Genomic DNA, 288,358 nt, shown 5'->3' on the forward strand with positions numbered 1-288,358 from the left:
AAAGCCCAGGAATCGCTGTAGTTCCTTGATTTTAGAAGGTCAAGGCCATTCGGTGACTGCTGTTACCTTTGAGACATCCATCTCCACACCTTGATGGCTGATATTGTAACCCAGGAAAGTGGTATGAGAGGTATGGAACTCGCACTTTTCTGCCTTGACAAATAGTTGGTGTTCCTTGAGACGTGATAAGACTGTCTTGACCTGCTGTATATGTTGTTCCATGTTTTGTGAGTAGATGAGGATGTCATCAATGTAGGCCACCACACAATGATTCAGTAAGTCTCTGAATATTTCGTTGATAAAGGACTGGAAAACTGAAGGGGCGTTAGCAAGTCCATACGGCATGACCAAATATTCATAGTGCCCCCTGGTGGTGATGAAAGCAGTCTTCCACTCATCCCCTTCTCAATTCCTGACAAGATTATAAGCACTCCTTAGATCAAGTTTGGCATAGATCTTAGCTTCACAGAGTTGTTCAAGGGCTGAGGGGATAAGTGGAAATGGGTAACGATAGTTTATGGTGACAGAGTTCAGGCCTCGATAGTCGATACAGGGACGTAGACCTCCATCCCTCTTCTCTACAAAAAAGAAACCTGCAGCAGCTTACCGGAGGCAAGGGCTTCCTCAGTGCAATTCTCCATGGCGAGGGTTTCTGGGCATGACAATGCATAGGCCTTGCTTCTCGGTGGAGCTGTATTGGACAGAAGTTCAATAGCACAGTCCCATGGACAATGAGGAGGAAGTTGTGTAACTTTAATCTTACTAAACACTTCACTGAACTCTGCATACTCCTTGGGAATCATGGTCTCCTTCTGTGATTCAGGACTCTCAATACTGGTGATAAGGCAAGGCCTGGAAACAGCAACATGAGACAATGTTTATGACAGAAACTTTACCAGTGTGTGAGCTCACCTTGGTTCCAGGATATCGATGGGTTGTGTATGGCCTGCCAGGGATGACCCAGGATAAGAGCGTGCTTGGGTGAGTTGATGACATATAGTGAGATATTCTCTATATGAAAAAGTCCAATCTTGATGGTTATAGGAACAGTCTGTTGTGTTATGCCAGTACCAATAGGTGCGTTGTCAACAGTGGTGATGTTAATCTTAGGAAAGCATTCAATGGTGGGTATGTTGAGTTCTTGAACAATCTCTTGATTAATGAGATTAACAGCAGACCCAGAATCCACTAATGCTATAACACATCTTACATGATCACCAATGGAGACCTCTACAGGCAACAGAAAATTATGTGAGATGGGTGATATAATGTTCATGGTACTCACGTACTGCCTTGACTCAGGGGAACTTGATTTCTTGTGTGGACACGCAGCATTGAAATGACTTGGTGAACCACAGAAAAAGCAAAGGTTTTCGTTATGTCGACGTTGGCGTTCCTCCATGGAAGCACGATTGTATGCAACTTGCATGGGTTCGGGTGATACAGTGGATGCCTGGGCCTGTACTGAGACTGTAGAATTCGAGGTGAAGCAAAACTGAGGCCATGAAGCATTCTGAAGCAGGTTATCAATCTTGATGGCCATAGTTATGTATTCAGAAAGATTCATACCTTCACCCTTGCAGGTCAGTTCCGTCCTGAGTTTCAAGTTAAGCCCTTTGTGGAAAACAGTCTTCAGAGCGACATCATCCCACCCACTCTGAGCTGCTAGTGTCCTGAACAGAACTGCATAATCAAATGCTGATAGATGACCCTGGTGTAGATGAAGTAGCTGAATGGAGATATCTTGGCCGCCCGCTGGATACTCAAAGACTTTGTGGATTTGTTGAACAAAGTAATCAAATGAAACCTGGATTTGAGTAACTTTATCCCAAACAGCGGCGGCCCATTCGAGAGCAGGAACATTTCCTGGCTTCTTGATCAATTGATTCAGGCTGATTTGAGAAAAATACCTTGCATTGTCGTAAAAACCCCCGGCATTTTTCAGCAGAACCATCAAACTTATCAGGTAGAGCAAAGCTTGCCGGTTTAGCATGGGGAACTGGCAGTGAGTGAATGTATTGTGTCAAACATTCGTTGGCAGCTCGTAGGTTGTTCAGCTGGTCTTGGTAACCCCTTAATACATTGCACTGGTGCGCGAATGCGGCCTGGAGCTGTGAAACTTCCGCTGTATCCATGTTAGGTGAAATATTCTGTAATGAACTGGCGATGGAGACGGTGTTAGGATCCATGTGCAGGACGTTTATTAAAGTACACAAGCAAACACTCCAAATCGGCAGGCAAATAGAGGTAGTTGTTAAACAGGCGGTATAATCCAATAAACCAAAAAAACAGTCCAACAAGGCAAACAAAACAAAGGGGTATCCAAAGGCAGTAAATCCAGGAAAACAGGCAATGGTCATAACAAGAGAACAATCAGCAATGGAAAAACGCTTGGTAAGACAGGGTAAAATGGCAATACTTCTCAGAGTCAAAATGGAACAGCATGGTATTTATATAGTTCAAATAGGAAATCACCAAAGAAGAAATGATACAGAGTTAGAGGGCTCCCTCTGGTGGTTGGTAGGAGGGGTAACAACCTCGGATGTTACAGGTAACTAGATAAAAAGTTTGTCAAGACAAACTTTGATGTTGGCATGAGAAAGCCTAGCCTGAATGTTTGAAGTAGTTGTAAAAGCTTGAAGTTTGAAGGTTTTAAGTTTGAAGTAGTTAAAAGTTTAAGTAGTAGTTTTAAAAGTTCAAAGTTTAAAGATTATAAGACCATTCAGTCTATAAGATAGATAGAAAGATAGATAGATAGATAGCTCATTTGGTTGCTAGGCAGTTACCAGTTATCAAAAGGCTCCTTGCTACCCTGAGTCCAGTGAATGAAACTAGAAGTCTCTATGATTTTCTGGTGCAGAGATATGATATTTTTTACTTGGTTGCTAGGGTAACCCCATCTGGTTGCTAGGCAGTTACCAAGGTGATACTCAAAAGGCACCTTGCTACCCTGAGTCAAATGAAAGAAACCCAAACTCTCTACAATGTTCTGGTTCAGAGATATGTATTCTGTTACTTGGTTGCTAGGGTAACCCAATCTGGTTGCTAGCAGTTACCAAGGTGATACTCAAAAGGCTCCTTGCTACCCTGAGTCAAATGAAAGAAACCAGAAGTCTCTACGATGTTCCATTGCAGAGATATGTGATTTGTTACTTGGTTGCTAGGGTAACCCCATCTGGTTGCTAGGCAGTTAGAAAGGTGATACTCAAAAGGCTCCTTGCTACCCTGAGTCCAGTGAATGAAACTAGAAGTCTCTAAGTTGTTCCGGTGCAGAGATATGTGATTTGTTACTTGGTTGCTAGGGTAAACCCAATCTGGTTGCTAGGCAGTTACCAGAGTGATACTTAATGAGGCTCCTTGCTATCCTGAGTGAAATGAAGTCAACTCGGAAGTCTCTATGATTTTCTGGTGCAGAGAAATGTATATTTGTTACTTGGTTGCTAGGGTAACCCCATCTGGTTGCTAGGCAGTTACCAAGGTGATACTCAAAAGGCACCTTGCTACCCTGAGTCAAATGAAATAAACCTGAAGTCTCTACGATGTTCTGGTGCAGAGATATGTGATTTGTTACTTGGTTGCTAGGGTAACCCCATCTGGTTGCTATGCAGTTACCAGGGTGATACTTATCAAGCCTCCTTTCCATCCTGAGTAAAATAAGTCAACCCGGAAGTCTCTACGATGTTCTGGTGCAGAAATATGTGATTTGTTACTTGGTTGCTAGGGTAACTCCAACTGGTTGCTAGGGAGTTACCAGGGTGATACTTATCAAGGCTACTTGCCATCCTGAGTGAAATAAGTCAACTCAGAAGTCTCTATGATTTTCTGGTGCAGAGATATGTGATATGTTACTTGGTTGCTAGGGTAACCCCATCTGGTTGCTAGGCAGTTACCAAGGTGATACTCAAAAGGCAGCTTACTACCCTTATTCAAATGAAAGCAACCCGAAGTCTCTATGATGTTCTGATGCAGAAATATGTGATTTGTTACTTGATTGCTAGGGTAACCCCATCTGGTTTATAGGCAGTTACCAGGGTGATACTTATCAAGGCTTCTTGCCATCCTAAGTGAAATAAGTCAACTCGGAAGTCTCTACGATGTTCTGGTGGAGAGATATGTGATTTGTTACTTGGTTGCTAGGGTAACCCCATGTGGTTGCTAGGCAGTTACCAGAGTGATACTTAATGAGGCTCATTGCTATCCTGAATCAAATGAAAGAAACCCGAATCTCTACGATGTTCTGGTGCAGAGATATGTGATTTGTTACTTGGTTGCTAGGGTAACCCCATCTGGTTGCTATGCAGTTACCAGGGTGATACTTATCAAGCCTCCTTTTCATCCTGAGTAAAATAAGTCAACCCGGAAGTCTCTATGATGTTCTGGTGCAGAGATATGTTATTTGTTACTTGGTTGCTAGGGTAACCCCATCTGGTTGCTAGAAAGTTACCAAGGTGATACTTAACATGGTTACTTGCCATCCTGGGTGAAATAAGTCAACCCGGATGTCTGCACGATTTTATGGTGCAGAGATATGTGATTTGTTACTTGGTTGCTAGGGTAACCCCATGTGGTTGCTAGGCAGTTACCAAGGTGATACTTAACATGGCTTCTTGCCATCCTAAGTTAAATAAGTCAACCCGGAAATCTCTACAATGTTCTGGTGCAGAGATGTGTGATTTGTTACTTGGTTGCTAGGGTAACCCCATCTGGTTGCTATGCAGTTACCAGGGTGATACTTAACAAGCCTCCTTTCCTTCCTGAGTGAAATAAGTCAACCCAGAATTCTCTACGATGTTCTGGTGCATAGATATGTGATTTGTTACTTGGTTGCTAGGGTAACCCCATGTGGTTGCTAGGCAGTTACCAAGGTGATATTTAACATGGCTTCTTGCCATCCTAAGTGAAATAAGTCAACCCGGAAGTCTCTATGATATTCTGGTGCAGAGATATGTGATTTGTTACTTGGTTGCTAGGGTAACCCCATATGGTTGCTAGGCAGTTACCAAGGTGATACTAAACATGGCTACTTGCCATCCTGAGTTAAATAAGTCAACCCGGATGTCTCTACAATGTTGTGGTGCAGAGATATGTGATTTGATACTTGGTTGCTAGGGTAACCCCATCTGGTTACTAAGCAGTTACCAGGGTGATACTTATCAAGGCTCATTGCGATCCTGAGTGAAATAAATCAACCCAGAAGTCTCAACGATGTTCTGGTGCAGAGATATGTGATTTGTTACTTGGTTGCTAGGGTAACCCCATCTGGTTGCTAGGTAGTTAAAAGGGTGATACTTATCAAGGCTCCTTCCATCCTGAGTGAAATAAATCAACCCGGAAGTGTCTACAATGTTCTGTTGCAGAGATATTTGATTTGTTACTTGGTTGCTAGGGTAAGCCCATGTGGTTGCTAGGCAGTTACCAGAGTGATACTTAATAAGGCTCCTTGTTCTCCTCAGTGAAATAAGTCAACCCGGAAGTGTCTACGATATTCTGGTGCAGAGATATGTGTTTTGTTACTTGGTTGCTAGGGTAAGCCCATGTGGTTGCTAGGCAGTTACCAAGGTCATGCTTAACATGGCTTCTTGCTATCCTGAGTGAAATAAGTCAACCCGGAAGTCTCTACGATGTTCTGGTGCAGAGATATGTGATTTGTTACTTGGTTGCTAGGGTAACCTCATGTGGTTGCTAGGCAGTTACCAAGGTGATACTTAACATGGCTCTCTGCTATCCTGAGTGAAATAAGTCTCTACGACATTCTGATCCTGAGATACCCATCTTAGTGATTTTGAATGGAAGTCAATGGTGTTTGGTTGCTAGGGTGCGCTAAATGGTTGCTAGGGCGTGGCTAAGTAGTTACCATTATGATACTTGAAGACCGATTGCTCACCCAGTTAAAACAAGCCAACTCTCATATCTCTAGGACATTCTGATCTGAAGATATCACACTCTAAGTGAAAGCAATAGAGTTGGTTGCTAGGTTGCTCTAAATGGTTGCCAGGGTGTGACTAACCAGTGAACAGAGTGATTCTAATTGGCTGCTTACTAACCTGACCCCAAGTGTCTTCGACATTCTGTTCTGAAGATATCCTTCTGAGACATTTTGAATGGAAGTTAATGGGTGGTGGTTGCTAGGGTCCCATATATCTTTGTTAGGGCATGGCTATGCCATTTCCAAGGTGATACTTAAAGAGTGATTGGTATCCTGATTGAAATGAGCCTGCCCCCATGTCTCTATGTTATTCTGATTGGGAGATATGATCTGGCAACTTTCTTGCATTGACTGCCATAGTAGGAACAAAAATCTCTTCTCCTTGGGGTAAATTTTACCCCCAAACACAGGGTATATTCGAAAACGGCTTGCCAGCAGGAATCAAATGAGAGCACCCACATTTGTCTGACATTTTGCTCAGAAGATATCACACTCAGCCATTTTGAATGGAAGTCAGTGGGGATGGTTGCTAGGGTGCTCTAAATGGTTGTTAGGGTGTGGCTAACCATTAAACAGAGTGATTCTTATTGGCTGCTTACTAACCTGACTCAGTGGAGCCAATCCGCAAGTCTCTAAAACATTCTATTCTGAAAATATCCTTCTAAGACATTTTGAATGGAAGTTAATGGGGGTGGTTGCTAGGGTATTCTAAATGGTTGCTAGGGCATGGCTAGCCAGTGACTAGAGTGATTCTTATTGGCTGCTTACTAACCTGACTCAAAAGAGCCAATCCCCAAGTGTCTACGACATTCTGTTCTGTAGATATCCTTCTGAGCCATTTTTAATGGAAGTTAATGGGGGTGGTTGCTAGGGTCCCATAAATGGTTGTTAGGGCGTGGATATGCCATTTCCAAGGTGATACTTAAAGAGTAATTGGTATCCTGATTGAAATGAGCCCACCGCCATGTCTCTATGTCATTCTGATTGAGAGATATGATCTGACAACTTTCTTACATTGACTGCCATAGTAGGGGAAAAAATCTCTTCCCATAGTACCCTATGGGACTTTTTGGGATGGTTTTTTTGCCCCCCTTTTTATCCCCTGGGGTACATTTTACCCCCAAACCCAGGGTATGTTCAAAGACAGCTTGCCAGCCTAATCAAATGAGAGCACCCACATGTGTCTACGTCATTCTGATCAGGAGATATGATCCGACAACATTTTTTCCAATGTTAAGTCAATGGGACTTTTTGGGATGGTTTTGTGCCCCCCAGAGGTGCACAATACACCCCACCCCTTAGAAAAGTCATAGCACAGGTGTCCTCAATAGGCCGGTCGATTTGACACCTCATTCATGGGTATACGTCAAAGCGTGCGAGATGAGTTTTGTACGGAAGAAGAAGAAGAAGAAGAACTAGATAGGTACATTTCCTGAAGAAAATGTGAGTGGTGCTTGCCGTGGCAAAATTTCTCACCATGATGTCCCACCATCTGCCCCAAGCTGAAAGAGGCCAACCCCATGACAGTAGGATGTTCTGGTGCAGAGATATGTGATTTGTTACTTGGTTGCTAGGGTAACCCCATCTGGTTGCTAGGCAGTTAGAAAGGTGATACTCAAAAGGCTCCTTGCTACCCTGAGTCCAGTGAATGAAACTAGAAGTCTCTAAGTTGTTCCGGTGCAGAGATATGTGATTTGTTACTTGGTTGCTAGGGTAAACCCATCTGTTTGCTAGGCAGTTACCAGAGTGATACTTAATGAGGCTCCTTGCTATCCTGAGTGAAATAAGTCAACTCGGAAGTCTCTATGATTTTCTGGTGCAGAGAAATGATATTTTTTACTTGGTTGCTAGGGTAACCCCATCTGGTTGCTAGGCAGTTACCAAGGTGATACTCAAAAGGCACCTTGCTACCCTGAGTCAAATGAAATAAACCTGAAGTCTCTACGATGTTCTGGTGCAGAGATATGTGATTTGTTACTTGGTTGCTAGGGTAACCCCATCTGGTTGCTATGCAGTTACCAGGGTGATACTTATCAAGCCTCCTTTCCATCCTGAGTAAAATAAGTCAACCCGGAAGTCTCTACGATGTTCTGGTGCAGAAATATGTGATTTGTTACTTGGTTGCTAGGGTAACTCCAACTGGTTGCTAGGGAGTTACCAGGGTGATACTTATCAAGGCTACTTGCCATCCTGAGTGAAATAAGTCAACTCAGAAGTCTCTATGATTTTCTGGTGCAGAGATATGTGATATGTTACTTGGTTGCTAGGGTAACCCCATCTGGTTGCTAGGCAGTTACCAAGGTGATACTCAAAAGGCAGCTTACTACCCTTATTCAAATGAAAGCAACCCGAAGTCTCTATGATGTTCTGATGCAGAAATATGTGATTTGTTACTTGATTGCTAGGGTAACCCCATCTGGTTTATAGGCAGTTACCAGGGTGATACTTATCAAGGCTTCTTGCCATCCTAAGTGAAATAAGTCAACTCGGAAGTCTCTACAATGTTCTGGTGGAGAGATATGTGATTTGTTACTTGGTTGCTAGGGTAACCCCATGTGGTTGCTAGGCAGTTACCAGAGTGATACTTAATGAGGCTCATTGCTATCCTGAATCAAATGAAAGAAACCCGAATCTCTACGATGTTCTGGTGCAGAGATATGTGATTTGTTACTTGGTTGCTAGGGTAACCCCATCTGGTTGCTATGCAGTTACCAGGGTGATACTTATCAAGCCTCCTTTTCATCCTGAGTAAAATAAGTCAACCCGGAAGTCTCTATGATGTTCTGGTGCAGAGATATGTTATTTGTTACTTGGTTGCTAGGGTAACCCCATCTGGTTGCTAGAAAGTTACCAAGGTGATACTTAACATGGTTACTTGCCATCCTGGGTGAAATAAGTCAACCCGGATGTCTGCACGATTTTATGGTGCAGAGATATGTGATTTGTTACTTGGTTGCTAGGGTAACCCCATGTGGTTGCTAGGCAGTTACCAAGGTGATACTTAACATGGCTTCTTGCCATCCTAAGTTAAATAAGTCAACCCGGAAATCTCTACAATGTTCTGGTGCAGAGATGTGTGATTTGTTACTTGGTTGCTAGGGTAACCCCATCTGGTTGCTATGCAGTTACCAGGGTGATACTTAACAAGCCTCCTTTCCTTCCTGAGTGAAATAAGTCAACCCAGAATTCTCTACGATGTTCTGGTGCATAGATATGTGATTTGTTACTTGGTTGCTAGGGTAACCCCATGTGGTTGCTAGGCAGTTACCAAGGTGATATTTAACATGGCTTCTTGCCATCCTAAGTGAAATAAGTCAACCCGGAAGTCTCTATGATATTCTGGTGCAGAGATATGTGATTTGTTACTTGGTTGCTAGGGTAACCCCATATGGTTGCTAGGCAGTTACCAAGGTGATACTAAACATGGCTACTTGCCATCCTGAGTTAAATAAGTCAACCCGGATGTCTCTACAATGTTGTGGTGCAGAGATATGTGATTTGATACTTGGTTGCTAGGGTAACCCCATCTGGTTACTAAGCAGTTACCAGGGTGATACTTATCAAGGCTCATTGCGATCCTGAGTGAAATAAATCAACCCAGAAGTCTCAACGATGTTCTGGTGCAGAGATATGTGATTTGTTACTTGGTTGCTAGGGTAACCCCATCTGGTTGCTAGGTAGTTAAAAGGGTGATACTTATCAAGGCTCCTTCCATCCTGAGTGAAATAAATCAACCCGGAAGTGTCTACAATGTTCTGTTGCAGAGATATTTGATTTGTTACTTGGTTGCTAGGGTAAGCCCATGTGGTTGCTAGGCAGTTACCAGAGTGATACTTAATAAGGCTCCTTGTTCTCCTCAGTGAAATAAGTCAACCCGGAAGTCTCTACGATGTTCTGGTGCAGAGATATGTGATTTGTTACTTGGTTGCTAGGGTAACCTCATGTGGTTGCTAGGCAGTTACCAAGGTGATACTTAACATGGCTCTCTGCTATCCTGAGTGAAATAAGTCTCTACGACATTCTGATCCTGAGATACCCATCTTAGTGATTTTGAATGGAAGTCAATGGTGTTTGGTTGCTAGGGTGCGCTAAATGGTTGCTAGGGCGTGGCTAAGTAGTTACCATTATGATACTTGAAGACCGATTGCTCACCCAGTTAAAACAAGCCAACTCTCATGTCTCTAGGACATTCTGATCTGAAGATATCACACTCTAAGTGAAAGCAATAGAGTTGGTTGCTAGGTTGCTCTAAATGGTTGCCAGGGTGTGACTAACCAGTGAACAGAGTGATTCTAATTGGCTGCTTACTAACCTGACCCCAAGTGTCTTCGACATTCTGTTCTGAAGATATCCTTCTGAGACATTTTGAATGGAAGTTAATGGGTGGTGGTTGCTAGGGTCCCATATATCTTTGTTAGGGCATGGCTATGCCATTTCCAAGGTGATACTTAAAGAGTGATTGGTATCCTGATTGAAATGAGCCTGCCCCCATGTCTCTATGTTATTCTGATTGGGAGATATGATCTGGCAACTTTCTTGCATTGACTGCCATAGTAGGAACAAAAATCTCTTCTCCTTGGGGTAAATTTTACCCCCAAACACAGGGTATATTCGAAAACGGCTTGCCAGCAGGAATCAAATGAGAGCACCCACATTTGTCTGACATTTTGCTCAGAAGATATCACACTCAGCCATTTTGAATGGAAGTCAGTGGGGATGGTTGCTAGGGTGCTCTAAATGGTTGTTAGGGTGTGGCTAACCATTAAACAGAGTGATTCTTATTGGCTGCTTACTAACCTGACTCAGTGGAGCCAATCCGCAAGTCTCTAAAACATTCTATTCTGAAAATATCCTTCTAAGACATTTTGAATGGAAGTTAATGGGGGGTGGTTGCTAGGGTATTCTAAATGGTTGCTAGGGCATGGCTAGCCAGTGACTAGAGTGATTCTTATTGGCTGCTTACTAACCTGACTCAAAAGAGCCAATCCCCAAGTGTCTACGACATTCTGTTCTGTAGATATCCTTCTGAGCCATTTTTAATGGAAGTTAATGGGGGTGGTTGCTAGGGTCCCATAAATGGTTGTTAGGGCGTGGATATGCCATTTCCAAGGTGATACTTAAAGAGTAATTGGTATCCTGATTGAAATGAGCCCACCGCCATGTCTCTATGTCATTCTGATTGAGAGATATGATCTGACAACTTTCTTACATTGACTGCCATAGTAGGGGAAAAAATCTCTTCCCATAGTACCCTATGGGACTTTTTGGGATGGTTTTTTTGCCCCCCCTTTTTATCCCCTGGGGTACATTTTACCCCCAAACCCAGGGTATGTTCAAAGACAGCTTGCCAGCCTAATCAAATGAGAGCACCCACATGTGTCTACGTCATTCTGATCAGGAGATATGATCCGACAACATTTTTTCCAATGTTAAGTCAATGGGACTTTTTGGGATGGTTTTGTGCCCCCCAGAGGTGCACAATACACCCCACCCCTTAGAAAAGTCATAGCACAGGTGTCCTCAATAGGCCGGTCGATTTGACACCTCATTCATGGGTATACGTCAAAGCGTGCGAGATGACTTTTGTACGGAAGAAGAAGAAGAAGAAGAAGAACTAGATAGGTACATTTCCTGAAGAAAATGTGAGTGGTGCTTGCCGTGGCAAAATTTCTCACCATGATGTCCCACCATCTGCCCCAAGCTGAAAGAGGCCAACCCCATGACAGTAGGATGTTCTGGTGCAGAGATATGTGATTTGTTACTTGGTTGCTAGGGTAACCTCATCTGGTTGCTAGGCAGTTACCAAGGTGATACTTAACAAGGCTTCTTGCCATCCTGAATGAAATAAGTCAACTCTGAAGTCTCTACGATGTTCTGGTGCAGAGATATGTGATTTGTTACTTGGTTGCTAGGGTAACCCCATGTGGTTGCTAGGCAGTTACCAGAGTGATACTTAATGAGGCTCATTGCTATCCTGAGTGAAATAAGTCAACACGGAAGTCTCTACGATGTTCTGGTGCAGAGATATGTTATTTGTTACTTGGTTGCTAGGGTAACCCCATCTGTTTGCTAGGCAGTTACCAGGGTGATACTTATCAAGCCTAATTTCCATCCTGAGTGAAATAAGTCAACCCGGAAGTCCCTACGATGTTCTGGTGTAGAAATATGTGATTTGTTACTTGGTTGCTAGGGTAACCCCATCTAGTTGCTATGCTGTTACAAGGGTGATACTTATCAAGCCTCCTTTCCATCCTGAATGAAATTAGTCAACCCGGAAGTCTGTACGATGTTCTGGTGCAGAGATATGTGATTTGTTACTTGGTTGATAGGGTAACCCCATCTGGTTGCTAAGCAGTTACCAGTGTGATACTCATCAAGGCTCCTTGCCATCCTGAGTGAAATAAGTCAACCCGGAAATTTCTATGATGTTCTGGTGCAGAGATATGTGATTTGTTACTTGGTTGCTATGGTAAGCCCATGTGGTTGCTAGGCAGTTGCCAGTGTGATACCATGAAGGCTGCTTGCTGTTCTGAGTCATACAAGCCAACAATGAAGTCTTTATGACATTTTTATCCTGAGATACCCATCTAACTGGTTTTAAATGGAAGTCAGTGGGGTTTGGTTGCTAGGGTGCTCTAAATGGTTGTTAGGGTGTGGCTAAGTATTTTCCATGATGACACTTGAAGACTGATTGCTCACCCAATTCAAACAAGCCAACTCTCATGTCTGAAGGACATTCTGATCTGAAGATAACACACTCAGCCTTTTTGAATGGAAGTCAAAAGGGTTTGGTTTCTAGGGTTCTCTAAATGGTTGCTAGGGCGTGGCTAAGTAGTTTCCATGATGATACTTGAAGACTGTTTGCTCAACCAATTCAAACAAGCTAACTCTCATGTCTGTGGGACATTCTGATTTGAAGATATCACACTCAGCCTTTTTTAATGGAATTCAAAGGGGTTTGACAAAGGGGGCAGCGGTACTGACATGCAAATCGATCGTCTGACGTGTAAATCTGTCGTTCCACCTGGGTATAGAGGCGAAAGACTAATCGAACCATCTAGTAGCTGGTTCCCTCCGATGTTGCCCACTTAACCGGGATATAGTGGGGCCAGTACGGTCACTTGGATACCACGGCACTATGGCCGGTGTGAGGTGGCCGCCTGCTGATGGTCAGTGGTGTAGTGATGGCAGTTGAGCAGATAGTGTCAGTATTAGGACGCAGGTAATGGGTTGTCTTAACCATCTTCAACCCTAAACTGTGGCTGGCGAACATGGTTAGGAGGAGGCAACTGTTGGTCATGGGGGGCCCTATGATGGGGCCCTCTGGGCTATTAAGATTGATAATCTGTCCTGGAGCTAACTACCTGACCCGGTTAGGCAGTGCGGGTATAGGGTTTTATCTATGGATCCTGTGCCTTGTGGTGCCTGATTAGGACGGGTTCCTTTGATCGCTAGCTGTCAACCCTTGAAGACGGGGTAAGTCTTCATCAAATGGAATGTTTGCTTACAACCCTTGAAGATGGGGATAGTCTTCACCTGATGGCACTTGCAGCGGATGGGCTGGGGGTGTTGGCTGGTCGGGTTGGGCCATTGGCTGGGCTGTGGGAGTTTCAGGGGGGCCCTGGTGGGTTCCAATGGGTCACATGGTCTGAGCTCTTAGCCTGATGCCGGCTGTTGATTTACTCTCACCACCATTCGCCGTTTACCATTGAGGGGGGTGTGGGATGCTCTGGCGCCCCACGCATGGTCCCTCCAATGTCTCGTAGGCGGGTGCGCTGGTGGGGAGTGCAGATGGATTAGGGCTATAACAGGGTTGTGCAAGTTTCCAGGGGGCCCTGAACAGGGGCCCTGAACAGGGGCCCAGAGGGTCTCACGGGTCGAGTGTGACCTGATGCCATCTGCCGATGTGGCTGGGTGGAGTGTGTTCTGGTGGCCTATATGTAGGTCACTGGGGTGCACTTGCCCGGTGTTGCATCACTCTCCAATCAACATCTGCATGAAACCATGGAGGGTACAGGGGACCTCCACAGTAGTAGGGTTTCCCCACGTAGGGCTTTCCAAGCCTCGGAAAGGTTTTGACCTGGAAGGGGCGAGGGAGCCTTATTAACTCTGTCTGCTTTTTTCTAGGTGAGGTGGTGATGCGTGGTGGTGGTGGAGGCGGCAGGGCCTCGTGTTTGCACCGCTGTTTCATATCCAGGATTCCAGGAAGGTTTCAGTCAAGGGCGATTCCGCATGCGCAGACTAGACGGTGATGTATGAATACTGCAAATGAATTAGTATAGTCGGCATTTAGTCGGTTGCTGGTCAAATGACTAAGATGCCACGTAGTATGGGAGACGGCCTCCTTAAAAGCCAGGAAAGTCAGGTCCCCGCCACCTCATACTAGGTATGGGCAGTGCGACCTGCCGGCGTCCAGTTTCTCGTGCACACGGTCAATGTCAATCTCTTAATCGGTGTCCTAATGCAGTTTTTTCATTTTCGTGCACTTTTTTTCATTTTTCATCACTATCAATCGTCTCGTGCAACGTTTCGGCTTGAGGATTGATTTTTCTGTCTTTGCTTTTTTTTGCTCTTAATCTTCAAAATGTATCATATTGAACTCATTTAAAAGTTTTTTCTTACACGCCTTTTTAGGTCTTGCACCGTAGTTGGTGAAGTAGCCTTATTCAGCATGATTTGATAGATTTGATGACTTTTTAAAAGTTTTAAGATACAGCTGAACATTTTTGGCCATACGCATCATTATACAGTATGCCAGGTGCATCGTCCCCATTATTCGTGGTTTACACTGTGTATATCTGATATGTAGAGGCATATGTGCACAGTGATTACGTTTCACACTATAGCATTGTGAATTACCAGTACTGTTTTGTTGTTTGTCAGTTTTGCTTCATTGTATTTACACTTACACTACCTGCCTTACTGTTGATTTGTAATGCCATTTAGTATTTGAGGCCACAAGGAAAAGAGATGCAATTCCTGGTAGTGTCCACTAAGTATCAGTGTGCCGCCCTTCATTTGACTTATGTTGAGATATGGGGGAATGCACAGACTGTGGTGAAGTTCCCTATCTCAACTATTGTAACAGTTTATAGTAATTTATGTGTGCAAAAGATTGACTTTTTTCATTTGACTAATCAAACCAAATCAGGTCTATTGTCACATACACAATCATACACATCACCCAAATAACATCATAATACATCATCAAGAGAAAATGTAATTTCATTTTTTTGTCTGTTTTTTTTTTATTTTTATTTTTTTTTTAGTTGTTCTGGTTCTTCTTTTTTTAATTATGCAGCAGGAAGACTGATCACATGTTCTCCCCACAGTTCCATCTCAATATCAAGCAGCAGAATAATTTCTCTGAGCAGGTTATGATTTAATTAAAAAAAAATTCCTCTGTGGAAAGAGGCCACAGCCTAAGCCATGCAAAGAAAGTTTTAAAATATTGTGTTATAATAGTGTCAGGAGTGTGTATATTGGTGAAACGTAATAACCTAAAGTACTTAAAATAAGGTTCCTTTTTGTTTCTTTTTCAAAGCAATACAAATAGTTTTGTTGGGTTATTCACAGAGACCAGGTTTGTAATTATAGTCTATTTTTTTTTTTTTTTACTTTACAATTTTTTGCCTGATTTGTTCCTTTTTATTTTTTATCATGTTCTCATCACAATACCATCCACGAAAAGTTATATTTAAACAGAGGACCTGCAAAATCCTCAGTGTCCACTGGAGGGGGCTCTGGGTCCAGAGTTCCAAAGAAGACCATCGGGCAGTGGGGGACGTTTGCCCCTTTTGTTATGGAGATAGGAAGTGGGGGAGTGGGTTTTCATGCCAAACTGTAAAACCACCTCTGTTGAAAGAAGCCACAGCCTTAGCCAGGCAAAGAAAGATATAAATTATTGCCTAGATCCTGTGTCAGGAGTGTAATGTGTATATTGATGTAAAGTAATGACCTAAAGCACTAAAAATTAAGTTCCTTGTTTGTTTAAAATTCTGTTCATGTTGATGCCCCAAAGTGAGTGCACCATTATATATGGGAGAGAAAGATAGTGTGATAATAGTTTATTTCATTTGTTGTTTGTCTTTCTTGCTGTTTCAAGGTTTATAATTCTTATTCCTACTCAAGTATATATGTTTTATGTTTAAGTTTTAAGTTTCACGTCATGTGTACACCTAATGTGTATATTGATGAAACATAATGACCTAAAGTATTTAAAATAAGGTTCCTTTTTGTTTCTCTTTCAAAGCAGTACAAATAGTTTTATATTATTCACAGAGACAATGTTTGTGATTATAGTCTATTTAATGTGATAATAGTTTATTTCATTTGTTGTTCTTTATCTTTCTTGCTGTTTCAAGGTTTATATTTCTAATTAACATTTTTTATCAAATCATAGAATCATAACAATGACATGGAAACATATATATATATATACATACATATACAAACATAAATACATATACATATATATACACATACATACATACATACACACTCATAATAATCATACTAACTATAATACACTACTCTCTCCACACCCTACCTGAGAGCCCTCCAAAAACTCTAAATACCTGCCCCATTTCCGAATAAACTTATCCAAGCCATCCCGTCTTCCCGATGACACCTCCTCATAAGCTTCCGCCCTCCCCACCTCCGTGCACCACTCCGGATATGGGGGAGCACCAGCTGACCTCCAACTCCTCAAAATAACCTGCCTGGCAATCATCACACAGGTCAGAACCCAGTTCTCTATATGGCCATCCCCCACATCGATGACCACCCCATCGCCCAGAACACAAAGTCTGGGGCAAAACGAAACCTGAGTGCCCACCACGTCGCACACAAAATTCTGAAACTTCGACCAGAATTTCTGGATCTCGACACAACACCAAAAAACATGGGCCATGTCTCCATCCTCAGATTGGCATCTCCAGCAGGTGGGTGTGTCTTTAAGACCAAGCTTATACAGTCTAGAGGGGGTCCAATAAAATCTATGCAAAATTTTGAACTGTATAAGACGCACCCTTGCATCTCTAGATGCAGACTTAATGTTTTTAAGAATCTTAGCCCACACTCCTTCCTCCAATGCCAAGTTGAAATCTTTCTCCCATACTCTCTTGAGAGAAGTTAAGGCTCCGTCCCCCATAATCTGAATTAACAGGGAGTAATACGCTGATGCCTCATGACCTTTTCCAAAAGCCACAATCACCTCTCCCAAAGCATCTGCCTCCTTGGGGGGGGGGTCTGTGCTACTCCCAAAAATAGTACAAAGCAGGTGGCGCAGTTGTAAATACCTATAAAACTGAGGTCTGGGGATCCCAAAATGGTGGACCAAGTTTTCAAACGATCTCAACACTCCACTTTCATATAGGTCACCGAGTGTAGCAACCCCCTCACAATCCACTCTGGCCAGCAGAAAGGGGACTTGCCAATACACAATCTTGGGTTCTGCCATATGCTTGAGGCAACATTTAAATAAGTGTCCAATTTAAACAATCTGGACCCTTTAGTCCATACCGAGTGTAAATGCGAAATAACGGGGTGTAACTTAACTTTTCCGATTAGTTTGATAGAGATGCTTTGTAATGGCGAAATAGGGGCAAGAACTGCCTTTTCAATAACAAACCAGGGAGGGGCTCTCTCAGGTGGAAGTGACCAATGAGCCAAATGTCTGAGACTGAACGCATAGTAATAAAACAAAATCTTGGGTAGGCCTAGCCCACCTTTGTCTATCGGCCTATGTAACTTATTAAAATGCAATCTGGGACGTTTACCATTCCAAATTTAAGACTTTGCTATTCTATCAAATTGCTTGAAATAAGAGAGGGGGACATCTTCAGGGAGAGATTGTAGCAGGTAGTTAAATTTTGGAATACAATTCATTTTAATAACATTAACCTTCCCAATCATAGATAAATGTAATGAAGCCCACCTGCCCACATCGCTCGAAAACCTTTTTATTAAAGGGTCAAAATTAACACTAACTAAATCAGACAAATTTGCTGGGAATAAAATCCCCAAATACTTAATGCCCTGTTTGAGCCACTGGAAGGCGCCCGGCTGGAAAGCCGTTACTGGACAATACGCTGTCAGAGCCAAAGCTTCGGATTTAGACCAATTGACTTTGTATCCTGAGAACTTGGAAAAGGAATGAATAATTCTGTGGAGGCAAGGCATAGATCTAGTAGGTTCAGAGACAAATAATAAAATATCATCTGTGTAAAGCAGAAGCTTATGCGCCACACCTCCCGCAACCACCCCTGGAAAATCATCCTCCTTTCTTATCGCGGCTGCTAATGGTTCCAGGGTAAGATAGAACAATAATGGGGAAAGAGGGCAGCCCTGCCAAGTGCCCCTATTCAGAGTAAAATAATCTGAAATTAATCCATTTGTTTGTACCGCTGCTACAGGGTGTCTATAAAGTAACTTAATCCAACCAATAAATGTACTTCCGAACCCATACATTTCCAAAATCTTAAAAAAATAATCTCATTCTGTCATATCAAATGCCTTTTCGGCGTCAAGTGAGATGGCAGTGATCAGAGATTGATCATTCACTACTGACCACATGATATTGATGAGACGCCTGATGTTATCATAAGAGCTACAGCCCCGAATAAATCCCACCTGATCTATATGTATAAGAGATGTCATAACCTTACTTAATCGGTTAGCCAAAAGTTTTGACAATATTTTTACATCTAGCTGGATCAGGGAGATTGGACGGTAACTTTTACACTCGCTTGGATCTTTGTCTTTTTTAAGAATCAGACTGATCCGGGCTTGTGTCATGGTTGGAGCCAGCACTGAAAAAAACACGTCCACCCATATCTTCCCAAATGTTTCAGCTTCCTGCGGGGAGAGATGTGTTTCTTGAAGAAACACTATATCATATTTCTTACGTTTAAGAAAAGTAATAACCTTCCTTCTTTTTATGGGGTGCCCCAACCCATTTACATTCCATGTGGAGAGAGATAGTATACTCATATTAAAATTTGACATTTTGATATAGTAGAAAAAATTGTGTCAAAAACAAAATTATACAGACCACATTCCCCATTAGTGAAACAATCAAACCCCAAACTTCCCCCCGAACAAAACAAACAGAAAAAAGAAAAACGTGCGCATTAACCCCGTGCACGAAAGCGCCAACCGGCGACAATCCCTCTAAACTCAAAAGGTCCATGAACACCCACGTGCCCCCACGACAGCTTTGCCATCGGAGTGCACAATTTTGCCTTGCAAATTTGTGAGGCAAAATTACATAACAGAAAATACTTTGTAAAATAAACCCAGCAAATAGGAAGAATGAACACAAAGAATGTGTAGATTCATTCACAGAACTGTCTCAAAGGTGTGATCTTCCACAAAACAAATTCCAGCTGACATAAAACATTCAGATATGTTCAGTGAGCTGGCTGTTATGAGTTCAACGGAAGACGTAATCATTCCAATGTCCCGTAAAAAAAAACCTCAACAAAACAAACCACAGCCAGCAGGAGGAATAAGCACGAAGAATGAACAGATTAATCCACAGCTGTTCCAAAGGAGTGTTATTCAACAGAACAAGCTCCAGCCGCTAGGTGGAACCAATACAAAATGAAACAAAACCAACATCCCGGTTTCCCGGATGGTCGAGTCAATTCACTAGGAGGCCGCATAAAAGTATATACCATGACTTACACAATCCGTCAACTTTATAAAAGACATCCTTTGTGTGAGCATGTAGATATTTTGCGGTCATCCGTAGTGTCCACTCTCAAACTGGCCGGGAACTTCAATGCAAATGTAATCTTTCGTCAGTGCAGAAGTTTCTTTAAGGAAAAGTGTTATTCACAAAACAAACTCCAGCTTCTAGGCAGAGCCAACGCAAAATAAAAAAAAGAAACCAAAATGTCGCCCAGCTTCCTCAAGAGTAAGTACAGCGAGTCATTCCACTCACATGAGAAACACCCAATGGTTACTCACACATTGATACAATAAGAGACATTGCCTGATTGGGACATGTAAATACTTTGCGACCATCCTTCGTTTCTATTCTTAGTTTGGCCGGAAACATCAGAGCAAAAGTGATCTTTCGCCGATGTAAGAGTTTCTTACATTCCTTGAACCGATCGCGTTTCTCTCTTGTCGAGTTCGCAAAGTCCGGGAAAAAGAAAATATTATGGTTCTTCCAAGAAAGCTTCCCTTTGCTCCTCGCCTGGCGCAACACAAGATCTTTATCGGATGATCTCAGAAACCTGGCCAGAATCGATCGGGGCCTGTCTCCCTCAGCAAATATGTGAGCTGGGACTCTGTGAGCTCGCTCGATTTCCAGCTTGTGGAAATCAGTCACTCTTGTAACTAGCTCAGAGAATTTTGTTTCCATCGCCGTAATCGATTGACGTATTACATCGAGATCCTCCAAGTCAGCAAGAATCTTCATCAACATCACCGACATGTTGGACAACTGACGCTGGATCTCCTCTCCCACCGCGCCATCCAAATCGAGTCCCTGGTCTGTAGGCCTGTCGGGGCTTTCATCCTGAACACGTAAGTGTCTTTTAATGTCTCCAGAGCCCGAGGATTTTGACTTCTTTGCCATGTTTTGCATCAAAGAGCAAATGTGTAACTGGGTGTATCAAAATTCACCAGATTATAACATGAAAATAATTAAAAATCTAGCAAAGTGCGCAGAGCTCGTCGCTCACACGTCTGCCCCTTGCATTGTGTCACGTGACCCAAAGTTTATATTTCTTATTCCTGTTTCCTGTTGCTAGTTTGCTTTTTGCTATATTCATGTTCTTACAGTTCTTACATTTCTGACCTCTCATATCTGGCCCTTTCATCCAATAAATGACAATAAATCAAATATAAACTCAAGTATATATTTTTTAGGTTTAAGTTTTAAGTTTCACCTCCTGCAGTTTAGTGGAGGTGCAAGGGTCATTAGAGTCCTTTCACCAATGGGTGACTTGGTGACTTTTTTAAAGTGAGTTTTTGAAAATACTTTATGAAAAGACAATGAATTTATTTAAACTCTTGTTTAACACACCGTAAAGGATCACATGTTTAAGAGACCTAGAAAAATAATATTTAACCATTTTGACTGAAGGCATATAGTCATAGCAGTGTTTTTTGTAGCACAAATTTACCTTAAATATATCTAATAATATATATCTAAATGATGGATATATTAATTCAAAGAGAGAGAGAGAGAGAGAATTAGTTCACTTATAATTATTATTTGTTTACAACAACACAGATACAAAGAAGCACAATTTAAAGACCTAAAGCAATGTTATACTGCCTTTTTGTTTAAAGTCAGTTATTAGTCAACATATAGTCAGTTAGTAATATTTGAAGTGGGCCTTTGTCTCAGGCATGGCTTACCAGGTTCTAGTGTATTTTTGTGTGCTTTTTAGTTTAATTTTTTCTTAGTCTGAAAATTTGTTTTGTAACGTGTGTGTGACCACACACAATATTAAAAAAGATACACCACACTCCAACCCCCTCTCCTGCATTTTCACACATTGAGGTCTCATGAGAGAATGGCATCTGGCCAGGTAACCACTGAATTGTTTAAAACAAATTTATTTTAAAACTTACTCTCCATATGCTGCACATATTTACACACACAAAGGCCTGCAAAGCTATTTTTAATTAATATATCCATATAGATTTATAATGATTTAAGGCTCAATTATCTCTGCAAGTTGGTGCCTGGCAAGTTCAGAGGCCTGCAAAGCAAAAATATTTAAATTTCCTGTCAGTTTACTGTGTTTTCCCTAATATTAAAAATACGCTATACATAATATTACAATACATAATATTGTGATATTGTGAGGTAGTATTGTGATAATGTTTTCTAGTTGATAAATTGTCTCTTGATAAAGTTTATTTAATGTACTGTATAATATTCTTTTCTTTGATAAGGTATTGGTAAGATATAAGGTATCTGATGATCCACACCATGGTGACCAAGGGTAATGGGGTTCAATTCCGGAGAGGGAGCCTGAGAAATGGCTACCACATCCAAGGAAGGCAGCAGGCATACAAATTACCCACTCCCGAATGGGGGAGGTAGTGATGAAAAATAACAATGCAGGTCTCTTTCGAGGCCCATTGGAGGGCAAGTCTGGTGCCAGCAGCCACGGTAATTCCAGCTCCCATAGTGTATATTAAAGTTGCTGCAGTTAAAAAGCTCATAGTTGGATCTTGGGAGTGGACTGGTGGTCCGCTGCGAGGCGAGCCACCACCTGCCCCGGACCCTGCCTCCCGGCGCCCCCCGGATGCCCTTAGCTGGGTGTCCGGTCCCGGGGCCCAGAGCATTTACTTAGAAAAAATCAGAGTGTTCAAAGCAGGCCGCATAACGGCTGAATACCACAGCTAAAAATAATGGAACAGGACTCCGGTTCTGTTTTGTGGGTTTTCGGAACTGGGGCCACAATTAAGAGGGACGGCCGGGGGCATTCATATTGCGTCGCTAGAGGTGAAATTCTTGGACCGGCCCAAGATGGACGAAAGCGAAAGCATTCAAGAATGAAAGTCGGAGGTTCGAAGACGATCAGATACCATCGTAGTTTCGACCGTAAACGATGCCGACCCACGATCCGGCGGCGTTATTCCCATGACCCGCCAGGCAGCGTACGGGAAATTTGACTCAACACGGGAAACCTCACCCAGCCTGGATACAGAAAGGATTGACAGATTGATAGCTCTTTCTCGATTCTGTGGGTGGTGTTGCATGGCCATTCTTAGTCGGTGGAGTGATTTGTCTGGTTAATTCTTATAACGAACGAGACTCCGGCATGCTAAATAGTTATGCAGCCCTGTGTGGTCAATGTCCAACTTCTTAGAGGGACAAGTGGCGTTCACGGCCTCCAAAGCGCACCACCCCCGGTGGGTACCCACCTGGCGGGCCTCCTCCTTCTGCCGTGGGTTCAAAGACCCCGAGCCCGACTTCCCTGCGGGGAGGGGAGGCCGGGGCACCCGCCCGGGGTCCTTCCCCAACCAACCATTGCAGTCTCCGTTACATGGCAACCCAACCTCAATGTCAGATGAGTACAAATCTTAGCAGTGGATCACTCGGCTCGTGCATCGATGAAGAACGCAGCTAGCTGCAAGAACTAATGTGAATTGCTGGACACATTGATCATCGATACTTCGAATGCACATTGCGGCCCTGGGTTCCTCCCGAGGCCACGCCTGTCTGAGGGTCGCTTTCCCATCGTATGGCCTGAGTGTGGCACCGCTTTACATTCGAATGTCTAAAGCAAAGCCGAGGCATAAGAGATATTGCATGTAGTGTAATTAGGTAGTATAAACGAAGTATGACACCTCTTAACATGAAGGGCCGAGTATTGCATTGTTGAATAGAAAATGCTAAGCGGACCTAGGAGAGCACAGGCGCGTGTAGTCCGGAAGCAAAGTGAATTCATCGAGTTCTCGAAGCGGACCTTAGAACACAATTAATTAATGCTGCTGCACAGACAATATCTGTGAAGCCACCGAATGCACGTCAAGGTTGTAAAATCATGCAAAGGTGCTGGGCAAAGCCCAGCCCGCTGCCAGGCAGATTTCTTGTATGGACACACCATTTTCCCATGCCCAAGAGGCGGCCATACCTCTCATTGAGTGGGTCTTAATGCCAATAGGGCATTGGGTTCCCTGGGTTTTGTACACCAGTGTTATAGCGTCGACAATCCAATGTGACAGTCTCAGCTTTGACTGGCATGCCTTTCGAGCAACCTCCAAAACAGACAAAAAGCTGGTCCGTTTTTCTGAATTGGCTTGTGCAGGACACATAGGTGTGTAGCGCTCTGACTGGACAGAGCATATAAAGGGAGCATTGCTCTTCTGACTGCAAGGGAGGGGGGTAAAAGGCTTGTAAAGTGACTACCTGCACCTTAAAGGGGGTAGAGAGCTGTAATGAACTTCACAGCAGAAGGGAAGGAGAACACAGGGAAGCGGGTTTTCCAGGCTCAGGTAAGACTTTTAATCAGCCACTTCAGTACTTTACAACTTCACAAACTCATCAGCTTCACAGGCACGTAGTCACTTAAACACATTAGCTTTTACAGGCACGTAGTTACTTAAACACATCAGCTTCACAAATACAACAGAATGAACGCAACAGCTTCAGGAGCACCATGGCCTTCCTTGTGCCAGACTCTCTCTCCCTCTCTGCTGGTGGCGTGGCTGCTTATATGCTGCTCTCCCCATGCTCACTGGAATTAGAAACAGGTGTTAAACATAATCTAGCTCAGGTGCAAGTGCCCTTACCACTTTCTCTCTCTCCGGACGGACTCTTGACCACGCCCCCGCTGCCACATATCCCCACCACCCATCTCAGCCCAGGGAGACGTCCGGCCTGTCTACCACCCCCCCCCCTCCATTTCTGGAAAGGAAGTTGGCGACAGCCATCTGCACTCCCGGTCTGTGGACCACCTTGAATTTAAATGGCTGAAGAGCCATATACCAACGGGTGATCCGTGCGTTGGTATCCTTCATGTGGTGGAGCCATTGGTGTGATCTGAGCAGAGTGTGAAGGCCCGCCCCAACAGGTAGTACCGGAGAGTGAAGACCGCCCACTTGATGGCGAGACACTCCTTTTCAATGGTGCTGTACTTAGTCTCCCTCAGCGAGAGCTTGCAGCTAATGTATGTCCCCCTCCACCACCTGTGAGAGCACAGCTGCCAGCCATCTGTCTGAAGCGTCTGTTTGCAAGACAAAAGGGAGAGAGAAATCGGGTGGATGTAAAAGCGGCCCCCCACAAAGTGCGGCTTTAACCTGCACGAATGCCTGTTGATACTGCTCCGTCCACTGGACCGGGTCTGGAGCTCCCTTTTTAGTGAGATCAGTCAGCGGGCTGGTGACATCCGAATAATTAGGCACAAAACTTCTATAATAGCCAGCCGGCCCCAGGAACTGTCTCACACCCTTTTTGGTCTTGGGCCTTGGGCAGGTCGCAATCACCGCAGTCTTGTCAATTTGGGGACACACCTGCCCGTAGCCCAAGTGGAACCCCAGATACCGTACCTCCACCCACCCAATCGCACACTTCTTGGGGATTTCTGTGAGTCCCGCTTGTCTCATTTATCTCAGAACCACCCTCAGATGCTGCATGTGCCGCTGCCAATCATTGCTGTAAATGATGATGTCATCTAAGTAGGCAGCGGCGTAAGCCGAATGCGGCCTGAGGATTCGGTCCATGAGATGCTGAAACGTAGCCAGGGCTCCAAACAAACCAAACGGTAGCGTCACAAATTGGTGTAATCCAAACGGCGTGGATAAGGCCGTTTTTTCATGGGAAATTGGTGTCAAGGGGATCTGCCAATAACCCTTTTTCAAATCCAGTGTCGAATAAAATCGAGCAGTGCCCAACCGATCGAGCAACTCATCAACGCGAGGCATTGGGTATGTGTCAAATTTAGACACCGCGTTGACTTTTCTATAATCCACACGGAACCGTACAGATCCATCGCTCTTAGGAACTAGAACAACCGGGCTGGAGCAATCACTGTGGGATTCCTCTATTACCCCCATATCGAGCATTGCATCCAATTCTTTCCAGACAATTATCTTTTTGTGCTCGGGCAATCGGTAGGGACGGCTACGTACCAGCACCCCTGGCTCAGTCTCAGTGTGGTGCTGGATGAGGTTTGTATGACCAGGTAGAGGGGAAAACACGTCTGCAAACTCCTTTTACAACTTGGCAACCTCTGCGAGTTGATACGTGAAAGGTGGTCTGGGTTGCCCGTAATGACAGGAGACGCTCGCTGCTCCATTTGAAGAGCTGCCGTGCGATTGTCATCATTGCTGGAAATCGCACACTGCCCTGGTGATTGATGTATGCCACTACCTACTTGTTGTTGGTGCGAATCAGAATATGATGCCCTGTCACCTCTGACTCGAATGCTTTTAGGGCTAAAATAACCGGCAACATCTCCAAGCGGTTGATGTGCTAGGTCCATTTCACATTCGTCCATTCCCCAAATGCCGGGTGGCTGTCGCATAACGTACCCCAGCCCGTGTTGGTCGCATCTGTAGTAACTACTTTGCATCTAGAAACCTGACCTAAGGTGACCCCTGGCCGGTAAAACCCCGCAGCTGTCCATAGTGCTATTGCAGATAGACAGTGGTTGGTGATTACAACATGATGGTGCCTGTAGCGCCATGCCCGTTGTGGAACTTGGTGGTTGAGCCAGCATTGCAGAGGTCTCATGTGTAATAGACCAAGGGTGGTGACCGCCGCTGCGGCTGCCATAAGCCTGAGGAGTTTCTGAAAGCATTTCAGAGGCAGAGCCCTGCCCAATTTGAAACTCGCTGCCGTGCTGCATATCGAGTGTATTCTCTCAGCTGAGAGCGAAGCGCGCATTGTTACAGAGTTCAAATGCAACCCCAGGAAGGATATTTTCTGACTGGGAATTAATGAGCTCTTCCTCACATTGACCTGTAGGCCATGTGTATTCAAATGCGCGAGCAGCCTGTCCTTGTCCGAGTGCGCTACAGTCTCTGACTGTGCTAAAATGAGCCAGTCGTCTAGGTAATTGTGTGTGCGCAGCCCCTCCACTTTCAGAGGGGCTAAAGCTGCATCCACACATTTCATGAATGTGCATGGAGCGAGGGAGAGGCCGAACGGTAGGACTGTGAATTGAAATGCCGTCTCCTCGAATGCGAACCTCAGGAAGCATCTGTGATGAGGAACGATCGGGATATGAAAATAGGCATCTTTCAGATCTATTGAGACAAACCAGTTGTTCTGACGGATGTGTGCTATGATCTGCTTTTGTGTCAACATTTTGAACGGGCGCTTTGACAGTGCGTGATTCAGAAACCAAGTCTTGAAATGGACGCAACCTGCCGTCTTTCTTTGGGACAAGAAAATAACAGCTGTAAAGGCCCTTTTGACACTCACTGAGCTCGACAGCTTCTATTGCCTGTATTGCTAGCAGGCTGTCGATTTCTGCATGCAGAATGTGAGCATTTTGAAATGACATTGTGGACGGCATCACGTCATTGAAGCGCGGCAGCCGTCTCACAAACTAAAGTGTGTAACTGTGCTTTATTCACTCGGACAGCATAACTGACAGCATAACTGAAGATCACTGAAGAGCTTAACACGCCACCCGGCCCAGGGGTGGGGCTGACAGATTGTTGGATGTGTGTGGGTGCGTGAAGAGAAACATAGCTCTTTTCGTGAGTGTTTATGTATTTTTTCTTTTCGTGCTGCTGGCAAGGCGGGCAGAGTGCACATTTTTTATATGCTTTATTGGCATATTTATTGGTGAACAATCTCCTGAACAGGAATGGCGGGAGGAGAGAACAGGGATCCTGTGCGAGTCCGCTTGGGGGCGGGGCTTCCCAGTGGTGAACAACGTGGACTCCTCTTCATGCTGCTGAAGCCATCAGGAACGCTGAGACTGATCAGAGGAAGGTTTTCCCGATGGGCGGGGCCCTTGGCGCGGTGGCTGTGGATAGTGGCATTTCAGCCAAGGCTTTTTTGGGCGAATGGCCGGCTCAGATGGACCCTGAGGGGCCTGGAGAGTAGAGTGCTGCTGTATCGGGGGGGCGCTGCACTGAAGTGGAGTGTGAACAGCTGGGCTGTGCAGCGGTACTGCCTCAAATGCTTCATAGACTGCGGCTGTTTTTGGGCTGTCTGGAAGTGCTCCGATAGGGCTTCCACTGCATTGCCGAAGAGACCAGCGGGGGATATCGGTGCGTCGAGGAGGGCGGACTTGTCCCCATCGTGCATGTCAGTCAGCGTCAGCCAAAGGTAACGGTCTAGGATGACCAGATTTCCCATGGAGCGCCCAATCGCTCTGGCGGTGGCCTTTGTTGCTCTTAGCGCCAAATCAGTCATGACGAAAATGTATTTAAACATGGTTGGTTCGGGACCGGATTCATCCATTTTCTTTTTTAAATTTTGAACTGGTAGACCTGAAGCACTGCCATCATGTGCAAGGTGGTACCATCTTGTCCAGCTGTATTATAGGTGCGTCCTGCTAGTGTCGAAGTAAGCCGGCATGGCTTAGATGGGAGCAGTGGACGGGATCTCAGGCCAGTTTGAGTCGAGGGACATAAGTGGGTTGCTACCGCCTGTTCAATGGGGAGAAGCGAGCCATATCCCATTTGGTCTCAGCGGTCGATGGATGTAAAGGCTGCTGTACTGGAGAGGTGCAGCCTCACAGAGTATGGTGAACTCCACAATTTGGAGAGTTCAGCGTGGACCTCAGGGAAAAATGGGCCAGGTATATGCAGGGCGGTCTTAGTTTGGCGGCCCGGCAAAAACCACTCGTCCAGCCGAGAACGAGATGGCTCTAGCGGAGGTGACCATTCGAGCTCCAGCTTGTCTATACTGTAGCCTTAGTGAGAATGCAGACAGGCTCCGCATCCGCCATCAAAGAACGGTCTCCGCCTCTTAGGGGAGGAGAAGCAGCATCCTCCACTGACGCAGATGTGGCGATAGTGTCTGAAGCCGTGAGAGATACGGCGTCATCATTCTCCTCTTCTTCTCCATGTTCACCGCTGCCAAACTGCATGAGGGTGGAAGCACCGGGGGACGGGGGAAGAAGAGTGTGGGGGTGTGGGTGCATGCGGGACCTGTGTCGGCGGTACAGCCTCACTATCCGTTTGCTCCATATCCTCGCCTTGAGCATCGTCGTTCCCCAGGTCCTCAAGGGACGGGGGAGGCAACGGAGTGAGAGCGGTCGGGTCATTAAACAGCGCTATTCGAGCGTGGAGCGTTTTGAGGCACATTGCCTCGCAGTGTGGGCATTCAGCCTTGACCAGCGCTGCTTCTGCGTGGTCGTGGCCCAGACAGAACACACAGCTCTTGTGGCCGTCAGACGTGGGAACAGGTTTCCCACATCTGCACTTACATGATGGCATCTTGAAAAAGATGGTCCAGTTAGCGCAAGCGTGCAAGTTATTAACTCTTTTAGATCACCGGAGCACAGCAGGGGAGCGGTCGTCTTCAGGAAGGGAAGCGCCGTCCACTGCAGGTAAGTGCGATTCAACGGTGAAATCCAGGAGTGAAGGAGATAAATTCTGACTGATGGTGTTATGCCGCCCGCTTATACAGAGAGCTGAACGCCGTGTGCTCAATGTCACTGGCTGAGTGGGTGCGAACGCCATTGGCTCAATTCAGTTGCATTTCAATTGGCGTGATCCAATAGGAGTTCAGAAATCGGAGAAAATGAGTTTTTCCCATAAGCGTCAGCGATGCGATGTAAATGACCAAAATTGAAAGGGAACAATTTCACTATACACAGAAAAGCACATAGTACACAAATAAAATAACCATTAATTGGTATGTAGGATTTATATGTTAATACAAGATAACACGTTAACATGAACATTACTACACTCATATTAGCTACAGTGCTTAACAGTTTATTGTGTATTATGAATTAGTTTATTAGTTAGACTAATAATAAAGTATTAACAATTTTCATAGTAGCGTAATGAAAGGAACATTAATGACACCTATTAATTTAAATACATATTTAACATCAAGTTACCATATCATGGTTCTTAGTTCTTCTGTACACCATGCCAGCAAGAAACTTACACTGATATAGCCTACATTTTGTAAGTTTATGTGGGACTACAATTACAACAGTCACTTTTTTTTTTTTTTTTTTTTTTACATATGTACTATATATAAATGTAAATTAATTTTAGAGATTGGGTGGTCGGGAATAGAGGAAGCTGGGACTCTGCTGAGCAGTCAACATAACTTTTAATGATACAAATGAACTTTAACAACATAAAAGAGACACACACAAACATTACTCTCTCTCTCTCTCTCTCTCTCTCTCTCTCTCTCTCTCTCTCTTTCTTTCTTTCTTTCTTTCTTTACTGCATCACTACTACGACCAGCGATCGCCATCTTCATTGTTTGTATTCACCACTCTGTGGAAGAATGCTTATGTGCGCACGCGCGTAGTGTTTCTTTACAAAGTGACATCGGCAACTACTGGCCTGGCATGCATAATACAGCGTTTATAGTCGTTTTCACGGATCCGTGTGAACGGGGATCGTTTTGACATCGTTGTCATGTAAACGTACCCTTAATCTCTCTCTGCCGCTGATTAGGTGACTCCGTGCCAGCTGTGCACCCTCAAGGCCCGGCCACGCCCTCCTCCTCGTCACAGGGTGCATGTGTTTTATTTATTTATTTTTTATATATTTTTTTTTTTATGGGGGGTCTTTCATAAATTCACAGTATGCCCACCTCTTCAGACACAACTACACTACTGCTTCTGGAGTAAATTCACGCTAAAATAACAACATCTAAAGGTGACATTTATTCTTTCTTATAACTGTGTGTAATTGTTGTTAATAAGTAATTAAACGCAGCGTTATAGTGTTTTAGTTACAGTGGTAGTTTTTGTTGCTGTTTAGTGTTTTTGGAGGAAATAAAATCAAAAGTGCCTTTTACCCCAGGGGACCTTTAACCCCTTTATAAATATATAACATCTGACATAATAGATACAATATGCATAATTAATATTGAACATCTATTTATTTATTTGAAAGAAACTAAAAAGGTTGATAAACAAGCAGTTCAGAACATTCAATAAAATAATTAATAAAAAAATAAATAAAAATAACAAAATAAATAAAACACCCTGAAACACTAATACTAATATAGGTAGTTTTGGTTCTTGTTAGGCCTTCTACTGTAAAACCACAATATATTAATAAGCAGTCTTCTTTAATGAGTGTAATAAGATTTCAGAATGATTCTGTAAATTTTTATTTAATTTGTTAATGACAGCTTTTTATTGGTGGTCAATACCTTATTGAAACATGTTTACTGTAGTACAACACCTGTTGTAACAGGGTCATTCCTAGGATTTGGTAATATTTCAACTTGGAATGAATCCTCCACAACATTAGGCACATATTAAACCTCCTTTACGCCTTTAGTTTCCTGCTTTTATTCTGATTTGAACACCCTTTGTTCTCAACCCTGTCACGGACAAAATAGAATTGATTTAAAAAAGATTCTACACAATACTTGTTAGTATTGTCCCTCATACCAATTTAATGACTATAAATATAACATTTATGACAGTTTTCTCATGTTTAGGCAAAGAAGCCAAAAATTGGCACATTGTGTTTGTGGTCTCATTATTTTTGTGAAAAATGTTTTAAATTAAGATTTTTAACTGAAACTCTAACTTATTTGTGCTAGCCCTTTTAACTTGTTAGGCTGTGCTCACCAAATTATACATACATTTTTTATTGTGTTCCCATTTTCAATTATCCAATATTATCACTCTTGTCACAACCCCATCACAACTCACCTTGCACTATAGGCTACTTGCACCCACATATCATTAACACTATGTTTCATTCAAGTAAACATTTATAATTTGTAATGTGTACTATATTAACTATTCCATATTTTTGTTACAATATTCATAAATGAAGTAAATAACTAAACCCTGTTGTATTTTTTTGTTTATTTATTTTTTTTGCTCTAAATGGCCTCTGTTCCTTGTGTGGTGTAGGACTGAAGATCACATAGCATGCATGAAATTAATACATTTGATATATATTTATGGATTAAAATATCTTTATGAAAAGTACTGATTTAATCATGTGACAGGATAGAATTATTAAGCTTAATGATATCCATCTGACTACAATACACTTCAAAATATGAATACAAATTATGATATTTCTTACCTGTTTCTGCACCACGCTGTTGAAGAAAGCTGAATGATGTCACTTCTTGTTAAAAATTTCACAAATAGATGGAACCAAAACCTTTATGGCCTAAAATTGGTTAGTGTGACTGGGTTGAGTTTAGACTGAGAGACAAAACTTTATAGCCTGTTTTTTATTAAAAACATGCATTTTTTTAGTAAAATATCTTTCTCAGCAATGGAAATCAATGTTTACATTAATGACAATTATTGACAGTGTGCACATTTTATTAATTATTTTTTAGGTACAAATTCAGTGAAGTGCCTCAGGAACATGACAAAATACTTGATAAGATAGAAAGAAGACATTCTTTTATGATAAAGATTATTTTAATTTATTATAATTGAGAAATCAGTATCTTGTAAAAAGCTTTTAACATTTAATTTTAGTGAACCACCACTTTAAAAATTCTGGAGACTGAAATATTACTGAATCCCAAGCATGACCCAACTATGATATTTTGACTATGAAAATGTTGCTATCTAAATGGGGATATAACATAGACTATGGAAGCCAGAACAGGCCTCGGAATAAAAAAGAAAATATGTAAATCTAAATTTTTATCTCACAACTGTGACTATATTTCTCGGAATTCTAAAAATTCTAAATATAAACTACGCGTATATCTTACAAATTACGTCTTTATATTTTGCAATTTTGACTTTATATCTTGCAATTGCGACTATATATCTTAGTTGCTTTATTTCTCGCAATTGTGAAAAATAAACTCGTAATTACAAGATAAAAACTTGCAATTACGAGAAATAAAGTCGCAACTGCAAGAAATGAGATCCCCCGTGGCAGGATAATGGCATCTTAATAGACTTACTATTTTTAAATGAAGCTAATTATAATTTCTAATGACTAACCCTAGAATTGAAAAAAAAAATGGGGTACACGTGGGGTATGGATGCTCGTGAATGTTCCTAAAGGAAGGTTTTGTCAAATTTAGCTCAGTTTTGGGTGCAGTTATGTCCCCAAACTATAGCTAAGTACATACACACATACAAAACAATAACGCACAGCCAAAAATGCATTTTTACTTGTTTATTATTATTTGTTATATATGAAATTTGCTTAATTGCTTATAGTATCATATCTTCTTGTTAGTCGTTTTTACAGCACACTAAATCATAAAACTTATGTATCTAAATCTATGATATATTATACACTCAGGTTGTTTGTGGCAGAAGGGTCTCATTGAGTTTCCTTGATTACATGTAAGGCTATTATCTTAGCTGCCAGTAAAGCCTCATTACAGGCCTGAGGGATGAAGCTGGGGGGAAGAAGAAACCCGTATCGGCCACGGTCCTGAAGCTCAAACGTGAAAGAATATTTGATCCCAAGATTATAAGCCCAGTCATCAGAGCCTCCTGGGGCTAAATCTATTCAAAGAAGCACAGAGAATATGTTTTAATACAACAAAGAAACAGGAACTGAGTTTCAAAGATTATACATTCTGACGGATTGATTGATAAAACACATGTATCTTACATATGGTTTTTGCACCAGCACCATATCTATAATAACTCTTGTAGTATCTGCGTATTTTTGCTGAGGCCGCCTTAGCAAGTTCAAGCTGAAAGAAAACACACGCAAATACGTATATAGAAATTAGGAAAAGAAAACACTACCTTCTTTATATTAATCAGTCTTATATGTGAACTACATCACACACCAGTTCATTGTGGTTTGGAACATTGTCATAGGAACAGGAGGAGGGAAACAGGAGCATCTGAGAGTAGGAGTGGATGGAAAGGTACAGCTTAACTGTGTCTTTATGGGAGCGCAGGAACTTTGCCACTGCCTGGGCCTCCGGCTCAGACTCTGGGAACTGACCACAAAATATGGGATCACATGGGTCACTGGAGGCACCCTCCGCTGTACAACAGGAGAAGAATAAACCATTATTTTAACCAGAAATCATTTCATTTCTTGAATGAAATCTCCTTCAAAAGCAAAAAAAATAAAAAATAAAATAAATAAATAAATAAATAAATATAACACTATGCATGTTTGTTTGTTTTTATGAAGGTTCAGTGTTTGGAACTCACTGCACCAGTTTGCATCAAAATTTCTGTTCAAATCAGTTCCAACACACTCGCTGTTGTTGCTCATGGACCGGTTTTTCCTCCACATACGATTCTATTTGTTAAATGAAAAATGGAAAAGTATCATGACAAGAACAGAGCTCTGTTTAATGATCAGAGGAAATTTTTCAGCTACAGCTGAATGTAATTTACATGTGCTAAATTTGGATTCGAGCAAAAATCAGAGACAAATTCAGTCTTTTCATTTCAGGAGCTTTCCACCCAAACAATAATAATACATAAATAGATGTAATACAATAATTAAATTAGGATATCAAATGCACTTTGTTGAAAAGTTAGTATATTGAGCATATTACTGTTGTCCATGTATACTTGTATCCATCTGGGTTCATGACAGGCAAGACGTAAATGTCCATGTTATTCAACATCTCTGTAATGTCATTATTTTGGTTGTAAAATGTTAGTGCCTGGCAACAAAAAATAGGAAAATAATTTTGCATTAAATTTCCCATTCAGTGTAATTTGTTTAATTTAAATGAATATCTTGAAATCTGCATTGAATAAAGGCCTTTGCATGGCAGAGGTGATGCAATAATGCGAAATGATTGAATCGCAGACGAAAGGCGAATGATCGCTGTTAACACATTCACGCTTTTACAATAGGTGCCGCTAATCGACAAGCATTGCTACCCCGTTACAGTAGGTGGCGCAAAGCACCTTTCAGCTTGTCTGCCCTTCACCCATCACGGATGAGAGGGAGAACTAGGCTACTTGGAAAATTTGTAAAACAATCATGAAATCGCAATCCGAAACACAAGCAAGCAATTTATCTAACAAACAGATCGAAAAAAGAAAATTAAGTTGTCTATAAGCTGCAGCAGCGATGACGAGTGTGTTGTTGATTTGCTTAACGAGAAAAAAAACATTAGAAACACTTCACAAACTATTTCCGTTCACCTGCTGGACAAGTTGACTGACAGTATGATCATGTATACACAGTCTGAAGGGGGATTAGAAAGAATCGAGTGTAAAAAAATAACATTAACGGTTAAAACATGTTATCAACTGAAACAACACTGATTATATGCCACTGCCACACATGGCGTACCATTTGTGCCGTGTACATTTGTTTAAAATCTCTGCATAAATAGCACCACCTATTGTAAAGGTGTGAATGTGTTAACGCGATCATTCGCCTCGATTTTAATGTTAAAGGGCCATTCGTTGGCATTTTGTTTTGCATTATCACGTCACCTCTGGTGTGCAAAGGACTTTAATAGAGAAGGATATAGCTGCAGGCAGTGCTCCAAAAAGGGGCAGGAGCTCCAAACCGCCATTAAAGATATAGGGAGCCCCTAACCTAACCCTTTCCCTAACCCTAAACGTTTATGGAAGTGACAACCCCTTTTGGAGCTGGCGCAACCCCCTTTTGGAGTAACCCCACCCCCTTCTGGAGTAACCCTGCCCTCTTTTGAAGATTCCACCCTCATTTAGAGGTCTCCGGCCTGCAGCTATACATGCTTGCTTTAATGGGCAAAAAGTGTATAACTGAAACAGTTTAAACAGCTCTAACAGACATACTGTAAGCCTAGTCAGGTTTCAGGGCAATAACTGTTAAAGAAGGACTATGTGAATTCTTTAGTGAATCTGTGTCTATCTGAAACCTCTGTGAATCAGCATTCTGCACTATTTTCTAACATGTCAAAATATGTAAAAAAAAAAAAAATGTATTTGATCAATGTCCATTTCTCAGCCAAATCACATGCAAATTGCAAGTAGTGATTTGTAAAGCTAGATGAGTTAAGTAAAATAAAAAGTTTTAAAAAGTATAAAGAAATGTATGGTTTGATGCAGACTCAGAGTATGTTAACAGCTAATGTCAAGATAATGTTGATAGGAGATTGAAAACATTTTACTGACATATTTCACAAACCACATGCAAAAAGCTGGAGAGATCCATTCCCGTGCATGAATACCACAGTCCATCCACATGGCTCTCTTCACCTCACCCCTCTGGCCTGACAGCTGCAGGATGCAGACAGAAAATTCATTATTTTACATGATATCATTTTGATTCTACTTAAAAAATTGACCGTAATTTGTGCAAACCTTAAGGGGATAGTTCACCCAAAAATGAAAATTCTCTCATCATTTACTCACCCCCATCCTAAATGTGTATGACTTTCTTCTGATGAACACAAACAAAGATTTTTAGAATAATATTTCAGCTCTGCAGGTTCTCACAATGAAAGTGAATTGGTACAAAAAAATGTAATCTCCAAAAGGACATAAAGTCAACATAAAAGAAATCCATAAGACTACAGTGGTTTAATCCATATCTTCAGAAGCAATATAAGTGTGGGTGAGAAGAAAAAAATCAATATTTAAGTCCTTTCTTTTTTTATTTCTTTTTTTTTACTATAAATCTCCACTTTCACTTTCAAATTCATCTTCTTTTGTTCCTGCCATTTTGTATTCCTTGTGCACATCACCACCTACTGTACAGGGAGGAGAATTTATGGTAAAAACTGACTTAAAGGTGGATTAAGTCATTTTAATCCAATACATTTTTTGTCAAATTCCTCAAATATCTCTTCAGGATCCACTAGTTGTCTGTTCTGTGTGCGCTGAAAAAATCTGGTGTTTGTACACAGCCCTGGCTCTGTAAATGGGAAAATAAACAAAGTGGATCGGACCGATCCACACAACACTATTCCAGCTTCTGAAGGAGCACTGAAGGAAGGGGTGTGTTTGTTTGGCTGTTGAGTTCAAATATCAAGTCTTTCTCAGGAATCGCTTACTCCACCTTTATAATATTGATCTGTTTCTCACCCACATCTATCATATCACTTCTGTAGACATGGATTTAACCACTGGAGTCTTATGGATTACATTTTTGCTGTCTTTATGTGAATTTTGGAGCTTAAAAATTTTGGTACCCATTCACTTGCATTGTATAGACCTACAGAGCTGAAATATTCTTCTAAAAATTTTTGTTTGTGTTCAGCAGAAGAAAGAAAGTCATACACATCTGGGATAACATGAGGGTGGGATGAGAGAATTTTAATTTTTGGGTGAACTATGCCTTTAAATGTGCACTTAAAAAGTTTATCTCCTAAAGACATGAACTGCAATTTTGCAATATACGTAGGAAATCATGACCACTCACAATAAAATGAAGACTCCAGTCATATTTTTTCTACATGGAGAGGGTCCACACATGGGGTCTACCATGTTAGAATCACATGACCAGCCGAATACTACTCACTTAATCTCAGTAACCGTCCTGTTATTTGACACTTTCACTCACTGATTAAAGTAATCATGGCTGACTGTGAGTACTAAATTTCTACAATGGCATCTGAAACTGAAAACTATTGATTTTAAATTATGCTGCATCCAAGCTGCTAGGTGTCAGTGTAACTCCCAGATGACACAAAGAGTTACTGAGTGCACCTTTAAGTAACCTCAATAGACTTTTTCACAGACTGTGATGACGTGTTTCCGCCTTATTTAGCAATGTAAATCTAACTTTTTTGTATTATCTTTTTTTAAAAATACAGAGTGTAAGTTTATAACATTATGTTTTGTGTTATATTACCCTAGAATTAGTTTTAAAAGATGAATTACCACAGCTGCGAGGGGGTTTCTATTACAGCTGGTGAGAGAGTAACAGTAAATTTGGCATCTTCTTCCATTTTACTGTCTTAGTCCACCGCTCTATTTTCTTTTTCCTTTGGAAAGTCATTCAAATGTAATAGCTGATTTTTTTATTTTGCTCTTGGAGCAAATGGGAAGTGAAAATAATATTTGCTGTGGTCTCTCATTCACTCCCTTTCACTGCTTTCGAAGTTTCCCGTGCAATCGTTTAATTATGCGTTCCAAAACCATGAGTGTGAAAAAGGTCTATGCATTGAATATACCTTCAGTACATAGAGTGGACGTTTCTCAAATGATGACCCTATAAGAATTACTTTCACCATGCCTGGATTCTCTTGGCTGGCCTTATTTATCCAGTGATAAATCTGACACAAACAAAAAAAGTGGGGTTGGTCAGATTATGTATTATTAAACAAAACATGGTGCACTTAAATGTAATAAGTATGAACTTTCATTTGGAACTTTGCTCATCTTACATCCTCTAAGGAATGATATCTTTCATAGTTCACACCAGCACTCCGGGGATCTGATGATTCATTTTTGGTCTGCATCTCAACCAGTGCTTTTGTGTTTTCCACAAGAACTCTGCACAAATATCACACAATGTCTGACGCACAGTATAGGCTTCCCATTTTATACAGTATGAATAGTCTATGTTTTTTGTTTTGTTTTTTTACCATTCATAAAAAAATGTAATGCGTGTTTCTCCTTCATTTGCAAATCTTACAAATCAAGGAGTTGCTTGTTAACAATATGCGGATATCAGAACAATTCTGAATGTAATAAATATACTAAAAAGTTGCAAAACATCTTAAAGGCCCAGACAGTCTACATTCCACCACATTTCAAAGATTTACTTACGTGTAAGTGATTCGATGTTTGCGTAGGATTTGAGTGACATGCTCCACACTTGTTGACTGAATGTAAAGGTGAACCTCTGAGTTTGCTGTAATGTGAGTTGGTGATGCAGGTTGCCACAACTCTGTCTGAATAAGCACAGAACATGCAACCAGACTGATGGTCTATTTAAAGGGATAGCTCAACCAAAAATGAAATTCTCTAATCACTTACTCACCCTCATGCCAACCCAGATGAGTATGACTTTCTTTTTCTTTTTGCTGAACACAAACAAAGATTTTTAGAAGAATATTTCAGCTTTTTAGGTCCTCACAATGCAAGTGAAAGTGTAACAACATTTTGAAGCTCCAAAATGCACGTAAAGGCAGCATAAAAGTAATCTGTAAGACTCCAGTGGTTAAATCTATATCTTCATGAGTGATTTGATAGGTGTGGGTGAGAAACAGATAAATATTTAAGTCTTTTTTTACTATAAATTCTCCTCCCTGCCCAGTAGGTGGCGATATGCACAAAGAATCGCAAAAAACAAAAGAAGTTGAAAGTGCAGATTAAAAAAAGGACTTAAATATTTATCTGTTTCTCACCCACATCTATCAAATCGCTTCAGAAGACAAGGATTAAAACACTGGAGTCGTATGGATTACTTTTATGCTGCCTATTTGTCCTTTTGGAGCTTAAAAAGTTGGTACCCATTCACTTGCATTGTGTGGACCTACAGAGCTGAAATATTCTTCTAAAAATCTTTGTTTGTATTCAGCAGAAAAAGAAAGTCATACACATCTGTGATGGCATGGGAGTGAGTAAATAACGAGAGAATATTCATTTTTGGGTGAACTATCCCTTTAACAAATCAATTTATTAAATTTGGTGAAGGTAGTAGGTTGGACAATTCTCATTTGAACTCCTCTATGCTGCTGCTCTGTACCTACATTAGATATTACATCACTTGCAAATTTGATATTCACAATCTTCCTCTGACAGCATTCACATACTGATAAAACAATGGATAAAAGTAAATCACCTCATTGTTACTGGTCATATTCCGCAGTGTGTCCACATGCTCCTGTGTGGATACAGTGATGGACAAAACCCGGTCACTGTTAGTAAAGAGAGAAACATCAGCAAAAATTTCCTTTGTTCAGAGGGGTCCATTACCATGGAGAACGTGTATTTTTCTATTTCCATTTATAGAAATATTAGATTCTAAAAAGATGGTGTAAATTTTTCAGTTGTCCCTTTTTTCTAAACAAGACTTGCAATCTATTATTAGTCCCATTGCTCAAGAAAATATTTTGAAATATTAAATAAAAGAAAGTTGTTATGAAGTCATGGCAAATCATATTGTCAGCATTTGCATTCATTGTCTTTGGTCAGATCCTGTTTTTTGGCAATGAGTAACTTCGTTCATCTTTCTTTTCAATGAATAGTGAGCTTGTTCATTGATTACAATAAAACAATTTGACATGTCACAGTATGACACTTACTAAATGTTAAAATACAAAAATCAATTTCTGTTAAATCCCAAGGATAAAGTATATATATATATATATATATATATATATATATATATATATATATATATATATATATATATATATGCATCAATATTGCAACACATAGTAACAAGTAATATAGAAAAGTACATAAGATTTGACTTACTGTTCTGGTTTACAGACACACCTTTCTAGAAAGTTGTTGAAACATATCAAATAAGCCAGTTGTATTAGAGGCCTCATTTTTTGTTCAGTCTCCAAATACCCTGTGTAAGGCAAGGTAAAAGGCCAGTATTAATCTATAACTGTTTGTTTGCTGGTTAAACTTTAGTCTCATTGGCTCTCTAAAGGTCATATTTGTATTTCAAAATGTTGCTTGTAAAATTGAGCTGAAAAGCAACTATTGTTGCTTGTAAAATAGAACTGCTGTGTCAATTTAACAGATATCAGGTGATGAGTTTAATTTAGGCTAAACAACAATACATTGAGAGCATTCCATGCCTGGAAGGGCCAATGCATTTTTAACCACTGACTATAGACACTTAGAACCCTTTTACAGCTAAATTTGACCGTTGCCACACAGGATTAATGATACAGGGACATCAACAGTATCTGGATCAGGCAGATTTATACGTGATCCAGATATTTACAGAATGAACCCCCCCCCACACTAATTCCAGTCATTCTGATGCGGCATTATATTGACGCTCTTCAGTGGGTTCGTTGAACATAGGTCACGTTCACACAGCAGTACATTATAGTTGTCAGTCCAGTTTAATGTGTTAGATAAGGTTACGTTCACACACAGTTCGGTTATAAACGAGACTGACAACTGCATTTTATAACCTAACTGACACCCTTACATTTTTAGTACTCACAACCAAATTTTTGACAAACCCGAGCTGTGTTTTCAGTCACGTCAGTTGTGTTAGGAATTGCCAGTGTTATCGATGTCGCCATCTTTGACATTTAGCCTAGTTTAGTCACTGTCACTATATAATTACAGGCGTTATTAACAGAATACGGGCTTGACTTTGGTCATTCGTTCATAGACAGCATGTGCGCTGTCATGTCAATCCCAAACATTGACTGTGTGAAAGTGGCCACTTTCAGATTTCAATTTTTAAGCATTAACAAGTTTAAAGGGATAGTTCACCCAATAATGAAAATTCTCTCAATTCTTTTCATTTAATTTCAAATAATTTACTCACCCTCATGCCATCCAGATGTGTATGAGTTTCTTTCTTCTGTTGAACACAAACAAAGATTTTTAGAAGAATATCTCAGGTCTCTAGGTCCATACAATGCAAGTGAATGGTGGCCAGAACTTTGAAGTTCAAAAAGCATATAAAGACAGCATAAAAGTAATCCATAAGACTCTTTATTGCCTAGTATGCTTACACATACAAGGAATTATACTTGGTGACAGGAGCTTCCAGTGTACAACAATACAAAAACAATACAAAAACAGCAGCAAGACATAGATAATAATAAAAAATAAATAAATAAAAAAAAACGAATTATGCACATACGTACAGACACACACATACATACATACACACATACACATGGGTAGTGCAAATCTAATACAATCTGTTAGGTACAGTGCAAATACAAATCTGTTATGTACAGTGCAAATGTTTTGTTTTGTTTTTTTCTTCAGAGGAATGAAATGGCAGAAGAGGTTGGATGTGTTGGATAAATATAAGAAAGACTAAACGGTGTATTGCACATAGTTATTGCTCAATGGGGCAGTTTAACTGTTCATATGATATGTGTGGATGAGAAACATATCACTATTTAAGTCTTTTATATATATATATATATATATATATATATATACAAATTATCCTACCTACCCAGTAGGTGGCGATATGCACGAAGTATGCAAATCACCAAAAACAAACAAAGAAGAATGTGGAAGTGAAAGTGTTAGAGTAAAAAAGGACTTAAATATTGATCAGTTTCTCACCCACACCTATCATATCACTTTAGAAAACATGAATTTAACCACTGGAGTCTTATGGATTACTTTTATGCTGCCTTTATGTTATTTTTGGAGCTTGAAAGGTCTGGTCACCATTCACCAGCATTGTATGGACCTACAAAGCTGAGATGTTTTTTCAAAAAATCTTTGTTTGTGTTCAGCAGAAGAAAGAAAGTCATACACATCTGGGATTGCATGAGTGGTGAGTAATGTATGAGATAGTGTAAGTGGTCAACATACATCCAGTTAAAACATTCAAATGAACTCCTCTAGACCATGTAAATGCTAACTAGGAATAATAGTTTTCATCTTATGGATGTCTTTATGTAGGGGCAGAGGCAATGAGATGGACAATAGAAAATCTGTCTGTCAACTCAGACACTAATAACTCTCCAAAGCAGTTTAAAATACATAATACACTAAATATAATTTTATTATTATTATTATTATTATTATTATTATTATTATTATTATATTGTCTTTACTCCTGTCCAGTGGGTGGCTGCACCGCCATAAACATTAAAGAAGAAGAAGCTGAATAGTGACGTCAGCGGTTCCGGGTTCTGCCGAGTGTTGTGTTGTCATATGTTAAGATGTCATCGCACGATCACCTGTCTCTCTGTCTATGCGATTTAATGAGGTAGAGAATGCTTTAAACTCTTTACTTTCTGTGTAGATTACAATTCTGAATAAGGAAAACCCTCTAGTAAACACACTCTTGCTGTCAGGGCGAGTGAATAATAGTAATTCAACTGCTCGTTTTGTTCATTATCTGTGCTAAATGAACGGATTCAGCCCTTTATTTTCGCTATTTGGAATATGAAATACAACTGTACTGTTCTGTTTTAATGAACTACCACAAGTGAATTGGCTGCTTCTGGGTTCAGTATGTCTATTCGAGTTGAAGGAAACAATCCATATACACTCATTAAAGTCAATCATTTGCCTGATAATGTTGATTTAGTGTCTTAAAATATAGCATTGTGGGATTACGTATATATAGCTGTTTTAAAACATGTCAGGAAAGCTGTAACAGTACAACGTATATTAAATCAAGATGTGCTATTGTCTACTAATGCATTGGTTATTAGCCATGTTTTACCTCCCACAGGTTATTATGGTCACTGCTGTTGCCTTCCCTCTATTTGAGTCTTGTCCTGATAGCCATCCTCTTCATCTTCATCTTGGGGGTCAGAACCTGGTTGCAGATGAAGAGGAAGACCAGGAGAGCTCAAGATGACCAGCCTACTGTGGCCTTCTTTCACCCGTACTGCAATGCGGGTGGAGGTGGAGAGAGAGTGCTGTGGTGTGCTTTACGCGCTCTTCAAAACAGGTCAGATATTTCAGCTCTGAAGAGCTAATCATTCATTCATTCAGCCAGACAGTTGCGTCAATATGCCAAGCTGTAAATCTGACTGCAGCTGTCTTGAAACGCTTGAATCAGCGAGGTTGGGCCAAAGCAGAAAGAATGTGCATTATTTCAGGCATTCATACCTTCTCTAATCCCATATGTTTAAACAGGTACCAGGATGTTTCCTTTGTGGTCTACACAGGAGACCAGGGTGTGACTGGAGAACAGATCTTAAATGGAGCAAGGCAGCGCTTCAACATCAAACTCCCTCGACCCGTTAAGTTTGTGTTCTTGAAACATCGCCTCTTGGTGGAGGCGAAACTTTACCCACACTTCACTCTTTTGGGTCAGAGTGTGGGCTCCATCTTTCTGGGGTGGGAGGCTTTGACTGAGTTTGTCCCAGATATCTACATTGACTCCATGGGCTACACCTTCACCTTACCTGTGTTCCGTTACCTGGGTGGTTGTCACGTGGGAAGCTATGTGCACTACCCCACCATCAGCACTGATATGCTGTCTGTGGTTCGAGAAAGGAATCCGAGGTTAGTCAAGAGGGTCACGTCATTATTAACTCTGAGTTAAATCAATATGCGAATTGGTGATTAGAATCAGGATGTCTCATAATTTATATTATAAATTATGAGATTGGGACTATGGAATTAAATATAAAGGAGGTTAAACAAACTCCGATTAATGCATTGTAGTTCAAGGCTAACATTAATCTTAATATCTGCAGTTAAATTTAATGTGAAATTAAAGTTTACTTTCTTAAAGGAATATTACAAGTAAGGCTTAATTAACAGCATTTGTGGCATAAAGTTGATTTGCGCAAAAATGTATTTAAACTCATCCATCCTTTTCTTTAAAAAAAGCAAAAAAATGAGGTTACAGTGAGGCACTTACAATGGAAGTGAATGGGGCCAATCTGTAAACATTAAAATACTCACTGTTTCAAATGTATAGCAATATGCGTGTAACAAGATTTTAGTGTGACAAAATCACTTACATTTACATTTATGCATTTGGCAGATGCTTTTTATCCAAAGCGACTTACAGTGCACTTATTAAAGGGACAATCCCCCTGAGCAACCTGGAGTTAAGTGCCTTGCTCAAGGACAATGGTGGTAGCTGTGGGGAACGAACTGGCAACCTTCTGCTTACCAGTTCTGTGTTTTAGCCCACTACACCTCCACCACTTACTTACCTTTTCTGTGTAAAGTTATATCTAATTTTACAAATTTTTGCCATGACGATGTAATGTCAACAAACCCTTAAACGAATGACGATTTAAACAACTTTACAGCTCAAATAATACATGAGTTTTAACAGGAAAATTAATGTAATGCTTTTATAAAATTACAAGCTTCACATTTCTGCCTTTAAACCCTCCAGAAACTGGCGCCATTAACTTCCATTGTAACTTGCCTCACTGTAATTTTGATTTTTGGAGGGATTTTATAATACACATATATATAATAATTTTTTGTGGTAATCAACATTATGCCAAAAATGCTGTCAATTGAGCTGAACTTGTATTGAACCTGGAATATTCCTTTAATACACATTCTTCATCAGTACACATTATTCAAAAAAAAGTTTTAATAAAAGATGTCTTAACTTTCTCCACCTTTACTTTTTGGTTGATGTCACTTAGGGTACATGGGCTATTGGTTAATATTAACCAATTGTAAAGTGCCTATTTAGGCATTGTTTAAGGCTACTGTTTTAGGTAATGCAGCCTTTCTTAAATCTTGCCAAAATAGTTAACGTAGTAGTAATTTAATGTTTGTTAACATAGCTGTAATAAAGTTTACAGCAAAGATGGCAAAGATTAATCGATTTGAAAAAGAAGCATTACCATTAGGATACGTCAAGCTACCTTTGAAGGCCTTCATGTCCCAGTCAAAAAGCCTCCTCAAAAAGGGCACTGGCAGTGTTTCAGAAGGGAATTAGGCCTCCACAATCGACTGCAAACTGGCATTCATGTCTGGCCCCATTCTATTATGAAACACCCACTTTTCACCATCAGATACATTCCAGATGCACAAAATCAAGTCCCATTCTATATATTTTTTTTCTTTTTCTGTTGTTTCTTGTTGATTTTAATGTTTAGCATACATTTTCAGGGATTCTCTTTGTCCCATAAATATATCAATTGCATTGTTTTCCAGGTCCATGTATATTGCAGGATTTGTTCTATATACAGTATGTATAATTACATTTATATATATAATTGGCTCATGTAATGTGATGTATTTAATTACATCCCTTTAGGTTCAATAATGCAGACTACATTTCCAGTAACCCTGTACTGAGTGCTATCAAAGTGATTTACTACTGTGTTTTTGCGCTGCTCTACGGCCTGGCTGGCTCCTGTAGTGACGTGGTCATGGTAAATTCCACCTGGACGTTAGGTCACATACTGGCTCTGTGGCGTGCTCCCAACTGCACCAGTGTGGTTTACCCACCTTGTGATGTTCAGGCCTTTCTGGACATACCTCTGGAGGAAAAGGCTCAGGAGAAAGAAAACAAAAAGTGCCACTCTATCATCTCTGTGGGTCAGTTCCGCCCTGAAAAGGACCATCAACTGCAGATCAGGGCTTTCAGAAAACTTCTAGACAGGAAGGGGGTGGAGTCTGCTGGTCGAAAGACTCTAAAACTGGTGTTGATTGGTGGATGTCGTAACCAGGAAGATGAAGACAGGGTACTGATGCTTAGGGGCTTGTGCCAGGAGCTGGGCATGGCAGACAGGGTGGAGTTTAAACTCAATATTCCATTTGAGGAACTGAAACAAGATCTTACAGATGCCATGATCGGGTTGCACACAATGTGGAATGAACATTTTGGTATTGGTAAGATGAATATTAATGCTCTTAAAGGAATAGTTCACCCAAAAATGAAAATTCTCTCATCATTTATTCACCCACATGCCATCCCAGATCCCAGAACACAAATGAAGATTATGAAGAATGAAGAGTAAATAAAGAATATCTCAGCTCTGTTGGTCCTTTCAATGCAAGTGAATGGTAGCCAGAACTTTGAAGCTCCAAAAATCACATAAAGGTGGGGGCCTGGGTAGCTCAGCAAGTAAAGACGCTGACTACCACCAAAAATAAATAAAATAAATCACATAAAGGTAGCATAAAAGTCATGAATATGATTTCAGTGATTTAATCTATGTCTTCAAATGTGATATAAGTGTGGGTGAGATACAGATTAATATTTAAGTCCTTTTTTCCCCTATAAATTTCCACTTTCACATCTGAAAGTCACACGTGGCACCTTTTTAGTTTTACTTTCACATCTGAAAATTGATCTGTTTCTTACCCACACCTATCATATCGCTTCGGAAGATATAGATTTAACCACTGAAGTCTTGTGGATTACTTTTATACTGCTTTTGAATTCTGGCCACCATTCACTTGCTTTGAAAGGACGAACAAAGCTGAGATATTTTTCTAAAAATGTTTATTTGTGTTCTGCAGAAGAAAGAAAGTCATACACATCTGGGATAGCATGAGGGTTAGTAAATGATGAGAGAATTTTCATTTTTGGGTGAACTATTCCTTTAAGTTAGAGAACCTTTAGACAGATGAATCAAAAACACTAACAGATATTTGTGGATTGTTAATGATTATTAAATAACAAATAATTTTACACTAAAACGTTTGTGTTTAAACCTATTTGTTGGGTGATGTTACTATCATTGAGTCAAATATACAAAGGTAATTTTCCTCTACTGTAATGCATAATTGCATATAATGCATATTGTTTTAGTAAAAACAAACTTCTGCAATAGTTTACTTAAGTAGCACTTTGCTTCTCCCTCATTTCTGCAGGTGTGGTGGAGTGCATGGCTGCTGGAACAATCATTCTGGCTCACAAATCTGGTGGTCCTAAGCTGGACATTGTAGTGCCCTATGATGGTGGTTCAACAGGCTTCCTAGCAGATGATGAAGACAGCTACGCAGAAGCAATGGAACGAATCCTTTCAATGACTCCTGCTGCTCGGTTAGAGATTCTGCGACGGGCCCGTCAGTCCGTCACCCGCTTTTCAGACCAGGAGTTTGAAGGCTCCTTCCTTGCAGCTGTTGAGCCTCTAATGTCAGCATTGGTGCTTTGACAGTGAGGGAGTGTGTGAGGGTACTCTCCGTACCTCAGTCACCAAGTGTCAGTCCTGACTGACTATAGTAAATCAGCCTAATATTGTTCAGTCTAGTTCACAAGCTTGTGCTGGCCCCATAGTGCTGACTGATAATCATCCCATTTCTAGAGCAGAAGTGAGGAATTTATACAGATTTGTCTTGTAAACTTTAAGAAACATCACTAGGGTGAGGGATGCATCATGGAAAATGCTGGTTGTTCTGCTTTAACGACATGACTCAATGCTTTTAAACAGTGACATTTAATGAAATGTTTAAGCACTGATTAGAAGGCATTTGTTGTTTATTGAAACGCAAACATATTGTTCATATATGTTTTTATGTTAAGTCAAATTATATGATAATTTAATTATATAATTGTACTTGTAAATTATATTAGCTTTGTTTTGTCTCACAATAGGTTTCAGAGGGTTTCACAACAAAAATACATTGTATTAAAAAAGTGATATATTTGAATGTGTCACATTACTTCACAATATCTAACCCACCTCCAGTAGCAGATAAGAATTATAAGTGCAATGTACTGAAATGCCATAGATTCTGGGTAACAGAAGTACATTGAGTCAACTAGATACAGTAGGAAAGAGAGGCCAAATTAAACAGGCCATAGTACTCAAGGGAGCTAAAAGTAAAAACAGTCTACAGAGGGTAGAAATTATTTAAACAGAGTTAGTAAACAGAATTGTCCTTTTTTTGTAGAGTTGGGGAGTTCCAGGTGAGTATAAATCCGTTTGACAGAAACATTGTCCATCTGACCAATATCTGAACCAAACTGATATCTTCACATTAGATTAATACACACTCTAAAAAAAGGTTCCTTAATGGTTCTTTAAAGATATCAAAGGTTCCATTTGAAACCACATCTACCTAAAGAACCATTTTATTTCAGGTTTAAAGGAATAGTTAAGCCAAAAATGACAATTGTCATTTATTCACCCTCAACCCATATGACTTTCTTCTGCAGAACACACACACACACACAATATATATATATGTATATATATATATATACATATATATATACACACACACACACACATACACTGGAGGCCAAAAGTTTGGAATAATGTACAGATTTTGCTCTTATGGAAAAAAAAAATTGGTACATTTATTCACTAAAGTGGCATTCAACTGACCACAAAGTATAGTCAGTACATTACTGATGTAAAAAACAGCACCATCACTATTTGAAAAAAGTTATTTTTGATCAAATCTAGACAGGCCCCATTTCCAGCAGCCATCACTCAAACACCTTACCCTTGAGTAATCATGCTAAATTGCTAATCTGGTACTAGAAAATCACTTGCCATTATATCAAATACTGCTAAAAGCTATTTGATTCGTTAAATGAAGCTTAACGTGTTTGTTTTTGAGTTGCCACAGTATGCAATAGACAGGCATGTCTTAAGGTCAATATTAGGTCACAAATGGCAAAAAAGAAACGGCTTTCTTTAAAAACTTGTGTCAATCATTGTTTTGAGGAATGAAGGCTATACAATGCTTGAAATAACCAAAAAACAAGATTTCATACAAAGGTGTACACTACAGTCTTCAAAGACAAAGGACAACTGGCTCTAACAAGGACAGAAAGAGATGTGGAAAGTCCAGATGTTCAACTAAACAAGAGGATAAGTACATCAGATTCTCTAGTTTAAGAAATAGACGCCTCAGCTGACGGCTTCATTGAATTCTACCCACTCAACACCAGTTTCATGTACAGCAGTAAAGAGAAGACTCAGGGGTGCAGGCCTTATGGGAAGAATTGCAAAGAAAAAGCCACTTTTGAAACAGAAAAACAAAAAGAAAAGGTTAGGGTGGGGTGGGCAAAGAAACACAGACATTGGACAACAGATAATTGGAAAAGAGTGTTATGGATCTTAACCCCATTGAGCTTTTATGGGATCAGCTAGACTGTAAGGTGCATGAGAAGTGCCCAACAAGACAGCCACATCTATGGCAAGTGCTACAGGAAGTGTGAGGTGAAATGTCACCTGAGTATCTGGACTGCAAAAAATGATTTTCAAGACAAGTATTTTTGTCTTGTTTTCCAGTAAAAATACCTAAACTTTCTTAAAATGTGATTTATTTACTTGATGAGCAAACTGGCATAAGATTTTAAGTCTTGTTTTGAGAGAAATCTAATCAAATTTAGTGAGATTTATGCTTAAAACAAGAAAAAACTGTTTGCCAATGGAGTAAGAAAAATAGAACTTAATTCAAAGAGTAAACAAGTTTATTTTGCTTACCCCATTGGCAGATTTCATTTTATTTTTTTCTTGTTTTGAATCTAAAGTTCACTAAACTTTGTCAGATTTATCTTAAAAGAAGACTTAATATCTTATCCCGTATTGCTTGACAAGTAAATAAATCACGTTTTAAGAATGTTTAGATAATTTTATAGGAAAACAAGACAAAAATACTATGAAAATATTTTTTTGCAGTGAACTGACAGCTAGAATGCCAAGGATCTGCAAAGCTGTCATTGCTGCACGTGGAGTATTTGATGAGAACTCTTTGAAGTTGTTTAAGAAGTTCTGAATTTATGTAATTTTTTTCTTCACATTTTAATAGTACATTTTCACGTTATTAATGTCTTGACTATAAAATGTGATCAGTTGAATGTCACTTTGGTGAATAAAAGTACCAATTTCTTTCCATAAGAGCAAAATCTGTACATTATTCCAAACCTTTGGCTGCCAGTATATATAGCTGCTTGATTTTTTGCGCCAGCAGTGGTATAAACTTACCCAATAGCAAATGTAGACTGGCTGAAAGTATGCTAAGACGCATGAAAGCTGTGAATGAAAATCAGGGTTATTCCACCAAAATACTGATTTCTGAACTCTTCCTAAGTTAAAAAAATTTGTTTTGTGTTGTTTAAAAATGAATATGAACTTGTTTTCTTTGCATTATTCAAGGTCTGAAAACACTGCATCTTTTTTTTAAATATATATATATATATATATATATATATATATATATATATATATATATATATATATATATATATATATATATATATATATATATATATATATATATATATATATATATATATATATCAGTTTTTATCATTTTCTGCAAATAAATGCTCTAAATGACAATATTTTTATTTGGAATTTGGGAGAAATGTTGTCAGTACTTTGAGTAAAATGAACATTTTTGTTTTATTCTATAAACACATACCTATAAATAGTAAATTCAGAGAAACTGACAATTTTGATAAAGTGGTCTCTTAATTTTTTTCAGAGCTGTGTGTGTATATATATATATATATATATTAATGAATGATCAGACTGAAATAAATCTGGTGCTAGCTATATAGAACCAATTTTTTGAGTTCAGTTTTATTTATGCATTGGGATGAGATGTGATACATAATGCAATGTAAATAGTCAAAAAATAAATAAATAAAAAAGCAACTATCAAGACAAATAAGAATTAGACTGATAGTAGGCACTAGTTGTTCAATGCAGTAATAGAGTTTGTGTTCAAACTTCAAAGTGCAGTTAAGTTGGCATGTTGCTTGGCATGGGTTAGACTGATAAAAGGCCATTTCATCATCCCCATCCATTGTATACTTATTAAACCAAACTACAACAAAGGAACCTGTCAAGCAATCACTGACCATTTTTTTTGAATCTCTGTTCTGAATAGATAACACTTTATCTTATGTTATGACAAAGTTGTCTCTTCAGTATCCATAACACTTCTCTTACCCCCATACTTTTTTGACTCATTTGAGTCACTGTCAAGGAAATTTCTAACTCTCCAAGTGACTCAAAATGATCTCGCATTGTCAGAGAGTCAAAGCTGTGTTCATCCTTTAGAGTGAACTTTAAATTAAACATGATATGTAAATGTGATTTACAAAAAACAGTATGAGGGAGGTGTGATTCCAGGATTCAGGAAGACATGTTCAGTATCAGTCCAGTTAAAACAAGCATAAGGATAGCAATCCCATATCTCTATTTTCTAAATTACAAAATCAGTTGACTTAGCATTGTTTTGTGAAATCTATGTCTTTCAAAATCTAATAATAAAAAACCCATGTCAAATACAATATAGGAGCAATGTACGAAAAGTAATTCCAGATAGAGGGACATATTCTAGGTAAGACAACCAATGAGTCTGTATGCCAAAGTTCCTCTTTAGTAAGATGTGCACTGAACAGGAGAGGCCAAATCAAACAAGTCCCTGTTCTAGGAAAGGAGGAGGGGAATAGAAAGAGGGATAATGGTTAAAACTGGACTGATTGCTGGTAAGAGCATCTAGTCTGATTGATAGATGAAAATGAGGTGCTGTGTTCTTCTGTGTCTGCTCCTGCAAGTTTTGGGAGGCTCAGGTGAGTGTGACACCTCAATTTACCATCAGAAAAGACATTGGGAATAATTATATGACCATACTCTGGACTGACATGTTAATATTCATGCATTGTTTCATGCATTGCATTGTTAAAGTTTACTTGAGTGATTAGAACTACTTGGATTTGTTTTTATTAAAAAAGTGGACTTTCAAAAAGTATTTACTTCTAAAAACTTTGAAACTTTAAGTTTAAAACCTAACAGTAATTTTTTTTTGAATATGGGTGCAGATCCTTAAATGAGTAACATGGCATCTGACATACACCCATAGGCCTTCCTCTGTTTGAGCTGAGCTCAAAAGCAGATGACGCTCTACGGATGGCCCTCAATCAAATCAATGCACGTTACGCCAGACTTCACCTGTACAGAGTGTCCAAGGCCTCTGTGAAGAGGGTGAGTTCACACTTTTAAAACAATAATATTATTTCTACATCAGGCAAAAGGCTGGTGCTGGGTGACTAATGAGGACCCAATCATCATTTAGAGAATAATCCTTTAGAGAATTATCCATTATCATCAACTTTTAACTGGTCATTGATTCTCCTGATAACTGCAAACCATTTGATTTATTAACCTCAAGATTGTTCCTCTGGAAATGGACACATATGATCTGTTTCTGAGATTTGGGATCAGGGAGACAGAGTGCCAGAAAAACTCTGGGCTCGACCCTCAGGGCTGCATGTACCGCAAGAGTTTCTTTGTGGTAAGTCATCTCGAAGTCTTCAATCACATCATGATATGTGAACGAAAGGGGCAAGCCTGTAGCCCCTGTTCTGTGCACGTCAGTGGTATGCTGTTTAAAATAGATTTAGATTGTGTATAAGCATGTTACACCATAGGACGTCAATTTTCCAAAAGTATTTCACATCAGCTACTCACCTAAAATTTTCAAGTGCATCTGCAACATTTGTTTAATGTCTACTCCTACAATGCTTTGTAATAGTTTGTTCTTGCACAATGGTTTACAATAATAACTGTAAAATGTTATTTTTCATGACTCTTAATTTGGTATCTGTGGTTCCAAGTCGGAGGCAGGGTGCTATATCAGAGTTCGAGTGGCTCAGCAGGTCACTACTATCATCTCTCTCAGATGCACACTGGCAGACAGCTCAAGCTCTGAGTCCAGTGAGGAGGTGAGTGATTCAAACAAAGTGTGAAGGTAAAAGAGAGGTTCATTCAATCATTACTTCACTATATTCTAACAAAAATATCAATAGTGTCAAAACGTGTCGGTTTAAATAAATAACAAAATGAGTCTCCAATACATGAATGAAATAATTTGGTGTGATATGGGGTTGCTGGGACTGGGAGACACATTGTAAAATCAATTAATGAAAAATTACTGTATTTGTGCCCACAGAGGAGATTAGAATGGAACTATGATTCAAATCATTTTGGGACTAGAGGTAAACAAATTAACATGTGGTATTGCTACACTTAATTTCATATTTGGTGTATTCATGTTATATACTTTTTTTTAATAATGCTTTTGACATACTGTAATTGTAGACCACACACGTGCAACTTTAGCACCAAGAATTAACATGGCCCCACCTTTACATTCGGATCATCACAACAACAGGGAAACCAGCAATGTTCGAGGAGACAACTTCAGCAATCACCTGCCATTTCAGTGATGGGCAGAATAAATATTCTACACTGAAAGATTAAGGTGCTGCTAACATAAAGCCAGTGACTAAAGGAAAAGACTGTACTATACAAAGGATTTTGTCACAGGCTACCCATAACTACAGACTCCAGTGAAACATGAAAATGAAACATTTTGTGACAAAGATTATTCTGTGTATGAACATGAATAGAAAACATTCCATCATCAACCTTCCCCCAAGAAACCCAATGAAAAGATCAGAAACATGTTTGATATCAACATGTATAATTTCATTTTAAATTACACATTTTCCAGAGAGAGATATGCAGGGCACGATTTTCATAGACCTTTGATGGATCAAGACCGGATACTTCAATAATTTAATATTAACTTCAGTCAGTCACATGATCATCTAAAGAACCTGAAAGTTTTCATGATATTGTAAATACAGTCAATAAACCAATTTTCCCAAATTAAATGTGGACATACATCAATAATATGAATACTTGTTTGTACATATGTTAAGTGGCCCTCAACTGCTTGTTCAGAAGAACCATTATAGATTGGTGTTCACTGTAGATTTCTGAAATTGTATGTCATTTCTGCAAGGGGAAAAAAAGCCAGAACTCTCTGATAGTTCAAACCATACAGGGAAAGCTAACCTTTTAATTGGCCTCTACTTTTAAGGCTAGAACATTCTGAGTTGTTTTTTGGTAGGCATGACATGTTCTAGAACCTTTTAAGGCATGGCTATATTCAATGAGCCAATAATACAGGTTATAATACAGGATATAAGATAATCTATGTGAATAATGATTGTGTTATTCAGTCACATGACTAAAATTCAATTTCTTGATAGATGGACAATCTGTAAAAGCCAGTTTGAATGTTCACCAGAGCAAGTAAGGACCAATGAGGAACAGCAAGGCAGTCATTTGTTTTACATAGACAAAGATACTGCAGATGAGAAGCAAATGAGAATGGCTACAATTGGGTCTAATCAAAAAAGCAAACATTCCACAGTCTCACAGAAATAGACATTATTGAGGCAACTCATCCTTCATGTTACTATTTTGACAGTTACAACTAAAATGCAATTAAAGTGGCTCAAAGTATATTAGTAAACATGACAGATGCATCCATTGGGCACTGGATCTGACCTTCTCAGCCACATATACAGTAAATGCTGAAAAGTTGTGCTGAACTATATACCAGCCAAACACACTGTCTACATAGACCTACCTATTTAATACTCCTCAAACAACATTTACTATCCAACCATTTAAAAGACTTCAGACTAAAATAACAAAGTCTCTTCAGATTATTAAATAATAATATAAAAACAATATAAAAGCAAAAGGCCAAAATTAAAAATCCCACCCTACCCCAAAGTTTAAAACATTAATCTTTCCAAAAATCAATGCGATTAATCTTTTGATGCAGTATTGACATCCATGCAGTACCAAGGTGATGAAGTAGAATCACTCTTGTCATATTTGTTTGGAACTGATGCATGGTCACAAACACACAGTTAAGCTGAAACTTCTTTAGTCAATTTTTGTACAGAATAATCTGAGTATATCAACAAAATGATGGCTTCTCCTCAACAACACTATGGGACTGACACGAAAATAGCAAGCAAGAATGTCAAAGAAAAGTTGCAATTGTCTCAGTTTTTCAGTTTGGTGCTGTTGTCCCGCTTGGGTGGGGCAGGAGGAGGCCCTCGCCTTAGTGTTGCATAGCCTGAGATATTCCCGGACATGTAGCAACTCCCACTGTGCCTCTGCTGGTCATTCAATAGCTCAGGGGGAGGTGGTGGCAAAGCCATGTCATCCATTGTGGCCACAGGGTCCACTTTGTCTCCTGAGACTCGTGAGGACTTGCGTTTCAATGTCTTGTTAAGGTCCTCTAAGAAGTTTGGCTGCGTGCTTCCTTGTATGGAAGGTGGAGATATTGGTGGAGACTCTCTAATAGTGTTGTTACAGCGAAGTGATGCTGAAGGTTGAGTTTTCTTCAGGGAACTCTTGCCCCAAGCTGGCTGGGGCTGAGGATTGACCACGGCCACTTTAGGACACACACCATTTAGATCACCTGGAAGGGGTGGTGGAGGTGGGAGGTCAGACTCCAGTGGAGGAGGAGGGAAGATGTCATTCTCTGGGGGTGGAGGAGATGGAAAGTCTGCAGTTGACTGGCGGTTCTGATTCAATTTGCTCTGCAAAGCCAAAGGAAGACTTGCCAGATTGAGCTTGCCTGGTTTGGGAGGTGCTGGAGGGCCTGTAGAAGGCTCTTTGGAGGGTGAAATAGAGGATGATTTCGATGATGAAGCATCACTGGGGTTAAACTTGCTCACCAAGTTCCTACGGGACTCCTGGTACTCCATAGAGAAATTAGACTTCACACTGGAGTTGCGCTGAGGAGTTGGTGGAGGTTTCTTGACACCTGCAGATGAGCCAGAGGGAGACTTCCTCATAGGGGAGCCTGATGTGGGAGGAAGAGGAGGTGGGGGAGGAGGGGTATGACCTGGAGGAGGAGGAGGTGGTGGTGGTGGTGGTGGTGGTGGTGGAGAAGGAAAGGCAAGGGTACTCTCTGGTGGAGGTGGTGGAAACTCTGGTGACCGTGGTTTTTGCTGGCCTTGCCCTACAGGCTGCCATTTTGGTTTAGCCTTCACTGCAGGTGGGGACTGAGGAGCTTTATAACACTCTTCATGATTGGTCATTGCCGGAGATGCAACAGGAAACTGGCTAGCAAGCTGCTTAACAAGAGATGGTACTGATGAGGGTTGGCTGGAGAATGGTAGTGTCTTGGAGATGCTGTGCTGCTTGGGTAGTATGGGTGGGGGTTGGCACTTTAATGGTGGTGCTGGAGGTGGTGGAGGAGGAGGAGGGGGAGGAGGTGGTGCTGGAGCTTGAGTTGATAGAGCTACTGGGGATACTGGAAGAATTCCACCTGAAGGTTTGGGTGCTGTCTGAGGTGGGAATCCACCAGCAAAAGTTTTGGGTAAGACTGGAGGTTGAACTGGCTGCTGTATGAGGGCTGGTGGAGGTGGTGGTGGTGGATTTAGAGCCAAAGCAGTGGGTTGTTGAGGAGGGAGTGGAGGTGCAGGTGGTGCGGGTGGTGGTGGTGGAGGAGGAGGTGGTGGTGGAGGAGAATGGGTCTGACTGGCTGGGGGTGATGCATTGTGGGGCACATTGGGAAATTTTTGGATGAGGACCTGCTTGAGTCCATTGGTGAGGAGAGGTGGCTGAATTGTAGAAGATGGAGGAGAAGGGGGAAGGCCATTAGCCTGAAGAGGGGGAGGAGGAGGTGGTAGAGGCTGTGATTGGAGGGGAAACATGAGTGGAGGTGGTGGCAGAGGCTGTGATTGGAAGGATACTATGGTTGTAGGAGGTGGTAGAGGCTGTGATTGAAAGGGCTCCATGGGTGGAGGTGGTGGGAGAGGCTGTGATTGAAGGGGCACCATGGGTGGAGGTGGTGGGAGAGGCTGTGATTGGAAGGATACTATGGTTGTAGGAGGTGATAGAGGCTGTGATTGAAGGGGCACCACGGGTGGAGGTGGTGGGAGAGGCTGTGATTGAAGAGGCACTATGAGTGGAGGAGGTGGTAGAGGCTGTGACTGGATGGGCATTATGGGAGGAGGTGGTGGTGGAGGTGGAGGAGAAGGGGAAGGAGGGGAGGGCTGGGGGACTGTGGCAGGGGCTGGAGGACCGAGCTTCAACACTGCCATGGCTGATCCAGGTGGAGGCATTGAAGCAGGTGGAGGGGGAGGAGGAGGGGGCGGAATGTTTGCCCTTGGTGAAATATTGTTTGACTGTGGCTTGGAGGCCTGTGGGACCGGTAGCACTTGCTGCTGCAATTGAGGGTGAGGCTTGTGGTGACCAGTGGCCTGAGATGCATTCTTCAGACGAGTGATAGTGCTGTATTTGGCAAACATGGTTGGAGCGGCATGGTGTGGGATACTGGAAATGGGAGGAGGAGGGGGCGGGGGAGGTGGTGGAGGAGGCGGCGGAGCAGGTGTCATCTGGGGTGGTGCTTGGACCGGTGCCTGGCTAACACTTCCACGTGACTGTGGAATTGACTGTGAGAGTGGCTGTTGCTGTGGGTGTAGATGCTGCTGTTGAGGCACATGATGAGAAGAATGGCTGCTATGGGTTGAATGGGCAGAACGGATTGATTCTGGTCTTGCCTGAACCAAAAGAATAAATACAAATAAATAATGCATTATTACTTAATTTGCTTTAAGCATAACCTGGTTCATCTTATTCTGGATAGTTTTTTTCAAAAGATTTAACCAAACAGTTATGATGTAACTTTTCAGAACAGTGAGACACATACACAGAGGAGGACTCACCCTTGTGCTCTCCTCTATTTGAGTCCCTCTCTTCCAGGCCTCAGAGAAGATTGAGCTGACCACACTTTGAGAGCGGGCATGGGAGGAGGAAGTACCATCTGATATACCACTATCTGTCTGACTAGAGTGGTTGGACTGGGACTCTTTTAGCACAAAGAGATTAAAGGTCAGCCAGCAAGCCCTTCATTTACATTAACTGAAGCCAGTAAAATAAATATGAACTTGCATCACAATGTAAACGCACGAAAGCTATGAAAGACTAATGCCCTAAAAGACTTTTGATTTGCGGCATAATATCTGTTCCTCATTGCAGTTTATTCAGGCCAAGAAATTCCTACTTAGACAGGAAGAGACAGGCTGTCTGACATGTCGGCAATCAATCACAGTTTGGTTTTTATTTAACAATCAGTATTTATTATTTTTAGTCAGGCAGAAATTCTGATCACAATGCACAATATACAGTTCTCAATGTGTATATCTAGTTAACTTCTGATTAAGTACCTCCAACCAAATTTTAAATATCTCCAGATAGCTTTAAAAACTCCAAGGCTTTAATATATTTAATTAATGATAACTTTAAAGTCGGCATGAAATCAAAATAGACCCTTTTTATTTTCTTAATGCAAGTTTCTGGTTTTATTGTGAATGATTCATCGATGCATATTTGTATTTTGATAAAACTTAACTTGCACTTCTGCTGATATGACTGACTCTTCTTTTCTAACGTATGCGAGACAGCTCAGCAGTTAAAAGGGTCATGAAATGGAGAATCAAATTTTCCTTCACATTTAGACATATAAGAGGTAACTGTACTATAAAAACAAACTAAGTTTCATAACTTAAAACTCCCTCCCCAGTCTAAAAAGAGCATTTATAGCTACCACCCTGCTGAAACATCTCGTTTAGAAATCTGTGTGCTTGTGATGTCACAAGATATTGCTCATTTGCTTTTACAAGACCCACAACATTTGTCACAGTTGAGAGTGTACTGATAAGAGGAGAACGGCCTAAGTTACACCAACACAGAGAGTGATACTACAGTTTGTTCTGCACATTTTATTGCAGACACTTTTGTGAATCACTCACAATATGCTGCAGGCTTTTTAAAGTTTATTGCGGCAATGCCAACCCAGCACCCTGCAGTAATGCCGGTAAGTAAACCATTTATTTGTAATCTTTCATATATCAGTGTGTTTGTAATAAACATAAAGGCGTTTTTTTTTTGTTTTTGTTTTTTTAAATCGCTAAGCAACCTCTGATTAGGACACTAACACCAAGCAGTATCATTGTTACACAGCTGCTTATCAAATCAGTACATAAACGTTTAAGGAATATTTGTTTGAGTTGAATAACTGTATTATGTGTGAAGAAAGCAGAGTGAAATTAAAGACATTACGGTGTAGCTTACACTACCTTTGCTATTGTAATCCCCTTCACGTTTGTTGCTAGTGTTAGTTTGTGGATAGTGTTGGTGTTTTTACTGTTGTCATCTTTTTAGACATTTATTTTAAGCAAAACTTGTATGCTCTTTTGGTTATGTTTTCTGTAGTTTTTCAACAGCAGCATATCACCCTACAGCTCTCGCTAAGCAGGGTTGAACCTCACTAGTACCTGGATGGGAGACCTCCTGGGAAGAACTACGGTTGATGCTTGAAGAGGTGTTAGTGAGGCCAGCAGGGGATGCTCACCCTGTGGTCTGTTTGGGTCCTAATTACCCAGTTTAGTGATGGGGACACTATTCTCTAAAAAAGCACTGTCTTTCAGATGAGACGTTAAACTGAGGTCCGGACTCTCAGTGGTCATTAAAAATCCCAGGGCACTTCTCGTAAAGAGTCCTGGCCAAATTTGCCCATTGGCCTCTATCCATCATTGCTTCCTAATAATTCCTTATATATACGAATTGGCTACATTACTGTACTCTTCTTTCCACCAATAGCTGGTGTGTGATGGGCATTCTGGTGCACTATGGCTACCGTCACATCATCCAGGTAGATGCTGCACACTGGTGGTGTTTGAGGAGATTCACCCTATACAATGTAAAGTGCTTTGAGTGCCAAAGCTCTATATAAATGTAACAAATTATTATTATTATTACGGCTACCTGCTTTCTCATCAGTCTCGTTATAACCATGATGTCCCACATTTAGGCTGAAATGAACAGATCGGGAAGCCCATTTTCCCATATTTAAGCTGTGAATTTATTGAGGGAGATTCCCAAGCCGGCAAACTTCGCTTACTTCCTGACACGGGATGCGTATTGAAGCCAGGAGATCAAACGGGAATCTCTGTGCCAGTGAACCAGTGAATGTAAAAAAAAATGTGCAGTGCAAAGTGATTTTTCAGGTCTAAGTTACTCACCAGGTATACTGACTGAGCTTGTTCCTGACTTGATGCTGGTGCTGGAGAGAGAAGACCAGTCATAGGCTGCTTCTGTTCGCTTCATGGCTTCCTGGTAGTTCACATACAACTGCTTTCCATACTGTGCAAGAACAACAAACAACATGCAATAATGAAGTGATTTAAACACAGTTGTCAAAGACCCCGTTTACACACGGTATTAAGATGCATCTCAGGTGATCCGATCACATGTGGTCAGGCAAAACATCAACATTAACCTGGTCGCTTATAAATGTCTCCAGTGACCACTTGTGTTCAGATTTCAAGGGGAATGTCTCTGATTTCATGACAACATCAATCAATGTCAGTGTATTACTGCATAATTATAAACTGCAAAAAGTTTAAAAATACAAAGAAAGGATGAAAAAACCAGGCGCACTGTTTCTCCCAGATGCAGATTAAATTTAATCTAAACACAATATTTCAAGCTAAATTCTCAGTTATTTTAGTGGAGTACCTGTATTAACTGAGCATCACATGTATGTGCTTTTCATCTGTGTCACTGCATACTGATATCAGGTATACTAAGGAAATTCTGTGAAGTTCTCATGCTCGTATATGTATGCTCCTTTTTAATTTTTTTCAGATCAGATGGTTATTTCCTTTTAAAAGTTGCTCGTAACTGGCAAAGTTAAAAACTCTAGTTTTAGTGCATTGGTTGATTGACAGTTGAGTGAAGGGTGCTTCACTGCTGTCTGGGACCTCTAAGAAGGGATTTGCATTTGCCCTTCAAATGTTATGTGGTCACACGTATCTTGAATACCTCCATATGTGGTTTTTGTATTCTGATCACAAAACGTTTTGGACCCTGTTTATACCAGTATTTAATGCTGAACACTTGCGATTGGATCACCTGAAATGCATTTTAATACCAGGTGTAAACAGGGTCACAGTCCCAAAATGACAGATTGACAAAAAACAGATTAAATGAGGCCCAATAGATGCATTTCCACTATTAGGCCAAATGAGGGCGTGCTAGTGTGTGTCACGGCCAGTTGTGTTCCCACTGTCACTTCCGGGGATTCATCATGCCACCTCAGGGCTTTCACTGGGACAAGGGCCAATGGCCTTTGTTTCACCAATTACCCTTGGGCCAAACAAGGCCAACTGGGAGTGAGGCGGTGTCAATGTCAAAGGTGGAGTTTCGCCGAACTTACTAGGTTGTGTATCCAGTATCAAGTTCTGGAAAAATTTTCAGACGCATAATGGACAAAGTGGTGCCCAAAAGAATAACTTTCCATGGTGCAAAATCATAGTGGAGAGACCACTCGGGACGCCATGGCAGTTACAGTTGGTCAACTGTCAATGCTAACTTATCTTGCTAGCTAGCTAATGTTTACAAATTATATAAACTCGATATTCTAGATAACATGATAACTCAGCTTGAGTTTCCCTCTTGCTTGTGAAATGGAAATGTGAAATAGATTTTGGTCTCGTGGCTCGAGGTCTGAGACTATTGGCCCCGGCTGGCCAGTTGATAGCCCTGGTTCGCACTGGCCCGATAGTGGAAAAGCGCTATTGTGAGATCTGGCCACGAGTTCCATTTCAATTACAGAAGAGTCTCTGTTGTTTAAATGCTTCCGGTAAGAGAACGCTGTGCGCTCCTGGCTGCCGCTTCGCACCGGTACTCGTGTTTGTGTTTGTTCTGCATGTTTGAATATTTGGACTCCCTCATTTGCTTTGATACATCTTCTCTTACCTACCTACTTGGACTATACCCTGGATTATCTACGTACTTCATCACTTTATCTGCTGGATTCACCATCTGGAATTGCTCCGGATTTCTCCGGATTCTCTGCTGTACCTCCCCGCATAGTTGGTGAGTGAGTCTCCACTCTCTCATTTAACTGTTGTGGACAGGATTTGGGTGGTGGGCTACCTCCCACTTCTCAAATCGCTGGTAAGGTCTCTGTGTCTCGCTGGTGTTATACAAATTGCGACAGAGCATATCAACTCTATTCACCGCTGCAAATGCATGGCTTGAACTCTCGCCCCCGGCTCGATATACGGCTACATACTTCCTCTGTAAAGTGATTGTGATTACCCGATGGCCGCGCTACATCCATCGATCTCCTCGTCACTACCTCTCATCTCACTGCTCTTCACTTTCTGCTATCCCCTCTATCTGGTCAAATCGTATGGATACTCGTTACTCTATGCTGCCTGCTGCTCATCGTGGGAGAAATTATAGCTACCTAACAGCTATTCCATGCGAACCGCCTCACCAACACGATCTACGTGCTGTGACTGTTTATATCCTGCCATTGCGCTGTTTAACTGTCGGTCCCTTACAGAAAAGCCACACTGCTCTGCTCCACAATAACTGATAAAAACCTAGATATATTACTGCTTACTGAAACATGGCAAATTCCCAATCACTATTTCCACATGAACCTGCTAACTCCCCCTGGATACAACTACCTGGCTAAACCTCACCTGATTGGTGGTGGTGGTGGTCTGGCTGCTGTCTATCACAACAGCTTACATACTAAAATCATTTACTTCCATGAGATTAGCACCTTTGAATACCTGGTTTTTAAAGTTATCGGTCCATCGCCACTAGTTGTGGTTCTTGTGTAATCGCCCACCAAAGTCTTTTCTAATTTTTCGGACTCAAGAAGGCGCCGAGTATGGCTGCTGCGTTGCGAGCTCCGACACAACATAGCAATGGTTTGTTTGTTTTGTTTACAATTCTTATGTTTTTTGTCTTGGATGTTGTCTGCCTTATTGTCTACGACAGACAAACACTTTTGGACATTGGCTCAGCGATCTCACACCGTAAACCGGACTTCACATTCCTCAATGCCGACCCGCTGTTTACAAACACGCAAGCGGAGCCCTTTGTCTGGGCAGCAGGAGGAAAAGGGGAAACAGAGCCGGCGTTCTCATCAGAGTAAGACGCCGCGCAAATCGACCCCCGCTACCCACTATTCTACTGGCAAATGTTCAGTCTCTGGATAACAAGCTCTGCGAGCTGAAAGCGCGGATCTCTTTCCAACGAGAGACGAGGGACTGCTGCGTTATCTGCCTTACGGAAACTTGGATGTCTGCGGAGATTCCAGACTCAGCCATTGAACCCACGGGGTTCTCCATGCTCCGAGCGGACAGAGCGAAAGACCTCTCAGGTAAAACTAGAGGAGGTGGTGTATGTTTTATGATCAACAAATCCTGGTGTGATCAGAGGAACATACATTCCATCAAGTCTTTCTGTTCTCCTGATCTGGAATTTCTTATGCTTCTGTGTCGACCATTCTGGCTACCGAGGGAATTCACAGCGGTCATTATCACAGCTGTGTACATTCCCCCACAAGCCGACACAGACCGGGCACTCAAGGAACTGTATGGGAGTATAAGTGAGCAGGAAACCGCGCACCCTGAGGCCGCGTTCATTGTGACCGGGGACTTTAATAAAGCCAGTTTAAAATCAGTCGCACCAAAATATCACCAGCACATTAGTTTCAACACACGAGGGGACCGGGTTTTGGACCATTGCTACTCTCTGTTCCGGGATGGCTACAAATCCCTCCCCCGCCCACCATTTGGCAAATCGGACCACTCTTCCATTCTGCTTCTGCCCGCTTACAGGCAGAAACTCAAACAGGAAGCACCCACCCTCAGAACGATCCAGTGCTGGTCGGACCAATCAGACTCTATGCTACAAGACTGTTTTGATCGCACGGACTGGGAGATGTTCCGGTCCGCCTCTGATGACGACATCGAGCTTTACGCTGATAGCGTAATGTGTTTCATCAGAACGTGTGTAGAGGAAGTGATTCCGACCAGAACTGTGCGAATCTATCCGAATCAGAAGCCGTGGATCAACAGCGATGTTTGCGCGGCACTTAATGTGCGGACCTCCGCTTTTAATTCCGGGAACGCGGAGGAGCATAAACAAGCCAGTTATGCCCTCCGAAAAACAGCAAAACGCCAGTACAGGAGTAAGATTGAGGGACAGTTTAACACCACCAACTTTAGAAGCATGTGGCAGGGAATTAACATCATCACGGACTTTAAAGGGAATAAAAACTCCGCCATGAACACCGCTGCCTCTCTACCGGATGAGCTAAATACTTTTTATGCTCGTTTCGAGGGAAATAACACTGCCCTCGCGGAGAGAGCTCTCGCGGCCGAAGCTACAGAGGTTAGTTCACTCTCCGTCTCTGTAGCGGATGTAACCCGATCCTTCCGACGGGTGAATATCCGCAAAGCCGCGGGTCCAGACGGCATTCCGGGCCGCGTCATCAGAGCGTGCGTGAACCAGCTGGCTGGTGTTTTTACGGACATTTTCAACCTTTCCCTCTCTTTGTCTGTAGTCCCCACATGCTTTAAAACATCCGCCATTGTGCCTGTTCCAAAACAATCGAAAATAACTTGTTTAAATGACTGGCGTCCTGTTGCTCTGACCCCCATCATCAGCAAATGTTTTGAGAGACTAATCAGAGATTACATCTGCTCTGTATTACCACTCAATCTTGACCCGCTGCAGTTTGCTTACCGCAACAACCGCTCCACTGATGATGCCATTGCATCTACAATACACACTGCTCTCTCCCACCTGGAAAAAAAGAACACTTATGTGAGAATGCTGTTTGTAGACTACAGCTCAGCATTCAACACCATAGTGCCCTCCAAGCTAGATGAGAAACTCCGGGCTCTGGGCTTAAACAGCTCGCTGTGCAGCTGGATCCTGGACTTCCTGTCAAGCAGACGCCAGGTGGTTAGAATAGGCAGCAACATCTCCTCATCACTGATCCTCAACACTGGAGCCCCACAGGGCTGTGTTCTCAGCCCACTACTGTATTCCCTGTACACACATGACTGTGTGGCAACACATAACTCCAATGCCATCATTAAGTTTGCTGATGACACGACGGTGGTAGGTCTGATCACTGACAATGATGAAACAGCCTACAGAGAGGAGGTGCACACTCTGACACACTGGTGTCAGGAGCACAACCTCTCCCTCAACGTCAGTAAGACAAAGGAGCTTGTGGTGGACTTCAGGAGAAAAGACAGAGAACACAGTCCAATCACCATCAATGGAGCACCAGTGGAGAGAGTCAGCAGCTTCAAGTTCCTGGGTGTCCACATCACTGAGGAACTCACATGGTCCGTCCACACTGAAGTCGATGTGAAGAAGGCTCATCAGCGCCTTTTCTTCCTGAGACGGCTGAGGAAGTTTGGAATGAACCGCCACATCCTCACACGGTTCTACACCTGCACTGTGGAGAGCATCCTGACTGGCTGTATCTCCGCCTGGTACGGCAATAGCACTGCCCACAACCGCAAAGCACTGCAAAGGGTGGTGCGAACTGCCAAACACATCATCGGAGGTGAGCTTCCCTCCCTCCAGGAAATATATACAAGGCGGTGTGTGAAAAAAGCTCGGAGGATCATCAGAGACTCCAGCCACCCGAGCCATGGGCTGTTCTCACTGCTACCATCAGGTAGGCGGTATCGCAGCATCAGGACCCGCACCAGCCGACTCCATGATAGCTTCTTCCCCCAAGCAATCAGACTTCTGAACTCTTGATCTCCCACGATCAAAATACATCAGCCCTGCACTTTATTACTCTTTTATCTCACACCGGACTGTCATAAATTATATTACTGTCATTATATTATGTCTCTCTTAACAACTGACTATCAACCGACAGCCTGAATGTCAATACAGTACAATACTGTACATTCTATATATATACTTTTTTCATATATATTTTAATTTTTATTGAATAATGTGTATCTATATAGTATCTATATAGTAAAAAAAAAAAAAAAAAAAAAAAAAAAAAAACAGCATATTGTATACTGTACAGTGTATGTTATTATTTGTATATTGTTGAGTGTAATTGTGTATAACAGATGTTTAAATTGTGTTGTGTTAATTTGATGTTTTAAGTTGTGTAATTATGTATAACAGATGTTTAAATTGTGTTGTGTTAATTTGATGTTTTAAGTTGAGTGTAATTATGTATAACAGATGTTTAAATTGTGTTGTGTTAATTTGATGTTTTAAGTCGAGTTTAATTATGTATAACAGATGTTTAAATTGCGTTGTGTTAATTTGATGTTATTGTAAATTGGTATATGTCTCATCACTGTCACGACTGCTATGTTGATCGGAACTGCACCCAAGAATTTCACACACCATTGCACTTGTGTATATGGCTGTGTGACAATAAAGTGATTTGATTTGATTTTGATAATTTCTTCAGTAATCTGAGTGAGCTGTTAACTCTAACTTGTGCCATGTATTCATCTGTATTGTTACTTGGTGATTTCAACAACATGTAGATACTGATTTCGCTGCTGCCCATGAGCTCAAGTCTGTGTTTGAGTGTTTCAATATAGTATAACATGTTGACTTCCCTACGCACTCTCGTGGCCACACTCTAGACCTAGTCTGTATTGCTGATTTAAGTAATGTCTCTGTGCTCGGGTTTCAGATTGGACTGTCTGATCACTCATTTATTGAACTAAGTTATGAACCTCTCCCCAGGTCATATCTGAAATCCATTATAACCTACCGCAACTTTAAATCTATTGATCCTGTATCCTTTTCTGCATCAGTACAAATCTCATACCTTACAGATATTACTGACCTTACCTGCCCCACTGACATTCGAGAGAGAGAGAGAGAGACGCATGCTGCCGCGTTGCATGTGTGTCTGTGTTTATGTTGGTTTTATGTTGAGTTTTATCATTAAACTTTGTTTACTGTTCAGCCGGTTCCCGCCTCCTCCTTGCCCATCCTTTACCTGTTACACCACTGTTAACAAACTCACAAACCCACCTGTATCTGTTATTTCAGATTCTGCTGAGCTCTGTCAGTCATTTCTTCACTTCATTCAAAATAAAATTAATTCACTATACAAACTTTTCCCTCCTATTGTATCTCCAGATGCACCACAGGATTTCCTCACTGACCTGATGATTGACACATTTTCTGACTTTGCCCCTACTAGCCCACCTGCAATTACTGAATTAATCAAGAAACCTAATTCTACTTCCTGTCAGTTAGACCCAGCCCCCACTGCCCAGCTTAAACATTGTCTGTCTGCCATTTCAGTGCCTATCTCCCTCCTCATCAACAGACATCTTAGTACTGGTATTGTCCCTCTAGAACTAAATACTGCAGCTGTCACCCCAGTTTTAAAAAAGCCTGACCTAGACCCTTCTGACCTTAAATTACCATCCTATTTCAAATCTCACTTTTCTGTCCAAATGTATGTAAAAAGTGGTTGCCTCTCAGCTAAAATCCTAGCTGGCCTCACACAATCTCTGAGTATTTTCAATCTGGTTTCCGTCCACTCCACAGCACAGAGACTGCACTCAGAGTCGTTAATGATCTTCTAATGGCCGCAGACTCTGGTGCCCTCACTATTCTTGTTCTCTTAGATCTCAGTTCTGCATTTGACACAGCATTCTCAATTCTCGCCTCTCTGCTATTGGCATTTCTGGTACTGAACTATCCTGGTTCAATCTTATCTCTCTGACTGTCAACACTACATATCTATTCGTTAGTCAAAATCTACTACAGCTCCTGTTTCTCAAGGCGTCCCTCAGGGTTCTGTTCTTGGTCCACTGCTCTTCATCACTTCTATGTTTCCCCTGGGACACATCAGCCACTGGCTTGGACTCCAATTTCACTGTTATGCTGATGACACACAGCTTTATATCAGTTTAAAACCCACTGCCCCCTTACCCATAATCTCCTTATCTGCATGTATCAATGACATCAATACCTGGATGACCAATAATTTTCTCAAACTTAACACTGACAAAACTGATGTACTTTTAGTTGGTTCCACAAATCTTACATATCGCCACTCTGATCAGTCTGATGATATAGATGGTGTCCTGGTCAGACCCTCCTCTACAGTCAGAAACCTCTGCATTATTTTTGATTCTTCACTATCCTTTCTCCCACACATCTCTTCTCTCACAAAAGCTGCTTTCTTTCACCTCCGTAATATTGCCAGACTTCGCCCCATTCTGAATATAAAAGATGCAGAGACTCTTGTTCACGCTTTCATCACTTCAAAACTTGACTACTGTAACACCCTCTTTTCTGGTCTCCCCATTAAAACAATTGATAAACTAATGCATTCAGAATTTTGTAGCTCCAGTTCTTACTTATTCCAAGAAATCATCTCACATCACCCCCATTTTACACAGACTGCACTGGCTACCTATCTCTTACCACATTCAGTATAAATTACTCCTCACAACATTTAAAGCTACATGGTCTTTCCCCTCCTTACATCACAGATCTTATTCATCCCTACACACCATCTCGCTCACTCAGGTCTTCTGACTCCGGTTTACTAATCATACCACGTTATAAGCCAACATCACTGGGTGGCAGGGCTTTTAGCACTACTGCTTCAACATTATGGAACTTTATCCCACAATGCTTCCATGACCTCAACACCACACATGATTTCAAAACCCACCTCAAAACATACCTCTTTGACCTATGTCATTCTGACTCTTAATTGATCGGCTCTTCTTTTTTAAATTGTATTTTTTTATATTTGCTTACTACTTGTAAAGCGTCCTTGAGTTTGTATAAAGGTGCTATATAAAATAAACTTATTATTATTATTAATAATAAATAAATAAATATTGTCATATTAAATAGTTCCTGTAGAGCAGGGTGTCTCAACCTTTTGCCCACTGTGACCCCACTTTTTTTAATGCTAGTCATCCATGACCCACCAAGGGTACTGAATAGGTACTTAATTAATTTAGTTATGTTTATATGCTTATAATATAGAGGCCTAATATCTATAGCCTAATGTTTGTAGCTTTGGTGCTGCCGGCTGAAGTTTTCAGATGGTACCTTACCACACCCTCCACAGTTTTAGCACATTTTAGCACAATGTGAGGACATTTAAGATGGTCTCTTATCCACCGTAGGCACAATTTCCAATGAATAGTAAGGTTAAATTAATGATCTTGAATGATTTCGCATTGACGCTGTCAAACCAGCTTAAATAAGGAACAAATCATGTCCCGCACTGATTCGATACGGGACGCGTCATTTCATCTTTAAATATAGGACGATGCCATATTTTACAGGATGGGTGGCAACCCTATTTGGGACAGCTGCTCAGAAATGATGATGTCCAGAAATTGGATTGCATTAAGACTAGCACAGTACTGCATAGAGCTAGCGCATACAATGCTACATAGAGACCTTGTCCAAAAAGAAAGATTTGTAGCATTAATGGATTATTGTGATTAGACAGCTTATAATTAACGTTAGAGGAATGCAGCCTCTTACTTACGGTAGTGTTACATAAACCTGAACCCGATTCGACAATAGAGGTCACCGTTGCCCCAAACATTGCAAATGTACAATTCTATCCTTCTAATTGGTCATTTGTACTCATGACTAGGAGTGCACCAATCGATCAGCCACCGATCTAAACCTTAACCTTAAATAATGGCACTGTGTCTTCAAGCATTTGCAATTAGTGATTTGTATTGCAACAAAATGGTAAACAAATCATAAATACTAATGAGTCCTCACAGGAGCAGTTTTGGAGTTAGTAATAAACATTTATTGTATTGAAATGTTAGCAATTCACAATTAATGTAATTTTACTGTGTGGGGAATAAACATAATTGCAGAATATAACTTGCAAAAGTGTGGCTACGGGCACTTTTTAAAAATATTGGTATTGTATTGACCGATTTTAGTGTTAAAAAAAAAAAACGGTGATCAGTATCGGCCTCAAATTTCCTGATCAGTGTACCACTACTCATTACAGAAAAGATCTCGCAACCCAGCAGACAATGATCCGTGACCCGCTTTTGGGTCACGACCCAGTGGTTGAGAAACCCTGCAGTAGAGCATGGTATGAGGACATATAATTATAATTCATTAATTCGATAAAACACAGAGGATAAGACAAGCTATTACAAATATGGGATTACCTTAGCAATTCGAATCCCGTTGACCCACTGGTGTAGAGTTCTGACATCATCACAGCACAGATATTTGATATACTGTGATTTCTTCTGGATCTGAGGGTGCTGTGTGCAGTCAACAATGTTACAAAGACAATAAAGACAAAAATGGTTTAAACATTGTCTTTGTCTTGCTAATACTTACGAACTACTAGAGAGCAGCAACTGTGGTTCACACAATGTGTATAACAAACCATAGCAAACTGCCCAATGAGACTATCATAATGCAAATCCATCTGTTACATAATCACATGAGAGTCAAAATGAAGACAAATTGTATAGTTTTATATAACAAACTCATATACATATTCCAATGTTTAGCATATTTACAATCAACACGTTTTATTAAAATTAATTCACAGAAACAAAACATCCCATTCCTGTATACAACAATGTGAAAAAATTAAGTACACAGTAGTGGTCGACCGATATATTGGTTTTACCGAATAATCAGTGTTGATAGATGTGTGTGTGTGTTTTTTTTTTTTTTTTTTTAAATCAACGCAGATAGCTTCCGATTTTTTGTTGTTGTTGGTTTGTACAGATGTACTCCTTGGTCCTACAGTATAAGAGCGCCCTCTAGAGGTTAAATAAAAAGCTATCACCAGGAGTTAGTTGTTTCACGTGATTCGGCTATGCAGAGATGGACAGAAGTGGATTTTAAACATTAACATAGAAAAGCCGATGTATTTATATAGTACACATTATTATTACAGACAGTCATGGTACATTAAATAAATAATTTAAGACAACCAAAATGTAATCATAGGTGGTTCGATAATACATTTGTTTATAACTAATTGCTGCACTAGAGAACTGCATTGCCGACAAGATGGAGAGGATACTAACAACACTAGCTGTTAGAATATTTAAAACAATGTTACAAACTGAAGGATGGGAACTGGTTACTTTTCATCTTCATTCCCCATTCTGAATAAAAAGAAATGTTACTTACAGTTGTGCTCAAAAGTTTGAATACCCTTGGAGAATTGGTCATATATGTACCATTTTTAAAAAAAACATGAGTGAGCAGGCAAAACACATTTCTTTTATTTCTTATGGGATTCATATTCAACTGTAGGTTATAACAGAATGGCACAATCATAAAACAAAACATGGCAACAAAGAAAAAAATTAAATGACCCCCTGTTCAAAAGTCTGCATACCCTTAGTTCTTAATACTGTGTATTGCCCCCTTTAGCATTAATGACAGCGTGAAGTCTTTTGTAATAGTTGTGAGGCCCCAAATTCTTGCAGGTGGTATAGCTGCCCATTCGTCTTGGCAAAATGCCTCCAGGTCATGCAAAGTCTTTGGTTGTCTTGCATGAACCGCATGTTTGAGATCTACCCAGAGTGGCTCGATGATATTAAGGTCAGGAGACTGTGATGGCCACTCCAGAACCTTCACCTTTTTCTGCTGTAACCACTGGAGGGTCAACTTGGCCTTGTGCTTAGGGTCATTGTCATGCTGGAAAGTCCAAGAGTGTCTCATGCGCAGCTTTCATGCAGAAGAATGCAAACTGTCTGCCAGTATTTTCTGATAACATGCTGCATTCATCTTGCCATCAATTTTCACATGATTCCCCGTGCCTTTAGAGCTCACACACCCCCAAAACATCAGTGAGCCACCACCACGCTTCACAGTGGGGATGGTATTCTTTTCACCATAGGCCTCGTTGACCCCTCTCCAAATATAGCGCTTATGGTTGTGACCATAAAGCTCTATTTTGGTCTCATCACTCCAAATTGCAGTGTGCCAGAAGCTGTGAGGCGTGTCAAGGTGTTGTCGGGCATATTGTAAACGGGCTTTTTTGTGGCATTGGCACAGTAATGGCTTCTTTCTGGCAACACGACCATGCAGCTCATTTTTGTTCAAGTATTGTCGTATTGTGATCCTTGAAACAAACACACCGTCTTTTTCCAGAGCAGCCTGTATTTCTCCTGAGGTTACCTGTGGGTTTTTCTTTGTATCCCGAACAGTTCTTCTGGCAGTTGTGGCTGAAATCTTTCTTGGTCTACCTGACCGTGGCTTGGTATCAAGAGATCCCCGACTTTTCCACTTCTTAATAAGTGATTGAACAGTACTGACTGGCATTTTCAAGGCTTTGGATACCTTTTTATATCCTTTTCCATCTTTATAAAGTTCCATTACCTTGTTACGTAGGGCTTTTGACAGTTCTTTTCTGCTCCCCATGGCTCAGTATCTAGCCTGCTTAGTGCATCCACGTGAGAGCTAACAAACTCATTGACTATTTATACACAGACACTAATTGCAATTTAAAAAGCCACAGGTGTGGAAATTAACCTTTAATTGCCATTTAAACCTGTGTGTCACCTTGTGTGTCTGTAACAAGGCCAAACATTCAAGGGTATGAAAACTTTTGATCAGGGCCATTTGGGTGATTTCTGTTATCATTATGATATAAAAAGGAGCCAGACAACTATGTGATAATAAATGGCTTCATATGATCACTATCCTTAAATTGCATGATCAGTCATATTTTCAAAATCAATGCCAAAATTTCAACATTTCTGCCAGGGTATGCAAACTTTTGAGCACAACTATATGAATTTGTGCAGATTTGATGAGGTTTTTTTTTCTTTTTTTTTTGGGCGGCTGACGTCTATCCAATTTGTTACAGTCAGGTTATAAACATAAGCGCTCCAAAGAGGTTTTGTAACTAAGCAGATAAATAAGTTAATCATAAGTAGTAAATCATAATTTCATGTTAAGGCCAATACTTGTGAAAATGATGCCTCTCTACAATAACGGCAACATTCTGATAATGGCTATGGTGTTTGAGCCCCGCACTTTTAGGTACGATGGTGTCCGCTATAAAAGCCCACAAGTGCACAAACACCATTTCTCAGAATTTTCGTCCTTCAAGACAGCGTCTCTCGTCTAGAAGCCCTCTACTGCTTCGCTGTTGACTACACAAGTCAGCGGGTGGAATCTTCATGGCAACTAGAAGACTCTCCGCTCCCTGCAGTGCTCCGGCGAACATCACTCTGCCTCGCCACTTGACGCTTTGCTGGTGGACAGGCTGCTTCAGCATCCTGATTTCCCTACAGTGTTTCGGCAGGTGTTGTGTATCCTTACAAAGCAATTGTATCTTGTGTAATATATATATATACAGGTGCATCTCAATAAATTAGAATGTCATGGAAAAGTTCATTTATTTCAGTAATTCAACTCAAATTGTGAAACTCGTGTATTAAATAAATTCAATGCACACAGACTGAAGTAGTTTAAGTCTTTGGTTCTTTTAATTGTGATGATTTTGGCTCACATTTAACAAAAACCCACCAATTCACTATCTCAAAAAATTAGAATATGGTGACATGCCAATCAGCTAATCAACTCAAAACACCTGCAAAGGTTTCCTGAGCCTTCAAAATGGTCTCTCAGTTTGGTTCACTAGGCTACACAATCATGGGGAAGACTGCTGATCTGACAGTTGTCCAGAAGACAATCATTGACACCCTTCACAAGGAGGGTAAGCCACAAACATTCATTGCCAAAGAAGCTGGCTGTTCACAGAGTGCTGTATCCAAGCATGTTAACAGAAAGTTGAGTGGAAGGAAAAAATGTGGAAGAAAAAGATGCACAACCGAGAGAACCACAGCCTTATGAGGATTGTCAAGCAAAATCGATTCAAGAATTTGGCTGAACTTCACAAGGAATGGACTGAGGCTGGGGTCAAGGCATCAAGAGCCACCACACACAGATGTGTCAAGGAATTTGGCTACAGTTGTCATATTCCTCTTGTTAAGCCACTCCTGAACCACAGACAACATCAGAGGCATCTTACCTGGGCTAAGGAGAAGAAGAACTGGACTGTTGCCCAGTGGTCCAAAGTCCTCTTTTCAGATGAGAGCAAGTTTTGTATTTCATTTGGAAACCAAGGTCTTAGAGTCTGGAGGAAGGGTGGAGAAGCTCATAGCCCAAGTTGCTTGAAGTCCAGTGTTAAGTTTCCACAGTCTGTGATGATTTGGGGTGCAATGTCATCTGCTGGTGTTGGTCCATTGTGTTTTTTGAAAACCAAAGTCACTGCACCCATTTACCAAGAAATTTTGGAGCACTTCATGCTTCCTTCTCCTGACCAGCTTTTTAAAGATGCTGATTTCATTTTCCAGCAGGATTTGGCACCTGCCCACACTGCCAAAAGCACCAAAAGTTGGTTAAATGACCATGGTGTTGGTGTGCTTGACTGGCCAGCAAACTCACCAGACATGAACCCCATAGAGAATCTATGGGGTATTGTCAATAGGAAAATGAGAAACAAGAGACCAAAAAATGCAGATGAGCTGAAGGCCACTGTCAAAGAAACCTGGGCTTCCATACCACCTCAGCAGTGCCACAAACGAATCACCTCCATGCCACGCCAAATTGAGGCAGTAATTAAAGCTAAAGGAGCCCCTACCAAGTATTGAGTACATTTACAGTAAATGAACATACTTTCCAGAAGGCCAACAATTCACTAAAAATGTTTTTTTTATTGGTCTTATGATGTATTCTAATTTTTTGAGATAGTGAATTGGTGGGTTTTTGTTAAATGTGAGCCAAAATCATCACAATTAAAAGAACCAAAGACTTAAACTACTTCAGTCTGTGTGCATTGAATTTATTTAATACACGAGTTTCACAATTTGAGTTGAATTACTGAAATAAATGAAGTTTTCCACGACATTCTAATTTATTGAGATGCACCTGTATATATATATATATATATATATATATATATATATATGTATGTACATACATACATACATACATACACACACACACACACACACACACACACACACACACACACACACACCTCTCTAAGAGTCGCATACATGTTTGCATCTTTTTAAAGATGTCGTTCCTTAAGTGTTCCCTGTACGAGAGACACATCCCACCGTCAGACCAGCATGAGAGATCTGTTGGATGCTCTAGTGTCTCCAGCCAGCCTCTTTGGCAGCTCTGTGGATAAGTTTGCCGAGCGTTACGTTGCAACTCAGCAACAATCACAGGCTGAGACATTTTATGCCGAAATGGAGTAATGCTTCACAATGGCTCGCTCCCGCTCTGTTTTGAGCCAGTGCCTGGCCAAAAGCCCTATGCCCGCTGTCTCAGCACCACCACCGAGCGACCGGTGAGGCCACGCAAGCCGTGGCCAAACGGAAACAGCCATATCAGCGCCCGCCTCACGCCAGCGGAACAAACCCCCCCGGCCAGCAAAAGCATTCCTGACAGGCACAGCCCTTCGAAGTGGAATGCAGAGCTCGGTGTTCCCTCCGGGTCTGCTCCGAAGAAGGCTCGATTGGAGACACACAACACTGTTCCCCATCTCCCCACTGTTGGTTGTCAGGAAAGGAACATTGCTGTTCACAATATTGTTCAAAATGTTGTTTCTGTGTCTCACATTTGTATGAATGCAATAAAAAAATGCAATAAATGCAAAAAAGAATACAGTGCTCACTGCACATGCATGAGACGCTCACACATTCAAAATAAACAGCTTTTTTTTCCTCTTCAAAGCCCACACATTATGCACAACCACTTCAAACTGGCGAGTGGTGCATGATATCATACAATGAACAAACCAAATTGCCCTCTGTCCCGTTACACGGAGACATGGCTAACCCTTACGGGTATTTCAGATTGGGTGCTAAGATGGGTATACGATCCAATTTGCATGCCGGCCACCCTGTTTCTGTGGCATTCTGTCTTCCACAGTTTCATCTGAAGATGTGCCAGTGTTAAGCAAAAATACACAAGGGTTTCACATCCGCTATTTTCTTGTCCCAAAGGAAAATGGCGTCTTCGTCCAATCCTAGATCTAAGACATTTGAATCGCACACTTGCAAAGCGCCCATTCAAAATGATTACTCAGAAAAGGATCTTATCGCACACGATTGGTTTATCTGCCCACATGATTGGTTTGTGTTAAAAGATGCATACTTTCATGTCCAAATGGACGTCCAAAAAACAGCTGGATCTTAAAAGATTCGCCATGATGCAAAGAATCACAGGAAAAAGAATTGTATTCCTATCCCATAAGGTTCAAGAGTTAAGGCCCAAAATGTGATTTTTTTTCTCACTATAATGCCACCTAGTGTCCGACGGGTGCGTGTGGATGCCTGAGTAGTGGGGGGATTTTGAACCATCCCACTAAGTTTGGTGTCTGTGCGACTTAGGTCTCTGATGCCCAGACACTTTTAAGGCAGAATAATAATAATAATAATAATAAATATAGCTGCAAGCAGCGATTAAAGGGGTTCAATCCTTTAAGGTCCTTTAAGTTCACATGCAAAAGATATTAAGTATTAATTAGATAGCTTGAAAACAACTAAAACAATGTTAAAGTGCCTTAATTTTGAGAGACATCAGGTGAGGTATCACACAGATATGGTATTTTTTACATTCCTGACTGTTATAGCGCCACCAAGAGGCAAAGGAATGCAATGTGTCCTCAGAATGACCCCATACATAAGTGTCTAAAATGTTGTGAAAATATCTCATTCCATTCAAGAGTAAAACTTAAAACTGTTTAAGTAAAAGTTGCAAAGCCGACAGCTTGATTTAAAGTGGCCATGCCCATTATGAACGTTTTGATGTACCGTTTGACGATAAATCAATTTCAAAATTCTTTTGATACATTTTCATTTTGGGACTTCAGAGAATCTTCCTGCACTGGTTTGGTTCCGATCAGGCTATTCGAAAAAGTAATCTAGTTCGAAAAATTAATCATTTAAAATAATCTCATGTATTTATTGAACGTTTTGTTTCACAAAAATGGTCCTTAAGGCAAAGATGTTCAGAATGAGATCTACAATATGGTATGAATAACGTGTTTCTTTGTGAAACATCGTGGCATATACGATTTACACGCATGTAAAATGCGATAGTGCCTCCCAGTGGCCAATTTTTTTCAAATTTTGCACAGACCTCTTGCGCCAAGAAACAAATAGGCCTACCAAGTTTAGTTCCGATTGGCCTTATTTAACCCTATATAAAAGCTGCTGAAATCTGATTGGCCATGTTTTTAAAGATATGTGACTGTCCTCATAGACCTTGATGGCACCTTGTACAAAGACAATGCATGCAAAATTTCAAGTCGATCGGACCAACGGTTCCATAGTTATTTTTTTCATTATTACAGCACCCCCAAGAGGCAGAGGTGTGCATTTTGTGTGTCCTCAGAATGACCTCTTACTTAAGTGTACCAAATTTGGCGATAATATCTCATTCCGTCCAAGAGTTTTAACCATTTAAGTAAAAGTGGACCACCCACTACGTACATTTTGGCATACTGTTTAACGAAGAATCAATTTCAAAAATACTTTAACAACTTTTAATATTGGGACTCTGCTGAATCTTTCTACACTGGTTTGGACCTGATTGGACAAATGGCCTAGGATGAGTTCTTTATTTAACTTTTTTCAAATAATCCAAAATAGCGGGAAAAGGAAGGTGCGGAGCAACAAAACTTTGACAGAGGATAAACTCTTTGGCTGGATGCGAGGAATCAAAAAGGAAAAAATTATTTTGTTTCTAGCACTTATGGTTCAAGAGTTATTTCCCAAAAAGTGAATTTTCTTTGTTTTGATCACTGTAGCGCCACCGTGAGGTTGATCATGGCGAGACTTTTTGCCGCTGTAGACTGGAGGAGTACTACCTTTCCCCAAAGTTTCAAGTCTCTAGGCCTTATGGTTTGGTCTGCACGATCAGTTTTAGGGCAGAAAAAATAATAATAATAATAAAAATCCTTACAAAAACAATAGGGTTTCTAGCCCTTCGTTTAGTTGACGAACAGTGTGTCTTTACAAGACATGTTTTGCAGCAGGATGGTCTTCTCAAAACACATTGGGCAGGTTTAACAACCTAGACGTAATGTCTCTCTTTTCACAAGTCCTCTCTGTTTAGAGCGTTTGCTATTTCATTTGCCAAACATATACTTATGCCCCTCCCCTTAAGTTCAGGCTCCCCATCATTTTACACACCGCTTGCATCAGGCTGTTGTAATTTACCATAAAGTCACAAGCACTTTCAATATAAATAAACTTTGTGATGAGGAGGAGGGCGTGGCCGGGCCATGAGGGTGCATGGCCAGCACTGAATCAGCTGATCAGTGGGAGAGTGAGATAAAGGGGAGCCGGAGACACAGGTTCGAGAGAGAAAAGCATGCGGCCGCGTTGTGTGTGTCTGTTTGTCTATGTTTTATGTTGTTTTAAGTTGAGTTTCACCATAAAATTTTACTTTGACTGTTCAGCTGGTTCCCGCCTCCTTGCCTGTCCTTATACTGTTACAGTAGTGCCGAAACCCGGGAGGGAGGAGGGATGCGCTGTTAGAGTCCTCGCTGCTGCTGTCTGCCAGAGCAGCAGCCATGGCCGTCTGCCTGGGGACAGAGGGGTCACTGCCAGCCACCGAGAGCCAGAGGAACCGCTGCCATCCGCCAAGAAGGGGAGGAGTGGTTCCATCCGTCAGGGGTTGGAGGGCTCGCTGCCATCCACCGGGGGAGGAGCAAGTTGTCGTCCGCCATGGGGCAGAGGAGTGGGCGACAGAGTGTCCGTGGACTGGCGGGCAAGTTTTTCCTCTCTCTCTTTCTGTGTCTCCCGCTTGCCCTTTCCCTCTCCCCACGCCTCCCCTCGTCTCTTCCCCCGGTTCCCAGGAGGTGGGGTGGACCACTGGCTGACAGTTGGTGCCCCAGCCTGAGGAGTGTGACGAGGAGGAGGGTGTGGCCAGGCCGTGAGGGTGCATGGCTAGCACTAAATCAGCTGATCAGCAGAAGAGTGAGATAAAGGGGAGCCGGAGACACCGGTTTGAGAGTTGCACACGGCCGGGTTGTCTGTGTCTGTTTGTCTTATGTTTTATGTTGTTTTAAGTTGAGTTTTACCATTAAACTTTACATTGACTGTTCAGCCGGTTCCTGCCTCCTCTTTGCCCAACCTTTAACTGTTACAAACTCCCTTCCCTACTGGGTCCATGAAGGGGCTAATTCATACTATATGACTATAGTTCATATATTCATTCTGAGTGCTCCCCTCCTGTCCCAACATGCGGGTCACTCACTTGCAGCATACTCATGTTGGTTGCCGTCCCATGGGCTTGCGGTGTCATGTTTCCTCTCTGGAAGGTTATGTCATGTAGTGTGGTGTGATGGGATTCTGTTCCCCATATGCATTAGCATGCAATGTCAAGTGTAAGGGTCGTAAGAGAACGTCTTGGTTACATACGTAACCTCGGTTCACTGAGATGAAGGGAACGAGACATTGCGAACACTGGCCACACTACAAGACTCAAGAGTTCTTCTGAGTCCTTGTCCCTCAGTCAGAAAATTCTGAGGAATGGTGTTTGTGCACCTGCTTTTATAGCGGACAGCTTCGTGCCTAAAAAGGCGGGGATTAAACATCATAGCCAATATTAGAATATTGGCATTATTGTAGAGAAGTTTCAACTAGGTCGTGTGGAAGGACAACTCCCTATATGCGTTAGCACACAATGTCTTGTTGGATTAGTGGTTTAGTTTAATGGATAGTGGGTTCTGACAAGATGAGTAAAAATTGGTGTGTGAGTCTTGTATGTGCTATCCGGCATCATGTATAAATGACTTGATCCCAGCGATTATTGAAAGGGAACACATATCTTGTTCCAACAACAAGATTTATTTCCCGTAATTTGTTGTTTAAACATTGATCCCACTCCGACTGCCATTTCTTTTTGATATATACATTCAGAGTTTGTTTCATATCTGTGGAAGGTATAGGGCATTTTACTGGTTCAGTAGCTAGTGCCTCTCTAGCAGCTCTGTCTGCTTGTTCATTACCGGATATTCCTGAATGTCCAGGTACCCAGCAGAAAATAATATTAAAACTCTTTGCTTCAAGAGATGACAGTTTGATTAAAATCTTCATGATTGTTGGGTGATCAGTTTTAGTAGCTTCCAATGCTTCAAGACAAGATTTTGAATAATTTATTATTAAAAAAGGTTTTGCGGAGCAGTCTCAAACTTCAGTGCCAGTAGTAGAGCGTTTGCCTCTGCAGTGAAAACTGAACTTTGGTCAGCAATGCGGATACCCTGACACAGTTGGTTTGTTGCAAAAGCTGCTGCCACTTTATTTCCAGATTTAGATCCATCTGAATATATTGGCATATATGTTGTGGGTATACTGCTCTTATGTCCAGAAATTGTTGATGGAAATCATTCGGATGCATTTTGGATTTTTGGTTCCTTGATAAATACAGATGGATTTTAGGCTTTTTGAGATTCCATGGAGGAATTTTGCAGAAATGTGTCTGTTCCAAACTGTTTAGATCCAATTTCAGATTCTCCAGATGGGTTTTTATACGTAGGCCAAATGGACGAATGAAACTTGTTTTTTTTTTTCATATATTGTTGAATGCTGAAGTGGGAAAACTGCTGAATAGGCTGGGTTTTCTTTATTTGTTTTAAGTTTGGTTGCATATTGTAAGGGCAACTTTAGGCGTCTGATTTCCAAGGAAAGTTCATTGGCTTCCGCATAGAGACTTTGGATTGGTGATGTTCTGTAGGCTCCCAATGCTAGTCGTATACCTTGGTGGTGTACAGTGTCCAAAAGACTATGTATGACTTCCTAGCTGATCCATAAATGATACTTCCATAGTCCAGATATCATCTACATATAAACTACAGAGGACATCAGAACCAGTGACTTTTGCATTGCTATTTATTTTTAACCTGAAGAGGGTTACTGATGGCATACTTCCTTGAGGTACTCCAAGTCCTTGTTTATGTAGGTTAGACAAGGTGTTTGCTATTTTATCTCTAAAAAGTCTGTTCGATAAAAAAAAACTTTCAATGAAGATTGGCAGTCGACCTCTAAAATGAATTTGGTACAGATCGCTTAAAATGCCATGTTTCCATGTCGTGTCACAGGCTTTCTCCAAATCAAAGAAGACAGCTACAATGTGTTCTTTTCTGGTAAAGGCGTCACGAATATAGCTTTCAAGACAAATAAGGTGATCTGTAGTGCTTCGACCTTTCCTGAAACCACATTGGGCGTTACTTATGTGGTGTTTAGATTCCAGTATCCAGACCAGGCGATCATTGACCATCCTCTCCATTGTTTTGCATAAACAACGGGTTAAAGCTATAGGGCGGTAGTTTATGGGGTCGTTATGGTCTTTTCCAGGGAAAGGTGGGGTAGATTCTTTAAAAATTGCTAGTGGATTTTATCCGGTACAACAGTTGTGTCGTGGGATTTTTTAATGGCTTGCTGTAGTTCTTCCATAGAAAAAGGTTGGTTGTATGGCTCTGTGTTACTGGAACCTACTGGAATCTTTTCTTTTTCTTGTTGAGCAAGAAAAGTTCGAAAAGCAGGAAGGCAGTTCTCAACAGATGAATTGTTTTCGAAAGTTTTTGCTAGAATATTTGCAATTCCTTGTTTTGAAGTCAAGAGTGTGCCATGCTGTTTCATGTGTTGTATTTGAGGACCATTGTTTTTTCCCTTCATTTTTCATATCAGGTTCCATATTTTGAATGATGGAGTACTTGTTGTCATGCTGGAAACAAATCTTCTCCAGCTTTCATTTTTTACTTCATTTATAATTCTTCATGCTCGTGCTCTACTCATCTTGAGTTTTATAAGATTTTCAGTTGATGGATGTCTGAAGAACAGTCTCTCAGTTTTTTTCCTCTCTTTTATAGCTTCCTTACATGTATCAAACCATGGAAGTCGTCTATGTTTTATATTTAAAGATGTTCTTGTGACTGTATCATTAGCTACAGATATGAGCGTTTCAGTGAAATTCTGCATAGCATCTGGGTTGTCTTCTGAAAACCATGTCAGTTTCTCATGACAGAGGGTTTGAAATTGATACCAATTTGCTTTTTTAATTTGCCATCTTTGTACATTTGTTTCTTCCTCTCTGACTTTGATGGTTACAATGATTGGGAAATGGTCCCTTCCACAGAGGTCATGCCAAAGCTTTCCATGATAGGTCTAAAAATAATTCAGGCTGACAAATTGTTAGGTCGATTGCAGAGTACGTTCCATGTCCTGGATGTAAATAGGTATTCAATCCATTATTTAAAAGACATAAGGTGTGGTTATCTATAAAATCTTCAATCTTCTATCCTTACCCTACCCTATCCTGTTACAGTGATTACTGCTCCACAAAGTGTTATGACTATTAAAATCTCCCATGAGAATAAAAGGAGATGGGAGCTGAGTGATAAGGTGATCTAGGTCCATGTGTGTCAAGTTTAAATTTGGAGGAATGTAGATAGAGACGACTGTAATGGTTTTCTGCAAAGTCAGGCGTACTGCTGTTGCCTGTAGGTTGCTATTAATATTTATATGACTATGGATCACATCTTTTCTTATTAAAATGGTTGTACCACTGGAAGCCCACTTGTCACTGGGACCGAAAGTGTTAAAACTTGTAAAATTTTTAAGAGAGTACCGTCTGGTGGTAATTGTGTTTCTTGAAGACATATGGCTAGAGGGTTAATAATTGCAGTTAGATGCTACAGCTCCATAAAATTTGCCCTGATACCATGACAGTTCCATTGGATGATAGAATTTTCCATTACCTATTAGGGAGAATAGGGACAGTTTTCTTGGTTCTGCCTTTAAGATGGACTTCTACTATGGTATTCATTCTGTTTCATTTCCACATCTTTTGTTTGTTTTGTCTTTGAGGCTTCGTCTTGGGATACTTTTGACTGTGAAGAACTTGCCTTACCGTTGTTTTTATTTGCCTTTTGGTTTCCTGGTATTGAGCTCTGACTGGAGTGAATGTAATTAGAAGAGTTTCACTCTGGGTTCCTGTGTTCTTCATCTTTGGGGGAATATTACTATGGTTAACGGTTTGGGGTTTGTCTTTATGCATCCAGGTGATATCTGTCTGGCAGTCTATTGTTCTCACAGCTTTTTTTGCAACGGAGGTGAAGGTTTTATTCAGCATAAAAACAGGGACGACATCCACCATTTTCTTTGCGTCAAGGTAACTGATTCTCTTAGTACACCTGATCTTCTGTATTTCCTTTTCTTTGATCCACATGGGACACTCTTTTGATGCAGCTGAATGGTCACCTGAGCAATTACAACATTTTGATGGTTTTTCACAGCTCCATTTGTCGTGGCCTGCCTCCCCACAGTTACAACAGGTATGTTTGTTGTTGCAGCAGCCATTGGATCCATGGCCATACTTTTGAAAGCTGAAACACCACAGAGGATTGGGTACAAACAAGTCCACTGGAACACTTAAGTATCCAATTAGAAGTTTATCTGGTATTAGTGGTTTATTAAAGGTGAGGATGTACGTACCAGTTTTAATCGTTCGCTCTTCTTTCTTGATTATTATTCTTCTGATGTTCATTACTCCTTGGGTCTTGAGCTCATGCATTATTTCTTCTTCATCCACATCATCCAACTCTCTAGTTCGGATTACTCCTTTACTGTAGTTCAAAGTTGGATGAGGAGATGTCTTTATTTGAACTCCAGCTAACATGCTGGCATGTAGTAGATTTTCAGCATTGGCCTTTTTACTGCATTCCACAAGAATCTGTCCAGATCGTAGTTTTTTCACTTCCTTTACTGTTCCCGCTATTCCTGCAATACCTTTTTGCATAACGAAAGGGGAAGCTTGATGATTGGATAATCTGGAGCAGCAGCTTCAATGATGATGAATTTTGGTCATCATTACTCGGCACAAGAGCACATCTATTTTGAGGTATTGTCGGTATCCAGGTCCAAGAAACGTTTTTTTGAGGTGTGTTTTGTAGCCATGTTTTGGGTTTTTAGATTCGTCAACTGTTAACTGCTCCCCACCCACCTTGGAGCCCAAAAGTAAGGGATGCACAGCGCCACGGATCTCCAGCAGATTATGCATCAGGGATACAAGGATGATATACTCAAGCAAAATGAGCAACAAGTTGCTCAGTTTACTTGATTGACCCTTAGCCAACGCCTACTGGGAATCTGAGAGATATTTGATGTTCAGCTATCACAGAGTATTCCCAGGGCATGTCTTGACCATCCGATTGATTGGATTGAGCCATTCCAACCTCCCGCCTAGGTGAAATAGGAGCCAAAGTACAGTGTTGAAATAGTGGAAGCCGCAGCAAACTACATTTCTCAGAGACCAGGATCTCTTCCTCCACCGACAAGGGTCGCAAGTCATGACAAACGAGTCGTCCTTCTCCTTATTTCTTATAACGGAAATGGGATAATAAGTATCTATTTTACTCCAGGTCTTTACAGAGTGATGGAAAAAATGTTTTGCTGTAAGCCTAGCGGGGGGGCTTGAGGGTTGTTCTCTCTTGCCCAAGGAGACGACCCTAGCACTACGGAGGGAAGGAGCGTGCCACTGTACCTTTCACGGGCTACCATCATAAAGATGGGTCCCGAGCCTTACCCAGCGCCACTGAAAGTGATACTTACTAGTTCAGCACTATTTTACATTGAGTGAAAAGTTTTCATTCATATTATACATTTTTGTCTCTATCGGCTAATTAATCGACTATTGGCCTGTTTTCCCACCTTAGTTATCTGTATCGGCAAAACCCACTATTGGTCGACCTCTAGTAAAAAGAGCTATACTGGTTAGCTGACAGATGACTTTGATATGTGATCCATTTTTGGAAAAGGTAACAGACATCGATCAGTACTCTAAAACCATAAGTACACTATCATTATACCTAAATACACATACACACACACCTTGAGGGCCAGGCAGTAGTCAGTGGGGGCTTTGTACTTGCTCCGGTAGTCCTGACCATAGTAAACATTAACATGGTCCAGCTGCAGGAAGCACACCAAATCCCTGGATGCCTGGAGAGACCAAAATATAAATCAATATTTTTCATCTTTATCACTAGTCTGTTTGTTAGTTTGGAAATATTATTCTATATGGCTTATAGAGAAAGCGATTGAACAGACACAATAAAGACATGATACTGACTACTTGTTATCCTACAAAGTAGAATCCTCCATCTATGATAACAGGATCGAACCACAAGGGGGCATCACTGAGTCAAAGCAATAGCATGTTACAGATAGAAGGCCACATATACTTAAAGGGACAGTTCACCCAAAAATGAAAAGTCTGTCATCCTCTACTCACACTCATGTGAGTATCACTTAATAAGTGATTAACATGAACGGCAAAAAACATTATTTTACATGCCATTGTTTTTAGAAATATCAATAAACATCACAAGAATTGCCTACAATTAATTCTTCAAAGGAGAAGACAACTCTTAAAGACAAGACAATTTACATGGAAGAATTATCATGAAAGCATTCATTCACAAGCATATCAGCTGTCACTGATAAAGGTAATTAAATACACTGGTTAAGACTTTATTCCAAAAAGAAGTTTACATGCTCCATAGTGTGTACATCTATTTAGAATATTCCTGTACACGTGGTTACGGATAAACAAAAATTCTTGTTCTTTTACCGCTATTCTCTTCTGGAAATACTAGACAGGTTCACTTTTGCTGTTTATTCCACTGCATTTAGCTGGTTTTTGCACTTGTAATTTAAATCATTATCATTGATGTACTCATCATTATGGTAAAGTGTGCAGACAATCAGCCATGAGCGTATCATAAAACTTACTGATAGACTTACCCATTTGTATACTGATTTATGCTCATTTCAAGTTTGAAATGTTTCCACACTGCAAATGGGTGCTTGACATTTCACAATTGCTTGACATCTTGTATCTCCAGAATAACGTTGTTTTACATGCACAGATATTAACAAAAATTCAGTTTCAGCTGATTTTAATGTCAGAAATACAAGGAGAATCGGATACGAATGTTTAGAAGCAGGTCAGATGTCCAGATATTGGATATGTATTTGATTTAAAACCACATTTGGAAGTGGCTCAGATTGGATGTGAAAAAAAATCCAGTCTCATAGGTGATTTTACTGTTTACAAGTATGCAACAACATACAATCTGTGAAAAAATCTGAATTGGTTGACAGTGTAAATGTGGCCTTAGTCACCATTCACTTTCATGGTATGGAAAAAAGATGCAATGAAAGTGAAAGGAGACTGAGGCTAACATTGTGCCCAGCAGGTTTGGAACAACATGTGGGTGAGTAAATGATGACAGCATTTTCATTTTTGGGTGAATTATAAGGTTAAATCTGAAGTATGTAATATTTACGCCACCAAATGAAATTGCAAAAATACTCTGTTTTCAAAACAGCTTTCCGAATACACGCCCCTTCTGCCATTGGTCAAACAAAGAGATAGTCCCACCCCAACTCACATCATTGGCTGAGTCAATGTTATTGTGTTTGTGTAGACGGGTCACTCAAAACAAACGGGAATTTTCACAGCGCTACAGAGACCCAGTGCTTACAATTTATTGAGAAAATTAACCTATGAATGGCTTACTTATAGTTGTCTGTGCATATTAAGCTTGGATAGGAGAAAGTATCACAGAAAAAGTTACATCAGCTTTAAGCCTCTAAATCTATTGCTAATAGTATTGCCTGTGGTCAGTGTTGTCTGGGGTCCCTTTAACAGTCACATTTGCATACTGCCAGTGAACAACAGAATTTGTTGAACTAGTATGCCAATAATCACTTGTATGCCTGTACCCGACATTCTGAGTAAATGTGCCATTTGAGCAAGGCTCTCTCTGGGAATTCATGCCCATGATTTATTGTAATTGGATGACAAACAGCATATGGTTTGTGTAGAGCCTCCTCAGTGAATCCATAAACAGGAAATTCCACTGAAGTGTTCATTAGGTTCTGTGTTCTTTTAATGAGAATATGACACCAAATCATATGACAAAACAAAAATAAACACATAATCACACTGACCTTGGCTTTGCCCTTAGGCACAAAATAGATGCCAGACGCCCGCAGCAGAAAGTAGCGCTTCTTCCAGGACTTCTTCCCATCCTCTTTCAACCACAGAACACCCTCAATTTCGGGAACAGACACTGAGCTTCCACAAAAACACTCCTTCAAGCCATACAAATACAGAAAACATCATTACTTTACTGTCAAGCACCAAATGTTTAATCCAGACAGACTACAATCACAACAATCACAATCATCACTAATATTAGCAATGCTGTGATGAAGTCATTGTGTGCTTTAACTGAAAAGGTTCTATTGTCGTAGTACTTTGATATCAAATTATAATGATGACACATGCAATAGTGTTTTACCTCCAGCAGTGCCTCCTTGTTTCTGTCTGCCATCTCAGAGGTCTCCTTTCTCCCAAGTAAATAGTTCTAAGAAATAGACAAAACATATAAATGAGTGAATGAGGGTGACGGAGTGTAAAAATAGCTCCTCAACACACAATAGCAAGAGAATCATTCTCAACTCAACACTATTAGTCTACTTCAGTTATTCTAGCAGTTGATGATTGTCACAAACACCCAGTTTAAAACTCCCTTAAATTTGAACAATTTTCATGAAGTATATCCTTCAAACAAAAATTCTAATATCATCATATTTTTGTAAAAGTTTTTGGGTAAACAAGTAAACACAATAAAAACCACACTGGGATACATACAGACAAGAGTCAACTATATAATGAACACTTGAACTGTGTTCTCAGGACAAGGGTATTTTTCATAGGAAAGTTGTCAGATGTTTTATAATTTACAATTTTATAAAATGTATTAATTGTAAAACAAAATGGGCCAAAATAATGGTTTGATATTCTTGTACCTTTTGCTGTTTTGGAACATGTTCAATGGAATATTCTGGAAATGCTCAATATTTTTTATTTTTTGTAGGTATGTGCATATACAGAAACTGACTTTTTAAAAATAAACCTACCCCAAGAAATATTCACTGCAGTGAAAAGTGTGACAACTAGCCCTGGTCTCCCCTATGTGAGTAACAGAATAAACGGTCTTCACCTGTGGGTTTTTGAAAAGTGCATATTTTTCAATCCGCTCAATGAACATGAGCTTGTTTTGACTGTCTCTGGTCCAGTTCAGCAAGTTCTCAACTAAGTTCTCATGGTCTTCAAAAATTCTCTCTGATGGAAAGAAAGAGATAGCGAGAGAGACAAGGCACATAAGCATCATAATTTTGTCCTTTAAGTTCACAGATCTTTTGTGTGTGCACATGTCATCACCCATCTGTAGCTCAGGAATGGTCTCCACCAGAGCCCAGTCAGGACTGTAACCGCAATGAGATTTATCCAGTAGACAGTCCAGCACCTGCCTGACCGTCTGCCTCTCATCCACCATCATGGTCTTTGAGCTCTCATCTGACATGTGTACACGAATCACCAGCTAATGAAAAAGGTGATAAGAGCCTGTAAATTGTGGTTCATTCTAGTTTCACTCAATTTTGAATTTGCAGCAATAAGTGTTTACAACATTAACTGATTATACACTACAAATAAAAAACTGTGGACACACGACTTAATTTATGTTTCTCATAACCATAAAACCTTGATCTAATGGCTTATGCTTAAAATGAGTTTTGTAGACAATTATACAACAGTTAGTTCTGGTCCTCTAATTTTATTGGACAAGCAGAGTTCCAAAAGTGCTAATATTTAGTATAACATCACTGGAAAGTTTCTGTAGTTTATTTCTATGCAAACTTAGAGATATTGCATAAAGAAAAGCTGGATGGAAACACCAAGATGCATACAAAATGTCCACATTGTGCATAAAAAAACTTTTAAGCTGGCTTGAGGTAGATAAAAAATAGGTAACTTGACATGCGGATAAACAACAATAAAAACACATTTAGCAAATATATGTTTTGATTCGCATCAAAAAAGTAATGAAACTAAATAATTAGCTCATAACTAGATTAACTAGCAGACCAATATCATCGCATAACATCTGAAATGTTGCTCTGGTTGTTCAGAAATGTTTGAGCCATAGCCATCTAAATTAGGGATGTCCCAATACCATTTTTTTGAGAACAGATACGAGTACAAATACTTTCTTTCTGATACTCGCTGATACCAAGTTCGATACCTGTTTATTTGTTTTGTTTTGTTTTGTGAACTCCATATGAACAGATTTTTTAAATTTTATCATCAAAATGGTGTTTAAATAAATTAAAACTTTAATCAAATTAAAAAATAATAATTAATTTTCAACATAATGTTGTATTCTTTTTTATAAAATTAGTGCTTACAGTTGAAGTCAGAAGTTTACATACACTTAGGCTGAAGTCATTAAAACAAATTTTTTAACCACTCCACAGATTTCATATTAGCAAACTATAGTTTTGGCAAGTAATTTGGGACATCTACTTTGTGCATGACACAAATAATTTTTCCAACAATTGTTTACAGACAGACTGTTTCACTTTTGACTGACTATATCACAATTCCAGTGGGTTAGAAGTTTACATACACTAAGTTAACTGTGCCTTTAAGCAGCTTGGAAAATTCCAGAAAATTATGTCAAGCCTTTAGACAATTAGCCAATTAGCTTCTGATAGGAGGTGTACTGAATTGGAGGTGTACTTGTGGAAGTATTTTAATGCCCATCTTCAAACTCAGTGCCTCTTTGCTTGACATCATGGAAAAATCAAAAGAAATCAGCCAAGACCTCAGAAAAAATTTTTTGGACCTCCACAAGTCTGGTTCATACTTGGGAGCAATTTCCAAATGCCTGAAGGTACCACGTTCATCTGTACAAACAATAGTGTGCAAGTATAAACACCATGGTACCACGCAGCCATCATACCGCTCAGGAAGGAGACACATTCTGCTTCCTAGAGATGGTGGAGGAAACGGGTAGACAAGTATCTATATCCACAGTAAAATGAGTCCTAAATAGACATAACCTGAAAGGCTGCTCAACGAGGAAGAAGCCACTTCTCCAAAACCACCATAAAAAAGCCAGACTACAGTTTGCAAGTGCAGATTTTTGGAGAAATGTCCTCTGGTCTGATGAAACAAAAAATGTAACTGTTTGGCCATTATGACCATCGTTATGTTTGGAGGAAAAAGGGTGAGGCTTGCAAGCCAAAGAACACCATCCCAACCGTGAAGCATGGGGGTGGCAGCATCATGTTGTGGGTTGCTTTGCTGCAGGAGGGACTGGTGCACTTCACAAAATAGATAGCATCATGAGGAAGGAAAATTAAGTGCATACATTGATGCAACATCTCAAGACATCAGCCAGGAAGTTAAAACTTGGTCGCAAATGGGTCTTCCAAATGGATAATGACCCCACGCATACCTCCAAAGTTGTGGCAAAATGGCTGATGGACAACAAATTCAAGGTATTGGAGTGGCCATCACAAAGCCCTGACCTCAATCCGATAGAAAATTTGTGGGCAGAACTGAAAAAGCGTGTGCAAGCAAGGAGGCCTACAAACCTGGAGGAATGGGCCAAAATTCCAGCAACTTATTGTGAGAAGCTTGTGGAAGGCTACCCAAAACATTTGACCCAAGTAAAAAAAATTAAAGACAATGCTACCAAATACTAACAAAGTGTAAACTTCTGACCCACTGGGAATGTGATGAAAGAAATAAAAGCTGAAATAAATCATTCTCTCTACTATTATTCTGACATTTCACATTCTTAAAATAAAGTAGTGATCCTAACTGACCTAAGACAGGGAATTTTTTCTACGATTAAATGTGAAAAACTGAGTTTAAATGGCTAATTTAATTTGGCTAAGGTGCATGTAAACTTCTGACTTCAACTATATATACAGAACCTCACAGCACAATCCAAAATACAACATTGGAGTTATATTTTGTCAGATAAAGTGCTGCATAACACAGCATCACAGATGTGAGATATTGCTTAAATATAATACAATTACCATTGATTTATTATTATTATTATTATTATTAGTAGTAGTAGTAGTAGTAGTAGTTGTAATACAGTGAATTTCATGACTTCACAATAGTGATATATTTCTATCATACTTTTTTCATTTAAATAGAGCTTTTATTTTGACTGAGCTTTTATTTTTAAGCGTTTCTGTGTGGTGACGGTAGCTTTTCAGTCTGGAAAAGCAGGGCGCTACATGACTCAGTGATTATTAAACTGCAAAAGCCTGCTATTAATTTAAATCAATATGTACTCTGAATGTGCCTCATGCTACAAAGTATTTGCAATCTGTTTGCTGTCATCTGCAACAAACAGAGCGCTCGATGCTCATGATGGTGTTTTCCCTCTATGAGCCAAGGAGGAGCTTTAAAAGGTACATGCGTTGCAGCCAGTGTCGGCACAACACTGTCTCCACACATTTACTAGTGCTCTGCTCACATCTGAAGTGCGCTGCACACGCAAAGTAAACAATATATTTATCTTATTAAATTGCAGCTTTTGCAGTTAAATAATCTCACTTGGACATAACATTATTAGAATTTGTGAACTGATTGTTTATCGATTTTTGGTATCGGAGCATTTTTATTTATTTTATTTTTTTCTCCCAGTTAGGAATGCCCAATTCCCAATGTGCTTTTAAGTCCTCGTGGTCACGTAGTGATTCGCCTCAGTCCAAGTGGCGGAGGACGAATCCCAGTTGCTTCCATGTCCGAGACATTCAACACGCGCATCTTATCACGTGGCATGTTGAGCGCGTTGCCACGGAGACATAGCGCATGTGGAGGCTTCATGCCATCCACCGCGGCAACCATGCTCAACTCACCACACGCCCCAACGAGAACGAACCACATTATAGCAACCACGAGGAGTTTACCCCATGTGACTCTACCCTCCCTAGCAAACGGGCCAATTTTGGTTGCTTAGGAGACCTGGCTGGAGCACGCCCTGGGATTCGAACTAGCGAGCTAGCGAACTCCAGGGGTGGTAGCCAGCGTATTTTACCACTGAGCTACCCAGGCCCCCTGGTATCGGAGCATTTTTATGAGCACGAGTACAAGTACATGAGCGTGGTATCGGATCCGAATCGGTTTCGAGACATTCCTAATCAAAATGATTGGCTATTATTACCTCCCAGAACGGTCTGAGATGCATCTGCAGTCAATCGTTAGCAAACATGTTCATCAGAGCGTTTTGTCTGTGCACTCTAAAACACAAGTAATTATTACATTTAATAAAAGGGCCACAGTGGCCACAGTGGCTATTATCATTTTTATTTTGTGGCAATTTCCTTGGAAGTGATGATTTTGTTCTCTTGAGCACATGGGATGGAATTGGTGATTTATTTGCAAACAGTTTTTGCGATATTCTGATTTTTCTTTATAATAAGAAACATGGTTGGAGGCCTGGGTAGCTCAGCGAGTAAAGACGCTGACTACCACCCCTGGAGTCGCGAGTTCGAATCCAGGGCAAGCTGAGTGAATCTAGCCAGGTCTCCTAAGCAACTAAATTGGCTCAGTTGCTAGGGATGGTGGAGTCACATGGGGTAACCTCCTCATGGTCGCTATAATGTGGTTCACGCTCTTGGTGGGGCGCATGGTGAGTTGTGCGTGAATGCTGCGGAGAATAGCGTGAAGCCTCCACACGTGCTATGTCTCCGAGGTAACGTGATCAACAAGCCACGTGATAAGATGCGCAGATTGATGGTCTCAGACACGGAGGCAACTGAGATTCGTCCTCCGCCACCTGGATTGAGGCGAGTCACTACGCCACCACGAGGACTTAGAGCGCATTGGGAATTAGGCATACCAAATAAAAAGAAAAAAAGAAACATGGTTGTGTATTTATCCTGACTTTATATATTAAATTCTCAAATTGTATGGAAACCTGACTACTGTTTGTGAAACTCTGCTTTTATTCTTTTGTGGTATTACAAACAAGCTGTCAGTCCATGTGTTGCTTCCTGACACTCAACGGTTTGGAACTATTATCATTAGCTTTACAAAATAGACTGAATAACTGGACATATTGTGTCTACAATGCAAGTTACTCAATATTAACCTATTTATAGGGCTGTTATATAAAGCAATATCACATTCACAATCATGCTGTTGTACTGAACATCAGTGTAGCAAAATCACAGCCATGCTGATATTCAGTACAACAGCCGTCTTGCTTGTATAATTTTGATTATGTATATAAGATAGTCACATATCCAATTAAACAGGTAAGACAGATCAAAACTTATACATTTAAAGGGGTCATGACATGCCTTTTTAATTATTTTAATATGTTCCTTGAGGTTCACTTATAATATTAGTAAAGTATTTTGCATAAAAACATTAATATATTAGTAAAACATGATCATTTTCCACTCTCATTCTGACCCTCTGTCAGAAACGCTCTGTTTTGGTTACTGCTCCTCCTTTAAGACTTTACAGTAAACGCCCACTGTTATGATTGGTTCTCTGCTCTTGACTGACCTGCTCTCTCCTTGCATTCTCACTGCTCACCACTACTGGGCGGGCTATGGAAGTGATAAGGTAAAAAGGCATTGATGTTTTGCAGAGGCAAATGTCTACTACAGTGTGACATCACAATGTGGAGGAAGTAGTGAACAAATCATTTTGGCAGCTTGGTTTCAACAAATGCTCTTTTTGCAGTGAAAAGGAAGTTTCGGTTCTGAAACTTATAGTACAATGACCTCTTATATGTCAAAAGATCAAGGAACATTTTATTCTTAATGTCATGGCCCCTTTAAATAAATAAATGGCTGTAGCACATTTCAAGATAAATATGGCATGGGATTTAAGTTTGAATTTGTGTATTTGTGCACAGCACCACAATGCATTACTTTTAAAAGAAAAGTGCTAACATCAGTCATAGTAATCATCCATGTTTGGAATATTGTAAAAATAGCAAAAGATACCTTATGGGCAAGGATGGATTAAGAAATGAGAGGCCCATGAGCCGGTACACCATGGAGGTCCCCCATGACATGTCACGTGACTACATTGGCTTTTATGCATAACAGGATGCTTACCAGATTTAGCGGGATTTTTAAAATTGATGGAAGAGAAGTTTGGAGCAATGTCTTACACAGCTAGTTATATGTACTTTTTAATTATGAACCGATCCAAAATCATGTGTTATTAATAGGGATGTGCATGGTATTCAAATACCAAAATCACTATTTGGTTATTATGCACGTTTAGAGGTCTTCAACCCGACAAGCCTATAGGTTTTGGTTCAGGTTCAGGTCAATTTTTCAAGTAGGCAATAGGGCGAGTTATGGATCTTCACGTGCGTCGAGGCCATGTAAACACGCACTGGATGGACATCTTTGATTGTTGTGCCAAAACTGTTAAGTTAAAAAGAACTTTAAAATTTATATACACATCTCAAGACACCTGCATTCTGTTTTACAATTTGTTGTGAAGGACCGTTGTCTAAATTTTTTTTTTAGACACTGTTAACTTTAAAATAATTTCAATATTTATTAACACATCGAGACACCTGTGTTCTGTTTCACCATTTGTTGCTCTGCATCAAGATTTTTCAGCACTGGTTGCAAAGAGGACTTAATGATACTGTTACACATGATTTTAGATTGTTTGTCACCTAGCATAATTTCAGTGCTTTATAAATGGTGAGCCAATTGCACAAGTTAAATGCTGAATCATTTAAAAATCAAAGCATCCCGAAGAAGTTCTACAATCCATAGCATTCGCTGCCTCATGGAAAGTGAACCTGCCCGGGTAGAATTATGCATTTTCCATTTATTAAGAATAGGCCTACTCTGTTGCAGGCAGAGATTATTTTTGTTCAACTTTAATGTGATTTTTTCATTTGAAGATCTATGTATTGTGCTATTTAGGCTCATAGCTCACTGTGCACTTTATTCTCTGCTATCTGAGATTGTGTTTGATGCATCCATGGCAATAAACGTTCTATATTTCGAGTCCCAACAAAACTCTCGAGGTTAACCAAATATTTCAAAAGGTTACCGTGCACATATTTAGGGTATTAAGGCTCCTTTCTCTTGATCATTAAACATTAAATGCATGCAGGACTTTATACAAATTCTGTCGCTTATATGAATTTAAACCATCAGCTTTGTACACAGCCAGGGTAAACTGCACCTTATCTTTGTGTTTGGAAACGTTTTGTAAACCAGATGCTGTTTTCTGTAGTCCTTCAAATAAACACGCTGCACCTGTGAGACGCATATTTCCTGAGCGTGCACTCGAGTGCCTGTGCTCGCACTGCTGTCTTCCAGCATGCATTCGGCCGAACAAATGGTATTTCACATATGTATGTGATATTCACATGACATTTACGTGGATTTATAATAGGTATCTCAAAATAAATAAATAATTGATTTAGAGCTTGGGGCCCTTTGGCAACGGCCCAATCGGCCCAGTGGTTATGGGACCTTGTTGGAAATAGTATGTTACAAATATGTAGTTCAGTTTGGCAATGTTTGACTTGAAGATTGATGGAATTGGGCTGGAATATATTGTAGATCTTCAGAAATGTGGCATTAATAAAGAATAACTGGAAGCAGGAATGATCACTGGCTCTCACTCCCTCTCTATTTCACACCCATTTTCTTTCTTCTGGAGAGGGAGGGTGAGAGAAAGAAAGTGATGCATAGGCAGATTAACAGACACCCATGCCAGGGGTCCTGAAACTCGAATAAAAGAAAGCATTAGGCACTTTTCCCTGCCCAGTTTCAGCAGAATCCCCTCCAACAATCTATGCTCCTCTTCTCTATTCCCTTGCTCACACATGCATAAATAAACATGCAAACATGCACTATATACCACATCTGGACCTGGTTGGCTTCATTCTTTGACCTCAACACAAAAAAGTAACATATTGTGAAATAAAATTTCTATAAGTGGAAACAATTTAGTGCAAAGCCAGAACCTCAGCAAACTGACAGTGAAGAAAGCAGGAAATGCTTATTTCAACAAAAAAATAATTTATCTTCACATGGCCAACACTTGTGGTGACTATGACTGAATGTGCTATCAAGAGACATTTTAAACTTTGCTCAGGTCCTAAAACTCGTCAACAGCCACAACATGCAGTTGTCTGCAGAAACATGCATCACATACAATGGGATTCAAAAGTCTGAGTCCACATTGAAAACCTGGTCTTCAAAATCTAGTTTAAACCTTGAAATAAACAAAGTTTTAGGATTTTGAAACATTTTAAACAAAGAAAATGTATGACATTACATTCTGCATTATTTTAAGGTCACTAACAGTGTTGGGTAGATTACTTCTGAAATGTAATGTGTGGTACTGATTACAAATTACAAAACTAAAATGGTAATCACTAATGTAATCTTTTAGATTACACTTGTTGACTTTTGGATTAATCTAATTTATAATATCAAATTATATATAAATCATATTAAAATGTAATTTTAGTTGTAGTATTTAAGTACAAATTTACACTTCTTTTTGATTAAGTACACCTTACCAAACACCCAACATCATTAAGCAAACTAGCTTAAAATTGTGCAAATAAACAAGTCAATTTATTCAAAAGTAAAAAGCTTAAAAACGCAAATAAATTGCTTCAGGAGTACAAAAATGAAAGAACATATATTTTTAAAACTAATCAAACATACCAATCACATGCACAAATTAATAAATATCTTTAATGAAATTCCAAGAATGTGCAAGTAAGAAAGAATTACATTACCAAATGAAGGTAAGGTAGATGCTATTTGCACCCTGGTGTTTATTATGATAGGTATGATTTATACAGCAGTGTATGGTAGTGTATTATAAAACAACATATAAAATAACAACATATTCAGTGTATGTAGTATATGTATACTTATGCCTCCATGCCTTTTCTTCAATGCTTATATAATTTTTTTTTTGTAGTTTTTAAAGGTTCCATCAGACTTATGCCATGCATACAGCCAGGCTGTGAGTCCAGCGCTATTTAAGGCACAGGTATACTTCATTTTTTGCGTTTCAGATCGTATTGTTTCCGGTCGACCGCATTGCCTTCCAAAGTACACTCTTTTGACCATAAGTGAATAAGAATGCATTTGACGTGCATTATGACTGCTTTGTAATACTCTGTTAGTACACTTAAAGGCTGGCGCATGTGCCGATGATGCGCACACGAGGACTGTGTGCGGGTCAAGAAAATCTGGGCCGCGCACGGACAAACCACGCAGACTATGCAGATGACGAAATTTGCATCACGCATACTGTGCGTGGAGCAATCAGCAATGTGGACAACTAAAGTATCCTTTGGCCTTTACACTTAGTGTAAATAATTATTTGTCTTTTCTAATCCTATTGTGGGGGCCCTAATGTCACATAATAGGCAGGACCGGCACTGTCAAGACTGATAGGTAATGTAATTATGTAATCAATAGGATATGTAATTATGTAATATGTAATTTGATTACACATATCTAAAATGTAATGCAATTACTTGATTTTGGTAACCTGATTACATAATCCAGATTACAAGTAGTCCACTACCACCCAACACTGTAAAACATGCAAATTTGTGACAATGGCCATGTTAACTAATTTGAACGAAAGATCAGGTTTCCTTGCTTCCACTGAGGCGCACAAGATGCTCTTTGGAACTGTGATAACATCAATCATCAAGTTTAGCACTAACTTGTGGAGTATATGCTCAAGTGCATGCTGTCATTAAAGTGAGGAGGAAGTGAGGAGGAAATAACAAATACTATTCTGAAAATAATGTAAATTTTTCATGTTTAACTTGCAAGTAAAAAATGCAAACTAGAGGTTTTTACAAATGGACACAGACTTTTGAACCCCTCTGTATATATATATATATATATATATATATATATATATATATATATAAACATTCATATATATATATATATATATATATATATATATATATACATACACGTTTGTATATACAAGCTACATGTTTGTAGCTTTCTCAAAGATCTGTAGATTTAAAAATGTTTTCGAAGACTTCAGCATATATATATATTTTTTGTCAAGTTTTTAAATGTGTGTTTGACGCAGTGTCATTCTGTCTCGGTCACACTGCATCATAGTGGCTCAATGCCTTCAGTCTCCTCCACACCCATACTGAATGGAAACAGTCATCTGGCGCATCTATAGAGGCCTAATCACTATACTGTGTCTAATTCATTCATTTAGTATTAGTATGTGCCTGGTGGCATTTATTTTGTCCACCCTATTCAGCTAAATGGTGTAATAGGATAGACCATCTCTTACAAATAAATGCCAATCTCTTCTCACACCAACTGAAAAGCCAATAAAAACAAAGACATTTCTTTGAAAAAGTCATTTAAAGAAAAACCTTCTGGAGGTACGATGTCTATGCACATTTTCTTTGTGCATCTTCTGGTAAATCCCAATGAAGGAGACACAAAGACACATGGGTGACCTATTTTCTACTGTGCATTAAATTCTTTTCTCATTAAAGCGCGTGAAGGGCTGCATCATGCAGTGTACTGAGGAGGTTTACCATGCCTTTGGTATGCAGACACACAACAAATCCCTGGATGTACCCACCTTTTTCACCTGGGCTTCCTTAATTTTCTCTAGCGCCACACGGATTTTCTCAGCCTTGGCTTTGGCAGCCTGTTCCTCCTGTGGACAATGCAAAGAAATGTTAACAAAGAAACACACATTCACATATAAATATGCATATAACAGCACTACACCGACAGAAGATCAAACATTATTACTGGGGTATGAAATCAAACAGGTGGATTTCTTTTGCATGTATCTGCTCTACACAGACAAACTTACCTGCCCTCTCCAACATGCGGTCATCACATCCATTTCTGACTTTTTAAAATGATCCTTAAACCCTTTACACTGTCTCTTTATCTAACCAACCACCAACTCATGTTACTGCTCATGTTAATGTTCCTTACAGAAATGGCTGCTCACGCATTCAATACAAATTCCCAGATACACAGATTTAACCGCCGCAATGGCTGGATCACTTCGGAACTCCCATAAGGAATGTGCCCATCGCAAACAGCACCAAGACACAACTATTTCTCAGAGGAACAAGGCCTGACTGATACTCCCACAGTGAAAAATAGTGCACTGGTCGCAACACACAGATGAAACACATATCTTTACACCAAGCGTACCTTACAACTGTACTCTACTGTTCCCTAACGTTGCGAGGGAATAGAGACCTCCCCCTCAATAAACTCTCTCCCTCTGTGAAACAGCTGCATGTCTCAGGGAGCGTGCCCAATCACAGGGTTTAATCTCCCTCACCAGCAGACAAGACGCCATCAGCTATAAAGACCCTCTCTTACCTCCTCTCCAATCAGAATGTACACATACTTTTCACCAGCCAATCAACAAGGCTCATTTGTTTGACCTTCTTTCCACTCACCAATCAAGTCCAGGACAAATGCAGATGATTGTGTTCTCTGATCCTTTTCTCTGGTTATGGGACCTGAGAAAAAGGACCATCTCCCCCCCACAACTCCAAAAGGAAATGCAATTTGTATGTCATTTACATAAAATTCGTGCTCTGTTCAAAACCCAATAAAGAGAAGGTTAAAAAATTTAGGAGGGGGGTTGAAAAACACAAGGATTTTATTTGAGGTTGCGTTACCCCCTTACCCCACCTTTCATCTTTATTACTATGTAATATCTTTACTCTTACAGGACAGAAATATACAGATTAAGATATACAAATGGAGAGAGAGATAAAGATATGCAGTGAAAAAAGCAGAAGATTAAAAAAGTGAGTTCTACATAATGAAAGGCCAGTTTCTTTCTCTCATTTCATTGTCTTTGGCAGATGTTTCTCTGCTGTGCATATTTATGAAGGACGAAATGTCTGTTCTGCAGTGTGTGTGTGTGAGAGAGAGAGAGAGAGAGAGAGAGAGAGAGAGAAAGAGACAGAGAGCATGAAGAAGAATAGGAGAGTTCTGCAAACAGCCGAGGCAGAGGCTTCAATAAAAAGCATTACATTCCCTTTGAAGTCTTTTTCTTGCCTCCAACTCTCTCTCTCACTCTCTGTCTGTGTTTGAGCATAGAGTCTGCAGAGAGCAGTCTGCAGTAAGTCCACAGCTGGTTTCCTCAGATTTCATCACACTTCACAAATAGAGATGGATTTCAAAAAACACCTCTGACTCTGTATGTAAAAAAATAAATAAAAAAAACCATTTTGTTTAATGCCCTGCCAAATAAATAAATAACATATAATAATTCTGCATTATTTAAATAAAAAACATAATTCTCCAAAAGTATGTCTAAAGATTTCCATCTCTAGGAGGTTACACATAATAGTTTAACAATAATAACCAGAAATGGCCTCTACAAACTCCTATGTAGAAAAAAGTAAACTGTGCTGTAACACACACTTAAAGGTTTAACAAAAGCTCTCATGTCCATGAAAAATCAAAGTGTCAGCAGATTTAGATGCTTAGACAAAACAACCCCTTTACCCATAATTCCCTGTACCTGCTCATACATCTGCATTGGTATGACAATGTGGGAATTAAAGTATAATTACATTTACATGCATAATAATAGCTGCACTCTCGAATAAATTAAGAGGGAGAAGTTAAAAATAGAATAATTTGTTAAAAGCTACGGAATTAGTGTATGTTGGGTAATACATGCAAGAATATCTACGTTGTATGACTAATAGCTATAAATAATATTTAATAATAAATAATATTTTATTTCAAAAAGAGACAAACTGTCTGTGATTATATGTACAGTACTATCTTAGGCACATTAGATGTTTCACAAAAACATTTGTCTAAGATGCTTATTTTATATCTTCTGCTTTAGTGTGTCAATAGGAAATAGCAATTTTAGATGTCCAAACATTCCTTTTGCAAACTAAAATAGAACTAGAACAAGAAGTCCTGCAACAGATGATATGGCCCACACATAGCCCGGATCTCAACATCATGGAGAAAGTCTGGGATTCCATAAAGTGACGGAAGCTATTGAGACAGCCGAAATAGATAGAATTGTGGCATATTCTCCAAGATGCTTGGAAAAACATATCTGCAAACCTCCATGAAAAACTATGCGCAAGTGTAGTAAGGAAAACTGGTGCTGTTTTAAAGGCACAGGGTGGTCACACCAAATATTAGTTAGATTGTATTTATGTTTACTGCACGTTGTGTGAGGTTAACTGATAAATAAAAATTATTCATGGCATTATTTTTGAAAACATCCCCACTTTACAAAATTTGACTAAAGATTTTGCACAGTACTCTACATCAATATTACATCAATACAGTAAAGAGTTTTACTGATTTTTAGTACAGTTATCTAATTTTTACAGGTCTATATCCACCTGAAACAAGTTTGAAGTGATGAAAACCAAAGAGAGGAGGGAGCAGAAACAAAGAAAGTGACATATAAAGCAACAAACTTCCAAATTTAAAGGGTGTAATTCACTCAAATATGAAAATTCAGTTAACACTTACTCATCCTCATGTTGTTCTTCAAACCCTAAAAGGAATAGTTTGCCTAAAAATTAAAATTCTCACATAATTTACTCACCCTCATGCCATCTTAGATGTGTATGACTTACTTTCTTCTTATGAACACAAACGAAGATTTTTAGAAGAATATCACTGCTCTGTTGGTCCTTTCAGTGAATGGTGGCCAGAAATCTGAAGGTCCAAAAAGCAGAAAAAAGCAGCTTAAAAGTAATCCATAAGACTCCAGTGGTTAAATCCATATCTTCAGAAGCGATAAGTGTGGGTGAGAAACAGATCAATATTTAAGTAAATTTTTACTATAAATCTCCACTTTCAGATGTGAAAGTAAAACTAAACAGGCACCACATGTGACTTTGAGATGTGAAAGTGGAGATTTATAGTAAAAAAGGACTCCAATATTGATCTGATTCTCACCCACACTTATCATATCGCTTTTGAATATATGGATTTAACCACTGGAGTCTTATGGATTACTTTTATGCTGCCTTTATGTGCGTTTGGACCTTCAGATTTCTGGCCACCATTCACTTGCATTGAAAGGACCAACAGAGCCGAAATATAAGAGAAGAAAGAAAGTCATACACATCTGGTATGGCATGAGGGTAAATTATAAATGTTCATTTTTGGGAGAACAATCCCTTTAAGAATTTCTTTCTTCTGGGGAAAACAAAAGATGTTACCCGAAAAATAGCCTCATTCACCATTCACTTTCATTGCATCTATTTTCCAAAAAATGAAAGTAAATGGTGACTGAGACTAACATTCTGCCTGCCATCTCCTTTTGTGTTCCACGAAAAAGGCAAGTCATGTTGGTTTGAAACAACATAGGGGTATGTAAATAATGGCAGGATTTTTATTTTGGGGTGAAAGATCCCTTTAAGCAAGAAACGATTGACGATCAAGCAGAAAAGAGAAAAGTCTGGATATGTGTGTGTAGCAAATTTTTGATACTGCTAAGAGGATTATGGGGTTCCAACGGCCTTGAAGTATCCCACGAGTCAACCGCATTGTATCGTCTCACAACATGCTGCGATTAATGTGTGTGTAACAGAGCGTTTGGATCAGAGTTTCATTACACTACTTGTACAACCAAAACATTATGAGGCAACATTTAATCTGTGACTTAAGATTTACTAATATGAGAACACAAAGAAAAACAGTCCCTGGTCCACTAAAAAGTTCCTAAAATGCCATCTGTGGGGTAAACAGCCATTTTTTGGGGGATATTTCTAAATAGGGAAACCTGACCTGAAGCATAAAGTACCAATACACAAAATATATTTTCTCTACAGACAGAGGTGCTGAAGGTGAAAGCATTAAGGAGGGCAAAACATTGTAAACCCTTTTAGACTGGATTATTTGCTTTTAACTTTAATTATTCTGTATTTATTATATTCCTTGTGCTCTATTTACCACAGCAAAATGGCACACCTATGGAAAGGGCAGCAAAAGAGAGGACATGAAGAAAATGATGTAGCTCTTTAAAAATGTAAGAAGGCAGCATGGGTTCAGAAAAATGTCCAATTTTGCAAGAGGTGTGCGGTTAAGAGGCTTTCTGTGGAGACATGGAGCAACAACATGCAGAGAAAAAAAAAAAGAAGGAAGAGCAAACTAAGGGAGGCGTCACCTTGGTCAGCAAGTGAGGGGGTTTTCCTGCAATGTTTTTCAGAATCAGAGAAGTCTCCCTGTCCAGATACGAGTGCTTTACGGTGCAGGGAAAAGACAAACAGAGATTAATCAGTGCAATGATTACTGTGATTTAAAAAATGACAGAAATACACATTTGATTGTGGTAAAGTGTAGAAAGTGTGGAAGCACTGGCTAAGCATTGATTGTGGTCATGAACTGAGATGAATGATCATATTCAAAATCAAAGAAAGAGAACTAAACAGAAAAGGGGTGACATACAAAAGTGTGGATGGTAAGCAAACATAAAGGGAGAGAATTCTTCTTTTTATTCATTAACAAATCCTTTATCCACAGTTCTCTTTTAAAAAACTTTAGGAAACAAAGTGCTTAGGATAGCTTGGAAAGTTACGAAACCTGTATATCAAAGATATGCTAAGAGCCAGTAAAAGGACATATTTTGAGAAATCAACATACCATGTACACATATCCTTAACACCTACCAAACACGCACGCACGCACGCACGCACACAAACACACTTACAGTACTTTGATCCACCTCCCCCTCCAGAGAGGTGAAGTCAATGTGCCTTCTGGCAGCTTTACCATTGGCCTTTCGCAGTACAGCATGCTGGGAAAAGGGGTGGGGGATGTAGTGACATCACATACAGAACAGTGCAAATACAAACACGTTAATCATGCAAACAGACAGTAAAAAAACATGCACAATCAAGTGTCATGATATGCAGGTCACTTTTTCTAAAAGCTTGTCCTGGGTTTAATAGATGCTATATACAGCTGATGTCAGAAATTTACATACACCTTAGCCAAATACATTTAAACTCAGTTTTTCACTATCCCTGATGTCTAGAGATGTTGCTTCAATATATCCACATCATTTTCCTTCCTCATGATGCCATCTATTTTGTGAAGTGCATCAGTCCCCCCTGCAGCAAAGCACCCCCACAACATATGCTGCCACCCCCATGCTTCACGGTTGGGATGGTGTTCTTTGGCTTGTAAGCCTCACCCTCTTTTCTCCAAACATAATGATGGTCATTATGGCCAAACAGTTCAATTTTGTTTAATTAGACCAGAGGACATTTCTCCAAAAATGAAGATCTTTGTCCCCATGTGCACTTGGAGCACTACAAACTGTAGTCTGGCTTTTTTATGGTGGTTTTGGAGAAGTGGGTTCTTCCTTGCTAAGCAGCCTTTCAGGTTATGTCGATATAGGACTCGTTTTACAATGGATATAGATACTTGTCTACCTGTTTCCTCCAGCATCTTCACAAGGTCCTTTGCTGCTGTTCTGTGATTGATTTGCACTTTTTCGCACCATCTCTAGGAGACAGAATACGTCTCCTTGTTTGTACAGATGAACGTGGTACCTTCAGTCATTTGGAAATTGCTCCCAAGTATGAACCAGACTTGGAGGTCCACAATTTTTTTTCTGAGGTCTTGGCTAATTTCTTTTGATTTTCCCATAATGTCAAACAAAGAGGCACTGAGTTTGAAGGCAGGCCTTAAAATACATCCACAGGTACACCTCCAATTCAGTACACCTTTTTCCAAGCTGCTTAAAGGCACAGTTAACTTAGTGTATGTAAACTTCTGACCCACTGGAATTGTGATATAGTCAATTAAAAGTGAAACAATCTGTCTGTAAACAATTGTAGGAAAAATTACTCGTGTCATGCACAAAGTAGATATCCTAAACGACTTGCCAAAACTAGTTTGCTAATATTAAATCTGTGGAGTGGTTAAAAAATGAGTTTTAATGACTTCAACCTAAGTGTATGTAAATTTCTGACTTCAACTGTGTATATGTGTGTGTGTAGTATATATATATATATATATATATATATATATATATATATATATATATATATATAAAACATCTGTGGTATGCTGTCAATTACCACAGAAAATAACTATGAATTATCCCAAAGTTTGAAAAAGAAGCAAAAATTGTGGTTAAGAATGTACCTACAATATAAGTGTATGGGGCAAGGCATTCCACAGGGTTTAAGAACAGAAATGTGAAGCTTGAATAAGCACTTATTTTAGTTCTTCTGTACAAAAATGTGTTATTGAAAGTGTAAAGTTGTCTAAATCATGCTTTTAATGGAACAACTGTTCTAGGCGGAAGAATGTCATATTTGCTCCATGTTAAATGTACTTTGCAAATAGTTGCATCACATTCCTTTCTGGTGTTCTTGTGCATACTGAGCAAAAGTTACTGGGTTTACTGACTGTACATGTCATGGCCAGAGTTGAAACATTGGCAGTAAGTTACCACAGACAAGTTTGGCAAGCAATATTATCACACCAGTCCCAAGTAAACTCATAATGTGTTGTGGCTAAATCTGTAAAAATTAACATGTTAATGCATGCGATTAATTAAAACCATCTGACGCATAATTTTTCTTAATAGCGATTAACGCATTTACCATTAATACAGCATAAACCAGCATAAACACTGGTTGGAATGGCGGAACCTTGGTGGTGTGTCTGCCTGGAGTCAATAAACTGACGCACACAACACAAACACACACAGCGGTGATTCAGTGTCAGTGATAAAGTGATGGGGAAAGGAGAACTTATGCTATTTGTTGTACAAAACAAGCCTAGATAGAACTTGTGACAGAAATCAAGTATTTTTCAGCCTATGTAAGGCGCATTTTAATTAACACAGAAGCAAGTCAAGTCTTAACTATCACCAAAACGCAGAATCAGACATTTTGTCTGCAAGTGGTTTTCATGTGGAGTTCAAAGCGGCGCTTGACCCCAGCGCTAACACCCTGACGGCAATCAAGAACACAGCTTCACGATTGCTGTAACAAAGCGGATAGCCACAGTCTACCGGCTAATTAATTTTGTGGAGGATGAGAGTTTAACAGATTTAATGACCATTGCAATGAATATGCAACCTATGTGGTGATTAGTTCTTTCAATTAGTCAAACTCGCACTTAGACTTTCCGAAATGTTTCATGTTACTTGAATTAGTGCATTTCTATCTTTATACTGTGGAAGGCTTTGTTTGGAAAATGTTAATAAACCTTATATTGTTACATGTTTTGTTTTCTCTCCTAAGATGGAAATAAATGCATTTTGAAAGGATAAATACTGTATTTATATATTGCAATTTTCAGCACTTTCAAAATCTGCAATTAATTGCGATTAACTATGAACAATTATGCAATTAATCGCAATTACAAATTTTAAAAGACTGACAGCATTAGTTGTGGCTATACTTTAAAAACAGTGTGTATTTTTATGTTTATTCCTGTGCAATGTCTTGCCCCGTATCAATATAGATGACATATATTAAAAGTCATCTCATCTGTTGCTCCAACAGAACATTTTAATGTAAGCATTCAACTGAAAAAATGTTACCAAATAAAACACATCATGCGTTTAAAGACCCCACGAAATCATAATTTTCAGTTTTGTGGCCTTAAGTCCATGTCTGATAGCTCTGAGGTCATCTTTATGCTACTGCACTTCTTAAAGTTGACAAAATACACATTTCGCTTATATACTCATTTAAAATGTACAGTCTATCTCTTCATGGAAAACGGACAAAAATATTAATAACCCATCTTGAACTCACAACTGTTTTTGTACAACAAAATGCACTCTAGAATGATACCATCCCCTCCCAAAAAACCACCAACTTCTGACTAGAAAGAGCAAGTAGTAAATTATGGTTCACAGCTGTTACGTAAACTAAAGCCTTCAATAGTAGATGTCAACACAGGAAAGAAAACTGCACTCATCAAGCCATTTCATGGGATCTTTAAATGAGTTAGTACAGCTTGTGCAGGTGTTACTGTCACACTGTACTTTTTACAGTCAACATGTACAGCACACTATCAGTGTGTACACATGTCATGTAATATTTGCATGCAAGACCACAACAGTAGGATTTGCACAAGCATTCTCTCTCTCATCCAGACATCAAACCCACACACACAAAAACTGACAGTAACCACAGTTAGGTGTATTTTAATTGAGTCTGAAGCATAACTTCCTGGTGCGTATAAGCAATGTTGTGGTTAACAGAGTGGTGCAACATATCACTGTTTTATTGGACTGTCTTTCCATCTTTAGACAGCAGTACTGTGGAATTATAAAAGCTGAGTGTGTGTTCTTGTGATAAATTTGATGTATATGAGTAAGACTTGGTGGGGGGGGAGATTGTGGGCAGCCAAGAGATGACTCAGCTTTAATGATTCCAGGGTGAATTTAGTGAAAATCACATTTCCCAAAATCACTACAGAGACTTTGCCCCCAACAAAAGAACAAACAAGAGCTATTGAATAGAAATGTGTGTCTATCTCTCTGTGTATACATGTACTGACTTTCCGAGTAAAGAGACCATCTTTGTTTTAAACTGTTTCGTGAATAACAGGATAACCATGTAAATGACTCTTTTATAAACATCTCAATGACATGTCAACAAATTTTTTGGGCAACTACTAGATGCACTGTAATCATTTTATTCAGAATTGAATTTTGTGAAAGTCTGTAATGAATATTCACTATAGAAATGTCAATGACTTTTTAAGATTCAATACATTTCCAAGACTTTTGTTTCTGTTAAAAATCACTGTGTTGATAAAGAAACGAACTTTTTGTGTCCTGTCTAACACTGCCTCTCTATTCATTTCTTCTCTGGATAATTCTTTTTTTGTGTGTGTGTTATGCCTTAGATTTAAGTCCCTCGCATCTGTTTTTAGTTTCCGCTCTGTTATGTTTCACTCAGGGGACTCAATCCCTGCAGAAATTAAGCTTTCTAAGGTTCTCAAAGTGAAAAGAGAAGCATCACTGTCTCTCATGCCTTCAAAACCAATAGTCTCCAGGGACATGCTGTCATGGTTACAGTGTCCAGCTCTTCTTAGAGTCTGAACTCTATGGCTAGCACTCTCCTTTTTATTTCCAATTAAAGCACCAGCTGCAAAATGATCCAAAAAGAAACTCAAAGAAGACTGAAAAAGCCAAAAATATGACCTATTATAGTGATATTATTTAGTGTGTGTGTGTTACCTCTGTGCTAGTCTGGTTTTGGTTCTGATTCTGTTGCTGTGATTGAGACTCATTCTCCTGCCCTCTAATATCCAGTGAATCCATGCTGGATGCTGAGACAGAATTGATGCTTGACCTGGATGAATGACCGATGGAACGCACTTCCTGGTCGATGACCGCACCCACTGATCCTGTGCGGCGGTGATGCGAGTTAGAAGGCGGGTGAGACAGAGTTGCAGACGAATATGAGGAAGACGGCGAGGAAGATTCAGAGGTCTGCCTCGCCGCCTCGTCCATGCTCAGAGATGCCTTCTCAAGCTGAGCTGTGATGTCATCCAAGGAGAAGTTGGAGGCCATGGGGCGTGATTGGCTGCTGCCACCCCGTACAGTGGAGGCGGGAGAAGCTCGGTTGCTGCTGCTGGTGCTGCCCCCGCTGCTGCCCCCTCCGGTGTGTTTGGTGCTGGCCGAACGACCCGTGGGCCTCTGTCTGGATTTGGCATCTGAAGTCTTGCCTGAGGGTTTGCCGATGGTGCAGAGCTCTTGTTCTATTGAACACAGGTCAGCCATAAGTGCATCCAGGTCCACTGTCTCACCCTGGTTAATGGCTTCTACGTGGATAGAAAGAGGAAAGATTAATGTGTAACCGTAAAGTGTAAACAAAGACAGATGTACATGTACACATAGCTTAAATAAAAACAAAGTCACTGAACATAAACCACGCTTAACTATAACACTAATACTTCTGCTGTTATGATAATCCTTAATAATTACAGTATGTCTAAACACCAATCATATCAGAAACATCTGAAGAGGCATGTATCTGTGCCTGTAGTCTAACCATTGATGTTGTACATAGAGAAACGGTACGAGAAATTAGCAAGGTTTGTCTCTTGTCTGAGAGGAGCTTTCTGCACTTTCTCAGGACGTCCATCATCCAAACTCTACAATACAGACAAAAAAAGACAGAGAGAGAGAGAGAGAGAGAATAAGATGAAATTAGATGAGACAGCTAAATGATATAATACAATGTATTAAAATGCAAATATTTTAATCAAAAGCCATTCTGAGCTATATTCAGCTATCGTGGAATCCTCTGTAAAAAGGAATACTTGCTCAATACAATATAATCACAATATCACACTGAGTGACCCTATTTTAACCCTTTAAGCTCGGATGGGCCCGCCAAAAAATTGTCAAAACAAACTACAGTCTTGACCAACACAAAATAGGCATAGTTTGAAGGCTTAGAAGCTCTGCTTTCCAATGCATGCAGGCATTATGACCAAAACTGAAGAAGTGCTTTGAAATTTGCATACAAATCAGAAGTGTTCCATTTTGATAATTTATTTTTAAAAAAGTGCACTGTACATATTATTGCAATCAGTAAAAACATCAAACTAATCAAATAGCCATGTGCCATAAGTTGTAAGAAAGCTCTCAAAGAGTAGAATACAACCAGCCTACTGGTTGTATCACTCACAAACAAAAGTATAGCGAGTAATAGCTGAGCATATTTCTTTGACAATTATGTTGGTGTTGCTTATATGCAGCGTTTTCGCTTATAACTTCAAGAAAAATAAACAGAATATCAAATATCACATACCATTATTTAGAAGAGGTGATTATCTTTCTATCGATACAAGGTACAAGGTAATCGGATGCAAAGATCATTAGATAATCCACACAAAGCACAATGTTACACATGGCCACCAGGAGATGGTGCCATGTAAATGATACAGACTAAATGATGCAGACTCATTGAGACAAAATGTACTCATTCTGTGAAATCTCATTACTAAAATCATGTCTCCATGCTATGCATACCTTTAGTCATTGTTGTGTTTGAATGTGTAATTCGTTTTTTTTAAGTACAATTATTATGTTTTATTTGTTTGGAGAGGCTTTTGGACACAAACACATTTTTGGACACTATGATAAATATTTTTGTAATGCTTTAACTTTTGATTGCTTTGTCGTATCACCACAAAATTATTCTCAGAAACAGCTGACATGATTGGGAACAAAACAATAGCAGTGTTTTGGAGCTACCTTATTTACACCATGAGATATATAAATGTAAAATAAAATATTTTTTTTTAATTTTTCAGCAGTTTCTTAGGCTGAGAGTCTCATAATCTATATCATTAAAAAATGTTAAAAGTGTTCTTTACAATGATACAAACCACTTGACCTATCCTTGTTTTTTTGTTTTTTAATCATACATCTTTAATTTTGGGTATGCCACTGAAACTGGAAATCTTTGAAAAACACCTTCAGAGCTTAAAGGGTTAATTAGATATCCATTGTTTTTTTTATTTTATTTTTTTTTATGACAAATAGAGTACTGATTATTTTTATTTTCAAGCGTCCAAGAACTGTTATGCTGAATCGATTATTAATCATTTGTTTACTTTTTAAGACAATAATAACCTAATAATAATTATATTATAACAATAAAAACCATATGCATACAATATGTTATAATTATTCATGACATTTGTCAGGAGACCTAATATTAACCCTTAAATGTATGGGAATTTCACCAAACACTCTTCCATATTCAGGTCTTTAGAGACCCGGCACGTGTATCTGTCACAAATGGATCTACAAAATGCCCAGATAGCGTCAAATTTTCAAAATATTTTCAAGACAATTAGAAAATAATAGAATAAAATACACCACCTTTAAAAAGAAATAGTATATATAATATGCATGTGTACATAGTGGTTGATTTGTAATTTTTTTTTTTTTAAGGGGGATGGTGTAGTTTTTTTGGGGGTTTGTGCCTATTACTTATGAGTCATTGACAAATTACACCCAAAATTAAAATGAGAAACCTTTTAAAAATCTAGTTTGAAACACTTATGCCTATATTCTCAGAAATGTAATCTTTGTCCAATTTAAAAAAAAAAAAAAAAAAAATATCTAACTTTCAAATTGTCATGTGGTGTAACCATTAAGTAAAAAGTATTAGAATACTTTCTTTGCACCTTGAATACATAAGAGTATAAACAACTTATTAATTTCCAAAAAGTTTTCAAACAAATTATTTTTTTTTAAATAAATATTATGAACTTTTGAGTAAAAAAAGTTTGGAAAAAGATGGTGTGGTTGTTTCAAGGAGCATAATACTTGTTGACTCCTCTCCAAACATAGCGCTTAAAGCTCTATTTTGGTCTCGTCACTCCAATTACAGTGTGCCATGTCAAGGTGTTGTCGAACATATTGTAACCGGGCTTTTTTGTGGCATTGGCGCAGTTAAGGCTTCTTTCTGGCAACTCGACCATGCAGCTCATTTTTGTTCAAGTATCGTCGTATTGTGCTCCTTGAAACAACCACACCGTCTTTTTCCAGAGCAGCCTGTATTTCTCCTGAGGTTACCTGTGGGTTTTTCTTTGTATCCTGAACAGTTCTTCTGGCAGTCGTGGCTGAAATCTTTCTTGGTCTACCTGACCCTGGCTTGGTATCAAGAGATCCCTGAATTTTCCACTTCTTAATAAGTGATTGAACAGTACTGACTGGCATTTTCAAGGCTTTGGATATCTTTTTATATCCTTTTCCATCTATATAAAGTTCCATTACCTTGTTACGCAGGTCTTTTGACAGTTCTTTTCTGCTCCCCATGGCTCAGTATCTAGCCTGCTCAGTGCATCCACGTGAGAGCTAACAAACTCATTGACTATTTATACACAAACACTAATTGCAATTTAAAAAGCCACAGGTGTGGGAAATTAACCTTTAATTACCATTTAAACCTGTGTGTGTCACCTTGTGTGTCTGTAACAAGGCCAAACATTCAAGGGTATGTAAACTTTTGATCAGGGCCATTTGGGTGATTTCTGTTACCATTATGATTTGAAAAGGAGCCAAACAACTATGCGATAATAAATGGCTTCATATGATCACTATCCTTAAATAAAAGATTTAAGAATTTTTTGCATGATCAGTCATTTTCAAAATCAATGGAAAATTTCACAATTTCTGCCAGGGTATGCAAACTTTTGAGCACAACTGTATATATAGTAGATGAATCTGGCAAAATGCACAAATATGGATCTTTTCATACGGGTCATAAAACGGTATTTCTTTTTTCGCAGTGGAGAGTGAGCTTGCATGCTCAAGGTTGCCAGATTGCGTGACTAAAATGTCACCCTAGCAGCATATATCCAAACTGTAGAAGTGTCATGATCTGATTGGGGGATTTCGCCTATAGAAATCTGGCAACCTCACAAACGTCGAAATCTAATTCTGACCGGCTAATCGCTCTTATTTAAAGTCTATTATTTATTAAACGTATTAAAATTAAATATTAAATAGTTTACTTGCATGATTAGTTTTAAGTAATACAATTGATCTAAAGGGGGATGGTAAGGGGAAATGGTGGTTTTACAAAGGGGATGCTTTTTGGTATTTCTTGCAACAAGGGGGATGCCATCCCCTCGCCTCCCCCCTCAACTCGAGCCCTGTGTGTACACGCATATGGGATGCTGATAATTCACCATTGTTGCACAGAAAATCAACAAGATGTAATATATATTAGTATGAATATAGGACTAATTTCTCTTGTAATAAACAAATAAATAGATATCCTGTGATAGTAAACTTATATAGATGTGAAATAATCATAAAAATATAATTTATGTTAGTGCAAAAAAAAATGTGTTTTTACATTTTTTTTAATTTTTTTTTTTGGCTTTTTTTTTTTTTTTTTAAACAGGTGTGGGCACAACTCCAAAAAATGGTTACAGGGGTTGGAATGTGGTCTCGGGTCACTAGTGAACCAAGGTATACATTTAAGCGTTAAAGAACCAATTACCGGTTATGCAGAATAGTTTGAATTGTACAAATATTGGTCAACCAGATTATTCGTCTTTTTAAAACAGGATTTATCAGTAACTAATTTATTACATGTTCATGATGCATGCATGCGAGTGTGTTTCAGTGATTGTGTCAAGCACACCTGTGTGAGTTTGTCTAATTCTCCTAACCAGGCGCCAAACATCTTGTCCAGATCCTGGTCTTCCTTATCACTGTCTTCTTCAGCAGCATGTTCCAGCTCATCATCTGATACCTGCTCCATATCTGCTGTAATGCACACACAAACACACACCCTCAGTGCTCATGATACAGTAATCAAAGTAATCAGTATGACTCAACAAATGTGCTGTGTTCACATCTACACACTGCCTGACGTCTAAATATACAGAACATTACAGAAATTTCACCTTGCTGACAAAACACACTAATATTTCAAAAAGCAACTTGTCAGGTTTGTTGGGTCTTATTACAGTTAATTACACAGTGTCATAGGAATGTTGACATACATCACAGGTCATCAAGATGACTAATTCAGTTTTCATTTATGTCATCCACTGTATGATATTCATTTCTCTCTCCGTTTCTCCCTTGTCTCACATCACCATAGCAACTTTTGAATCTCTCTTTTAAATGAAGTGATGACCTGTGATATGACACCTTCCAAGCACCATTTGACACCACAATACTTTTAGACAACATCTGTCAGTTTACCATTGTAATTGATAAACCCATTTATTCATTATCTGTATGTATGCACTCCTGTGTTAATCTGTGTGCACTGTAAGTCAAGGTTGCTTTCTGAGAGGGTGTGATGTGGTTGTTATGGTAACCTCTGCTCAGTCTCAAAGACTGGCATAGTTGCTATGGAAACCCTTTCTAGATCCCCCACCATCAGTTTTACCCCCCCCCCCCCAATTCATCATTGCTATGGCAACCCCTGCTGTATCTCAGAAGCCTGATGTGGGTCTTAAATAATTTCTGATGAAAAATCATCTTATTAATGTTATTAATAAATATTAAAGTCATTACTTTCCATACAGCATTCAGCAGTGTTACTCACAGGTCAACAAAACAATGCACAAGCCAATCCAATTTCTGGACCAAAATCAACGTTTGTTCAAATTTAATGCAATTAATCATATTTTTGTGTGTAATTCTGTACAGAGGAAACACTGTAATAAAGGGAGTGTCAGGTGTATAGGTAATGACTTCAATAGAACAGAAATGTGGGGGTGTAAGGTGAGGGTTGCCCTCTACTGGACAGTAAAGTAACAACAGATGTTCAGCCAAAACTGGGGATAAACCAAAAACAAAGACACGAGTCAGCATGTTAGTATTTATAAGGCTGTTTCAGGTTCAAAACGACTCAGGTTCGGAGTCAAGGTTGGGCGATAAATGGATGAATGAGATAAAGGGAATAAAAGTTAATTTACAGAAAAACTTCAGTGGGCCACTACATGATGACTTGTAAAAGCAAAACTAGACATACATACATATTAATTAGTAGGCAATGTTACAATATTATATCAATATCTGGTCACAATATGAAAATATTAAAACATATTCTGGATTTGAGAATATCTACACAGTCAAATACTGCAAAACTTGGAAATATTGTTTTTTTCCATACATTTATTAATGATACAACCTTTATGAAGATTCACTATCCCAAACAGACATAAGCTGGGTCCCCTTGAGCACACACTATTTACATCTAATACATATACACTATGCTGCCAGTTCTTCATAAAGCACATTAAGGAGAGACTGTGGTAACCTACTCAGAATGTGTTATGAACTGGTTTTTTTTTCTTTTCTTTTTTCTTCTTCTCCATCAATCACTACATTTAAAGGGCACCTGAAAGCAGAGAAAATCCCCTGGGAATTCTGAACTCTCCTTACCCCTGCTGACCCCATTCTCTTTGATCCAGCAGGGGTTTATTTTGTTTGAGTGGTAATATATGAACCAGGTTTGAAAGCGGATAAAGTTCTCTTTCAAAATGTTTCTAGAGAAGATTCTGATGACAGCAGTTCAAACTGCAGCTATTGCGGTCTGATCTAGAATTGCAGATGACCAAAAGCAAGATGAATATTGAATGGTCATACATTTATTTTCACTTTTGAAAATACTCGATAATAATGTGTCATAATGTGACTCACTCATAATGTGAAGTCATTTATGTCTGAACACTGCGGCATACACAGGTAAACACTCATTCTCTCTCACTCTCTCTCTCTCTCTCTCTCTCTCACACACACACACACACACACACACACACACACAGAACTAGTAACGGTTCGCTGAATAACCTACCGGTATGTGAGAATGCAATTGGAAGCGCTAGCATAATAAATGTTTAAATAGTTATTTATTATATAATTTCAAGCAAGTATTATGAAAAAAGAAACGAAAGGAAATTAAGAGTTAAAATTTAGGCTTTTTATAGGATGGGCTCTGCATTAGACTCACTGGTGGGTTACCAGGGGCCCTCAGGCACATTGTTAGATACCGCTGGTGAAGAGTTGTAGTATTACCCTCAAACAGCACTTCCAAAGTCTGTACACTTATGCATACTCTACACAAAACTGTCTGTAAACATTATCTGCTTTTCCACTATCGGGCCAGTGTGAGCCAGGGCTATCAACTGGTCAGCTGGGGCCAATAGCCTCAGACCTTGTGCTGCAAGTCCAAAATCGATCTGTGTTACCACCATCGGGCCAATAGCCCCGCAACGTTGCCCTAAAACCCGTCCTTAATATGCCACCCTGGTGCCAACGTCACACACCTCACCTATTTCACAAGCAAAAGGGAAGCTCAAGCTGAGGTATCATGTTAACTAGTTATCTAGAATATCGAGTTTATATCGAATGTAAACATTAGCTAGCTAGCTAGATAAATTTATTCATAACTCACTGACTGTAACAGCCATGATGTCCCGAGTGGTCTCTCCACTAACAGCAGGACGATGTTCCAGCACACCATCTATGAAAGCTCTCCGAACCATGGAAAGTAATTTCTTTGGGCACCACTTTGTCCATTGTGCGTTTTAACAGATTTGTACTGTGCCCGCATTGTTTTATTTATTTTTTTCCCGAACCTGTAATGTTGTGCGCTGGATGCATATCCTGACAAGTTTGGCAAAACTCCGCCTTTGACACTGAATCAGTCTCAATCTCCGGTTGGCCTTTGTTTGGCCACTGGCCCTGAGAAAGCCCAGAGGAGGCACGATGAAGCCCTAGCACGCCCTCATTTGGCCCGATAGTGGAAACGAGGCTATTGTCTGCGGCATTTAGTAGCAAATTAACTGGTACTTACTGGTTAATTAATTGGTACTTAATGCTGTTGAACACACATTTCCGCTAATTTCAACTGGTAAAAATTGATCGCGGACACACACTTCTGTACAATTAATTGAATGGGTAAATTATTGTGGCAATCAGCTATTAAAGAAAAACCCAACCCTAAATGGCACATAAAAACAACAACAACAAAAAACCGTGGTTGATTGCTTTACGTGTTCGACAGACAGACCTTTCCTGTTTAGACAGGCCATTTTTGGCGAGAAAAGATGCAATGTAGACCAGACTTTATGCCTAAGGTCAAAAGTCTGGCTACACAAGACTAAGATTTTTTTCTGAATCTGTGTTTGGGTTTGGAGAGACCTGGTGCCTCTATTTTCTTACAACACAACCCTGCTGACATCAGTGGGAGATGCCAAGCTGGAATTTTTAAGCATGACTATTATGGGCTGGTTTCATGCAGCATTTTCACTGGATTTGCATGTGCAGTATTTACACATGCAAATCCAGTGAAATATTATAAAAGTCAGTCAGTCTCCCAACCAATCAGACATGCGTTCACAGGTTCAGTGAAACTATATGTCATGTGCTGTTTAATTCAGTAGATAAAGTCCTGCAAATGTATCATTACAGACTTCCTGCTAAAGCCAAACTGCCTTCAGACCAGCAGGATGCTAATGATACCTTCAGTCACTCACAGGAGAACAGCGATGGTTCTGCTTAATCAGTCAAGCCCAAAGTGGATAAATAAAGAGAGAGGGAATAAGAGAGGAGAATATGGCATAAATGAGATATTGAAGAATTATGGAAAGAGCGACAGCAGAGAATGGAAATTGGTGGAGACAGAGAGAGAAATTAGAGAGGTGTGTTGACTTGGCTCCCTGTTGCTTAACAGCTGCTGATTTTAGACTAAGCTCTGCTGATCTCACTCACTCACTCACAGCTGATGGTACAAAACATAGACATAGACTAGACACATGAATGGTCAAATGTATTTCTTGGTCGAAACAGCCGAAGTATAAGTGTAAACACATTTGTTTGTTTTACTTGAATGTAATCAAGCAAGACAATTGGATGTGTGTCAAAATATTGGATATGCTGCCACTTTATTCTACAAAACCATGTTTGTAAATGAGTGAAAATGATAGATTGAGAGACATACAGAGGGAGGGAAGAACAGCGGGATAGACAGGAAATGTCCAGGATGTGCAGAATTCTTCATTTCCCCCACGAGCTATTTGGTCAAGGCTCTCCCACCCTCCAGCAGCTGTTCTCTGTGGCACGCACTCGCTCACAAACACACTCTCCCCTTCTCCATGTGCAAGTACAGTCTCTCACACAGAGACCCAAAAGGGACCGTTCCCACCGAATGTGTAGTTGGTTCCGTCTGCGCCATTTTTCAGTTGTTCTCCTATGTAAACATGCAGTAGATCATGGGGTATTCACTGAAAGTTCCAAGGGGTCCGGTCTCTACATTTTCTTTCCAGTAAAGGTCCAGATAATAATACGTAGCTTACATGGTGTCAGTAGTCATATGGCTATGAAATTATATAATATACTGTATATTTTTTAATAGTTTTTATAACTTGCCATGCTAGCAGCAACAGTACTTTGTAAAGAAATAAAAAAATAAATCCTAAACAGTCAAAATAGTCTCTTCAAAACTGGGCAGGGATGAGGACATTGGGGGCTGAGAGACAGTCAAATTTGTGGGGTCTGAGGGATCATCTATCAAAGGATTAAAATATTTCATCAAGACTTCATCAGTCGAGGGCACTTGGATATGAATATTAAAAAGATAAGATCAACAGTTCATTTTGAAGTTGAATGACAGCAGTCCAGTTTTTGTGTTTAAATATTTTTACATTCAGAATATATAGTATGTGTATGGGACATAGGAGGCCTTTTGACGGATAAATAATACTGTATGGGAGTTCAGGGGTGTCCCCTGAGAGAAAATTTATAAAAATGTAAAAGTCTGAATTGACCGTTTTTATATTTTCCTCAAAGTGAGAATCTACAAACAAACAAACAATTTACATAACAGCGAATCATTAAAATACTGTTTGCTTATTTTAAGTATAAATAGGCTTTCTTTGCCATCCATGCCATGATGAAATCTCTGATTAATTTTCACAAAATTAGAACAAAAATCTGTTTGTTTGTTATAAAAAATGCTCCAAATATGCTGATTAATGAAGCTAAATTTAGATAGAAAAAACATCCTGACACAAACATGGCTTAGCTGAACTGTCTGAATCACATACCATAAAGATGCTTCACTTTTGTTTTCTACAGCGTGTTTAAGCGAAAGGTGGCAGTATCTGTAGCGGGGTCTCCGCTACTATTGTTAAAATAACTGAACCTGCAACTATGTACAGTAAATCTGGCTTTATGCGGTGCCTCATGTCTATAACGGGGAGAGAGTCAATGTGTGGAGAGCAGGAATGAGTGCATAGCGTTGGACGCGCTATTCTCGCTCCGCGCATATACACGTATGCTTACACAATCACTTAGCCAGGTGCCAGATAATTAGCACAAAGCCGATACTACCACAGTCCCGTCAGGAAGAACAACAACCTGACAAAGTGACCGGACCGTGACAACTTTAACTCCCTGACCACACGAACACACACACTCTATAAGCACAAGTGTGCATAACTACATGAGCTTGGTCACAAACACAAAAGAGGCATGTGTGCTAATGTTATTATTCAGCGTTACCCAAACACAAGACAAATGGCAAAACACAACACACAGCCTTCTGAGTGCTATTCAAATAAAGCTTCTGGATTCATTGAATTAACATAAAAGGAATTATGTTTCTATATGCATATGGGTGTGTGTATCCTTTCCAGTAGCTCTTGAGTGTTTTGAATATACACAGTGTGATGCTAAAACATCAAAGCAGACTGATGTCAGGACAGAGAGCCCAAACGACCTCCTCCCTGTGGACATGTCAGCAGTAACAGTGTCTGAGACACAGCACTGACAACCCTCAACCTGCTCGGGTGAATCTCACAAAGCCTGTCAAGAACATATCATTTCACCACAAAAAAAAAAAAAAAAAAGAAATATACATGTAAATATATACTGTATAAATATATTATCTATCTATCTATACAGTATATATATATATATATATATATATATATATATATATATATATATATATACACACACACACACACACACACACACACACACACACACACACACACACACACACACACACACACACACACTGGTGGCCAAAGGTTTGGAATAATGTACAGATTTTGCTCTTATGGAAAGAAATTAGTACTTTTATTCACCAAAGTGGCATTCAACTGATCACAATGTATAATCAGGACATTAATAACGTGAAAAATTACTATTAAAATTTGAACTTAAACTACCTCAAGGAGTTCTCATCAAAAAATCCTCCACATACAGCAATGACAACTTTGCAGATCCTTGGCATTCTAGTTGTCAGTTTGTCCAGATACTCAGGTGACATTTCACCCCACACTTCCTGTAGCACTTGCCATAGATGTCTTGTTGGGCACTTCTCATGCACTTTACAGTCTAGCTGATCCCACAAAAGCTCAATGGGGTTAAGATCCATAACACTCTTTTCCAATTATCTGTTGTCCAAAGTCTGTATTTCTTTGCCCACTCTAACCTTTTCTTTTTGTTTTTCTGTTTCAAGTGTCTTTTTCTTTGCAATTCTTCCCATAAGGCCTGCACCCCTGAGTCTTCTCTTTACTGTTGTACATGAAACTGGCGCTGAGCGGTAGAATTCGATGAAGCTGTCAGCTGAGGACATGTGAAGCTTCTATTTCTCAAACTAGAGAATCTGATGTACTTATCCTCTTGTTTAGTTGTACATCTGGGCCTTCCACATCTCTTTCTGTCCTTGTTAGAGCCAGTTGTCCTTTGTCTTTGAAGACTGTAGTGTACACCTTTGTATGAAATCTTCAGTTTTTTGGCAATTTCAAGCATCGTTTAGCCTTCATTCCTCAAAACAATGACTGACTGACAAGTTTCTAGAGAAAGCAGTTTCTTTTTTGCCATTTTTGACCTAATTTTGACCTTAAGACATGCCAGTCTATTGCATACTGTGGCAACTCAAAAACAAACACAAAGACAATGTTAAGCTTCATTTAACAAACCAAATAGCTTTGAGCAGTGTTTGATATAATGGCAAGTGATTTTCTAGTACCAAATTAGCAATTTAGTACGATTACTCGGTGTTGGAGTGATGGCTGCTGAAAATGGGGCCTTTCTAGATTTTATCAAAATGACTTTTTTCAAATAGTGATGGTGCTGTTTTTTACAGCAGTAATGTCCTGACTAAACTTTGTGATTAGCTGAATGCCACTTTGGTAAATTAAAAGTACCAATTTCCTTCCAAACCAGCAAAATCTGTAGATTATTCCAAACTTTTGGCTGCCAGTGTATATTACATGAGGAAATGTTTTATTACCATTAAAGGAATAGTTGTCTTGATTTCCTCAGCCTCGTGTTCCAACCCAGTATTATTTTCTTGGGAAGCATGCTGTTTTCCATAAAAGGGTGGTGGATTGTGTTTATACACTATTCATCATCAACAGTACACAAAATGTGAACAAACTAATTTTTTCGCTTATGCCGTGTCCTAAGTCACAATTTCCAACTGCCTAATTGGAAAAGTGAAATAATGCCACTTAAAGCCTGTGTGTTATTTATGGTGTAAAACAAAATGGGTCTTCAAGTGTCTTCAAGTAATGTTAACCACAGGCACTATTCTGGATCCCAAAACGCTATTCTGGAACCCATGGCAAATTAGCCTTCTGGGTTGGCCTGCAAATTGATGGCATGACTGAATAGTGCTATTATCAAAAATGGAAGCCAATATAAAATATATTAAACACTGGTGTTGATATTAAACCTACACTGACAATCAGTACTTAAATATCTAAAACTTTTTCAATACACAACGTCCCTGCACAGATCTGATGTTTAATTGCGTTTTCACACCTGGCACGTTTGGAGCATTTCAGAACCTGATACGTTCGCCAAAGTTCAGTTCGCTTAGGCATATATGAACACAGCAATTGCACTCAGATCCAAACCAAAACAATCGGTCCGATGCCAAAAAAAACTCTGGAGTGGTTCACTTGCAATCCAACCCAACAGATCACTGAACCAACCATAAACCCTTACCTGATGGATTTTTGAAGGAGAAATCTGTAGGTCAGTACGTCAATGTAATTCATTATAAAAACATGGATAAAGCCTTTTTGGCAACTATATTTTACAAAAGTAAAATATTATATATATATATATATATATATATATATATATATATATATATATATATATTTATTTATTATAGTGAAAAAGATCCAAGTTTAGCTCTGCAAAGAGTACCCTTTTTATTTGCAGTAGAAACGTTACCAAATTTTGGTCGAAAGGAATCACTTTTTTATATTATTTTTTTATTCAAATCATAATCACAATATTTTTCAAAATAATCGCAGTATAAATTTTTGTACAAATCCTGCAGCCCTATTGCCTTGCTAAAGCAAACCAAACAAAGAAAATGCAACATCGTAACAATTTTAGCTCCAGTTACCTATCTGTCACTCACTCGACGTTGTGTTGATGTAGTAACACTAGGGGTCACTTTTGGGAGCCCGAGACACCTCTGGTCTAAGGCACTTGCAGTGCACCTATGCCCGCAGAGCGCCGCCACCTGGCACGGGTGCCCAAGGCTCCCATCCAAGGCCTGTGGGTTTACGTTGTCCCTTATGCCCAAGGCCTATGATGCCGCTGGACAAGCCGCCTCCGCCCTGCATGCCATGGCTCTCCTGCATGTCCACCAAGCCAAGGCACTAAAGGAACTGCACAAGGGTAGTTCTACCCCAGGACTGATGCAGAAACTGCGCTCGGCGACCGACCTCACCCTCAGGGCGATGAAGGTCACGGTGCGGTCTCTCGGACAGGCGATGTCCACCTTGGTGGTCCAGGAGCGCCACCTTTGGCTCAACCTGGTCGAAATGGGAAAGGCCGAAAAGGCACGGTTCCTTGGCGCCCCCATTTCCCAGGTTGGCCTGTTCGACGACACCATTGAGGACTTTGCCCAGCAGTTCTTGGCGGTGAAGCAGCAGACAGAAGCTATCCAACACATCCTGCCCTGGCGTGGCTCAAGATCCCGTACCCCGTCTGCTCATTGCCAAGGGCGTCCTCCTGTGGTGACTGCACCGGCTCCACCGCAGCCCGCCCCCACGGCCCGGCCCCAGCGTGGAGCCCACCACAGGAAGCAGACGCCACCCATCTCGTGGCCGCCAAGAACCTACGAAAGGCTTCGAAGCGCCCCTGAGATGGGCGACCCAGGGACGACGAAACCCGCTGCTCTGGAGCTGGTAAGCAGACCACTCCATCCCCGGTGGAGGGCTGGGAGGAGAATCTTTTGTTACCTTTGCATTTAATTGCGCCGCATGCCCAAGTGGCTGCGGTACCCAAGAGTTCAGCAAGAGCGGTTTCCTTGTTCCCTCGGTCACATACCCGGTTTTCACGGCCACCACTCCATTTTGGCAGGTTTGGTGCTCCAGCAGCGGTCTCCCACCCCTGAGCGCCCAGCTGTGGCACAAATCCGCCCCCGATGTGACAGTCTCCACGGGTCACGAGGACAGGCCTCTTCCTCCCCCATCCCAGGCTGTTCCGGGGGTGGTCACAAGGAGCCAGGTAAGTACTTCAATGTCCCTGAACTCAACACGGCCACGACATGGTGTGGCACCTCAGGCTCCGCCCCGCAGTGAGGCCCCACCCGCCGGTATGTCCGAAGAGATTGTCCCTCTGGCCGAGATGAAGATGGGGTTTTACAGCCCCTACTTCATTATACCGAAAAAAGGCGGTGGGTTACGGCCAAACTTGGACCTGCGAGTACCGAACCAGGCTTTGCACAGACTCCCGTTCAAGATGCTGACGCAAAAGACGCACTCTAGCGAGCGTCCAGCATCAAGATTGGTTCGCGGCGGTAGACCTGAAGGACGCGTACTTCCACGTCTCGATTTTACCTCGACACAGACCCTTCCTGAGGTTTGCATTCGAGGGTCGGGCGTATCAGTACAAGGTCCTCCCTTTCGGTCTGTCCTTGTCCCCTCGCGTCTTCACGAAGGTCACAGAGGCAGCCCTTGCCCCGCTAAGGGAAGTGGGCATTCGCATCCTCATCTATCTCGACGATTGGCTAATCCTAGCTCACTCTCGGGATGTATTGTGTGCACACAGGGACCTGGTGCTCTCGCACCTCAGCCGACTAGGGCTTCGGGTCAACTGGGAAAAGAGCAAGCTCCTACCGGTTCAGAGCATCTCTTTTCTCGGTTTGGAGTTGGACTCAGTCTTGTTGACGGCGCGCCTCACGAACGAGCGCGCACAGTCGGTGCTGACCTGTTTGAAGGCATTCAGACAGAAAACAGCGGTTCCACTGAAACTCTTTCAGAGGCTCCTGGGGCGTATGGCATCCTCAGCGGTGGCCACTCCGCTCGGGTTGATGCATATGAGACCGCTTCAGCACTGGCTTCAGACTTCAGTCCCGAGATGGGCATGGTGCCGCGGGACACATCGCGTGGCCATCACGCCGGACTGTCACCACCTCTTCAGCCCTTGGACCGACCTCACATTTCAATGGACAGGCATTCCCCTGGAGCAGGTCTCCAGGCCTGTCGTGGTTACGACAGACGCCTCCAAAACGAGCTGGGGCGCTGTATGCAACGGGCACGCAGCTGCCAGCTTATGGATGGGCCCGTGGTTGCATTGGCACATCAACTGCCTTGAGTTGCTGGCAATTCTGCTCAACCTGCGGAGGTTCCGGCTGTTGATCCAGGGCAAGCACGTGTTAGTTCGGACAGACAACAGGGCAATGGTAGCATATGTCAACCGTCAAGGTGGTCTGCGCTCCCGTTGAATGTCACAACTCACCCGTCGTCTCCTCCTCTGGAATCAGCAGCACCTCAAGTCGCTGCGAGCCACTCACATCCCGGGTGACCTCAACACTGCAGGTTACCCTCAGGAGAGAGTGGAGACTCCACCCTCAGGTGGTCCAGCTGATTTGGAGTCGATTCGGGCAGGCACAGGTAGACCTGTTCACCTCCCAAGAATCCTCCCACTGCCCGCTCTGGTACGCCCTGACCGAAGCACCTCTCGGTACAGACGCACTGGTGCACAGCTGGCCCCCTGGACTCAGTACACATGCTAACTAAGCCCTGTACTGGGGAAGGTGCTCTGCCTGTGGTGGTTCCCCGTAGGTAACACCATGCGACGCATATCTTCCGCTAATTAGTTTCCCTGGTTATAAACTGCATCTTCCTTGGGCAGAGGCCCCTCTGCCCCAGTCACCATGCTTGTAGTAACTCCTCCCCCATAGGGTAGGACCTACCATGGGACTTCTCCACATGGCATACTTCCGACAAAGCTCGGCAAGACCATGTGACATATTTCCACTTAAATACCCCCCCCCCCTCTGCTGTGTCTTCCCCTTGGGAGGGACACTCCCCCGACTAGACCTGGTGGCCCCAGTCAGTTAATTCCCCTTTTTTTGGGGGGAGAGGGGAAAAAAAGGGGATAAGAGGCCACCACTGGGTTGGCCCGTCTCTATCTTTTGGGTAGTGGACTTGTCCCCAAAGGGCCGTTTGACACTCATAACAGTGTTGGTGGAGGTTACGTGTCGGCCTGGTGCGCTGGCTACGAGGCACCCAGTGGTCTGCCCGTCACACACCGCCAGTTCACATAACACAGTTCAGCCAGTTGCGGCGTTTCGTATAGGGACCCCTAGTGTCACTACATTGACACAACTTCGAGTGAGTGAGAGATAGGGAACGTTCTGGTTACTTGCGTAACCTCCGTTCCCTGATGGAGGGAACGAGACGTTGTGTTCCTCCTGCCACAATGCTGAACTACCCACTGAAATGGCCGGGACCTTGTCTCGGCTCCTCAGCACAAAACCTGAATGAGTGGTTGCATACCAGCTCCTTTTATACCCGTATGTCCGGGGGAGTGGTATGCAAATACCACTCGCCAATTTTCGTTCGCCTTTTATCAAAGACCAGAGGTGTCTCGGGCTCCCAAGAGTGACCCCTAGTGTCACTACATTGACACAACGTCTCATTCCCTCCATCAGGGAACAGAGGTTACACAAGTAACCAGGACGTTTTGTAACTAATCACAAGAGCTACAGGTCTGAAACATGTTTTGAATGCAGGTGATGCCACACTGATTAAACTCTGGATGTCAAAACCACATAGAACGGTTTCTACATCCAACTCTTTGTGTGTTTCATATTAGGGTTCTGGATCAGATAAATGAGAGCTGAAAGAAGAGAATCCTTTTACAAAGTCTCTCTGAATGTCCCTTCATCCATTCATTTTCCTCTCAATTCCTCAGCCCTCAAATTCTGTTTATTCCCCAAGTAAAAACAAACCCTTGCAGAAACAAAGCCAGCTTTTTACTTACCCACTTCATTTTTAAAACCATTAATAACAGCTGTTCTAACACAACACTCTTGTAAACACTTAAGATCACACCAGTCATTATGTAACTTCCTGTCACTGCCTGTGACCTTTTAGCATGTCATATCAAGACATTAAACAAATGTGTTACTGTACGGCTATACAAATGTCTGACGGACAGCGCTGAATGGATGTTTCATTAAATAGAGGTTAAAGTTTGGGTGGGGAGAGTGCAAGGGGTATTTTTAGTTTTGCTTTCCATCTATCTATTCTTCAAACTCAACCCTCCTGGTACCCTCTGTTTCGGGAAGGGCATGTGAGGAAAAGAGTAGCACAGCACAAAAATCTGGCATCAGAAACAGAATAAAGGACTATTCACATCAAGTCCGAATTTTCGCTATAGAATAAAGGACAAGATATTATACTTAGAAAAAGCCTAATTTCAGTCCAAAATATTGTACTGCGATAATCTTTTATTATTATTATTAATTATGGATGTTAGATTTTAGGTGTTCGGATACCGTACAGATCAATCAGATATCCATTTTTTAATTTACGGAATTACGGAAATTTTGCATTGGGCTAATCTTGGATAGTAAGCACATATTTTATACCTTTTGTGTCAGGATCACACTTGGTGTCAACAGGCCTTAAAGGAATCGTTCACCCAAAAATGAAAATTGTCTCATTATTCACTTAACCTGATGCCATCCCAGATGTGTATGACTGTCTTTCTTCAGCAGAACACAAATGAAGGTTTTTAGAAGAAGATGGAGCTCTGTCAGGTCCTTATAATGGAAGTACACAGGTGCTAGAACTTTGATGGTCCAAAAGTCACATTTAGGCAGCATAAAAGTAATCCATGCGACTCCAGTCGATCAGTGAATATCGTCTGAAGCGAATCGATAGGTTTACGTAAGGAACAAATTGATAATTAAAACATTTTTAACCTTAAATTAGCACTTTCATGCAGGGCTCTGATGCTGTTTGAAATGGCAGAACTCTCACATGATGTTCATTCTTCTGTTGTAAATAAGCGCCGCTTCCGAGTTCTTGTGTGAACTCGTTGACATGCTTACGTCATGCTTGCCATCAGCTGCTGGCAGGAAGTACTTTTAAAAAGTTAATAATGTTTTAATTAAAGATTTATCGATTTATTAATTATCATGAAGTTGCTTAAGAGAGTGAACAGAGTTTGCAGAGCTGGAATCTAGACAAAAGGTTACATTGAAGAAGCTAAAAAAAAAGATGGTTCTGATTTAATTTGTTTTGGTCACTGCATAATTTCCATACTTACATTTGTGTTACTTCTTAGTTTTGATGACTTTATACTCTAAATTCTAAAATATGCAGGAACAAATAATAAAGAACATGTAATTGTGACCAAACAGGTGCTGTATAGAAGAAATATGAAAAATAAAAAGCATAAATGAAGTTCACAGATGTTTCATGCCAGGCTGAGTGATGTACTCTTACAGTATCTATTACTAAGGGTTTTCTGAAAGGGTTTGTTGCATCTGGGCACATGACCTCAGTCTCACCTTTATAAATCATAGTAAGAACAAGTTGCAATCCCTCTATCGTGACACATTAAGAAACATTACCTGCTCCATTACTTAGCATACCACTTTGTAAATCTTGCATGTTTATAAGGGTAATTTTTAGGGCTGTCAATCGATTAACATTTTTAACCAAATTAATTACATGGTTTCCCAATTAATTAATTGCATATACAAATATTTGCTGAGAAAGCCCCTCAAATAACAATTATTCAATATATAATTATGAAATAAATATACATAGTTATATATATTTTTTTTTAAATACATATTTAAATATTTAAAAATTATATATATAAAATAATAAATATTCAGATCATTAAAATGCATTACATTCTTGTGGCAGAAGAGTTAAAGGAATAGTTCACCCAAAAATGAAAATTTGCTGATAATTTACTCACCCACAGGCCATCCAATATGTATGTGAGTTTCTTTCTTCATCAAAACAGAATTTAAGATTTTTAGGATTTCATTTCAGGCCTCCTCCTTTAAACAATACAAGTGAATGTACTCCATTTTTTTGATGGTCCAAAATGCATATTTAGGGTGCATCAAAATAATCCACTCCAGACTCCAGTCGACAAATAAAGTTCTTCTGAACCCAAACGATTGATTATTTTTAGAAACAAAACAATACTTATGTACTTCTTAACTACAAATGTTCACTTCTGTACATCTCTGTGACGCGCGCTCATGAGAGGGATGATGCAAACTCATTGGTAAGGTCACGCATCACGTGGAGGAGGCGGCAGGAAGCGCGCCACTGTTTACAAGAGGAGGAGTTGAATTGTCTTTGCTGTAGATTTGTATTTGTATAAGTGTATTGTTCAAAATGGTTGTTTGGTGTGTGTATCCTGGATGATTCAACCTCCAGAAACCCCAAAGAAAATGCACGCCGGGACAAATATTAACTTTTCATCGATTACCTATACATGATCATGAGCGATTGAAGCTCTGGCTTATCGCGTTGAACCTGGATATCAGTACACCCCTACATTCTCTCAAATATTGGAGGGTTAGCAGTGAAGATTTTACCCCTGAGGATTTCAGACCATTGAAAGAAACAAAGGGTCGATATCTGAATTCATCGGCTGTGCCCATGCTATTTTTCCAGCGAACTAAGGTATGTGTGAAAACTTTGTCATTGTCACGCCTCCCTCGGGCTCTGCACCTCCCTCAGCGCTCCGCTCCTCATCACCCAATTTCTAATTCATGGCACCTGCACTCAATTCACTTGATATTCGTCGATATCTGTTTAGTGTTTACCCTGCTGTTTCGCTGGTTACCTCTTCTTCAGTTTGTGAAGCTTCTCTTCTGTGATATCACCTGTACCATTGATCTCACTGTGTAAACCCTGTGAATCTCAGTAAACGCTCTCACACTTGGTTTCACTAACTACAACTTGTGTGGCTTGAATTCCTGACAGTCATATAGCCTATATATTTCTGCTAAAGAAAAAGCACAAGTAGATGGATACAGATTTTTATTTTATATCATTTTGAAATTGTTTTGGACTGCTTTGGTTTGTGAACGGCTCTTGGTCTGTGCAAGTTTCTCTTGTAAACAATGACGCGCTTCCTGCCACCTCCACGTGATGCGTGACCTTACCAACGAGCTTACGTCATCCTTCTCATGAGCGCACGTCACACAGATGTACGCAAGCGAACATTTGTAGTTAAAAAGTACATAAGTATTGTTTTGTTTATAAAAAATAATCAATCGTTTGGATTAAGAAGAACTTTATTTGTCGACTGGAGTCGTGTGGAGTACATTCACTTGCATTATTTAAAGGAGGAGGCCTGAAATGAAATCCTAATAATCTAAAAATTCTGTTTTGATAAAGAAAGAAACTCGGATACATCTTGGATGGCCTGAGGGTGAGTAAAGTATCAGCAAACTTTCATTTTTGTGTGAACTATTCCTTTAAGCATTGATAAGACAATACAAAAAGCGGCTTTAGAATACAATGTATTGTTTATTACCGTATTATTGAACATAAGCCAATCATTGGCATACAGTTCACAGCTATCCATTTTGCAAGTGAATTTGTCAATCAGTTCGACATTTATTATGAAGGCTTGTTTAAGGACCAGTCAATGTACACCTGCGTCAGACAGATGCTTGTGTAGCATCTTGGGTGCACTGTGTCATAAACATACCATTTTTAGGTCGCTGTGTCAAGTTAAATATTTCAATACTTAGAACACATCTTGAGATCCCTTATTTTGGATTTGCGCTCCATTAAGTGTTTGAACGCAAAAACGTAACGCATGTTCGTGCTGTCTGCTGAAGGGTTGTTTTGTTCTCTGTATAAACTATAGGTTGCCCATACAGCTGAAGTTTCGCTTACTGCCCACTGGAGTAAACAGGTGGTACTACAAGCTTGCATTTCTCAGGAATCTTTCTTATTACGGTCCGGGGACATTGCTATTAATTAGCATATGAATAAAAAATGTAACAAGTATTTCTATTGCTACATTAGGCTTTGCTTTCAAAAGCACAGATGACATCATATCTTCTTCTCTCATTCAACACCATGAAGACACATCCACAGCGCCCCCCAGACTCAACTGTAACTGTGAGATTTGGTGAGAGATTCAGAGGGAAACTATAGTATTCACTGCTGCTTATGGCAGGCAAATAAAAAAACAATTTGCAATATTCATAGTAGTGTTTTTAAAGACTCAATTAAACCAAAATTTAAGTTTTGCTGCTTTTAGTCCATACCTATTTAAGGTCATCTATATGCTAGCGTACTTCTAACATTGACAAAATCCGTTTTCAGAAGATATAAGCTTTTACAAGTCTCTCTCTTCTGGCTAAAAAGACTCAGGAGTATCCATGATGTAAAACAGAGGTTGAGAAACCTTGTTCAATCAAATGCTTTATAGAACGAGAACACACCCTCTCCCTACAACTGTTCACCACATCTGGTCGTGTTCTAACTGGTGCTTATCATACCTTCACAGGGCACTTCAAAAGGAAGCACAATCCATACTACAGGGTCGTTCCAAACTAAATTACCAATAAGAATCACTTAGAAAAATTAGTTCTGACTGACATTATCACTTTTCAGCCATCTGAAGCTCTCACAGTGGAGGGTAATTGTCTTCAAAGGGAATAGGGCATAGGTACGATCACTTCTGAATGGGACACACCAATGCGGGAGCTGAATGCGAGGAAAGCTGCTGGAGTTTATTTATATATTTTTGTGCAGCTGGAGGTTTCTTGGGATGTTCAGCTTGAGTAAGTGTTCTTTATTCTTTATGTTTGGTGTATATAGATTCAAAACATGGATATATTATTTTTTCTTGCTTGTTTCTCATTTATCTGTATTGGACTTACACAACAGCTCCAGTCTTGTCATAAGACAGTGTTGTGCTGTGTGTGTTTTATGGATTAATGTTGTCAGTTAGATCATCGTTCTGTTCTTAAGTATTTTGAAAAGCTGTCCGGTATTGAGATCACTTCTCAAGTTTCCCCTATAAGCAGCTCTGACATGAACAGCACGGTGGAAAGGATTATGTGTGTGTATGTGTGTGACTGTAAACTAAAGCCTATTGATTTTTTTTAAAAATGGAACGAGTTGTTCGGCACAGCCCTCCCCCACTTCCTATTTTGGTAGGAAATACAACAAAACACTAGGGCATAATGATTTCCTCATCTCACGGTTCGGTTCATGATACTGAATTCACGATACGGTTAACGATACTTTAAAGTCCGAATCAAGAAATGTTGTGATTTAAAGTTTTTTTTATTCCCTTTAAGACATTTGCAAAACAGTTCCTTTCCTTCACTAGTAAAACTTAAAAAGTACTGACCGTTAAAAGTGTTAAATGATCTTTCAGAGATGTACTGGGACTAAAAATCAGCCTAGCACAGGGCAATGGTGACACCAAATGGAAATGTTAAGTCATAACCACTCTAATCTGAGACACTGAAAATACACATTAAAAAAATGTATTCACTGAAGTTGATTATTCTCTTTTCTATCTGAGCACTGTTTTCCTCAACAATCAGGAGCTGATATGCTGAGCTGATGTAGTTGTCTGAATAAGAGTATGAACCAGTAATTGCAGTAATTTTTATATTAAGCTCAATTAAGCTAAAACACACTCTCTTTGATATGTTTAAAGTGTCCAGCTGATTCATACGGCAGGTACAGCAGTGAGAGAACAGCACCAACAGACAGACTGTCAGGTTTTCAGCTAGTCCTGGTTCATTCTTTCCCTCTTCCCACATCTCTGTCGGTCTGTCAGTTTATCTTTCATTCTCATTCTGTTTCACAGTCTCACTTTCTGCTTTCCCCATCTTGGGTCTTTCTCTTTATCCCCGTAACTCATAATCTGCTGGACAAGAACAGTTCTCATTGCGGAACCGTGCCGTTCTGTTCTGCTCCGGGCCAGTTGGCATGGTTACGGTTTATTTTTCCACTGTGGTGCTTGAATGCAAGTAACAAATAGGTCAGTTGACAACGACGTAAGCGGTGACGAAGATGATCGCATATTCCAGGTTACTGTGCTAAAGCACAGAAAAGACATGTCCAATGTTGCAAAGAAGCTTGTAATCGTGCCATGCCGAACTGTGCTCAAGTGGAAATGTTACTGGAACCATTCCTTAACATGCTCTGAACCGTTTGTCAGAACTGATGGTGGAAAAGAAGCTAGAGACAGAGCATACACTCTTTTATTTTAAACATTCATTTATTACTGGCAGGACTGACAGGATCCCTTTGAACCTCTGATTTATGTTCCCGTATCAAACATCTATTAAAAACTGGTAAGATCTTGGATTGGTCGATGTTAGTGCCCGACCGATATATCGGCTGATATATGTTTACCGATATGTGCCGATATGAACACTTTTTTTTTTAGAACATATAATGCAGAAAACAATGCTTTAGAATTGGTGACATTACATAGTTTGTCCAGCAGAGTACGCTCCGTCTCCATTGTTTACAGAGCTGACTCTGAGCTGACGGTGGCTCTGCAGACAGGGCGGAGTTGAGCTGTGCATTTTCACAGTAAGTTGCTAACTAGTTTGTGAAATACATACTAGAAAGTTAATAAACAATGACCCCATCATTTCCCCTTTTCAATATTACTAATATAACGTTAACCCTGTCCCTGACAACCATGTCACTCATGTTTATCTTTGCTATTGTTTGCTATGTTAGCCAGCTATAGTTTGTCAGTGCAGTCAATAATGTAGCAGATTGAAAGGTAAACATCAGAGCATCTTTTTGCAGCTCAGCAGACAACAGTGCGTAATAGTAATAATAATAACAAATTATAGTATTTATGAAAAAATAAAAACTAGCTGAAACACTTCTTGAAACTTTAACTACAACTGCCACTGTTGATATAAAATTAGGTCTAACAGATTCTACCTTTAGATTATTTCATAAGAAACTATAACATTTTGTCAAAATATAACTTTTATTACTTGTTACTTTTACTCGTAAAATCGTGAAACAATTTTGTAAAGGTGATGATGTATAATGAAAAAACAATTGCGCATAGCACAGTGTTGCTCTTTTCCTCAGTGCTGTTTGGCATGTCGGGTCTGCCTACTGTTTAAAATTGGTCACATCAGTTTTGAGGTCTGCACTTCGCAATATCGAGGGAAGCCAGGTTGTTGCACGAGCACCAGAGAGAAGAGCAGATCATTAGCATGAGATGGTTCCGTTACACATGTGCGAAAGTGCAGATGAGAAGCCTTTAGTTGATTGCGAGATTATCATTAAATCTGCTTCGGCAGTCCTAAATAGGCTATCACTTGGGCGGCCGCCAAAATATCTTTAATGGGAGAACCATGTCATTGTTCTTTCCTTGCTGTCCGTGACCCAGTCCGAATAGACCTGTGACCCACCAGTTGAGAAACACTGCTTTAACTCACACACACACACATCACTTATGTCAAACCCCCTCGCCTCTCTCTGACATTTTCTCTGCTGCATGTGTGTGCATGGTGCAAGTTGACGAGTCTGACAGGCAGACGAGGAGGAAAGGAGATGCGCACGCGCAGGTGAGATTCTCCTTCCGGTTGCATTTTTTTCTCAATACCGTAGATAAGCAAATGTACAAGGTATGATAACCGTCAATTTTCATACCGTGGTATACCATGAAACCAGTATACCGTTGCAACCCTAATATGAATGCCATTGACTATTTATAGCCCTATGAAAATCAGTGCCTTCATCTAATTTCCTTGTATGTTATTTGGAACAACATATCCCTACTTTTGAGTAAAGATAAATAGAGAGATACTGTAAGGCACAGAGAGGGAGAGGCAGTAGAAGTGATCAAAAAAAGTGAAAGATATCAAATGAGAGACACTCACATGGTGTCTTAAGACATTTCATTGGGGTGTGGGTTGATTCTCATTCAGCATTTAATGTCATATCCTTTGGCCTTCAAAACGGCACACAACACACGCGCACACACAGCTGGTGGCCCAATGAAAGGGCTCCATTCATATGGGAGCTACACAAGTCCAGAGTTCGCCTGGGAAGAGGTGCGTCACTTTTCCATAGTCTGACCTTCACTCTGTCTGACAAAGCAAGCCAAAATGTTCCAGCAATGCAAAGGATCTGAACCACACTTCAGCTCATTACAGTATAAAACTGTGCCAATACTGCAGAAGCATTGCTCTGAATAGGACTGACAATCTGGTCTGTCATATTTCTGACAGTATTGCACAATAATTATTTTATGAACCATCATTAAAGGCAGTAATCATGCCTTGTTTTTATGTTCTGTGTTTTATATTTATATTGACAAGTCTGACCTACTATATTTTTTTCTCCAAATAATAATGTGGAGATCACAAGAGAGATATTTCAGTTTGTGGTCTCATTATCTATAGACGAAGCAATATGGTTGTAAAATATTACATAACTAGAGCCCATCTAATGGAAATATGTACTATCTGCTACTTTGCACACTATTTCTATTAATTGTGGACCTAATGTACAAATTAATTAAAATAATAATTAATCCAAAACGACTTACAAATGAGGAGTATGACAGAAGCGATTCATACTAAGGAGGCAGTAAGAAGCACCAGAAGAGAGGATGGTGAGAGACAGTGGTGAACAAGAATGAATTTATAATTTATTTTATTTTTTAATATTATATATATATATATATATATATATATATATATATATATATATATATATATATACACAGTTGTGCTCAAAATTTTGCATACCCTTGGAGAATTGGTAATATATGTACCATTTTTTAAAGAAAACATGAGTGAGCAGGCAAAACACATTTCTTTTATTTCTTATGGGATTCATATTCAACTGTAGGCTATATCAGAATGGCACACAATCTTAAAACAAAACATGGCAACAAAGAAAAAAAATGAAATGACCCCTGTTCAAAAGTCTGCATACCCTTAGTTCTTAATACTGTGTATTGCCCCCTTTAGCATCAATGACAGCATGCAGTCTTCTGTAATAGTTGTCTATGAGGCCCCAAATTCTTGCAGGTGGTATAGCTGCCCATTCGTCTTGGCAAAATGCCTCCATGTCATGCAAAGTCTTTGGTTGTCTTGCATGAACCGCAAGTTTGAGATCTCCACAGAGTGGCTCGATGATATTAGGGTCAGGAGACTGTGATGGCCACTCCAGAACCTTCACCTTTTTCTGATGTAACCACTGGAGGGTCAACTTGGCCTTGTGCTTAGGGTCATTGTCGTGCTGGAAAGTCCAAGTGTGTCCCATGCGCAGCTTTCATGCAGAAGAATGCAAATTGTCTGGCAGTATTTTCTGATAACATGCTGCATTCATCTTGCCATCAATTTTCACAAGATTCCCCGTGCCTTTATAGCTCACACCCCCCCAAAACATCAATGAGCCACCACCATGCTTCACAGTGGGGATGGTATTCTTTTCACTATAGGCCTCGTTGACCCCTCTCCAAACACAGCGCTTATGGTTGTGACCATAAAGCTCTATTTTGGTCTCGTCACTCCAAATTACAGTGTGCCAGAAGCTGTGAGGCGTGTCAAGGTGTTGTCAGGCATGTTGTAACCGGGCTTTTTTGTGGCATTGGTGCAGTAATGGCTTCTTTCTGGCAACTCGACCATGCAGCTCATTTTTGTTCAAGTATTGTCATATTGTGCTCCTTGAAACAACCACACTGTCTTTTTCCAGAGCAGCCTGTATTTCTCCTGAGGTTACCTGTGGGTTTTTCTTTGTATCCCGAACAATTCTTCTGGCAGTTGTGGCTGAAATCTTTTTTGGTCTACCTGACCTTGGCTTGGTATCAAGAGATCCCTGAATTTTCCACTTCTTAATAAGTGATTGAACAGTACTGACTGGCATTTTCAAGGCTTTGGATATCTTTTTATATCCTTTTCCATCTTTATAAAGTTCCATTATCTTGTTACGCAGGTCTTTTGACAGTTCTTTTCTGCTCCCCATGACTCAGTATCTAGCCTGCTCAGTGCATCCACGTGAGAGCTAACAAACTCATTGACTACTTATACACAGACACTAATTGCAATTTAAAAAGCCACAGGTGTGGGAAATGAACCTTTAATTTCCATTTAAACCTGTGTGTGTCACCTTGTGTGTCTGTAACAAGGCCAAACATTCAAGGGTATGTAAACTTTTGATCAGGGCCATTTGGGTGATTTCTGTTATCATTATGATATAAAAAGGAGCCAAACAACTATGTGATAATAAATGGCTTCATATGATCACTATCCTTAAATAAAAGACATTTTATTTGCACGATCAGTCATATTTTCAAAATCAATGGCAAAATTTCACAATTTCTGCCAGGGTATGCAAACTTTTGAGCACAACTGTATATATAGTAGATGAATCTGGCAAAATGCACAAATATGGATCTTTTCATACGGGTCATAAAACGGTATTTCCTAATTAGGGCTGAACAATTTGGACAAAAATATTGTGATTATTTTGAAAAAAACAATAGTGATTACAATTGGAACTGCGATATGAAAAAAAAATACTGCCAGCTTTATATATTTATATATTTCTGTTATAAAATCTTACCTTAGACGGAGCATTGCTATGCAATCTAGTTAAACCAGTTTATTTACTTAAATTGCAGCCCTTAGCAGATTAATAATCGCACAAGTTTATATCTCGATTGTGATATTATTTTGATTAATTGTGCAGCCCTATTCCTAATGAATGCTCTGTGCTAAGAGGATTCATGGAATAATTCACCCAAAAAGGAAAATTCTCTCATTATTCACTTACCCTCATGCCATCCCAGATGGGTATGACTGTCTTTCTTCAGCAGAACACAAATTAAGGTTTTTAGAAGATAGAGCTCTGTCAGGTCCTTATAATGGAAGTACATGGGTGCCAGCACTTTGACGGTCCAAAAGTCATATTTAGGCTGCATAAAGTAATCCACACAACTCCAGTCGATCAATGAATGTCTTCTGAAGCAAATTAATAAGTTTGTGTAAAAAATAAATAGATAATTAAAACGTTATTAACTTTTAAAAAGCACTTCCTAAGAGTGTTGGTGAGTTCACGCGAGAATTCGGAAGCGGCACTTATTTACAACAGCAGAAGGAACATCATGCAAGAGTTCTGCCATTTCAAACAGCATCAGAGCCCTGGATGGAAGCACTGATTTTAAGTTGAAACAAATTAATTATCAACTTGTTTTTTTTACATAAACCTATCGATTCACTTCAGAAGACATTCATTGATTATTTTTATGCTGCCTAAATGTGACTTTTGGACCTTTAAAGTGCTGGCACCCATGTACTTCCATTATAAGGACCTGACAGAGCTTGATCTTCTTCTAAAAACCTTAATTTGTGTTCTACTGAAGAAAGACAGTAATACACATCTGGGATAGCATGAGGGTATGTGAATAATGAGAGAAATAAAATTTTTGGGTGAACTATTCCTTTAAGAATCTTAATTACAACTAGAGACTTGGTTTTGAATTTTAAGTTTAAAGGAAGAATAAATATTGGGTTAAAATTTTGCCAGCTGTACCCTCCAAATATAGCACTCAGCTATCCTTACTTCCACATCTGCCACATCCTGCCTGACACAAAAACCACATAAACATGCTCACAGATAGTGCTGACTGCCGGCTATCCCCTTCTCTTGACTCAGTGTATGTGTTAGGGCGTTTGTGAGAGAGTGTGTCTGAGACCCAGTTTACACCTGGTATTAAGATGCATATCAGGTCACATGTGGTCAGGCAAGACACTTTGCTGTTTACACCCGGTCGCTCAAATGCATCTCCTGTGACCACCTGTGTTCAGATTTCGAGGGGAGGGTCTTTGATTTCATGGAGACATACAATGTCTCACAATCACTATGTCAGTGAGTTACTGCACGGTAATAAACAGCAAAAAAAAGACAAAAAAAGTTTCACTTATTTTAAAGTTTTCTCCCAGATGCAGTTGAAATTTAAACACAAACACAAATGCAATATTTTGAGCAGAATTCGTCATTACACTGCGTGCACAATTATTAGGCAAATTGTATTCCTCAGGATTAATTTGATTGTTGAACAAACACAAAGGTCTCAGTCAACCCAAAATGTTATTGAACCTCAAACCTGAATGTCTAACAAAGGAAAAGTGAGTTTTGTCTTTCTCAGGGGAATATATAACTGTGCACAATTATTAGGCAACTATTAGTGTGCACAATTATTAGGCAACTAAATTAAAAGAAATTCTCCCAACTGAATTGTTTATTCTCAATTTGAGCAAGTGCAACAAATAAGTAACAAAATGACAATTAAATAACATTTTTGGCCTTTCAAAAATATTCAGAGACCTATATAGCCAGCCTTCTTTTCAATAACTGCCATGAGCCTTCCATCCATGGAGTCTGTCAGTTTCTTGGTCTGTTCACGATCAACTTTCGCTGAAGCAGCAACCACAGCCTCCCAAATGCTGTTTAAACAGGTGTATTGTCTTCCCTCACTGTAAATATCACATTTGAGAAGGGCTCACAAGTTCTCAATAGGATTTAAGTCAGGTGAGGAAGGGGGCCAAGTCATTATTTGGGCATCTTTGAGGCCCTTGCTAGCTAGCCAAGCAGTGGAGTACTTGGATGTGATTGAGCATTGTCCTGCATAAAAATCATGGCCTTCTTGAATGCTGAGGACTTCTTCCTGTACCACTGCTTGAAGAAAGTACTTTCCAGAAACTGGCAGTAGGTTTGGGAGTTGATTTTCAGTCCATCTTCAACTCAAAAAGGTCCAACTACCTCATCCTTAATGATAGCAGCCCATACCAGTACCCCTCCTCTACCTTGCTGGTGCCTTACTCGAAGTGGTGCCCTGTGTCCATTAGTGATCCAGCCACGGGCCCATCCATCTGGTCCATCAAGAGTCACTCATTTCATCTGTCCATAAAACCTTTGAAAAATCTGTCTTCAGATATTTCTTTGCCCAATCTTGACGTTTCAACTTGTGAATCTTATTCAGTGGCGGTCGTGTTTCAGCCTTCTTGACCGTGGCCATTTCTCTGCGCACTTGACACCTTGTACTTCTGGACACTCCAGGTAGGTTGCAGTTCTGGAATATGGTGGCACTGGAAGATAATGGGTTCCTGGTAGTTTCACATTTAATTCTTCTCAAGTCTTTTGCAGTTAATTTGCGCCTTTTCTTCTCCATGAGTTTTTTGCGCCCCAGTTGACTATTCGCAACAAAATGTTTGATTGTCCGATGGTCACGCATCAATAGCTTAGCTATTTCAAGAGTGTTGCATCCGTCTGAAAGGCATTTTATAATTTTTGACTTTTCAGTGCCAGTTAAATATCTTTTTTGGCCCATTTTACCTGAGGTAATGAAGCTGCCTAATAATTATGCACACCATGATATAAGGTGTTAGTCACTTTCGCCACACCCTCTCTCATTACACAAATATATATCACCTGAAAATGATTGAATCCAATAAGCATTCAAGTTTATATGGTTTGGATTTGGAAAATTTGCATGGAAATAATGATAAGATCAGAATACTCCCTTGCCTAATAATTGTGCACGCAGTGTATTTTAATAGAGCACCTGTTTTAACTGAGCTTCAGATGTGTGTGCTTCTCATCTGTGTCACTACATGTTGATACCAGACACACCAAAGAGGTTCAGTGAAGTTCTTGTGATTAATTGTTTCTCATTCATCTGCATTGTACTTGTACAACAGCTCCAGCTTCGTCCTAAGTAATGCGCTGTGTTTGTTTGTCAGCTGGTTAGGTAGTAAAGAGGCAGTCACACTACACTTCATGCTCCATTCACTCCCATTCAAACGCATCCGAATGCAGAAGACTGGAAACGCAAGCTTGTATGAAGAAATTTTGCATCAGGCTGCATATAAAAGTTCAAGTTTGGTGAACTCTGACCTGCAAATCGAGTATAACAAGAAGACACGTGACCAAATGAAGACTGAAACGTCACACACTGACCTCTAGGCCCAATTAAAGAATACATATTTCAAAGCTGTGTGTTATATTGTTGCAGAAAAGAAAGTTTACTTTTAACATTATTTTAACCTTTTAAATATAATATTATTTGTTATTTGTGATGTATTATTTACTTACACCAGAAGCCCTCCCACGTGATATATCCTGGTCCTTAATGTGGTCAGTTTGATCATCGTTTAGTTCTCAAGTCAGTGAAATAAGTGGTTCTCATTTTGCCTGGCTGAACACCGGCTCTGGCATGAGCAGCAGCACAGTGGAAAATGGGGTATGTGTGTGTGGCTTTGCCGGGGGCTGCAATGTAAACCAAAGCCTATTGGCCATTTAAAAAAAAAGGCACAAGCCGATCGACAAGTCCTGCTCCAACTTTATTTTTCACTAGGAAATACGTCAACAGGCCAAAGAAAACTACACTCGCCAAGGCACTTCTCCAAGAAACGCATCTTAATACCAGGTGTAAAGGGGGTCTAAAATGTATGTGCATATGGGTGTGTACGGTTGCAAAACAAGAGCAACCAATCCTCTGCACAGGGGTTTTAGGTGGTCTTAAAATGTAAAGTTTAAAGCACAAAGTCTCTAGACTACTATATTAATGTTACTCACTGAGCTCAAAACACACATGCACATGCTACACTGAGCACAGCATTACGACTGCACTGTGAACTGGTGCCGGGGATAATGGGGCTGTCCTGCATGTTGAAAGCACCTGCAACTAATTGCGGAGTATGAAAATGATAGGAGGAAAGAGGAAAAAAAAAAGAAATGGGAAAGCTCAGGAGCGTTAGATATGACGTGTTGTTGCTAGAACCACATATTTTGCTCTCATGTCACTGACAACGAGAATCTTTTTATTTTTTATTTTATGCAAAACTAAATGATGCGCTACTTTCCATTCAAAGTTATGATGTAACATAATTACTCTCATTATAAGCAAAGCAATATTGTTTTAAAAGTAACCTTATGGTCATTAACCTGACATTGTTTGCATGTAGTACTGACAAGCAATAGGTGACGGCTATACCTTCTTGGGATGTAGCCTATTGTTGACCACTTGTTTGCTGGTTCAGTTCACTGCCAAACCGACTGGTTGATGGAAATTACTGTCTTTTAGGTGGCCGGCCATTGTTTCCTTGCAATGCTGCCAAAACTCTTGAAATATAATGTATAATTCCCTAAAAACATTTCTACAAGTAACAGGGAGGACATGCCCCCCCCACCCCAGGTGACTACACACGCCCGTCCCCCAATTGGGCTAATCAGCAGAGGACAGGGATAAATGCAGCCGGATGCGGCAGTTCGGGAGAGAGAGAGCCGCAGTCATGTGTGTTTTTGTTTGTGTCTTTTAAGTTTTCATTAAACATTATTTTGACTGTTCAGCTGGTTCCTGCCACCTCCTTTCCCATCCTTAACCTTGTTACAGTATTTAAGAAAGCCCAACACACTACAGACAAAACAGCCATGCTCATAGGTGCAGAACAGTGGGCAGCACATTGAGACTATTTATTTATTTAAATCGCAGCCCTCACGGTTTGAAAATCACACTGGGATGTATCGCAATTTCGATTTTATTTCGGTTAATCATTCAGTCCTAGTTGCTACAGCCCTGCCTTTGTTACTTCTATGACAAGTCATTTATAATAATTTAAAATGTAGGTTAAAAAGCATGCACAATAAAGAGTATACAAACATTTATAGTTTGAATTTCATGATAAACACTGACAAAGTTTGAAAACACAAAACTGTAAAAAAAATTAGTTTTTGACCTAATTTCCAGTTTCTCCAAAAAAGGCCCATTGCAACTTCTGAATCAAAATTATAGAGCACGTTGCACATAGTTTTTTTACTAGTGCACAAGTAAACTACTTGAGCAGAGTTCTTTACCATCTAGTCAAATATTAAAAACACTACTCGAATATTTATATACCTTTTTGCATTTGCCTGCCGTGAGCAGCGCTGAATACTGTACTTTCCCACTGAATCTCTCACCAAATCTCGCAGTTACAACTGAGTCTACTAGGGGGTGCTGTGTATATGTGTTGTCAAGATGTTGGATGAGAGAATGAGACATAATGGCGTATTTGTGTACTTTCAAGCAAAGCTAAGTGTGGCAATACTTGTAATATTTTGATTCTTATTGAATTCTACTCAATTGGTATTCGGTTCTTGTTCGATTCATGGATACCAATGGAAAAGGATCTGTTTTTATAGTGGAAAGGAAATGCGAAGCAGTACGAGAAACTCGGAAGCCTATCAGACCAGTATGTGCGTTAAATATCTGAACAGAGTGCATTTTTTAAAAAGTCAACTTTTACCACTTGTTTTTCTGAATAATAACATGTGAAATGATAAAAATGTGATAGCCTTTAAGTAGACTCAGAGTTTATATATGTGCCTTACCCTAATGCAGTCAGTATTGGTTTCTATGTAAGCTCCGGGTGAGTGAAAAAAAAATATTTTTTATTTTTTTTATGTTTTTTATTTATTATAAATGCATATTGTTCATTTAAATTTGTTTTTCCCCAAAAGAAAAGCATAGAAAACAAAATATAAATTTCAACTACGTAACATTTTTAACTGACATTTTAATTTACAAGTATTCGATTAGTTTTTTTGTGGGTTAGAGTACTCAACCACAAGATTAGTCGAAAATGCCCATCCCTAGTTTTTTCCTTAATAGTGGATACCTTCCTGTATTCCACTGGCAGCTTGTGTATAATCTTCTCCCACAGTGCCTCCACTGACTGCGTTTGATAGAGCCATCTTTAGCACTTCATTTACAGTTGGATTGTGTGGAATTGGCCACCTGCTTGTTCTGTGAAGGCCTGCTGTGTGTCAGGATGGACATACTGACGTGACAGAAGTCTCTGACTCTACATGCCTCCAGCAACTGGGAATGGCACGTCTCCTAAATACAACAAGCGTGTTGCTGAGAGCTGAGCGACACACTGTCGCACCCTACGTCAGCCCATGACATTTGACTCTGAGCTGGCAGCTGGTTGGTTTGCTTACAGTTGTTTAAAGGACAGCACACATGCCCTGAAAGTACATTGAGGCAGTTGCAAGCTCCTTGTTTAGTCTCCAAAAGTAAGCCCAAATACGTCAGCCTAAATTAACCAGACACCAACAGAAAGACAGCAATTGAGAACCAGGATTTCACATAAAGTCACCTGAGACCCTCATGTCACTGAGTCTTAACATCCGATTCAGCCTGACTTACTCTAGGTTATTTTTAAAAATATTCTTCAGTCTGAACTCAACAAAAGCCATTTACGGGGGCCTGGGTAGCTCAGTGAGTAAAAATGCTGACTACCACCCCTGGAGTTCACGAGTTCGAATCCAGGGTGTGCTGAGTGACTCCAGCCAGGTCTCCTAAGCAATCAAATTGGCCCGGTTGCTAGGGAGGGTAGAGTCACACAGGGTAACCTCCTCGTGGTTGCTATAATGTGGTTCGCTCTCAGTGGGGCGCGTGGTGAGTTGTGCGTGAAGCCATCCACTCTGCGGTAATGTGCTCAACAAGCAACGTGATAAGATGTGTGGGTTGACGGTCTCAGATGCGGAGGCAACTGAGATTCATCCTCCGCAACCCGGATTGAGGCGAGTCACTATGCCACCACGAGGATTTAGAGTGCATTGGGAATTGGGCATTCCAAATTGGGGAGAAAAGGGGGGGGGGGGCATTTACATTGATGTAGGGTGTGGGATTATGGAACACACAGGGTAGAATTCACTAAACAGCACCACTATTGTGTGCTTTATTTTAAATGCAATAACCTGTGTCTTATTCACATTCGTAATAGAGCTGTTCAGCCATGACATCAATTTTTAGGCGAACCCGGAATTCCCGAACATCTAATTCGCCATGGGTTCCCTCGGGATTTTCGTATGGGTTTTTATAATGGGGTTTTTGAATTTGTGTGTAAAATAAGGTCTGTGGTACACAATACTTGACAATACGTGGACTCTCCATTTTTTAAGCTTGCTGATCAGCAGCATCCATTGTTCTTGCCCTATCCTGCAGACTAGGCAGTGTGAGATCTTTTTCACGCAACAAACATCACTTAAGGCAGGGGAAGACCTGATCGCGAATAAAATCCTCTTTGTGCTTACCGAAGTCACAGGTCACAATTGTTTTAATCTGTAAAAAAAAATGAATCCACAGATACACCTTGCTCTTGTACAGCTTGTCAAAATATACTGTATATCTCTCATATTGGACATTTTTCTGCCGAGTAAAATACTTGTTCAGTTTATTCAATGCTGGATCAAAATCTTTATCATAACCTGTGTCTTCCATCATTGCAAATATGTCTTGAATGTCTGAGCCACCCAAATGAAACAACAAAGCATGTTTTTGAGCATTATCTTTAATGTCACAAGCAGTCAGATAACGTTTGAAACCGCTCATCCATTTTGATTAATGCAATCCAGTGCTGGTGGGGTCTGTCTGCATGTCAAACGAGGAGGGAGTAAATTCAGAGCCATCGCCGTGTTGCTGGAATTCTCTTTTCCCCTCTGTTTCTGCTCGAAATCCCAAAAATACACACATCTAAGAGTGTTTCTGTCTAGGTACGTGATCCTCATCACCAGATGTAGTGTCAGGCACTCAGTGGGTTAGACTTTTAAAAATTGCTTTTAATGAAAATTCACAACATATACTTCACTCAACCCTACAGATCCTGATATCAAATCCTAAAAGACCATGATCGATCTTTTACTCTGTGCACAACCCTCTACAAAATGAATAAATCACTTGCATATGCACCAAGATCCAAGTTCTGCACGGAGAACCTTATACTGCAGGTTAAGAGTAAAAGTTTAGTTTGACTCGTTCCGTGTAATATGTGTCCAAGAATTAGATCCATTAGAGAGAATTTCTCTCATATGGAAGCACACATATCCAAGTAATTTATCAAATGATGATCAAATGATGGAGCATTAAAAGAACCTTATAACTCAGCATCTATCCACATGATCACTGTAGGCATTTTTAAGAAATGAATTAGGTGCCTGGATTGCAGTGGTGAAGGGATGCTGTACAGTCCCGGCATAGTATACTATAATGTGGTAGTCTACTGCATCCTCTACAAGCTAGTATTCAGAAGTGGGGAACTGTGCTATGTAAACTGTGTTCAGCACAAATGTTTTGGGCATATTTGAGCCATTAACTGATTTGCAGAGTTCCTTGAGTGAATTGGGTGCTACAACAACGCAGACAGGAGGAGAAAATGCAAATGCGATAATATGTTGGATAATGGGATATGCGCTATGACAGTCCAATGATTATGTCATCAGAGCACGTGGAATATCAGACCCTCAACTGCCCAAGTTTATTGTGGAAAAAAGGACTGTCTGGACCAGAGATCACAACATAGTAGTCCTTTGTTTCAAAATGTAAAACAGACTGCATTAAATATATACTGTTTTACTATAAGATATACAGTATATCCACAAATATGAGGCACTCCATCATTTGAGTCATATTTTTGTGTGCGCAGTTTTTGGAGAAAAACTATTTTAGTCTCAGCTTTCAAATTATGTTGATTTTGTTCAAGAAAATTACGTTTTGATGTTCTTTAATGTTGTGTGTAAAGATCGTGATAGCTGCCCGTTCAAACAGAGTGGGGCACAATGCTATGGATAAAAAAATTACATTAGACAATTTGTGGATCACTCTGTGCGTGTGGATCTGTTGCGTGCATTTGTGGATTGCTGTGTCCGTATATTGTGCGCATTTGTGGACTGCACTGTGTTTTGTGGATTGCTGTGTGTGTGCGTGGATCTGTTGCATGCATTTGTGGGAGGTTTCAAGACGGTTTTCTCTCCATACAACACACTCTCTAGCCGACTTATAGCACGAAAAATCATGAATAAACATCAGGGAATATTGAAAGATACAGTACAACTTATTGAAATGTGTTACCTCTCATGTAATCGCCCAATCTGTTAATGTTGAAATCACAATGGAGAAAATGAATGGGGAATATGCTTTTTCGTGGGTGCTTGAATCCCGGTGCACTCACAGGATCAGCACCTATGCACACTGCATGCACACACACCAAGTGACACACCTCATACACACTAGTGATGTGCCCGGGAGGTTGACTAATCAACTAGTCGTCCAGGTGAGGTCGACTACTAACGTTAATATTTTTAGTGGTGGTGGTTTTATTGGGGGACGCAATTATACATTATTATCCTAACACCGACTAGTTGTCAAGTCATTTAAGCAATAGACCGACTAGTCAATTATGTAGATTAGCACATCTCTAACACACACACACTTATTTCCAGCTCATCAGTCATGCTTTACACAGAGCTGTCTAGAGTCTCAAGAGACTCAAATGGTTATTATGGAATTATCCTCAAATATCCTGCTGATTGTAAGAATCCTAAACCTTCACCCAGTCTGTCTCACCAAAATTCAATCACTCTTTCCAACATCTCTGCTTGCCCTTTCTTCTTTTCAATGTAAGCTGAACAAAATTAATTAACTTTCTTTTAACAAAGACAAAACAAAATGTCTATCAAAAAAAGATTACACACCAACAGTCCCATATCATGCCTGCAAAAGGATCTAGAACTGAGGGAAGTAATGTTTCAGTTTAGGTGAGCAAGGTGACCTACCTTTGGTTTAGCGTTGGCCTCTTCCACTATGATCAAAATGTCAAACAGGATAATGTATGCCTGGAATGGAAAAGAGGGAAAATATATGTTTTTATATAAGAGAGTATTATGCAAACACTGCTAAGTGAGGTAAAATGTAGCATGCAGCTACAACATCATAACGATTCAATTCCTGAGAGGGTGAAAAGTAAGATAAGCACAATGACTGCTAGAGAGCTGTTGAGTTTGTGGTCCTAAACGTGGAAGAGAATTAGCATTTTCAAACCTATGAGGAATTTCTAATTGGTTTTTAAAATAGCAGTTTTCGATTTTTAAGTAAAATAGGTCTGTGGTAATCATTATATCGAGAGACTTTCCTGTTTAGTTCTACACCATAAATTACACGTGGTCATACCTCAAATATGATTTTTTTTTTTTTTTTTTTTTAATTTTCTCCCCAATTTGGAATGCCCAATTCCCAATGTGCTCCAAGTCCTCATGGTGGCGTAGTGACTTGCCTCAATCCGGGTGGCGGAGGACGAATCTCAGTTGCTTCTGAGACAGTCAATCCGCACATCTCATCACGTAGCTTGTAGAGCATGTTATCGTGGATACATAGTGCGTGTGGAGGCTTCACGCTATTCTCCGAAGCATCCATGCACAGCTCACCACGTGCCCCACCGAGAGTGAGAATCACATTATAGTGACCACGAGGAAGTTACCCCATGTGACTCTACCCTCCCTAGCAACCTGGCCAATTTGGTTGCTTAGGAAACCTGGCTGGAGTCACTCAGCACACCCTGGATTCGAACTCACAACTACAGGGGTGGTGGTCAGCGTCATTACTCGCTGAGCTACCCAGGCCCCCCTCAAATATGACTTTTTAAACTTCAGAAAGAGATAGAAGGTTCCTTTAATAAAAACTTGAACCAGACAACACTGACTCATAGCCTAAACTCAATTTTAATTCCTTACAAAATTAATAACAAAAGGTGTGAGAACTACTGATGTAAAGGTGACTACTGACTCAGAGTGCCGATTCCTCTCCATCAAGAGATTTATGACACACAAGCTGCTATTCCCCCTCAAAGACTTGAGTGACAAGCACACACACCTCAGCTGATGAGAGACAAAATATAGAGTGTGAATAGGACGCGTGTACATGCGTGTATCCACAATCAGAGCAGACCACAGCTGCACACTGAGATACAACTGTGCCGACCGTCTGTCCACATGGCAGCATGAGACGCTGCGTGTGGCACATGACAAAGCTGTGGCTCACTGACTTGCAAACCATGTGGTGTCCTTGCAAAAAAACTAGATCTTTCTTTAGACACTCTGAGGGTGACTCATGTGTTAGACACACAGAACAAGAGTTTTGCCACATTCCAAAAACAGTCCTGAAAAAACAGCAACCCAATTATATATTATCTTTATAAAGTTGTTAAAAATTAAGGAAGGTGTGAGATGGTGTTTGTTTAGGGAGTCTGTATTAAAATCACTTTATCACAAGGAAAGAAAACATGACAAAAATAAAACATGACATGAAGGGTTGCTATGGTAACAAAAATTATAATGTCTTCTCAATGTCTTTGGGTCCAATACAATATGGCAGGGACTGCTTTATTTTTAAATAAGGCAAAAACATCCTACTAATAGTGTTAAAGCTGAATTATAGTTTTGTCATGCAGTGTGAAGACATCTGTCGGTTTGAGTTGGGAGGCATATATACCTATACACTTCAAAATTGGAATTTATTTAAAAAAAAAAAAAATCTTGATTGTGTTCAATTATGAAGAGAGACAAACTTGACATGAGCTTGTAGTTCCAGACAGTTATAACATATGAGCATACATCTTTGTCTTGGGCAAAAACAGTTTTATAATTTCACAAGTTTACCAACCGTAGGCTCACACAAGTTAAATTGGTCACATGTTGTGTGTGTGTTTGGATGCATGTATGTGAGAGTGTGTTTGTTAGCTTTGGATCAGAACAATATAAATGACAGCCATTAACACATAATATTGTAAAAAAAATTATTACATCACCAACCAGGTGTCAGGTGGTCATGCTGTTTCAAACATTGCACTGCACAGTCAACACTGAACTCTGGCAGGCTTGGAGGGGTTCTACTTCATATGAAAAGATCTTGATTGTTTTGAATGGCTGGTGCATATTGCAGTAACACCATGCAAAACCTATGATAAATCATTAGGACCACTTGAACATGTGTAAATGCTAATTACGAAAATGCTTATTAACGAGGAAAATAGCTAAAACGTGTCTTGTCAATATTCTGTTCCTAAAAATAGGAGGTAGTTTGGTATAAGAGATCATGAAAGAAGAACAGTACAAGAAAGAGAAAGAAGACCGCGCCACAAAGACCATGACAAAAACCAGATGAGTTCCAAAGGACTGTCATACATAGTGTCTCACACACAGAGAACAGAACATGTTCAAAATACACTGATACATAGGAATGTTAATAATAAGGAATTTAATGTTTATGGTTCATATTCCTATTCCTCAATGATTCCAATTCTTCAACTTTTCAATTAACAAGTATTAGTTTACAATTTTTGTTACAAAATTGCATTTACTGCCTTTAGCAGTCTGTTGCCAAATGATGAGATCATTTCAGATTTCAACATAGCACATATAACAAATCAGAGATTAATTTAATAGAATTCTTGCTAAATGTGTGCTTAAAAAAAGCATAACATCAACTCAATAATTGGTCCTAAATATATGTAAAACAAAAATACTAAATCTATTTTTTGATTACATATTTAATTGATATATATATATATATATATATATATATATATATATACAGGTGCATCTTAAATTAGAATGTCGTGGAAAAGTTCATTTATTTCAGTAATTCAACTCAAATTGTGAAACTCGTGTATTAAATAAATTCAATGCACACAGACTGAAGTAGTTTAAGTCTTTGGTTCTTTTAATTGTGATGATTTTGGCTCAAATTTAACAAAAACCCACCAGTTCACTATCTCAAAAAATTAGAATACATCATAAGACCAATAAAAAAAACATTTATAGTGAATTGTTGGCCTTCTGGAAAGTATGTTCATTTACTGTATATGTACTCAATACTTGGTAGGGGCTCCTTTTGCTTTAATTACTGCCTCAATTCGGCGTGGCATGGAGGTGATCAGTTTGTGGCACTGCCGAGGTGGTATGGAAGCCCAGGTTTCTTTGACAGTGGCCTTCAGCTCATCTGCATTTTTTGGTCTCTTGTTTCTCATTTTCCTCTTGATTCAGGTCTGGTGAGTTTGCTGGCCAGTCAAGCACACCAACACCATGGTCATTTAACCAACTTTTGGTGCTTTTGGCAGTGTGGGCAGGTGCCAAATCCCGCTGGAAAATGAAATCAGCATCTTTGAAAAGCTGGTCAGCAGAAGGAAGCATGAAGTGCTCCAAAATTTCTTGGTAAACGGATGCAGTGACTTTGGTTTTCAAAAAACACAATGGACCAACAACAGCAGATGACATTGCACCCCAAATCATCACAGACTGTGGAAACTTAACACTGGACTTCAAGCAACTTGGGCTATGAACTTCTCCACCCTTCCTCCAGACTCTAGGACCTTGATTTCCAAATAAAATACAAAACTGCTCTCATCTGAAAAGAGGACTTTGGACAACTGGGCAACAGTCCAGTTCTTCTTCTCCTTAGCCCAGGTAAGACGCCTCTGACGTTGTCTGTGGTTCAGGAGTGGCTTAACAAGAGGAATACGACAACTGTAGCCAAATTCCTTGACACGTCTGTGTGTGGTGGCTCTTGATGCCTTGACCCCAGCCTCAGTCCATTCCTTGTGAAGTTCATCCAAATTCTTGAATCGATTTTGCTTGACAATCCTCATAAGGCTGTGGTTCTCTCGGTTGGTTGTGCATCTTTTTCTTCCACACTTTTTCCTTCCACTCAACTTTGTTAACATTCTTGGATACAGCACTCTGTGAACAGCCAGCTTCTTTAGCAATGAATGTTTGTGGCTTACCCTCCTTGTGAAGGGTGTCAATGATTGTCTTCTGGACAACTGTCAGATCAGCAGTCTTCCCCATGATTGTGTAGCCTAGTGAACCAAACTGAGAGACCATTTTGAAGGCTCAGGAAACCTTTGCAGGTGTTTTGAATTGATTAGCATGTCACCATATTCTAATTTTTTGAGATAGTGAATTGGTGGGTTTTTGTTAAATGTGAGCCAAAATCATCACAATTAAAAGAACCAAAGACTTAAACTACTTCAGTCTGTGTGCACTGAATTTATTTAATACACGAGTTTCACAAATTGAGTTGAATTACTGAAATAAATTAACTTTTCCACAACATTCTAATTTATTGAGATGCACCTGTATACACACACACACACACATAGAGCTCTGGAAAAAAATTAAAAGACCACTACAAAATTATCAGTTTCTCTGGATTTACTATTAATATGTACGTGTTTGAGTAAAATGACATTTTTTGTTTTATTCTATAAAGTACTGACAACATTTTTCCCAAATTCCAAATAAAACTATTGTCATTTAGAGCATTTATTTGCAGGTCAAAAAACTGGTCAAAATAACAAAAAAGATGCAGTGTTTTCAGACCTCGAATAATGCAAAGAAAACAAGTTCATATAAATTTTTAAACAACACAATACTAATGTTTTAACTTAGGAAGAGTTCAGAAATCAGTATTTGGTGGATTAACCCTGATTTTCATATTGCTGTTGGGTGACATTTTGCCACTCCTGGCTCAAAAATTCAAGCAGCTCGGTTTTGTTTGATGGTTTGTGGCCACCCATCTTCGTCTTGATCACATTCCAGAGGTTTTCAATGGGGTTCAGGTCTGGAGATTGGGCTGACCATGACAGGGTCATGATATGATGGTCCTCCATCCACACCTTGATTGACCTGGCTATGTGGCATGGAGCATTGTCCTGCTGGAAAAACTAATCCTCAGAGTTGGGGAACATTGTTAGAACAGAAGGAAACAAGTTTTCTTCCAGGAGGCATGAATCAAGCCCCCGTACAAGGTTATCCTGGAAGAAAACTTGCTTCCTTCTGCGCTGACATATAAAAAAGTTTTATATATAAACTCAGTGTGTAGGCCTATCTTTAACTACACACTGTCATGAACAGTCAGTCAGTAACTGCACTGCCTGATTTATGTGTTAGAATTATAGCGGCTGCACTGTACCCTTATGAAAATTAACTATGGTTTTACAACAGTAATATTGTAGTAACCATAACTGTAGTTACTACATTTTTTTTTGGCAGAAACCATGGATTTACTATAGTAATATTGTAGTAAAACTATAGTTTTACTACAATTACCATGGTTAAACTATGGTTACTTTAGTAAAACCATGGTTAATTTGTGTAATGGTTGATTCAAACGACTGGCTCACAAGAGTCATTTGTTTGGGAATCTGACTACACTGGTTGCTCTGTATGTGTCCCGCTGTAGAGTAGGGCAGGGTAACGCCTGGCATCTCAAGATACGATATGTATAGCAATACACATCACGATTCGATATATATTGCGATACATAACGGAATCATAATTTGATTAGATTACGAATCAATTTCAATTCCAATTCATTTGGGTATATTTCAGTTTTATACTGATGTCTGATGAAGAGCATGTAGCTTGAAACATCACATTTTTGTCTCTTGGTGAGCTCATTAAATTGATTTGGAAGTTACAATGTGCCAACTTTGTTCTGTGTTTACATGATATGAATACACAAATAGTTTAATATAAATATCGATACATGTATCTAAAGTATCGATACAATATCATATATCGTGATATATCGATATGAGTGTATCGACACAGCCCTATTGTAGAATCAAAAGAACTGGCTCATAAGTGTCATTCGCTCAAGAATTAGACTACACTGGCCGCGCTGTGTGTTTCGTGCTGTAGATTAGGTAGAGGCAGCGTTGCGGCTGAATAGAGCTGCAGGAAACACTGTAAGAGAATGTTTTTACTTTCGAATAAGAACCAGTTCTCGGTTCCCAATCCTACTGTGTGTGTAAAAAGAGACAGAGAGAGATATAGAGAGATGACGACCAGGCGTGTCCATCAGCATTTCCTGCTATGGCCACAGCCCAGTGGAAGACAATGCTGAGACTTCCTGTGTGAACAGGAAATGGGAAGCATGGGGGCATAAAACAGAAGCCAAAACAAATTAGTGGAGATGATGTCAGAGGAAAACCCCAGCAGTGAGACTTTAACATGAAATTACTATTACTATTACTGAGAGGACACACTGGACACAGTGTCCTCACACAGATAGATAGAGAGAGAGAGAGCGGATGGGGCGGGGGTGGGTGAATTGACAGAAAATGGTACAAAGAACACATAATGGTTTTTCAAAAGCTAAGAGTAAAAGGGCGAACGCCTCTCTCATGTTCTCCAGGGATGTTCTAATGCTGGGTTATTGATTAACTAGCCTTGAACACCCCATCCTCACAGATGGCACGTGCATGAGTCAGCACACAGGAACTACAACAACCTGACCAATACACTTCATGTTACACTCACTGTATGACAGGATATGAACAATCACCTCAACACCCTTCATGAGCTACTGTCAGTGTATCACCTACAGATAACAAGAGTAAAATAAAACAATCAGAAACCAATGCTATGAAATCATAAGAAAAGAGCAGATATTTCTTAACATGTATGGGTGGGTGCATACCTTTCATTCCTGAGAGAGAGAGAGAGAGAGAGAGAGAGAGAGAGAGAGAGAGAGAGAGAGAGAGAGAGAAAGAGACCAGGGGCAGTGCAAAGAAATTATTAACAATTGAAGACCTTATGGTGTCATGTGAAAATATTTTGAAGAATCAGGTTTCTGGGAACAAATCAATATAAATGATAAATGGCAACATGAAACAGCAAAAGATATTAGCACTGACTGGACAGCACTTAAGCTGACAGAAATATCTGTGGCACAATAGTTTGGTGTGGATCTAAACCTGTCCAGATGGTCTTTTAATGGAACACCACTTATCTGATATATTACAGTGATATTTATAACAAGACTGTGGAGACCAAAAGATGAGTGTCTGTGAAGTTCATGTTATAAAAATATATGGCCTCTTTCGGTTTGTGCTGTTATCTGGATTTAATTAATTATTTATAAATTCTCTACATTGTGGCAAGATGACACACAAACATAAACCCTTTAGGACTGTCTACACCCATAAGCACAACCTCTTTGCTGTACATGCACACACACATACACATGCTGTGGGGATTAAATCAAATGGAATATTCCCATAGTTGGGGTTTGGGATTGGGATGTATGATGAGGCCCTCTTCCAACTCCTTCAAAGCTAGAGTTTGAATTCTTCCAGTACGATGACCGCTTGTCATACAGTTTTATGAACCTGTCAGAATAGACTGTCTGCCATAATTCAATGCAACTCTTTCCAGATTCTGATTCTGGCAGCTGCAAGTACAAAACACCTCCCCTTACAAATTTAAATTTCACTGCAAACAAGTGTGAGAAAAACCAGTGATAGGAGAATTGTGAGAGCCACTAAATTCTAGAGTAAACTAAATTAATTTATAAGACAACAAAGGTTGCGTTAACTGAAAACTTTCAGTAATTTACACAATTTGAAAAACATTGATGGGTAATTGAAAATGCTGTCAGTCCTTTTGACAGAAAAAAATAAGGTATCTACAAGGTAACTAGATGGCCAGTTTACACCTGGTATTAAGATGCGTTTTGTGCAATCCGTTTGAAATGGGATGATGCTAGACAGGTGTAAACTGGGTCCAAAATGTTTTGAGATTTGTCCACTTCAACCACATTTGGAGGTGGTCGAAAACACGTGACCGCACTGAGCTCTTAGTTTATATACTCATCCATTCGAATGCGTTTGAACAGCAGCATATCTCTGCCTACTCACCTGTCAATCAACCACTGCGCAAAAACAAGAATTTAAACTTTGGTGGTTATGTGTGGCTTTGGAAGAAAATAACCATCCAATCTGAAATAAATAATAATAAATAATAAAGCAGTGTTTCCCACAGGATTTTGTGAGACTGTGGTGGGTGAACCTCAGACCCTCTAGGGGGGCTTAGGGGGCATGCTCCCCCATAAGAAAATGTTGTACATTTTAAAGTTAAATTTAAATGGGAAACACTGATAAAGTACATACATACACATGCAAAAGAACTTCACAGAACTTCGTCAGTGTGCCTGAAATCAACATGCAGCAACACAGATGTCAGGTACACACACTCAAAGCTCAGTTCATACAGGTACTCTACTGAAATAGCAAAATTCTGCTCTAAACGTCATGTTTGTGCTTAGATTAAATGCAAGAATAGTTGGGAGAAACAGTGTGCTGTTTTTTTTTTTTTTTTTACTTTTTAAAAAAAAATTATCATCATGCAGTTATACTTATGTAGTGACTGATGTATGTCGTCATTAAATCAGAAAACCTTCCCTTGAAATCCGAACAAAAGTGGTCAAAATGTACGCATATTTGTGGTGCACCGAAAGGGAAATTTGAGGCTGTTACCGATCTCCGATTTTTTAACACTAAGATTGGCTGATATTGATACAGATTTTTTTTAAAGTGCCCTTTGCCACACTTTTGCAAGTTATAAGCTGCAGTTATATGTTTATGCCACACACAGTAAAATTACGGTAACACTTTACAAAAAGGTTCTATTTGTTAACATTAATTAACACTACTGTAGTTAACATAAACTAATGAACTTAATGTTAGTTACAACATATACTAATACATTTTTAAAATCAAAAATTGTATTAGTTAGCATTAATGCACTATGAACTAACAAACTAACAATGAACAATTATTAACTCACATTATGATTAATAAATACTGTAAAAAAAAAAAATATATATATATATATTGTTCATTGTTTGGTCATGATACCTAATGCATTAACTAATAAAGTATTACCAAAATATCATTAAAATTACATTAATTGTGAACTGCTAACATTTATTTTTATTGAAAACTGTTATGAATAGTTCTGTTGTCAATATCAAAAGGTTATTCTGACATACTGGCAACCAGTAAAAACCATGAGAGCATCACACACAGTAGACATACACTGCTGTTCAAAAGTTTGGGGTCACTTGACTGAAATGTTTCATGTGATCTTAAAAACCTTTTGATCTTAAGGCGTATGCTTAAATGTTTGAAATTATATTTGTAGACAAAAATATAATTGTGTCAACATATTAATTTATCTCATTACAAAACTAAAATTGTATTTAAAATTATTATTATTTTTTTTAATTGGATGACTTGGACCGCATAATAAAGAAAAGCAGCCAATAAATGCCCAGCATAGATGGGAACTCCTTTAATACTGTTTTAAATGCATCCCAGTGTGATACCTCAAGAAGTTGATTGAGAAAATGCCAAGAGTACATTTCTGCAAATTCTAAGCAAAGGTTGGCTATTTTGAAGCTTACATTTTGCTAAAATGTAATGTATTTTTGATTTTTTTAGTCACAACATAATTCCAATAATTCCATTTCTGTTATTCCATAGTTTTGATGACTTCACTATTATTCTAAAATGTAAAGAAAAAATAATAATAAAGAATGAGTCAGAGACCCCAAACCTTTGAACAGCAGTGTATGTTCAAAAATAAGAAAGACATATATATCCATTACAATCTCTAAAACTGCTCCAGTGCAAAATAATTAATATCTATGATTTGTTTACTGTCTTTGGCATTTTTCTATATCACTAATTATTAAGCAAATGAATGAAATTCATGTAATTGCTGTAATTAGAGGAACTGTGACCAACATTAATTGGATTTAAATTGGGATCCTCACAGAATAGCGCTAGGATGAGTGACTGATGATAAGATATTGAGAGCACCTGCAGAGCGCGCATGTTTGATTGACACCGAGAGCGCTTATGTTGAAGAAAGTAAAGCAAAAAGCGCTCATGAAGGCTTAAACAGTCTCTATCACTCCACACAACGTCTGATTGTGATGACTCGTGTTACATCACGTGTACTCAGATTTGTATTTGAATGTTTATTTATTGTTTCATTTGTTTTTCTACCCTTTAGCAGCCTCTTTATCCTCTTCCTGCTCACTGTGCAACAAGTCAGAATAACTACCGTATTGACTGATATTCACATGCATGTAATTCTTTCACATTTTTAAAAACAAATTGGAATATTCATGTGAATTACATCATGTTTGAAATTTTAAATTTGTGAATGCTTAGAAAAGCCAACAACTCACCCTCCAAAGACCACTCTGTCATGCTTCAAGGGCTGAGCAAGCGCTCATTTATTAGATCTAGGCTCGATAGGCCAATTGCGGATTTAAGACCGCTTATGTGTCTTGCCTTTCCACTTGTGATGGGATTGCTCAAAATGCATCTTAGTACCAGAGGCCTCATGTATTAAACTTTACATAGATTTTATACTAAAAGTCTGCGTATCACAAAAGTCAGATTTTGTACCCAGAAAATTTTCACCGTACGTACACCACAACTTGCGCAAATTTCCCTTTATAAATCCCAGTTAGTGGAAGACTTAGCTTACCTCTTTTCATAAAAGAATTCCAAGGGCTAAACTCTTTTGTGTTTGAGCTTCTAATTTCAACAACAGACTATTTAAACCTACACTTAAAAAAATCGAAGTAATAAAATGACATCAAATATATCTATCAACTTTATTAGAACTAAAATGTAATTACAAAAGGTAGCCTACCTTACTCTTAGTAGATAGTCATAAACTCCAGGCTGAATGTCAGTTTAAAAATACCATGATAATAAATGTATAGGCCTATATGCATACAGGTGCATCTCAATAAATTAGAATGTCGTGGAAAAGTTCATTTATTTCAGTAATTCAACTCAAATTGTGAAACTCGTGTATTAAATAAATTCAGTGCACACAGACTGAAGTAGTTTAAGTCTTTGGTTCTTTTAATTGTGATGATTTTGGCTCACATTTAACAAAAACCCACCAATTCACTATCTCAAAAAATTAGAATACATCATAAGACCAATAAAAAAAACATTTTTAGTGAATAGTTGGCCTTCTGGAAAGTATGTTCATTTACTGTATATGTACTCAATACTTGGTAGGGGCTCCTTTTGCTTTAATTACTGCCTCAATTTGGCGTGGCATGGAGGTGATCAGTTTGTGGCACTGCTGAGGTGGTATGGAAGCCCAGGTTTCTTTGACAGTGGCCTTCAGCTCATCTGCATTTTTTGGTCTCGTTTCTCATTTTCCTCTTGACAATACCCCACAGACTCTCTGTGGGGTTCAGGTCTGGTGAGTTTGCTGGCCAGTCAAGCACACCAACGCCATGGTCATTTAACCAACTTTTGGTGCTTTTGGCAGTGTGGGCAGGTGCCAAATCCTGCTGGAAAATGAAATCAGCATCTTTAAAAAGCTGGTCAGCAGAAGGAAGCATGAAGTGCTCCAAAGTTTCTTGGTAAACGGGTGCAGTGACTTTGGTTTTCAAAAAACACAATGGACCAACACCAGCAGATGACATTGCACCCCAAATCATCACAGACTGTGGAAACTTAACACTGGACTTCAAGCAACTTGGGCTATGAGCTTCTCCACCCTTCCTCCAGACTCTAGGACCTTGGTTTCCAAATGAAATACAAAACTTGCTCTCATCTGAAAAGAGGACTTTGGACCACTGGGCAACAGTCCAGTTCTTCTTCTCCTTAGCCCAGGTAAGACGCCTCTGACGTTGTCTGTGGTTCAGGAGTGGCTTAACAAGAGGAATACGACAACTGTAGCCAAATTCCTTGACACGTCTGTGTGTGGTGGCTCTTGCTGCCTTGACCCCAGCCTCAGTCCATTCCTTGTGAAGTTCACCCAAATTCTTGAATCGATTTTGCTTGACAATCCTCATAAGGCTGCGGTTCTCTCGGTTGGTTGTGCATCTTTTTCTTCCACACTTTTTCCTTTCACTCAACTTTCTGTTAACGTGCTTGGATACAGCACTCTGTGAACAGCCAGCTTCTTTGGCAATGAATGTTTGTGGCTTACCCTCCTTGTGAAGGGTGTCAATGATTGTCTTCTGGACAACTGTCAGATCAGCAGTCTTCCCCATGATTGTGTAGCCTAGTGAACCAAACTGAGAGACCATTTTGAAGGCTCAGGAAACCTTTGCAGGTGTTTTGAGTTGATTAGCTGATTGGCATGTCACCATATTCTAATTTTTTGAGATAGTGAATTGGTGGGTTTTTGTTAAATGTGAGCCAAAATCATCACAATTAAAAGAACCAAAGACTTAAACTACTTCAGTCTGTGTGCACTGAATTTATTTAATACACGAGTTTCACAATTTGAGTTGAATTACTGAAATAAATGAACTTTTCCACGACATTCTAATTTATTGAGATGCACCTGTAATTCCCCTTATGACTTTCTTTCTTTTTCTCAACACAAAGGGAGAAATTTGGAAACAATTAAGTGCTCAGTGATGTAATAAATGGCAGTTTATGGTGACCACCTCTTCAAGCTTCAAAAAGGAATATAAAGTATCATTAAGAAGTCTAATAAATTATTGTATACGACTCATGCCTTTTTCTGAAGGGATATGATAAGGTTTTGTGAGAAACAAACCTGAAATCTAATTGCTTTTTTCATGAAAATCTTCACCGACTGTTACCAGGCCATTCCACGTCAGTCAGAGTCAAGCGCACATCACATTTCATCTTTATTTTAATGTTGTCTTTTAACGTGATTTCTGTAATAGCGGACGCCTTTAGGAACCTAAAATATCACAAGCCAAGAAATCCTTGCTGTCATTAAAATACTGTATGATGCAAGGGGAAAAACTTTGAAAAGCAGCACATCCATTACTATATTTCCTATTTCATCTTATATTTTAATGCATTTTCAAATAGCCTAATATCAGCTGCATAACAGTTACTTCTGATTCGAGTGCTTAACTCCATACTTTTTCATTTTAAAGGGCTTTTCACACTTGAAATCGTTAACCCCGGGTCATTCTAAACCCCGGGTATAGGGAATCCTGGGTTATCCTGTTTCATGTTTCACACTGTTCAAACTTTACCCTGGGTTAATAATTAATCCAAGAAGTACTGAGGCATTATATGATTGGTTGTGTGTTTCTAAACAACTTTCTGAAACATTCTAACACCGCATTGTTTCACACTGTTTACCTTTTGCACAGCAATGCGGGGTTAACTCTGCAAAGGCAGTGCTAGCCCCCTTTCAAAATTACAAGTGTGAAATGTTGTTTTACCCAGGGTTACAATTAGGGCTGAAACGATTAGTCGACGTTATCGACAACCGAATAATCATTTGATCTCATTTAATGTAACATGAGATCAGACATGAGACAAATGATGGCGCATGAGAGCAGCACTGCAGCTCGTGCCTGACTGAGGAGAGGAAGAAGACACAGCTTACAGTCCAGGGGCCGGTTGCACCAGCTATCCGTAAGTTACAACTTGGCGTAAATGGGCACTAAGTCACAATTTACGCACTACTAAATATTTGAGCATTGCACCATTAAACTTAGGTGGAATGTAACCCTACATATAAACTAAATATTTACAGAAGCCAGGAGTAATGGTTGGAATAAAAAAGCAGACATATTTTATGACATCAATGAGCTCATGTTTTGCGTGACAGGCTTCAATCCTTTCGACATACAGTATGATGTTGACATTTACACTCATTTACGATAGAGAGAAAAAACTTACTTTTAAGTGGCCCTTCAGCATGAAACCATTCTAACGGTGCAGTTTTCAGGGTGTGTCGTCCGGAGTCAAGTTTCAACACATTCAAAATATATATAGGATATTAAAATGAATAAAAGTCTAGTTTTCCAGCCTGTTGTATTAGTATTTATTTATCACCCCTTTTTTCTTTTAGATATTGTATAATATACAAATATACTATTTATCAAACCTACTTTTATTATGTATCGTATTTCAGTGGGAATATAATTTATTACAGCTGACAGTTAAGAGAGCAAACAAGGCTTGAACATCAACCGTATCAAGATCAAACTGAAATTCACAGCTTTTTAACACTTTGGTGTTCAAATCTGAAGGCCTCTTATTGGATCAATACAAGCAAATGTCATAATTGTGTGACTACGCATTACTTTACGGAGAGCTTACGACCTACTAGTTAAGTTTTGCCGTAGGAACAGGTGGTACAACCAAATTAAGCACTGACTTAGTAACTACTAGTTAGTTTGTAACTAAGCCCTTAGTGTGAAATTTACGTCCCAACTTACGTGAGACCTTACGCACAGCTGGTGCAACCCTACCCAGATGCACTCCAAACTATTACAATTATACAAAAAAATCAAATAATAATAACTAAATACAGAAGCACTCCCGTTGTGAAATACAGCAGTGCTGTTCCACTGAAGCAAAACTTGCATATCAGAGCATCTTTAAAGGAAACACCTTGCCATTAAATTTGCGGTCAGCACCTCTTCTATGTGTCACATGAAGTGACCCGATCTAAGGGTGAGAGATTGAACCTGCACCCAGCTGATGCACGCTCTGGCACAGGGATGCTCGTCCCTCGTGCACGCTTGCTCAAGTTAGATTATAATGTGATGGCTCACCATGAAGTCAGGGGTGGGTTTACGATTTCAGAGGCCCCAAGCAACCGACCAACTCGGGGCCCCATTTTGAAAATGTTTGCTTAAATTACATAAAAAATTTTTTAAGGATTTCTTTTGTTGATATTTTTAAATGGAAAAAGGCAAAACACTTGATTACAATTAGATTTTTTGCAGTTAATTGTTTTACTGAATTAAACTTAATAAAAAGTCATTTTTTCCTTTAATTCAATGAATGTCATTTAGAGGTATTTTTAAAAGATGATTTTGTCCTCTTTATTATTAGTAAGCATGTTTATTACAACCTTTTAAGTCAAGGTACAAGCTGAATAGTCTGTTAAGAGCTAGTGATTAATCATTGCAATAATTGACCAAATAGTCGAATAATCGTTCTGATAGTTGATAGATTAGTCGATTATCAAAATAATCGTTAGTTGCAGCCCTAATTACAACTGAGGTTTTAAAAGAGTCAAGCACAATGTGAAAAGCGTACCTTCTCACGGCAAGCGCATGTGAAACCAGCCAAAAAAAAATATAATTTGCAAGCAGCTGATTTCACAACGTCATTCCAGAGTTCCTCACATTTGCTGCTGAAACTGGCACCAGTCAAAGGTGGCTGAATCTTTGTGTGGGCCACAAAGAACCACTGAGAGCCAAACAGTGAGGTTGACCTGGAAACATGCCTAAGACTTTCCTATCTGGCATGTGGAGCATAATTTGGAGCCACCACACAATAAAACAGCCACATTAGCCAAATTATTAACATGGAGGTGATTAGAAGTTTGTAATCTACCAGAGAAGTGTGTGTGTGTTTGGGTCAGGTGTTGTCTACATTGTGGGGGACCAAAGGTCCCAACAAGAATGGTAATACCTGAAATCACCTACATTGTGGGAACAAGCCAACAGTCCCCACAAGGAAAATGTACATAAAAAACAACATACTAAAGATGTCTTAATAAAAATGTTAAACATGCAAAAAGATTTGTGTTAAGGGGTAGGGTTACATGATAGAAAATATCATTAGGTCAGTATAAAAACTACAGAAGTCAATGGAAAGTCCCCACCATGATAGAGAAACAAATGGGTGGGTGTGTGTGTATTTTTATATATATATACACACACACACACACACACACACACACACACATATATATATATATATATATATATATATATACACATACACACTGCATACTTTTGAGTGAATCCATGTGAGGTGCATAAACCTTCTTATGACAAACACAAACCTTGACTCATAACCTGTCTGAGCTAGACTCGGTTTTCCTCTGGGAAGTCGTAAATTACACTATTGTGCCAGTGTTGATCCTGGTGAACACTTGCAAGGGCCAGATGGCTCCTGAGAGAACTTTTACTACTCATTCTAACTTTAAACCCACTATCTGAGCTCAGGCTCACTTGAGTTAAACATGTAGGCTATTACTTAATACTGGCAATGGCAGCATTAGCACACTATAGTTTATGGAGCTGGTAAAGCTGCCCGTTTATCATTTCCATCTTATCCTTCTCTCTGGGGTTGTTTATGTACATGGCTGCAAGATTCCCGCTTCACCCCCTTTACACACTTGATTTGGTTTGTACATATCCATAGTGCACTCAAAAAATTTTTTTGCAGGTTGTTCACTTTGCTTGATTAAAATTAACTTAAGTAACAATTCTAGAACACTGTCTTAACTTAAATTCATTATGTTAAATTCAATTAAATTTGTACAATTTCAGTTTACTTAAACCATTTTAAGGTCTACATTAATATTTTTGTAGCACTGATGAAACTGGCCAGGGAATTTTGATTGCAGCATGCTTTGCAGAGGACTGGATGGTGTAAACAAATGTTGAAGCTAAGTGTTATTTTATGCCTTTCTGAGCAAGATAAGAACAGGATGAGTTTTGTTCATGTTTACTGTTCCGTTTTATCCTTTTTTAAAAGTAGTGTTTTGTTTGGCTGGAGTTTGGGGGGGGGGGGGGTTTGGTTACCATTGTGGTGAAGACTTGTGCTTATAATTTGGTTGAGGATGGTCTTGCACTTTCAAGTGATGTTTGATTTAAATGCTGCTTAGCTCTATAAGCAGTTGCTATCAAACTGACAGTGCAACAGTTTCACTCTCCTTACACTTGCTCACCTGGCATATACTAACCATTAAAAACACAAGTTAATTTGAACCAACATAAGACCATTAATTAAATAAACCTTGGTAAATTAATAAAATTACATTAGACCAACATAAAAAATTAGTTTGATTAACCTAATAAAGTTGAGTTAAACCAACTATAGTAAATTGATTTGACCCAATCCAACTAAATTATGTTGGTTTAATGAAACTGAATTAATTAGAAGTAACTTAATTAAGTTGCTTGTAAAAACTCTCTTAAAGATGTCCTATTATGCTTTTTGGGATTTTACCTTTCCTTTAGTGTGTAATATTGCTGTTTGTGCATGTAAAAGGTCTGCAAAGTTACAAAGCACAAAGTCCATGCCAAAGGGAGTTACTCTCTCCCGCAGAAAACACTGCTCCTGAACTGCCTGAAATGCCTGGTTTGCAGTCCAGCCATTACTTCTGTGATATAGCTATGTCACTATGTAACATTTGCATAATGCCCGCCTCAGGAATGCGCTGCTCAGGGAGCCTCAGGAGCTGAAACTCGGTTATGGTGAGGGGTGTAACATTTCCGACACACGCTCTAAGAGACTGACCAATCACAACAGACTGGGCTTTTCGGAAAGGGGGTCTTTAAAGAGACAGGAGCTACAACAGAGCGTTTCAGACAGAGGGTGAAAAGAGGTGCTGCAGCAATATACAGTATGAGAAAAATAATGTGTTTTTTGAACATTAAAGCATGTAAACCTATTCTAGTAGACCCCCAAAATAAAATTATGAACCTGTAAATGAGCATAATATGGGCTCCTTAAATTAAGTAAAGGTAATGAATTTGTTTTTTGAGTGTGAGGTATGACCTTGAAGAAAACAAGTTTAAATGCTTTCTAACAATGTAAAATAATCAAAAAAGCTTGAAATTTGTTTTAACATTTTTAATTTATTCGGTTAGACATTTAGGCCTCTTATACAGTCACACAGGAAAGACTTAGACAGGAAAAATAAGACTGACCTAGAAATGTCCAGCCCAAGGTGTGTGAAGCTAATAATATCAGAGGCTGCCTTCGAACTGCATATCCGCATTTTGCTGAAATAACTATTTGCAGAATAAGCTTACATTTCTAGCTATGTTAACAAATAAAAATTCTGAGCCTTTCCATCTGTCAATAATAATCAGTGCAGCAGATTACATACTAGTTACTAGGGATGCACCGATACCACTTTTTCTCTTCCGATCCGATTCCGATATCGGAAATCTCAGTATTGGCCGATACCGATCCCAAACCGATACCAGTGTTGTTTTTTTGCATAATCAGTTTAGAATATCTTTACATTATTGTGTGGAACTAATTGGGAGTACTCTTTAATATGTAAAGAAACACAAATCTCTAACTACACATTATTTCAACATAAATGTATAGCTTATTAAGAAACACTTTATTATTAACTAGTATACTGGCTAATGTATCAACAAAATTAACATAATTCCAGTCTTCAAGTCTTCAGTAGAAAGTGTTTAAGCAGTAGTGTTTTATTTTTGCCTTTTTTTTTCTTTTCTTTTTTTCAATAATGTTTCAACTTGCATCTGGACTTTAAAGGATTCAGATCTCTCTTTTGTTCAATTTAGTTGTAAGACATCAGTCCACTTTTCATTCACACAGTTATTTTTTGGAACCCATTCAACTTAAATATTGTTATAAATTGTAAACAAATACTAATGATGACAATAATAATAATAATAAATTGTTATTAATATTACTATTATTGTGCACTTTTTAATCCCTCAGGCTTTTATTTTGACATTCTAAACTCTAAAGGAAGTCCTGTATGTGTCTGTTTGTAGGCAAGTTCACAGTAGTTTAATTCGCTTCTTATTCAAATTGTGGTAAAATGCACCTCCGGTGCCATTCTAAATGCATATTATAAGTGAACCGAACTATTGAGCATCTACATCTGAGATGCTGTTCTTGAGCAGCACTCAAATATTGCGCACTGCTGTGAAGTCTAAAAATAGCACGTCTTCAAGTGGCTTTGAATACAATGCACAAGTCATATGAACTGCTTTAATGGTGTTTTTATGGTTCTTTTATATCATTTTTGGAGCTTGACAGTAACACACAGTATCGGATTTGGATAGGGCTCGTCGGACCGATACCCGATCTGTCTAAAAGCTTCAGTATCGGAGCCGATACTGATCCAGGTATTGGATCGGTGCATCCCTACTAGTTACTGGCAGACTTTAGCATTGTGCAGATAGTTTAAGTGTGTGATATAACCAGGGTTGCGGAGTAATGGAATTCATGTAATGGGATTACGTATTTAAAATACAAAATATAAGTAACTGTATTCCACTACAGTTCAAATTTAAATCATTGGTAATTAGAATACAGTTACATTCAAAAAGTATTTTGATTACTGAAGAGATTACTCTGCATTTTATTTTCATTTGTTTCATTTAATATTTAGTCCCTTCAGATGGAAAACATTTATACATATAAATGATGCGATCCAAAGTGCATTTGAACAGCGGTGAAACACTTTCTTATGATGTGTTACAGTCATACGAGCAGACAGAGAAGTAAGTTTGAAGTAAGTTTGGAGCAGAAGAAATAGAAATAAACCTTGTGTAAATTGTCAGCTTTACGCTAAGCTAAAATGCTATTTCTAGCCATTTTACATGCACGTTCCAGGCACGATCATATTTTTTTTTTATCCAAGAAAATTCACGTCAGAATTTCTTTTTTTCTAGTAAGACCTTTGATATTAAGGCAAAAATCATATTCTTGATAAAAAAACATTTTTATTGTTTTCCTGAAAAAATATCAAAAAATCTTTAAAACAAGATCAATTTGATTGATCTTGTTTTAGAAACAACACTGCATAAGATATTTAGGTTTTTCAGAGAATGTATTTTTAACATGTGTATTTTGTCTTACTGTACTGGCAGAGTTTTTATAGTCAAAACAAGTGAAAAAAATCTACCAGTGCTGAAGAAGTAATCCAAAGTATTTAGAATACGTTACTGACCTTGAGTAATCTAACAGAATACATTACAAATTACATTTTACAGCATGTATTCTGTAATCTGTAGTGGAATACATTTCAAAAGTAACCCTCCCAACCCTGGATATAACTCAGCAGGGTCCAAAATGTACTTTTAACCCACCAGCCAAGGTGGCTGGTAGATGAAAAAAAAAAAAAAAAAGATACCAGCCAGTCAGATTTTTTACCTGCCATTTATTTATTGCATTTTACAAGTGGATTTTACAGACATGAGGGACAAATAAACGATACAGTAAGCATGTTTAAAATTAGAGCCCAACCGATATGGGATTTTTGAGGTCGATACCGATATCGATTTTAGAGAGGGAAAATTCACCGATTACCGATATGATGGCCGACATATTTAATTTTTGAGCTGGAATGAAAACAGACCTTTTCTATGTGGATTTTTCACCGATATGACTATGCAAAGGTACTCAGAAGGCTGCTTTCTTAAACATTTTTATCAAAGAATATTTGACATTATTATTATACATTGGCAACAAATTCTAGAAATGAACACTGAGAAAATAAAGAATATATAAAAATACAATAAATAGCTTAATAAACATCAGTACTGCATGTTTAGTATAAGTCAATTGCTGACCATTTAAATAAAGAATAAATAAAAATACAATAAATAGCTAAATAAACATCAGTACTGTATGTTTAGTATCAGTCAAATGATGACCGTTTAAATAAAGAATAAATAAAAATAAAATAAATAGCTAAATAAACATCAGTACTGTATGTTTAGTATCAGTCAAATGATGACCGTTTAAATAAAGAATAAATAAAAATAAAATAAATAGCTAAATAAACATCAGTATTACTGTTTAGTATCAGTCAAAATGCTGACCTTTTTTAATACTGCCGAGTCAAGATAAACAGTGGCAGCGGTGTTACACTGTATTCTGCTAAACAAGTTCAGGGGTAACTTTTAACGGTGGACAACCAGACTTTTAAATATTACATTTTATAAATGCAATGACTGGAATTGTTTGGTTGAAGGGGGTACCAAACTGTAAATCCTGAACAAAACAGTTTGGTGAATACATGTTTACACATTAGCTTCCACTCAGCTGTAAGCAATGAAAGTAGCTGCGTGGTTAGCTAGTTAGCTATAAGCTCGTTGTCACGGAGAGTAAAAGACGGACGTTGTTTATTTTACTTTCCAGCATTGTCTCTCACCAACTAGGTAATAACATAGCGCGAAATCAACACTCAACAGACACAATCCACCACTGCACCGTTGTCTGCTGAGCTGTAAAAAGATGCTCTGATGTTTACCTTTCAATCTGCTACATTACTGACTGCACTGACAAACTATAGCTGGCTAACAGCAAACAGACATGAGTGACATGATTGTCAGGGACAAGGTTAACGTTATATTAGTTATATTGAAAAGGGAAAATGATGGGGTCATTGTTTATTAACTTTCCAGTATGAATTTCACAAACTAGTTAACAACATACCATGATGACATCACTGAACTCCGCCCTGTCTGCAGAGCCACCATCAGCTCAGAGTCAGTCGGAGCGCGCTCTTGCTGGACAAACTACACTATGACACCAATTCTAAAGCATTGTTTTCTGCATTATATGTTCTGAAAAAAAGTTTTCATATCGGCGCATATCAGTAAAATATTCACCGATACGATATATTGGTGAAAGGCTAATGTATCGATCGTGCACTATTTAAAATTAAACTGCTTTTTTAAAGAATTGTATTGTTTTATTTTATTATTTATGAAAATTTGTATTGCCAGATAGTCCATATAGAATAATTTTTCATATTATTTCCTTAATACAACAAAACTAAAATTTTATTTTAAACTACATGTTGTCATATGAACAACCACTAAGTAACTCTCATGAGTCTCCTGAGCCTTAAGTACACATAACACAGTAACAGTTCTTGGTTTATTTGGAGCGAGTTAATTCAGTCAGCTCCAACCGATTCTTTGTTTCACTAAAAAGAGCCGGCTCAGAGTCATTCATTTGGGAATTGGACAACAGTTCAAAAGAATACTTTCTTTGGGAATCAGACTAAATTGTTGCGTGTTATGTCTTGTGCTGTAGATTAAAAAAAAAAAAAAAACAGCTCAAAGGAGTCATGTTGTAGGGAATCGGTCTACTCTAGTAGAGCTTTATGTCTCGCACTGAAGATACACAGAAGCAGTGAGGGTTACTACAGCGCTTACAAGAATATTTTATTCCGGTTTTATGTCCGCCTTGCCGTAAGAATGCACATTCAAGATTAACGAAACCAAACATCATGAAAATCATTCGGTTCTGGTGTTATAATTTGTATGTGTGGTGGGGTGGTGGGTTATTAAAACACTTGCACATCCACTGGAAATTCGAAAACGGTCTTCCCTTCACCCCGTTGGCATGAACGTTCCTGAACATTGCCATTAACTTGCTTCTAGATTTAAAGCTAACTGAGACTATCGATGAGCAGTGGTGCTAGCTAACGAGAGCCGTTCTATGCAAACACCTGTAACATTACTGGTCGTAGGCCTACAGGGCCCCCTTGAGGAAAAAACTGGAACATGTTACAATGTTTTAAAGCACCTGCCAGAATGGCATGTGACTGTGAAATTCACCGGCCAAATAGAAAATGTACCCGCATTTGGTGCTTGGCGGGTGTTAATTTCGGACTCTGTAATTTGGGAATAATATATAACTCTCCACTTCTAATGAAACATCTCATCTGCCTGAGTGCTGAGAGATTAGGCACATTTAGAGGCATCAAATTTTAAGAATGCTACAATAATTGTTTGTAGGGCTGGGCAATAAAACGATATCGATATTTATTGAGAGCATAAATTCCTCAATATCGATGATACATTTTTGAGTAATTTCCTATATATAGCCTATGTTCTACATAGACGATCGGATCAGGTGTGTGTCACTAAAAACACAAGCAGTTCGACAAAATTATACACAACTAACTAACTTAATCACGGTCATTAAATCACCCGGTTACGAATTATTAGCTGGTTGGCGGCTACATAGACCATTTCAAGGACGTAAATAATAACAAAGGAATTAGAATGTTACTGCGCATGTCTGGTCCTGAAACATTTCTTGTAGCAGCATTTTTATAACCCAGAACTGTCAAAGCAAAATGACTAATGCGTACTTCAAAAGTCTAGATAAAACAGAACAAATAAGATATTTTCAAAAATTTTAAATAAACAATGAGGTGTCATTACCAGATCCTTTAAAATCAATGAAGCTGTTAACGCTGCAAGCGCATAAACCTGTAATAAGACAAGGTAGCCGTTAGCTAGCACATAGCTATCCGGCTAATATGATATTGTTGTGTACTGAACATGGTAGCACTGACAGTGCAACACAGCTATCGACTGAACACAACACCAACACAACTGCTGTCTGTGTGTAGCATCACAAGAAACAAAAAACGAGTAATCGATTACTTGTAAGTTAAAATGTCAGTGAAACATTTCAAAAATGACACGATAGTCATGAAATGTATATTTATATTATTACAAATGTTACCAAGAACTATAAATAAGTTAACTTAAACTGTGCTTTTCTTTTAAAAAAAAAATACAAATAAATAATAATAAACAATATATATATATATATATATATAACTATATAGAATTTCAACAGAGTAGAATTTTATAAGAATCAAAGTATTACAAGTATTGCCACACTTGGCTTTGGTTGAAAGCCCACAAAGACGCCATCATGTCTCCAGAGTTCCTACTTTTTTACTGAGATAAGCTCTGCGCTTTTACCATACGAGAGAGCGTAACGGTTAAATAGCGACAGCAAGTCACCGTTTGCAAATACCATGGGGAGATCCGTAAACTGAAACCTACCTGTCGCAAAATTTTTAGTGACTTCTCTTATAAAACAGCAATTTTATAATGGTAAAGTCCACACATAGTTCATTCAGAAAGGACTGTTTAGTGTAAAACATGTTAAAGATTGCCAGACAGGCAGTCAACTCATTAAGAGATGAGCTGTTTCCTCACAAAAGCAGTGAACTCTGCACACTGAAGCATCTCCTCCACAGACATCCATTAAAAAAAAAAAAAAAAAAAAAACTTGTCTCCTCGCCAGTGTATTGCCCATTGAATGTCCATGGGAACTCCTCATTATGCTATTTTATGCCAAGCTTGTAGGCTCCCCTTTGTAGAAGGGTTCTGATGTCTCCGCCTCTCTTTCTCTCAAGTGCCCCTCAGTGGACTCAATTGTCACAGCGAGATGTGGTGAGAGATGCAGAGGGAAAGTACAAAATAATCCAGCATTGCCCATGGCAGGGAACTGTGCAAAGGAAAATACATTTGCGATATTCGTGTAATGTTTTTAATATTCGACTAGCTGGTGCAGAAAGAGTACTCGATTAGCTGATTACTCATGCACATCCCTAATAAAAATCCACTGAACATCTATAATAAAAATCCACTGCTTTTAGATGGCAACTGTATTTTGAACAGGATATGATGTAAAGACACTGGAATGTGCACCAGCGGACACAAGGAAGAATAAACAACAATATTGCAAACATAAACAATGCAGCAACAGAAAAACAGCTCCAAGGCTGAGATTCACACAGTGGGGACCGGATATGCTCTTACCCATCTAGCTCCTCTCACGTACTCTCTTGCAGAGCAGGGTTATTGCCTTACAGCTGAACTCTGGTCAAGTTTTTGCAATGAATGGGTTTATGAAAAGGCTGCATTGAGACATCAAAGATAAGCCAAGGAGAAAGCTATCTGTTAGCATTCCCATTCATCTCAATAGCAGTTGCTGAGCTGGCGCAGGACCCCCCAGAAGTTCACGATTTGAACTTTGCTCATGATCACTCAGTTCCGAATACAGATTTTTTTTAGTCAATCACTTGAGCCATAAATGCCATGTGACTAACTATTTGAAGCTTCAGAAAACGATATACAGTGCAAAGTCCCTTCACTATTCTGTGCTTAAAAGTGTATAATAGGCCCTGTTTTCACCTGGTATTAAGATGTGTTTCGGGCGATCCAATCACATGTGGTCAGCCCTAAATACAGGTCTAAACGGGGTCTAAAAGGTTTTGTGATTGGATCACAGAAACCACATAAAAATGTGGTCAAAAACGCATGTGTCTGCATCGCATTTGAGGTGTAAACGCTAATCCGTCCTGCATGTGTCCCAGCAGCAGTGAAGCACCTCCTCTCACCTGTCAATCAACTGCTGCACTAAAAGAGAATTTAAACTTTGCCGTTTACAGACAAAAACCCAGAAACATACACAATCATGAGAGCTTCTTTAGTGTGTTTGATATCAACACAGATGACAAGCACTTTAATACAGGTAATCCACTAAAATAATGGATAATTCTGCTTGACAAGTTGCATTTGTGCTTAGATTAAATTTCAACCGCATCTGGGAGAAACAGTGCGCCATTTTTTTCATGCTTTCTTTGTCTTTTCGGACTTTGTTGCTCTTTATTATCATGCAGTAACACACTGGCATAGTGTGTATGTTGTTTGAAACAGAGACCCCACAAGTGGTCACAGGAGACACATTTAAACGACCAGGTGTAAACAGCAATATGTCTCATCTGACCACGTGATTGGATCACCAGAATCGCATCTTAATACCAGGTAGAAACAGGGCCATAGTCAGCAGTGGCACCTACAGCTGTACGGCCGTATGCACTGTGCGTACCATGAGCGCTCCAACTGACTTGAGAAACATTTACTCTCAGAACATTTCATTAATCAAAAACTGCGTCCCGTATTTCTGTTGGCTGTTTAAAAGAACTAGCGATGCCCAATTTGCGAATGAATAATTATTTTGACTCAGTTCTTTTCAGTGAATTGGCCAAATGGGCTTGCAAAACGGTCTGAATCGATTTGTGATTAAGTTCAATTCGTTCAGAGTGCTCTCTCACTGAATCATTTGGAGCGGTTTCTCACACAGTAAAACAGTATCGGGATATTTACGAATACAGAGAACAAACAGCGCTGGATACAGTGGAAATTTACTTTTTGAGAGGTAACTTTGAGAAACTTCAGCTAGTGCTGTGTCATGTGAACAAGGGGCTGTTCAAACCGAACATGTTTTTGCGTCCACTTGCACTGTTTTTCAGTCGTTTTCCATGTAAACATTGGCTAGATGGATGTCTTTTGACAACTGCGTCACATTTCACTGTGTTTTTAGTATCTCTCACTGGTGCGCTGCATTTTTAGACACTGTGTCAAGTTAAAAAGAACTTCTTCAACTGATAAAAATGCTCTCTAATAATTATCCTGGGGGAGCATGTCCCCGGACCCCCCTACATATAAGGTTATTTGGGCAGATTTCGGTGTGTAACCTCAGATGAAATCCTGCAGGTGCCCATGATAGTCAGCACAGTAAAACCTTCTGCAAGAAGTATCTTCTCTTTTAAGTTTAATCCATTTATGCACCGCTGCTAAATACAGCCATCAAAGCGCTGCATCAACAATACATTTCAAGATGATCACAGTCAGAAGTAATATTCCCGTATTTGTGAGGTGTTGTGGAAAGATTAAAGTCTTTTCCTGATTCTGTCTGACACTGCTTAAATAAATAGTTGTAGTAAAAAAGGTCAAACTTATCGATGTCGTGACCTAGATGTGTACATGCAATATTATCTTGCAGTTCTGCCCTTTTGACTGCGCAGCAAAGATAACCCTGAGACTCCCAAGCTCTGTTTTCTTTGAAGCGCGTCATTCTGTGTTCAGGATGTGCATTAGTGGTTTTGTGCCGTTCTTTATTGGAGTCTTTCTTATTTCTTACTTTAACATCTTGTTGCACAAAACTATCAAAGTTATTTAGCCTTTTATTTGTTGAATATCTGTTAGTTACCATTAGAGGTGTGAATCTTCACTGGCCTCACGAGTCGATTACAATTCAAAGGGTAATGATTCGATTATAAAACGATTCTTGATGCATAACGATGCATCTTGTCCTTCAATTTCTTTCTTTTTTCAGTTTCTTCAAAATTAATTTTTTACTCTCTATTTTTTTCCCTTTCAGCTTTTTATTTAACAGCTGTTTTAAAAAATCAGAATGAGTCACATTACATAAACTGGCCTTTTACATTCAGTATGAGTTGTGAACAAAACATGGAACATCCACAAGATTAAATAAATGGTTTAAAAGTGTATCTCAGTTTCAGTTTGTTTCTTTAGAACCTTATAAAAAAAATCTCTTAAAAGCACAAGAAAAAAAATATTGGTTCTCCATCAAAACACACTGAATAATATTACCTCAACTGATTATATATATATATATATATATATATATAATTTTTTTTTTTGTTTAAGCATTGTAAATAATTTAATAGTATTTAATTATTATTTAAAATTAATCTATGCCATGCTATTCATTTTAATTTTTAACCACAACTGGAAGCTGGTCCAGGATGAGAGATATATCTGCTTCTATGAGAGTGCAGCTGTCAGCTTCTCCTCTTCTCACCTGCACAGGTGATAGTAAAGCGGTTTAAATAGCACAGTTGTTGCTTCAATAATTTATCAAGCATCTCGTATGCACTGGTCCATCTGTTTGCTCTGCGAGTAGAAGATCGCACGACCCTGTCACAAAAGCTAAGATGGATTTCAAACCTTTATCATCAAGTGTACGCACTGTCCTGACAAGCGAGTGACCGGCAATAAAGCAAAAGCCAATCAAATGGAGAGCACAAGAGTAGAGAAAGGCATAAAATAATTTTTTTTAAAAAAGAATTAAATGAAAACATCACCAACATCTTCCGAACCGCTGCCTCATCATTATTTTCTTCTGTGTTTTCCCCCGTTGTGTGCAAATTAGTGCAATAATGGGTGTGAGCTCGTCTTTCATGTTGTTTGTTGGCATGTTATCATGAATAAACTCTCCCATTGCTATGTGCGTGTGTTTGTGAAAGAATTTCGGGATTGTAGTTTCATTCGGGCACAAATGGTCATGTGTTTGATACAGCTGGTCTGCAAACATGTGCACTTGACTTTAGTGTATGCATTTAACTCGCTTCTTTGTTTCAACATCTGTCTTTGGCACGTGCCACTGCTCTGCCATGATTTAAACTGAACTCAGAATCGGTTCTGATTCTTTTGAGCATTGATTCAGAATCGTTTGATTATGAATCGCGATGCAATCGCTGAAACTATTTTTTCCCCCCACCTCTAGTTACCATGTTGAAGTGCTGCGCTTAGTGTCTGTATATCCCTCAGAAACGTGTCTGATCAGGGTCATGTGACTTCTACGGAGCCTATTATACATTATTTTCCTTAACACCGACTAGTCGTTCAAAAATTTACCAACTAGTCGATTATGAAAATTGGTAGTTTTGCACATCCCTAGTATTTAGTCAGAATACACAGCTTCTTTTGAATAGTCGTCAATGAAGAAAGCTGCTTTTAGTAACCAGAGGGTATAGTTACGGCATCTACAAGCTAGGGGTGTAAATCGGACGTTTCATCATGATATGATCTTGAATCGATTCTCTTGGCCTGCCATCCGCTATTTGCCGATACTTCAAAGTCTGCCGCGATACGATTCGATTCAGGGGGCTGCGATCGATATTCCGATATTATGTGCCTATTTTACACAATTAAATTTTTTTTTGCCCTCAAATGCAACCAAAATATAATTTTTTCAAAATAAAATAAAATATATTTTATTCAGCTCTCTGTATACACACTGGGACATCCACAACAAAATAAGGTACTTGAGATACTTAATTATACAGATAAAAAATAAAGTCACACACACAAGTGATCATCACTCGTTTGATGACCGCTAATTTTTCAGTTTAGTCCAATTCAAAATACTTACATACCCATGACTTGTTTCCAACTATCCATGTTATCTGTGCTTTTCTTGGCTACAACTTCCACAGTTGTAATGAAAAATTATGTTACAGTTAACTGGAATAAATGTTAGTAAGGGTGTTGATGTGTAGATGTGTAAAGTCTTATAACTGATGCTGGAGCTGAGCAACTGTTTCTGTTTCCCTCGTTAGTGCTGTTCAGAATGTCGGCGTTGTCAAGGTGTTTCACGTGGTTGAACTTATCCATGATACTTTAAAATAGCAAATTCTCATGCAAAATTCAAATGGGTCGCATGCGTAACAATATCGATGGAAGCCCAAATTAATTGCGCATGTGAGCCGCTCTGCATTTGTCACGAGAGCTCACATTTTAAGGAGTGCCTGGTTGATGCGCTCACACGTATCCTGTCAGTGGAGCTCACATTTCGCGGGAAGCCCGGTTGATGCGTGTGCATGCCACACGGATAGCAGAGCACAATTTGGCTTCAAAGACACCACGCACATCCGTGTCCCACATGAAAAGCGTATTTAGCACTCATAAAGTGAAATGAATGTAATATGGTTGCTTCATCGCCTGACGGAAATGCATACGGACGTGGCTGACATGAGAGTATTCAAATAAAGGTACATCTTTAAAAAAAATGTCTTTATTGATATTTACATGTTGTATCGATAACACTGGATCGCTGGTCATTGGATCGATGGATCATTACACCCCTACTACAAGCAGGGGCTACCTGGACCAAACCATCCAAACCTTGACCCCTTGTGATTAGCAAATGAGAATACTGTATTTGCAGTGCTCTTTTCCCTTTTATTTCATTCTTTATTTACATTATTAGTCTTTCTGTTTTAATCCAGTTTAATTACTTCGGGCCTTCCCTCTCTTCCTCTATGTAAAGATACAGAACTCAGAGAAGGGAAGAACTCTATATTCTCTTTTCCAACTATCATCATGGTGAGATCACTAATGTCATGAGAGGTCAAATATCATCGGGACACAGATGGAAACAAAGAAGGATAGTTGAGAATCTGGGACATGAGCCACTCCAGTTGTTCTTGCCAGACAAGCATTAAACAAGCTTTATGGAGAATTTTACATGGGGCTGGACAAATGCTCTTGATCAGTTTCTCCAGATTTTTTCTCATTTTCAGCCTTGAGAAGCTTACTTTAAGGCAAGATCACAAAATCAGGTATTCTCTAGAATGTAAGTTGTAATATACGTATCAGTTTGCTTAAAAAAAAAAATAAAAAAAAAAATCCTTCTCATAGCACTGTCAACATTCTTGTCTTGTTTTTAAAACAAGCTTCTCCAGAGTCCCATGGAAAATAAAGATAATTTTAGTCATTATGAACAGTAGAAATGAGCTGTTTCCCTGCTGAACATTTTCTAGATGGTTCTACAAAGGTGATATAAGATTTGGTTAATAATCTATAACTTTCCACATCAAAATTGACATCCAACACCAAATCTGGGATTTCAGTGTGCGATTCTGTTTTGATTCCTCTCCTCTAATGTATCCAAGTATACCATTGTACATCTCTTTAGTTCAGTTGAAAATTATTCAAAGCACATGCACCCTCCTAGAGTTTGAATCGGTGTCATGATTCAAACAATAATGAGGTGAAACCAAACATATACCAGTTGTTTTCTAAAAGAACTGAGAACAGTATGAACACACTGAAACTGGAAGCTGGACCAAGCGCTGATAGATCTCACTGATCTAAAAGCAGTTTTGGTTTCACTAATAAGATGGTGAAGATTAGAGTCTTGGTGAGTTGCTCCTATATCATTGTTATCACTGAACCACCTAAAAAAGTATTTAGGATTGAAACTATGATTGCTATACAATCATTCACAGAAACTTTACATTTGTACTAATGAGTCTGAATCAAATAAGTAATTTTCTCTGCACATTAGAAGTAAAACATTCAGTCTGACAATGTAATCTCTTCACAAAGGCCCATTCAAATAAGCCTACTGCTCTGATGCAGAGCAGGGGTGTTAAAACTAATTTTAGGTTGAGGACCGATTGTTAAAAAGTCACCATGTTTACATTTACATCCAAAAGCATGATAAAAGTCGTCCATGCGGCTTGTGTGTCATATTCCAAGTCTATTCCAAGACATAAGGTAGGATATGATGAGAAACACATGAAATGTAAATAATTTTTCAGTAAAAATCTTGAGTTGTTTTTAGTGCTACATTTTGACAAGATGTGTAGTTACTGCATATTGCCTTTGTTTAGATTACATATAAAACTGGTAATTAGGGGTTATAAATCAAATTCCAATATTAACAAGGAAAAGTCACTCACTGATCTTGGTTGGGTAACTTTATCTTAAAGGAATATTCCAGGTTCAGTACAAGTTAAGCTCAATCAACACTATTTGTGGCATAAAGTTGATTACCATATAAAAAAACTTTTTTTTTTTTCCCCGGTAATAAACATTATGCCACAAATGCTGTTGATTGAGCTTAACTTGTATTGAACCCAGAATATTCCTTTAACTAATAGCTTTATGTAACTAGGAGCTTTAATAAGCCAATTGTGGAAACAATTGTAAGATTCACTTGTTCGCCATCCACACTGCCGTTTTCAAGCGTATTACAAAAGTTGCTCATCCACACTGAAACGTATGAAAACTCTTAAATGTTAAAAATCGCCATTCCATGTACAGTCTAAAACGCAATAGTCCTTTTGTTCAGTCACCGAACGGCAATTCCGATTAAACTTCCTGTCGTCTTTGAATAAATGCACTGTGAAGGTTTTACAAAGTAACATTTTTCTTAACGCTAACAACTAACATCTAACAATTAAAGTGAATAGCAGGCACAACAACGACTTGGGCCGCCATCTTGATTGTTTTGGGTTGAATAGATCACATTACTGTGTCACATGACAACAAATACATCTTTTTTTAGATATCTATGTTTCCCTGTCCACACTACAACACGAAAACAGCATTTTGAAATGTATCCACTTGGGAGAGCGATTTCGAAAAAAGCTTAGTTTTCGTGGTCAAAAACGCTGTATCAGTGTGGAAGTACGGAAGGCCAAAACAGAGAAAAAGATGCATTTTCAAATGAAAACATATTAGTGTGGACATGGCCTCAGTCTCACTTTGATTATTTATCAAGAGTAAACATCTGGGAGTGGAATTATCTTCAACATATTCTTTATGGGAAACCACAGGCAGCTGATAGCTTTTTTCCACTGACATGTTTTGTGGGCGGGATAACATTTCGTAACCAAAGTTTTCCACACAACAACAATAGCCAAGTCTGTAGCAAGAAGTACTTCACTCTATACAAAAAAATAAAAAAAATAAAAAAATAAATAAAATCACAAAAATGTCAGACTTCCACTGTTAATTTTTTTAGAACTCAGCAAGTTAAGCCACATTAAAAAGTTTGTACAAAATAATGTAATTTCATTACCCGTCGTCTTGAGTGTTAATATCACCTCTGGCCATCTTGATGAGCAATGTAATAACGTTGGATTGCATTTCTCTGTCTGTTTAAATATGTCTTCAAAAAACAGAAGTAAAAACTGTACACAAACACTGTGAGATAGGTGAGATAGTCACGTAAAACTACCACTTAGCCACGTAACCCTTTACGTCAACGTTCGGGTTTCAAGTCAGTGGAAAAGCATGGCTGGTTTGCAATAGGCTCCAGATTGCCCTGGCTGTGAACCAGCCGAGCACAGGCTCAGCACGAGAACCATCTCAATTTTGGTGGAAAAGGGCTACGAGTGTGGAGAATCTGGTTCTGGTGAACCCAAAAGTCAAGGGACAAACACACCCGATGAATGGTGCTAACCATTTATACCAGTTGGGGCATCTGCGAGTCTCCATGTATTCACTCCAAAGGTCCTTGTAGCTGCTGAGGACATATCTGGTTTCACTTTCCCTGGTGACTGTTTCATTGAGGTTTACGGTTCTCTTTGAAGACTCCTCTGCTCTGGGGGAGCTTTGGTAAAATAACTCCAACTTACATGTGATTCTTTTGTGTGGCCCAAGCTTTAAGAAAAAAAGTATTTTTGTGCTGATTTGGGACCCAATTCAAAGTCTACAATGTCTAAATTTGACACTTAAGCGAACTGTTGCATAAAGGAGCTGAAAATTATGTAAATAAAAGTGGACCATGGATAACAGGTTTATCTCCTAACTTGACATTATGCATGTGATCTGTGAAACTGAAAGTGCTTTTACAGCTGGAGGACTTAGGCCTAGATCTTTGTGACAGCTATTTTTCCTCATCCACTCTGCTTTTCCACACTCATACCCAGAGGACCATGCATTTCCTTATCTACATGACAATGCACAATTAACTGAAAAATGGGGAAACCATCGAGCAAATATTCATTATCTTGAGGTCAGCAGTTGACCTCCAACAATTTACCTTCTACCCACTAGCCACAGGATGCCGAGAAATGTCAGCCCAAAAGAGAACAAATAGAGCAGATAAAAGTTAAAAAATGGAAAGTGAAAAGCGGGGAAAACTGGTACTTGATCTTATTGAGAAAGGAATAATGGACAAAATAAAGGAAAAAACTAAAGCAGTCTGATATGCAAAATATGAAACATCCAACAGCAACTGATTATACTACTCATTATGAAGACTATTACTTGAAAAGCATGGACACTTCTCAACAGATCTTGTCACATTTCTTAAGTTGTGCCTTTTTAGCCTTACATGGGAAAACAATACAAATCTTAATAGAATTTGCTTAATACCCCAATGTAAGTATGACCTATGGATTTTTAATTGGTCATCACTGCACAATTCCATACATTATAATTTTCCACATTCAATAATATAGGCCTACATTCAAATCTTTGGCCAGGAATGGTTGACCACAGGTGACACCCTGATGGCTTTTGGGTAGGGCCTTTATTGACAAACTGACCTCTGCTCCTAGGGCCAGTGCTATTTAAACCACTTTTTTTTTTCAGACTGGCGTTATATACCTTGCACAGCTCACAGGTCTAATCTTGATTAGAAATGCTCTGTAAAAAGCTTTTTGAAAAATATAAAAGTCTGATAAGTGGCTGTGCTAAGCACAATAACATCTGAAGAGCGAAACTGACTATTGTCCCAAATGCAATACTGGTCTTGATAGCCTCAGTCTCTCTTTCCCATGAACCAGGCGTGTAGGGGACGATCCCGTTTCTCAACATACAAGTAACATTAGTAACAAGATCATTCTTCTCAGGATAAACATTAATTATCCTAACACCTTCTTTACAGGAAAATGGGCATAACCCAGGGCAGATCAGGTTTTCAATTCATCACTCCTGGAATCATGTGTAGAAGGAAATAACACCGATATCACTTGAAAAAAGGATCTGCAAACCATGTTTTAGCTCACTACAGCATGTGGCTGCAGGACAATGAACAAACAGTCTGGACACGATGGCCTAGAGCCCAAGCGACATGCAAATAAGGGACGGTTAAACATGCCAGAAATAATAACATTGCCTTCACCTTTCCATCCACAAACCTCCAATTCCGTTTTCACGCACTCCTTCAGTTTATATGAATACTGAATTGAGACGTAGATTTAATATCCAGAAATATCTAGAGCCTTCGGGCTCGACAGGGTGGAGACCAGCAAGCTGACAACATTGTCTCACGTGATATTCATTTAAAATCGCAGAGATGGACACATAATTACAGTGTTTGGAAAAATACAACAACTCATTTAACCACCTGAGGTGAAGGGGGCATGAAATGTATGGGTGTATGTTTTACTGGATTTAAACACACCCAGGATCAAGCCAAAACGTTGTATGAGAACACGTGACGGACTGTTTTATTCTCCGGTAAAGTGCTGTCGGTGGTAAATGTTACTACATAACATGTTATGCTTCAAAATCATACATTGATCACTATAGAAGCCGTAGGCGGCAGCAGATGTACTCGGCCACACACCCATGACTACCAGAGGCTTTATTTGGCTCATCTGGAGATTAAGCCAAATGTAGGCAATTATACGAGTTTCTTACAGTTCTACAAACTAACCACCCGGTCAGCGAAAATCATTGACTAATGACGGAGAGCCTTTGTGCATGTGGGAACCGACCCATTCTCAAATGACAAAGATGAATTCGACCCCTTTCTTTATCACGCTCCATGCCTTTTTGTCCAAGCAATTTTCTCATAAGGACAAACAATAACAGCTGACAGTAAAAGGACAGAGCCAGTTTCTCTGACCGATTCCCAATCATTTCCATTCATAACCGCACTTTAAAAAAGTGCTAAAGCCTATGTGAGTTAAAGCCTATGTGAGGGACTCAGAAATAAATTGCAGTGTCGCATAAGCAGTCACTCACCCAGCGGCGTAGAGCTCTGCAATTCTTCTGTGTGACGAAAACAGCCCACTATTACTTATAAGAGTACATAAAAGTAAATATCCCGCGTCCCTAATGGTAAATAATAATTATTCATTCTCCGGGATCAGTCCTCTCAGTCTCCTACAGACACATTTCTCTTCGCTCTCCCATTCTCTCTCCAGGAGATTGAGAACGGAGATTGTTGCGCGTTCCTTGCGTCCCGTTTCCTGTCCTGCCCAGATTCAGCGCTCGACCAATCAGACGATCATAAGAAGCTGTTTGGATAGCCTCTCTCATGAGCACACCAGCAGGCCGCTACTGGCTCAAGTAGACAACGGGCAGGGCAGCACATGTGCATGAAGCGCTGTATAACAGACAGTTAGAACAATAAAATGCCATCTGTTTTAGGTAGTCACTAAAACGTTCCTAAAAACACAAGCTCTGTCTTTTAAATACCTATTTGTAATTATTATGAGTGAAAGTTATGAAAAAATATAATATTGTATTAATAATTTTAGATTTGTTTTCTTAGGATACATGTGATAAAGGCACATAAATAATTCAAGCCTATTGAAATTGTGATGACTAACAAGCAGCACACTAAGTAAAGAATGAATGAATGCATGAGGTAAAGTTTGGTGACGTTCTCCCCCCAGAGGGCAAAACCCTAACTGCCACAGTTAGCATTTTACTGTAATCTATTCATTTTTCAACGTATTTTTTTTTTTTTTTTTTACATCAATACCGTGTTTGATGCACAAGAAACATATGACATTTAAAAAAATCATAGTTTAAGTGATAAAAAACATGAAGGAAAGACACTTTAAAACTCATTTTCAAGCTAATTTGCTTTGACATTCTCTGCATCACTGAAATGTTAAAGATATATGTAAAATATGTTTATATCTTGTGATTTTGAATGCACACTAGTATACATCTGAATTTGCAGTGCTTGTATTTAATAGTTGTTCAGTCAGAGTGATGAGTGTCTGTCATGTGTCTGTAGAGTGTTCTACTTAACATTAAATCAAACAATGTGTACATACAGTACTGTGCAAAAGTTTTAGGCACTTGTGAAAAATGTTGCATAGTGAGGATGTCTTCAAAAATAATGCCATAAATAGTTTTCATTTATCAATTAACATCATAAAAAGTCCAGTAAACATAAAAAAGCTAAATCAATATTTGATGTGGCCACCTTTGCCTTTAAAACAGCCCCAGTTCTCCTAGGTACAGCTGGACACAGTTTTTCTTGGTTGCTGGCAGATAGGATGTACCAAGCTTCTTGGAGAATTCACCACAGTTCTTCTATCTATTATAGGCTGTCTCATTTGCTTCTGTCTCTTCATGTAATCCCAGACTGACTCAATGTTCAGTGGGGGGCTCTGTGGGGGCAATGCCATCTCTTGCAGAGCGCCCTGTTCTTCTATTCTAATCTTTTCTATTTGCAAAAGTAATGTTTGGGAGTCTAAAATGTATTTTTCCTATTGACACACTAAAGCTGAAGATATAAATAACCATCTTAAGACAAATGTTTTTGTGAAACATCTTATATGCCTAAGACTTTTGCACAGTACTGTAGGTTCCAAACTATGTTATTGGATATTATAGAGTGGCTTGTTTGTATTTATTTCCTGATTTATTATACCATTTGTGTAAACAGGAGCAAACACGGGCATTCATAATCGTATACATGACGTCTAATTAACATGTTCTTGGGGCAACTTGTATTATGCAAAAATATTGTAATAATGAGGTGATGGGATTTATTTGACCATTTTTTTTAACCTCCCCAAGGGGAGAAAACATAATTATGCTGATGTACAGAGGACATCCATGTCTTTATTGCAAAAGAAAGTTATGCTTTTTTCTTTTCTTAAGATGTTTGTTTACAAGGAACATTTGAAAATAAATCGAATTATATCTAATATAATGATATTTTTATTAAATAAAAATTCATATAATAAGCACTCACCCAATGCTTCCATAAAACGTGCTGAATAATTATGTCAAACATTTTTAAAAACAAAGGAGAGAGAGAGTTTTTATGGGTAACCACCAAATATTTGTTATCTTTGAAAAGCCCATAATGCTCTCTTAAACCTATGACAACTGTGGCATGTACTGTATAGTCTAACATAAATAAGCAAATAAATAAATAAATAAGAAATACAATTTATCCTACAGAGGACAGACTGAATTGCTGTTTCTCAGTAGAAAGAGAAAGGTTTTATGCCTTTTTAACCTGTACAGTGTGACTCTTCAAGTAAGATAACAGTAATAGCAAAGCTACAGTATTTGGCCTATATTATTTAAAATAAATATTCATGTTTTCTTTATTCATTAATTTTTTATGATTACAAATGTGGCTTTTTTTATAGCAAGCCAAAGAACTGAGGGATCAATCTTGCGAATTCCCAGTGTCCTTTTAAAACAGTTATTACACACACACACGCATGTTGGTGCGACTATCCTTATGAGGACTCTCCATAGATAAAATTATTTTTATACTGTACAAACTATAGATTCTATCCTCTAACCCTAACCCTAACCCTCACAAAAAAAAAAAAAAAAAAAACTTTCTGCATTTTTTCATTTTCAAAAAAACATAGTTTAATATGTTTTATAAGCTATTTGAATTATGGGGACGTTTATGAAATGTCCTCATAAACCACATTTATAGCATAATACCCTTGTAATTACCAGTTTGTAACCTAAAACAATTTCCTCATAAACCACCAAAACCAACTCTACAATACAATAATGTTATATGATTTGGTACAATGGGGCTAAATGCCCCCCAATGGTAAAAGACCTATTGCATATAATTTTCTCCTAAAACATTAAATGGCAGAAATAACCATTACGGCACCTTCCTAAATCCCTGTTGCACTGCAGAATTTTTTTTTTGACATTACTGGAAGGAATGGATTTGTGGCAATAGACATGCAGAGTGGGCACAGTTTGACTGCTGGAAAATGCAATATTCATTTGTGAAATAGGCATGTACTAATACTGTAGCACTCAAATGTACACTGTTGATTTTCTACAAACAGAATTAATCAGAAATTGTTATAATATTTTTGAAATATTATAAAATGCCAAAGTGATTGAAATACATGTAAATTGAGACATCCTTGGCCAATGTTTGCCAAGTTTTTGACCTTTTTATTTAAAAAAATATATATATGTACATTTAAATAAAATATAAAATATAGCATTTTCTCCCCTATTATTATATACTTTGGTATGGCAATAAAACAGGTTTTGGTTAAGGGGCTCTTTAGTGCTGTTGTACACTAATCAAAAATGTATTACATTCTGAATGGTTTTCCATACGAGTCAAAAATTACCCGAAGGACAAAAGGAAGGTTAATATGGTAAAATCTGTTTACAGTAATATGACATTAATAGAATATTATTCTGATGTTCCCATACCTTTTTTTTAGAATCATGTATGCATGAATGGGAGGCTCATCAGTGATCATGTTTTGTGGTTCACACAGGAAGTAGATTTTAGGGGGTGCAAGTGCATGTAGGGGTCTGAAACCAGTTGCTGTAATAATCTAAATATAAAGACAGCCACAAAACCTCAGTATCTACATGTGTCCTCGCGAATAATATAAGAGGAAACTTCATTGATTTAACTCTTTTTTTCCATCAGAAGTAGAGCACACAGAAATTATATGTCAGCACCGTGGGTTGGAGCCGGTTTCAGTGTTCTGTGAACCATCTGCCACAAAGATTGCACAGTGCAGTGCACTGACGTGCACCCCGTTTTAGATTAAAAACAGGAAACATGAAGAGTTACTAAATCAGCGTAAATGCATTTTCCTCTCTACCACGGGTGTAAGACCATGAGTCACTGACAGTAAAAATTCACTTTTTATGCACCTTTTCACATATTTTTTTCCAATTAAGTGTCTGTTAGTTTCTGGCATTTTAACATTAAAGAGTCCTCTCAGCTGCTGCTTTCTTTTTTCTCCTCTCTCCCTCTTTCTCTTTCTCTCTGTCTCTTTCATTTTCTGCCTCTGTTGCTCTTAAGTACAGACCCACAGTCACCCAAAATAACCCCAGTTTCAATTCCCCCAAACAGACAGTAATCTAGAAAGCCCCTTTGGGTCTCCTTTACTATCTCCCCCAAGCGAGGAAACACCAGCTATGATGCCAGGAGAATCTGTACTAAACACATACTATATGAAACCATAACATGCAAAAAACATCAACCACAAAGTGTGCAAGGAGAGAATGGAAACTTCCTGTTTGACTTGTGAGGATGTTTCTGTTCGTCTGTTACACTGAAGGCAGTGCATCCATTCAACGGGGAAAGGGGTTATAATCCATAAATTATTGTCACAATTAGTGCCTTATCCTTATTTTCTTGTAGTTTTGGAGATTGTTTTTCTTAACTAACAGCGTGTTTAACAGCTCGTTGCACATTTATGTCACTTTGATGAAGGCAGAGTTTTAGTTTCTTTTTGAGACACATAGGCAAATAGTACAGCTCAATATAAAGGTGCAGTATACTTTCAAAAGTGTGCCAAAACGCAAGACAGTGGATCTGCCATTTTCAGCAGCACCTCCATTGTGTGAAGACTGAGAATGCAACAGATGGAGATTTTCAGGAGATCTGTGACCATCTTCAGTCTCTGTCTCTTCCATAGTACACTAACTGAAACACAGAGCATGTGCAAAGGTAAGATCAAAGTCTTAATTCTTGTGATCTTGTGATTTTTGCAACTTTAAACATGTAATATTGTGGCCAACCAAAAGGTTCAAATATAATGTTATGTTAGAAACAATGGCTCTTTAAACACAGCATTGTTTATAACTTTCAACACTCTGTCACTAATACTGGAAACACACTTTCACATGTAGCCCCCACTCGCATTTGTGAAAAATAGCATATTGGTGCCAGTGTTTGAATTCTAAGTCTCTGAATGCCCAAATAATCTCTAACCTATTGAAGGAGGCTTGGGCAACTGAAATTTTGTTGCATCAGACTAATTTGAAATCCGATTTCCCACTCCAATTTAAATGGTGAAACTAGAAAAGACAGTATTTAATTAAATGTTTTAATAAAAAATGTTCAGTTACAAAAATAGTCAGAAATTGTCATATTTTACCTTTCAGTGGAGTAAGCATGTTGTCTATAGACAATTTGCAACAATTTCGTACTGTTCGTGTCACTGACATTCTGACAGTATAAAATAGCAATGCTGTGAGTTAATCATTCTGCATCAGGTTGATTCAGTCTTTCCTTTCCTTTTTTATTATATATTGCTCAAAGCAATTCATTCAAGGCTATTTTGTCTCTGTGATTTGTCCACTCTCACAATGTGTGATGAAAGATTTGAGAAATTTTTGAAAAGACCCCTTAGAACTGGGTTTCGATTTTAATGTTTGGAAAGAAATCCTTACTCAATGGCATAGCTATTTTATTATTATTATGATTTAGTTTATGATTTACAATATGTCTTCATAGGCTATTCTTGGTTTGTTGGGTAAATTTGACAAAAAGTTTAGTGAAGAACTGAGTGGACAAAAGCATAATTAATGTTCAGATGATATCTTAAGTGACATGTGGTTGCTACAAACTTGATTGCAGAACATTTTTCTGAACCCTGAGAGAAACATTTTGTCAGCAGTCAGTGGTTCTGAAAAGAAGAAGCCTGAAAACTGTGCATAAATCAGCCCTGACAATATTAATTGAGTATTGGGACATTTTTCCTAATAGTCATGTCTCCTCTTCACTGTAGGCAATCTCCCACTGGTTAAGCATGTGGCAGTAAACGGCAATGCTACTGTGTCTTGCCCCATACTCAGTGCACCGGAAATGGACTTCAAATTATTCAAGGGCTCAGTTATGGTCACCTCCAGGCATATCAACACACAAAGCCCACCTGTCAACCCAGAGGGAAATGTCCCTGCCCATTTCAGTGTTAATTTGACAGATAACAGTACCAGCTTCATCCTACTCAGTGTGACAATGAATACCACAGCCCTGTACACCTGTGAGGCAGTGATAATCTATCCTCCTCCGTTCGTGAAAGTTGACGAGATGCCACAGACTATTGTGTTTGTTAAAGGTATGTACAACAGGGTTAAAGGACTGGAAAGACATGTTGAATTGAATTGGCCATGTGATTGGCATTTTGTTCTTTAAATACAAAGACTTTACGATTGTGCATGGGTTAATGAACAAACTTCATTCAAAGTATGAATCTTTGAAATAAAATTAAACATTATATAACAATATACCCACAAACCCACAAAGTGTTTTATATCACTGCTTTGATAGCAGAAGGATGTTACATATCCAGAAGCCATGATCTGTATAAAAGTATCACATTTCAAATTACGTTTGTGTGTGTGTGTGTGTGTGTGTGTGTGTGTCAACAGAGAGTCCACGTAAGCAGCATCCTCTCTGTCAACATGCCAATCACCTGGTTCTATGGGTAGTGCTTGGAGGCATGACCACGTATGGGTTGGTAATGACTTGCATTGTCCTCATGCTCCGGGTGAATACTTAAGTTTTCATTTATATAAATGGTCATTCACCACAGTATGTTTCACTAACTGAAGTCAATCCATTTATTTTTGATGCCATCATTTGGATAGAGAAAAAAATAAATAAATAAATAAAAACAATCATATAATAATGTACTTTCAGGCTATGACTAACATGATCACATATGCTTTCATTGCTAGTTAGATGGCAGTGGTGTGACAGTATTTTTAGTAATGACACTGATTATCACAATATGAGCTATTCACTTCTTATTAATAATCAGTGCTTTTATCACTGCAGTATAATTAGTAACACTTCACAAGGTTCTTTTTATTTTAAAAATAATTAAGTATATGTTGAAATTAACAATAAATGCTATATTAGTATTGTTCATTGTAAGTTCATGTTAACTAACATTAGGTTAATAACATGTAGTTTACTGTCACCGTAAAATTTGCTGTTTTGAATTTATGTATAATTTGGCTACAGATTTTTAAATGTTACCTGAAAAGTGGTTGCTTATTTGTACTAAGCTTTTCTGATGTTATTGATATTGTAGTGGGTGGGTGACTTTGTTTTCTTTTTTTTCTTTTTCTTTTCCATACCTGCTGCTCAGATCAAGTTGAGTCAAATGGACACTCCCTGTTATGGCATCAAAAACATGAAGTTCAAAGAATGCAGACGGAGATGGCAGGGGGTTCAACACCCAACCCGACAGGGTTTTTACATAGACACTGTAGCATGAAACTGCCTGGTAACATATAACGAACCCTGATCAAAACAACAACAAAACTAACAACAAATCAGAAAACCATGTTCAAAATAGGAGACTGCTTTGGTGGCATCCAGAGATAAGAAAAATACATCAGTATTTTTTCCAAAGTTTTATCATTACATTTTACTAACTTTATAATTTCATGTAACCAATCAATTGTTTTTTTTTTGTTTTTTTGTTGTTGTTTTTTTTTACCTAGCTGGTGTTTGTTTTTAATCTAAATTTGAAAATAAAAATAATAAACACAACAATTCCTTCCCGCTTCTCCCTGTGTGCACACTATATATATATATACATATATATATATTTTTTAATTCTCATTATAATTAAAAACTAACTATAACCCACAACCAACCCCACCTCTAAAATAAAACCTTTTGTATAATAATACTTATAATGATAATAATAATAATAATCCTATGTAGGGCCACGGAGGTTGCTGGAGCCTATCCCATCTTCCTTGGGCCAAAGGTAGGGAAACACACTGAACAGGTGGCAATTCCATCAGAGGGCTAACACACACAGATAGTCACATTCACACTCTCACTTACAGCCAAATTAGAGTTTCCAGTTAACCTAACCTGCATGTTTTTGGACTGTGGGGGAAACCAAAGCACCAGGAAGAAACCCACACCAGCACGGGAAGACCATGAAAACTCCACAGCAATAATAATAATGATAATGATAATAATAATAATAATAATAATAATAATAATAATAATAATAATTATTATTATTATTATTATTTACCCTTACAAACAATTACCATGGTAATTATAGTTGCTACCAAAATACCATAACTATATATAGTCAATGTTACTACTCTAAAACCATTATAAATTACTACAACATCTCTTTCAAACATTTCCCTAACCAACTCCTTAAAGGTGCAGTATGTTACACAGTTATGATTGTTTTACTACAAACTTTGAGACTGCATATTACATTTGACTCTCCAGTGCTGGAACAGGGCTAAAACAAAGTGTGGATATAGGTCTGACAATGCGAGACTTTAGTTTGAAGTAACCACTTTTCTTTGCATGATACATTGACTGCATTTATACGATAGCCTATGTCTTGCTAGCCGGCTTTATCAATAGCTGTTAGCTAAATTTGCTGGATGGTGACAGTAGCTGTTTATAAAATAGACTGTACATTATAAATATGTTGACACTATTCAGTACTGCTGTCATTTTGATATATCGATGCGCTATTGTTTTATAATAATAGAATGTATATATTTTCTGTATAACCAAGTTACGTTACACTAATGAATGGAGCTTTTTGCATTATCTTGAACATTGTCTAGCATTCATTTAATGTATTATTGTAGTTTACCTTGCTAAATAATTACAGATTAACATTGACATTAACCTGACTTTTAGTATAAAGAGAAGATCATTGAAATTATTTGAATTTTTTTTTTTTTTGTGGTTTTTTTTTGTGTAGGAGTCGGTGTTGTGCTGGGAGCCAGACGTTTGCTGGATTCCATCTCTAAGATAATATTACCTAGTGTTAAAGACTGTCTGTTGACACTGGTGAATAGCGGAAGAAAAGCTACTGTCTGAGGCAAGGATCTCGGGAGCGCGCATAAACGTCACATCCTTTAGATTTTCCTGGCAAAAGCGACCCGCTCCCATCGCATGAAAATCAGTCTACAGGCTTTAATAGGCAAACTAGGAAGTCCGGGAAGGGCTCATTTTTTAAGTTGCGTTACAGCTAATCATAATTTTTATTGACTAAATCTAAACCACACCCTAACCATAAAGATTTATTTCTTTATTTATATTTTACATTTTTATTTATCCACTTTAATTATTACTTTTCCAATCTGAAGAGGCAGAATGTTCACAAAGAGATTTTTTGTTGTTGTCAGATTTAGCTCACTTGTGAGGACAATTTTGTCTCAACTTTTGTCTATTGTTTATTGTCATTTCTCTTCTGCAGGGCAGGGGAGAAAATGAAGCACAGTGTCTCCTGAACCACAGTGCAGAAACATAAACGTACTACATATCTTACAAAACCAGCAATTGCCATACATGTCATACATGACCAGTAGACATAGGTATAAGTACACATAACAATAGAACTATTCACAGCAACAATAATTACATACAATTTACAATTAGGGGTTATGTACAGTAAGCTAAATATATGGGTGAGTGGTACAGCTTACTCTTAGGAATACTGTAGTGCAATTTGCCTGTATGCAAGTGTTGCAGTGAGGTAGGCTATACATGGTAAGATAACAGCAAGCTATTCTCTTAGTTCAAAAGACTGGCGCAGGCCAAAACAACGTGTAGGCCTACTTACGTACATATGAATTGTGGAAGATATATATATATATGAGTGTATATACAGTATATACACTCACTGAGCACTTTATCAGAACACTATGGTCCTAATGGTCCTAACACTATGACCCTGCACTCTGACCCCAGCTTACCTGGGATATGTGAAAAAAATAATTTCACTGTATATGTGCAAAATGTATAATGTGTGATAAATAAATACAATTATTAATTATTATTAAATTATTAATAAAGTGACCGATGTGGTCTTCTGCTGTTGTAGCCCATCCGCCTCAAGGTTTGTCATGTTGTGCATTCTGTGATGCTATTCTACTTAAATTGTACAGAGCGGTTATCTGAGTTACCGTAGCCTTTCTGTCAGCTCAACCATTCTGGCTGTTCTCCGTTGACCTCTCTCATCAACAAGGCATTGTTGTGTGTGAAAATCCCAGGAGATCAGCAGTTACAGAAATACTTAAACCAGCCCGTCGGGCACCAAAAATCATGCCAATGTCAAAATCACTGAGATCACATTTTCCCCCCATTCTGATGGTTAATGTGAACATTAACTGAAGCTCCTGAGCAGTATCAACATGATTTTATGCGTTGCACTGCTGCTACATGATTGGCTGATCAGATAATCACATGAATAAGTAGGTACAGGTGTTCCTAATAAAGTGCTCAGTGAGTGTATATGGCAAAAGAAGAGTTCATCTGATGTTCATCTAATGAAAGCTCTGTGGTTAAGACTATACTTATGAGAAAAAACACAAAGGCTGAACCTCTGACTTAAAGAATAGTCCACCCAAAAATGAACATTTTCTCATCACTTACTCACCCTCATGCCATCCCAGATGTGTAGACTTTCTTTCTTCTGCAGAACACAAATGGAGATTTTTAGAAGAATATATCATCAAATCTGTAGGTCCATATAATGCAAGTTAATTGTGACCAGCATTTTGAAGCACCAAAAAGCACATAAAGGCAGCATAAAAGTAACCCATAAGACTCCAGTGGTTTAATCCATGTCATCTGAAGCGATCTAATCAATTTTGGGTGAGAACAGACCAAAATGTAACTCCTTTTACACTGTATATTTAGCCATTGCAGTCTTAAGGCACAATCATGATTTCAAGCTCGATTACACTTCCTATAGTGTTTCGTTCTTCCTAGTGCTCTGTTCTCACCCAAAACCAACTGGATTGGTTCAGAAGACATGGATTAAACAACTGTAGTTTTATGGATCAATTTTATGCTGCCTTTATGTGCTTTTTGGAGCTTTAACATTTTGGTCACCATTCACTTGCATTATATGGACCTACAGAGCTAAGATATTCTTCTAAGAATCTACCTTTGTGTTATGCAGAAGAAAGAAAGTCATATTGTTTATTATTTATTTAAAGGCACAATTTACAATCATGTTTTTAATTACTATTATGACTCGAATACATTACTATATTACAGCTTTTTCTGTTAAAGTATAATTTTCTGTAAGGCTGCTTTGAAATTATGTGTGTTGTGAAAAGCACTATACAAATAAAAATGACTTGACACATCTGAAGTGGCATGAGGGTGAATAAATGATGAGAGAATTTTAAATTTTGTGTGAACTTTTTCTTTAACCCATATTCTTGAGGAGGCAGCTGTTAAGATGTGATGTTTTCTGTTTGATGCACGTACGCCAATTAAAGTCATTCCTTCTTTCTCGTTTATTTTCATAAAACAATAACATTAGATATCCACTAGAGGGCGACATGGGACCTTACAACAATCCATTAGCCGTTTTTTTTTTTTTTTTTTAGACGCAACGTGCCTTCCTCCTGTGATAGTCTGTTACCGTTGTCATTCTCCCTTCCTTTATATAAACACCCCCACCCTCTGCGCTAACACTTTTAAAGAACAGTGTACCCACGCTGCACGTTCATCAGAGCTACAGTGCGCTTTCTACTGATAACCACACACAGTGCTAGCGCGAGGAACTACGTGAGATTAGTTACTGCATTCTCACACAGACGCCCTTGCAGATGCAGGCAATGAGTGCACAGAATATTTCGGCGCTTAGCGTAGTGTAAGCTTCAAGTATGGATAATTAATGGCACAATTTTTTCAATTAACTTTAAATGTAATAGCGTTGATATATAATTTAATATACTGACTCAGTAACTTACACTCTGACTAGTGTTCGCCGGTCGGCATGAATATTTGGATTTACAGAAAATGAATGAAACTCAGATCCCGTTGTGGGAATGCATAAGAACTCCTGTCAATTCCAACATGAACAGCTCTGCAGTAAGCGTAGAAGTTAACGCCACCTGTAGCAATGCGTCAATAATTCAGAAATTCCAACCAACACGACCAAAAGGTGAGGACAAACCAATGCATGTCAACGTTTGTTTCATTTTATTGTAATGGTATTTCTGTTGCGTATTTTTTTTAGTGATATTTAACATGTAAAGATTTAAATTCGTTAACAATGCACTGTTAAATAATTTAGTCACACATCTTAATAGTCTTAATAATGGGATAAACAACGTGCAAGACATGATGTATGCTGAAACCTATTACTTTTTTGATTGTAATAATCTCTACGTTTTTGTCCGATACAAATAATTGAAATTACTAAAAAAAGAAATAAATAAAATACAATAAAAAAAGAAAGAAAAGAAAAGAAAAAAGGAAGAAGCAGAAGAAGAAGAAGAAGAAGAAAAAATACATTAATAAATCCCTGAATAAAACAGCGTACTTAACTATTAATTATGAAATCAGTAGTAACCAAAACCAATATTGCACAAAAGAAAGAAAGAAAGAAAGAAAGAAAGAAAAAAGATTCAGTTCAAAGCTAAAGGGCATCTCAGCTTAACTCCTTTCTGCTGATACATCTTTCAGGATGGTTTTGGATGTTGTGCTTTTTCTGTAAAACAAAACCTTGGTTTTTATATTTATTTTCTTTTTAACAGTGCAACAATATTTTATATAATTAGGATGTTAAATATTAATAATTACCAGTCCAGAGCAGTCATATAAAGGCTAGTGAGACCTTTCCCCACAGTAATAATGGTTGCTATGCCCATTTTAAACTACACTGTTTTGTTAGGTACCTAACCTAAAAACATGCTTCAAGTGGTAGCCTACATCTAAATTAATGTCTAAGTCAAAAATATTACTTAACATGGCTGAATCAACCTGACTACGTTAGGTTGCACCAACAAAACACATTTTTAATGGTTAGATTGAGTTGGAATAGATGCTTAATGTAAACATTGCAGGTTACCACTTTTAACAGTGTGTCCTTTTGTATGTCTCTATCAATTTGTGCAAGATTGTGAATCAGGGTGACCTTTCAGGGTGGTATGATTGTCAGTCTAGTGGCAGATTACACAGCCTGTAAGAATTCCTTCAGGCTACAAAAAGGGCTAATAATTTCCCCAAGAATATCTGTAGAAATAAAATATGAGAATCCTCACTATATTGTGAATATTGGCATGATTTAAGGGCATTGTCCGGCACGACACACAAATCAGTGATATACACAGTAAATAGGTGAACAGGTGTTTGGTGTCATAACTGTTGCTATATTGTGTAGGCCTATTTTAGCACAGCTGGAACGCTTTTATTAACAATCAGCATTCAGGACCGGAACTACTTACTATAGATATATTAAAAAAAAAATAAAACAAATTGATGAATATGAAACCTCCTAGTTGTGAATGAATTCCATTTGATTTCATTCTTATGTGCAAGCACCCCAGCAGGTTCTTATCTCTGGTTATTAAACTGCAATATTACAGCATTTCAGTCATCATTGTGATGATTTATAGATCCACACATTAGTGACTCACTTATTCAGGTGGTTCTGCTCTGCTAAAGAGTGATGAGATCCTAAAGTCACCTAAACTCACAGTGTAAATCACAAAGAACGATGGCATACACTTGGTAAGGACCTTAGATGGGGAGCGAATTCATGTGAAGAAAAAAAAAAAGCATTCTAGGAATTCATGGATTGACACATCTTGAAACGTTGACTCAGTGGTTTAGAGGAAAACAAGCTGATGCTTTACCAAATAAAACTGCAACTGTGCCAAAAGCACTAAGTAAAGAAGAAAAACAAAAGCTTTCTCATATCATTCATAACAGGTATTTATTGTCCCAGACTTTCAACAATGCATATTGAAGCAAAAAGTAATTCAATAAAGTACATTAATGTTATGGTTTAATGCTCAAACTGTATATCTGTTTTTAGCACTGAAATTGAATAGACACTCTTAAAATTAGACTTTGGCACTGTGCCTAAATTAAAATGGCTTTAATTTTTAATTAGCATCAGATTAGAGCTAATCCTTTTAACCAGTCTAATTATGTGAAATTCGAAAAATCACAGACTTGCCCACTTGCATTTACTGTCCAGCTTTCCATCCATTTTCTATAGTCGCTTATCCTCTATAAGGTAGAGGGTAGTGCTGGAGCCTATCCCAGCTGTCTCGGGCCGAAGGTGGGAAAACACCCTCGACAGGTGGCCAGTCCATCACAGGGCTAACAAACACAGACAAACTCATTCACACTCTCACTCACACCTACAGGCAATTTTAGTGTCTGCAATTCACTTGACCTGCATGTCTTTGGAATGTGGGGGAAACCGGAGCACCAGGAAACCCACGCCAACATGTGAAGAACATTGCATTTACTAATTTCAATTCATTTATTTAATTCATAATTCTTAGGCATTGCTATTTAGGCATTATCTACAGGCATTGCTTGTACCAGAGTTATGAATAGGTCATTCATAACTCTGGTACAAGCAATGCCTGTAGGTAATATATTTGCATTTAAGTAGAACTTATAGAGAAAGCAGTTGAAATTACCATGAATCATACTATATAACTATGAGACAAATCAGTTTTGTTGCAAATCAGAACTTTCTTATACACCAAATAATTGTTTTTTTATAACATGGATCAATTTATTTTTTCCAAATTAAGAATTTCAATTATAGCACCCTTTTTCCTTAGTTCATTGTGACTTATCTACATGGTAGTTCCCATTTAATGTGTTCTGAGGTCTAATTTATTCTGTAATGAAGGAGGAGCCTCAGTAGGTAGGTAGTGTTCCTGTAAGAATAGGTATTGACAAATGAACAGAGCAACTGTCAGGGCAGGTCAGTGAATGAATGAATGAATGTTACATTTATATAGTGCTTTTCTGACATTACACTCAAAGTGCTTTACACAGTGAACAGGGGACTGCATCCACCTGGATGATGCGACGGCAGCCATAGTGTGCCAGTACGCTCACCACACACCAGCTATTGGTGGAGAGAGAGGTCAGGGGAAAAAGAAAGGCAAGGAGCTGTCACAACAGTAAAATCATAACACTACACTTGCACTGACACCAAACACTAACAGCATGAGCAATACGCTGTGCTATTGGGATAACAATGTTGTAAGTGTTGTGGTGCTGACACTGACTGTACTGTGAAAGGAGACAGCCACAACTTCCGGGAAATACCTTCCTGAGATTTACAGTACTTTCATTTTTCAGTATGTTTTTTATTCAAAGCCAAGTATGGAAAACATCCTGGTTACTTGCGTAACCTCCTTTCACTGATGGAGGGAACGAGACGTGTCAATGTAGTGACACTAGGGGTCACTCTTGGGAGCCCGAGACACCTCTGGTCTTTGATAAAAGGCCAATGAAAATTGGCAAGTGGTATTTGCATGCCACTCCCCTGGACATATGGGTATAAAAGGAGCTGGTATGCAACCACTCATTCAGGTTTTATGCTGAGGAGCCGAGACAAGGTCTGGCCATTTCAGCAGGTAGTTCAGCGTTGTGGCAGGAGGGACACAACATCTCGTTCCCTCCATCAGAGAACGGAGGTTACGCAAGTAACCAGGACATTCCCTATCTGTCACTCACTCGACGTTGTGTCGATGTAGTGACACTAGGGGTCCCTATACGAAACGCCGCAATTGGATGAACTGTGTTACGTGAACTGGTGGTGTGTGACGGGCAGACCACTGTGTGCCTCGTAGCCAGCACACCAGGCCGACACGTAACCTCCCCCAACATAGTTATGAGTGTCGAACGGCCCTTTGGGGACAAGTCGACTACCCAAAATATAGAGACAGACTAACCCAGTCGTGGCCTCTTTTCCCCTTCTTTTTTTCCACTCCCTAAAAAAGAAGGGGGATTATCTGACTGGGCCGCCAGGTCTAGTTGGGGGGTGTCCCTCCCAAGGGGAGGACACCGCGGGTACCACACCTCGCCAAAAGAGAGGGGGGGATATTTAAGTGGAAAAATACGTCTTGCTGACCATGTGGAGAGTCTCATGGTAGATCCTACCCAACGGGGAGGAGTTACTACAAACATGGAGACTGTGGCAGTGGGGGCTCTGCCCAAAGAAGACGTAGTTTGCCAACAGGGAAACGAATTAGTGGAAGATATACATCACATGGGGTTACCTTACAGGGAACCGCCACATGCAGAGCACCTACCCCAGAACATACATCTGGCCGGCTATCCCGGGCTTATCCGCTTGTATTACATGCCACTACCTGAGATGAAACCGGTTCCACCTGGAGGTCGTAGAACCTTGCAAAGGTGTTAGGTGTTGCCCAGCCTGCTGCTCTGCAAATGTCTGTTAGAGAGGCACCTCTGGCCAGGGCCCAGGAGGCCGCTACACCCCTGGTAGAATGGGCTCGTAGCTCGTAGTCCTGGGTGTGAGATGCCATAGCTATGGTGTCAATAAGCCAGTAGGCGATCCTCTGCTTGGAGACAGCGCTCCCTTTCCGCTGTGCACCAAAGCAGACAAAGAGCTGCTCAGAGAACCTAAAGCTCTGTGTGTGATCCAAATAGATGCGTAAAGCACGCACCGGACACAGTAATGACAGGGCTGGGTCTGCCTCCTCCTGGGGCAGCGCTTGCAGGTTCACCACCTGGTCCCTAAAAGGGGTCGTGGGAACCTTGGGCACATAGCCTGGTCGGGGTCTCAAGATCATGTGAGAGTAGCCCAGACCGAACTCCAGGCATGTTTCGCTGACAGAGAACGCTTGCAGGTCTCCTACCCTCTTGATGGAAGTGAGCACAGTCAGGAGGGCAGTCTTCAAGGAGAGTGCCTTAAGCTCAGCTGACTGCTAAGGCTCAAAGGGGGCTCTCTGTAGACCCTGAAGAACTACAGAGAGGTCCCATGAGGGAACGAGGTGCGGTCTGGAGGGGTTCAGCCTCCTGGCGCCTCTCAGGAACCTGATGATCAGGTAGTGCTTCCCTAAGGACTTACTGTCCACTGTGTCGTGGTGTGCTGCTATAGCAGCAATGTACACCTTCAAGGTGGAAGGGGATAGCCGCCCTTCCAACCTCTCCTGCAGGAAGGAAAGCACCGATCCAACTGCGCATCTTTGGGGGTCTTCCCGTCGGGAAGTACACCACTTAGTGAACAGATGCCACTTAAAGGCATACAGGCGCCTCGTAGAGGGGGCTCTAGCCTGAGTGATCGTGTCTACCACCGCGGGTAGTAGACTCCCGTCCAAGGGCCAGACATGGAGATTCTGGAGGTCTGGTCGCGGGTACCAGATGGTGCCCCGTCCCTGAGAAAGAAGGTCCTTCCTCAGGGGAATTTGCCGGGGGGGCTGTCGTGAGGAGCATGAGGTCCGAGAACCACGTTCTGGGTGGGCCAGTAGGGTACTACCAGGACGACCTGCTCCTCGTCCTCCCTGACCTTGCACAGAGTCTGGGGGAAACGCATATTTGCGTAGGCCAGGAGGCCAGCTGTGTACCTGTGCATCTATGCCGAGGGGTGCTTTGGTCAGGGCATACCAGAGCGGACAGTGGGAGGATTCTTGGGAGGCGAACAGGTCTACCTGTGTCTGTCTGAATCGACTCCAAATCAGCTGGACCACCTGAGGGTGGAGTCTCCATTCTCCCCTGAGGGTAACCTGCCGTGACAGTGCGTCCGCTGTAGTGTAGAGGTCGCCCGGGATGTGAGTGGCTCGCAGCGACTTGAAGTGCTGCTGACTCCAGAGGAGGAGATGGCGGGCGTGTTGTGACACACAACGAGAGCGCAGACCGCCTTGGCGGTTGACATATGCTACCGTTGCCGTGTTGTCTATCAGAACTAACAAGAGCTTGCCCTGGATCAACGGCCGGAACCTCCGCAGGGCAAGCGGAATTGCCAACAACTCAAGGCAGTTGATGTGCCAATGCAGTCACGGGCCCGTCCATAAGCCGGCGGCTGTGTGCCCGTTGCAAACAGCGCCCCAGCCCGTTTTGGACCCGTCTGTCGTGACCACGATGCGCCTGGAGACATGCTCTAGGGGAACACCTGCCCATAGAAACGAGAGGTCGGTCCAAGGGCTGAAAAGACGGTGACAGACTGGCGTGATGACCATGCGATGTGTCCCGTGGCACCATGCCCATCTCGGGACTCGAGTCTGAAGCCAGTGCTGAAGCGGTCTCATATGCATTAACCCGCGCGGGGTGGCCACTGCTGAGGATGCCATGTGCCCCAGGAGCTTCTGAAAGAGTTTCAGTGGAACCGCTGTTTTCTGTTTGAATGCCTTCAAACAGGCCAGCATCGACTGTGCGCGCTCGTTTGTGAGGCGCGCTGTCAAGGAGACTGAGTCCAACTCCAAACCGAGGAAAGAGATGCTCTGAACCGGGAGGAGCTTGCTCTTTTCCCAGTTGACCCGAAGCCCTAATCGGCTGAGGTGTGAGAGCACCAAGTCCCTGTGTGCACACAACATGTCCCGAGAGTGAGCTAGAATTAGCCAATCGTCGAGATAGTTGAGAATGCGAATTTTGTCCTTCACCAAGGTGAAGTGGATACCGCTGAACCTGGGCGGATGCCTGGCAAACTGAATCGCGTGGCCGAGTCGGATGGTCCAGACCAGCCATCGCGATGGATTGGAAATTGCAAGCCACGCATCCATGCTCCGTGCAAGGGGGACCAAAGGGACAATCTCGTCGGACGTACCGGTGGGTGGGGCCTCGCGGCGGGGCGGAGCTCGAGGTGCCACACCATGTCGTGGCCATGCTGAGTTCAGGGATATCGAAGTACTTACCTGGCTCCTTGTGACCACCCCCGGAACAGCCTAGGACGGGGGAGGAAGAGGCCTGTCCTCGTGACCCATGGAGACTGTCACATCGGGGGCAGATTTGTGCCACAGCTGGGTGCTCTGGGGCGGGAAGACCGCCGCTGGAGCACCAAACCTGCCAAATAGAGTGGTGGATGGTGGTCGTGATGATGGCCGTGCACACCGGATACATGACCCAGGGAACAAGGAAACCGCTCTTGCTGAACTCTTGAGTACTGCAGCCACTTGGGCATGCAGTGCAATTAAATGCAAAGGTAACAAAAAGATTCTCCCGGCCCTCGACCAGGGGATGGAGTGGTCTGCTTACCAGCTCCAGAGCAGCGGGTTTCATCGTCCTTGGGTCGCCCATCTCAGGGGCGCTTTGAAGCCTTTCATGGGTTCTTGGTGGCCGCGAGACGGGTGGCATCTGCTTCCTGCGGTGATCTCCACGCCGGGGCCGCGCCGAAGGGGCGGGCTGCGGCGCAGCCGGCGCAGTCACCGCAGGGGGACACCCTTGGCGATGAGCAGATGGGGTAGGGGATCTTGAGCCACGCCAGGGCAGGATATGCCAGATAGCCTCCATCTGCTGCTTCACTGTTGAGAACTGCTGGGCAAAGTCCTCAACGGTCGCTGAATAGGCCAGCCTGGGAGATGGGGGGAGGTCGGTCGCCGAGCGCAGTTCCTGCATCAATCCCAGGGCAGAACTACCCTCGTGCTGTTCCTTTAGTGCCTTGGCGGACTTGCAGGAGAGCCATGGCGTGCAGGGCGGAGGCGGCTTGTCCAGCGGCACCGTAGGCCTTGGCCGTCAGAGACGATGTAAACCTACAAGCCTTGGACGGGAGCTTTGAGCACCCGCGGCAGGTGGCGGCCCTCCGTGGGCATAGGTGCACCGCGAGCGCCTTTATCCACCAGGGAGATTGCCAAATAACCCTTTGCCACCCCACCATCAAGGGTAGTGAGGGCGAGGAAGCTGAAAGATCGGGTCCGGGCAGTAAAAAGTGCCTCCCACGACCTTGTCAGCTCCTTGTGCACTTCCGGGCGCGAGCCCAGGAACCAATCATCGAGCCACGAGGGTTCAGGGGAGAGTGGAGGGTTCCACTCTTGCCCGATGCTCGCGGCTGCCCAGGAAAGTATGTCATCATCTCCGCGTCAGCCTGTGACTGGGCGACCGCACCCGAAGGGAGGAGCCCAGCTGAGGCTTCCGCGTCCGACTGGATGAGCCCGCTCTCCGATGCTGCGCTCGAGAGCTCATCACTTTCGCGGGCTCCGAATAAGAATAACTCGTCCCATTGGGGTCCCCAAATCACCCCCCAGTGCTAGCCACGCTGGCCTCGTACCCGTGGGGTGGCTTGCTTTCTTACGAAGACAAGCCGCGACTGCATCATTGCCACGGACATGTTCTCGCAATGAGTACATGACCCATCCACGAATGCTGTCTCCGCGTGAGCAGTGCCCAGACACGAAAGACAGTGATGGTGACCGTCAGAAGGCAAGAGATAACGAGTGCAACCAGGAATAACACACAAAGGAAAGGCATCTTTAAAAAGACATTCCATGTGTGCCGCTCTTTTAGAGAAATATACTCTTTTAGAAAGATATACTCTTATTTCTGCCGAAGCGCCCAGGGGCATTCTCTGCAGTGCACCAGTGCAGAGGAAGGAGAAGCTGCTGAAATGCGCCATCAGATCCAGCAGAGGTGAATGAACAGTCGTGGGAATTCAGCTCAGTGAGCATGACCGTTCGGCTCCGAAGAGAAAATCTGAATGAGTGGTTGCATACCAGCTTCTTTTATACCCGTATGTCCGGGGGAGTGGCATGCAAATACCACTCGCCAATTTTTATAAAAGACCAGAGGTGTCTCGGGCTCCCAAGAGTGACCCCTAGTGTCACTACATCGACACTATGTCGAGTGAGTGACAGATAGGGAAAGTAATATAAAGTCCCATTTGTTTATGCCTAGAGACAAAGAGCAGTGTTTATGAATTATGTTATGAAACGGCAGGAAAGGAGGGAGTAAATAGCAGACTTATGTAAATTGATCCCCACAAATTTTTATTAGGTGCTGTCAAAAAAGATTAATAATTTAGTTTGCTCTGCAAATATTTCTGTTGTTCATAAAATTTTAAGGGTCAAAATTCTTTTATGAATCTAAGAGAGTGGTACACATTGAGGCATATGTAGAATGGAGATTCCACAATGAAAAAACTATGTTAGTTGACATCATTTGTTTCTAGGAAATCACATTTACTTGTTTCACAAAATAATTTAACAACTACTTCTAAACCAAACAATCATGACATCATTCTGAAGCCCCAAAACTGGAGTTATAATGGCAAAAAGCATTCTAAGATAAAAAAGTAGCCCAAACATACCCTTTCTATGCTCTGTGTGCTGAGCTGACTGGTTTGTGCTTATAAACCGCATCTTTCAGATGACTAAATAAACACCAGAATACTTAGTGAGCAGGTCAAGTCATGACATTTTTATTTGTATAGTGTTTTTCACAACACACATCGTTTCAAAGCAGCTTTACAAAAAAAATATATGCTGTAACAGAAAATTATGTTGTAATGTCTGTAATGTCTTAAAGTCCTCATTGAGCAGTTTAAATGAAAACGTGATAGAAAATCATGCTTTAAAAATGATTTGTCTTCAGGCTCCCATTGAGGAAGCCAAAGACGACTGTGGCAAGTAACCCAAAACTCCATAAGATGTTAGTTAAAGGAGAGAAAAAAAAAGCTTGGGAGAAACCAGGCTCAGCTGGAGGAGCCAGTTCCCCTCTGTCTATACAGCATTAATGTAATGCCAATATTAGTTATCTATGTGTAGTACAAGTCATTTATTAATTGAGTAAACTGAGTAGATGTTGGTGGGCAATGTTTAAAACTATAGGATATTGACTGAATTGTAAGATAAATGATGAAGTGCCCTATTTTAAGAGTGCTGTTGCTAAGTGCAGTACTATGCGATACATCATACGTGCAAAGTCAGTGGGCAAAATGTGATCTCGTCAGGATTTGGATGTAGGCTCCATTAAAAAATAGAGTATGTATGTATTATTAATCATATTGATCAATTGACACTCAAATCATAGCTAGTATTAACAGTGATTTTATCTGCCTTCCAGGTTAGGCTGTGGATTTCACTTCTACCAGTTTCTTTATCAGTGGAAAATGGAAATACAATCAAAGTAACGAAGTGGTCAAAAAAATCCTATTTAACCACCTCCCTTATAATCTAAACATTTAACCGTATCCAACTTCTTCAACCTGCCTCTTTTGCAGTGATTTAAACATCACTCTATGACAACAGGTGGAAAAATATGAATACAAATTAGATAATAAATACAATTATAAATATAAACATAATAGTAATAATAATTGTAAAATAAACCATGACCTCTAGAAAGTTAAACACAAATCTCATACATTTTTGTTTCATAAAATGGTTAAAACAGTGATTGTCTGGGACATGATTTTATGCTCAACTATATTTTTATAGTTTGGAGTTTGGACAAGAACTTTATTACCACCGGCTGATGGAATCTCCAAACTGCAAATGCAGGACTGAGTTTAGACTTTGCACTGAGAATAGAGGTGCCCCTGAAAAGTTTTAGAACAATTACATATTTCTTAGAAAATTCGCAAATTGTGCTTTGTGCCACTTCATTTATATACAACACACTCACAGTTTGCGAGGATACACCTACGGATACTGCAAACACTCCCACCTACGCCCACTTGGGCTGGCATGTAAATTGCACTTAGAATTAGCACTCTCATGAAAATTGGATAAGATGTTGTATGCGGTTGTTGCGTCTAGTGTGTCATGGAAATAGAGCCCTAAGTGTCTTTGAAAGCCATCCCGAATTGACTGTGAAAGTGCACATAGATGCAGTGTCCTTTTTTTTTTTTGGCTGATGAAGGCTTTAGTTGGAATTAATGTATTTTCTTTGTATTCCATTTTAAAAGAGTGTAGTCCATCCTATGACCAAGATGATGCAAGAAGAGTCAAGTCAAGTCATTTGTTTACCGCTTTTCACAACACACATAATTTCAGTGAGGTTTGCCTCGCAGTCTGGCTGAAAGCTTGTGACAGTTCATTTCTGATGAAGTCTATTCTAAGTCTGAGATGCAGGCAGTGGCCAGTTAAATATCCCTTGTTGTATGGTTGGAGTTTGCAGCAATTCATCCTTTGTGAAGTCCATCAAAATAGATTGAAGTGATGCAGACAGTGACCATCGAAGCGCCCCTCACTGTCGCTCAGCGACAACTAGTGGTCGGAGTCGAACATCGGGCTAGACTGGAGCTGTATCTGGCAGGCTCTGGTAACCTCGGAATATGTATCCTGAGGATGAGAAAGGGAAACAGTAAGAATAATATTAGCATAGATGCCATTCACTTTAAAGCAGAGTTATAGAATATGAGAAGTGTTTCTGGTTCTGTTCAGATTACTTAAATCATTAAGAGCCTAATGAAGTGTTTTTCTTTCTTTTTTTTTCTGTATTATTTTAATAATAATCAGTCAACAACATCAGAATGAAATGTGGAATAATGTGAAATTTAGCATTATGGTAAGGTTGATTTAAAACTAAAATGAGTTTTTTTTCTTTGACTATGTTTGTCAAGTTCTAAATAAAAAGAATATTATATAAGAGCAAGTAGTTTTCATTTATAAATTGACTGAATTATACAAAAATAGTCAATACAGTATGTTTATTTAAAGGGGTCATGACATACTATTTTTTTATTTGTATTTTTATTATCTTTCCTGAGGTCCACTTGGAATGTTAATAAAGTTTTTTTGTTGTTGCACCAAACAGCCATAATTTAGTCATATATAATAATTTTCCACCCTGTCCCTGGCCCTTTGTCTGAAATGCTCAGTTTTAAGCTACCTGGCCCTTTAAGACTTCAATGTAAACGTCCATTGTTGTGATTGGCTAACATCATGCAGCCCTTCCAGTACAGGCATATTTTAAATTTCAGAGTTAACAGATAACATACACCCAACACATTTCATATAAATGTATCAAACTGTTAACTGAAGAAGCACCATAAATTATAAAACAGTCATGACATATGAAATATTCATGAATAAAATTTGTTACTTACAGTTTTTCGTCCAATAGTCAAATTTTAACTGTCTTTCAATAACAGTTCCCTATCTGTCACTCACTCGACCTCTGGTCTTTCATAAAAGGCCAATGAAAATTGGCGAGTGGTATTTGCATGCCACTTCCCCGGACATACGGGTATAAAAGGAGCTGGTATGCAACCACTCATTCAGATTTTCTCTTCGGAGCCAAACGGTCATGCTCACTGAGCTGAATTCTACTGTTCATTCACCTCTGCTGGATCTGACGGTGCATTTCAGGGGCTTCTCCCTCCTCTGCACTGGTGCACTGCAGAGAACGCTCTTGGGCGCTTCGGCAGAAAACAAAGAGAGTATATTTTCTGATAGAGCCTTTTCCTCTAAAAGAGTATATTTCTCTAAAAGAGCGGCACACACAGAACGTCTTTTTAAAGACGTGTCTTTTTAAAGATGCCTTTTCGATTGTGTGTTATTCCTGGTTGCGGTCGTTATCTCTCAACTTCGGATGGTCATGATCGCTGCCTTTCGTGTCTGGGCGCGACCCATATGGAGGCAGCGTTTGTGGATGGTTCATGTTCTCATTGCTCCCCCCCTCGGGGACGATTGCCCAGTCACAGGCTGATGCCAAAATCCTGACATATTTTCCCGGGCGGCCGCGAGCATCGGGTTAGAGTGGAACCCTCCGCTCCCCTGAACCCTCGCAGCTTGATGATTGGTTCCTGGGCTCGCGGCGCCGCTCAAAGCAGCCATGCCCCACTCCAGTGCCTTTCTTCCCGGAAGTACACGAGGAGCTGACGAAATCGTGGGAGGCACCTTTTACTGCCCGGCCGATTCTGCAGTTCCCCCGCTCTCACTATCCTCGATGGTGGGGCGGCCAGGGGCTATACGGCGATTCCCCCGGTGGATAAGGCGCTTGCGGTGCACCTATGCCCGCAGAGTGCCGCCACATGGTGCGGATGCCCTAAGCTCCCGTCCAAGCCCTGTAGGCTCACGTCATCCCTGACGGCTAAAGCCTACAGTGCTGCTGGACAAGCTGCCTCTGCCCTGCACGCCATGGCTCTCCTGCAGGTCCACCAAGCCAAGGCGTTGAAAGAACTGCACGAGGGTAGTTCTGCCCCAGTTTTGATGCAGGAACTGCGCTTGGCGACCGACCTTGCTCTCCGAGTGACGAAGGTCACGGCGCGGTCTCTCGGGCGGACGATGGCCACATTAGTGGTCCAGGAGCGCCACCTTTGGCTCAACCTGGTCGAGATGGGTGAGGCCAACAAGACACGGTTTCTTGCTGCCCCCATTTCCCAGGCTGGCCTATTCAGCGACACCATTGAGGACTTTGCCCAGCAGTTCTCAGCGGTGAAGCAGCAGACGGAGGCTATCCAGCACATCCTGCCCCGGCGCGGCTCAAGATTCCGCACCCTGTCTGCTCGTCGCCAACGGCATCCCCCTGCGGTGACTGCATCGGCTCCGCCACAGCCCGCCCCTTCAGCCCGGCCCCGGCGTGGAGCCCACCGCAGGAAGCAGACGCCACCCGTCTCACAGTCGGCGCCTAAGAACCCACGGAGGTTGTCAAAGCATCCCTGAGATGGGGAGACCCAAAGACGAAGGAACTCACTCACCTGGAGCTGGTAAGAAGACCACTCCATCCCCCGGTGGAGGACCGGGTGGAAAATGTTTTGTTGACTTTTTGTTTGATTTCACCAGTTCAGTTCAGCAAAAGAGCGGCTTCCTTCCTCCCTGGGTCACATACCCGGTGCACACGGACATCATCACGATTACCGTCCACAGGTTTTTTCTTTCAGGATTGGCGCTCCAGCGGTGGCCTTTCCACCCTTGAGCACCCAGCTGTGGCACACAGCCGCCCCCGCTGTGGCAATCTCCACGGGTTACGAGGACAGGCCTCTTCCTCCCCCGTCCCAGGCTGTTCCAGGGGTTGTCACAAGGAGCCAGGTAAGTGCTTCAATGTCCCTAGACTCAGCACGGCCATGACGTGGTGTGGCACCTAGAGCTCCGCCCCGCCGTGAGGCCCCACCTGCCGGTACTTCCACCGACGTTGTCCCCTTAGTCCCCCTGCGCAGAACTTGGATGCGTGGCTTGCGCTTTCCAATCCATCACGATGGCTGATCTGGACTGTCTGACTTGGCTACGTGATTCAGTTTGCCAAGCGCCCACCCAGGTTCAGCGGTATTCACTTCACCTTGATCAAGAACGAAAACGCTGCTACCTTGCACACGGAGATCGCTACCCTCCTACGGAAGGGCGCGATAGAACCTGTCCCTCCAGCCGAGATGAAGAAGGGGTTTTAAAGCACCTACTTCATTGTACGGAAAAAAGGGGGTGGGTTGCTGCCAATCTTGGACCTGAGAGTACTGAACCGGGCCTTACACAGACTCCCGTTCAAGATGCTGATGCAAAAACGCATTCTGTCGAGCTTCAGGCATCAAGATTGGTTCGCGGCGGTAGACCTGAAGGACGCGTACTTCCACGTCTCGATCCTTCCTCGACACAGACCCTTCCTGCGGTTTGCATTTGAGGGTCAGGCGTATCAGTACAAAGTCCTCCCTTTCGGCCTGTCCCTGTCTCCTGGCGTCTTCACAAAGGTCGCAGAGGCTACCCTTGCCCTGTTAAGGGAGGTGGGCATTCGCATTCTCAACTATCTCGATGACTGGCTAATCCTAGCTCACACTCGAGACATGTTGTGCGCACACAGGGACTTGGTGCTTTCACACCTCAGCCGACTAGGGCTTCGGGTCAACTGGTTACCATCAGGGGAAAATGGAGACTCCACCCAAAGGTGGTCCAGCTGATTTGGAGTCGATTCGGACGGGCACAGGTGGACCTGTTCGCCTCCCAAGAATCCTCCCACTGCCCGCTCTGGTACGCCCTCACCGAGGCTTCCCTCAGCATAGGCATGCTGGCACACAGCTGGCCCCCTGGCCTGCGCAAATATGCATTTCCCCAGTGAGCCTACTTGCACAGACCCTGTGCAAGGTCAGGGAGGACGAGGAGCAGGTCATCCTGGTAGCACCCTACTGGCCCACCCAGAGGTGGTTCTCGGACCTCACGCTCCTCGCAACAGCCCCTCTGGTGAATTCCCCTGAGGAAGGACCTTCTTTCTCAGGGACGGGGCACCCGCGACCAGACCTCTGGAATCTCCATGTCTGGCCCCTGGACGGGACATGGAAGACCTTAGCGGTCTACCACCTGTGGTGGTAGACATGATCACTCAGGCTAGGTCCCCCTCTACGAGACGCCTGTATGCCTTTAAGTGGTGTCTGTTCGCTAAGTGGTGTTCTTCCCGACGGGAAGACCCCCAGAGATGCGCAGTCAAATCAGTGCTTTCCTTCCTGGAGGAGAGGTTGGAAGGGAGGCTGTCCCCTTCCACCTTGAAGGTGTACATGGCCGCCATAGCAGCACACCACGACGCAGTCGACGGTAAGTCCTAAGGGAAGCACAACCTGATCATCAGGTTCCTAAGAGGCGCCAGTAGGCTGAATCCCTCCAGAACGTGCCTCGTCTCCCCTGGGATCTCTCTGTAGTTCTTCAGGGTCTACAGAGAGCCCCCTTTGAGCCTTTGCAGTCAGCCGAGCTTAAGGCACTCTCCTTGAAGACTGCCCTCCTGACTGTGCTCACTTCCTTCAAGAGGGTAGGAGACCTGCAAGTGTTCTCTGTCAGAGAAACGTGCCTGGAGTTCGGTCCGAGTTACTCTCACATGAGCCTGAGACCCCGACTGGGCTATATGTCCAAGGTTCCCACAACCCCTTTTAGGGGCCAGGTGGTGAACCTGCAAGCGCTGCCCCAGGAGGAGGCATACCCAGCCCTGTCGTTGCTGTGTCCGGTGTGTGCTTTACGCATCTATTTTGATGATCTATTTGGATCGCATGCAGAGCTTTAGGATCTCTGAGCAGCTCTTTGTCTGCTTTGGTACACAGCGGAAAGGAAGTGCTGTCTCCAAGCAGAGGAAACTATGGCATATCACGCCCAGGACATGCCACCCCCGGTAGGGCTACGAGCCCATTCTACCAGGGGTGAGGGGTGCCTCTCTAACAGACATTTACAGAGCAGTAGGGTGGGCAACACCCAACACCTTTGCAAGGTTCTACAACCTCCAGGTGGAACCGGTTCTCGTCCCAGGTAGTGGCATGCAATACAAGTGGATAAGCCCGGGATAGCCGGCCGGGTGTATCGCTTGCACATAGTGCCTTCCACCTCCTTTTGAGCTGAAGGCGTGCGCCATTAATTCCCAGCAGTGTTCACAAGTTTTGTTCCCTGGTTGACTTCCTCTGAGCCCTGTGGCAGTCAAGTTTTTGGAGAGACTCGTTGCCAGCCCAGTACATGTGAACTAAGAGTCCTGTTCTGGGGTAGGTGCTCCGCATGTGGCGGTTCCCTGTAAGGCTAAACCCATGCGATGTATATCTTCCGCTAATTCGTTTCCCTGTTGGCAAACTGGGCAGAGCCCCTCTGCCCCAGTCTCCATGTTTGTAGTAACTCCTCCCCCATTGGGTAGGATCTACCTTGAAGACTCTCCACATGGTTGGAAAGACCATGTGACGTATTCTTCCACTTCCCCTTCTTTTTTAGGGAGTGGAAAAAGAGAAGGGGAAAAGAGGCCATGACTGGGTTAAGCCTGTCTCTATCTTTTGGGTAGTTGACTTGTCCCCAAAGGACCGTTCAACACTCATAACTATGTTGGGGGAGGTTACGTGTCGACCTGGTGTGCTGGCTATGAGGCACACAGTAGTCTGCCCATCGCACACCGTCAGTTCACGTAACACAGTTACTCCAATGTGGCATTTCGTATAGGGACCCCTAGTGTCACTACATCGACACAATGTTGAGTGAGTGACAGATAGGGAACGTCATGGTTACTTGTGTTACCTCCGTTCCCTGATGGAGGGAACGAGACGTCGTGTCCCTCCTGCCACAATGCTGAACTACCCACTGAAATGGCCGGACCTTATATCGGCTCCTCAGCATAAAACCTGAATGAGTGGTTGCATACCAGCTCCTTTTATACCCATATGTCCAGGGGAGTGGCATGCAAATACCACTCGCCAATTTTCATTGGCCTTTTATCAAAGACCAGAGGTGTCTCGGGCTCCCAAGAGTGACCCCTAGTGTCACTACATTGACACAACGTCTCGTTCCCTCCATCAGGGAACGGAGGTTACACAAGTAACCATGACGTTCCTTTGCAAAGCTTGAATCATATTGTGACTGTTTCACAAGCAATTCACAATGAAATCTTCTGAATACACAAACGTAATTCACTCCACGGTGATGCTGAGTGCTTCAACTGGCTTCAGCAGACAAAAGCAGAGACGCTGGTCTTCACATCTCACATTTTTCTGTTTTTTTTAAACAGAAGGGCATGTGTTTCTCCCAGTCAGTGGCAGCAGCAGAATGAGACACGTGTTTGCCACTTTTAAAACCTGGCGCACATCGCAGGACACACGTCAACAAACGATCCAAGACGTCCATTGATTGCATGTTTACAATAGACCAACAATTAAAAATAGCACAGATGGGTGCAAAAACGGTCCAGGATGCCTTCCAAACAATACAACAGCAAGACAGTGCAGCTGAATGAAACACAATGGGGGTCTCCATTTTAGAGATATAACTTGACTTCGCGTCTTTTAAAAGTGCCGTGAGATGTATGATAATGGTCAAAGTCGTTCATCTAGTGCACGTTTATGTAGAAAAACATTTAAATCCAGACAGGCACATGAATATGTCTTGTGTAAATCCACTTTGGATGAATCTCCCATGGCCCATTTCTCTCCTCTTCTTCTGTGTGACTGGCTGAGCACATGTGAGTGGGGCCAAGGGTGCAATGATGGAAAAATAGGCATCACATATGAAGATGTATTTGGTCTTTGTGATGTTACAAGTTCCATGAATTCCAAACGAGCCATAAGATTTTGGTCATATTTCCCACCCCTAATATCTCATCACTGCAATAAGCAGGGAGGGGGCTTGAGGATAATAATATGTCTGAAATAGTTTTTGCAAGTTCACATACCTCTTTAATGTTATCTATAGTGATCTCCGACTGGCGAAGCCAGACATCATCAGTGCCGTTGTGAATAACAATCTTAGAAAATCAACATTTAGCATTAGCCAGCACTTTCAAATTTGCTCTGATGTCAGGCGCTCTCACCCCCTTGGCAGTCTCCATTTCCACATTCCTTAAAATCCCCTATAACCAGGGTGCTTTTAACAGGATTCTCAGTGGGTGTGCCACTGAGTTGGGAGAACCAGTTGGAAACCCTAACATGAACAAGAGAATGGTGTTGCTTTCCCCTGCGGCTATGCCACTCAGTCATCACACTTATTGCCAGAAGCGAAGAGTGTTCTCTCCTCCCCTTCTTGGCAGATAGCAGCTGTTCCACCGACTCCCGGCAGCCGGCAGCGACTCCTCCGTCCCCTGGCGGACGGCCGCGGCTCCTCCCCTGGCAGACGGCAGTGGTGAGGACTCCACGACAGTGCATCCCTCCTCCTTCCTGGGTTTCAGCACCAATGTAACGGGTTCAGGATGGGCAAGGAGGAGGCGGGAACCAGCAGGACAGTCAACATAACTTTAATTAAATAACCGAACTTAAAACAACATAAAACAAACATAAACACACACACACACAATGCGTGGCCTCGTGTGTCTCTTTCTCTCTCTAACTGGTGTCTCTGGCTCCCACTGATTAGGTGCCTCAGCACCGGCCGTGCACCCTCCTCCTCGTCACAATAAAATATTAAAAAGGTTGCTCAACTTCACACAGTTTGATTAAAGTGTATAGGCTACATGACCTTAATTCTGGAATGTGAAAGAAGAGCCAGGATCATCCACTGAAACTGGGAGAGTGATTATCAATAACATCTTCACTCCAGGTGGTGAAAAATCAAACCTGAAGCGAAGCCTTCACAGTTAGCCACCTGCCTGGTAGTGTGATTACTTTACTGGTTCCTCATCTGAAAAAAAAAAAAAATTGTGACTGTCTGCATCAAAACTGTCCTGACGAAGAGATGATGCAAACCCCCTCGGAACATTTCTCATAACTCATAACCCTGCATCAGCTTCTGCAGCCACTGAAATGCAAAAATAGATTGCAAACGAATTATACATACCCAGGAAATGGCTCTTGATTAGATGTCACATCAAACAATATGTATACATTGTATATTATATATTTATTCATGAATTTGACAGACAAAGTGGTTTACAGTGCATTCAAGATATACATTTCATGTGTGCCTTGGGAATCAAACCTTGACATTGCTAATTAAGCTACAGTACAGTACAGGAACAAAAGTAGCTTGAATGTAGCACAAAAAAAAAAAGATTCCTTTAATCAAAATGGTTATCCCTCTACCCTCAGAAATGGACTCAGTGAGGATTGTCCTTTACTCACTCGTCTTTCTCGTGAGTGTGTTTGGGAACCTGCTCATCATTGTGGTCCTGATTGTAAACAAGAGGATGCGGACCGTCACCAACTCCTTCCTACTCTCGCTGGCTGTTAGTGACCTCATGATGGCCATCTTCTGTATGCCCTTCAACCTCATCCCCAGCCTGCTGGAGGACTTCATCTTTGGAGCTGCCATGTGCAAGACGGTTGCTTATTTCATGGGTGAGGAGCGTTCCATTAAGCTTTCTAAAGTGGAAGTGTTTAATATTTTTTTTCTGGTGAAGTATTGCTCCATAATGTACTAAGACTAAAGAGAGTTTTAGTAAAAGTGGCAATGCCCATTATGTACGTATTGGTGTACCGTTTGACGATGAATCAAAATTTCAAAATTCCTTTGATAACTTTTCATATTGGGAGTGTGCTGAATCTTTCTTTCAAGTCTCTAGGCCTTATAGTTTAGCTTGTACGATCAGTTTTAAAACAGAAAAAAATCATCCTAGCAAATATAAATAATAATATTGCCGCAAGCGGCAATCATCGGGGTCCAAGCACATGTGAAGAAATAACCAAAATAATCAGAATTGACAGAAATGATCCAGTGGATGCCAAATAATACAAATTGACTATATAAAAGCAGCTGAAAACTGATTGGTCGATGGCGGCCATGTTTTTCAAAATATAGACCTTGATGACACCTTGGACAAATAAAGTGCATGCAAAATTTCAAGACGATGGGTCCAACGGTTCCATAGTTAGAGCCATTTTTGTTTTTAACTATTATAGCGCCATCAAGAGGCAGAGGCGCAATATTTGTGTATGTCCTCAGAATGACCTCATACATATGTGTACCAAATTTGGTGATAATATCTCAATCCGTTCAGAGTTATAACCATTTAAGTAAAAGTGGTCACATCCATTTTGAAAGTTTTGGCATACCGTTTGACGATAAATCAGAATTTCAGAATTCCTTTGTCAACTTTTTATATTGAAACTCTGCTGATTCTTTCTGCACTGGTTTGGTTCTGATCAGGCAAATGGCCTAGGACGAGATCGAAAAAGTTATCTTTTAAAATAATCTCAAGTAGTTATTGAACGTTTTGTTTCAAACCAATGGTACTTATGCAAAGTTGTTCAGAATGAGGAGTTTTACTATATGGTTTGAATAACGTGTTTCTTTTTTAAACACAGCGGTATATACAATGATTTAAACTCTTGTAAAACACGATAGCGCCTCCCGGTGGCCAATCTTTTTCACATTTTGCACAGACCTCTTGGGCCAAGAGACAAATAGGCATACCAAGTTTAGTTCTGATCGGCCTTATAAAAGCTGCTGAAAGCTGATTGGTCTATAGCGACCATGTTTTTAAAGATATGTGACTTTCCTCATAGATCTTGATGGCACCTTGGACAAAGACACGGCATGCAAAATTTCAAGTTGATCGGACCAATGGTTCCATAGTTAGAGCCATTTTTAGTTTTGTAATTAACTAAAAAAAGAGGCAAAGGTGTGCAATATTTTTGTGTGTCCTCAGAATGAGCCCATACATACGTGTACCAAATTTGGTGATCATATCTCAATACGTTCAAAAGTTATAACCGTTTTAGTAAAATGGACAAGCCCACTACGAACGTTTTGGCAAACCGTTTGACGATAAATCAGAATTTCAAAATTCCTTTGATAATTTTTCATATTGGGACTCTGCTGAATCTTTCTGCACTGGTTTGGTTCCGATTGGGCAAACGGCCTTGGACAAATTAGTTTAGAATTTTTCCAAAAATCCAAAATAGCGGGAAACCGAAGGGTTGGAGCAAAAATCTGACAGGGAGCAGAACTCTTCAGCATGACACAAGGAATCAGGAATTTTGTTTCTAACCCTTACAGTTCAAGAATTATGGCCCAAAATGTGATTTTTGTTTGTTTTGTTCGTAGTAGCGCCACCTAGTGTCCGACGGATGTATGTCTGTACGTGGGGGGGATTTTGAACCATCCTGCCAAGTTTGGGGCCTCTACGACCTACGGTCTCTGACGCCCAGTAATAAAAATAGTAATAAGAAAAATAATAAGAAAATCAGAACAAATACAATAGGGTTCCTGCACCTTTGGTGCTTGGACCCCTAAATATAACTGCAAGCAGCAATTATCGGGGTTCATGCACCGTAGGGCCTTTAACGTCCTGGTTACTTTCATAACCTCCGTTCCCTGATGGAGGGAACGAGATGTTGTAGTCATGTTGTCGATGTAGTGACACTAGGGGTCACTCTTGGGAGCCCTAAACACCTCTGCTTTTTGAAAAAAGGCCAATGGGAATTGGCGAGTGGAATTTGCATGCCACTCCCCCGGACATACGGGTATAAAAGGAGCTGGCATGCAACCACTCATTCAGGTTTTGTGCTGAGGAGCCGAGACAAGGTCCCGGCCATTTCAGCGGGTAGTTCAATGTTGTGGCAAGAGGGACACAATGTCTTGTGCTTGGAGCTTCAAAAGCTCTGTGTGCGATCCAAATATATGCGTAAAGCATGCACTGGACACAGCAACGCCAAAGCTGGGTCTGCCTCCTGGGGCAGCGCTTGCAGGTTCACCACCTGATCCCTAAAAGGGGTTGTGGGAACCTTGGGCACATAGCCTGGTCAGGGTCTCAGGATCATGCGAGAGTAACTCGGACCAAACTCCAGGCATGATTCGCTGACAGAGAACGACTGCAGGTCCCCTACCCTCTTGATAGAAGTGAGCGCAGTCAGGAGGGCAGTCTTCAAAGAGAGTGCCTTAAGCTCAACTGAATCCAGGGGCTCAAAGGGAGCTCCCCGTAGACCCCGAAGGACTACAGAGAGGTCCCACGAGGGGATGAGGTGCGGTCTGGAGGGATTCAACCTCCTAGCACCTCTCAGGAACCTGATGATCAAGTCATGCTTCCCCAAATACTTACCATCCACTGCATCGTGATGTGCCGAAATGGCGGCTACATACACCTTCAAGGTGGAGGCTGAGGTCCGAGAACCACGTCTGGCTGGGCCAGTAGGGTGGTACTAGGATGACCTGCTCCTTGTCCTCCCTGACCTTGCACAGGGTCTGTGCAAGTAGGCTCACTGGGGGAAACGTGTATTTGCGTAGTCCCGGGGGCCAGCTGTGTGCCAGCACGTCTATACCGAGGGGTGCCTCGTCAGGGCGTACCAAAGCGGGCAGTGGGAGGATTCCCGGGAAGCAAACAGGTCTACCTGTGCTGGACTGAATCGACTCCAAATCAGCTGGACTGCCTGGGTGTGGAGTCTCCACTCTCCCCTGAGCGTAACCTGTCGTGACAGTGCATCCACTGCGGTGTTGAGGTTGCCCAGGATGTGAGTGGCTCGTAGCGACTTGAGGCGCTGCTGACTCCAGAGGAGGAGACGGCGGGCGAGTTGTGCTTTGCAACGGGAGCGTAGACCACCTTGGCGGTTGATGTAAGCTACCATCGCCATGTTGTCCGTCCGGAACAACACGTGCTTGCCCTGGATCAAAGGCTGGAACCTCTGCAGGGCGAGCAGTACTGCCAACAACTCGAGGCAGTTGATGTGCCAACACAGCCGCGGTCCAGTCCAGGAGCCGGCGGCTGTTTGCCCATTGCATACGGCACCCCAGCCTGTCTTGGAGGCGTCCGTCGTAACCATGACGTGCCTGGAGACCTGCTCTAGAGGAACCACGCGATGTGTCCCATGGCGCCATACCCATCTCGGGACTCGAGTCTGAAGCCAGTGCTGAAGCGGTCTCATATTCATCAACCTGAGTGGTGTAGCCACCGCTGAGGATGCCATATGCCCCAGGAGCCTCTGAAAAAGTTTCAGTGGAACCGCTGTCTTCTGTCTGAACGCCTTCAGACAGTTCAGCACCCACTGTGCACGCTCGTTAGTGAGGCGCGCCGTCATCGAGACTGAGTCCAACTCCAAGCCGAGAAAAGTGCTGCTCTGAATCTGGGAGAGCTTGCTCTTTTTCCAGTTGACCCAAAGCCCCAGTCGGCTGAGGTGCGTGAGCACCAGGTCCCTGTGCGCACACAACATATCCCGAGAGTAAGCTAGGTTTAGCCAGTCGTCGAGATAATTGAGGATGTGAATGCCCACTTCCCTTAGCGGGGCAAGGGCTGCCTCTGTGACCTTCGTGAAGACGCGAGGGGACAAGGACAGGCTGAAGAGGAGGACCCTGTACTGGTACACCTGGCCCTCAAAAGCAAACCGCAGGAAAGGTCTGTGTTGAGGTAAGACCGAGACGTGGAAGTACGCATCCTTCAGGTCTACCGCCGCGAACCAATCTTGATGCCGGATGCATTTTTGCATCAGCATCTTGAACGGGAGTCTGTGCAAGGCCCGGTTCAGTTCTCACAGGTCCAAGATTGGACGCAACCCACCGCCTTTCTTTGGTACGATAAAGTAGGGGCTGTAAAACCCCTTCATCTCGGCCGGAGGGATAGGCTCTATCGCACCCTTCCAAAGAAGGGTAGCGATCTCGGCACACAAGGTAGCAGCGTTCTTGCCCTTCATTGAGGTGAAGCGGACGCCGCTGAACCTGGGCGGGTGCCTGGTGAACTGAATCGCATTGCCGAGTCGGATGGTCTGGGTCAGCCATCGCGACGGGTTGGAAAGCGTGAGCCACGCGTCCAAACTCCGGGTGAGGGGGACCAAGGGGACAATCACGTCGGATGTACCGGCGGGTGGGGCCTCGTGGTGGGGCGGAGCCCAAGGCGCCACGTCGAGGGGGCTCGAACCCTGTGGCCGTGCTTAGTCCAGAGACATCGAAGCACTTACTTGGCTCCTGATGCCCACCATAAGATTGGTCAAGGAGGGGGGAGGAGGAATATCGTCCCCGTAGTCCATCGTAACCAACTCGGTGTGGGCATGTTTGTGCCACAGCTGGATGTGCAGGGGTGGGGGTCCGCTGCCGGAGCACAGATCCTGCCGAAATGGGACGGTTGATGGCGGTCGTGATGTTGGCTGTGCGCACATGACATGTAACCCAGGGAACAAGAAAAGCACTCTTTTGTGAAAAAAAGATTCTCCTTCCAGCCCTCCACCGGGGGATGGAGTGGTCTGTCTACCAGCGGGTAATATCATAATATTAACTATAAAACAGTAATAATGATAAATAATTCTGTTAATAATAAATACTGAGTGAATATGAATCCTGAATTTTATTGAATTAATTAATCTGCTTAACAAAATCACACACAATAATGTCATTCTGAGGTTTTACGAGCAAAATGACAATTCATCACAACTGCCACTAGGGGGAGAAATACAACAGTCGTATGCGAATGTCAGAGACAGTGAAAAGATGGCTTCAGGCTAATTGCACATGCGCTGATAAGTGTGAAGGAATGGGCTCTTTGGATAATTTATTATTTTATTTAGCGATGTAAACAAACTATTATATAATTTATGGCAGAAAAATATAATATATTTGTTAGAAATGTGAATAATTACTGGCTTCAACTGCTAACAATACTTACACTGTAACCATGAAATATAAATATAATTATAATAATTATAATCTGTAATGAATTTCATCAAATGTTTTGCAATAAAATAATGTGACCTCATATGTGGTTTGAGTGGTGTTTCTGGAATGATTTTTTCCAAAAATTTCTAAAATTACTTTTATTCACTCTTGCACCAGTGGAGCTCTGATTTCATCCTGTGGCCACTTTTGGTACGTGCCTAGTATATGTTTGATAAATATGGTACTGCGTCTACAATAATTCTAAGAAATTTGGCATTTATAACTTATTTTACTTTACCAAAATTAGGTCTCTAGTCCTAAGCATTCGAGTAACAACCATTTAAATTTGAAAATATAATTTTCTGGTAAATGCTAAAAAAGGGGAGTGCCAGTTAAGGGGATAGTATACCGATCATTTGTTATTTTGAAGTCAGAGATGACTGAGAGTAAAGAAATGCAGTGCAGTGCAGTGAGTCAGATGTTTATTTATTAACTGTTCTGGGCTGTGTTTCCCAAAAGCATTATTAGTGTAAATTGATCATAGGCACCAATGGTCTTTACAAGCAACTTGGGATAACAATGCTTTTGGTTAACACAATCCTGAGTGATTTCATTCATTCAGTTGAACAATTAATCAGACTGAATCAACATGCAAGTTTGTCACTTAGAGTGGATTATTTAAAGAGGTGATGCTATAGAGTAATTGTTTTGAATTTGAGTAAATTTAGTGAATGAGTGAAATTGACAACAAGAAGTGTTATTTTGGTATTATTTGGTGGTACATTTTTGTTGATGTTGTTGTTGTTGTTGTTACATTCAGTTTAGACTGCAAGTTCACAAAAACTTTTGATTAGCATGGTCTGAAGATGATCTGAGCAAAATTTGGTGAAAATTCGATTATCGCTGTGGGAGGAGTTGGAAAAATTTGGTTTTCAATTAAATTAATAATGGCCGACAGGAAGTTTGGCCAACCATGACAAATGTGGTATCGTTGAACAAGGAATCTATCAAGACCAGTTTCATAACAATATTGCATTTTTATATATTTTGTTATATTTTTGCTATACTGAAACTTGTTGAGCACTTTCAGGGCATCGTGCCGATGACACATACCGAGTTTCGTAACGATACACCAATGCGTTTGTGAAATACAGAATTTTACACCAAAATTAAAAATGGGCAACGCCCAAAATGGCCGACATAGGCAAAATTGGTGTCACTGGATACGGTATGCCCCACAGAATCTAAAGAGTCCAACAGCAAAAATAGCTGTTTTTTTTTATATATCCTGACCCATAGGGGGAACTGTGCCAAAACACTGCAGGTCAGCTCAGGGCATTATCTCTATGACACATACCAAGTTTTGTCACAATCCGTCAAAGCGTTGTGGAGATACAGCCTCAAATCCAATTTAGCGCACTCTGCGTTTAATTTGTTGAAGCGCTATTCAAAAAATATATATTTTGGTCTATCAAAATTATTTTAATACATTTTTGTTCTGAGTGTCTCCAGATGATGCATGCCAATTTCCGTGCAAATCGGACGTATGGCTTAGGATGAGTTCGAAGAAGTAGGTTTTTCTGAAAATTCAAAATGCCGTAAAATCTAGTCGGGCGGAACCCCTAATAATAGTAATAAAAGCAAATCCAAGCAAAAGCAGCAATTAATGGGGTTCAAGCCTTTAAGGTCCTTTAAGTACATATGCAACAGCTATTAAGTATTAATTAGACAGCCTGTAGCAACTAAAATAATGTTAAAGTGCCTTAATTTTGAGAAGCATCAGGTGAGGTAGCACACAGATTTGGTATTTTTTACATTCCTGACTGTTATAGAGTGACCAACAGGCATAGGTATGCAATCTTGTTTATGTGTCCTCAGAATGACCCCATACATAAGTATCTCAAATTTTATGAAAATATCTCATTCCGTTTAAGAGTTATAACTGTTTAAGTAAAAGTGGCCATGCCAGCTGCGTATATTTTGGTGTAGCTTTGTGATGATGAAAGTTTAAAAAAATTTGATAATGATTGATAAATGGACTCGAGAGAATCTTTCTGCTCTGGTTTAGTTCCGATCGGGTGAACGGCCTAGGACTAGTAGTAGCTACAAATAGCTGCTAATAGTTGATTTTGTTGATGGCGGCCATGTTTTTCAAGGTATGCGACTGTGCTCAAACACCTTGATGGCACATTGGACACAGACACGGCATGCAAAATTTCAAGTCGTTCGGCCCAACGGTTCCATAGTTACAGCCATTTTGACATTTGTAAAAATGATAGTGCCACCAAGAGATAGAAATGCACAATTATATTTTGTGTGTCCTCATAATGACCACATTCATATGTGTACCAAATTGTACCAGTGTCCAAAATAGTGGGAAAACGAAAGGGCGGAGCAAATTTGACGGGGTAAAACTCTTCAGAATGACAAAAGGAATCACTGGAGAAAAATAATTTTGTTTCCAGCTCTTATGAATTGTTTTAATTTGTTCACTATAGCACCACCTATGGCCCGATCAGGCCGATTCCATGCGTATGGCTAGCTAGACGGAAAACTACCATTCCCCAAAGTTTCAAGTCTCTTGACCCTACGGTTTGGTCTGCACGATCAGTTTTAGTGCAGAAAAAAAATCATCCTAACAAATATAAATAATAATATAGCTGCAAGCAGCAATCAATGGGTACAACAGCATAGGTCCTTTAATTCCACATATCAAAAGATGTAAAAGCATTATTCATATAGCTCCTAAGCACCTTAAATAAAAGAAAGGTATTACAGTTTTATTTATTTAGTTTAATATATTATTCATTCTAACTTTTGACTAAAAAGGTTGCGTTGTCGCCAAATTTGTATGGTGTGGTCAGATCATGGTGACAATTACACACACAAAGTATTATGTCAATAGGGCACAGCATTACTGAATTATACCTGAGATGCTTTTTGACGTCTTGCCATCAAATTTGTCGGTGCACTGATCAAGAACTGTTTAGTCTGTCAAAGAGCTTAAGATAATATTTTGTCATGAGTGCCCCAAGAAGATACATGCAAAATCTATGCAAATTGGACATACGGTCTAGGAGGAGTTCGAAAAAGTACATTTTCAATTAAATTCAAAATAGCGGACAGAAAGTAAGGCTGACCATGGCAAATTGGGTATCAGCATACTCTGCATTACCCGAGGAATCAAACGAGAGCACTTATAGGGTGATGGGCCAAATGAATGAAACAACATAAGCATTTTTACAGATTTCATTATAACTTTTGACCACAAGGTGGTGCTTCCTCCAAACTTTAGAGAGACCTTTAGGGCCAGGTGCCGATGATGCATACCAAGTTTCGTAATGCTACGCCAATGCTTGTAAAAAATACATAATTTCATGGCAAAATTCAAAATGGTCAACACCCAATATAGCCGACATAGAAAAAGTGGGTATCATTCAACTCGTTATGTCCCAAGGAATCCAAAGAGACCAATCTTATGATTATACTCCAAACTATTCAGAAGTTATAAGCAAAAATATCATTTTTCATATCTCTTGACCACTAGGTGGCACTGTGCCAAAACTGTGCAGGTACCCTCAGGTCAAGCCTGTGATGACTTATACAAAGTTTTGTGTCAATACCCTAAAGCGTTGCGAAATTACAGCCACAAGTCCATTTTGGTGCAATTGTGGTCAAATTCATTGAAGCGTTAGTTGAAAACAGTTTAATTTATCAAAAAGCATTTGATAACTTTTTGTCATCAGTGTCCCTAGATGATACATGAAAAATGTTGTGCAAATCGGATATATGGTCTAGGATGAGTTCGAAAAAGTAGGTTTTATCCAAGGATTCCAATGATATAAGTCACTTGAGTCTCGGACATACGGTTTAGAAGTTATGAACCAAAATATGCGAATAATTTGTTTTGTTCACTATAGCACCACCTATGGGCCGATTCAGTGTGTATGGCTAGCCTGCCAGATTACTACCATCCTTGAAGGTTTCAGGTGTCTAGGCCTAATTATAATCCTGACAATTGCAATAGGGTTTCAGCCCAATGGGCTTGAGCCCCTAAAAATCCTGATAAAATGATAGGGTTTCTAGCCCTTTACTTCTTATTCTCTTACGAATTTGGCTGTTTCATGATAATGTCTTTTGACAATATAAATTTTTTTTCTTTAAACAGTGGTTACCAATTTGAATATATACTGTATATAGTTCCAAATTTTGACACACCTACATTCTTTTGAATAATAAATTAGAATAAATGTCATCACAAAACTGTGAAAATAAATAAATAAACAAATGGAAGTATGGGTATTATGTAATGACCACAACATTTTAAATAAATCAAAACTGTTACATTTGAGCTTCTTCAAAGTAACTTTTATTACAGCACAGCACACAAGTGAATTCAAATGTTACTTAAAAAAAAAAAAAAGAAATTCAAATGTAGATTAATTTTCCCTACAAAATTAATTAAATAATTTAAGCATAAGCCTTTGATTATATGTTTCTAAGATCATAAGAAAGTGTGTCCAGACTTTTGACTGGAAATATATATATTTATATATATTCACTCTATACACCATAATGACAAAGCAAAAACCAGATTTTTGATCAGAAAAAACAGAAAATCACATTGACATAATTATTACCCTTAACTCATTACTTAGTTGAAGCACCTTTGGCAGCAATTACATCCTCAAGTCTTTTTGGACATGATGCGACAAGCTCTGCACACCTGGATTTTGGATTTTCTGCCATTTTTCTCTGCAGGTCCTCTCAAGCTCTGTTAGGTTGGATGGTACTGTTGGTGGACAGCCATTTTCAGGTTTCTCCAGAGATGTTCGATTGGGTTCAAGTCTGGGCTCTAGCTAGGCCACTCAAGGACATTCACAGAATTGTCTCTAAGCCACTCTTGCGTTGTCTTGGCTGTATGCTTAGGGTCATTGTCCTGTTGAAATGTGAACCTTCAGCCCAGTCTGAGGTCCAGAGTGCTCTGGACCAGGTTTTTATTAAGTATATCTCTGTACTTTGCTGCATTCAGCTTTCCTTCAACCCTGACCAGTCCCCCAGTCCCTGCTGCTGAAAAACCCCCCCACAGCATGATGCTACCACCGTCATGCTTCACCGTTGGGATGGTATTGCGAAGGTGATGAGTGGTGCCTGGTTTCCTCCATACATGACGCTTGGAATTGAGGCAAAAAAGTTAAATCTTCGTTTCACCAGACAAGAGAATCTTGTTTCTCACAGTCTGAGAGTCCTTTAGATGCTTTTTTATGTGTGTTGCACTGAGGAGAGGCTTCTGTATGGCCACTCTGCCATAAAGCCCAGATCAGTGGTGTATTGCAGTGATGGCTGTCCTTCTGCAAGTTTCTCCCATCTCCACACATGATCTCTGGAGCTCAACCAAAGTGACCATCAGGTTCTTGGTCACCTCTCTTACCAAGGCCCTTCTCCCCCATTTGCTAAGTTTGGCCAGGCAGCCAGCTCTAGGAAGATTCCTGATTGTTCCAAACATCTTCCATTTAAGAATTATGGAGGCCACTGTGCTCTTGGGAACCTTTAATGTAGCCTTCCCCAGATCTGTGCCTCGACACAATCCTGACTTTGAGCTCTGCAGGCAGTTCCTTTGACCTAATAACTTGTTTTTTGCTCTGATATGCATTTTCAGCTGTGAGACCTTATTTAGACAGGTGTCTGCCTTTCCAAATAATGTCCAATCAATTGAATTTGCCACAGGTGGACTCCAATCAAAGTGTAGAAACATCTCAAAGATGATCCAGAGAAATGGGATGCACCTGAGCTAAATTTCAGGTGTCATAGCAAAGGGTCTGAATACTTATGTCAATGTGATATTTTAGTTTTTTGTTTTTAATAAATTTGCAAAGTTTTTTTGCTTTGTCATTATGGGGTATGGAGTGTAGATTGATGTGAGAAAATAAATAATTTAAAGCATTTTAGCATAAGGGTGGAACATAATAAAATATGAAAAAAATGAAGGTGTCTGAATACTTTTTGAGTGCACTGCATATATAATTGTAACTGTATAATTGTAATATATAAATGGTTCAAATGGGCAAGGAGGAGGCGGAAACCGGCTGAACAGTCAAAGTAATATTTAATGAAACAAAAAGACACAAAACACAAACACACACACAGCAGCTGTGTGTGGCTCTCTATCCCAAATACCGCATCCGGCTCGGCCTTATCCCTCTCCTCGGCTGATTAGCCCGATTGGGGCCAGCCGTGCGGACTCACGGCCCGGCCCTGCCCTCCTCCTCATCACACTCCTCCTCCTTTGCCTCAGGCTGGGGAACCCCCGGCATGACGTACATCTCCCCCCTCCTTTCTGGGGGGTGGGGTGGGGGGGCATTGCCCTTCTGGCTGCGCCTGCCAGCAGGCTTTCCCTCGAGACCTGGGAAGGAGACAAGGGGAGGGAAAAGGGGAGAGGGAAAGGGCAAGGTGGAGCGACAGTGAGAGAGAGAGAGAGAGAGAGAGAGAGAGAGAGAGATCCCTGACATGCAATTGCCTGGTCCTCGACGACTACTCCACCCTCTGGTGGATGACAGCCACTCCTCCCCAGGCGAACCGGGGCGAGTCCTCCGACCCCTGGCGGATGGAACACCCCTCCGTGTTCTGGCGGCCAGTAGCGAACCCCTCCGCCCCTGGCAGCGGTTCCACCGCTCCAGGCGGCCGGCAGCGAGCCCCTCCTCCCCTCATGCAGCTGTTCCTTTGGGCGGACGGCAGTGGCGAGGACTCCATGACAGCGCATCCCTCCTCCCTCCTGGGAGCTAATGTAACACGATATATTGTAATGTACAATGTAATATTTAATGAAGCAAAAAGACACAAAACACATACACACACATGGCAGCTGCATGTGTCTCTCTCTCTCTCTCTCAAACTGCCGCATCCGGCTTGGCCTTATCCCTCTCCTGATTAGCCTGATTGGTTGATTACTCCTCCTAGTCACAATAATATTTATCTGTACTGCATTGTTCATGCATATTTATATAGGTTCCATATTAAATCTGTGGTGGCTGTCTTCAGGATCTAGGTAGCAAAGTCTGGTTCTAAATTAGCAATACTTCTCAGAATTTACTTGCCACTGAGCTGCCTACTAATAAGTCATTCTCACACGGCATCATTCTGGTCTTGAGTCAGAGGAAGAGCACGCCATCGTCCAACCCCCACCTGCGAGAACATTCCATCACACTCTACAGCTCTACTGGCATTCTGTGGCTTTCTGTTTCTGTTATCTCACTCACATTATTGCATTAATCTTAGACCGCTGTGAGCTCCCTGCTTTTAGTCAGCCAGTGGCAATCAATGCACAAAATCATTATGAGTCATTGATTTCCAATCCTCAGTGATCAAACCTGTTAATGTCACAAGGTAGGAAATTAACTCAAAGCACAAATCACTGCCTGTGTAATTGGCAAATGCTGGTACTATGCTTACAACATTTGGGTACAGCTCCCTTTTAAGTGAATTATAGATTGGGCGTCATTCAATACCATAATGAATTCTTTTGGGAGGGAAGTTAGATCTGCAATTTTTCCTTTAAGTGAAGAACTGAGACTCTTTCTAATGAAAGAATATCACCTCTCTTTCCCACTGAAGAAAAGCATAGCAGTTTTATGTGGAATGGACCAGTTTCAGTCACAGAGTCCAACTGTGAACCATTTAACCATCAAAGAGCTTCAGAGATTCATCTTTTCAGAGGTTCTTAAACCTGTCATGCTGCACTGAACATTCTCTTAAAAGTCTACTTTCATCTGAAAGCTCAGTGTGTGTGCGCAATTGGCAGATACAGGCAGCGAGGATTATCAACCACTGTATATGTGAAACAAAATGGAGTGGATCCAAAGCTCTGGGGAGAGCACGGCCAATGAACAAGAGGCCAATACTCTGCAATAACAAGGATTAGTGGAGACACTGTGCTCTTTTGAGAAAAAAAAAAAAAAACCTTCATTTGCAGTCATACTCAGTAAATGGAATTCTCTCGGGTGCTCTTGCACTTTGGCTTGGTTTTTGCTATGAAATAGAAAGAAAAAAAACATCCAATGAGAGTCTCACTTGGGCAGTCTCACTCAGTTAGGGATCCATCTGCCCAAGTGCTTTCACAAAGTCACTGTATAATCCGAGGTTCTGCAGCAGCAGCCCAGGCATCTCATTAGCATTAGAGCCATGCAATAAGATGAAATAAGCACTGCAAAACATTGGCATGGGGAAAAAACTTAAAGTTTTTAAAGTTTATAAACAAGGATCAAGGAAGTTTAAAAAAAGGAAATTTATGTCTCAGATGGCTTTTTAATAAAGTACATCAAAGTGGTTTGTATAGAGTGCTAGAGCAGAATGTAGCAAACACTGCATGATATACATATTCATGTATGCAAACCCCAGTAGCTGCAGCTTTCAATCCAGAAGCTCACAACAGGTCTTGGTGTTTGAATCTTATGAAATTAGGTGTCTGGTGCCCTGAGTGGGAACGTGGCTGCATAGAAGGAAAATTATTATGCACATCCCCCATCCTCTTTCATGAGCTTGAAGTAGTGATGACACTTTACAATTTGGTTGTATTTGTTAACATATGTTCTTGCAACAGTTAACATGAACTAGCAACAAACTAGTTCATGTTGCACTTTTATACTCATATCAGTGCTGGCCTAATAAGAGACATAAGTGGCTGTGTAGGGCCCCCGTGACCACCAGGGGCCCCCTACCACGGATTCAGTGTGGCCAAATAATTATTTGCACTAAGTGTATTGTATATCACACTGGGCACACAGCCCTGTAGTGTGCATGCCAATAGTCTGATAGAATCTGTCAAAACTACGAAAAAATATTCTAAAATCATTAAAGAAAAGACGTAAAGATATAAGTATGTCAATTTGACTCCTATTTTCTAAGGAGTAGTGTGGCAACATTAGTACGGCATGTGGCTAACAGTATGGGCAAACGGGGTTCAAATCCACCTTTGGCTAATTTCATTCTTCTCCCCATATTCATCCCACATACATAAGTGAAGACAGACAGTGTCTGAATGCCATCAGAGAGTTTTCTGTTGAAATAAAAATTAAAACAAAATGTGTAAATAAAATATCTAAGGGAAGTGTGATATAACTGAAAGTATATCTACTTGCGGTGATCAGGGGGCTCACTAAACGTTGGGCAGCGCAGAGAAGGGTGGTGGAGAGTGAGGGCCATTATGCACGCATGGGGAACTGTCTCTCTCTCTCATACGACAAATCAGGTGCATGTTGTCCTGCTGCCAGGGATGTATTTATGTTCTGTCATGCACTGAAAATGCTCTGAATATGTTGTTTTATTATATATGGTTTCAGAATGCACTGTAATACACTGCTATGCAAACTGTCTGCCACAGTTTACATCAGGGTGCAAATAGCATATCACTATTCTAAATAATTGTAAATAGCATCTTCCTTACCTTAATTTGGTAATTTAATTCTTTCTTATTCATTTGCGCAGTCTTGGAATTTCATTAAAGTTCAATATTTGTGCAAAAAGAATACAAAATTATATTCTTTCATTTGTTTTTACTTCTGAAGATGTTATAACTGCGCTAATAAACATAGTTTTGCATTTTTAAGCTTTATACTTTTAAAAATAAATTGACTTGTTTGTTTCCACAGTTTAAGTTTTCTTAGTTATTGATGTTGGCTGTGTTTGGTTAGGTGTACCAGTAGGGAGGGGGGCCCCATTTTGAAAATCTGCATAGGGCCCCCAAAATGCTAGGGCCAGCTTTGGCTCATAGCATTTATTAATCATGGTTATTGTTAATTTATACATATACTAATACATTTAGTATTATGTTAACATTAGTTAATGCATTAATCAATGCAAACTTGCAATGACCAAACTTCTAACAGCATGTATTCATCTTGGTTAATATTTGCTTATAGGCTAAAATGTATTAAACTTAATTATGAAGGAAAAGGTGCTGTTTGGGTGGTGAGGGGATGCTGGTAGAATGCCGGCTTTACCCAATTTATCTATCTTCCTGAGTGATTTTCTTTCAAATTAGTTGAAAACAGTGGATACAGTCTGAGAGACTGCTCTCTGAAGTCAACATAAAACAATATTTGCAAACCATTTTACTTAAATGGTATGAAACAGGATATTCAACAATAATTTTTTGTTTTGTTTTAGGACGGGACTTTATTTTATCAATCTGCAATTGATTGGATTGTGAAAAGTAAGTGTTACTGTACAAACCAGAATGGAGCTAGGTGGTTGGAGGGGAGGAATTAAAAAAGTAAAGGTGCTGTCACACTATAATTTGTGTTCCATTCACTCCTATTAATATGCACTTGAATAAAGGAGAGAATTAATTATTTCATAATAATAATAATAATAATAGTAATAATAATAATAATAATAATAATTATTATTATTATTATTATTATTGTTTATTACTATAGCAGGACATCTTGTCCTGTTGCCCATATTCGTTGTGGGGTCCGTAATTTTGCATGCTTGAAGCCTAGTGTGTCCACACTTAAGAGGGATTAATGACATCAGTCGTTTCAGAGGAAGAGCATGTCATTATATTTTGATGAAAGATTACGATGACAAACATTTATTTTTAAACCATTTTACTTAAATGGTATGAAACAGGATATTCAACAATAATTTTTTTGTTTTGTTTTAGGACGGGACTTTATTTTATCAATCTGCAATTGATTGGATTGTGAAAAGTAAGTGTTACTGTACAAACCAGAATGGAGCTAGGTGGTTGGAGGGGAGGAATTAAAAAAGTAAAGGTGCTGTCAAACTATAATTTGTGTTCCATTCACTCCCATTAATATGCACTCGAATAAAGGAGAGAATTAATTATTTCATAATAATAATAATAATAATAGTAATAATAATAATAATAATAATTATTATTATTATTATTATTATTATTATTGTTTATTACTATAGCAGGACATCTTGTTCTGTTGCCCATATTCGTTGTGGGGTCTGTAATTTTGCATGCTTGAAGCCTAGTGTGTCCACACTTAAGAGGGATTAATGACATCAGTCGTTTCAGAGGAAGAGCATGTCATTATATTTTGATGAAAGATTATGATGACAAACATTTATTTTTATTTTTATTTTGAATAATGAGCACAAATGAACTATGCAAAATGAGACCAGGAATAATAATTTAGACAGTAAATATGGGCGATATTGATTTTATGTTGACTTTAATGTATGGATGGTTTTGTGCACTTCATGTTACATAATAGTAATAAAGAATTCATTATGTTTTTTTTTTTGTTTTTTTTGTGAAGTGGAAACCATCGGTTGATGTGATACTAATGTTTGCTGGCTCTTTATTAATATTATCTTTGATGTATGCTGCAATGTGTAGGACTTTCCCCTAGAGCCAGTAGGGATCACTAGAGGTTTGACTTTTATTTTGTAGTTTTTGTATTGTTCTAGTTGTGTGTTTGTTCTTGGATTCTCCCTTAATTGTTCCCAGGTGTGTATTGTTACTTTGTTAGTTCTTGTATATTTATTGCCATCATGCTCTCCCTGTCTTTGTCTAGCATTGTTTAATGTACGGTTGTCACGATACCAAAATTTCAGTAGTTAGTAAAGATATTAGCAAGAATATGCTAATATGGTAATGTATTATTGAACACACTCCATTCACCAATTTAAAAAATTCAATTTCACCGTAAATAATACATTTAAACTAGAGCTGTCAGAATTAACGCTTTTATGCATGTGATTAATTTAACACCAATACAGAGCGGCACAAAATCGCTTGTGCACATACTGAATGCAGAATGATGTGCTTCAATGTAACCAGAGCGCTTGAGATTGTCAGGGCGATCTTAATATTGCGGGTACACATCTAGTTAACGATATCAAACAGTTTAGACCTTTTTTACTATAGCTATTTATTTAAGCAGTGTCAGACTGAATCAGCAGAATACTTTAATCTCTACACAGCACCTCACAAATATGGGAACATTAGGCTCTTTCCCACCTACAGTCCTTGTACTTTTCCCTTAGTAACTTTCTAGATGAGAACTCTTACGAGGAATGTGGAGACTTTTACTTATTGCAATCGCACTCACAAAAGTAACCCCTCCATATTGACATCATCTAGTATCGACCATTTTTCTTGCGACGCTGTTTGCACGCACGATTTAATAGCATCAGCAACATAATCAATAACACCGACGGAGGACACCAGGATCGGAGCTACACTTTTGTTAGGGCTGTTTTATATGAACCAAATGCACTATAAACCTATTAATCAACACAATCTTTTACAATAAATGCTTTTATGACTCGACATAAATTACTGTACTGAAATACTCACTCATTGACTTTAAAAAGACGTCTTGATGCAAGGTAACCACGAACTAACAGACACGCAATACTTCCCTCATGTAAACTAGATTTCATGATAGTTAAGTGTACAGTAGATTTAAATTACCCACTCTCAATAAACATCTTATTATTTATATCCGTCATCCTTGGACAAATTCGATGTAGTAATCCAGAAATCATTTTATTTTCTTTAAAGTCACACACAAACAATACAAATGTGAAGTTTGTCTCCCGATGAAATCACGCAGCAGTGCTGCTCACCCCTCGCACACACATATCTGATTTGTTTACAAATGTGGCTGTGGACTCCTCTCAATGCTTTGTGCATCATCATAGATTTTTGAACAATCACAGGCTGCAGAACCTCCCACAGTACCTACATGCCCCAAAAGGATCTACCCCGGAGTAGGAGCAAAAATGACCCCTAAAACGCCTTCGAGGAACTATAGCTTCGAACAAATTCGATGTAGTAATCCAGAAATCATTTTATTTTCTTTAAAGTCACACACAAACAATACAGATGTGAAATTTGTCTCCCGATGAAATCACGCAGAAGTGCTGCTCACCCCTCGCACACACATATCTGATTTGTTTACAAATGTGGCTCTGGACTCCTCTCAGTGCTTTGTGCATCATCATAGATTTTTGAACAATCACAGGCTGCAGAACCTCCCACAATCCCTACATGCCCCAAAAGTATCTACCCCGGAGTAGGAGCTAAAAATGACCCCTAAAACACCTTCGAGGAACTATAGTTTCTCAAGTGGATTTGGAAACTGTACATAACTATAGAAGGAATAACCTTGCTATTAAAATGGATATGAGAAGGGATGCTGTAATGCGGCTTGATTGTTTTAATCAAACGTGAAATTTCAAACCTTCATCAATGGAGTAGGGCAACATATCTTTGGCAATGAACATCCCATGTGCTTTAGTTATTGTTTTACATATGACTGTCTGAATTAGCACTGAGTGTCTGCTTAAGGGAGTGTGTGCAGTTTCAGGCTCATCTGCGTGTTGCGCGCTATTGTCGCCGTAAATGGCTATCATATTCAATGAATTATTTGAGTTTACGACACTTGCATGGAGTAATATATGCAAATGGTGGAGTGGTCCCAGATTTGTGGGCTTTGTAATGCAAAGGATTTTCTTCTAGTGGCCAGTAGGGATTGCTAGAGGTGTGACTTTTATTTTGAAGTTCTTGTATATTGTTATATTTGTGTCAATTGTTCCCAGGTGTGTCCTGTTATTTTGTTAGTTCTTAATGTATTTATAGCCATGGTGTTCTCTCTGTCTTTGTCTAACATTGTTTAATGAATCTGGTGTTTTGTTCTTGCTTTTGGTTTGAATGATTTTTATATTATTATTGTAAAAGCTCTGCACTTGGGTTCCTTAAACCCTGCTGACCAGACCATCATTGTTATATATGTATTATGTTTAATGTATATTGTTAATGTAACCTATTTTAACATCACTTAATGTGTTACTAATGTAAAAAAAAAAAAAAACTCTATATTAACATACATAACATTTGCAGAACATTTTTTAGCTTTACATGACAGTAACACATTCATAATCAAACTGCACATCAAAAATCAAAACACCATGAACACATAATTTTAAAGGAATAGTTCACCCAAAAATGAAAATTTGCTGATAATTTACTCACCCCCAGGCCATCCAAGATATATCTGAGTTTCTTTCTTCATCAAAGCAGAATTTAAGATTTTTAGGATTTCATTTCAGGCCTCCACCTTTAAGCAATGCAAGTGAATGTCCTCAATTTTTTGATGGTCCAAAATGCATATTTAGGGTGCATCAAAATAATCCACACGACTCCAGTTGACAAATAAAGTTCTTCTGAACCCAAACGATTTATTATTTTTAGAAACAAAACAATACTTTTTAACTACAAATGTTGGCTTCTGTACATCTCTGTGACGTGCGATCATGAGAGGGATGACGTAAGCTCATTGGTAAGGTCACGTGTCACGTGGAGGAGGAGGCATTATTGTTTACAAGAGGAGCGCTGTACAAATGTTTAATTGTCTTTGCTGTAGATTTGTATTTGTATAAGTATATTGTTCAAAATGGTAGTTTGGCGTATGTATCCTGGATGCTTCAACCTTTAGAAACCCCAAAGAAAATGCACACTGGGAAAAATATGAACTTTTCATCGACTGGATGAAAGGACAGTTGGTTTCACTAACTACAACTTGTGTGGCTTGAATTCCTGACAGTCATATAGCCTAAATATTTTTGCTATAGAAAAAGCTCAAGTAGGTAACGCAATGGCATTGCTCTGAAATAAAGTATGGCTATTTACTGCAGCAATGTTTTTTTTATTATTATTTGAAATTATTTTTATTTTATTTTATATTGTTTTGAAATTGTTTTGGACTGTTTTGGTTTGTGAACAGCGCTTGGTCTGTGGTCTGTGCAAGTTTCTCTTGTAAACAATGATGCGCTTCCTGCCTCCTCCTCCACATGACGTGACCTTACCAACGAGCTTATGTCATCCCTCTCATGAGCGCGCATCACAGAGATGTACAGAAGTGAACATTTGTAGTTAAAAAGTATATAAGTATTGTTTTGTTTCTAAAAATAATCAATCGTTTGGGTTCAGAAGAGCTTTATTTGTCGACTGGAGTTGTGTGGATTATTTTGATGCACCCTAAATATGCATTTTAGACCGTCAAAAAAATGGACTACATTCACTTGCATTATTTAAAGGAGGAGGCCTGAAATGAAATCCTAAAAATCTTAAATTCTGTTTTGATGAAGAAAGAAACTCAGATACATCTTGGATGGCCTGAGGGTGAGTAAATTATCAGCAAATTTTCATTTTTGGGTGAACTATTCCTTTAAGCACTTATTGAAGAAAAGCTTGATAAAAAACAATTAATAGACCTAGAACTTTAATACCTATCATGTTATCAAGCATTGACCTTTCTATATTTTCTTAAAAACAAAACTTCAGCGGCCCTATTTACACCAAGGGTTTTTTACATACATTTTTATTTATTTTACCAGCTCAAAAAATATGCAGTTTGTATAGACAGTCAAATTAAATTCAATCCTATTTAACCCTATCCCCTTCCATAACCCCTACCCCAGTTGGATATACAATACAAATAAACACAGATACAAAAATCATGAAAGTAATAGCAACAAAGTAAATACCTAAACAATAAAAATAAAATAAATAATAATAGTAAATATACAAATTACATTAATACATCCAAACATATACTATATACTGTATATAAATACACAGTATAAACATATGCACACACATTTGAATCTCTGCCACACACACATTCACACATATAAAAGACCTTTATACATAACCAAATCAAAACTCAACAACGTGCTTGCTTAGAATTAGACTTGCTGACATAACCTGTTTTAGCCTGTATCTCTATGGATTGAATTCTTTCATGTTTGGAGTAAATCCTTGATTTTTACTGCACTCCTTTCCACAATTCTATTGTTGAAGCCTTAGCTTTATGGATTCTGGCTGTTGAAAGCACCATCATAGCAACATCTCTAAAGTACAATAACAATTTCCTAATGTGTAACTTGTGTGGAGGTAGCCAACGCTGTACAATTAACTTCTCTGCTGCTGTTAATTCAGCCAGCAAGACCTTACTTTGTTTTTCTGTTAGTTGTAAATGTGAATCATCATAAAGCAACAAAGAATACTATCTGAATTGGTTCTGAACCAAAGAATTGGTTCCGTTGGAATGTCCTTTTCCAGTAATCCTGTCATTATAAAAGTTACTTTCTTCCAAAATGAGTACACCTCTGGGCAGTCCCACACCATATGTTTAAAAGTACCAGAAGTCCCCTGTGTACATAGACCAAAAGTTGAACTGGATGTTTTCTTAGCCTGGCATCTAGACAAGGGTGTCCAATAAGCTCTGTGACTAAATTTAAAATGTATGAATTGATGATTTGGATTTTTTGAGCCATAAATATATTTTCCCAAACTACCTCCCAAGTTACAGACTCTGGGTCGACCCCTATGTCCCTTTCCCAATGATTATGTACACCAAGATTTGAAGATAATACTTCCAAAAGCCAAGAATAAAAAATGGAAACAAAAACCTCTAGAAGGATATTCCAATATCCTTTCAATAAATGGATGCTTCTCTAGTCCACATCCCCATGGTACCCCATAAGCTCAGAATGCTGATCGCAGTTTGAGATACAGAAAAAATTATGATCCCGGAATATCATTGAAGAGATTGAGTTCTTGAAAATTAAGTAGCCCACTCGCATTATATATATCTCCAAGTGTATGAATACCCTTAGAGGACCAGGTCTTGGATTCAAAGGGATTATTACCTGAATTGATACCTTTGTTGTTCCAAAATGGTGTTTGAAAATGTGCCTTTACTGTAGATTACATTTTACTTTTTTCTCAACTATCCTAAAAGTAGCTATAGTATTGCTTATGACTGGACCATAATTAAGCATACATCTGTTATTGGTGATATTGAAAAACACTATATCCTGGAGCCTAACTGGTTGAATCAGAACTTCTTCAATCACCCTCCGAGAACTGATTAATCTAGTATTCATCCATGTTTTCTATGGACGTAATTGAAAGGAATAGTGATAAAGTTGAAAGAGTTCCCCATCTATTTTGGAACATTGTAAAGTACCAAACCATATCCTCGGATGCTTCCCATTCCATATAAATTTACGGAGAAGTGCATCAATTCTTTTACAATACCCAGTAGGTGGTGGCAGTGGAATCATCATACTAACAAAATACGGGGTAAAACATAAATTTTTACAATTGAAATCCTTGTTTGCAAAGAACCCGGCATAGTGCTTCATTTAGTGAAACCTCGTTCCACCTCTTTATATATCTTTTATCATAATTATATTTCACGATCCCATGTAGCGAAGTAAATTAAATGTGTTCTGACAGGAATTCCTTAAGGAAGAGAAATCTTTTTGGCTTCATCATTAATTGGCATTAAAGCGGAATTATTCCAGTTGATCTTATATCCTGAAATAGTACTAAAATCGTGAAAAACCTGTAAAAGTTTTGACATTGAACTCTCAAAATTTGACATGTACAAGATAACAATGTCTGCATATACAGTAAGGATATAGCATGTAAGGATGATTTAATTTGGATAGGGGTGACCATTTGATTAATTTACATATTGTGCTAATGGCTCAATAGAAAGAATAAACAAGGCAGGAGACAAAGGTGAACCTTGCCGAGTTCCATGAAAAATAGAAAATACTTGAGACTGCAGACCATTTGTACAGATTACAGCTGAAGGATTAAAGTTTAAAACACAAATCATATCAATAAAATTTCTCCCTAGACCGAATTTATCCAAACGACCCATAAATACTCCCAACTCTATTCTGTCAAAAGCTTTTTCAGCATCTAATGACAGGGCTGCACAAGGAGTGACCACCTGTTGTGATTCATGTATAATGTGTAATAAGCGCCATATACTATCCGCTGGCATCCGCCCCTTCAAAAAACTCACCTGATCAGAATGAATTAGCTTCCCCATATCATTTTCAAGTCTAATTGTACAGTAAGTACTTTTGAGTAAAGTTTAATGTCCAAATTCATCAAAGAGATTGGACAGTAATTAGGATCGTTGCCTTTCTTGTGTAACAAAGATATCAAAGCAGTATTCATATGATTGTGGAAAAAGCCCTTTTCCACCGCGGACTGTATAGCCTCATGTAAAATTGGGCCCAGATTTTCCCCACAAAACAATATTAACTCTGGAGGTATACCGTCTGGCCCTGGCAATTTGCACAAATCCTGATAAAATTATTGAAATGTGTTATTAATTTCCTTGGGATCAAACACTAAACCTTTAGATGGAGAGTGAATGGAATTTATGGAAGAATAATTTTCACAGTGTTTTAATTTAAGTGTAAGCAGGTTACTTGGAATGGTGGTGGTGGCGTAGTGGGCTAAAGCACATAACTGGTAACCAGGTTGCTGGTCCAATCCCCACAGCATTGTGTCCTTGAGCAAGGCACTTAACTCCTGGTTGCTCTGGGGGGATTGTCCCTGTAATAAGTGCACTGTAAGTTGCTTTGGATAAAAGCGTCTGCCAAAATGCATAAATGTAAATGTACTTGGTCTGCTACCATTAAAGTAATACCTTTGTCTGACTCTGTGGATAATAAACTCTGCTTTTCTTCATAACAAATCATTTAATTTTGATCTAATTGACAAAAAGATTTGATTCATCCACTCTATCATATTTCTTTTTAAGGTCCTATTCTAATGATTGACACTGTTCCTCTAACAAACTAATTCTGTGAAGTCTCATTCTGTTCAAATGTGAAGCAAAAGAAGATGTAAAATCCTTAATAAAGCCTTTGTTAGCCATCCAGACTAAAACAGGATCGACCACTGATTCCTTGTTAATAGATACTGTAAGTACAACTTTAATCTTTCCTTGAATTCAACCAGAAAAGTTTCATTTAGTTAAAGACTGATATTGAATCTCCATCTTGGTGACTTTTCATTTTAAACCCTAGATCTACTTCTACTTGTAATGGATTATGATCTGATAACAACAATGGAAGGATTGAACATGATTTGACAGCTGAAGTAAGCGATCTGGAAAACCAAAAATAATCAATTCTAGAAAATGTTTTATGATGGGAAGAAAAAAAGTATAATCCCTGTTATTTGGGTTACATGTTCTCCACATGTTGCAAAGATTAAGGTCCATCACAAATACATTAAAAGCTATAAATGCTTGTTGCTGAGATGGAGATGGTATATGTGTAGATCGATCCATGCTTACATCAAAAACTGCATTCATATCACCCGCAATTATCAAATCATATTCCGAAAGCACCAATAAATCCAAAAAAGGACCAAATTTTGGTCTCCTTGTCCAAAAACCAGATCAACAACCCAACTGAGTTTAAATCCCTCCCACCCCCAAATAAACTTCCCTCCCTGTATCGCTCCCCTAGCAGTGTTTCAAAGAAGCGTGACATCCACAAGACGCAGTCACAATTCTAAAGCTCTTATTGATCCCCCAACACAGTATTGCCACATTTAAACATCGGGCTTGTATTGTGTCAATTTCTAAGGTAAATCTATAACGGAACAATTATTTAATGGTAATTAACATGCCCAAGGTAACAATTCCCAAAGCAAACATCAAGCACATGGATGTAAACTAAAACATCTCTTAATGTTACCCCATAATTATATTAAGTGACCATCATAGATAACTTCCTCACAGATAAACTCAGTGTAGTCTCTTTAATTTAAACCCTTTATCGGTCACCTAAATTATTGCGATAAACAAAAAGTACCAACCAACTTGTTAAAAACCATTCCCACCGACGGCAATCGAACGTCCTGGTTACTTTTGTAACCTCCGTTCCCTGATGGAGGGAACGAGATGTTGTGTTGATGTAGTGACACTAGGGGGGTCGCCCTTGGGAGCCCCAAACACCTCTGATCTTTGAGAAAAGGCCAATGGGAAATGGCGAGTGGAATTTGCATGCCACTCCCCCGGACATACGGGTATAAAAGGAGCTGGCTTGCAACCACTCATTCAGGTTTTGTGCTGAGGAGCCGAAACAAGGTCCCGGCCATTTCAGCAGGTAGTTCAGTGTTGTGGCAGGAGGGACACAACGTCTCGTTCCCTCCATTAGGGAATGGAGGTTACGAAAGTAACCAGGACATTCCCTATCTGACACTCACTCGAAGTTGTGTCAATGTAGTGACACTAGGGGTCTCTATACAAAATGCCACGACTAACTGAACTGTGTTACGTGGACTGGCGGTGCAAGACGGGCAGACCTTGTGTGCCTCGTAGCCAGTGCACCCGGCCATCACGTAACCTCCCCCAATGCTCTTACAGGCGTCACACTGTCCCCTGCACCTGGTTGGTTGACTGCCCAAAAATAGGGACCGACTGACCCAGCCGTGGCCTCTTCTCTTTTTTTCTCCCCAAAAAGAATGAAATCGTTCAGCTGGGGGCCATATAGTGGTCCGTGTTGGGGGGTGTCCCTCCGAAGGGGAAGACACCACGGAGACCACACCCCGCCCTGAGGGGGTGTATTTGAGTGGAAATACATCACATGGTCTTACCGAGTTTTGTCGGAAGTATCTCATGTGGAGAAGTCCCGTGGTAGGTCTTACCCGAGGGGGGGAGGAGCTCTACAAACATGGTGACCAGGGGCAGAGGGACCTCTGCCCAAGGAAGACACGGTTTACTAACAGGGAAACCATTTTGCAGAAGAGACATCACACAGGGTTACCTACGGGCAACCAGTGCATGTGGAGCACCTACCCCAGCACAGGGCCTAGTTAGCACACATACTGGGCCGGCAGCGAGTTTCTCCGAAAACCCGCCTGCCACAGGGCTAAGGAGGAAAGTCATCCAGGGTCCACAACTTTGTGAACACGACTGGGAGTCAAAGCACATGTCTTCACCTCGGGGAGGGGAAAGGCGCTATGCCCAAGTGGTACACCTGGCCAGCTGTCCCGGAACTTACCTGCTCATACCAGACAACACACGGGACGAGACCGGCTCAACCCGGAGATTGCAAAACCTCACAAAGGTGTTGGGTGTTGCCCAGCCCGCTGCTCTGCAGATGTCTGCTAAAGAGGCACCACTGGTCAGGGCCCAGGAGAATGCCACACTCCTAGTAGAGTGGGCACATAGCCCCAAGGGGGGTGGCTCGTCCCGGGCGTAATATGCCATAGCGATGGCGTCAATTACCCAGTGGGCGATCCTCTGTTTGGAGACAGCGCTCCCTTTCCGCTGTCTGCCAAAGCAGACAAATAGCTGCTCGGAGCTTCTAAGGCTCTGCGTGCGATCCAAATATATGCGTAAAGCACGCACAGGACACAGCAACACCAAGGCTGGGTCTACCCCCTCCTGGGGCAGCGCTTGCAGGTTCACCACCTGATCCCTAAACGGGGTCATGCGAACCTTGGTCACATAGCCCAGTCAGGGTCTCAGGATCATGTGAGAGTAGCCCAGACCGAACTCCAGGCATGTTTCGCTGACAGAGAACGCCTGCAGGTCCCCTATCCTCTTGATGGAATTGAGTGCAGTCAGGAGGGCAGTCTTCAAAGAGAGTGCCTTTTGCTCAACTGACACCAGGGGCTCGAATGGAGCTCCCTGTAGGCCCCGAAGGACCACAGAGAGGTCCCACAAGGGGATGAGGTGCGATCTGGGGGGACTCAACCTCCTAGCGCCTCTCAGGAACCTGATGATCAAGTCGTGCTTCTCCAAATACTTACCGTCTACTGCATCGTGATGTGCCGATATAGCGGCTACATACACCTTCAAGGTGGAGGGGGACAGCTGCCCCTCCAGCCTCTCCTGCAGGAAGGAAAACATCGATCCGATCTCTGGGGGTCTTCGCGTCGAGAAGAACACCACTTAGCGAACAGACACCACTTCAAGGCATACAGGCATCTCATAGAGAGAGCCCTGGCCTGAGTGATCGTGTCCACCACTGCAGGTGGTAGGCCACTTAGGTCTTCCATGTCCCATCCAAGGGCCAGACATGGAGGTTCCAGAGGTCTGGTCGCGGGTGCCAGATGGTGCCCCATCCCTCAGAAAGAAGGCCCTTCCTCAGGGGAATTCGCCAGGGAGGGGCTGTCATGAGGAGTGTGAGGTCTGAGAACCAAGTCTGGGTAGGCCAGTAGGGTGCTACTAGGACGACCTGCTCCTCGTCCTCCCTGACCTTGCACAACATCTGTGCAAGTAGGCTCACTGGGGGGAACGCATACTTGCGCAGCCCCAGGAGCCAGCTGTGTGCCAGCGCATCTGTGCCGAGGGGAGCCTCGGTCAGAGAATACCAGAGCGGGCAGTGGAAGGATTCCCGGGAAGCGAACAGGTCTACCTGCGCTTGACCGAATCGACTCCAAATCAGCTGGATCACCTGGGGGTGGAGTCTTCACTCTCCCCTGAGTGTGACCTGCCATGACAGTGCGTCCGCTGCGCTGTTGAGGTTGCCCGGGATGTGAGTGGCTCGCAACGACTTGAGCCGCTGCAGACTCCAGAGGACAAGATGGCGGGCAAGTTGTGACATTTGATGAGAGCATGCGCCACCTTGATGGTTGATGTATGCTACCGTCGCCGTGTTGTCTGTCCGGACCAACACGTGCTTGCCCTGGATCAACGGCCAAAGCCTCCGCCGGGTGAGCAATACTGCCAGCAACTCGAGGCAGTTGATGTGCCAACGCAGTCGCAGGCCAGTCCAAGGACCGGCAACTGCACTCCCATTGCACACAGCGCCCCAGCCACGATGCGCCTGGAGACCTGCTCTAGGGGAACCCCTGCCCGTGAAAATGCTAGGTCGGTCCAAGGGCTGAACAGATGGCGGCAGACTGGCGTGACGAGCATGCGGTGTGCCCCATGGCGCCATGCCCATCTCAGGACTCGAGTCTGGAGCCAGTGCCGAAGCGGTCTCATATCCATCAACCCGAGCAGCGTGACCACTGCTGAGGATGCCATATGCCCCAGGAGCATCTGAAATAGTTTCAGTGGGACCGGCGTTTTCCGTCTGAACGCTCTCAGACAGTTCAGCACCGGCTGTGCGCTCTTGAGTGAGGCGCGCCATCATCAAGACTGAGTCTAACTCCATGCTGAGAAAAGAGATGCTCTGAACCGGGGAGAGCTTGCTCTTTTCCCAGTCGACACGAAGCCCCAACCGGCTGAGGTGCCCGAGCACCATGTCCCTGTGCACACACAACAAGTCCTGCGAGTGAGCTAGAATCAGCCAGTCATCGAGATAGTTGAGGATGCGAATGCCCACTTAATGGGGCAAGGGCTGCCTCTGTGACTTTCGTGAAGGCACGAGGTGACAGGGACAGACCGAAGGGGAGGACTTTGTACTGGTATGCCGGGCCCTCGAAAGAAAACCGTAGGAAAGGACTGTGTTGAGGTAAAACCGAGACGTGGAAGTACGCGTCCTTCAGTCTGTGCAAGGCCCGGTTCAGAACTCGCAGGTCCAAGATTGGCCACAACCCACCGCCTGTTTGAGTATGTTGAAGTAGGGGCTGTAAAACCCCTTCCTCATCTTGGATGAAGGGACAGGCTCTATCTCTTCTATGGAAGGACGTGATCTCCGTGCGCAAGGCAGTGGCATACCAGCGGGTGGGGCCTCACAGTGGGGCAGAGCCTGAGGCGCCACTGGTGGCCGTGCTGAGTCCGGGGACATCGAAGCACTTACCTGGGTCCATATACCCACCGTAGAAGCGGTCTGGGACAGGGGAGGAGGGAAATCATCCTCGCAGCTTGTCGTGACGTCCTGTTGTGGGCGTGATTGTGCCACAGCAGGGCGCACGGGGCGGGGGGCCCGCCTCCGCAGCGCCATACCTGCCAAAAAGGAACGGTGCCCAGCGGTCGTGATAATGACAGTTGTGGACACTGAATGTGTGACCCAGGAAGTGAGGAAACCGCTCTTTTGTTGAAAATGTGGGTACCGCAGCCCCTTGAGGGTTGAAATCAACAGAAAAGGTTAATAAGGATTTTCCATCCGGCCCTCCACCGGGGGATGGAGTGGTTTGCTTACCAGTTCCTGTGCAGCAGGTTTCTGGCTCCCTGGGTCGCCCGTCTCAGGGGCGCTTTGAAGCCTTCCTTGGGTTCTTGGCAGCCGGCAGTGAGACAGGTGGCGTCTGCTTTCTGTGGGTGGCTCCATGCCGGGGCCGGCCTACTGGGGTGGGCTGTGGCGGAGCCGGTGTTGCTGCCACAGGGGGACCTCCTTGGTGACAAGCAGATGGGACGGGACCTTGAGTCGCACCGGGGCAGGATCTGTTTTATGGTCTTCCGTCTGCTTTTTGACCGCCGAGAATTGCTGGGCGAAATCCTCTACGGTGTCGCCGAATAGGCCAACCTGGTAGATGGGGGCGTCAATGAATTGTACCTGAGGGTGAGATCGGTTACCGAGCGCAGCTCCTGCATCAATCCCGGGTCAGGACTACCCTCGTGCAGTTCTTTGAGTGCCTTGGCTTGGTGCACTTGCAGGAGAGCCAAGGTACCGGGGCAGGGCACGGCCGTGAGCGGCGCTCTAGGCCCAGGAACCAATCATTGAGCCGCGAGGGTTCAGGGGGGCGTGGAGGATTCCACTCCAGCCCGATGCTCGCAGCCACCCGGGCAAGCATGGCCGCCAGCTCTGCATCAGCCTGCGACTGGGCTACCGCACCCGAGGACTGGACGAGCCCGCTCTCCGATGCTGAGATCGCGAATGAGATTGCGAACCCGCCCTGAGACGAGCCCGCGGTCTCATCCCAGAACTCGACTGGGGCACACAAGTGTGATGGGCAATGGGAGGTCCGTGGGGGGGTTCCCGGCGGAGAAGCTCCCATTGAGGTCCCCAAATCACCCCCAGTGCTAACCTTCTCTGCCTCATACCCGTAGGTGGAAGGACCGAGGTGGGGTGCCGCTGGGGTGGCTTTCCCTCTGACAAAAGAAAGCCGTGACCACAACGTTGCCATGGTCATGTCCTCGCAATGAGGACACGAACCATCCACGAAAGATGTCTCCATGTGGGAAGCACCCAAATATGTGAGACAGCGATCGTGGCCATCAGAAGCAGAGAGATAGCGTCCGCAACCAGGAATAATACGCAAATAAAAAGACATCTTGAAAAAGACAAGTGCCACTCTTTTAGTAGGAAAATATACTCTTTGTGAGGAAAGAATATACTCTTTTAGCTGCTGAAGCGCCCAGGGGCGTTCTCTGCACAACGCAGAGCAAGAGGGGGAGAAACTGCTGTAATGTGCCATAAATCCAACAGCTTCACTGGATATTAGAGGTGAATGGATTGACAGAGTAATTCAGCTCGCTGAACGCAACGGCTCAGCTCCGAAGAGAAAATCTGAATGAGTGGTTGCAAGCCAGCTCCTTTTATACCTGTATGTCCGGGGGAGTGGCATGCAAATTCCACTCGCCAATTCCCATTGGCCTTTTCTCAAAGATCAGAGGTGTTTGGGGCTCCCAAGGGCGACCCCCCTAGTGTCACTACATCGACACAACATCGAGTGAGTGATAGATAGGGAACCAAAAACTCTTCAGGTTTGCATGAAAAAGTCCATGTACAGCATTTACCTGGAAAAATCACAACCTAGTCTTTCTAAACTTTCCTGTCCGAGTTGCTGTTCAACTCCCAGCTTAGTATGTAATGTCATCACTTGAACTTGCAGCAGAAAAGGCAAGTCTCCATCTTGACGGTGTAGCATTCGCCTCTGCCCCAGTTTCCTCCATTAGCTGTCTTCTGAACTCCTCTGCCTCTTGCACGGTTTCAAATGACACCTGTTTGCCTTGATGTGTCACCCTCAGGATGGCCGGATAGATCATGAATGTGGTGAACCCTTTTTCTCAGAGATCTTTCTGTACGTTGTTGAAAGCCTTCCTCTTTTGGACCATGTGAACACTGTAATCTGCGAAAAACATGATATTCCTCCCTGCATCATGGATGGTATTGTTACTTTTTTTTGCCACTCTCGCCCCCTCCAGGCCTGGCGATCTTTGTATCGTAGCACTTTGAATATCAGGGTTCTCAAACTCTCCGTGTTCCTTGCCTGTGGATTATATAGATTATGCGCGCTCTTTCAATCGGAATGGGCTCTGAACCCAGAGAAGGAATCCATTTCAGAAGCATCTTTTTAAGAAATCCAGTGGCATCCCATCCTTCATGATTAGGGGCTAGATTTGTGAGCCGTATGTTGTTTCGCCTCTCATGATCCTCTAGTGCGGCCATCTTTTCACGCAGTTGATCCATTTTTGGATGTAACCATGCAAACCTCTCTTTTCAGCCCCCTCGTTTCGGACTGAACACGATTTACTCTCTCCACAAGGTCTTTAACCATTGTCATATGCTGAGCCAGGTCTTTTTGCAGTGGATTTACTGACTCTTTCACTCCCATCATTGCCGAACTAACCACCTTTTCCACCACCACCTCAAGATGCTCTTGTTGCAGATCGAGGGCCTTGACAATGGTGTCAGACATGTTAACTTCAGCAGTCGATTTCAAATGTTTCCCGGAGGGAGACACAGTTGGAGATGAGCACGTCTTCTTGCCCACTGACATCCTTAAATGTTCATTCATCAAAATGAGCAAACTTCAATTATCAAAAACCTGATTAAACAACAAACTGAGGGATTTTATGAAGAGCCTAGAAATCTCTGACCATCACGGCCGTAGGTCACGTGACCTCCATTTACACCTAGTTTTAACATCTATCTCTGGTGGTAAAGTTAGATTTTGAAATATTTTATGGATTCCATCATTGTATTAACCTTTCACAAACTCTAGTTTGTGAGTCACCTGTGTTATTTCTCTGTCTACATTCTCTTTACAGGTATATCTGTCAGCATCTCCACCTTCAGTCTGGTGGCTATTGCCATTGAAAGATATAGTGCTATCTGCAACCCACTGAAGTCTCGGGCATGGCAGACTCGTTCTCATGCGTACAAGGTCATCGCTGCCACATGGGTACTCTCTGTGGGTATCATGGTGCCCTATCCCGTGTTCAGTATACTGGTACCATTCAGCAAGCCAAACAACATCACGGCTCACATGTGCAGGCTTGACTGGCCTGTCAGCCAAGTGGAACAGACCTGGTGAGTAAGAACAAAAGTTGTATGGCTTAATAACTTGCAAACATGGAATAGAGTGCCTGTGGCCTGCAGATTATAAATTAAATTATAAATTTAAGTTTGAATCCAACCTGGGTCATTACCAATCTCATTTCCCTTCTCTCTCTCATACTTTCCTGTCTACACTTTACATTTCTATAAATAAAGGCAGAAAGCCTAAATAAATGTAAGTTTTATGCACATTTGGATCACTAGCTCAGAGCTTCACATTATTGAGATTACATGGATATCTTCCAAGATTATTGATGACAGTGACCAAATGTAATTCATGTTAAAACGTACTGAAAAGATCTAAACTGGTCTCCAGCATTTGGATACGGTTGTGATTTGGATGCTGGTGGCCAGGGTGGGATACTGGTGTGCTGGTGTGCTTATCTAGGCTTCTTAACCAGCTTAAACACCAATACTACCTTGATCACCCAGCATTAACCATCTTAAAACAGCAATGGAAATTCATGCCGTCTTAGCTGGTCGGTTTAGCAGGGAACTTGTCAGGAATCTGCTCTAAATATGCTCAAAATGCAGGTGAAGATCAATTAAATCTCATTTATTAATTGTGGAGCTTATGTCCAAGCATCAGACCTTCTCCTCCTCCCCATAGTATTAATCTTCCCTCTCTGATTAGACATCCATGTCAGCTGCAACACACAATTGACTAAGAGCTCCACATAAATCACAGCCTGTTGGGTCACATCCTGGTCAGGGCCCAGAGGTCTGTTAAGCTACACAGGGCTCTGATTTGTGATGTCTCTGCATTTTTTCATCAAGTTCCACTTATTTGCTGGCCTGGTGAAGAAAGTTTGGAAGGAAGAAACTCTTTACACATTTACTTTGTAATGATGGCCAGTGGGCTATTAACACACTGCTGTCTGGGGAGAGTAGTGGTCAGGCACTCCTGACAAAAATTGGTGGTAAGAAATCTTGCCTATCAACTTTATAGTCTCATTACTAAGAAACACGAGACAGTCAAACAAAGCTGTCTGATCTATATTTTACATATCTTGAGTCTGGTATGGAAAGCTGAACCCAGTTTATTTAAAACAGGTCTCTGTCTCACTATCCATGGAGAATATTTGTTTTGTTTAAAATAAATCTGAAATAAATGCTTTGTTTAAAATAAATAAAGATAAACATTCAAACAACACAGGTTTTAGAAATCACATATTATAAAATTGCCACCCAATATTATACCATCATCTCTCACTCTTTCTGACTCATCATCCATGGAGATGTTTTGTTTTGTTAGAGAAACCTTCACACAACTTTTAGAGATCACACATTATAAATTTGTCTTGCATTAAAAGGTGCTTCCCAATATTACACCATCATCTTCTACTATCTATCATCTACTTCCTGGTCAGAAGAGTATTGCTTTTATTGCCTTTGTACTGGAACAGGTAATGAATTTGAAAGCCAGACAGGAAACAAGAGGTGGAAGAGTGTCTTTGATATCAGATAAGTGCAGCATTGAAAGGAGCTGCAAGCACAAAGCCGTCTGACAGATGAAACAGATCAGAGGAAGGGACTAGCAAAGATGCTTTCAGGGAACACTCCCACGCTGTCATTTGAATATTGTCACCGCTGAAATGACACCATCATACGTCAGGATAACGTCTTTTAATTTAAATTATGAGATTCAAGTATTGCATTAGGCAAGGCAAGTTTATTTATATAGCACATTTTATACACAATGGCAATCAAAGTGCTTTACATAAAAACTATTAAAAAATATAAGATACAAAACAAATATTTTAAAATCAACTAAGAACAAGAAATAAGAATACAAAGTAATAAGATATATTTAAAAAAGTAAAAAGTAAAAATTATTAAAATGAATAAAAAAGAAAAAGAATACAGAAATAATGATGCAGTGCAATAATTAAGTGCAGCAGTGAATAAATGCACAGCTAAACAGATGTGTTTTCAGTCTGGATTTGAATGTGGCTACTGTTGGAGCACATCTGATCTCTTCTGGAAGCTGGTTCCAGCTGCGGGTGGCATAATGGCTAAATGCAGTCTCACCTTGTTTTGAGTAAACGCTTAGTATTTCTAAGTGACTTGATCCTAATGATCTGAGAGGTCTGTTAGGTTTATATTCAATAAGCATATCTGCAATGTATTTAGGTCCTAGGCCATTGAGTGATTTAAAAATGAGTAATAGTAATTATCTGCATTATCTGTCTCATAGTATGCCAGGGCTGCCCTTGTGACCACATCATTCTAATATTATACCAATCAATGAATCTTCTTGCTTATGTTGTTCAATGCAAATGGTTGATTTCAGAACCTCAACTGCAAACATTAATCAGCAGCTCATCTTCATTCAATGAACCAAAACACATCAGTATCACTTATCTCCTTGGTACTGTCATTTGAGGATCATTTGTCCAATAATCATAGGCGAAGGTTGAACCAAATGCAGGGTAAATATATAGGCTAGGAACTATGGGTGCATCCTCCTCCATACCTTTAAAAAAAAAAAAAAAAACCCACACAATTAAAATACATTTCATGGCATCTAGAGCCATTCATTCCATACAAAAGTTCATACAGTTGCAGTTTATAACCCCCACAAAACACCCCAGATGAACTATTATTGTTATTTATAAAGATGACCACATACCAGTATTCACATCATATTGATTATTATTTAAGTGACTCGAGAGCAAGTATATATCCTATTCATAATTTTAAAAAATGATCGGCATATTAGCCTAGGTTATAACCACCATCTTAATTAAGGCAGCAAAATGCATAGACTGGCACAAACCTTGCATCATACACTATAATCATGCCCACCTGCCAGGTTTTTAGAAATTGGGGTTAAAGCTAGTGGAGAGTGCCTTCTTCACAAGTTCAATATATGTTTGAGGAATTAATTTTCACCAAAATCATCTCAGTGTAGGCTTGTTTTGAGTTTGATTGAGAGTGCGGTCTCATATTTTAAAATGGATAGATGTAATCCAAAAAGTAACATTGTACATGTTGGGTAACTAATTTTTAATGCTACTATACATTTTAATTAAATAATTATGGTTTTAAACTTTAGTTTATTTAAAATTGGTTTAAAATAAAAATAAATTTAGAAACAAAGACATTTTCTGTGCGAATTTACAAATGAAATTGCCCGAACCCCCTGATCTAGAGTCAGGTTTTCCCTTTTCCCTTCTTACTATTAAGGTTTAGAGTGGGATGAGAAAACGTCCTGGTTACTTGCGTAACCTCCATTCCCTGATGGAGGGAACGAGACATTGTGTTGATGTAGTGACACTAGGGGTCACTCTTGGGAGCCCAAAACACCTCTGGTCTTTGATAAAAGCCCAATGAAAATTGCTGAGTTGTATTTGCATACCACTCCCCCGAACATACGGGTATAAAAGGAGCTGGTATGCAACCACTCATTCAGGTTTTGTGCTGAGGAGCTGAGACAAGGTCCCGGCCATTTCTGCGGGTAGTCCAGCATTGTGGCAGGAGGGACACAACGTCTCGTTCCCTCCATCAGGGAACGGAGGTTACACAAGTAACCAGGACGTTCCCTATCTGTCACTCACTTGACGTTGTGTCGATGTAGTGACACTAGGGGTCCCTATACGAAACGCCACAACTGGCTGAACTGTGTTACTTGAACTGGCGGTGTGTGATGGGCAGACCACTGTGTGCCTCGTAGCCAGCGCACCAGGCCGACACGTAACCTCCCCCAATGCTGTAATGAGTATCGAATGGCCCTTCGGGGACAAGTCGACTGCCCAAAAGATAGAGCTAGCCCAGTCATGGCCTCTTATCCTCTCTTATTTTTTTTCTCTCCCCAAAAAAAGAGTGAAATTTGTTAACCGACTGGGGCCACCCGACTGGGGGGATGTCACTCCCAAGGGGAAGACACCACAGAGACCACACCCCACCCGGGGGGGGGGGGGTATTTTGAGTGGAAATACGTCACATGGTCTTGCCGAGCTTTGCCGGAAGTATGTCATGTGGAGAAGTCCCCATGGTACGTCCTACCCTATGGGGGAGGAGTTTCTACAAACATGGTGACTGGGGCAGAGGGGCCTCTGCCCAAGGAAGACGCAGTTTACCAACAGGGAAATGAATTAGCGGAAGATATATGTCGCATGGGGTTACCTATGGGGAACCAGCACATGCGGAGCACCTACCCCAGTACAGGGCTTAGTTAGCACATGTACTGAGCCGGCAGCGAGTTTCTCTGCAAACTCGTCTGCCACAGGGCTCGGAGGAAGTCATCCAGGGAGCACAGTTTGTGAACACTACTGGGAGTCAACAGCGCTCGTCTTCAGCTCAGGGGAGGTGAAAGGCGCTATGCGCAAGCAATACACCCGGCCAGCTGTCCCGGACTTACCTGCTTGTGCTTGCCACTGCACGGGATGAAACCGGTTCCACCCGGAGATTGTAGAACCTCACAAAGGTGTTGGGTGTTGCCCAGCCCGCTGCTCTGCAAATGTCTGTTAGAGAGGCGCCACTGGTCAAGGCCCAGGAGGCCACCACACTCCTGGTAGAATGGGCTCATAGCCCTGCTGGGGGAGGCACGTCCTGAGCATGATATGCCATTGTTATGGCGTCAATGACCCAATGGGTGATCCTCTGCATGGAGACAGCACTTCCTTTCCGCTGTCCACCAAAGCAGACAAAGAGCTGCTCAGAGACTCTAAAGCTCTGCGTGCGATCCAAATAGATGCGTAAAGGGCGCACCGGACACAGCAACGTCAGGGCTGGGTCTGCCTCCTCCTGGGGCAGCGCTTGCAGGTTCACCACCTGATCCCTAAAAGGGGTCGTAGGAACCTTGGGCACATAGCCCGGTCGGGGTCTCAGGATCACGTGAAAGTAGCCCGGACCGAACTCTAGGCACGTTTCGCTGAGAGACAACGCTTGCAGTTCTCCTACCCTCTTGATGGAAGTGAGCGCAGTCAAGAGTGCAGTCTTTATAGAGAGTGCCTTAAGCTCAGCTGACTGCAGGGGCTCAAAGGGGGCTCTCCGTAGACCCTGAAGAACTACAGAGTGGTCCCATGAGGGAATGAGGTGCGGTCTGAAGGGATTCAACCTCCTGGCACCTCTCAGGAACCTGATGATCAGGTCGTGCTTCCCTAAGGACTTACCGTCCACTGTATCGTGGTGTGCCGCTATAGCGGCTACATACACCTTCAAGGTTGTGGGGGACAGCTGCCCTTCCAACCTCTCCTGCAGGAAGGAAAGCACTGATCTAACTGCGCATCTCTTGGGGTCTTCGTGTTGAGAAGAACACCACTTAGCGAACAGACGCCAATTCAAGGCATACAGGCGCCACGTAGAGGGGGCCCTAGCCTGAGTGATCGTGTCTACCACCACAGGTGGTAGGCCACTTAAGTCTTCCGCATCCCGTCCAGGGTCCAGACATGGAGATTCCAGAGGTTTGGTCGTGGGTGCCAGATGGTGCTCCGTTCCTGAGAAAGAAGGTCCTTCCTCGGGGAAATTGGCCGGGGGGGCTGTCGCGAGGAGTGTGAGGTCCGAGAACCACGTCTGGGTGGGCCAGTAGGATGCTACCAGGATGATCTGCTCCTCATCCTCCCTGACCTTGCACAGGGCCTGTGCAAGTAGGCTCACTGGGGGAAATGCTTATTTGCGTAGTCCAGGGGGCCAGCTGTGTGCCAGCGCATCTATACCGAGAGGTGCCTCGGACAGGGCATACCAGAGCAAGCAGTGAGAGGATTCTTGGGAAGTGAACAGGTCTACCTGTGCCTGCCCGAATTGACTCTAAATCAGCTGGACCACCTGAGGGTGGAGTCTCCACTCTCCCCTGAGGGTAACCTGCCATGACAGCGCATCCGCTGCAGTGTTGAGGTCACCCGGGATGTGAGTGGCTCGCAGCGACTTGAGGTGCTGTTGACTCAAGAGGAGGAGACAGCAGGCGAGTTGTGACATACAACGGGAGTGTAAACCATCTTGACGGTTGATATATGCTACCGTTGCCGTGTTGTCTGTCCGAACTAGCACATGCTTGCTCTGGATCAACGGCCGAAACCTCCGCAAGGCAAGCAGAGTTGCCAGCAACTCGAGGCAGTTGATGTGCCAACGTAGCCACTGTGTGCCCATTGCATACAGCGCCCCAGCCCATTATGGAGGCGTCTGTCGTAACCACGACAGGCCTGGAGACCTGCTCCAGGGGAATGCCTGTCCATTGAAATGTGAGGTCGGTCCAAGGGCTGAAGAGGTGGTGACAAACTGGCGTGATGGCCACGCGATGTGTCCCGCGGCGCCATGCCCATCTCGGGACTCAAGTCTGGAGCCAGTGCTGAAGCGGTCTCATATGCATCAATCCGAACGGAGTGGCCACCGCTGAGGATGCCATATGCCCCAGGAGCCCCTGAAACAGTTTCAGTGGAACCTCTGTCTTCTGTCTGAACACCTTCAAACAGGTCAGCACCGACTGTGCACACTCGTTTGTGAGGCGCACCGTCATCGAGACTGAGTCCAACTTCATGCCGAGAAAAGAGATGCTCTGAACTGGGAGGAGCTTGCTCTTTCCCCAGTTGTCCCTGTGTGCACACAACACATCCCGAGAGTGAGCTAGGATTAGCCAATCGTCAAGATAGTTGAGGATGCGAATGCCCACTTCCCTTAACGGGGCAAGGGCTGCCTCTGCGACCTTTGTGAAGATGCGAGGGGACAAGGACAGGCCGAGGAAGGGTCTGTGTCGAGGTAGAATCGAGACGTGGAAGTACGCGTCCTTCAGGTCTACAGCCGTGAACCAATCTTGATACCGGACGCTCGCTAGAATGTGTTTTTGCGTTAGCATCTTGAACAGGAGTCTGTGTAAAGTCCGGTTCAGTACTCGCAGGTCCAAGATTGGCCGCAACCCACCGCCTTTCTTCGGTACAATGAAGTAGGGGCTGTAAAACCCCTTCTTCATCTCGGCCAAAGGGACAGGCTCTATCGCACCCTTCTGTAGGAGGGCAGCAATCTCCGCGCGCAAGGTAGCGGCGTTCTTGCCCTTCATCGAGGTGAAGTGAACGCCGCTGAACCTGGGCGGACGCCTGGCGAACTGAATCATGTAGACGAGTTGGACGGTCCAGACAAGCCATCGCGACGGGTTGGAAAGCGCAAGCCATGCGTCCAAGCTCCGGGCGAGGGGGACCAAGGGGACAGTCTTGTCGGATGTACCGGTGGGTGGGGCCTCGCGGCGGGGCGGAGCCTGAGGTGCCACGCCATGTCGTGGCCTTTCTGAGTTCAAGGACATCGAAGCACTTACCTGGCTCCTTATGACCATCCCCCGGAACAGCCTGGGATGGGGGAGGAAGAGGCCTGTCCTCGTGACCCGTGGAGACTGTCACATCGGGGGTGGATTTGTGCCACAGCTGGGCGTGCAGGGGCGGGGAGACCGCCGCTGGAGCACCAAGCCTGCCAAAATGGAATGGTGGACGGTGGTCGTGGTGACAGCTGTGTGCACTGGGTATGTGACCCAGGGAACAAGGAAACCGTTCTTTTGCTGAACTCTTGGGTACTGCAGCCACTTGGGCATGCGGCGAAATTAAATGAAAAGGCAACAAAAGATTCTCCTCCCGGCCATCCACCGGGGGATGGAGTGGTCTGTTTACCATCTCCAGAGCAGCGGGTTTCATCATCCCTGTGTCGCCCGTCTCAGGGGTGCTTCGAAGCCTTTCGCGGGTTCTTGGCGGCCGGCCATGAGACGGGTGGCGTCTGCTTCCTGCGGTGGGCTCTACACCGGAGCTGGTGCAGTCACCGCAGGGGGACGCCCTTGGCGACAAGCAGGCGGGGTGCGGGATCTTGAGCCGCGCCGGGGCAGGATGTGCCGGATAGCCTCCGTCTGCTGCTTCACCGCCGAGAACTGCTGGGCAAAGTCCTTGACGGTGTCACCGAACAGGCCAACCTGGAAAATGGGGGTGCCAAGGAACCGTGCCTTGTCGGTCTCTCCCATCTCGACCAGGTTGAGCCAAAGGTGGCGCTTCTGGACCACCAAGGTGGACATCGCCAGCCTGAGAGACCGCGCCGTGACCTTTGTCACCCGGAGAGCGAGGTCGGTCACCAAGTGCAGCTCCTGCATCAGTCCTGGGGTGGAACTGCCCTCGTGCAGTTCCTTTAGCGCCTTGGCTTGGTGGACTTGCAGCCATGGTGTGCAGGGCGGAGGCGGCTTGTCCAGCGGCACTGTAGGCTTTGGCCGTCAGGGACGACGTAAACCTACAGGCCTTGGATGGGAGCTTTGGGCACCCGCACCAGGTGGCGAAGCTCTGCGGACATAGGTGCATCGCGAGCGCCTTATCCACCAGGGGGATTGCCGAATACCCCTTGGCCACCCCTCCATCAAAGGTAGGTAGGGCGGGGGAGCTGAAAGATCGGGACCGGGCAGTAAAAGGTGCCTCCCATGGCCTTGTCAGCTCCTCGTGCACTTCCGGAAAGAAAGGAACTGGGGCGGGGCGTGGCTGTGAGCGGCACCGCGAGCCCAGGAACCAATCATCGAGCCACGAGGGTTCAAGGGTGAGCGGAGGGTTCCACTCTAGCCCGACGCTCGTGGCTGCCCTGGAAAGCATATCCGTCATCTCCACGTCAGCCTGTGACTGGGCAACCGTACCCGAGGGGGGGGGCCCAGCTGAGGCTTCCTTGTCCAACTGGACGAGCCCGCTCTCCGATGCTGCGCTCTAGAGCTCATCGCCTTCGCGGGCTCTGAACAAGAGGTCAAACTCGCCATGAGACGAGCCGGCGGACTCATCTGGAAGTCCGATCAGGGCAGACGAGCGTGCTGGGGAATGGGAGGTCCTTGGGGGGATACCCGGCGGAGGTGGTCCTATTGGGGTCCCCAAATCACCCCCAGTGCTAGCCGCGCTGGCCTCATACCCGTAGGTAGAAGGACCGAGGTGGGGAGCTGCTGGGGTGGCTTGCTTTCTTACGAAGGCAAGCCGTGACCGCATCGTTGCCATGGACATGTTCTCGCAATGAGTACATGACCCATCCACGAACGCTGTCTCCATGTGGGCAGCGCCCAGACACGAAAGACAGCGATCGTGACCATCAGAAGGCAAGAGATAATGGCCGCAACCAGTAATAACACACAAACGGAAAGGCATCTTTAAAAAGACGCGTCTTTAAAAAGACGTTCCGTGTGTGCCGCTCTTTTAGAGAAATATACTCTTTTTTAGAATATACTCTTTTATTTCTGCCGAAGTGCCCAGGGGCGTTCTCTGCAGTGCACCATTGCAGAGGCGGGAGAAGCCGCTGAAATGTGCCATCAGATCCAGCAGAGGTGAATGAACAGCCATTGGAATTCAGCTCAGTGAGCATCGACCGTTTGGCTCCGAAGAGAAAATCTGAATTAGTGGTTGTTTACCAGCTCCTTTTATACCCGTATGTTTGGGGGAGTGGTATGCAAATACCACTGGCCAATTTTCATTGGCCTTTTATCAAAGACCAAAGGTGATTCGGGATCCCAAGAGTGACCCCTAGTGTCACTTCATCGACACAACGTCGAGTGAGTGACAGATAGGGAACTGATTCTACATCAGCAGTTATGGGCAGCGTTATCCTGAAACCGCAATCAGGATTCCTTGTTGATATCTCTTTTCAGAAACATCATGCCTGTGGCCATGGAAAGGCTAAGATTTCCTCAGCCAAACACACTTACACATTCTATGCCATTACTAGTATATAGTTCTTTGGCACATATATTTTTTTCTTATTTCTTATGTCTTATCTGTATTGATTAACTACCCCCTAATTTTTTAGTTTATAGATATTTCACTCTCTTTCTTTTTGTTAGGTACGTCTTGCTGCTCTTCATTCTGTTCTTCGTCCCAGGCCTGGTGATGATTATTGCCTACGGTCTCATCTCAAGAGAACTTTACCGAGGAATTCAGTTTGAAATGGAGCAGAAGAAAGACTCAAGTGGTATGAATAAATTTTTTTTTTTTCAAGCCCTCATATTACAATTTCAATAGGCTCTCAAAGCCATAAGTAGTCTTCAGCATGTCTGTTCACCTTGATAAGTCATCTGGAAAACTTCTAAAAGACTGCACTGGTTTAGGCAGCAGACTGCTTTGAAATAAATATTTTTTCTGCTAGTGTTTGAATCCCTTTTCAATGTTATCTGTGGACATCACCTGTGTGACTTGAGTTACCAGCGATGTAGTGAGCCAGTGATACTCAAATATAAGCTACTTTGACATGTAATCTTCTTCACCTTGATTATGTCATTATATGTCATTATTTATAGACAACACATTTCACTGTTTTTGTACCGAAGTGAACCATTGTGGAGAGAGGAGTAATTCAATTTTTACCTTATTTTTTTATTTTGTTAAGTCTAACATGATTTTCATTGCAATATTCATACCAATTGAAACTTTTAGGTCTTGTGCCTCTTTGGCAATCAGCAGCTCTTACTTAAAAGTAAACTAACTTAAACGATTCAATAGATATGCTATCTGAAAAGAAAAAAGGTTTATCTTGTGGCACAACTTACCCTGGACCTGGGGTAAGTTGAGCCAGGTTGAGTTATTTCCTTGATCTGTTTAATTGGTGAAAATAAAAACAGCATGGCCTATACTTTCTCACTTATTTATCAGTTTGAATACCTTTAAACAGGCAACCTATCTTAAGATCACAGAAAACAAAACAAATAAATTACCCCAGTCTCCTCTTATAATTTGTTTCAGAGCATCCTGTGTGCCAAACAGTCAGCAAAGAGTTTTGTTATGCTATCATTTGAGACCTTTTTTTCCTGGAAACGTGTGCATTTTTTGCATGAGGAAACTGCTGTTTGAGGTGGCTTGGTTTGGGATTCTCAAAGGCTCCACAGACAATGCTTTTGACTTCTCTCTGCCTTGACCAAAGTCTCCCTTGGTGAGGACTGAATGCACTGAGGTCATGCTAAGCACCTCCCTGGATGTTAAAGTTTGTGAACTGATGTGCTGTATGTAAGCTCTCTCAGGCGGAAGCCTTAGACAAGTTCAATGAGGTGGAAAGGGGTACGTTTGAGGGCATTGCAGATGAAGACCTCCACAAGTACTTTTTATTTGAAGTGTCTCTTAAAAAGCACAATTTGTTCATGTCTTGTACCATTTCTGGGATCAAGAAATGAGGCTGGAGAAAGCGAATGAGAGTAAATAGTGAGGTTAATATTTTGCAGTTAAGGAGAACTCAGAGTAGGGATTTGTAGAACACAGTCTAAGCATATATTTAAATAGGCTACTGGTCATACATGTTGCTTTAAGCATATTTGCACTACTTTTATCAGGTGCATATAGAGAGTTATTATTTACTTTTACTGAACCAAGGAAGTCACTTCAAAACAAGATACCTATGTACAACGACAATCTGGAAAGAGGAGTGTGTCCTCTGTTGGACATTGTCTTTGTTTCTTGGTACTTCCTACGTTAATGAGAAATATTGTTGTCCCCGTTAAACCCACATTATGTCTGCATTGTACTGAACAGATATTTAAGCAATATAACATGACCAAGAGTGCTGTTGTTCCATATATTAGCATGGCTGTGATTCGGCCATAGGCACAAGGCCGAACAACAGCACGCTTGCAAGTGTGATATTGCTTTTATACAACAATTCAACAAACAAGTAAGTAATATGAAATAACTTAGCCAGTTAGTTTATCCATTTGTTCTACTACTGTGATCTCTGCACTGCTCTCAATACTCTGTTTTGAATAGTAGTTTTTCATTCATAAACAAATCAGTGATTCTTAACAAATCTTTTAAGTTAACAAATTGTTTTTGTTCAGTTCCATTATTTTGGTGGTTAATGACTCAATGTGTGACTCAATTAAAAAATAAATGCCGCTCAATTGTTGCCACCTACTGGAGTAAATATGCAATCTTAAGCAGTGTTGGGGATAACATGTTACAAGTAACGCGTGTTACGTAATCAGATTACTTTTTCGAGTAACGAGTAAAGTAACGCTATATTTTTATATATTTATTTTAGACCATAATATCTGAGTTACTTTTTAAATAAGTAACACGCTGCTTTTGTTCACATCTCCTTTCCCCATATTGCAGTAAATCAGGGGTAAAAGTGTACAAACTTCAGGGAGGAGACGTAGTGCATGATGGGCATTGTAGTTCTAGAGAGTATGAGCCATGCTTATCAGTGATGGACAGAGCACAACAAGTCTTCTTTTAGCCCACCCTGAGATTTATGTTTAAAAAACTGCAAAATATTAATGGTAAAGGAATGCAAATCTGAACGCTTCAAAGGAATCCAGTTGTACTCATCATTTGCAGCGATTGATTTGTTGTGCACCAGAGCTTACATGAGCAGCTGTCATAAACATTTCCATTGTCATGACAATCACAGCAAGAATAAGGCAATATTTTGTCAAAAACGTAATATAGTCAGGTAAATTAATCTCGAAATGTATCTTTGATTCTCGGTATTTATTCATGTACGCTGCATTAAAAAAGTGTGTAAACATTTTCATGGTATAATATGGCACAGGCACATGATTATACAGTGACATAAATGTGGAATGATCGCTGACTGTTTGTGCATCTGAATTGCTTTGTTTTAATGCCGCCTGTAACCACTGCTCTAGGATCAGTTTACATCTGAACTGCTCCGTGTTAAAGCATTTAACATTTGAGTGAAACACGATTGATTCATGTGTAAATAGACGCTGTATTAACAAATCAATAAATGCGTTTAGGCAGAGGGATTATAAGCCTAGCCTTCCACTTGCCAGGCATGATATACAGGTTGAAATACTCACTGACTCACTGACTTATGCAGACAAACTGTCCCTTGTTAGAGCTCCCCGTAACTAGGAGAATGGGATGAGAAAAGCTGACTCTGGATCAGCAGCTGCAAGCAACGTTCTACATGGTTTGTGTATGCAGACAATATGTCTTAATTTCTTAAAATATTCAACATTTTTGTTTTATAACAAACAAGTAATGTGATTTATGAAACATACTGTTGACATTTTTGGTAGCATTAAAAACGATTCCATTCAAGTTGACCTTGAACATCTTAGGTTGGCATTCCCCACTGAATTTTATCCTGACTTCTGAAAAACATCTCAAGTTGACTCTAGCATTGTCAATGGGCACCACATATGATGACATATGATGCAGGTTCAGATGTTGAGCTTTGTTGCATTAGGTAAGACAGTAGTTATTCTTCATTATTCATGTTGGCTGCCATGTCGATGGAAAAACAAATCATGCATATCCTGTTATTGAAACTTTATTATAAATATGACTTGAAGACCTACTGATTGTAGACTTTATAAATACCTGTTTTTTATTTTGTTGTTTTGACATGTGTTGTACAGTAGCTAGCATGACCTGTAATGTCTCTTGTATGCAATGCAGGGCTAATTTGTATGGAATGCAAAACATAGCAGAAGAGAGAGTGGCGGTGAGAAAAAAGTAACTAAAAAATAATGCAAAAGTAATGCAACACTCTACTTTCCATAAAAGTTTACATTTAATTTAGTTACTGAGTAACACAATATTCTAACGAGTTACTTTTAAAAGTAACGTTACCCAACACTGATCTTAAGAAATATTCAAACAGAACAAATCAGTGAATTAAATCAAAATTAGTTATAAATCAGAATCGCCAACACTATTTGGAAAGCCATGGACATGGAGAAGCTGAGTGGTACAAACAGTGAAGCATCCCAGATAGTGCTGTTGGACTGTATATCAGAACTCTTGGAAAGCTGCTTGTTCAATCAGATTTGAGGACTGGAACTAACTGTTGTATAATAAAGCAATAATCTTTCATAAAAACAGAACAGATTGATTTAACATCTGTCCTTTGCCACATCTTTATCCTGTCTTGTTTACAGGCATGAAGAACAGCTTGAATGGCATGTTGTCTTCAGGCCATGATGAAAGCGATGGCTGTTACATCCAGGTCCCAAAGAAGCCTCCCGCCATGGAGCTCTCTGCACTGACCACCTCAGGCAACATCAAGTCCGACCGTCCACGGAGCAACAGCTCTGAGGCCAAGCTTATTGCCAAGAAAAGAGTGATTCGAATGCTGATCATCATAGTGGGCATGTTCTTTGTATGCTGGATGCCACTATACTCTGCCAACACCTGGAAGGCTTTCGACCAAAAGTCAGCGCAGCGCGCACTTTCTGGAGCTCCCATCTCCTTCATACAGCTGCTGTCCTACACCTCTGCCTGCGTCAACCCCCTCATCTACTGCTTCATGAACACACGCTTTCGAAAAGCTCTCTTGGCCACCTTTGGCTGCTGCAGATTGCCATGCCGCAATCGGAGGAAGAGGAGGGATGGTGATGAGGAGATCACTGGGGTTACGGGAGCATCCATATCAAAGTTCAGTTATACCACCGTTAGCACGGTAGGACCGTGTTAGTATAGCATTGCGGGTGTCTTCAGTTTGACCAGTTGGCTGTGTGCTTGTGAGATGTACTGTTTGGGATTGTTTGGGACATGTATTGTTTTTTTTCATGCTGTCAACATGCTTTGTTCAGTGAGTGTCATTGGTCATTTTTCATTATTTGGAAAAGACTGTTTCATCTGTCTGTTCTCTCTGCTCAAAGTCATTGTGTTAGTGGTGAACTGTCTTTCATTGTGTCTTCAATTTAAGGCATTGTAATAGAGAGGTATAAAGATTTAGCTTTATTTTTATTCCATGTAAAATCTTTTGAAGTTTTTTCAGAGGAAACTCTCAACATGGGAAGTGCTAATAGAGAAATACCATAGAAATATTCCTGTATCCTTTATGTTATGAAACCAAATACTGTATGTTGCATGATCTACAAACAAAAGACCAATTTTGTAGTTAGTTGTGTTTTGACTAGAAAATGGTGCAGTTGCTCTATTATACTGTCACTGTGTTGTGATGTATTTTGTTTTTTGTTGTGTTCAAGCTCTATAATGGCATATTTCTTTTGAGCTTTGTTTAAATGACACCACTGAGAGTCCAGCTTCTGTGTATTCTGATAATAACTGGATCAGATGGCCTTTTAGGAGACAATGTTTAATCTGTGCTCCTTCTCTTCTGATGCACATCTCATACAAATTATCCTACATGAAGATGTATCAAGTGGGCAAGCCAATTCACTCACTAACAGAAGGGGTCTCTCGGAAATCTCCAACCCACACAATGTAATGCAATGTTCTTCACTCCAGAGCTGCATGTCCGACTGGATTTTTTTTTAAAGACTCCACCTAGAAGCACTGGCACTGGATAATAATGAAACAAAAGGAAAGTAATCAGCTGTAAAGGAATATTTAGTGTGGCTACCCAGGAGGCACTGATGTCCAACCTCACACACTTGCAAAAACACTAGCCAAAAAGCATCAGTCTGCTTGACATTGTAATTGCTCTACTTGCTTTCTTCCTCATTGCTGAAGCTGATGAGACACTTGGGATACAGAATTCGGCTTCTTGTCTGGTCCCAGCGAAGTTTCTCTCACTATCTGAAAGAGTTAAGCCCTTGTTTGTGATGAAATTAATTTATTCAACAGTTCATGCTGAACATGAAAGTGAAATTAAGGGTTTAAAGGACTGAACATAAATGAGACATCTGTGTGCTTATACTTGGTTTATCTTGATATCCACTGGATTTGTGAAATGCTTGTATGGCCTGGTTGTAGTATGGCCAGTTTTCAATATGTTTACTAATCACTGTTATACCTCAAAGTGTCTTGCTGCTCTTTTAGTTTTTTTTTTTTATTTAGTTTTTTATGTGAAATCAGGATATTGTTATTGCTTTTAGGATTTTTTTCTATTTCTTCTCTCTCATACTCCTCTCCTCCTTACATAGATAGAACTTTTGGGGCTCAGACTTAAAAAGCAGAATTCGCAGCTTCATAATTTGTTTACATGCCCCCAGCCTGTGAGCAAATACTTCAGTGGGTACATGTCCTATTTCTCCATCCCCCCATTTCTGTCTGTTTCTCTCTCTTTATTATCACTCCTTTCCTTCATTTTTCTTTTCATCGATCAGTTGCTTCCCTTGCCTCGGAAGGACCACCTGGGTCTGTGGCAGACCTAAATCAAACAAAGGTCTTGGGGATAAACAGAAAGCGCTATTTCTCACCCAGACACACAACCTCTCCAGTGAGCAGGTGCTGTTATTTCTCTAGGTGTCAGTAACATTGCTCAAAAGCTACTCACAAAGTTGAGCTGATTTTTGTAGCAGTTTTCCAATTATTTTGCTAGTTGACTGATAACAACTGTGGCCATTTATTTCAAACTGCTCCATCAGAGGATATGGATCCTGTTACCAAGACAACCATTCATACACTCAAGCAGAGCTTGATTAGGACCAAAGGCAACATTACAAATGGAATCTCGAATTGAAATGTAAATAAATGTAAATAAATAACAGCAAAACATAGAACTAGAAATGGTAAAAGTGACAAGTTCTTATTTCTAATGGATGACATGCTTTAGATAATTAGGCAACAAATAACAAATAATTATTTGGACATTCATCTGTTATCTGTCAGGCTGGATGTGGAGCATTCGGCTGTTTTAATGAAAGTGCCGCTGCTGATGTTTGGCCGGTCGGTTAAACAGGAACAGCTCCATGAATTGTCACACCTTCTCACCTCGTTCAGATGAAGATCACCTGTACATATTTTCCAACATACCTCTGCTGTCAGCTTATGTGGCAGATGTAAATGAGCACTAAAAGACTGATAATGATGCAGTATGTCAAAGTTTATCTGCTCTAGAGGTGGTTCTGTACAAGGAATTATCCTCGACTTATTCACTTCTGAAATATAGCTACAGAAATATGTTGTACTTCTTGTGAGTGTATTATGATATGTATAATTTAAAACATTGTAACATCCTTTCTGATCTTATTTGGACATAGATATTGTGGATTTGGACATAAACTGTGTAAATATGATAATGTACTTATATTGTCTTTACTCTATATTTTATGATAAATCTATAAGTGTAAATATCTATAAATATCATGTAATAATAATTAAAAAGAACTGATTGAATAACATATAGAAAAAAGATTGAATTGAGACACAATACACATCCAAAGTAAAATGCAACAATTATGGGTTGTCAATTTGTCAATTAAAGGACAAAGATGAATATTAGTTTGCACTAATATTCAAAACACAATTAAAGGATAGTTCACCCAAAAATTTAAATTCTCTCATCATTTACTCACCATCATGCCATCCCATCATGCCATTCTTTCTTCTGCGGAACACAAATTACATATTTTCGAAGAATATGTCACCTCTGTAGGTCCATTAGATGCAAGTGAATGGGTGCCAAAATTTTCATGCTCCAGAAAGCACGAAAGGCAGCACAAAAGTAATCCATAAGACTCCAGTGGTTATCTTCAGAAGTGATATGATAGGTGTGGGTGAGAAACAGATCAATATTTAAGTCAATTTTTACTAGAAAATCTTCTCCATGCCCAGTAGGGACCATATGCATGAAGAATATGAATCACCAAAACCACAAGAAGAAGAATGTGAAAGTGAAAGGTAAAGTGGAGATTGACTGAGCAGGGAGGAGAATTTATAGTCAAAATTTACTAAAATATTGATCTGTTTCTCACCCACACCTATCAAATCAGAATCAGAATCAGAATCAGCTTTATTGCCAAGTACGCTTACACATACAAGAATTTGTCTTGGTGACAGGAGCTTCCAGTGTACAACAATTCAAAAACAATACAAAAACAGCAGCAAGACATAGATAATAATAAAAAATAAAAAATAATTATACACATACGTAAAGACACACACATACATACATACACACATACACATAGGTAGTGCAAATCGAATACAATCTGTTATCTGTTATGGACAGTGCAAATGTTTTTTTTTTTTTTTTTTTTTTCAGAGGAATGAAATGGCAGAAGAGGTTGGATGTGTTGGATAAATATAAAAAAGACTAAACTGTGTATTGCACATAGTTATTGCTCAGTGGGGCAATTTAACTGTTCATAAGATGGATAGCCTGAGGGAAAAAACTGTTCCTGTGCCTGATGGTTCTGGTGCTTAGAGCTCTGAAGCGTCGGCCAGAAGGCAATAGTTCAAAAAAAGTAGTGGGCAGAGTGAGTGGGATCCAGCGTGATTTTTCCAGCCTTTTTCCTCACTCTGGAAGTGTACAGTTCCTGAAGGGGGGCAGGGGGCAACCAATAATCCTCTCAGCAGTCCGAACTGTCCTTTGTAGTCTTCTGATGTCTGATTTCGAAGCTGAACCAAACCAGACAGTGATTGAAGTGCAGAGGACAGACTCAATGACTGCTGAGTAAAACTGTATCAGCAGCGCCTGTGGCTGGTTGAATTTCCCACTTCAATTCCTGTGAGAAGATAGTGCCCAGGAACCTGAATGACTCCACTGCTGCCACAGTGCTGTTTAGAATGGTGAGGGGGGGGAGTCAGTGTTGGGTTTGTTCCTCCTAAAGTCCACAATAATCTCCACTGTTCTGAGCATGTTCAGCTCAATGTTGTTTTGACTGCACCAGACAGCCAGCTGTTCAACCTCCCTTCTGTATGCAGACTCATCGTCATCTCGGATGAAGCCGATGACAGTGGTGTCGTCTGCAAACTTGAGGAGCTTGACAGAGGGGTGCTTGGCGATGCAGTCTTTGGTGTAGAGGGAGAAGAGTAGTGGGGAGAGCACACATCCCTGGGGGGCACCAGAGCTGATTGTACAGGTTCTAGAAGTGAGTTTCCCCTGTCTCACAATCTGCTGCCTGTCTGTCAGAAAGCTGGTAATCCACTGACAGATAGACATGGGAACAGAGAGTTGGTGTAATTTATTCTGGAGTATAGCTGGGATGATGGAGTTGAAAGCCGAACTGAAGTCCACAAAAAGGATTCTTGCATATGTCCCTGGTCTGTCCAGATGTTGCAGGATATGATGCAATTCCATGTTGACTGCATCATCCACAGACCTGTTTGCTTGATAAGCAAATTGAAGGGGATCTAGAAAGGGTCCAGTGATGTTCTTCGGGTGGGCCAACACCAGTCTCTCAAATGATTTCATGACCACAGACGTCAGGGCGACAGGTCTGTAGTCATTAAGTGATTTCTGGTTTCTTTGGGACAGGAATAATGATTGAGCGTTTGAAGCAGCATGGGACTTCACACTGCTCCAGTGGTCTATTGAAGATCTGTGTGAAGATGGGGGCCAGCTGGTTAGCACAGGATCGAAGACACGCTGGTGAGATGCCATCTGGTCCTGAAGCTTTCCTCGTCTTTTGTTTCTGAAAGACGCGGCTCACATCATCTTCACAGATCTTAAGTGCAGGTTGAGTAGCAGGAGGGGGGAGGAGAGGGGTTGGAGGAAGGTGTTGGTGTTTGTGTGAAGTGAAGTTCAGAGTGGGTGTGGGGTGTGAGATTGGGCCTTTCAAATCTGCAGTAGAACATATTCAGGTCATCAGCCAGTTGTTGGTTCCCTACAGGGTTGGGGGTAGGAGTCCTGTAATCTGAGAGTTGTTTCATGCCACTCCACACTGATGCAGGGTCGTTAGCTGAAAACTTTGTTTTTCAGCTTCTCAGAGTATCTTCTTTTAGCCACTCTGATTTCCTTGTTCAGTGTGTTCCTGGCCTGATTGTACAAGACTTTATCCCCACCCCTGTAAGCATCCTCTTTGGCCTGACGAAGCTGCCTGAGCTCTGCTGTAAGCCACGGTTTGTCATTGTTGAACTTTAAATAAGTCCTAGTAGGAATGCACATATCCTCACAGAAACTGATATATGATGTAATAGTATCCAGGTCTGTGGCTGCAGCCTCAAAAACACTCCAATCCATGCAATTGAAGCAGGCTTGTAGTTCCCGCTCTGCTTCATTAGTCCATCTCTTTACAGTCCTTACTACTGGCTTGGTTGATTTTAATTTCTGCCTGTAGGTTGGAAGAAGATGAACCAGACAGTGATCAGAGAGTCCCAAAGCTGCTCTAGGGACAGAGCGATATGCATCCTTTATTGTTGTGTAACAATGATCCAATATATTTCTGTCTCTGGTGGGGCATGTAATGTGCTGTTTGTATTTGGGCAGTTCACGTGTGAGATTTGCTTTGTTAAAATCCCCAAAAATAAAAATAACTGAGTCTGGGTATTGTTGTTCCGTGTCTGTGATTTGATCAGCCAGCTGTTGCAGCGTAGGGAATTCAAACACGCGTTTGGCGCGATATACACACTCACCAGAATAAACGAGGAAAACTCCTGCGGTGAGTAGCAAGGCTTACAGTTAATAAAGAGTGCTTCCAAATTAGGACAGCACATCCTCTTTAACGTTGTTACATCTGCACACCAACTTTCACTGATGTAAAAGCATGTTCCACCGCCTCTCGTTTTCACCGTTAACGCCACAATGCGATCCGCTCTGAACAGCTGGAAGCCCGGCAGATGTAACGCGCTGTACGGAATGGCTTCACTCAGTCAGGTTTCTGTGAAGCACAAGGGAGTTGAAAAGTCCTTGTTTGTGTGGGTGAGGACATGTAGTTCGTCCGTTTTGTTAGGAAGAGAGCGGAGATTCGCTAAGTGAATACTCGGCAGCGCTGTTCGAAATCCACGCCGACGGAGTTTGACCAGCGCATCTCCCTCGCCTGCATCTCTTGAACAGCAGAGCTGCGCCTCCAACTAAAATGTCCAGCAAAACGTCTGAATATTCGAAAACTGGGAAAAGATTGTCTGGTATATGCTGTTGAATGTTCAGTAGTTCGTCTCTGGTAAAACTGACTGGAAAATGATTACTAAACACAGGACAAACAAACAAAAACAACAAAAGAACTGAGGAGCTCCACACTGAGGCAGCCATCCACAGCGCCATCATGATATATACTGTGCAATGGTGAAAGTGCTTCTGAAGACATAGATTTAACAACTGGAGTCATATGGATTACTTTTATGCTGACATATGTGATTTTTGGAGCTTCAAAATTTGGGCACTCATTCACTTGCATTGTATTGGCCAACAGAGCTGAGAAATTCTTCATTTGTGTTCTGCTGAAGAATAAAAGTTATACACATCCGGGATGGCAAATGATGAGAGTAAATGATGAGAGAATTTTCATTTTTGGATGAACTATTCCTTTAAGTGATAAGAAACAGGTTGTTAAAATGCATTATATTGGCTAAATCACACATGGCCACCATAGCTTTAAATAAGGGAGATAAAATGTGTGTGTATGTACACTACTGTTCAAAAGTTTAGAGTCACTTACTCATAATTTTTTTTTTTTTACTTTTTTCACATTTTAGAATAATAGTAAATGGAAATATAGGTTAATTATGTTGTGATTAAAAAATTCCAAAATAGATCAAAACTGTGTTATATTTTAGCATCTTCAAAGTGGCCACCCTTTGCCTAGATTTTGCAGAAATGTACTCTTGCCATTTTCTCAAACAACTTCTTGAGGTATCACCCTGGGATGCTTTTTAAACAGTATTGAAGGAGTTCCCATCTATATGCTGAGCACTTAGTGGCTGCTTTTCTTAATTATTCGGTCCTAGTCATACATTTCAAAAACGTTTTTAAATTTTTTTATAAAATTTTAGTTTTGTAATTAAATAAATTAATATTTTGGCACAATTATATTTTTGTCTACAAAACTAATTTCAAACATTTAAGCATACGCCTTCAGATCAAAAGATTTTTAAGATCATGAGAAACATTTCAGGCAAGTGACCCCAAACCTTTGAACGGTAGTGTATGTGTGTGTGTGTGTGTGTCTATGTCTGTTGCGGAGTTTACTTCGCTCTCTGTGTGTGTGTATGTGTGTGTTGTGTGTGTTTGTGTGCACAAAGACAAACATTTAATTTTATTTATGAATGGCAAATCATACAGTATGTAATAATAAATGTATAATGTATAATGTATAAATCAAATCATGTATATACATGCAGTGCCCTCCACTAATATTGACATCCTTGGTAAATATGAGCAAAGAAGGCTGTGAAAAATATGTCTTTATTGCTTATCCTTTTGATCTTTCAGTCAATATATTAACAAAATCTATCTGTAACAATGTTCACAGTTAGGGGAAAGGAGGAAGTGGGAGACGGTGAATCCAACTCAAATGGTATGTTTATTTTAAACTCAAAATTCACGATTTTTAGTGGACACACTCAAAAACATGCTTTTCAGTGGACACGGTACAGTACAGTCTCTTCGGCTTGTATCTTGTAACTCTCTCTCCCCCTCACTGGCATCCGGCTCGCTCTTAAAGCCCATCTCCACTCTCACTGGAATAACAAACAGCTGTTAGAGACAATCATTGCCAGGTGATGATCCTTACCATTCTCATCTCCTGATCTCGCTCTCCATTCACAAGCTGGCGCTCAACCACGCCCCCACCACTACACTATCCTCTTATGGATATCAAACAATTGCAAGCACAACACAAGTTTGATCAAAAAACAAATGTATTTGTCAAATATATGTGGCACAATTATTGGCACCCTTTTATTCAATGCTTTGTGCAACCTCCCTTTGCCAAGATAACAGCTCTGAGTCTTCTCTTATAATGACTAAGGAAGTTGGAGAACACATGGCAAGGGATCTGAGACCATTCCTCCATACAGAATCTGTCCAGATCCTTCAAATTCCGATGTCCACGCTGGTGGACTTTCCTCTACAGTTCACCCCACAGATTTTCTATGGGGTTTAGGTCAGGGAACTGGGATGGCCATGGCATAATCTTGATTTTGTGGTCAGTGAACCATTTTTGTGTTGATTTTGATGTTTGTTTTGATCATTGTCCTGCTGGAAGTTCCAACCATGGCCCATTTTAAGCTTTCTGGCAGAGGCAGTCAGGTTTTTATTTTTTATCTGTTGGTATTCCATGTATCCGAACAAGATGTCCAGGATCTCTGGCATAAAAACAGCCCCACAACATTAAAGATCCACCACCATATTTAACCGTGGGCGTGGGGTACATTTCCATATGGCTACCTCTCTGTATGCACCAAATCCATCTCTGGTGTTTGCTGCCAAAAAGCTCTATTTTTGTTTCATCTGACCATAGAACCTAGTCCCATTTGAAGTTCCAGATTTTCTGACCCCAAGACACAACTAATTTCTGCAATTCTCCATCAGCCTTGGAGAATTTTTGGCCACTTGAACCATCCACCTCACCATTCATGGAGACAATATAAACACACGTCCTTTTCCAGGCCAATTCGTAACATCTCCAGTTGACTGGAGCTTCTTAATTATTGCCCTGATGGTGGAAATTGGCATTTTCAATGCTTTAACTATTTTCCAATGGGCTGGGTCAAGTGCAATTTAATTTGGAGGTTCTTCTTCGGTTATTGCACCATCTGCGTCCAATTATATATTCCATTCCTTTTTAAACGTTAATAACATTCATAAGAATTTGGTTGTGTAAATAGGCTGTATGCAATGAATTAGAAGAAAAGAAATATGGACTTACGTTCTTTTGCACATTATCTGCATACTTGCTGAATGTCAGGCATATTTCTATGACAGTGACATACTCCTTATACTACTAATTAGATTTAGTCTCCTTTAAATTATAGAGAACGTAAGAGTAAATAATCATATTGATCTACTGACACACAAATCATGGCTAGTTTTAACAGTGCTTGTCAGAGACATCATTTGATGTTCTACTGTATTTTCAGAGTTTGGACATAAACCTTATTACCACCTGCTGGTGGAATCTCCAATCTGCAAATGAAGGAACTGAGTCTTTGCGCCGAAAATAGACGTGGTTCTCAGACATCTTTGCACAATGACCTTTTTCTCAGGAAAATAGCAAATTGCGCTTCAAGCCACTTCATTAACATACAATACACCCACAGTTTGCGCACACACCCACAGACACAGCAAACACTCTCACCCGTGCCCACTTGCGCTGACACAAATATCGCGCTTAGAATTAGCGCTCTCACAAAAATTTTGTAAGACGCAGTGGACTATGTTGCGCATAGCGCTGCGCCTAGCTCGATCATGAAAATAGGGCCCAGGGTCTCTTTGTTCCCCATGTCTGCAATTACCCATTTTGCTCTTTGATTTATGTTGTTTCCCATTACTTAGAAAAAATGGCTGGCAGATCAACAGATGAAAGAATCATTTTTTTTATTTGTAATTACTCTAAACTCTAATGTGGAGTTGTTACTCAAAGAGTAATGATTTGTGTGAAGTAATATTTTTTTGCAGTGTTTCACTCTTCCATATTCTGATTAGTCGCTGCTGAGATGGATGGATTTCAGTGGGCATGCTTCTGGGCAGAGTTTCAAGTAGGCATACACACTTTGTGCATTGAATGAAAAATCAGTGTGCTGTACTGTACATGTGGTGTGAAAAGGAAACAATGAAGTAAATGTACAGTGTATATTGAATGACACAGCCTGTCTTCTTTCTGCTTTTTCGATCGACAGTTACCCTTGTCACAAATACTGATTTTAATCCATGAGGCTTTCATGCATTTTCTTTTTTGAGTTGGTATAATGTATGACATAATTCTCTAAACCTTCTCAGAGGACTGTAGGAGACAGAAAAAAATAAATAAAAATCTGTTCAGTTTCATATGATTACTCCTTGTCAAAACTGTGTCAATGTCTGTTTCATGGCCAATTGATCTCATTGTATGTTTGATAAACGTAACTATGGAATACCTGTGGCTGCTTATTGTGTTGTGTAAATGACTTTGCTGTGCTCTGTAAATGTCTTTGGGTTTGTTTTTTGAGGCCAAGGCTAAAATAAAGCTTTCTCTATGCTGCTATGGTAAACTGTCCTCTGTTATCATGTCTTTGAAACGCCCCCTTCTTCCTCCTCCATCACGGAATGTTTATTCAGCTATTTAGTTCCCAGGTGTTGTCTCATTCATTTCTCTGGACCAGCTAGTGTTGTGAAAACACATGTACTCAAAAGTCCTTGTGTTTTTTTTTTTTTTTTTTGTCTGTATATTTTTAAAGCAATAAGACAAGAGTATATGCATGTGTTTTGTGTTTTTAGGCAGGAGTGTAGAGATAATTCTTTGTGGAGTTTGACTGAGATGGTGTCAGTTCACACCAGCCAAAAAGTCAGAAAGATTCATGTCAGTAGCACAAAGGAATGCCAATTTTATTTCAGTACGCAACACTCAGGATTAGTAATTAATTCCAGAGTAAACTGAAACTGGAAAATCCAATTAACCTCTTTAGTAACCCCTTCATAACAGTACTCTGAAAATTCAAATCAATTTCAAAACACTGTCTCTATTCTCAAGAGTGCATAAAGGGCATTATTTCATTGTTTATGATTTTGATAACAACTAGATTGATAGCACAATAAAATATTTACAAGCACCCCTCTTCTTTTTTATACTGAACTGTTCTAAGCAAACCTGTCATGTATGTACATGTAGCATAATACATTACTTTAAAGATACAATGTCTGATAAACTGTCACTCAAAGGACCATTCTATAAATCCCTAAATATCATGAAGAATCATTCCTCCATCAGGGCTGATGACAATCCAAAGTCAAAAAAAAAAAGTAACATGGAGGCTTATATTTGTATTCTCACAGAGGGCCAACACTTCACTGACATCTGGCTGGTTGATTTTTTACAATTCATAAACAAAAATGATTATACTCTTAGAAAATGTCAAAGTCTACTCACATACATCTATGGGTGACACACAATGACAGGCAACATGGAACATTCATGAAAAAGTCCACAACCAAGCACATTCAATATTGCCTTTCATTCTATGTAATTTATTTGTGCTTTTAACAAGATCACTTAATGCTTTCAACAAAAATTACTGTATATATTATCTTTCCAATGCTTTAGTCCAGTAGCACTGACACTGATGAATAAATTCACCAGACTGATCTCACTTTGAATTTGTCGACAGTAGGTTGAAATTTCTTCAGATAAACTTGATCTGTGCTTACCGAAATTTGAACTACTGCTCCCAGTGGCCGAAGCGGAATGTGTTTTTGAATGTATGGACACAGGTGAGTTCCAGTTTCCAGGAGAAATGTCCCCAGAGGGGCACCAAAAGCCACTTGTACACTGAGATGTTTTTAGTTGTAAATGATGTAATACAGAGAAGAGGAATGCATATGTAACTTTTGGCCCTCTAGCGGTTGAAGCATAAAACTGCAGGTTACTTGCAAAGGAACATTGTTTTGGTAATTACGTAAATTGTGCTTCGACTCTGCTCTACTGCACGGATTAATATGATGGTTTGAGGAGTAACCGTGGTTACAGGTGATCATCTTATCAGAGCAAATATCACTAATGACAACAAAACTTGCCCCCTCCCCTCAAATAAAGAAATAAATAAATAACGATAGGAAAAAGACGGATAACCGAAAATATGTCTTATGAGCAGGTAAGTAGCATATCTTCCGCTGTTGTTTTGACTCACTGAAAAAGTTGTTTTAAAATAAACAGTGTTACAAATGTTAGGCAATGATGACATTAGACATAACGATTGCTAGTCATATTAAATAAAACCAAATGGTGGAAACTATTATAACTTAAATAGTAACTGGCTTAGAGATTAGAATAGTTACCAGCATAAAAGCAAAATATTTTCCATTGTCCCTCCTTCCTCGAAAATGGAATTAAAAGCACTGCAGTATCACTGTGAGAAATATAGATTTGCTCTCGGTTTCAGGCCTACTTTTTCATTTTGGGCCTCCATTGCCACTAGTCTTTACTGACACGTAGCACTTGTTTTTCTGTTCCTTCTGCTCTCCTTATCTGAAGTTCAAGGATTTCTTAAGCTCGTCTTTTAATACAAACTGGTATAAACTGGTATTCTGATAGCAGAGAGCACCTCTTAGACTGGCACACAGATAGAGATGTCTGTTATTGACGCATGATGATTTTCCTTGATGCACTTTTCTGGTATAAATGATTGTCAATAAACCTTTGAAGACGCTTTGATATCAATTTTGTGTCAGAGTCTCTTCCCTTGCAAGAATATTCCTGAGCGAGAGGACAACGGAGAGTGCTGGGGGCGAAAAGGTCGAACTACATAGATTATAGGAGAAATAATCTAACAACTCTGGCGGCCAGTACAGGGATTTCTTTGGACAGGTAAGAGAAACATATTTTGTTTTCACTCCTGTCCGCAGAGAAATACATTAGTTTTCGCCCAAAAGATCTTTAACATATTTCAGTATATGTTATTATAACAGATTGGTTCTTCCATTGGGAAGTGGGAGCCTCACAAGCTATAGACGTGGGAAGAGGAATAGATGAAATAATTTTCTGAAACTTTTCAGTGGGATTCTATTCCTATAGTACTCTTTGTGACCTTCGCTCACGAAATTAATTTTTATACCTCTTAACACCAAAAAGAGTGGTCAGAGCAAAAGTAAAGCCTTAAAAAATAAATATTTTTTGCAGAATATTTGGTCATCAAATTGATTGTGTCTATTGTATCACTGAGGAGAAAACATCTTTTTTGAGTTGTGAGAATGGGGAACAAGATAAGTCAGCCAATGCTGGGGGAAACACCCAGAGACTGGATGTTCAGAAATAATAAAGGCTTTAACACAGAACCGTTTTTGAGTAATCTGGCAGGATGGTCAGAGGGTAAAACTCAAATAGATCTTATCCAAGGAAGGTTCTTTTAAAACCGCAGACATGGCTAGCATGAAATCTATGGTCACAGGAGAGACCCAGCATGGGATTATAATTACATGAAAACTTCATCTTCTATATGGAAAGACATGAAGCCATTTTGGGAAAGGGCCTAGAGAGAAAAAAGGACAGTCAACCTCTGACAGAATCAACAATTGACCTCTGGGTCATGGGCCCAGCACGCTTCCGCTGCGCAAGTTGCTCTAGGTCTAACCTCTCCGCCGAGTGCCCCTCCTTGTGTCTCTCCCCCTCAATGCACGGAGGTGGGAGACACACAGGATTGGCCGCTGCCGCAGTATGAGTCTGTTGTAAAACGTCATGGTTACTGGTGTAACCTCCATTCCCTGATGGAGGGAACAAGACGTTGGTGTCGATGTAGTGACACTAGGGGTCACTCTTGGGAGCCCGAGACACCTCTGGTCTTTGATAAAAGGCCAATGAAAATTGGCGAGTGGTATTTGCACGCCACTCCCCCGGACATACGGGTATAAAAGGAGCTGGTATGCAACCACTCATTCAGGTTTTACGCTGAGGAGCCGATATAAGGTCCGGCCATTTCAGCGGGTAGTTCAGCGTTGTGGCAGGAGGGACCAACGTCTCATTCCCTCCATCAGGGAACGGAGGTTACACCAGCAACCATGACGTTTCCTATCTGTCACTCACTCGACGTTGGTGTCGATGTAGTGACACTAGGTGTCCCTATACAAAACGCCACAAGGCTGAACTGTGTTACGTGAACTGGCAGTGTGTGGTGGGTAGACTTGCTGTGTGCCTCAGAGCCAGCACACCAGGTCGACATGTAACCTCCTCCAACACAGTTATGAGTGTCGAACGGTCCTTTTTGGGGACAAGTCGACTACCCAAAGATAGAGACAGGCTTAAACCAGTCGTGGCCTCTTTTCCCCTTCTCTTTTTCCACTCCCTAAAAAAGAAGGAGGATTATCCGACTGAGCCACCAGGTCTAGTCAGGGGGTGTCCCTCCCAAGGGGAAGACACCGCGGAGACCACACCTCGCCCCAAGGGGGAGGGGGGGGGGTATTTAAGTGGAAGAATACGTCACATGGTCTTTCCAACCATGTGGATAGCCTTCAAGGTAGATCCTGCCCAATGGGGGAGGAGTTACTACAAACATGGAGACTGGGGCAGGGGGCTCTGCCCAAGGAAGACGCAGTTTGCCAGCAGGGAAATGAATTAGCGGAAGATATAGATCGCATGGGGTTAGCCTTACAGGGAACCGCCACATGCGGAGCACCTACCCCAGAACAGGGCTCTTAGTTAGCGCGTGTACTGGGCCAGCAGCGAGTGTCTCCGAAAACTCGACTGCCACAGGGCTCAGAGGAAGTCAACCAGGGAACAGAGTCTGTGAACACTACTGGGAATTAATGGCGCACGTCTTCAGCTCCAAGGGAGGTGGAAGGCACTATGTGCAAGTGATACACCCGGCCAGCTATCCCGGGCTTATCCGCTTGTGTTGCGTGCCACTACCTGGGACAAAACCAGTTCCACCCAGAGGTTTTAGAACCTTGCACAGGTGTTGGGTGTTGCCCAGCCTGCTGCTCTGCAAATGTCTGTTAGAGAGGCACCCCTGGCCAGGGCCCATGGAGCCGTTACACCCCTGGTAGAATGGGCTGGTAGCCCTACCGGGGACGGCATGTCCTAGGTGACATATGCCATAGTTATGGCATCAATGAGCCAGTGGGCAATCCTCTGCTTGGAGACAGTGCTTCCTTTCCGCTGTGCACCAAAAGCAGACAAAGAGCTGCTCAGAGATTCTAAAGCTCTGCGTGCGATCCAAATAGATGCGTAAAGCATGCACCGGACACTGCGACGACAGGGCTGGGTCTGCCTCCTCCTGGGGAAGCGCTTGCAGGTTCACCACTTAGTCCCTAAAGGGGTGGTGGGAACCTTGGGCACATAGCCCGGTCAGGGTCTCAGGATCACGTGAGAGTAACCTGAACCGAACTCCAGGCATGTTTCACTGACAGAGAACGCTTGCAGGTCACCTGCCCTCTTGATGGAAGTAAGCGCAGTCAGGAGGGCAGTCTTCAAGGAGAGTGCCTTAAGCTCGGCTGACTGCAAAGGCTCAAATGGGCTCTCTGTAGACCCTGAAGAACTACAGAGGTCCGATGAGGGAACGAGGTGTGGCCTGGAGGGATTCAGCCTCCTGGCGCCTCTTAGGAACCTGATGATCAGGTCGTGCTTCCCTAAAGACTTACCATCGACTGCGTCGTAGTGTGCTGCTATGGCAGCAACGTACACCTTCAAGGTGGAAGTGGACAGCCTCCCTTCCAACCTCTTTTGCAGGAAGGAAAGCATTGATCCGGCTGCGCATCTCTGGGGGTCTTCCCGATGGGAAGAGCACCACTTAGCGAACAGACGCCACTTAAAGGCATACAGGCGCCTCGCAGAGGGAGCCCTATCCTGAGTGATCGTAGACAGCTTAGGTCTTCCGCTTCCCATCCAGGGGCCAGACATGGAGATTCCAGAGGTCTGGGTGCGGGTGCCAGATGGTGCCCCTTCCCTGAGAAAAAAGGTCCTTCCTCAGGGGAATTTGCCAGGGGGGAGCTGTCGCGAGGAGCGTGAGGTCCGAGCACCACATCTGGGCGGGCCAGTAGGGTGCTACCAGGATGACCTGCTCCTCGTCCTCCCTGACCTTGCACAGGGTCTGTGCAAGCAGGCTCACTGGGGGAAACGCATATTTGCGAATGCCAGGGGGCCAGCTGTGTGCCAGCGCGTCTATGCCGAGGGGGGCCTCGGTCAGGGCGTACCAGAGCGGGCAGTGGGAAGGATTCTTGGGAGGCGAACAGGTGCACCTGTGTCTGTCAAATCGACTCCAAATCAGCCGGACCACCTGAAGGTGGAGTTTCCACTCTCCCCTGAGGGTAACCTGTTGTGACAGCGCGTCCACTGTAGTGTTGAGGTTGCCCGAGATGTGAGTGGCTTGCAGTGACTTGAAGTGCTGCTAACTCCAGAGGAGGAGACGGCAGGCGAGTTGTGACATACAATGAGAGCGCAAACCACCTTGGCGGTTGACATATGCTACCGTTGTCGTGTTGTCTGTCTGAACTAACACGTGCTTGCCCTGGATCAACGGCCGAAACCTCCATAGGGCGAGCAGAACAACTCGTCAACAACTCGAGGCAGTTGATGTGCCAATGCAGTCGCGGACCCGTCTAGAGGCCAGCAGCTGCGTGCCCATTGCAAACAGTGCCCCAGCCCGTTTTGGAGGCGTCTGTCGTGACCACAACATGCCTGGAGACCAGTTCTAGAGGAACACCTGCCCGTAGGAACGAGAGGTCGGTCCAAGGGCTGAAAAGATGACAGACTGGTGACAGACCAACGTAATGGCCACGCGGTGTGTCCCGTGGCGCCATGGCCGTCTCGAGACTCGAGTCTGGAGCCAGTGCTGAAGCGGCCTCATATGCATCAACCCGAGCGGGGTGGCCACTGCTGAGGATGCCATATGCCCCATGAGCCTCTGAAAAAGTTTCAGTGGAACCGCATATGCATCAACCTGAGCGGGGGATTGCCGAATAGCCCTTGGCCGCCCCACCATCGAGGGTAGTGAGGGCAGAGAAGCTGAAAAGATCGGGACCGGGCAGTAAAAAGTGCCACCCGCGACCTTGTCAGCTCTTCATGCACTTCCGGGAAGAAAGGAACGGGGGCGGGGTGTGACTTTGAGTGGCGCCATGAGCCCAGGAACCAATCACCGAGCCGCGAGGGTTCAGGGAAGAGCAGTGAAATCCATTCTAACCGATGCTCGCGGCTGCCCGGGAAAGCATGTCATCATCTCCGCGTCAGCCTGTGACTGGGCAATCGACCCCAAAGGGAGGAGCCCAGCTGAGACTTCCAACTGGATGAGCCCGCTCTCCGATGCTGTGCTCGAGAGCTCATCACTTTCGTGGGCTCCGAATAAGAGGTCGAACTCGCCGTGAGACGAGCCGGCGGACTCACCCGGATTACCTTTCTTATGAAGGCGAGCCACGACCGCAATGTTGCCATGGACATATTCTCGCAATGAGAACATGGCCATCCACGAATGCTGTCTCCACGTGAGCAGTGCCCAGAAACGAAAGACAGTGATCGTGACAGTTAGAAGGCGAGAGATAACGAGCACAACCAGGAATAACACACAATTGGAAAAGCATCTTTAAAAAGACGCGTCTTTAAAAAGATGTTCCGCGTGTGTGCTCTTTTAGAGAAATATATACTCTTTTAGAGGGGAAAAATGCTCTTTCAGAAATTATACTCTCTAGTTTTTCTGCCGAAGCACCCAGGGGCGTTCTCTGCAGTGCACCAGTGCAGAGGGGGGAGAAGCCGCTGAAATGCGCCGTCAGATCCAGTAAAGGTGAATGAACAGTAGTATTCAGCTCAATGAGCATGACCGTTCGGCTCCGAAGAGAAAGTCCTGAATGAGTGGTTGCATACCAGCTCCTTTTATACCCGTATGTCCGGGGTAGTGGCATGCAAATACCACTCGCCAATTTTCATTGGCCTTTTATCAAAGACCAGAGGTGTCTCGGGCTCCCAAGAGTGACTCCTAGTGTCACTACATCGACACCAACGTCGAGTGAGTGACAGATAGGGAACAACAGCTGTACCCTAATCTAAACATGCTGTTGAAGAGTCAAAACATCTCTTATGAGATATCGAGTGTTTAAAAAACACTCCTTACGCAGACTGTCGATCCCCCACCTGTTAGCTCTGTCCATGCGTTTCCATTAGCACAAGTCCCCAAAATATCTCCTCTCTCGGTGACAGAAGCAATGGCTATCTGTAAAGAACTTCCAAACCCCATTAAGAACCCACATCAGTATGTGGCGGCGCTTAAACGTCTGACTTCCTATAGTCAGCTTACAGGCAGAGACTATCGTTTCATACTCTCCAAAACTCACCCTTCGGAATGCAATGAATGTGAGTTGATAAAAGAGGTGCCAGCACTAAATCCAAAAAATGACATGCCTGTTGAAACTAACAAAGTGGTGACTAGAAGTAAAGATGAGGTAACTGAACTGCCAGAATTATTATGGGCATCCACTGCCTTTGTTGAAGGTTTCTTTAAACACTTGGCTAAATTCTTGACTACTCAGGCTGCATCAAAACAAGACATTTTATATGTTGCTAATACCAAACAAAAGAACAATGAAACACCAACTGTGTTCTTTATCAGGTTTAAGCAGGCATGGACTGAAGAGTCAGCCCTACCGATCACAGGAGCTCATAGACAGTTGTTTCTCAACACACTTTTAAATAAAATGGACAAAGAGATCGCCTCTTTAATTAGAATCACAACCATTAATTTAAGTGATATTTCAGTTAATTTTCAGGCTGCGTGAACTGTCTAGTGCAGGGGCGTTTACAGATTCTAAAATCCATGCTTTTGTCCAGGTTCAAATGAAAACTCCATAATATTATTATTCCTAATTCACCATTCTCATTGTCATAAGATCGGTGCAAAAATCTAATTTGATGATAACTCTGTACAACTAATTTTACCTGCAGTTTTTTCTCTCACTACAGACACAGGAACTGCTGAGATAGATAGCTACTGACACACAGACTGAAGAGACACAGGAAGTAGCTAACGTTAACACAAAGTTGTGGGCCATCCACAATGACGAGGCAGGACTTACTGACGTCATTCCATACAGAGCAGCGCTACAAACAGATACACCAATATATTGTAAACAATATGCTCTCTCTGCTGAGAAAGAGGAAGGTATTCGACCAGTTATTGCTGAACTACTCCAGCAGGGCTTCCTGGTTCCCACTAACTCACCAAACAACACACCCATTAATTCTGTAAAGAAATCAAATGGTACTTGGAGATTAACCCAGGACCTTAGGAAGATCAATAGTTTGATTAAGCCATTATCTCCTATTGTTCCAGACATGCAGACTACCATTAATTCTATTCCATCTAATCATGAATACTTTACAGTGATTGATTTATGTTCTGCTTTTTTCAGTGTGCTGGTGGATCCTGTGACACAGCATTCACGCAAGGTGGGGTCCAATACATGTGGACGCGCCTTCCTCAAGGGTTCAGAGATTCCCCGGCTGTGTTTTCTGAAAAAATTGAAGAAACTGCCTCCCGACACCTTCCTGTTGCGATACGTAGATGATATTCTGGTCACTGGACAGTCTAAAGACTTGTGTGCTGTTGCATCCACCATTGTTTGCAATATCCTTGCTGCTGCAGGATTTAAAGCCTCCAAAGCAAAACTTCAATGGGTCCAGAGGAAGGTGGAATACTTGGGACATATCCTCACAGGTGGCGCAGTCTGCCTGTCTCCAGACAGAGTGAAAACTATCACTACATTCACTCATCCAAAGAACAAGAGACAGATGCAAAGCTTTCTGGGACTGGTGAGTTATTGCAGATCCTGGGTGCCGAACTGTTCAAACTATGATAAGACTTTGCGTGAGTCTACCCTGGGCTCAGATGAGAACATAACATGGACTACTGAAACGACACCCGCTTTCAAACACCTCAAATCTGCACTGAGCAAAACACCTGCATTAGGGCTACCTGACTATACTAAATCATTTCATCTCTATGTGCATGAAGGTGGGGGGATAGCCGTGGGGATCCTGGCCCAAGAGCATGGTGGTAACTACAGACCTGTTGCATACTTGTCCAAAACACTTGATGCAGTTGCAAAAGGACTTCTTGGTTGCCTGCGGGCAGTGGCTGCCACAGCTCTCATGGTACAAGACGCTGAGCGAATCGTCTTATCACACCCCCTTGTGGTGCACACGTCTCATCAGGTAGGTGCTATACTGCATAACATAACGACTCAACATATGACGGCACAAAGAAGGTCAGGGTATGAATCAATTTTATTAGCTACTGCAAATTTAACCCTAAGTGAGTGAACATATACACTGATTATAAATATGCATATGGTGTAGTGCATGATTTTGCAAGATTATGGGAAGAGAGAAGCTTTAAAACTTCAGGGGGAAAACCAATTGCTAATCATAGCATTGTGGTCGAGCTTATATCTGCAGCACATTTGCTTTAGTTAAGGTTGGCAGTAGTCAAGGTTGCCGGACATGCTGCAGGAGACTCAGATGAGGCAATGGGAAACAGATTTGCAGATGAGGTTGCCAAAGAGCAGCTAAGGAAGCAATGGTAAGTCCATTTCTGGACAAAGCGGGCATGGATGTGCATATGATGCACTCTATGTTAACTGAGGATTTAGGCATTAAAGTTTTACAAGCAAACCCAAGTCAGAGTGATTTAGAACATTGGGCTGCGAACGATGTAAAACCTGATGCACAAGGATTTTTGAGAGACAAACAAAGCAGATAAGCACTTCCAAACACTGCTATAGTAATGTTGTGCAGACACTATCATGGTATATCACACGTTGCCAAGGAGAAAGCTGTTCAAAACATTAACAAACTGTACTGTATCCTGAATGTGAGAAAGATTGTCTCTTTTTTGCTAGATTCCTGCTTGGTATACGCCCAGACGAATAGGCATAAATCAGTGGCCCATGAATCCCTCCCACATCTGGAACTGCCTTTCCAGCATCTACAGATAGACTTCACACGCATGCCACCTCATGGCACCAGTAAGTATATGCTTGTGACTAACAGAACAGTTAAGGAGAGAATAAATAAAGCCTGCTTAGATACAGGATTAAAGTGGGTAGATGTACTTCCTATGGTGTTAACAGAGATAAGAATGACCCCATCCTCAACAACAAAGATGTCACCTTTTGAAACATTAATGGGTAGACCTTTCCCGACTCCATGGGTCAAAGGTCACACTGGCAATCTTTCCACAGGAGACATGGATATGCTGATTTCAGATTATGTGGATTCCCTAATTAAAACTTTGAATGGAATCAATGGCGATGTTTCTTTGTCTCTTCCTATGCCCACAGAAAAGCTGACTCATTAATTTGTTCCAGGACAGCAGGTGTTGGTGAAGTGTTTGAAGCTCACTAAGGTCGGAGAGCCAAGGTACCTGGGACCCACAACTATCATTGCTGTGACACGGACCGGGGTGCTGACTGACTTGCAGCCGCAGTGGATCCATGCTGGATGGGTGAAAGCAGCCCCAGGAGAGAGAGAGCCACTGAGATCGGGAGAATCCGAGATCGAGAGTTCTGGAGAACCTGAGTTTGAGAAAGCCATGGTGAAAGCACAATAACGAGGAGCAACACATGTCAAGAATTGCTAATGATATATGAAGTAGAGAAGTAATTGATGCTGAAAATGGTATTTTGGCCTGGCTGAATAGCTGGAAGAAGCTATTTCTGAATGCATTAATACCCATTGCTGCATTTTGCCACTGATTAAGTCTTTGATTAATAGAGCAATGAATACCCTTGTATCTACTCAGTATGCTCTTTTTCATGCTAGAACTGAATCTATGTACAACTAAGAATACCACTCTTTGATTATTTGTGTAACGAGAAATCAACTGTAATCAATTTGTTTTTGAAATCAATTTCATTGTTTTGATTGATAATTAGATTAGTGGATGCAAATCTTTTACTCTCTTCTAGTCAATTCGGGAGAGAGATGTTTGGTTTGTTGTCCGAAGAATGGTACTATACAATACGGTTGATTGGTAAGAAAGTAGGTGACAGATGATTGGTCAATAGACAGTGCAGAAGGAGGAACTGGGTTGTAAAGTACCACTCTTGAATAGTTTAGGTCACATACGGTATTCTTCATTATGCATTTACTGAACTAAACTGAGAGCTCATAGTTCTTTTAGAACCAAAGCAGGCACTGTGAGAAATATAGTTCCCTATCTGTCACTCACTTGACGTTGTGTCAATGTAGTGACACTAGGGGTCACTCTTGGGAGCCCGAAACACCTCTGGTCTTTGAAAAAAGGCCAATGAAAATTGGCGAGTGGTATTTGCATACCACTCCTCCGAACATACGGGTATAAAAGGAGCTGGTATGCAACCACTCATTCAGATTTTCTCTTCAGAGCCGAATGGTCGATGCTCACTGAGCTGAATTCTCACGGCTGTTCAATCACCTCTGCTGGATCTGACGGCGCATTTCAGCAGCTTCTCCCCCTCTGCACTGATGCACTGCAGAGAATGCTCCTTCGCGCTTCGGCAGAAATAAAAGAGTATATTTTGAAAAAAAGAGTATATTTCTCTAAAAGAACGGCACACATGGAACGTCTTTTTAAAGATGCCTTTCCGTTTGTGTGTTATTCCTGGTTGTGGTCGTTATCTCTTGCCTTCTGACTGTCACGAATGTTGTCTTTCGTGTCTGAGTGCTACCCATGCGGAGACAGCGTTTGTGGATTGGTCATGTACTCATTGTGAGAACATGACCATGGCAATGTTGCGGTCGCGGCTTGTCCTTCGTAAGAAAGCAAGGCACCCCAGTGGCTCCCCACCTCGCTCCTTCTACGTACAGCCCAGCCCCGGCGTGGAGCCCACCACAGGAAGCAGACGCCACCCGTCTCACGGCCACCAAGAACCTGTGAAAGGCTTCGAAGCGCCCCTGAGATGGGCGACCCAGGGATGACGAAACCCGCTGCTCTGGAGCTGGTAAGCAGACCACTCCATCCCCAGTGGAGGGCCGGGAGGAGAATCTTTTGTTACCTTTGCATTTAATTGCACCGCATGCCCAAGTGGCTGCGGTACCCAAAAGTTCAGCAAAAGAGTGGTTTCCTTGTTCCTTGGGTCACACACCCGGTGCGCACGGCCGTCATCACAGCAGCCTTGGTGAAGGGCGAGAATGCCGCTACCTTGCACACGGAAATCGCTACCCTCCTATGGAAGGGTGTGATTGAGCCTGTCCCTCCAGCCGAGATGAAGAAGGGGTTCCCTATCTGTCACTCACTCGATGTTGTGTCGATGTAGTGACACTAGGGGTCACCCTTGGGAGCCCGAGACCCGAGATGAAAATTGGCGAGTGGTATTTGCGTGCCACTCCCCCGGACATACAGGTATAAAAGGAGCTGGTATGCAACCACTCATTCAGATTTTCTCTTTGGAGCCGAACGGTCATGCTGAATACTACTGTTCATTCACCTCTGCTGGATCTGACGGCGCATTTCAGCAGCTTCTCCCCCCTCTGCACTGGTGCACTGCAGAGAATGCCCCTGGGCGCTTCGGCAGAAATAAAAGAGTATATTTCTCTAAAAGAGTATATTTCTCTAAAAGTGTATATTTCTCTAAAAGAGCGGCACACACGGACATCTTTTTAAAGAAGCGTCTTTCTAAAGATGCTTTTCCGATTGTGTGTTATTCCTGGTTGCGCTCGTTATCTCTTGCCTTCTGATGGTCACGATCACTGTCTTTCACGTCTGGGCACTGCTCACGCGGAGACAGCGTTTGTGGATGGTCATGTTCTCATTGCGAGGATATGTCCATGGCAACGTTGCAGTCACCTTCATAAGAAAGCAAGCCACCCCAGAGGCTCCCCACCTCGGTCCTTTTACCCCTGGGTATGAGGCCAGCGCGGCTAGCACTGGGGGCGATTTGGGGACCCCAATAGAACCACCTCTGCCGGGTATCCCCCATGGACCTCCCATTCCCCAGCACGCTCGTCTGCCCCGATCGGGCTTCCGGATGAGTCCGCCGGCTCGTCTCACGGCGAGTTCGACCTCTTATTCGGAGCCTGCAAAAGTGATGAGCTCTCGAGTGCAGCATCGGAGAGCGGGCTCGTCCAGTCAGAAGTCTCAGCTGGGCTCCTCCCTTCGGGGACGACTGCCCAGTCACAGGCTGACACAGAGATGATGACATGCTTTCCCGGGCAGCCGCGAGCGTCGGCTCGAGTGGAACTCACTGCTCTTCCCTGAACCCTCGCGGCTCGGTGATTGGTTCCTGGGCTCGCAGCACCACTCAAAGCCACGCCCCGCCCCCGTTCTTTCTTCCCGGAAGTGCATGAAGAGCTGACAAGGTCACGGGAGGCACTTTTTACTGCCCGGTCCCGATCTTTTCAGCTTCACCTTTGGTCCCCCTTGCGCGGAACTTGGACGCATGGCTTGTGCATTCCAATCTGTTGCGAAGGCTGGTCCGGACCGTCTGAATCGGCGGCGCGATTCACTTCGCCGGGCGTCCGCCCAGGTTCAGCGGGGTCCACTTCACCTTGGTGAAGGACGAAAACGCTGCTACCTTGCGTGGAGATCGCTACCCTCCTACGGAAGGGCACGATAGAACCTGTCCCTCCAGCCGAGATGAAGAAGGGGTTTTTCAGCCCCTACTTCATCGTACTGAAAAAAGGCGGTAGGTTGCAGCCAACCTTGGACTTGTGAGTTCTGAACTAGGCTTTACACAGACTACCATTCAAGATGCTGATGCAAAGACGCATTCTGGTGAGCGCCGGCATCAAGATTGGTTCGCGGTGGTAGACCTGAAGGATGCGTACTTCCACGTCTTGATCCTTCCTCGACACAGAGCCTTCCTGCGGTTTGCATCCAAGAGTCAGGCGTATCAGTACAAAGTCCTCCCTTTCGGCCTGTCCCTGTCTCCTCACATCTTTACGAAGGTCGCAGAGGCTGCCCTTGCCCCATTAAGGGAGGTGGGCATTCGCATTCTCAACTATCTTGATGGCTGGCTAATCCTAGCTCATTCTCAAGACATGTTGTGCGCACACATCTCAGCCGACTAGGGCTTCGGGTCAACTGGGAAAAGAGCAACCTCCTCCCAGTTCAGAGCATCTCTTTTCTCAGTTTGGAGTTGGACTCAGTCTCCTTGACGGTGCGCCTTACGAACAAGCGTGCACAGTCGGTGCTGGCCTGTTTGAAGGCATTCAAACAGAAAACAGCGGCTCCACTGAAACTTTTTCGGAGGCTCCAGGGGCATATGGCATCCTCGGCGGTGGCCACCCCGCTCGGGTTGATGCATATGAGGCTGCTTCAGCACTGGCTCCAGACTGGAGTCCCGAGATGGGCATGGCACCACGGGACACATCGCATGGTCATCACGCCAGTCTGTCACCATCTTTTCAGCCCTTGGACCGACCTCTCATTTCTACGGGCAGGTGTTCCTCTAGAACTGGTCTCCAGGTGTGTCGTGGTCACGACAGACGACTCCAAAATTGGCTGGGGTGCTGTTTGCAACGGGCACGCAGCCACCGGCCTCTGGACGGGTCCGCGACTGCATTGGCACATCAACTGCCTTGAGTTGTTGGCAATTCTGCTCGCCCTGCGGAGGTTTCGGCCGTTGATCCATGGCAAGCACATGTTAGTTGAGACAGACAACACAACAACGGTAGCATATGTCAACCGCCAAGGCGGTCTGCGCTCTCATTGTATGTCACAACTCGCCTGCCATCTCCTCCTCTGGAGTCAGCAGCACTTCAAGTCGCTGCAAGCCACTCACATCCCGGGCAACCTCAACACTACAGCGGACGTGCTGTCATGACAGGTTACCTTCAGGGGAGAGTGGAGACTCCACCCTCAGGTGGTCCAGCTGAATTGGAGTCGACAGACACAGGTGCACCTGTTCACCTCCCAAGAATCCTCCCCACTGCCCGCTCTGGTACGCCCTGACCGACGCCCCCCTTGGCACAGATGCGCTGACACATAGCTGGCAACCTGGCATGTGCAAATATGTGTTTCCCCCAGTCAGGGAGGACGAGGAGCAGGTCATCCTGGTAGCACCCTACTGGCCCACCCAGACATGGTGCTCAGACCTCACGCTCCTCGTGACAGCTCCCCCCTGGCGATTTCCCCTGAGGAAGAACCTTCTTTCTCAGGGATGGGGCACCATCTGGCACCTGCGCCCAGACCTCTGGAATCTCCATGTCTGGCCCCTGGATGGGACGCGGAAGACCTAAGCGGTCTACCACCAGTGGTAAGGAGAACTGAAACCGTTCTCTGTCAGCGAAACGTGCCTGGAGTTCAGTCCGGGCTACTCTCACGTGATCCTGAGACCCCGACTGGGCTATGTGCCCAAGGTTCCCACAACCCCATTTAGGGATCAGGTGGTGAACCTGCAAGCACTGCCCCAGGAGGAGGCAGACCCAGCCCTGATGCTGCTCTGACCGGTGCGCGCTTTACGCATTTATTTGGATTGCACGCAGAGCTTTAAAGTCTCTGAGCAGCTCTTTGTCTGCTTTGGTGGACAGCGGAAAGGAAGCGCTGTCTGCAAGCAGAGGATCGCCCACTGGGACATTGACGCCATAGCAATGGCATATCACACTCAGGACATGCCGTCCCTTGCAGGGCTACGAGCCCATTCTACCAGGAGTGTGGCAGCCTCCTGGGCCTTGACCAGTGGCGCCTCTCTAACAGACATTTGCAGAGCAGCGGGCTGGGCAACACCCAACACCTTTGCGAGGTTCTATAATCTCCGGGTGGAGCCAGTTTTGTCCTGTGTAGTGGCAGGCACAAGAAGGTAAGTCCGGGACAGCTGGCCAGGTGTATCACTTGCGCATAGCGCCTTTCACCTCCCCTGAGCTGAAGGTGTGCGCTGTTGACTCCCAGTAGTGTTCACAAACTGTGTTCCCTGGATGACTTCCTCCGAGCCCTGTGGCAGACGATTTTGCGGAGAAACTCGCTGCCGGCTCAGTACATGTGCTAACTAAGCCCTGTACTGGGGTAGGTGCTCCGCATGTGTTTGTTCCCCATAGGTAACCCCATGCGACATATATCTTCAGCTAATTAGTTTCCGTGTTGGTAAACTGCGTCTTCCTTGAGCAGAGGCCCCTCTGCCCCAGTCACCATGTTTGTAGAAACTCCTCCCCCGTTGGGTAGGACCTACCATGGGACTTCTCCACATGACATACTTTTGGGCAGCGTTGAGGGAGTTTACGTGTCAGCCTGGTGCGCTGGCTACAAGGCACACAGTGGTCTGCCCGTCACACACCGCCAGTACATGTAACACAGTTCAGCTAGTTGTGGCTTTTCATATAGTGACCCCTAGTGTCACTACATCGACACAACGTCAAGTGAGTGACAGATAGGGAACGTCCTGGTTACTTTCGTAACCTCCGTTCCCTGATGGAGGGAATGAGACGTTGTGTCCCTCCTGCCACAACGCTGGACTACCCGCTGAAATGGCCGGGACCTTGTCTCGGCTCCTCAGCACAAAATCTGAATGAGTGGTTGCATACCAGCTCCTTTTATACCCATATGTTCAGGGGAGTGGTATGCAAATACCACTCGCCAATTTTCATTGGCCTTTTTTCAAAGACCAGAGGTGTTTCGGGCTCCCAAGAGTGACTTCTAGTTTCACTACATCGACACAATGTCTCGTTCCCTCCATCAGGGAACGGAGGTTACGTAAGTAACCAGGATGATTTGCTCTCAGTTTCAGGCCTACTTTTTTATTTTGGGCCTCCATTGCCACCAAGTCTTTACTGACACATAGCACTTGTTTTTCTGTTCCTTCTGCTCTCCTTATCTGAAGCTCAAGGATTTCTTAAGCTCGTCTTTTAGTACAAACTGGTATAAACTGGTATTCTGATAGCAGAGAGCGCCTCTTAGACTGGCACACAGATAGAGATATCTGTTATTGATGCATGATGATTTTCCTTGATGCACTTTTCTGGTATAAATATGTTTGATTGTCAATAAAACTTTGAAGATGCTTTGATATCAATTTTGTGTCAGAGTCTCTTCCCTTGCAAACATATTCCTGAGCGAGAGGACAATGGAGAGTGCTGGGGGCGAAAAGGTCGAACTAAATAGATTATTGGAGAAATAATTTAACTATCACAATCCACAATAAAATGCCCCATTAGAGTGGCCAATACTATCTAACGAACTACCGTGCTAAGAGAGCTACCTAGCTAACTGTCAGTCCAGTAAAATATCTGTCCAGCAAGAAAAACTTCATCTCGGGGTCAATTTTAAATCCTTTAAGATCTCGGAGTTGTCACCACTTCTGAAAAGCCATTGCGATGTTCTTTTGTGTTTTATTATGGGCTCTGTTGCTTTCCCTTTTTGCTTGCAGACTCTTCTCGGTTCTCGTTTTCTTTATTTTGAAAATGGGTGATTCCCTAGAAGGTTACCTTTTTGAATGATCCATGGTCAGTGTCGCTCATTTGTTGTGGCCACAAGCTGTCAGCTTCAAACAACTACCACACCTATCACCGCACATTTATATATGCGCTGTAATAGCTGGATCTTATTTTCTTTTATTTACGGACATGACATAAATGCACGGATGAATGACAGAAGTATGCAATTTCCCACCAAATCTGTCCCGATAGCTCTAAAATATAAATAATAATTATAGGCTTACCATTGTGAATCGGGGTAAAAACATGGTTTTGAAGACAGATTATTCGCATACTTGCTCATTAAAGAAACTTTGTTCATTTATAACAAAACATTCTTACATAGTGTAGCTTTAACTCTTTAACTCATCAATTAGCCAAATCATGCTCATCATAGATTGTTCAAACATAATTACTGTACTTTCTGGTATCAGAGCAAGATGATGACTTTCAAATTTAAATAATTGTCTGAACTCCAGTTACATTTAAACACAATGTAATAAAAATGCTTTAATTTTACAGTGTTAAAACTGTGTAAAGAGCTGTTCAATTATAAATTACTGAAACCTATTTATTCAGAGATATATGATTTGTCACTTGGTTGCTAGGGTAACCCCATCTGGTTGCTTGGTAGTTACCAAGGTGATACTCAAAAGGCTCCTTGCTACCCTGAGTCAAATGAATGAAACCGGAAGTCTCTACGATGCTCTGGTGCAGATATATGTGATTTGCTACTTGGTTGCTAAGGCACACTAAATGGGTGTGGCTAAGAATTTGAAAGCATGAAATTTAAAGACTACTTGCTGGTGTGAGTCAAATAAGACAAAGTTGAAGTCTCTACGATGCTCTGGTGCAGAGATAGATGTTTTGCTATACGGTTGCTAGGCAGTTGCCAGGCTGACACTAAAAAGGCTGCTTGCTGGACTGAGTGTAACGAGTCAAACCTGAAGTCTCTACGACATTCTGATCAGCAGATTTCCATCTAAGCCATTTTGAATGGAAGTCAATGGGTTTTGTTTGGGTTGTAATATTAAGTTTAAATTGTAGATCAGTATAATTCGATAAATTTGTCCTGCCTGAGGAAACGAATGTAGACCATAAGCTGTGCTTGATTTGCAACATCAGTACTTTCATCCAACTGCAGTGCAAAATATTCACTGGCTTGCACTTGTTCTAAAAGCTGCGAAGCAATATCATTGGACATGTCACCTATGCATCTGCTCACTGTATTGCCCAGCAAAGGCACACAGTCTACTTTTCATGCAACTAACTATCCAAGTAACTCCCTGACAGTGTCTTTAGTAGCTGGTAATAA

At 41.0% G+C, this 288,358-nt stretch overlaps 6 protein-coding genes and 1 non-coding gene across 17 annotated transcripts; 5 read left to right on the forward strand and 2 right to left on the reverse strand.

Moving 5' to 3' along the window:
- Positions 1-22,979: 22,979 nt before the first annotated feature.
- Positions 22,980-23,133, forward strand: LOC127444471 (5.8S ribosomal RNA). Its single transcript, XR_007897826.1, has one exon. It is a non-coding gene; the product is annotated as a 5.8S ribosomal RNA (ribosomal RNA).
- Positions 23,134-32,668: 9,535 nt separating this feature from the next.
- cpb2 (carboxypeptidase B2 (plasma)) lies at positions 32,669-39,964 on the reverse strand. Its single transcript, XM_051702534.1, has 11 exons — positions 39,865-39,964; positions 39,227-39,302; positions 38,209-38,333; positions 37,824-37,932; positions 37,611-37,712; positions 35,608-35,712; positions 34,044-34,154; positions 33,691-33,781; positions 33,315-33,517; positions 33,131-33,215; positions 32,669-33,021 (listed from the first exon to the last, which is right to left on the reverse strand). Exons 1-11 carry the CDS (start codon positions 39,939-39,941, stop codon positions 32,834-32,836), a joined length of 1,272 nt encoding a protein of 423 aa, XP_051558494.1. The 5' UTR covers positions 39,942-39,964; the 3' UTR covers positions 32,669-32,833.
- A 2,248-nt stretch (positions 39,965-42,212) lies between these two features.
- Positions 42,213-47,645, forward strand: alg11 (ALG11 alpha-1,2-mannosyltransferase). 2 transcript variants are annotated; one of them, XM_051702507.1, is made up of 5 exons: positions 42,213-42,325; positions 42,797-43,018; positions 43,207-43,578; positions 45,311-45,888; positions 46,876-47,645. In XM_051702507.1, exons 1-5 carry the CDS (start codon positions 42,279-42,281, stop codon positions 47,157-47,159), a joined length of 1,503 nt encoding a protein of 500 aa, XP_051558467.1. In that variant the 5' UTR covers positions 42,213-42,278; the 3' UTR covers positions 47,160-47,645. The 2 variants fall into 2 exon arrangements, with proteins under 2 accessions (XP_051558467.1, XP_051558469.1); XM_051702509.1 differs by having other exon boundaries at positions 42,263-42,325; positions 42,777-43,018.
- A 3,740-nt stretch (positions 47,646-51,385) lies between these two features.
- spp2 (secreted phosphoprotein 2) lies at positions 51,386-53,650 on the forward strand. Of its 2 annotated transcripts, none has more exons than XM_051702597.1 (6): positions 51,386-51,544; positions 51,794-51,956; positions 52,144-52,266; positions 52,589-52,696; positions 52,924-52,969; positions 53,073-53,650. In XM_051702597.1, exons 2-6 carry the CDS (start codon positions 51,882-51,884, stop codon positions 53,198-53,200), a joined length of 480 nt encoding a protein of 159 aa, XP_051558557.1. In that variant the 5' UTR covers positions 51,386-51,544; positions 51,794-51,881; the 3' UTR covers positions 53,201-53,650. The 2 variants fall into 2 exon arrangements, with proteins under 2 accessions (XP_051558557.1, XP_051558556.1); XM_051702596.1 differs by having other exon boundaries at positions 51,387-51,544; positions 51,835-51,956.
- Positions 53,441-181,175, reverse strand: raph1b (Ras association (RalGDS/AF-6) and pleckstrin homology domains 1b). 9 transcript variants are annotated; one of them, XM_051702448.1, is made up of 17 exons: positions 180,969-181,174; positions 146,051-146,110; positions 112,792-112,916; positions 108,670-108,772; positions 107,853-108,439; positions 103,344-103,430; positions 102,801-102,875; positions 98,244-98,321; positions 87,996-88,155; positions 87,775-87,896; positions 87,070-87,135; positions 86,717-86,860; positions 84,590-84,700; positions 69,863-69,961; positions 59,879-59,999; positions 57,521-57,663; positions 53,441-57,355 (listed from the first exon to the last, which is right to left on the reverse strand). In XM_051702448.1, exons 3-17 carry the CDS (start codon positions 112,909-112,911, stop codon positions 54,842-54,844), a joined length of 4,530 nt encoding a protein of 1,509 aa, XP_051558408.1. In that variant the 5' UTR covers positions 112,912-112,916; positions 146,051-146,110; positions 180,969-181,174; the 3' UTR covers positions 53,441-54,841. The 9 variants fall into 9 exon arrangements, with proteins under 9 accessions (XP_051558408.1, XP_051558405.1, XP_051558404.1 ...); XM_051702445.1 differs by having other exon boundaries at positions 87,775-88,155; positions 112,792-112,913; positions 180,969-181,175; XM_051702444.1 differs by having other exon boundaries at positions 87,775-88,155; positions 180,969-181,175.
- Positions 181,176-185,130: 3,955 nt separating this feature from the next.
- Positions 185,131-188,502, forward strand: si:dkey-1h24.6 (T-cell-specific surface glycoprotein CD28 homolog). The gene is made up of 4 exons (XM_051702581.1): positions 185,131-185,664; positions 186,728-187,057; positions 187,371-187,489; positions 188,096-188,502. The coding sequence occupies exons 1-4, from the start codon at positions 185,571-185,573 to the stop codon at positions 188,222-188,224; spliced, it is 672 nt and encodes a 223-aa protein (XP_051558541.1). The 5' UTR covers positions 185,131-185,570; the 3' UTR covers positions 188,225-188,502.
- A 3,728-nt stretch (positions 188,503-192,230) lies between these two features.
- On the forward strand, positions 192,231-261,695 carry cckbra (cholecystokinin B receptor a). The gene is made up of 5 exons (XM_051702528.1): positions 192,231-192,907; positions 212,072-212,320; positions 244,256-244,517; positions 254,311-254,438; positions 258,361-261,695. The coding sequence occupies exons 1-5, from the start codon at positions 192,763-192,765 to the stop codon at positions 258,894-258,896; spliced, it is 1,320 nt and encodes a 439-aa protein (XP_051558488.1). The 5' UTR covers positions 192,231-192,762; the 3' UTR covers positions 258,897-261,695.
- Positions 261,696-288,358: the final 26,663 nt, after the last annotated feature.

This window comes from Myxocyprinus asiaticus, chromosome 7 (genome assembly GCF_019703515.2).
Source record: "Myxocyprinus asiaticus isolate MX2 ecotype Aquarium Trade chromosome 7, UBuf_Myxa_2, whole genome shotgun sequence".
Lineage (NCBI taxonomy): Eukaryota > Metazoa > Chordata > Actinopteri > Cypriniformes > Catostomidae > Myxocyprinus > Myxocyprinus asiaticus.

Excerpts from the sequence above, each read along its gene's own strand:
- cpb2 (XM_051702534.1), bottom strand. The coding sequence starts at position 39,941 with ATGAGGCCTCTAATACAACTGGCTTATTTGATATGTTTCAACAACTTT. Across the intron at positions 33,518-33,690 it reads TTTTGATGCAAACTGGTGCA|CGGAGGGTGCCTCCAGTGAC; the intron begins GTGAGTTCCAAA and ends CCTGTTGTACAG. Across the intron at positions 33,216-33,314 it reads TTCCAAACCACAATGAACTG|CTTGAACTTGCTAAGGCGGC; the intron begins GTGTGTGATGTA and ends GTTTTCTTTCAG.
- alg11 (XM_051702507.1), top strand. The coding sequence starts at position 42,279 with ATGTCATCGCACGATCACCTGTCTCTCTGTCTATGCGATTTAATGAG. Across the intron at positions 43,019-43,206 it reads TTACGCGCTCTTCAAAACAG|GTACCAGGATGTTTCCTTTG; the intron begins GTCAGATATTTC and ends ATGTTTAAACAG. Across the intron at positions 43,579-45,310 it reads GTTCGAGAAAGGAATCCGAG|GTTCAATAATGCAGACTACA; the intron begins GTTAGTCAAGAG and ends ACATCCCTTTAG.
- spp2 (XM_051702596.1), top strand. The coding sequence starts at position 51,487 with ATGAAAATGAGGTGCTGTGTTCTTCTGTGTCTGCTCCTGCAAGTTTTG. Across the intron at positions 51,957-52,143 it reads CCAAGGCCTCTGTGAAGAGG|ATTGTTCCTCTGGAAATGGA; the intron begins GTGAGTTCACAC and ends ATTAACCTCAAG. Across the intron at positions 52,970-53,072 it reads AAATCATTTTGGGACTAGAG|ACCACACACGTGCAACTTTA; the intron begins GTAAACAAATTA and ends CTGTAATTGTAG.
- raph1b (XM_051702446.1), bottom strand. The coding sequence starts at position 112,911 with ATGGAGCAGGTATCAGATGATGAGCTGGAACATGCTGCTGAAGAAGAC. Across the intron at positions 102,876-103,343 it reads GGGAGGTGGATCAAAGTACT|CACTCGTATCTGGACAGGGA; the intron begins GTAAGTGTGTTT and ends TGCACCGTAAAG. Across the intron at positions 69,962-84,589 it reads ACTACTGCCTGGCCCTCAAG|CACCCTCAGATCCAGAAGAA; the intron begins GTGTGTGTGTAT and ends GACTGCACACAG.
- si:dkey-1h24.6 (XM_051702581.1), top strand. The coding sequence starts at position 185,571 with ATGCAACAGATGGAGATTTTCAGGAGATCTGTGACCATCTTCAGTCTC. Across the intron at positions 187,058-187,370 it reads GACTATTGTGTTTGTTAAAG|AGAGTCCACGTAAGCAGCAT; the intron begins GTATGTACAACA and ends GTGTGTCAACAG. Across the intron at positions 187,490-188,095 it reads GCATTGTCCTCATGCTCCGG|ATCAAGTTGAGTCAAATGGA; the intron begins GTGAATACTTAA and ends CCTGCTGCTCAG.
- cckbra (XM_051702528.1), top strand. The coding sequence starts at position 192,763 with ATGAATGAAACTCAGATCCCGTTGTGGGAATGCATAAGAACTCCTGTC. Across the intron at positions 192,908-212,071 it reads CCAACCAACACGACCAAAAG|AAATGGACTCAGTGAGGATT; the intron begins GTGAGGACAAAC and ends CTCTACCCTCAG. Across the intron at positions 212,321-244,255 it reads GACGGTTGCTTATTTCATGG|GTATATCTGTCAGCATCTCC; the intron begins GTGAGGAGCGTT and ends TTCTCTTTACAG.